Raw genomic sequence first — 288,358 nt, 5'->3', positions numbered from 1 at the left:
CTCTCTTACACAGACCAACTTGGCATTGCTAGGCTCTTGGATGGTGGTCATAGGGGGAGTAAGGATTTCCTAGGATGTGATGCAGTCATACACTGAAGATACCAGAGTTGTGTTTTTTTGTTTTTTATTTTTAACTTGAAAGAGGATAGGCTTGTGGGTTTTTTTTCCTGATCTGGAGTTGAGACAAAGAGAAATAGCCTGCATTTAAGACTGCCGCAGAGCAAAGCCTACCACTAATTGTAATGTTTGTAATAGCAACTGTTATCAACACAAACTACAAGAGCTACTACCTACTGAACATTTACAACATACCAGGTTCTATGCTCAAATCTTTACCTTTATCATTTCATTAACCCTTCTGGAGCCTGTATAAAATACCATCATCTCTGTTAAGTTGTTCATTCAACAAACATTTACAGAGTGTCTGTTATATGCCGACTGTTTTTCTAGACACTGAAGATATTTCAATGAACGGAGAGACAAAAATCCCAGCCTTCCTGCAGGTTATATTCTATTGGGAAGGACAGTAAATAAGATTAATTTGTAAGATATATAGTTGTACAGACAGGGGGAAGAGGTTACACTACCAGCTCAAGGTCACACAGACAACAAAGGGGCAAATCTAGATCTTAATCCCAGAATTCTCTGACCCCAAACCAGGGTAAGGTCTTCGCCTTGATTCAGAAGACTTTCCACGAGGGTTTATTCTAGGATGCAGTAGCTCTCCTAGTAGTCTCTGAAGCCAAGCGGGGATGTCTCCGTTCTCCAGCTTTCTTTGTCATCGTCTGCATTTATATGCAGTCTGATTAGTGTTTTCACTTGCATTTCTATCTGGGTGGGGCGCTGTCCACTGTGCTTTTCCAAAGTGTGCTCGATGTTGAATGTTAAAATCCCACTTCTCTTCCCGTACCCCTTATGCACTACATACCCCTTGTATTAGTCACTTATTTCTACCTCTAAATTGCTGCACATGGCAGAACATTCCTTGATTCTTTTTTAGAAAAGCCTTTTATGGTAATTACAGCTTTCTTCAAGCGCATTTATGCTCCCCTTTTTACTATGCTTTAGACATTATTTTCCTCATGCCTAATTTTTGGTAAGGCAAAAAGCCTGCCGACCTGGTAACTGTGTCATTGGAGTGTTTGTTGTTGTTTGGTTTTTGGTTTTTTTACTGTTTGGAATTTTATGTGTAGAAAGTCTTGGAGATGATCAAATTTCCACTCTGCCAAAGATGTTGGAGATTCTGAGTTCAGTCAGAAGTCATTCATTCCTTTCCCTATTTATTGAGTAGTAGCAATCCAAGAGTAAACAAGATTGACATGGCACCTGCCCTGACAGATTTACTTCATAACAGGAGTGCCCAGGGCAGCTGTTCAGTTGTACACTGCACAATTCTAGGAGCACCGTTCAAATTATTGGTGATTATGTGCACATTTATTATAATAATTTTCTAGCAGGTGACAGTAAAATGGCTTAAGGAATGGCTGCTACATGGACTAGCAAGTATCGAGGAGATGCTAGACAGTTGCGATACACCATAGTGGATAGGGTAGGCTAAGATGGGGTGGGGTAGGTGGTAGGCTAAGATGGGGTGGGGTAGGCTAGGGTAGGGTAGGATGGGATAGGATAGGTGAGGCTAGGAGAGAATAGGGCATGATAGGGTAAAGTAGGGTAGGGTAGGGCAGGAATAGGGTAAGGTAGGGTAGGGTAGGGCAGGAATAGGGTAAGGTAGGGTAGGGTAGGGCAGGAATAGGGTAAGGTAGGGTAGGGTAGGGCAGGAATAGGGTAAGGTAGGATAGGGTAGGGCATGATAGGGTAAAGTAGGGTAGGGTAGGGCAGGAATAGGGTAAGGTAGGGTAGGGTAGGGCATGATAGGGTAAGGTAGGGTAGGGTAGGGCAGGAATAGGGTAAGGTAGGGTAGGGTAGGGCAGGAATAGGGTAAGGTAGGATAGGGTAGGGCAGGAATAGGGTAAGGTAGGATAGGATAGGGCAGGAATAGGGTAAGGTAGGTTAGGGTAGGGCAGGAATAGGGTAAGGTAGGGTAGGGTAGGGCAGGAATAGGGTAAGGTAGGGTAGGGTAGGGCAGGAATAGGGTAAGGTAGGATAGGGTAGGGCAGGAATAGGGTAAGGTAGGGTAGGGTAGGGCAGGAATAGGGTAAGGTAGGATAGGGTAGGGCAGGAATAGGGTAGGGTAGGATAGGGTAGGGCAGGAATAGGGTAAGGTAGGGTAGGGTAGGGCAGGAATAGGGTAAGGTAGGGTAGGGTAGGGCAGGAATAGGGTAAGGTAGGATAGGGTAGGGTAGAATGGGATAGAATAAAGGCACCGTGACAGGTGTAGCTAGCCTGGATCTGGGAGCTTTGGAAAGGCTTCCTGGAGATGACTTCTGAGTGAGGATCTAAAGGATGCGTTGAAGTTAGGCAGATGAGGAAAGAGAAAAGGAAAGCCTGAACAGCTTTGATCTGGCCAAAGCCTAAAGTGGTATTGAGATGGGCTAACAAGAGAACCAGTTCATATAAGGTCTGTAAGCCAGGTTAAAGACCTCAGGCTCTCCCCTGGGGCCAATGGAAAGCTGTGGAAGTATTTTGAGCAGTGTCTTGAACAGAGAGAAATGGATGATGCCTAAAGACTGGAGGCAGGGAGGCCAGTTAGGAGACTTTCACAAGGGTCCAGAGCAAAGATGAGGAGCCTTGAGTTAATGCAGTGGCACTGTGGGTGGGAGCAGAGGGCAGATTCCAGAGATATTTAGGAGGAAGGACAGGTAGGACTTCTTATCATTAAGAGAAAAATCAGGCAGGAATTGTTTGTTGACTAAATACAAGAGGTGGTGGAGGGCAGGGGAGGGTATTAAAAATGACTCCAAGTTTTTAGTCTTGGGCATTAAAGTACGTCGAGGTGCCATTCCTTGATCAAGGGATCAGAGTTTGGGGGAGAAGGGGTAAAGAAGTTAAATTCTCTTGAGTTTGAGATGCTTGCTAGCAAACAGATGGAGATGTTGAGATGCAAATTGGAGTCCAGGGCTAGACATCAGAGGGCTGGAGATGAAGATTCAGGAGTCATCGGAATATAAGGGTGTGTTTGGGTTGGGTTTTTTCAATCCCAAATTTCTGCTTCAGGTCTAATTTTTTTCAAGGCAAAAAGCCCGCCTACCTAGTAACTGTGTTGATGGATTTTTTTTTTTTTTTTAGTGGTTGAAATTCTGTGTGTAGAAGTCTTAGAAATTATACCATTTCCATCCTGCCAAAGGCATTGGAAGTCCGATAGAACCAGCCCAAAACATAGAACCAGCCCAAAGATCCATTCAAACAGCTACCCCAAAACTTCTCGGATATTTGCCAGCTTCCTACTGATGCCCTTGAAAGTTCTCTTTTGATCTTTGAGAAAGAGGCCCCACTATCTTCTCATGCCTCTCAGGAGAGTTTATAGATAAGGCAGGCTGAAATGATCTAGCACAACCCGACTAAACATTCATTCAAACATCTAGAATGTGCCTGACACAAGGCCAGGCTCTGCAATCCAACAACAAACAAGGCACTCTCAGGTTTCATGGAGTTTGGGGTCTAAGGCAAGATTTCTCAGTCTTGGCACTATTGACATTTGGGGCTGTATCATTGTTGTGGGGACTGCCCTGTGCACTGTGGGATGTTGAGCAGTACCCCTGACCTCTATGCAGTAGATGTCAGTAGCATCCTCTCCAAGTTGTGATCATCAAAAATGTCTCCAGACCTTGCCAAATGTCCCCTAGAAGAAGAAAAGGGAAATAACTAGCCTCAATTGAGAATCCCTAGGCTAGGGTCATGGTAGAACCTGAAGTCTCCAGATAGCCAGCTGTCTAGCTGTGCAAAGAATCAAAAGCTGTGCCTTATCACGTTCTGTATCAGTGATCCCAGAGATGGACACTCAAGGAAATCAGCAGTGCTAGCCTGAAATCCAGAAGACTCCATATAGGAGACTTCTTGGATCCCCAAGGATGAGCCCATCAGCCCAATCCAACTTCAGTTAAAGGATCCTCTCCAAAGAAAGTTGCCACCTGACGCCCATTTGCCCTCCAGACTAATTACTTCCTACATGCTGTTTTTCCTTAAGCAGAAGCTGGCTTTGCACTTTACGAACACAACAAATCACCTCCTCAGAAGGCCACCAGCAGAACCAACTTGTGCTGAGGGTAGCTCGGGTTGCCGAGCAACAGCACGCACCTGCCAAGGCTACTTTCTCTGTCTTCAAGCTAAAAGCAAAATCTTGTCCATTAATTCCCAGCTACCCCAAAACTTCTCGGATATTTGCCAGCTTCCTACTGTTCATGTTTTCATCTTCCTCATATGATGTGGAGAAAACCTGCTACTGTGGTCTGTTTATCTCCCTTCAGTTGGTTGGGAGGGGAGAAAAAAAATCAAGAGAGAAAGAGGGGGGAGAAAAAGCTTCATTTCAATCTAGGCGCACAGATATTTTGAGTGCGTATCTCTGACTGACATGCTAGTGTTCTTTGCAAATTTAAATTTCATGTACTAGACGTGGCTTTCCTACTCAATGAGGCTTCTGTTGAGACTTTGGGCGTGATTTTAGTCAAACATGAGACCTCAAAGTGGCTAAATAACAAAGCACATATAATAGATGGCATGCTGAGCAAATGTTGCTAGGTCTATCATTTAGTGTATTCTGTGTGATCCATTCAACCAAAACTCTTCCGGTAGAAATTGTAAAGCTGGACGTAGCTGGAGGTTGGAGATAGACTCTTTTCCTTGAAAACCTCTGTAATGTCCCTTGGGCTTTTCCTACTGAGTTTTATTTTGCTCCTGTAGAAATGTTTATGGTATTTCTCTGAAACTGGGGATGGCTTCTGCTCCCTGAACACTCTCACAGTATGAACAAGGGGGATGGCACTGGTTCTCCAGGCAGGGCCCCAGGGCACACGCGGGGGGGGGGGGTGGCGGTTGGCGCAGGCCAGGGGGTTGTCACCTCCCTGGTAAGGAAAGGAATGGAAATGTGAATCTGGGCTCTGTAAGGATGCAGCAAGTCTTTCTTGAGGTATGCAAACACTTAGGCTTTGTTTGCATCTGGATTTAGTGCTGGGCTAAGAAAACAAGTTCTCTGGTAACAGTCTCCTGCTTTCTCCTCTCAAGACAGTTCAGCTTCCTTACAGATACTTCCCCACAGAGAACTTCTTTTGCTTGCCCTCTTCTCTCAGGACCTAACCCGTACCACATTCTGGAAAGGATGGGAGGGCACAAGCGTTCAAGAGTAAGATATCTTAAATAGGTACATTTCAATTCACTTTCAAACCCTCCAGACCTTTCTTCCTAGGAGTCCTTTAAATTCCTACCATTGCCATGCGCGCAAATTAGGTTTATTGGCGTTCTCATAACGGGTTCTTGAGAGAAGAGAGGAAAGATGGCAGGCGAAAGCCTCTGGAACACTGGAGAGAGAAATAAGGGGAGAGGCATGCTTTGATTCAGAAGATTTGGGCCAGAATGGTTTCAAATCAATTACCTCCATCACTGCAAAGCTCTTCATGCCCCCACCACAGCCCAGTCCACCCTGCACTTCGTGTGGTTTAAAAAAAAAAAAAATACACCACAAAAGCTGGAGATAGACATGGTCTGTCGAGAGGGAGAGACCGAATTATAGATGGATATTCGGGGAAGTTACTTCCTGGGGATAATGACATTAATGGTCATTTGGGGGTCTATTTAAATGAAGAAAAACACCTAGATTGCACAACTCTGTAAATTTGCTGGAAGCCACTGCATTGTGCACTTAAAACAGGTGAATTTTATGGTATGTAAATTATGGCTCAATAAAGCTGGTAAAGGAAAAATGAGAACATATCCAGGGATTCTTGCCAGCAAGTAGGTTCTGTGAGGGTGGCGACATCCTACCAATTCTGTGCTGCTCTCCGCATCTTCTAGAGGATGACAGAGGCTCTGCTGGGGAGGCTTTCCTACCCCGCTTTAGTGCCCCACCCCCCGCCACCCTTTCTCATCTTCCCACCCCCACGTTCCCTGGGCCCCAGCTCAGGTCAGAAGGGTGGTAACCACAGTTGTTTTAGGTGCTAGAGCAATTAGGGAATTAGGCTGCTGATTTCCTACTTCTCTCCACCCCAAAAAAAGAAAGAAAAGGTTACCACAAAATAAGAATTACTCAAATGCCACCTCATTCCTCATGCACATACACATTTTTCTCTTTTCCCTGTTCACGGCACTGAGTACCTACTCCTTCCATGGCCCTCAGACTCGGCAGTATTTTTAAATCATGCCACAAATAGGTTGAGTGATAAATAGCCAACATTTTAAAGTGCTCCTTAAAGCTAACTATTACAAAAATATGAAAATAGCTCAGCAGAACTATCCAGTTCCTTGTCATAAGGAGCTTGTGATAATCATATATAAATATATCCTTAAAATTCTGAATGATGGCGGGTACTTTGCCTCCATCCTGGGTTGATAGGGAATTTCCTGTCTTCTGCAGAAGGTACTTGTAAGAAAAAAGAAAGGAAAGAAAGAAAAGATTTTTTTTTTTTTTTTTGAGGTAGCCTCGATCTTGAGCTACTGGCTGGAAATTCCAGCCTACCTAGGCTTGTAAGCTCAGAGCTGGTTTAGTTTTCTGGAATATTCCCCACTTTGGGAAGGTTGCCTCAGACCCCTTCACACAGGTCAGTGTCACTGGGGATCCCCTGCATCTGGGACCCCACTGTGTCTTGCAACTGCATGCATTGCCTGCTTCCCCGACTCTTTGGAAGGCAGGCACGGGCCCCACTCTGAGGCTGGCCCAGTGGCTGCCCTGCGGCCTTGCTCCCCTTTTGCATGGCTCCCCCTGCTGCCCCAGCGCGGCCTCGCGCCCCTCCTTCTCATCCTCTCCGTTTCTCCAACCAGATGGCTGCCCCGATTTATGCAACGGCAACGGGAGATGCACACTGGGTCAGAACAGTTGGCAGTGTGTCTGCCAGACCGGCTGGAGAGGACCCGGATGCAACGTTGCCATGGAAACCTCCTGTGCTGATAACAAGGATAATGAGGGAGGTGAGCAAGCGTCTTCTCATTCCCAAGCCCCTCAAGAGCAGGGCATTGTGTACACTTCTGTCATGAGTCATTTTTCCTGAAAGACCTCCCCTATACTACTGTCAAATGCTGTTGTAACATTTCTCTTGACGCAGAGGCAGCAGAGGACGGGCCAGTGGGGGTTCCTGGAGGCAAGGGCTGGAGGCCCTGGGGCTTGATGCTGGCTTTGGATTCTCAAGCACACCCCGCCACAGAGAGGTGGCTGGGCCCTGCCGCGGCCCCCGGGTGCCCGTTCCTGCCTGAGCCTCTGGGGCTGGGAGTTTCAAACGAATCGATGGTGATGACCACAGTATGTGGTTCACGCTGCCCTCAGACATCTCAGGCAGTCCCTTCATCCTTACGACCCTTTGAGTTGTTACTTTACAAATGAGGGAACTGAGGCTTAGGCCACAGTTAAGTAACTGTTTTAAGATAAGTCAACCACCAATAGTAAAATTGGGGCCCAAACCCAGATCTGACTCCAAAGTCCACATTCTGACCAGTGGCCGGCAAACAACAGCCTGTTGGCCACATCCAATCCACTGCCTGGTTTTATATGAGCTAAAAAATGGTTTTTACATTTCTAAAGTTTGGGGGGGTAGGGAGAATCTAAAGAACAACAGTATTTTAAGATATGTGCAAACTGTGTGGAATTCAAATTTTAGCGTTTTCTTATAAAGTTTTATTGGAACATAACAATGCCTGTCGGTTTATGTCTCACCCTCAAAGACAGCATTGAGGAGTTGGACAGAGACCACATGGCTGGTAAAGCCTAAAATATTTACTCTCTGACCCTTTATAGGAAATTTGCCAATCCCTGTTCTGAACCTCTGAACTGGATTTTCCTGTGTTATTTCCTGATGGAGTGCTAAGATTCTGGGGCTAAATGGGGTTGCGGTAGCATATGGGCTGTGTGATTTCCTAAGAATATGGAGCAGTGCTCCCTTAAGGTGTGTGACCTTCTCTCGCCAAAATTACTAAATGGTCAGAATTCCCTCAGCGCAGGTTGTTTCAGGGTGTAAGAGGATCGACGTGTCCAACTATTAGATTTAAGAAAAATGTGTCTAGTCCCACTCTGTCAATCCCTGTGCTCTGAGAATATCAGCTCCTGCCCTCACGGCCCCAGAGGGTCGGCTTAGGTAGTGTCCAGAAAGGGGCGCAATCCATCAGGGTGATGGATGAAAGTATTAGATATTCTATTTTTATTTTTCCTCATCTTCCTAATAGACACTTGCAATTCCCTTAATCTATTATTGCTGTTATACGTGTACATAATGTGTAAATAAGCAAATGTACATACAATGATAGGAGTACACCAATCAAAAAAAAGTTTATAGACCTGATGTAATTTACAGAGCTCCCATTCATTCATTTAGCTTCCTGAAACAGAGCCAAAATAGAAGCCACTTTAATTCATTTTTGAATGAAGTGAGCCATAACTGCATATATCCATACATTTTTTTTTTTTTTTCCCCAAGAGAGACAGTCAGAATTGCATTACTTCTCCTGATAAGGTTCTGTTTTTGCCTCTGGTCCCTGGTGATTTCACCTAGCAAAGTGGTTGCTTACACATCAGCTCCCTTCCTCTTCCAGAAAGGAGCCACTGTCCTGGCTCCCTTCCCCACTGCAGGTGTCAGCAGCTGAAAGCATAGCAAATGGCTGGAATGCTGCACACGTAGGGGAGGGGGACTGACTCAGTCTCCCCAACACGCCCTGCATCATCTCCATTCCTCTCCACCAGCCCTATGGCTGATGGCAGCTCCTTTCGAGAGAAAACCAATTTCCTGACACAGTAGAACTGGAAGAGGCACATGAGGTGCTCTTGGTCCAGGCCTGAGGACTGCACTGCAGGCACATACGGCTCAGGGTCCCTCCTGGTGGGCAGAGGCAGAGCGTCAGGGAGGCAAGGCACAAAAGCAAATGAGGCAGTGATTATGCTAAAGACAATAATGGCCTTGTTATGGGAACTATTAAAGCGAACCTCCCGAGGAAGTAATTAGCCACAAGGAAAAAAAAAAGGCTCTGCACAGTGTTTATAAAAAGAAACTCCCAGTTAATTCAGAGTTGCTTATGTCAGGTGAGTGAGGTAGACAGGGATTGTCTCTCACCTGGTGTAAGCAATTCACAATTAACTGAGTTCTTTTTTTGGAGGAGATTCCTCAGTGCAGAGTATCCTTTTTACGGTTAATTACTTCCCTAGGAGGTGTGCTAAGCACTTTGCTGTTTATTGATAAATATTAAAGTTGCTCCTCATCAACTCCAGATCCAATCCTGCAGCACACTAATTATATCACTTTTTTGTATGTTTTGGTGGGGGTAGGAGTTCGGCCCCAGGCTCTTTCCTGCTTTGGGAGTTCTCAGGCAGGGCTGTGTGGTTTCTGACCCTGACAGTAGGTCAGAGGAGGCACCCAGGCAGAGCATGCATGTCGGCCCGGGGAGCAGCTGCAGTGAACATATTTGTTATGAGCCTCATGAATGGGGAAATAATGGGGTGCTGTTCCAAAGTGGAGCTGGAAGAGGCAAATCACTTTTTCATCCGGGAACACTCTACGTTTAAAAAAAAAAAAAAATCTCAGTTTGAAGTGATAGATTTTTTTTTTTTATTTTAAACTGAGATAGATATAATATAGATACAAATATGGATACAGATATTTGAAGCCCTAGACAGCCTTTTTCAACCTGGGGGAGAATTAAGCCCTGGTGCTTTGCAGCCACTAGTGGTTCAGAAACTGTAGCTTACAGCAAAACCCCCTGGAGGGCTTGATTAAACACAGATTGCAAAAACTTTTCCCCCGGAATTTCAGATTCCGCAGGTGTGGGGCGGGGTGCAAGAATTTTAATTTCAAGGAAATTTCCAGGTAATGCTGAGGCAGGTTCTCTTAGAGAACCACTGTCCTAAGACATTCATTATATGGAATGAATTGACGTGTCTCCCATGCATCTGGAACGGTACTAAGTGCCTTCCTTAGAAACGCTGAGAAAATTTTCACTCAGACATTTTCTGTATTCTGTGGTGCCTAGCTGAGAAGCCCTGTTGGAAAGAGCTGCCTACGAATATCCCCCAAAAAACAATTTATGCCAGTTCCCTACCTTCTTAATCCTGTCCCTTTCAAAGTCTCCCAACACCCTGCAGCCACGTGACCACTAACTTAACCTCAGGAAGCAATCGCTGATGCTGAAGGGGCAAGTTCTCCCTGCCATTGCCCCTGAGAAGTAGAAACAGTTCAGACAGACCTGCTGGCAAGCAGACTGCCTTTTTAATAGTGAAAGATCTTCACTTGAACTGCTCACCCCAATTTGAAAAAGAAGAGACTCAAATATTTTTGCTTACAGAAGACAAATACCAGCTCATTAAAGTCTGAGAATACACACAACATGTGCATCAAGTGACAGGCAGATAATATTTAATTATCACCACCAAGACAGAGGTGTGAGATTTAGTTCATCGCAGCCAGGGGTAGGAGAAAGGGTGTAGATCTCCTCTAAAAGTGGGAACCTCGAGGTGGAGAAGCGTTGTTAGACCGTCTGGCCTGGAAAGACAGGCCTTACTCCTTCCCCACATGCCTTTATCACCCAGACCTTGGGAGTCAGGAACCCCCGCCCTCTGTACAAAGACCAGCTCTCATCATTTCAAGCCAGCCTGGGAGTCTGTCTGAAGGGCCCGTGGAATCCTATCAGACACTCTCTCTCCTGTCTGTGGGTGGAGGCCTGGAGCGGAGGGGGTAGGAAAAAGCCCTTCTATGCTGAGCTTGTCCACAGTCAACAGTGCGTCACATCCTGCCTTACTGTATTAGCGAGCTGTCTGCGTCTCCCTCTGTGGCGTTAACATGGCACCAAAAGTTAGACTCTTGTTCCTTCTCCTGTCACTGCTCTGTTTGCTCAGGTGACACTGTCACATCATGATGGTTAAGAGCCTGGGCTCAGGAAGCAGTCTTTGCGTCCCACTTCTGCGAGTAACTTGACTCCTCAAGGTCTCAGTTTTCTTGTCTGTGTAATAGGCATGATAATGCCAACTCCATTAGCAGGCATGTGGTTTCACTGACAAAATGCAATACGTTTTACTAGGCGCCTGGTTCATGGGGTGCCTTCAAGAGCAGCTTGCTGCCAGCTTTAATGTTATTGCTGGTACTGTTGCTGTTATTTCTAGAATGCATGCTGAGTCCACATAGATGGAGCCCAACTGGTAGTTTTCCCACAGTCCATAACCACTGAGGTTCTAACCAGTACTCATCAAACTTCAGCATTGCATGACCTCTCTGGATGGTTTAACAAACGTTCATTGAGAGTTTGCTAAATGTTAGACATTGGAAAGAGGCCTTTGGAAATTCTAGGACAAATACGATGCATGTCCACAAAGAGCTCACATCCATTTGAAGAGATAAGATGTATAACACATTATTATAATTATTACAGTCAGAGCTGACAGGGTGGAAGACCCTCCTTCCATGGGAGCATAGAGAGGCGACTGTCATGGAGTGTGGGTGTCGGCCACAGGACAGGAAAGAAAGCCCATCACCACATTGAGTCCAACATCTTCAGTATCTCTCCTGGGAGAGTACTCAAAGCCACCAATCTGTGCGGTCAGTAACCCATGATGGGGGCTCTTCCACTCACCAGCAGCTTCTACACTTCTCTCCCTAAATTAAGGCTTCCACGACAGTATTTCTCAGCCCACCTCCATCTGTGAAGTTTGGTTCCTTGTTTTGCTCCAAAGGAGGCTGCCTTGGGTTAAGAGATGTGGTTGCTGGCCTGAGTTCCAGGCACTCCAGCCAGGTCTAAATGAGGAGAAATAACACTGGAGTCTGTCCAAAGCACTTGGAACAGATGAAGCCCACCCCTTGCCCACGGCCTCCTCCCCCTTTCCCCATCCCATAACCATCCAAATTGGTTTGACATGATTCAGGGATGCTATTCCGGCATTTATCTCAATTGTTAATTAATAACACCTTGCCTGTGCATTTAGCAGAGCCAAGCTCAAGACTTCAGGGACTCTGGAAGAGTTATAGTTCTCAAGTCCAAATAGTCCAATTTCTTCATCCAATGAGAGATAAAGCTTGGTGAACCCATTGTAAATGCCTTGACTAATGTGTGCAAATCATGTTGATGGGTTGGTGGGGTGGGGGACAGCTTAGAAGTGCAACATTGCTCTATTAATTGGGTTGGATAAGGATTCCCCTTGCAGTCCAAAGACCTTGTGGCAAATGTAGTTGGAGCCATAAACAGAGTCCCCAATTAGCTCCCAGAGAGCAAAGCAATATATCTAATGCTTACGAGGGAAATGTGGCCTTGAGGCCACAGCCAGCTGGCCAGGCACTGGGTCTCTCTTCCTTGGGAGGGAAGCAGAACTAACCCCAACTGAGGGCCACATGGCAACAAGGGGCTGAAATTATTCTGGATCTTCCAGTGTATTTGACTCAAGACTCTTCTGTTTAGGAAACTGAGGGTTGGGGGGTCAGTTTTCTATTGAGGTTTTTTAAAAAAAGTAGAATTCATTCTTTATCGCATAGAAAAACTACACTCAGTGAGATTTTTGAGAACTTACGTGCACCGAGCCCTGTTCTGAGCTTTGTACGCAACTGGGTAATGGGATAGGCAACCCACTGGTGGGCGCCTGCACCACGCTTTCTGTTCCTCCACTCAGCAGCCTGCGAGAGAGTTCTGAATTGTAAATCAGACCGTGCCGTGCCCTCAAAGGGCTTCTCATGTAGTTAAAATCAAAATCAGATGTTTCACCTTAGCCTAGAGTGCCTTCTGTGACGTGCCCCTTCCTCTTCTCTCGCTCAACCCCCGCCGCCCTCCACAGCAGCTCTGTTGCATCCACTCCTTCCAGCCCCTCGCCCTCACACGCTGAGCTTAGTCATACCTCAGGGTCTTTGCTGATCCAGGGCCAGAAATGCTCTGACCTGGGCATTTGGCATGACCAGCCCCTTGCAGCCATTTTCCGTTCTCAGCTCAAGCACCCCCTCCCCCAAAGAGGCCTGTCTTGACCTACCTTTGTCTTTCCACCATCACCCTGTGGTGTTTCCTTCACAACAAATGGCGCACTCCTAAATTATCCCATCTATGTCTTCCTGGTCTGTTGTCTGTGTTGTCGCAGCGGACATACAAGTTTTATGACTCTGTCTCTTCATAGTTTTTCCATGCCATAGATAAGGATACAGAGGCTGGCGAAGGTAATATTCAAAATAGGCTTCCAGCTAACCACTCTGATAGACCGCTTGGCTACTTTAAAGGCAGAAGCTCATTTCTTCTCAAACACTAACAAAATTTGGAGACTGTTTCTGGAGAAAGTTCAAACAAGTACAGAACTGTTGTAAAGAGACCTCAGGAAAAGTAACCTCAAACATAGAACTTGCCCACTGAAGACCTTCTCACAGTAAATGGATTTGAGCATGGAATTTGTTTGGGGAGTTGGAAGAAGATGTTTAAAGTTCATGAATTTACCTAACATCACACCTTCAGTCTTCCCTAATCAAGTTTTTAGCAGTTTAAATGATTATTAAGTATCTCTTAAGGGATTATATTTTTCCCTGATTAGATGACAAATCAAATAGTCATCATTAAATTGTGATTAAAATGGATAATTTGCAAAAAAAATGTTAATAATTTAAATCACTGTGGACTTATTTTAGGGAATTAAAGGATCAAAACACAAATTTAACTGGTGGCAAAGAGGTAACATTTATTTCCTTATGTTGGCTTCCCGTATTTTTGCGTTGGCCAGAGAAACTGCCTAGATTGTAGCAAGTACCCTCTTGGTTCCTGTGACCAGCCTTTGAATAAAGGTTCAAGGGCCCTGGTGCCAGGATTATCTCCTTTGCTCCCATAGTCCTCCCCTCAGTCCAGACCAGTGGCCCTCTACTGGGGACAACTTTACTCTTCAAGCGGGACATTTAGCAACATCAGGAGACATTTTATGAGTTACAGCAGGGAGGAAGAAAGGAGATGCTACTGGCATCTAGTGGGTAGAGGCCCAGAATGCTGCTAAAAATCCTACGTACACACAACAGCCCCCACAACAAAGAATGATTGGGCCCAAAATGTCAATAATGCCAAGATCAAGAAATCTGGTGCAAGTGTTAACATCTCCTGGGGACATATCTGAGGGGTCCAGACAGTTCCAGAGCAGGGAGTGTCTCTGGCTTGATGTCAGGGGCCTGATGCATCTATCACTTACTAAGACTTTACCCACATTGCCCAAATAAATCATGACAATAGCCCACAAGAGCCCTAAGAGCCTCTGAGCATCCTTTACACAGAGGCAGATACTAAGGGCCAGGCAAGCAGAGTGGCTGACCCAGGCCTCACAGCTAAAATGCAGCCATGCCAGGACTCAGAACCTAAGTCAAGAGCCTTCCTCATGGACCCCTCGCAGCAGTTGACTACTGTGCCGGGGATCCTAGCAGGGCAATCTGTGAGTGCTTAACACCCTCAGCCCCGCAGAAACACGAATTCTGCAGCGTTCTGAAAAATAGCATTGGTGTTAGCTTCCCCCCCCAACCCCATTTTGGATTTGGAATGCATTTTTGCCACAAAGTGCTTATGCATTGGAATGCCAGGGTACAAGCAGGGGAAAGTGGAACAGTTGGACTTTAAATAGCTAGACACTCTCTGCAGCACAGTGAGCAGCTGCCCAAGGTCTGTGCTCTTTTCTTTGACTTTCCATCCTCTCAGCCAAGAGTTCGGAGGACTGGAGAGGCGCCAGAACTATGTGGCCAAATGTGAATCCAAAGAAAACTGCAAGGTGTGCCCCAAAGCTGTGTGTGCAGTGCTCCCTCCCTCTCCAAGCACCGCAAAGACCAAACCTTTCCAGGGGAATTCCCTCCCTTTTCCTAAGCTCGAGGTACTTCATCATTGATCTGCCAACCCCATTTCCTGGAACTCCATGGCCACACACACTGAGGGACGCTACCTCTTTGATTCACAGGAATTGTGGAGTCCACAAATGTCAGATGCACAAAGACTAAAATATGGAGTGCCCAGCAGGTATAAAACCCAGAGAGGGGAAGTAACTTCTTCAAGGCCAAATAGCAGGGTAGGGCAGATCCAGGCTTCCTGGCTCTAGATTCAGTACACTTTTCTCCATGCCACGCTGTCCCCAAAGGGACCCAGTCACCCTCAAGAGATCGTATGGCTGACCTTACTGGTAAGAGCGTTCTGAGACCCAGGAACTAGATAGACTAAGATGAGTTGAGGCACCTGTGTACCCAAGAGTGAGCACCTTCTTTAATTGTGCCCGTAGACCAGCCTCCCTCAACTTTCCCTAGTCCCAGCCCCACTGATGGTGGCGAGAGCAAACACCTCCCCCCATGCCAGCCGCACACACACACACACACACACACACACACACACACACACACACACACAGCCAGGCCACAGGAGTGAATGAGACTCAGACTCCGCCACAAAGAATCCAAGGTCTGCTGGGGTGTGAGACATACGTGAAACCAGCGGCTACAAAGCTATATACTAAGGGCCCAGGATAGAATGAGGCCGAAAGCCTAGGACAGCCCAGAGAGGGGGCATCAAAGGTTTCCAGAGCAGGTAAAACTCGAATTTTGAAAGCTACAGAGGACTTAGATCAGGAATGCAGGGAAAGCATTGTGGGCACATGTGCAGAGGCAAGGGAGAGCAGTGCGTATCTGGGGACCTCGGAGAAGACTGACAGAGAGTGGAGGAGGGTGACGCTGGGGAAGCGGGTCTGGACGGAGAGAGCCAGGCCTTGCATGCCACACTGGGCAGAGTGAAGTTTACCCCAAGTATTTGCTTTGTCTTCCTGCATTCAGCATCTTGGTCTCCACAACTGTAGCCACACCTTTTCTCTCAGACAGAAGGCTGATCTATCTGCTTGGGTGATTCCTAAAGACATACGCTCACAGCAGAAAAGAAGGAGTGGCCTGCCTGTATGTTTCTTCTGTCGCACGTGCGCAACCTTTCACTTCAAGGGGAGGAGACAGCCTGGCAGGGTGATCAAGATGCTTCGGGGCCAGGGAGCTCTGGGTTCACGTCCTGGCCCCACCACTGATGGGAACAAGTTGACCTGTCTCTGTAAGCCTCAGTTTTGTCCTTTGTAAAGTGGGACTAATGCTAGTTGCCACCTCAGAGAATACTGTGAGCTCAGATGAGCTAATACATGGAAAATACTTAGTACAAATGTTCTCTTAGGTCACTGGGCATCAGAATCACCTGGAAGGCATAATGAACAGATTACCCGACTCACAGAGTTTCTGGTACAGTAGGTCTGGGCGGGGCCAAGGGATATGCATTTCTAACAAGTACCCAGCTAATACTAACACTTTGGGAACCACTGACTTGACACAATAGGTACCATTTGGGGGGAACTCAAGTGCTGACAGAGAGTGATTCCTCCATGTGTGGCATCCCTGGGCCACCTGAGGGGGAGGACAGACCAAAAAGCTCTACGTCCCAGGCCGTGGCAGCTTGATTGGCATACGGACCCACTATACTCACTGAAGCCCCTGCCACAGAGCTGTGGCTACGGAAAGGGGCTCAGGACCCCAACTTCCCAGGATCTTTTCCCCCTCCCCCCTTTCAAGAGCCCTGGAGTAAAGCACAGCTTGGTAGCTGGCCCTGGTCTCTCCCCCTTGTGACTTCCTGGGGCTTCTCCCATCGCCCTCAGGCCCAAAGTTGATGCTGTGCCCTTTTCGGCCGGGGTCTGCCAGCTCTTGGGTCAGGCCAACTTGTGTTAGTTCTGGCTCCAGTTCTTACTGGCTGTACTTCCTTGAGCAAAGCACCTGACCCGTCCGAGCCTCTGTTTCAACACCACCACCACTTCACAGGCCCTTTGAGAGGTTTGACTAGCCATTTTACAGAAAGCGCCTGAATGCCACCTTATTTAAATGACAGGTCTAATTATTAGTATCTCCCTGTGTAATGTGACTTCAGAGACTCTGAACACACACACTGTTCCCAATCAAAAGCTCATCGTATCAAGTTATGCACAACATTTCAAAATCAGAAATCCATCTTTGGGTCCCTGTTCTAATGTACGTTCCCCCGCAATCCCACACGCACTCATGCTGGAATGAGTGTATTTTCTGTCGCAGATCACAACCCAAGGATCTGCATGGCTCAATGGACATATTGTCTGGTCTGCATAGGGTTAAAAAAAAAGTCCCTGAATTAGCTGCTGACATATAACAATAGAAGATTCCATTTAACCAGCTAAAAAACTGAGAAGCTAGAGAGTAGTTTGTTCAAAGTCAACAGTGAAGTGCTGGGATTGGAGCCTGGCTCTCCTGATCCTAAATGTCTGGCTCGTTCTCCTCCCAGACCTGTTTTCTGAAAGTAGTTCTATATCAGGTTGGCCAGAGAATCCAAAGCTGCTGGGATCTGGGATAAGGAAGGCAAGGGGAATCCGTAGAGAAAGGGATGCTGCAGTCATTGGGACAAGTTTCTCCTACTCCTACTTCTGCTATGCTTACTCATAAAGCACATGGCTCAGGGGGAGCAGATCCAGGGAGAAGTTTCCAGCCCACTGGGGCCCAGCACCCAAAGCACCCTTTGATGCACAACATCAGTGCTGTCACTTCCCAACTACCACATGGTCCACGGCAGTGGGCATTCCCAAATCTCTCATGTGCCCCCTTGTCTGTGAGGGTGGCTGCTCAGATTTGCAAGTGCACCTTTGGCCCCTCCATTTCTTCCTGACCATTAGAGCCATGGTTTCTTTTTTTTTTATTAAAATGTTTTATTTATTTACTCATGAGAGTCAGAGAGAGAGAGAGGCAGAGGCAGAGAGAGAGAAGCAGGCTCCCCGCCTAGCAGGGAGCCCGATGAGGGACTTGATCCCAGCACCCTGGGATCATGACCTGAGCCGAAGGCAGACGTTTAACCGTCTGAGCCACCCAGGCGCCCCAAAGCCATGGTTTCTTAATATCTTTCCACCTCCACCTGGATCATGCAACCAGTTTCACTGGGCTGGACCGTTGGTCCTCCAGCTTCCAGTCTATTCCACAAAGCGGTCAGTCAGAAGAATCCTTTAATTTTTATTTATATATATGTATATTTATTTTACATATTATATATAGTATATATTATGTTATAATATGTATTATATATTTATTATATTTATATTTATTTATATACATATAAATATATATATATTTTTTAGTTGCACCCATGACTGGGAAAATAACTTTATTTTCTTGGGGTTTGGGCAGATGTCCAGTCTCACAACTTCTGGAATTGCTTCCCGGTGTCAGTGGCCTTGGTGACCTTGAGCGTGTAGAAGCACACAGTGTCGCTCAAGGGCCGGCACTCACCCACTGTGACAGTGTCACTGATCCGGACATCCCAGAAGTCGGGGGACAGGGGCTCACATGTTCTGGCGGCTTTTCTCGAATCAGTTGTACCTTCAGATATAGGGGATATATGGTCTCGATGGGTGACAGTGGTCGTCTGCATCTTCATCTTGGTCACCACATCAGACAGAATCCACCTTCTGATGGACACATGACCAGTATAGGGGCACTTCTTCTCAAAATAGGTGCTCTCAGTGGCCTCCTTGTGTGCCCTGAAGCCCAGACCGATGTGTTTGTAGTATTTTGGGAACTTCTCCTTGCCAGTTTCTCCAAGCAGAACCCTCTTCTTATTCTGAAAGACGGTCAACTGCTTTTGGTAGGCATGCTCAGTCTGTATGTCCATCATCTCCTTGGATGCCTGAAAAAAGAAGAATCCTTTTAAAAGTCAGGTCATATGATGCCCCTGTGCAAGCCTTCGCTGGGCATTGCATCTCCCACAGAATGTCATCTGGGTCACAACCATTGCTCCACATTAGCGGGCTCTTGCTTCCACTCAGCACTTACATCGTCCTCTACTCATCTCCATCACCCAGCCCAACATCCAGCATCTTGTTCCTACTCTCAAGATACTTTTCCACCCTGGACCTTTGCACCTGCTGTTCCCTCTGCCCGGAATGTTCTCCCTCCAGAGGTTTCCAGGACTTGTTTCCTCATCTCATTCAGGCTTCTCCCAAACATTACCTCTGGAGGCTTCCCTGCCCCACCCCCATCTAAAACAGCAACCCTCCTCCTCCATCACTCTCCCAACCCTTTACCTGTCTTATTTTTCTTTAGGACACTATCACCTTCTCAAAGTCTGTTATACATTTCTTTCTTAATTGTCTGTTTCCCCCTCTAGAATCTAGGTTCCTAACTGCAGGGTTCTTCTCTGTCTTGGTCAGCTCATTATTAAATGAATTGAATGAATGGAAGTTTTAATGAGAAGTTTCTAGGACAGAAAGCAGTTGTCTTTTATTCAATACATTATTTTAGTATGAATACATTTCATTTTAGGACTAAAAAAACACATACATACAATGACACCCAAGTCACTACATACCATTCACACACTTTTATTAATGCAAAGAAAATCTAAAGGTAAGATACATTATTTCTTTTCAGTAAGATGTGAACACATGGTTATACTGTTCTTCGTCTCTATTGTCAGCTTGGCTCACCCTGAATATGGACTTCACATGGGCCGGCGGCAGTAGGTATGCAAGCTCTGTAGGAAAGGCAGGGGCTGCCGAGAATCACGTTGGGTGAAGCCCGACCTCCCAAACCATGGCCAGCCTGGTGAGGCACAGAGTAGTGAGAGAGGTCAGCAGGTCTGAGGCTGGGCCAGCTGCGGGAGAATCCCAGCTCCCCCACTCACAAGCAGCTGCATGACCTTGTCAAATAACGTAACCTCTCCAGGCCTGGGCTCTCCATCTGTAAAGCCAGAGGAAACAGGTGGTTGCTATGCACTAAATGTTTTTGCACAAGGCTTATTTACTTCCTCACAAAGGCCCTATTAAACTAGTATTATTATTTCCACTTGACTGATGAGAAAACTGAGGCTCAGAGAGGTAAGCTAATTAGCCCAAGGCCACACAGCCAATATGTTGCAAGCACGGATCCTGTGACGTTAATTGGCAATCCAGTACTGGCCAGAGAGTGAATGTGAAGATGAAATGAGATCTCTGGGGTGTGCTAAGCACAGTACCTGAAGCGTGGCAAGAGCCATGTTTAGGAATTAGTACTTCTGATTTCCCTAATCTAACCGGAAGCTTGCATGATAGCTGAGTCTGGTCCCTTCTCCCACTTGGCAGTCTAGGGGTACTTCTTTATGCACCAGGAGGACAGGCATCATGCCCTCTGCTAATTCTCTCAGCTCAGGGGCCAGTCCTCCCACCTGCCCCCCAGGAGACAGGGTCTCTCTTCAGGCAGAAAGTAACTGTTCCAGTTTGTTGCTCCAAGGTGTCGGTGGTGACAGCCCCTTTTCTTTCTGAGGGGCCCAGCAGGTTACTGTCTGGCACCCCACCAGCCTGCCACCCCCTGCTGGGCTGGCTTCTGTCTGACCTGTCAGTGGGCTCTTCGAAAGGGAGGTTGATGGTGGGCAGGGGGGAGGGGCCAGGAACAGCGGGGGAGGGTGAGCATTTGGGGACATCCGTGGCTGAGATCAGGGACCCTTGCTCTCTCTTGCCAGTAGTTTTTGTAACAGAACAGCGGGGAGACGGCAGCAGCCAGTATAGAATTCCCCCAGGTATAAAAAACATGGCCCTAGGCTAACAAGAGTGAGGTTGTGCCAGAGAGGCCTGTCAGGGAATGTCCAAGGTGGGCAAACTCTCATCAAGTGAGATCATTAGTCCTGGAGACTCTGTCTGGGTTGAGGAGAGGTGGGGGGGGAGGGGGCGGGTAGTAAGAGAGAGAGAGGCTGAGAGAAAGAACAACTAGAGAATGAAGATGTTTTGTGAAGCCTCAGCATTTCCTCCCCCAGGTCCTACACCATTCACAGGGTACCTTTATATGGCCGTGACTACTCACAGTCTCCTGTGAAGAACTGAGGATAAAAGCCAAATGTAGGCTTTGGAGGTGGACAGCCAAAGCGTGACTCACTCCATTATTTACTAGCTGTGCGATTATGGGCAAGGCTCTTAACCTCTCTGAGCCTCAGTTTCTTACTCTGCAAAATGGAGATTATAGACACCACCCTCAAGTGTCCGAGTGAGTTTATAGGATGATGGCTGCATAAGGGGGCAAGGGGCAGGCTGCAGAAGCACAGAGGGGCTTCAGTGCTGGCAAAGGAACAGCCCTATGGGGTCCACCCGTCACGAGTAGGAGCTAGGACAGAGGGCCAGCTAAAACACTCTGCATCCCAGCTTTTCAAAAAATAAATCTCCCTCCAATATGTCTTTAAATTGTTCCTCTTCTGTTTGACATCATCCTGCCTCAGGTAAAAGAGCTTAGTGCAGGCACTACCATGTCATGGCGGCGGGCATAAGTGGCTCCTCTTTGCCATTTGGAATGTTCTACTCTAACCGCCCTTACAGGGCAGCCTCATGTAGAATATGGCTTCGGAGTGCAGCGAACTGGGTCAAAAGACAGCCCCAACATGTAGAAGCTGTGTGGTCTTAGGCAAGTTATTTACTCTCTTCCTAATCTCTAATTCCTCACTTGTAAACAATGGGGCTAACGATCCCTGGAATTCTGGTGGTGATTTAACGAAGGGATGCAAGGTAAAGCACTTAGCTCAGTGCCTGAAACCTAGTAAGTTTTTCATAAGTGCCAGCCATTAGCTCTGATTAGACATGGTTGCCATTAATGCTTCATCATCCTACTGACTCCCAGGATGTGTCACCTAACATAGGGTCTCTATGCTGAAATATGCTGGCTTTGGGAGGCACTGGGAGGCCAAGGACAGGGGCTCTGAGCTTATGTGCTAGTAGTGATGATGTGGTTTGTATTGCATTTAATCACCCCCAAGCGTGCATTTTATGAGATCAATCAAGCATGGGGCTATTGAATAGATGAAGTTGTGGCTGGTCCTTCCAAAGATAGAGCTCCCAAGCCTAGCACTCTGTTCTCGTGAAGTGCTTCTCAACCTGGATTGTACTAGACTATTGTGGGGAGATGCTCTGGGCCAAAAGGGGTCTGTGGTCAGGAAATGCTGCATGCTCCATTGCAACATTAAATATTTATAATGCATATTCACCCATCAAAGGCTCTGAGAAGTCCTGCCGTAAAGAAACTAGTTTAATTGTTTAACCAATGTCTCTCAAGTTGTTTTTGACCACAGATCCTCCAGTGCCACCTCCACTTCTATGTTTCAGGGAACCCCCAGGAGACATAGTTCGGGAAAGCTCCTTTAGTCTCTCAGAGTCAGATGTACTGCTATGGATATTTGAGGGATGTTTTCAGTGATTCAGAGCAGGGGTCCTTGAGTTTTAGCAGGCAAAAAATCACCTGGGAATCTTCTTTAAAATACACACTCTCGGGGTGCCTAAGTGGCTCAATCGGTTAAGCATCCAACTCTTGGTTTCCGCTCAGGTCATGATATCAGGGTCCTGGGATCAAGTCCCACACTGGGCTCCATGCTCAGCAGAGAGTCTGCTTGAGATTTTTCTCTCTCCCTCTCCCCATCCCCCCACTTGCACTCATGTATGTGCTCTATGTCTCTCTCTATAAATAAATAAATCCTTTATTTAAAAAATGCATATTCTCAGTTTCCACACTCAGAAATTCAGTAGACCTGGGTGACAGCAAGAATCAGCATTTTAAAATCACTGAGGTGGTTCCAGGGCAGGAGGTCAGGGAGCACATCTTGACCAACAGCAGTTTAGTGCCTGACTTCTAGAAATACAGTGCTCAGAACAGCAGCGGCAGCATCACCTGGAGACTTATAAGAAATGCAGACCAAAAGAAAGACCAGAGAATTAAAATCTGTATTTTAACAAAGTCCCAGGTTATTTCAATGCTGGTTAGATTTTAAGAAGCATTGGTTTTAAGGTTTTTATTGATGGTATTTGTTTTGGGTTTTTTTTCCATTTGTTTAGTTTTAATAAACTCAAAAAAAATGGACACACACTGCAAGCTCACTGTCATAAAATTCCTACCAAACCTCACCCTCACCCCCATACGTGAGGGGTTGACCAGATGCCCCAGTAACTTCAAGGTAAGCCAAAGTCCTATTAAGAAGTGGTCTTACCTAGGTTATATCCCTGTTTTCAGTAACAGTGCCTGGGTTTTCCTCAGCAGGTTTTGCTTTCTTTGCCACTCCATCCTGAAGAGTAGAAAACCAAGAAAAAGCAGCTCTCAGTGGGGCCTCCCCTCTGCCAGATCTCTGGTCAGACATGATTGATCTTCCATTGCTAAGTCATAAGAAAAGCCAAAGGTGCTTTGGAGCAAGGATTTCTGGCCTTGGAACTCTGAGACTGTCAAAAAAAGAGTTGGCACGAAGCAAGAGGAAAGCTTCCAACAGGCCTTCCAGAAGGAGTGCAAATACAATTTCATTTCTTGCAATATTTAAGAATGGCGGTTGCTCTGGTCGGGAGGGAGGGGATGCCTGTGTAATGATGGTCCATCAGGCAGCCAGGGTATTAATGGCAGGTGAAACCTTCCAAATGAGCACCCTGTCAGCCAATCTATTGCTTTAAAAGGTTGGCAATGCGGGAATCCTAACAGAGGCAATGAAGAACTAATCTCATATTGCCAGGTTAAATCAAGTCAGCCTTGCCTGCTCCTTTCACTTTTTAGTTACATCAAGCCAGAATACTTTCAATTATCCCTCCTTTCCAACTTGTCAGCAGGCATTGGGTAAAATGCAAATGGAATAGTGCCTTCCCTGGCGGAAAGCAGAAAATATCATGAAGAATAGCCTCCATTAGTTGAGCTCTTGCTGTGTATTCAGTGCAACACCTTCACCATCTCATTTCATATGCACCATCTTATAGCATTTCTATGCTCTTTGGTGAAGTCGGTGCTATTGAGTCCATTCTATAGCTGGGAAAACTGAGTCACAGGAGGTCAGTCACTTGCCAAGTTTACACAGCCAGTGAATGATAGAACGGGTTTTAACCATTCTGACTCTAAAGCCCATCTTCTTTTGCTATATTCCGACTCTAAAGCCCGTATTTTTTGCTGGGCCAAGAACCCAGTGCTACTCTGGGTGAGTCCTTAAGCTTTGGAGTGCCCCCTCTCCTTGAAATTTTCTGAGTGCTCCCCCAGGGGCAGGGACTCGCCAGGGTCAGCAGTGCTCCCTATTTCTCCGTTTCAGGGTATTCTCTGACCCTCTACCATCCCTCACCCCAACCCCATGCATGTGAGGTTGACCAGATTTTCAGAGATGTTTGGGGATTTGCTTTTATGAGCTATCTCAGGGCCCAATGCCCAATCTTAATTCCAGTGGACATATTGGCAAGTAGATTGCTCCTTCTGGCTGGAGGAGTATTTTGCAAGATCTCGTAAGATCAGCATGAGAATGGTGCTGATATGTCAATTCGGGTAACTCAAATTGTTTTTATAGACAGGGGCCTGGCAAAAAAATATTTACTAGGGACCCCACACACTTTAGACATGGTCCTGAAGGAGCTCACCTTAAAAAAAAATAATAATAACTCCCAAGGCAAAAAGAATCCTAGGGTTGCCATATTTCTTTTTATTCCAAAACCTCTTTATGTGTCTGGCCATTCAGGTGCCTTTGGCCTTTGTCAGCCAGCCTCCACCTCTCCTTTATTTCCATCACAAAGAGCAAACAGCACAGGCTTCTTCTTTCTTGCCCCAACTTGTTGCCTGCCCCCTTTTCTCCACTTTGTTAATTTTCTACTTCCCCATCATTAACTGATCTCAAGAAGGGCCCTAGGCTTTATTGGGTCCACCACCTGGATTCCTTCTATTTTCCTTGGGGAAATGAGAACTTGGCAAATACCTCACTCTGTGTGCCAAATGAACCTATATGATGCCAAGAAAAGAAGTAGAAAAGATTCACAAGTACGTACTAGATTACTAGGTGCTCACAGCTGTGCATCTACCTAGCGTGGATTATCTTAGTCCTCTGCTCCTGTGAGGTATCATCATCATGCCCACTCGGCAAATAAGGAAGACAGAACACAAAGAGGTTGGTATCTTGCCTAAAGTCAGTATGTTTGCAAATACATAAATTGCATAATCTTAAATACACACCTTGATGTGTGTGTAGCCAGGTGAATAAGATGAAGATCTAGAGCATTCCCAGCACCCAGAAAGTTCCCAGCCAATACCTCCCCATTCTTTCCCAGCCAGTACCTCCCTGTTAAGGTAACTACAATTTCTAACTTTTTACCATAATTGATTAACTTTGCCTGTTCTTGAACATCCTATAAATGGAACCATATGTACTCTTCCTAGTTTTAACCATCCTCTTGGCTGGATGATTAGGGAAGGTAGATTTGGTGGTTGGAGATTCCTCTCATCAGACCATGATCTGTAAAGAGTAGAGCTCATTTTTAAAATCTGAGCTGCTGACCAGTTTCCCAGTCAGGTCCTATGTGCAGACGCTAGCAGAGCTATCCGTGGCACCTAAAGTGAATTGTTGGAGTCGATTTGTGCCACCCTGTCACAAAATGAAACTAAGAAAAGTAAATTTAGATGTTTTCCTGAAGCCTTTAATACCCAAGAAAGCTGGAGAGTTCAGGCAGGTTATAAAGGGAAACACTTGCATACCAAGCTATAGGGAATAAAAGGCACGAAAATTGAACAAAATGCTTCCATCCGATTCTCCATAAGCTGCCCAGTTTACAAAGATCAAAGAGGAAAATAAATGAAATGAATGAAATAAACACCCTCTCATTCCTACAGACCTCCCTTCTCCGTAAGAGCGATGTGTCAACTCACGCAGCCTTTCCCGAACAGAAAAGATGTGCATGTCTCAGCCAACTCTGAGATACCCGGCATCTACTGTGGCTCTCTGCAGCCCCTCCACTGACCCGTGGCCTCCTCCCCACAGAGCATAGCTTCACTCGTATGTGTTCAGTGAAGGCTTTGAGGTTATACCTTTTGCCTCTTTAGGAGCTCCTTGAAAAATCCAACAGCGCGAACTAGGCCGGGGCTGGAAACCAATGGCACAAACTTGTAGCCAGCCCAGAAGGCAAGTGCCACCTTGTGCCAATGGTAAACAGCTGAATGGGGGTTTGAATCCCACAGGTATATAGTGTGGTCCTCAGCAGCCTGTATTGCAGGGAATGAATTCCCAGGCATCTTGTTTCTCCTGTTGATTCCTTTCTAGAAACTTGTTTCAACCAGCCTGATTCTTTCCCAGCTGTAAATGTAGGCAGGCCTGCAGAAGTAATTAAATCTCGCGGCCAACCATATTTCCCCAGTTGATGGGTGTCCACTGCCCTGTTTTCAGACTCCCTTCGGGAAAGAAATATCTCCTCCTTCTGATAATGAAGAAGACAGAGGGTAAGGATCTCACTGGTTGCCTTTTCCTACTTTTTATCCAGAGCTGCTGCTTAGCCACTTGGATAACTTACTTAGCTTCTCTGAGCCTCAGTTTCCAACTCTATAGGGTGGGTGAAGGCATGATAATGGGCATAGCACATAGTTAACTGAGTGTTCACTGTACAGGGCACTGTTCCTAGTGCTGTATATGTAATAACTGCTTTAATCCTCCAAACAGCACTTTCTAACATCATCATCATCTTCATTTTGTACATGAGGTAACTGAGATGCAGAGCAGTTAATTGTCCAGGGTCAGCAGATGGGCAGCACCTGATCTGAAATTCAAACCCAGACACCCTGATCGGGAGCGTGCAGCTTAAGGGTTATATATTCTGCTCTGCGGGGTCGCCGTGAGGATTGAAATCAAGAGTATGTCTAAATCTTGTTCAAACTGTAATATTTATTATTACTACCAATTAACTTATCACTATGTGGAAAGTCACATTCTTGCCAAGATTCAACCTACCCATAGCACAGAGCAGTGAATGACTCCAATAGGGGATATTAATTTTACTGATATCTGTGTCCAGTTTTTATAAACCGAAACAGCTGAAAACTTCGCAGAGTTTCTGGTTACAGTAATACCTACGGTTCACTGAACACATACTATGGCAGACTGACATCAATTCATTTGTTCCCCATCACAGAACCCTATGATATATGCACTATTATAACTCAGTTTTGAAAGCAAAGAAGTTGAGGTTCAGCAAGGTTGGTTATCTTTCTAAGATTACACAGCCAGGGACCAGAGGACATGAGCCTCAAACCCAAATCTCTCTGATTCTAGAGGCCAGGCTCTTCCCTCGGACACTGTGTAGGCTTTTTGGCTAAAATTTTACCTTAGAAACTCTAATTCAAAGGATTCCATTTAGCATCACCCTGATTTCTGCCCCGTGTTGCTAGACCTGTTAGGGAAGATTTTCTCCGATTTTCTTTATCAAAAGCGATAAAAAGAATACCTCACATACTGTTCCCAGAAAGTTTCTCCACATCCATATTTCTCTGAAATGGCCACTACAATTAGCGTTTGACATACGCGTGTGTGTGGCTTGCAGCCAGAGCTGTGGTTTAGCCTGCCTTCTGACAGCGCCTAGATAATTCTCTGTGGCCGCATCTCATGGAGTGAAGTACATGAGGGCACGCGAAGCCAACAAGCCACACTGCTACGGGGCCCAGTCAGGAGGGCCTGGGTCACTTTCCCCAAACGCTGAATCAGAATTGGGTCGTTTTCGAGGACTCTGCACACCTCCCTCTCCACCCTCCCTGGGAAAAAGCCCCCCAGACAAACAAGTAGGTGGATAAATAAAGAAAGAAACCATCCAGTGTCATGGGAGGGTTGTGCCGCTCCCGTGCCCCTGTTGAATAGAGACGCCTGAAGCCTCTCGGGTCCTGAACTAGCAATTCAGAACAGTTTGATTGCCTGCTTGATTGTTTGCGAGATAACTGCAAGATTGTCAGTGACAGGGTAATTTACTGAAGATTGCCATGTCAGACTCCACGCAAGGGGCTTGCTGGCATAAAGATGCGGCTCTCATGACTGACAGGCCACTGGGAGATTGGAGTGCCAATTTAAAGTTCACGGTGTCGTCGGGAAGCGTGCAGCACCAGCAGCCCATAATCACGCAACATGATGAGGTCATTACAAGCATAACGTATGCTCACACTTAATAACCGATAGAACCCCAAATGCGCCATCTCCGGAGCAGGTAAATGTAAATATGTGCGAGGAAATCATTTCTATCCTTCTTTTCTTTTTTTAGCATTTGCCATCTGCTATTGCTGATGTGTTTATAGGACATCTCCTGCCAGACAGGCCCTTAAAAAAAAAGCCCTAGAATCGACAAAACAGTGCGGAAATTTGAGGTCCACACTTTTGAAGAATTCACAAGCCCAGAACGAGTAGCAAATGAGCAGTGGTTGGGGAGGAAAGTGTTGAGTGCTTAATAGGAAAACTGTCCTGCGTTACTATTTGAGCCCGATGAGGTTCTCAAGCTGGTTATATGGAGGGGGTGGTAAATAGGATGGGGGGTAGGAGATGTTCCCAGCTTCAGGAGGGAAAGGCCACCAGAGACAGATGGAACTTCTAATGGGAAGAGACCAGCGGCCTTAAAGAAATCTATAGTGCTAATAGCAATGTGTTTCTTCTCACCTAAGAAGTTCCTGCATCTGCTGAAGGGAGCCCTGCCAACAAATCTCAGCGGGATAATTTTAAATCCAAAGCAGGCATTCCACGGTATTTTCCTTCTGTCTGGTGAAGGCAGTCCGCAGAAGGTGATGTTAAAGGCAGAGTGCTATGCAGGTTTTTTTTTTTTTCCTTGTCTTTTTCTTATTCTGCCAAGGGCTCTGGGATCCACTATACAATCTGAACATAGATCTGAGACCATGCCTCAGCATCATCCTGCTGCTGAGATACAATTCTCTGGCCCTCTTTCTTGGGTCTGAGATTTGTGAACCTCTGGAGAGTACCCGATTCAGCCAGCACATGAGGCAGAGGTGTTTAGAGCCCTGACTTCGAAAGTCTCTAAATTTAAAGTGTGTGTGCCTGCTCACCCTCCTGTGTCTTCATTTCTAGGAAATTCTGTAAATCTAAATGTGTTACAAGGCACAGAAGCAACATTTGCCCATGTGGAAAATGAGAGGCTAGTTTTAGTAATTTAAAGCCAAGCAAAACACACAACCTCCTAATTTGTTTGTTTGCTAAAAAGAAAGTAATGCATTAAAATAATTGTACATTAATTGCTAAATTACAGTGGAACTTTGGTGAAATTACATATTTCAATTTCATTAGCAGAACCAAACAGAAAGAGTAATGCCAAAAAATTACATTGTAGTAAATTTAAAGCACGCAGGCAGGCCTCTGATTCAGTGTTCCAGTACATGTGTTTGTCAAGTCACAGCCCAGGGTTTGAGTACATGTTTCTATGATGTTAATTATGGCCCCAAAGTACCTTGCCATCAAATCTGGGAGGTGCAAGCAAGTTATTCTCCAAGGCTTTCTCTCTACTGTGTGTTCAGTCAATTCCCAGCAGAGTGAATAAGGATTGGCCAACTAATCCATTCTATTAGGGAATTCCAAGGAGCAAAGACTGCCCGAAACATTCCCATGCTCATCCCTAACACACATGCGAAGAAGGGAAAACATTCATGTATTCATTCAACAAACCTTTGTTGAGTAGCCAATTCCGAGGTTGGCGTTGAGTAAGATGTGAATATAGAAATGAATAAGATTCTGTTTTTCTCTTCAAAGAGCTCGTTTTCCAGACAGGAAGGCAAGCACACAGAAATAATTCTAGCACAAGGAATTTGGCATTCACAAGGATTTCTAAAACTTATTGTGCATTAAAATCACCTGAGAAGCATGTATAAAAGGCAGGTGCCAGGACCTGCTTCTGGATGCTCTCCCTGGGAAGCTCTGGGGTAGACCCTTGATTCTCCCCATGGGATTTTGATGCAGAACCAGTCTCTGAGAAACTCTGATTCAGGGATACATAGAGGAGGGCTGCCCTAACCTAACCAGAGGCATCACCAGGAAGCCTTCCTAGAAGAGGAAGACATACTTAGTCTGGGTCTTAGAGGATGAGTCATATCTGTTTCCCCCCACTGTACTATCAGCTCCTTAAGAACAAACACCATCATTCTTCATCCTTTGTTCCATGTTTCATTTCCAGAACATGGATGGCCCTCAAATATTTGTTGTATGGTAGATGAATGACAGGAATCAGCCCAGGAAAGGGATGGTGGGGCAGGGATCTAGGCAAGTAAATCAGGATGTTCAGAGTGCTACAGGTGTGTAGCAAGGTAGCACCAGAAGTAATTGGGTGAACTGATAGTTTAATTTCTGGGCGCTCCAACTAAAGCCACTTCTCCACATTTCCTGGAAAATGTAGAACTCACCCCACCCAGTTGCCAAACTGGTCAGCAGTCTGAGAGGGAGTGGGGATGGAACATTTTTCTCCATTCAAGCAAGACTAAAGGGATCCCACACATTTTGATTATTGATGCGCCCATTAGCACAGGCCCCGAAAACCAGCTATGGATAATTTTTTTGCTATGCTGTTCAGAGCAAAATGTTCGTTTTTGTTTCCAACCACTCAAATAATACTTGCTCATAACCGAAAAAGTAGAAATCCTAGGAAAGTCTAATAAAGAAAGAGGAGCGACACACACTTACCTACTACCTTGGGGTAATCATTTGTCCGCATTTTCGATTATTTCCTCTCGGTCTTTTCTTTTCAATGCATATGTGCTGGAATTAAACTAGACCCATTGTGTGAGACCTGCCATTTCAAGCCCTTGTGAAGGGCTGACACTCTTCCTGACCAAGGTGCGAGCATCTCTCAGCAGCTTTGTGCCATGAAATGCCCTGACCCTGGCTCTGCCTCTGCCCTTCCAGATGGCCTGGTGGATTGCCTGGACCCTGACTGCTGCCTGCAGTCAGCCTGTCAGAATAGCCTGCTCTGCCGAGGGTCCCGGGACCCCCTGGACATCATTCAGCAGGGCCAGACAGACTCGCCTGCAGTGAAATCCTTCTACGACCGCATCAAGCTCTTGGCAGGCAAAGACAGCACCCACATCATCCCTGGAGACAACCCCTTCAATAGCAGGTGGGCACCCTTCTGTCCATACAGGCTGCCGAGGTGGCTGGGTTCCTTCCTGGTAGAGCAGGAGGAAGTGCTCCTGGTTTCTCTGTGGGCCTAGTTGGCCTAGAAACTACCCCATAAGGGCAGCTCCTCTCTCTGGTTCACAGAGGGCCCTTTCCTCTCTGTGGGATTTGGCCACCTTCAACCCAGAAGCTGCTGGAGACATCTGTGGATGGTCTGGTTTTCAGATCATTTTTATAATCTATTATTTTATGATATTGTTGTTGTTATTTTCTCTCTCTTTATAAAATACCTCTGATAGTGCCTTTTGTCTGATCATCACTGAAATATTTCATTCAATAGAGTATTTTTGAAAGCAGTTATTAACTGAATAACATTAATTAGAATGTATTGAGCACCTCTGATGAGCCAGAGACTTTATGTAGACCATCTCTGATCCTCTCTGCAACCCCATCAATTGCACCTGCTGTTAGCCTGTTTTGGGCAAGATGTCGTGCTGGAGCATTTTATCTCTCTTTCCAAAATGATGGGGTTTCTCTTGAGTTTACTTTTGCTCTCAGTAGCTAATCTGAAGCAATTCTGGGTTTATTTTATAGTCAGCTTGGCCCCTCCCTTCCTCCCAGGACAAGTTAGAACTGTACCCCTGGAGAGGAGAGCAAGGGGAGAGTTAGCTTTGAGGCATGCCATCCCCTTCTCCCTCCTAAACACTGTTTCTGATTCTGGGGGTGACAGGAAGGACAGAGAGGCAGGGGTCTCCTTATGGCCCTCCTGCCTATCACAGATCTCTCTCTTGGTGGGTCTGGGTCCAGATGTTGATGGTGTCTGCAGATGTGAGGATGGCAGGTGTGGTCTTCTTGGGGTTGCCTGTCTCATCTCAGTGCTCCTTCCTGTGCGGAGATAAGAGCTGCTGGCTGGGTTCTCTCTCATGAAACCTCTAGGAACCTTGAGCTTAAGTGGTGGGCTTTGGGAAGAAACAGCATCAGACCACGACTCAGACTCTGCTCCTCCCCCTTGGGAGAGTCTGGCAAAGGTAGGATGAGGAGGTGGGAGGTAATGGTACAGCTGATTACTTCCACAGCCCCTAGGAACTCTCTGGGAAGCTGTGCAGCCCCAATTCCCGGCAGCAATTTGAATATGAGGGCTCCTAACATGGTCACTTCAGGCCAGCAACATTAGCCTCTCGCCGGGTCTTGCTTTCCTAAAAATAAAACAGAAAAGAAAAAATAGTCTCGGCCCTCTTCTGTTTCAGCCCTGACACCCCCTAGCCTGTGCCACATTAGGCAAGTTATTTAACCTCATAAACTTCATGTTCTTGAGTGATAAAATTAGAATAATATTATAGAATATACTCACACAGTTATATTATTACTTTAATACAAGAACCCCTCAAAAGAAACCACAAATCTTTGGCCACAAAAGTATTTGCTTGTTAAATCCTAGTTCTGAGGCAGGGATTCTATAGATATGTTTCCCTTTAATTACGAACATAATTCCTGTTGCCAACGAGTCACGAATGGCCCTTGCACCAGGCTGGAAGCATTTCAGTAGGGTTTGCATGCAGTTTGCTTGTACAGTAAATGCATCTTTGAAGGCCCCTGCTCTGTTCAGCTTCCTGTTAACATTTCATCTTTTCCACCCTAAATCCAGTAATTTCCCGATACTCTCCTTTTTGTCCCTTAAAATTCAGTCTTCTCTTCCTCATCAAAGTTATCACTTCCAGAAGGCACCTTGAGCTACAGCCAAGATGCAGGAGAGAAGGCAGGGACTCCAGAATATTTGGTGGGCTAGACCAGCCCTAGAGATCTGGGCGAAAGAAACTTGCTTCAGAGAAATCTTCTCTGGAGCTTTGAAAGTCGCAGTAGATAGCACCACTCACATGAGCCCACGCTCCATGTCGGCATAGATACATAATTCAGAAATACAAAATATTACTCCAAGACATAGGTTGAAGTTCACCAAGCATGTGAATTTTAGTGCATTATCCTCTGACAGAAAAATGAAGGAGAAAGCTAGGAGTAAAAAAGAAGTTAATTCAAGACTTCTAAGAAGGCATTTCCCCAAGATAATGGCATACAAAAATCACTAAAATGCCTTGACTCCACCACTATAATTTATAGAGCAGATCTCACTATCGAGATAATGTGATAATTGTTACACATCAATAATCATAAATAGAAATGAACTGATAGCATGTCTTAGCTGAGTCTTTTCTGTGAATTGTCTGCCTAGAAACAATATGAAGCCAGCAACAATGAAGAATTAGGAAAATAGAGGGTAGGAAGCCTAGGCAACCAGGCCCCTTTTATTTCTGTGATGCTCTGGAAAGTCTTATGCTATAGGAATGACTTAAAAGCAGTAGCAGTGGTACAAAAAAAGAAGGGGGAAAACCCCACTGCAGGACATACTCCCAATTTTGTTTTCTCATCACAAACGCTTTGTACCTTGAGGTCATCAACGCACATCGATTTTAAAATTGGGTCTCGGAAGGCATGAAAGAAATCTTAGTCTGCGCTAAGATAAGGAAATGGAATTGAACAAAAGAATTATTTTCATAATTTAGTTTTCCACTTTCAAAAGACTCTAGCATTGTAGTTGGAACCAGCTAAAAATGGGATGCATTTGTTAGGCAGCCAGTAACAGACAATTAGAGCTGTCGGTGGAACAGTCTAAACCCTCCCGAGATCATCAAAGGGTTGGAGTTGAACAGTTGGGGGTATTGCTAATAAAAAGAGAGGTACCTGGAGAAAGCATCCCTCCAGTTTTGGGGTCACCTGAAATGCAGAAGTAAGTGCATTCCAAAAATCGAGCAGACTTAGACAAGATACTGGCAAAGAACAGGTCACTTGATTACCTCATCCAGAAATTGGGACTATGTCCAGGAATCTGGAAACCTGAGAACCTCTCTGCCTTCAGCAAATGCCCAGGGGCTTGAAGGCTCACAATGCAGCTGCAGACCTGCCTGGTGGGCTGGGGGCTAAGTGCAAAAATGGAAGTTCTCATTAACCCATTTCTCTGTGAAATCAGAAAATTTAGGTAAGAGGAGGCCTTCTCCCTCTGTGGTTTTTGAGAGGACTGTTGTGGCGTCTCTCTTGCTTTATGGGATTTTGCAAAAGTTGCTCGTTGGTTACTGGCATCCTCGAGAAAGTTCTAGTTACTGTGATCTGGAGAGAGGAGAGCTTTCGCTGACAGTGGAAAAAAGTTGAGTGGGATTTCAGCCACACCCACCTCTGCCCCATCAAATAGCAGGAATTTGATACAAGGAAAATAGAGTTACATGGAATCCAGAACCCAAGATAGAATCCAGAAAAATCTATCTCCCATATTCTCTTTTCCTCAGGTTCTCATGGATTGAGAGAAATGTTGCTCTTAGAGGGCAGCAAAAAACAATGTATGTAGATGTCCCAGCCTCATTAAAAAAAAACCTCTGTGTGCTTCCCTCCATTCCCTCTGACATTCCAGCCTGGAGGAGAAGAGTAGCATTGCCTTTCTTCAAAGCCAAAAAAGGAAATGAGTAGCCAGATGGGGAAGCTCTTACCCGAATATAATACTCTCTGTGCCAGACTAAGGCACAAGCATGAGTGATGAGGGGCAGCCTGAAGCTCAGGCCAAAAAAAAAGCCAAATGATGTCAAGAAATGGAGCAAGGCCAAGGCTAGAGGGAATGTGCACAGGAGACCCCATTGCCCATCTGAGTGGGGAGGCTGTCCGTGGATTTCACTTCGACACGTCACCAGTTCTGCTCCTCAAGGAAAGCAAGCGTTAAGACTTCCCCATGAGGTGTGATCATGTGAATCCAGAAATAAATGTTGAAAGTCTTCTTACCTTAGTGACCAAAGGAGGATGGATGGGGACAGCGACAATATGGAAGGAGAACTTGACACGGCCCTGGGGCTCCTTATTCTCCTCTGTGTGGCTCAAGATTTGTGTTTCTTTTTCTCTCAGCTTGGTTTCTCTCATACGAGGCCAAGTAGTAACTACAGATGGGACTCCTCTGGTTGGAGTGAACGTGTCTTTTGTCAAGTACCCAAAATACGGCTACACCATTACCCGCCAAGATGGCACGTAAGTATCTTTGTGAGCTCTACCTACTCAAGGCAGAGGGTGCAGGCTAAGAGACAGATGTTGCTATTGGCTTGGAACCACGTGACTTCCCCTTGTGGACTGCGATGCCCACCAGGTCAGAGCCCCAGTGAGGATCCCCCCAAATGTACTTGTTGCTTTATGATATGGTATCCAAAATGAAAAACAAATAGAAGGGCCAGCCTATCTAGGGCTGCCAATAACCATCATTCTCCTTTTTTTCCATGTCAGGCAAGTGCTTTTCTGTGTGTGTCCATGTGTTGGGTTGGAGCTGGAGGAGGACAGATTCTAGAAAGAAAAAGGCGAAGTGGCTCTTGGAAACTCACTCCTATTTTAAATCAAAGGCAGTGCAAGGTGACAAGGATCCACACGACATAGTGTCCTGTGGTGAACCCCTTCTGCTTTCATCTGTGGCTTTAGGAGCTGTGTTGTTTTCATGCCTGTTTTGAGGGGGTGGGGTGTAATCAGAGAAGTCTAATTAAATACATTTAGCTGTCACCCTGCTGTGTGAAGAACGCAACCTTCTCCTATTATCTTCTGATTGGAAACATGCACCCATGCAGCCCCCACCAAGATGAAAGCTATGTTATTTCCTTAATCCACTGGGCATGGGGTTGAAATTTAAAGAAGAAGAAGGAGAAGAAAAGGAATCTATGGAATGGGGAAATCACTCACCCACCCTGGGCTAAAAAAACCCACAAACTATTGCCTTCTATTCCAAATGAAAATGAAGACAGTTACTGTAAATCTGATGCAACACTTTTTTCTATAAAACTGGAATATGGAAAATCGTGGACGTAGCATGTGGGTAAGAACTACGGCCTTGCCTTTCTCTGGTGAAGAGTTTGGCCTTACTCTTTCATGTCCTCGGTAGCCTTGCAGGTAGTTTCAAAATTGACCAGCCCACAATAACCCTATTCTCATATTCCCACCATTGAAACCCCAAGAAGACATCTGATGATTTCCATCAGACCTCAGTATTGACAGAGTTTCTGATATCTCCCTCATTCATTTCTCTTTTTTAAAGATTTATTTATTTATTTATTTATTTTAGATGGGGAGAGAGAGTCAGGGGGAGAGGGGCAGAGGGAGAGGGGAGAAAGAATCCCAAGAAGACTTCCTACTGAGCGTGGAGCCCGACATGGAGCTCCATCCCAGGACCCTGAGATCACGACCTGAGCCGAAACCAAGAGTCGGATGCTTAACCGACTATACCACCCAGGTGCCCCCTTACTCATTCACTTCTGCAGCCAAATCTAATTATTTTAAAGCACTAGGACTGTAAATGTGTAGTATGCAGAACTATCCCAGCCCTTGTTCATTCTTAGAAGCCAGTGTTCTAGCCCTGCAAAGTCCTATGACAACACAGAGGACATTTCCAAGTCCTTGGCCTGCTGCCTATCTCTACCTTATGCTGTCCCATCCCTCTCAGCTGCTTCCTGACTAATTACAGCCCAAACCCACTTCCCATATCATCTATCCAACCTCCAGGATTGGTGATTCTTCAGCCTGTTCAGGTTGCAAAGCCCTGGAAGTAACAGGATGTATTTGTGAATGCTCCGAGGAATCACACAATCTGTTGTATAGTAGTGCATGCCACAGACATTGATGATTTGGTTCTATCATATCAAGACATTTGACTCTCTTCTGTGTCCTGTACAAAACCATCCCCAGCAGGATGCGTGCCCAAAAATAAGTCTACAAACAAGTTAATGTAATAAACTGCTGTACAGTGCATGCTCTGTTATTTACCTTAGTATTCATGTGCTCCTCACTCATGCATTTTATGTCTGTTAAAAAACACCAAAAGTAAACAAACAAGAACAGAAGTAAACAACCAAAAGTAAACAAACAAACAAAAACCCACCAAAAGTATTACCCAAATTGGGTGAAGCCAGTGGGTCTGTATATTTTCACTGAGTTTTTACTGTGATCCAGGAACTCTGTTAATTGCTGGGAATTCTGAAGTGAGCAAGAAAGCACCACCATCCTTGAAGCATTGAGATCCTGGTGGAGGAATAAAACTTAAAATTGGGAGACTTCTCTCAGTTAACCTCCTTCTTTTCTGTTAATTGGGAAAGAACTACCTTTGTTTTACTTTGCTAGTAATACCTTTGTCCAGCTCTTGAGGAACAAACAGGAATAAGGTTTAAGAACAGTTATCAGAAATATCAGAAATGGGGCAAGATGGATGAAGGGTTCAAAAGGTATAAACTTCCAGTAGAAAATAAACAAATCCTGGGGATGTAATATTCAGCATGGGGACTATGGTTAATAACACCGTATTGCATATTGAAAGTTACCAAGAGAATAAATCTTAAAGGTTTGCATAACAAAAAAAATTTGCAACTATGCATAGATAGATGTTAACTAGACTTTTTGTGGCCATTATTTTGTAATATAGGCAAATATCAATTCATTACATTGTACTATACCTGAAACTAACATTATATGTCAGTTTTATCTCAAAAGGTAGTAAGGCTCTGTGAAACCAAATACATATCTCGTAACAGTCCAGGTAGATGAGAAGAAAGCTTTAATGAAGCCCTCCCATGACTTAGCATTGAGCATTATAACTCTATTTATTGAACACTTCTGTTAGCCCAGCACAATGCTAAGTGCTCTCCAGCAGGGGCAGGGGAATGTTTTCTGTAAAGGGCCAGATAGTAAATATTTTAGGCTTTGCATGCCATATAGTTTCTATTACAACTACTCAGCTCTGCCTTTGTAGCATGAAATCAGCTGGAGAGGATAAGTAAACAAATCAGCGTGGCCATACTCCAATAAAAGTTTTGTTTGCCAAAACAGGTGGCGGGTTGGATTTAGCTGGAAGGGCCTAGTTTGCAGACCCCTGCTCTGCACTCCTTGCATGTCATTCTCTCAGCCGCACTGGGAAGTTGGTATAATTATTCCCAATTCACAGATGAAGAAACAGACTCAAGAGAGGGTTAGTAACTTGCCCACAGCTGCACAACTACTAAGTGATAGAGATTGGGTTCTAACTCAGCCCATCTGCTTCCAAAGCCCACGTTCTTCTCTTAGGTGCTCCGTCCCTCCCACTGCCCTCAGGGGCAGAGTTCAGAGCCCCTGCCTTGTCTAACGGTAAGTTCATCCCTCTCAGTGAGCCCACTTACCCCGTCTCCAGGTTTGACCTGATCGCCAACGGGGGTGCCTCCTTGACCCTGCACTTTGAGCGAGCCCCATTCATGAGCCAGGAGCGCACTGTGTGGTTGCCATGGAATAGCTTTTACGCCATGGACACCTTGGTGATGAAGACTGAGGAGAACTCCATCCCCAGCTGTGACCTCAGTGGCTTTGTCCGACCAGATCCTATCATCATCTCCTCCCCACTGTCCACCTTCTTCAGTGCAGCCCCAGGGCAGAATCCCATCGTGCCTGAGACCCAGGTAAGAATGGAGGGTACTGGGGTAGGACTTTTCCATACCGCCCTCACCCTGACTGGCTGGCCAGCTTCCCCTCAGCAAATCTCACTCTCTGGGTGGGCCAGAAACTAATATGAAGGGGGAGGGACAAAAAGTAGGAACCACAATAGAATGTACGGTCGCTGGAGAGAAAACTGAATCTCCTGGACATTCCAGATGTTTTCAGATAGTTGTTCAAGGCTTTGGCAGTCATTGGAGCTTTTAATAAAATAAAAACAACATACATATGTGCAACCCACCTGCAAATTGCTTTTTATTCCTGTTAGTCACAGAGATACATGGTAAGAGGCACTTTAATGATCTACATCAGTGTTAGGACAGAGGGCATATTACATTATTGCCTCCCTGTTGCTTTATACCAATTGTCACTGGAAGTTGCAGGTTCATATAATTACAGCCTCTTGTGGCCTCCTTACATGCAGCTAGCAATAAAGCCTGCTGTTCTTATTTACATCTTTTGCCAACAGTGTGGTTTTTAAAAAGAAACACCACAGTGACCAGAAATAATTATTAATCCAAAAATCATAACCTCAGCCCCTTCACTCCATGGTATAGGATAAAGTTTTGTTGTTTTTGTTTTTGTTTCTCTCTCTCTCTCTCTCTCTCTCTCTCTCAGTCGTGGGAAGTGGTTCTTGCACCCCACATAAGGCATGATGCTTTGGTGAGAGGGGTAACAGACTGGCAACCTCAGGTTTGCAAGCAGCCCACTTGCCCAGAGTTCATTGGTTGCAGTATGTCTACCATGTGTCTCCTCTCCAGGTTCTTCATGAAGAAATTGAGCTCCCTGGTTCCAGTGTGAAGCTTCGCTACCTGAGCTCCAGGACCGCGGGCTATAAGTCACTGTTGAAGATCACCATGACCCAGTCCACGGTGCCTCTGAACCTTATAAAGGTTCACCTGATGGTAGCTGTAGAGGGGCACCTCTTCCAGAAGTCATTCCAGGCCTCTCCCAACCTAGCCTACACCTTCATCTGGGATAAGACAGATGCATATGGCCAAAGGGTATATGGACTCTCTGATGCTGTTGGTATGTTTCAGTTTCAACTCCTATTGACTCTTGGATTTAGTCATGCATTAATTCAATCAATATCGAGTTCCTACTATGAGTTCTACTGGCACTACCCTAGTAGAGAGGAATGCAGTAGTCAGTAAGGAAAACAAGAGTCCTATTTCATGGACCTTCTGTATTAGTGGGGGATCAACATAGTAAACATAGACTGGACAAGAAAATATCAAGCAGTGATAAATGCTAATATGAAAGTAAAAATAAGTGATATTTACTGGGAAGGAAGAGCAACGGCGGGTGGGCATTCAGGGAAGGCTCCTCGGCAGGTGACACTTCAGCAGGGGCTTGAATGACAAGTAGGAGCCATGTGAAAATCAGGAACAGAGCATTCTTTTTCTGACAGAAAAAGCAAGAAGAACAAGGTGTGTTTGAAGGACAAAGAGAAGGCCAGGGTGGCTGGAATGTACGGACAAGGAGAACGTTCGAGATAGGGGAAAGAGGTGGAGCAGGGGCTAGATCACGTTCCCAGAGAGCACTTGCAAATGGCACAGAATGCACCAGGAGAATCAGAAAACAGAGCTGGAGGGGATGTGAAAGCCACATGCCGTGTTTCGGGCTGTGCCTTTGAGGGAATCACACGATTGCCCACTGATGAAAGACTACCGTAAGAGAAGGGTCTGTTGGTTTATCAGTCTTTGAAGAATTGTGAGCTGTGGATGAGTGTCAACCTACCCAGTATGTTTTCCTATTTGTAGAAAGCTGTGTGGGATTAATTAAAATCCAGAATCCTGTATTTTCTTCACCACTAGGCTTGCAATTTCTAAGAACTAGAGTAAGTTACCAAAATAAGAAACCAGCAAACCTAGAAATTTTCACTGTAATTTGCAGCCAGTATTTATCAGACACTCCCTTTGTGCAGAGCACTGTGCTAAATCCTTTATCTTGGGTAACCTCTCAATAACCTTATCAAGGAGCATTCTCATATCCCCCATTGTGCAGATGGGACAGGATGGAGAAAGTAAATGAGTTGCCTAAATCCACGTACTTAGCAGGTTACACATGCTCAGGATATGGCCCTAGTAGTCTGCTTCATCAGCAAGTGGAGTTATTAACCTAATAAAGAGAGCAAGAAGTTACTGAAGTAACTAACTAGTGCACTTAATATAAAGTGGCTAATCAAATATTATACCAGTCTTTACCATTATCAAAATATCAAAATAATATCCAACATCAAAAAGTAGTTTGAATATTATAATGCACCCCCATGCATCTAGCTTCTGGCATTATCAAGTCATGGTGAATACTGGTTTTTCCATTCTTTCATCCACCTCCCTGCTCCTGATATTTTTCTGAAGCAAGTCTCAGATATCACATCATTTTATCCATAATATTTCACAATGTATCTCTAAAGAAACACTTCAAAAACATGCCAACAGTTATCACAATTTTTAAAATGATTATTTCTTAATATCTTCAAATAGCCCATTATTCAATATTTCAAATGTCTTATGAATATCATAAAATATTAGTGCTTTGTTTGAATCAGAATCCAAATAAGACCCACCTTTTGGGATTTTGATTTCTCTTAAATTTTTTTAATTTATAGTTTTCCCTTCCATCTCCAGCTCCTTTTTTTAAGTTCTATATTTTATTTTGTACCAACTGCATTGTTTGCTTGTAGAATTTCCTATAGTCTAGTTTGTTTTCTGATTGCATCCCTGTGGCTGTTTAACATATTGCTTTGTTCTATAGCTCTTGTAAACTGAGAGTGGAATCTTGAGGCTTTCTAAGGTTCAGGTTTGATTTTTTAATCTATATCAACTTTATTTTTTTATTGAGGTATAATTGACAGGCAACATTATATTAGTTTCAGGTATACAACAGGATTACATATGTATATGTGTTGTGCAGTGATCATAACACATCTAATTAACATTCATCACACACATAGTTACAAATATTTTTTTCTTGTGCTGAGAACTCTTAAGATCTACTCTCTTAGCAATTTACAGTATGCCATACAGTATCATTAACTGTAGTCACTATGCCATACATTGTTTCCCCAAGACTTGTTTATTTTATAACTGGAAGTTTTTACCTCTGACTCCCTTCACCCACTTCATTCACCTCCCACCCCCTGCCTCTGGCAACAAACCCATCTGTCTCTGTATCCATGAGCTTTGTTTTATTTTTTAAAGATTCTACATAGAAGTGAAATCATACAGTATTTGTCTTTCTCTAACTTACATACTTAACATAATGCCTTCAAGATCCATCCATGTTGTCACAAATGGCAAATTTAATTTTTTATGGCTGAATAATATTATACACACACACACACACACACACACACACACACACACACACAACATCTTCTTTATCCATTCAGCCGTTAATGGGCACTTAGGTTGTTTCCATATCTTGGTTATTGTAAATAATGCTGCAATGAACATGGGTGCGGGTACCTTTTCGAGTGTGCGTTTTCATTTTCTTTGGATGGATAACTAAAGTAGAATTTTTGGGTCATATGGTAATTCTATTTGTAATTTTTTTTGAGGAACCTCCATACTGTGTTCCATAGTGGCTGCATCAATTTACATTCCCACCAAAAGTGCATGAGGCTTCCCTTTACTCCACATCTCTTCCAATACTTATAATTTCTTTTGATAGTAGCCATTCTAATAGGTATGAGGTGGTGTCTCATTTTTGATTTGCATTTTCCTGATGATGAGTGATGTTGGGTATTTTTCATGAACCTATTGGCCTTCTGTATGTCTTCTTTGGAAAAATGTCTGTTCAGATCCTCTGCCCATTTTTTAATTGGGTTGTTTGCCTTTTTGCTACCAAGTTGTACGGGTTCTTTATATGTTTTAGATATTAACCCCTTATCAGATATAGGATTTGAAACTATTTTTTTCCATTCAGTAGGTTGCCTTTTCATTTTGTTGATGATTTCCTTTGTTGCACAGAAGATTTTTAGTTTGATACAGTCCCACTTATTTGTTTTTGTTTTTGTTGCCTGTGCTTTCGGTGTCAAATCAAAAAATCATTGCTAAGATCAATATCAAGAGGGTTACCAACTATGTTTTCTTCTAGGACTTTTATGGTTTCAGGTCTTACATTCAAGTCTTTAATCCATTTTGCATTAATTTTTGTGTATGATGTTAGATAGTGGTCCAGGTTCATTCTTTTTCATGTGACTGTCCAGTTTTCCCAACACCATTTATTAAGGGGACTATCTTTTCCCCATGGTATATTCTTGGCTCCTTTGTTATAAATTATTGACCATATATGTATGGGTTTATTTCTGGGCTGTCTATTTTGTTCTACTGATCTGTATGTCTGTTTTTATGCCCATCCCATACTGTTTTGATTACTATAGCTTTGTAATATAGTTTGAAATCAGGGAGTGTAATGCCTCTAGCTTTGTTCTTTCTTAAGATCACTTTGGCTACTTGGGGTCTTTTGCAGTTTCATACACATTTTAAGACTGTTTGCTCATTTTTGTGTTTCTATGCTGTGCCATTAGAATTTTGTTAGGGATTGCATTGAGCCCATAGATTGTTTTGGGTAGTATGAACATTTTAGTGATGGTAATAATTCTAATCCATGAACACAGAATATCTTTCCATTTATTTGTGTCTTCTTCAATTTCTTCCATCAATGTCTTACAGTTTTTAGCATATAGGTCCTTCACCTCTTTAGTTAAATTTATTCCTAGGTATCTTATTTTCTGATTTTGTTTTAAGCAGGACAGCTGGATAGGTGGTACTGTCATCTTCCATCAGGAGGCACCTAATGTCATCTTGTTTATCCTTTTTTGATTTCAGTGGCCATTGATTGCTCATTGCCTGGATCCATTAGGTCATTAGGGATTGCAAAGTCATATTTTAATTTTGTCATTGCTTTTCCATTTATTAGTGGGAATACTTTTATATAGAGATATTTTCTCATTAACAACTTGGTTATTTGAGGTATAGTTCAAATAAGAAAGAAGGGACAAATGCCCAATTATTTCCCTTTATTTACTATTTTCAGTATAATAAGTTGGTCCTCTAACATCCTCTAATGGTGGCAAATTAATTTTCTAATACCATTATGAACTCATAGAATAAAATGTATCTTATATATTTCAATCCATTGAAGTTATTATCTCTACTAATGGTCAAATTATCCCACTTTTGGTCAGTGGAACACTCTTCAGGCTGACTCCCAGATTATTTTGACATAACCCTAGTAGATTTTAATTTCTTCCTTGCTATCTAGTATGATAAAGTGGCCTAGTCTCATCTTACACATTTCTTGCTCCAGCCATTTCTTCAAGAAGCCCTGCCTGATTTCCTTTTAATGAGAAATAATATTTCAAGGCCACAAGCTAGGCAGTAGCAATTCTCTTTGCTACTGAGTTGGCTGTTGTTTCTTGGAATTTTCAGAAGACAAGTTAGGAAATATATGTGGGTTATTGTTGGGTTTTTTTTAATAAAATGTATCTTCCATTCATATTGATGCTCCTATACCTCAGGATTTAAAAGAAGCCGTGGGAATCCTCAAAGGTGACACACCTAGTTAAGAATGTAATGTAGTATGAATACAAATAATAACAACACCTCATATTTCTAAAGCAATGGGCTGCAGTTAAAAATGTATGGCATCTTGGCATTTTTGTTTCATTTATCCTTACCACATCTCTCTGAGAAATTGAGGCTTCACTTGCTCTGTGTTACACATGGGGAAAACAGAGCCATGAGAAGTGTGAGCTAGAGCAGAGTTAGAACTGAAGTCCTTCATCTCCTACCTCCCTCTCCCATTTGTCCATGTGGCAAATGCAGGATTTTTACAGTCTCTGGATTCTGTTCCCCACGGAATTGTCACATAATTGGCAGGCTTTGTCCCCATGCCTGCCTCGTCTGGCACTCTCTGGAATCCTGAGTGATCATATAAAGAGCCTTAACTTACACAAGCTGTTGCCTCCAGAATCTCCTTATAAATGAGCCACTCTGCTTCCATAGGCCTTCCTCCTTGTGAGTGAAAATAAATAACACTGAGTATAATAAATGCGTGCCATGAACAGCAGGCTGAGAGAAACAGTCTCCTGTCCATCTTTAAAGGAGAGTTGTATTTCATTTTTAAAATGATTCTTCTCCTCCTTCCACGTCACTAGGGTCATTTTTGAAAGCCAGCTGTTCATTGGAAAAGTCTTTCTATCCCCACAGAGTACTACTGTGTAAAGTTTCAAGGCTGAATTCAGCTTGAAATCTGAATTTAATATTGTGTGGAATCACAAGGAGAAAAGCAATCAACCCACCTCCTTGAGTGAGTTTCTGGAAAGGAATCTGTATTACCATGAACATGTGTTTCTCATTCCAGCTGGAAAGCTCGAGAGTAATCAAGGAAACTCTTCTCCACTCTGCGCCCCCCCCCCCGACTTTTATCTTTCAGTTTCTGTTGGGTTTGAATACGAGACCTGTCCCAGTCTAATTCTGTGGGAGAAAAGGACAGCCCTCCTTCAAGGATTTGAGCTGGACCCTTCCAACCTCGGTGGCTGGTCTCTGGACAAACATCATGTCCTCAATGTTAAAAGTGGTATGTGGGCACATTTTCTTTCGCAAATACGGCCCAGTCTCTCCTCCAGAACCTTCTCTGCAGCCTTGACATTTAAGTGGTAGACTCTCTTCTTCCCTCAGCATTTTTCATCGAATGTCCAACATACCCATTGGTTTTTCCACCTTCTCCTTTTATTTTTCTTTAAAATTTATTTATTTATTTGAGAGAGAGAACATGCTCAAAGCAGGCGGAGAGGGAAAGAAAGAGAATCTCAAGCAGACTCCACACTGAGTGGGGAGCCCGACGTGGGGCTCAATCTCACAACCCTGAGGTCACGGCCTGAGCCAAAACCAAGAGTCAGATGCTTAACCAACCGACTGAGCCATCCGTGTACCCTCTCTACCTTCTCCTTTTAAATGTCAAAGAATGTTGGGCTGTTTTTCCCTGACCATCTGCCTTAGTGTACCTCACAATTCTTCTTCAGTTACCCCTACAAACAAGATCTTAGCCTTGGGGGTCAGCACCCCATTACAGCTCTCCCAGCATCATGAGGTAATAGGGGAGTTCCCCAAAGGTCAAAGTCCTACTGTTTTTCTTCTCTCTACCACTGCCCCTCACCCTCTGTAAGCCAATAGATGTATCCTCCCTGGAAGGCTGCAGTAACCACCCCCATTTCCTACCCCTCAGGAATCCTACACAAGGGAACTGGGGAGAACCAGTTCCTGACCCAGCAGCCTGCCATCATCACCAGCATCATGGGCAATGGCCGCCGCCGAAGCATTTCCTGTCCCAGCTGCAATGGCCTTGCCGAAGGCAACAAGCTGCTGGCCCCAGTAGCTCTGGCTGTTGGAACTGATGGGAGCCTCTTCGTTGGAGATTTCAATTACATCCGGCGCATCTTTCCCTCTCGAAACGTGACCAGCATTTTGGAGTTACGGTAAGTGGCCACACAGAAAATCTTCCGTTGCTCTCTTGCTCCTGTTGCTACAAAGCTTCACTGGGTAAATGATGGCTACATTGGGGTTCTCCAGAGAATATATATTCCATATAATGGGATGAGCTTCAAACCAGAATCAAATCAAATAAGAGTTAGGAAATGCTTTTTGAATCTATAAGGGTTAGGAAATGCTTTTTGAATCTATAAAACACCACACACATATTTGATACAATTGTTAACACCTGACTTAAAAACAAGGGTGAAAGCTTTAGGTCATGGTGCTTGAGATGGGACCTTAGTAGCTGGGTTTTGTAAAACCTCCACGCGAGAATCTGATTCATACCAATGGAAGAACCAGGACTTCAAGCTGTGCATCTGTTTCAGTGACTCTTCTTAAAAATACAGATTCCTGGAGCCCACCCCAGAGGCACTGATTCAGTAAGTTTAGAGAAGATCCAAGGCATCTTTTATCTTTGACAAGCTCTATAGAATATGATGATGTACATCAGAGTTTGAGAACCACGGATGTTCATTTGCTAATTCACATGTTTATATTGAGTGCCTCTCTGCACTACCTTTCCATAAATTCTCTGGATATTTGCACACGTCTGACTTAGAATTACTGCATAGGCCTTGCTAGGTAACTTCTGGCCACACCTGGTAGATTTCTCCTGGTCATTGCTTGCTACTAAATCTGAAGTCCAGGCTCCTCTGTGCTGGACAAAAGTTCTTGTAAACTGTCTTCCCGGGAAAGTTGGCTCCAGGCTCTCAAACCTAGATCTGTAAGTGGAGGGAGAAATGAAGTCTATAAATAAGGGATCAAATTCTTGGTGACTGTTTAATATGTATCAAGGACTATCTGCCAAGGGAGGAGGGTAGGGGTGGGACAAGGAAAGCCTTAGTTGGATTTGTGGTCTGATGGGGAACTTAACCGTGTGGACAAATTAAAAAATAATAATAATGCTTTAAAGAAAACCTAACAGGGTAAAAAATTAAGGACTGTGGTGGGGGTTGGGAGGGATAAGGAGGTTACCTAAGATAAAGTAGTCACAAAAGCATTTCAGATTATGTGACATTTGAGATGGGACCTGAACGATGAGGTCAGCCATACAAAGATCTCACGAAAAGTATTCCAGGCAGAGAGAAGTTGTGCAAAAGCCCCAATATCAGCAAATAATCTGGTTTATTTAAGGGACTGATAGAAGTCCAATAGGGCTTGGAGTGTAGTGAGCTCAGGAGAAAGTATCTCTGAGGAGGTCAGAGAGGTCAGTGGGGGACCAATGCTTCAGCGTCTTACTGACCTTGTTGACAAGTATAAATTATATTCTTGTTACAATGCACAGCTATTAGAGGTTGAAGTAGGAAGTGGAGCAGTGTTGAAATGATCTAATTTGCCCTTTTTAAAGGTTATTTTGGCCACTGTGTTAATGAATGGACTATGGGGTGCAAGTATGGAGGCAGAGAAGCCCGTAGGGAAGTTGTAACAGTTGACCAGGATTTGGGTGATGGTGGTGGGTAGGAGGAGAGATAAGGGAGTGTTCCAAATGGGAGATATTTTCAAAGCAAATGTGATGGGAATTGATGGATCAGGTACAAGAAATGGAGAAAAGGAAAAAAAAAAAGAATCAAGGGTGATGACTAGGATTTCTGACCTGAGCAACTGAGTAGGTGGTGGTGCCTTCTGAAGTAGCCTCAGCTACCATGTGAAGGACTTAGAGGAAGCCATATGTTGCACTTGCCTTTATTTTATTTTATTTTATTATGTTATGTTATGTTAGTCACCATGCACTTGCCTTTTAGTGGCCCCTTCTAGGAGAGAGATCAGTGAACAGAACATCAGCAAGTGCTGCTGAGTATTCCTGGGAGCTGAGACTGTGCCAAGCACTGGGAGGGATTAAAGGAGAGAGAGAGAGAGAGAGAGAAAGAACCCCAGCTCCACCTCAAGAAGGTTACAGCCTCAGTGATCCAGTGGGCATTTACTGAGCATGATGTGAGCCAAGCATGTGCTGGGCTCTACGGGTCTAGAAGGGGATGAAACACAGGCTCAGAGAGCACCTAGGTGAGGGTGACAGATGGACACCCGGCAAGGAGAAACAATTCAGGCTGAGTGTTCTAGAAGAACCAACAACCCATCATGGAAACAAAGACAGGGAGGCCATGGGGTGGACTAGGCTATAATAATCAAAAGATGAACAATGAGAGGAAGAAGGAGATAAAATAGAAAAGGCTAGATAATCCTCAAGCTGTCAAACTGACCATCCAACAAACTACATCTCCTAGAGGTCCCCAACTAGGTCCCCTTCCCAAGATGTTGATTTCCCTTTTTATCCTAGGAGAGTCCTCTTCTCAGGAATCATGTGGGCAGTGGGGAACTATGGAAGGAGGCAGGGAAGGGGGTGAAGGTAGCATTCTGCTTTTCCATGGGGGGGGGGGTCACACTTTTTTTTTTTTAAAGCTGGCATTTGTAACCAACCCTCCACATCTGGCCCTTACTTCTTTGTCGCAGCTCTAGGTACTCAGAGCCAAATCAGGACTTGCCCGCTACATCCCCAGCTCCAAAGTACTCATGCTACCCGCTCTACTTAAGTGCTTTCTCTAACTAATCTGCCTCATAGTGTCCATCTTTAAAGCTCATTTTGAAGGTCACCTCTTCCATGAAGCCTGACCTCTCTAGCAGAAATAATTCTCACCTTCCTCTGGGTCACTTCAACTCTAGTTTTCCACCAAAGTTGACTCCATTTACTGCCTTGTTTTTCAGTTATTTCCATGTAAGTCTTTAGGGTCCTAGTGTTTGAACTTATATAGCATAGACTCCTTTGGCATCTTCGCCCGTTGATACCTAGGACAGTGCCTGGTCCACACTGGGGACTCAAGACACACTGTTGGAGTTAAAGGAGACACAGACCAGTGTCCTGCCTTTTGTTGGAATTTCTCCTTGATTCCAGGGCTCTCAAGTCATAGAGGCCATAACAATAATGAAAGGAGGTGAAGGCCTACTCAGGGCAAGCCACACCACACCCACATGGTGACATCAAGGACAGCTAGAGGGAGTGTAACTACCAATTTTCCATCAACAGCTGTGTGGTTTGGTTTGGTTTGGTTTTTAAACTTTTTAACTGCCTTTGGACCTGTTCTTGCTTTCATCAGCCAGGTATCCAGAGACGATTAGAAGTTAAGCTTTTACAAGAACACTGGTTTGATTTTTCTTTTCTTCCCACTACATACCTGAAAACAAAAGGCTGTCAATCCCCTCTCTTCAAAACAGTAACCAGCAGAGGGAGGGAGGAGGGGAAAGAGACCCATCTTGCTTATGTCTTTGCTCCATTGTGAGTTGGCAGCTGAATGATTTTGTTTCAGAAATCAGTCCCCATCCCGATCTCATTTACCCTCCCCAGAGCTGAGCCTCTGAATCAGAATTATATATAAATGTTCCCGTGGTTCCTTCACTACCCTTCTCTCTTCTTCCTTCCTTTGCCTATCCAAAACATACAGGGGCAGAGTTCTACACACTTAGAAAACTTCTAATGTTAAAAAGAGCCGCCTTCTTAGGTAAAGTGGTTATCATTTGTATGCTTCCGTTCCATCAGCATTCAAGACATTTTCAACAGCCACTTCCCCAAAAAACCTGTTATCCCACCCTTAGCAGCCCATTTCCTTTCTTACAACTTCACCCTTTCCAGGTGATCCTTGGAAAACCCAAGCCTTATAAATTTGTCAGTCATTAACATCCTAGAGTGAATTTCTGTTGTGTGAAAATCTTTCCTTCCTCCCCAACTTGAGACTCTCTTAGGGATTGTATCCCAATGTAAGGCAATAAATTATAAGGTATGGGACAGTGCCTCTCTGCCTTTTCTTAACTTGACCTCTTGTGCTACATATAAGAATCTCACACTTTCTATAATGTTTGAAAATCTAAAAAAAAATTATTTTCCAAATACAAAATTATATTATGATATTAAATATGCTTTTTTTTTTTGTCCCCAGCTAAAACACTTCCCCATGCTGAGATTCTGATGGTGCTATTGAAAGTGGGCAATAGCAACATTGTATCAGGGAAGATCTTCAGGGAAGGAAATTGTCCAGTCCAAATGTGTTAGTGCTGGAGAAGGAAGAGTCACAAAAGAGTAGGAGCCTAGGAACAAGGACAAGGGCAGCAGAAGTTGGAAGAAACCTTCACCAAATATAAGCTTTGCCTGAGAATTTCAGTAAGAAGAGACCCTGCTTGAGACCAGTACAGAATATTAGGGAGGAATATATGGTTCTAGTTACCAAGGAAATGCTTTCCCTGTGTGGTCAGAGTATAAACACCAAGGTTATGAAACAAAATATAACACAGCATCCCTCCCCAGAATAACAATAATAAAAATATCCCCATAAAACTTTGGGCAGTTCTTGGCACTGTTTTCAAAGCTCTTTTACTAAGACATGTCCAAGTTTCGTGGAGCCTGAATCTTACATAATTTCAGAATGAAACTGAATATTATTCAGGATGAGAAAAGAAACCAAAACAAATTGCACATTTTGAAAAGCCAACAATTAGTACAAACATCACAAAATCCAGATAAATTACCTAAATTTTCTTATTCATTAACTACTATTACACTTCCATGTTACTTGTTTACCTATACTTTTTGGCTGCATACTCTTTGACCATCTTTTAATATGACAATGATTCTATAATGTCATTATCTATAGAAAGAATAGAGCAATAGTCTTTCTTTCCTCTAGGATAACTATGGTCAAAATGTGTTTCAGATTACTGATAAATTAGTAAATGTTGTCTCATGTTCACAACTGATTACTGGTGATATGAAAATTGTTAGAGTTGTAAAATTTTGGAAAACCTTTATCAAGCTTTTTTCATAGTATTTCTGGGCATTTCAGGTTTCCTTGTACAGTGAATAATCTAAATAGTCTTTGAGTTGACATTCATGAACGAACTTGTCATTGACGTCCTGTTAATAGTGAAATATTCTGTGTAAGTCTTTAGGGCGCCAGTGTGTGAGCTTCAATAGAGTAGGCACCTCTGGCATCTTTGCCCCTTGATGCCTAGAGTGGTGTTTGATCCACACCAGGGATTCAAGACACATTGCTTGAGTTAGAGGAAACACAGACCTGTGTCCTGCCTTTTGTTGGAATTTGTCCTTAGTTCCACGTCTCTCAAGTTGGAGACCATTAACATCAGCGGAATGAGCTAGGGGCCCACTCAGAACAAGCCAGGCCACACCCATTTGGTGACATTGGGCATTACACTTCCAGTAATAATGCTAGGTAAATCTGCACCATAAGGTGAGACTGTACCTGAAAAGCCACTTCTATACCAGAATCACCAGCAATAATCTAACTAGACAGTGAAAGAACTCCATTTGAGCCACATAACCATGTCCACCTTAAATCTAAACTAAATTTCTCCCAACCAACTTCCCTTTCATTAGAACTCAAACAAAAAACTGTGGCCACTCTAATTCCACCCTGTTCTGTGCCACAGAGAGAGTTGGAAAGGAAAGAGGTAATAGTCTCAACTGATTGCAGCTTTGTGATTCTGAGCAGAACATAAGGGACTGGAACTAGTCCAAGGCATGGTCTGCCCAGCACTAAGGGAAGCAGCCTCATTCCTTCCTTCTGTCACTCAAGAACGCATTTTTGCCAGTCCCCACTCTCTCCAGGGCTCTCTACTAAGAATCAGCACCAAGGAGATGAGTATGTCATATCTATATTTACTTGCTCCCATTCACAACAAAGTGAGGAAGACAAACACACAGGCGTAAATCACAAGACAGCCTGATGAGGGCTCTTCATGATAAACTGAGTGTGCTTGGAGAGCCGTGAAGGCCTCACAGAGGACTCACTGAGACTCACAGTGTGCAGAGCTAAGCCATCTCGATTCTTTAATCCAAGACACCACTTTGCCCTTGAAGGCTGTGCCTGAAGGGTTTGCAATATTGAGGCATGGACACAAAGCCTAGGCCTGTCCTTTGTAAGTAAGGCACCAGTGCTGATCTACATAGACTGATTCACTGCTGTTATTTTGGGTTATTGGCCGCTAAGCACCCACCCTGCCAATGGCCCTGGACTGGAAGAGCAGTGACCTCAGCCTTTCTCCAAAGCTCATATCCATATGCTCATTTGACTATACCTTCAGTGACTTGGTCCCCCCATTCATGCCCTTCTCCTTTCCCCCAGCATAGATATTATATTAATCAACTTAAAGCAGATGTTCTTAGGAAAGAAGTAGGTCACGTCTGAAGACCCAAATCCCATCCAGTCTTTTCACAGAATCTTGACTAAAAAACTGGAATTGATATTGCAATAATTAAGAGCCAAATATGACTACCACTGGTGGCAGATAACATTTCACTTTCATTAAGCAATATAAAATAGACGCGAGAATTCCCGGCTGCCACCCCGACACACCAGGCTTTGCAGAATGAATCTTAAATTGCACTATGTCAGTCAGAGCTCAGGAGTTATCAGCATCATTTAATTAACTTTTTTTTTTAACGAAAACTAACACGTTGGAATAAAATATAAAAATGTAATCCCTGTGCAAACCCACTACTAATCATGGCCCCTGGCAGAGGCCCGGGCTGCACCTAAGCAGGAATCAGGGCATTAAACCCTTTTTGTCCCTTCCCTGAAGCCTCCTCCCTCAGCCAGAAGGAAAGAGGGCTTAGAGACTCCTTCCACCGTGGCCTTAGAAGCCTCAGGAATGGGGCGCCTGGGTGGCTCAGATGGTTAAGCGTCTGCCTTCGGCTCAGGTCCTGATCCCAGGGTCCTGGGATCGAGTCCCGCATCGGGCTCCCTGCTCCTTGGGAGCCTGCTTCTCCCTCTGCCTCTCTCTCTCTCTCTCTCATGAATAAATAAATAAATAATCTTAAAAAAAAAAAAAGCCTCAGGAATGAGAAGCAGTTCTCTTTATCGAGGCCTTAGCCTCTCTCCTCTTTGCCCTAATGTTATTAACTTTTAGCCACTTTCCTGTTGAAACTGACATGTATCTTTGTTCAAAAAAAAAAAAAAAACAGCAAAACTTTTACCGTTTTTCCAAAAAAAAGAATAGTAACTGGAGTCTTTGGCTCCAATTATGAGAGGATGTTAACACCCATGAATTTCATGTATGGGTGTTTTCTGCAAGAGAGAATGCATACTTGGGGTCCACACGGGCAAAGTGAGATAGGGGAGAAGGAAGGTGTCATGGAGCAGGGCTAAGAAATGGTTGACACTCTTAGGGTTCAACAGAATGATTGCCAAACTGCAGATGGATTTGGGAAGAGGCTTTCTTGGGTGGTATGGACTCTACCTGTAATGCACTCTACCCTTGTAATGGCAAACACATGGCACAGGTGGCACCAGGCTCCCTCCCACACCCAGGGCAGACATTACCAATGAGTCACAGCACTCTTCACAGCTGGTCTTGCATTTGGCTTCAGAATCCTACTCCCGCACTCCTGGCAGCCATTACTAATCAATAGGTATTGGCACTCAAGAGGTAACCTATTTGCCATCCTTTCATTAGCCAGAAGACCTGTGCCACCTGTTGCCACCTGTGTCATGTGACAGCCACATCGCTGGTCAGAGAATTCAAGCATTCTTGTCTAGATTTTTCAATGGCCAGGAGGAGTCCAAAATCAGGGGTACTTCCCAAGTAATTGAGCCAGGAGCTGTCAGCTAGAAGGGAAGAAAAAAGAAAAAGACTGCCTTTTTTGGGCCCCATTATACAAGAAATGAAAATGTTATGTTTGCTTTATCATCAATTCTTCAGCTAACTGTTTGTTCTTTTTCCTTCTGTTTTCTTTCTATAAAGAAATAAAGAGTTTAAACATAGGTAAGACGAAGAACTCTTTCCCATATAATTTGATATGGTTCGTTTGCTTCCTTGTGTTTGCTTTTTGTTTTGTGCTTCTTGTGTAATGTGTATTTTTATGTACCAAATATAGTAACTTTTTTATGTGCTAATTGTGTGTTGTGGATATGATAAGCTTTAGCAATTATGAAATGCAGTCAAAAAGCAACCAAATAAGCTGACAGTAATTAGAATTTCCGGGAGATGCAAGTGCAAGATAATGAACCCTCAGCGAACTTTTATCCCGACTGCTCAGTGCGGCCCATAATTGGGCTAAAGAGTTGAGGCAAACTTCTGGCTTTTGTAAATGCTGGACTGGGTTCACAAAAGCTTTAATGAACTGGAAACGGGTCAAAAACTCATTTTCAACTCATTAATGATTTTCCCCCCTGGATATATGGTCATTTAAAAAAAAAACAAGTTAATTGACAATCTGCTGGTCAGAATGAATCCAACAGTCAGATGCATTGGGAATTTTCATGGAGTTAAATCACTTTTAAGTAGTTGGAAGGGTGTAGACCAAGTAGTTTTTGTCTAAATCCTTTGTCATTCAACTGCTCCAGGTTATCATTTAAAACCATATTGGTAAAATTCACATATATAGTGCACAACACACATATGTGTGCATATGGCTCTGGGAGCTTCCCATTACAAAGTTAGGAAAATGCCAGGTTGCACTGAAATGGAAGAAAAGTGACCTTTTTTATTTGGAAGAAGAAAGAAAAGCAAAACGATGTATTTTAATACTCAAGGGAATGCTTCTTCTTGAAATGAAACATGGAAGGGGCTTCTTCCTGATGTTACATGAGAATTAGACATAGAGTGGAATCAAGTTGTACAAGATCGTCAAAGTCAGTGGAAAAGCCATGCATATGAGCCCTTGGCCGCCTCCTCCATATTCCCAAACTGGCTGTTTACAGGCACCCCAACTGGGACAAGTGAAAAAAAAAAAAAAAAAAAAAGCAACAGTGCCCTGGAAGGCCACCCCCCATTCAAATTCACATACCCCATTTGACCTTCACCACATTCACAGATGTGGAAGCATGGCTGTCCATCTACCCAAGAGTCTCTAAGAATCTTGGTTGGGATGGGTATGACACCATGGGATAGAATAAGACCCCAGCAATAACTGACCCCACACCCTCACACATCTGCTCTTCTGCCAGAGTTTTTGAAAAGCCTCTTTGAATCGGGCTCCCTAGAAAGTCCAGAATTAATTATCTTGCTCATAGATAGGCACAGATGTGCAGTGCCCGGATCCTTCTGTTGATCACGCCAGCTACTATTCATTCAGTAACAAAGTAGAGCATCTAATTAAAAAATGGCATGAAGTTTTCCCTTTCTGCCCTAATTTGTTTTGCATATGTGGATATTCTCTGAAGACTTAATAGCCAAAAAAAAAAGAAGAAGAAGAAGAAGAAGGAAGGAGGTGAAGGAAAGAAAAGGAACCCTGGTGGCCTACTCTTGTAAACTAGTGTTCTAGGCTGGAATTTTGGAAAGACCCTGACTTCTAGTTCACTTATGTTTCTTAATAGCAACCTGAGGAGAAGCTGGAATTAAAGATGGTCTTGATTCACAAATTGTTCCTAAAAATAACTTCCTAGTTCTTTTCTTCCTTAAATCGAGGAAGAACTCAAATGGGGGTGTTTTAATTAGTAATTTACCAGCTAATGTCAATAGGACAAATGCATCCAACACTATCATCACCCTCACCTTGCCTTCACCTCTTCCATCCCTTTCCTTCCCATAATTCCAAACTACAATGGAAAAATAACTGAAAAACAAAAGGCCTGTGCTCATTTTTGGCATGCAGCATCAAAACCTTATCTACCACACTAGGGCAGAGAGGCATTCACTAGTGGTATTCTAGAGGTAGTGACTTTAATAACCAGTAGAGGAATAGCATGAGCACCTATTCTGGTCTCAACCTCCAACAAGTGACAGACACTGCAAAGGGAAGAAACTGTAGGGTTTTGAGCCAAAAGGGACATGAGCGATGATCTGATTTCTTCATTATCCAAATAAGCAATCTAGGACCCAATATGGCCAAGAGACTTACCTCAGGTCACCAGCTGGGTCAGCATTGAGTTTAGAGTTTCCTGTGTCTTAGTCCTGTCCTAATCAGCAACATATAGGGCGGCTAGATACATGGCAGAGAAAGAGGTCCAGGTCTCTGAGGCTTAGTGCCTTCCTATTATATTTCTCACACACGAGGGTATTTCTCTCCTAGTGTAGCTTAGGGCCTTAGCAGATCTTGGTCCATACCTCTAAGCTCACCCAAAATATGAAAACTATATCTCCTCCCTCAGTAATCCAGATTCTGGGTATGATATCAGCAAGGCATCAAATTTCTTCAAAAAAAAAAAAAAAAGCCAACTTTATCCATATCCACACTAAAGAATATAGATACTGAGGCTGAGGACTAGGGATCGCTCTGGGAGCCTCCCATCACAAAGTTAGGAAAACTCTAGGTTGCCCCAGTCTTCATGATCTAGTACCCTGGAGGCATTGAGGAAGCATGGACTAAAAAGAAGACCTTGTCTCATGGAAGTGTTCCTCAATCCCCCTTGAGAAACAGATCAAACCCATAGGGGGAAGTAAAGAAGGCTGATACACACAAAACACGAACACAAAAGCAGGACCAGAGTGGGATCTTTCGTACCAGCTGAATGAAGCAGTGGCATTTTAGTACGATGGGAAACGATGAACTCGGCATAGCATGAGGAGTTTAGGTCCAATTAGAAGTCAGTAGCTAAGAGCCATGATGTGTTAGAACACTAAGCTGTTATGTTAGATTCTTTCCAGTTCAATAAAGTGGAAAGACACTGGAAATGGCTAGAGTCTTGCTAAGATTTTTGTCATCTCTTTGATCCACTAGACCAGCTGCTTAGCCCCCTTCTCATTTCTCTTTGTGCTTCTTCTAAAGCAACAACCCAGCGCACAAGTACTATTTGGCAGTAGACCCTGTGTCTGGCTCTCTCTACGTGTCTGACACCAACAGTCGGCGAATCTACCGAGTCAAGTCTCTAAGCGGAGCTAAAGACCTGGCTGGGAATTCAGAAGTGGTGGCAGGTACTGGAGAGCAATGCTTGCCCTTCGATGAAGCCCGCTGTGGAGATGGAGGGAAGGCCGTGGATGCCACCCTGATGAGCCCGCGAGGTAAAGGCTACCAAGGAAGAAAGCCTGTCCCCCAGAATAAGCTTGCCACAAGCTTGGCTCTCTTCTTAACTGAAAGTTAACTAAGCCCAGGCAGTCCCAAATACAGCTTTCCCTACAGTAATTTCACTCTGATAGGTTGCTTTGATGTGTGGGTATTTAAAAAAAAAAAAAAAATGTGTTTATCTGAAGTAAACTTCATCAGCCACATAGATTACAAATGGAAAGTGGGGTGAATTGCTCCTGGAGATTTCTGACTGCTGCCAGTCACACGGTGTCAGGGGGAAACGTTAGCTCCATGAGCCAGAGAGCCAGCTGGAGACAGAGCCCAGTGAGGGCCTCCAGCCACCCCCAGATGTTCATGTTCGACAGTAGTGTGCATAGTCTTAAGCACAGGGCCTGACATTTTTTAAGAGCCCAATAAATGGTGGCAGTTAAGAATGGGTATAATTTCCAAGGGCCTGGGATTGGCCGGCGAGGGGGGCGGGGGGTTGTTCTTAGAATCAATGGATCTCTATTTGAAAAGGACCAGGGTTACTTAAGGTTAAGGACTGATTGGTCCTTCGAAGGCCCAATTCTTATTAGCATTCTTAGCTACCACTAAAGGATCTGGCAGCGTGGATTAAGGATGAGGAGCCTTGGGCTTGGGCCTTAGGGTGAAGGTGCCAAAGAAATAGAAGCCACCGTGTGCATCTTACCAGGAGAGTGCTAGAACAGGTGTTCCCACAGGGCATACTGAGTAGAGTCAAGGCTTAATTGTGACTTTCCTGGAGGATATATTTTGAATTGGGAGTCTGTGACAGCAAGAATCACTGTTTCTCAACCCCAGTGTTGTAATTAGTTGTGAAGGGTATTCAAGTAATTTACTACCAATAATTTTTCAAGCAATGAACTTGGGAAATAACTTATTTTCTGAAGAGAGCAGATGCCAAGTTATTTCCCCATTCATTCATTTGCAGCCTTGGTTCATTTGCAGCCCAAAGTTCATTCTTCAGTTGGGTGGTGATACAGCCAGCACCCCAGGAACTATGCAGGTCTCAGCACAGTGCTCATGGGAAAGGGTATTACCTTTAAAGGTTGACAGCCACTGCTCTAAAGCCTGTGAATCCATCCAGGAAGGTCCCTGGCCCAAGAAGGTAATGCCCAATAGGGCATCCCCACCTCCATCCCCACAAGCCCTACTCCTTGCCAAGAAACACACTCCCACTGTTTGTCTTGATCAGGTATTGCAGTAGACAAGAACGGGCTCATGTACTTTGTTGATGCCACCATGATCCGGAAGGTTGACCAGAATGGAATCATCTCTACCTTGCTGGGCTCCAATGACCTCACTGCTGTCCGGCCACTGAGCTGTGACTCCAGCATGGATGTGGCCCAGGTGGGACTTTCTTATTTCTCATCACTATGCCACACCTGGCTCTTGGCCTGAAGTTCTCACCTGCAGCCTGTTTGGGTTGAAAGTGGAGTGGAAGGAAGAGATATAGATAGAGATTACAGGTTTGTTTGTAGAAGGCTTGAGATGAACTAGACAGCAAGATGGAACGGGAAATGTCAGATAGGAATGAGAGAGAGCACAAGAGAGAAAGGAAAGTGGGGGGGGTTGGGGGGTGGTGGGGGGAGTTCTGCTCAGAAAGTGGAGCTGGTGACATACTCCAGCCGTGGCAGATTACAGGGTAGGAGTTACTGTGTAATTACCTCTCTTCTCCATCGTTATTGCAGGTTTGAGAATGTACTATACAGTGTTATATGTCAATCAGAACTTCCCTGTTAATCTGAAATGATTGCATCCTCACTATATAAACCTTTACTTTGTGCAGTAGTAAACTAGAGCAAAGCCATCTACAAGATTCCGCCAAGTGATATTCCGTTAGTATGGGCTCTTATGGGGGCAGAGAACAGAGGCTCACTCAAATGTACAGCAGGAGAAACTGGACTTTATTATATGGATCCTCAAACATCCCAAAATATGTTTGCCCTTCCTATAAGGGCCTTTTCAACCTTCAGTCAACCTCATTAATTTCAGCTCAAATTCCACAACATACTGACAACTTGCCACCAAGATGGTTGCTTCAGTTTTGCAGAGAAGGCCTAGTTCATTTCTTCAAGCAAATGCTCAAGTTGTAGTTCACTAGCCGGACTGTGCATTGGCGACCCTTGGGTCCAAACAACATGGCTCCTTTTGTGTATTAGATAAAAGTGCTGCCTCTAAATGAACATAGCCTCCTTAGGCCCATGGCTTGATGAGCAGAGGACGGGATGGATTACATCAGCCCCTTGTGTGGTGAATTACCTGTACAACTGTATATGATGACTCTGACCTTGGTCCAATCTTCTGGGACTGAGAAGAGCAACATGGGTAGAGCTGGTGACCTACTCTAGCCACAGCAGATGATATCACAGGAGATGGCCATATATTACATGGCCTCTTCTTCATCGTGTCCACTTGACATGGGCAGTGGGCAAGTGGTTTGGTGATGGGCACTTCTCATACATTGTGGGTAAAAAAGTCTTTTTTCCCCAGCTGCGTAAAACCAATATATGTGCCTCACAGTTAAACATTGGGCATGTTAGAGGCTGCTCCTTAATTTGATGCCATGTCATCCACAGGTTCGCCTGGAGTGGCCAACAGACCTCGCTGTCAACCCCATGGACAATTCCCTGTATGTTCTCGAGAACAACGTCATCCTTCGAATCACTGAGAATCACCAAGTCAGCATCATTGCAGGACGCCCCATGCATTGCCAGGTTCCTGGGATTGACTACTCACTCAGCAAACTAGCCATTCATTCTGCGCTGGAGTCGGCCAGTGCCATTGCCATTTCCCACACTGGGGTCCTCTATATCACTGAGACAGATGAGAAGAAGATTAACCGTCTACGCCAGGTAACAACCAACGGGGAGATCTGCCTTTTAGCTGGGGCAGCCTCAGACTGTGACTGCAAAAACGATGTCAATTGCAACTGCTACTCGGGAGATGATGCCTATGCGACCGATGCCATCTTGAATTCCCCATCATCCTTAGCTGTAGCTCCAGATGGTACCATCTACATCGCAGACCTTGGAAATATTCGGATCAGGGCAGTCAGCAAAAACAAGCCCATTCTTAATGCTTTCAACCAGTATGAGGCTGCATCCCCCGGAGAACAGGAGCTGTATGTTTTCAACGTCGATGGTATCCACCAGTACACTGTGAGCCTGGTGACTGGGGAGTACTTGTACAATTTCACTTATAGTGCTGACAATGATGTCACTGAATTGATTGACAATAATGGCAATTCCCTGAAGATCCGTCGGGACAGTAGTGGCATGCCCCGCCACCTGCTCATGCCTGACAACCAGATCATCACCCTCACAGTGGGCACCAACGGAGGTCTCAAAGTCGTGTCCACGCAGAGTCTAGAGCTTGGCCTCATGACCTATGATGGGAACACTGGCCTCCTAGCCACCAAGAGTGATGAAACAGGATGGACAACTTTCTATGAGTAAGTACATTTGTTAAGTATTTCTCGACAGCACCCTACCCTAGCCAGCGGCAGGATTGGCTATCCACATAGCTTTCAAAATTGTTTAGTCACATTGTCTTCCTGACTTTAATGTCAACTTGTGGCCTCAAGATACTCATGTCCCCTCTCCTTGACTTCTAAGTGATTTGCACTGTTGGGTCTATGATATTGAACATCCTCCCTATAAGGGCTGGCAATTTCTTTTGCCTGCTTGCCCTTCCAACTTCAGGATATTGGACATGCACAGCACCTGGGAGAGCAAGTGCTCATTAACTTTGCTGATTATTCATGTTTGCCATGGGTGCGGAAATTAGACTCTAAAAGGCAAGGTCCTGGTGGGACTCCTGTAATTGGCCCGTAGGTCCAGCAACACACTTGATTGCACAGACAGGTAGATAAACTCTGAATTTCCTCCTTAGCAGAAACAGATCAATACAGATAAAATGCTAGGTATATTAAAAGATGTGAGAGCTGGTCATATTACCCCTAACAATTATCTCATACTTAATAGTACTGCTGTTTATTTTGCCAAAAAAGCTGTTTTCCGTCACTCCTGTGGGCAGCGCTTGGTCACACTGCCCACTGCTGCAGGTATTAACCAGTGGGATGCTGGCTGGGGAAAATTGCTAAGGCGTGATTCCCCCAGTCCCTGCCAAGACTGAGATGGAATTTGCAAGGATCTGGCTCTCCGCGATGGTGAAGGATCTGGTTAAGCTCACATTTGGAGTCCTTGCTTGCTTTCTGTCGGGGTGTCGCTGCTGGCTGAGAGCTAAGTTGGGGAGGGGTTGTTGCAGAGGGAATGGGGGACAAGAGAGAGAACAGAAAATCCCATTGTTGATCACTCCTAAGTCCAGGAATCTTCACTTCCAGTTGGTAGGCAAATGGGTTTGGGAGAATGGAAAGGAAGCTGTTGCCACCTGCTGGAAATTTCCTGCGTTGCAGAATTGCTTTCCCTTGCTCTCTTTCTCTTTGGGCCAAGCTGTCCTCCTCGGATTTCGGAAGCATCCTAGCATCCTTCAGGGCACTAGGACTTGATCAAACTTTACCAGCCAGTGACTCTGCCTCTGTAGGCACCATCTGAGTGCCATCTTTAGCTCTCACACCAACTTAGGCTAAAACTCTACAATAACCCAAACACCTATAAGATGTTCACCTTCCCTTCTAGCAGTCTCACCTAAGGACCCAGTGCATTTCAGAGATAATTTGTTGGCTGACATGAGTGAGTACAAAACAATGTCACTCTCAGGAGGCCATTCTGAATTAGGCCTGACTTAGAGACCATAATAAAGAAGTTCAGCCTTCGGTGCACCTTTAGACACTAGCTCTAACTGGGGGAGTATTTTCCAGGAGGGGTCCCTAGTTGAATAAAAATACGGGCAGGATGCTTTAAAAAAAAAAAAAAAAAAGTTCACAAGTTACATGGAAACTGCATGACTGTTTTCTCTCTTGAAGAGCTGCTTTTTGATAATGTGGATTAATCTAATTGTCACAAATTCTCAATTGTAAGAGTTCAAATGTGTTAGGTTTTCTTGTTGCTCCTAAAAAGATGGTGAATTCCTTTTGCTTTGCAGTACTTTTACACATGGTCAGCTGGGGAAGAGCAGCCTGTATCCCTGAAAGGCCCAAGACTTTACTTAAAATTACAACCACCCCTCCACACGCGCACTCTCTCTCCCTCCTTTATTTTAATCCTTACCACTTGTTACCATCTGACATACTCTATATTTTAAATCATGGTTTATTTTTGCCCTGTCCATCATGTGTACATCATGGAGGCAGGGATTTTCATTCATTTTGTTCTTAGTCATGTCCCCAGTGCCTTGAACAATGACTGGCATGTAGTAGGCACTCAGTAAATACTTGCTTAATAAATGAGTCAAAAGTACCCCTTTAGCCCCACACAGGCCAAAGCTGCAGTGGTTCCACTGAGTGGTCTTTGAGATCCCATTACTGGAACTCATAGGTCCTTGCAACTATGTGTAGACTTATTTGCAAAGAGACCTAAATCTGAAGATACTCCATGGGCAAGTAAGCACAGCTGTAGGAAACTCACTCTTCTTTGACAAAGAGAACATAACATGTTTTTCTTCCTGTGACCCCTGAGATCCTGGCCTCAACCCCAATCCTCTGTTCCCCAAAAGTAGAATCTCCAGTTTCCACTACAGTTCTCATAAGGAAGCACAGCACCAGGAACCATCATACGTGTCCAGGTGCTTTGGAATTAAATCTTTGCCTGGATCCCAGGTCATGGAACTCCTCATACAGTCCCTGTTCGGCTGCAGGAGTTGAGGATATTGTCTGGTACCAAGTACTCCATTAGGCGCCCCATATGCAAACACTTAGAAGTGTTTATTTTATTTTATTTTGTTATGTTATGTTAGTCACCATACAATACATCATTAGTTTTTGATGTAGTGTTCCACGATTCATTGTTTGCGTATAACACCCAGTGCTCCATGCAGTACGTGCCCTGCTTAATACCCATCACCAGGCTAACCCATCCCTCCATGCCCCTCCCCTCTAGAACCCTCAGTTTGTTTCTCAGAGTCCATAGTCTCTCGTGGTTCGTCTCTCCCTCCGATTTCCCCCCCTTCATTTTTCCCTTCCTTCTCCTAATGTCCTCCATACTACTCCTTATGTTCCACAAATAAGTGAAACCATATGATAATTGACTTTCTCTGCTTGACTTATTTCACTTAGCATCATCTCCTCCAGTCCCATCCATATTTTCTTATTTATATTGAGGTAAAATTGATATATTTGTTTCAAGTGTACAACATAATGATTTGATATTTGTATATATTGTGAAGTGATCACCACTCTAAGTCTAGTCAACATCCATCATTTTACAGAGATACCAAAAATGTTCTTCTTGTGATGAGAACTTTTAAGATTTATTCTCTTAGCAGCTTTCAAATATGCAGTACAGTATTATTATCCCCATACTGTACATTACATCCCCATGACTTATACATACCTGGAAATTTGTACCTTTTGACCCCCTTCCCCCATTTTTACCTATCTCCCATTTCAGGTAACCACCAAAATGTTCTCTGTGTCTATGAGCTCAGGTTATTTTTTCAAGATTCCACATATAAGATCATACGGTATTTGTTTCTAACTTATTTCACTTAGCATAATGCCCTCAAGGTCCATCCATTTTGTCACAAGTTGCAAGATTTCATTCTTTTTATGATCGAGTAATATTCCATTGGACATTTAGGTTGTTTCCATATCTGGACTATTGTAAAGAATGCTGCAGTGGACATGGGGTTCAGATATCTTTTTGAGTTTGTGTTTTCATTTTCTTTGGATAGATACCTAAAGTGGAATTGCCAGATCATGTGGTAGTTTTATTTTTAATTTTTGGAGGAAAGTCCATACTGTGTTCCATAGTGTTTACATCAATTTATATCCCCATCAACAGTGTGCAAGGGTTTCCTTTTTTCCACATCCTTGCCAACACTTCTTATTTCTTATGGTTTTGATAACAGACATTCTGATAGGTGTGAGGTAATACCTCATTATGGTTTTTATTTGCATTTCCCATTGATTAGTGGTGTTGAGCACCTTTCCATGTACCTGTTGGCCGTTTGTGTATCTTCCTTGGAAAGGGTCTATTCAGTTCCTCTGTATATTTTTTAATCGGGTTGTTTGCTTTTATGCTATTGAATTGTATAAGGTTTTTTTATATTAACCCTTTATCAGATATATGATTTGCACAAATTTTCTCCCATTCAGTAGGTTGCCTTTTCATTCTGTTGATGGTTTCCTTGGCTGTTCAGAAGCTTTTTAGTTTGATGCAATCCCACTTGTTTATTTTTGCTTTTGTTGCCTTTGCTTTTGGGGTCAAATCAAAAAATTGCCAAGACATGTCAAGGAGCTTACCACCTAGGTTTTCTTCTAGTTTTATGGTTTCAGGTCTTTAAGGTTTTTATCATTCTGAATAAATTTTTATGTAACGGTCCAGTTTCATTGTTTTGCATGTGGCTGTCCTGTTTTCCCAACACCATTTATTGAAAAGACTGTCCTTTCTCCGTTGTATATTCTAGGCCCTTTGTGATAAATTAAATGAGCATATGTGTGTGGGCTCCCTATTATATCTGGGCTTCCTATTCTGCTCTATTGACCTGTATGTCTGTTTTTATGCCCATCCCATACTGTTTTGATTACTATAGCTTTGTAATATAGTTTGAAATCAGGGCGCATGATGCCTCCAGCTTTGTTCGTCTTTCTCAATATTGCTTTGGCCATTAGGAATCTTCTCTGGTTCCATACAAATTTTAGGACTATTTGTTGTTTCTGTGAATAACGCCATTGGAATTTTGTTAGGGATTACATTGAATTGTGTGGACATTGTGATTCTTCCAGTCCATGAACGTGGAATTTCTTTCATCAATGTCTTATAGCTTTCAGTATAAGAGGTCTTTTACCTCCTTGATTAAATTTCTTACTAGGTTTTTTTATTCTTTTTGATGCAATAATAAATGGGATTGTTTGTCTTTCTGCTAGTTTGTTATTAGTGTATGGAAACAACAGATTTTTATATAATGATTTTTGTATCCTGCAACTTTACTGAATTTATTGGTTCTGTTTCTATATGTAATATCACACCATCTGCAAACAGTTACAGTTTTACTTCTCTCTGATTTGGATGCATTTCTTTTTCTTGTTTAATTGTTCTTTTTCCTGATATTAGAGGAAAAGCTTTCAGTTTTTCACTAGTGGGTATGATGTTAGTTGTGGATCTGTCATATATGGCCTCTATTATGTTGAGGTACATTCCCTCCATACCCACTTTGTTGAGAGATTTTTATCATTAATGAATGTTGAATTTTGTCAGATGTTTTTCTGCATCTGTTGAACCATCCTTGCATCCTTGGAATAAATCCCACTTTCAAGGTACTGTTGAATATGATTTTCTACATTTAATTTAAATATGAATACGATTTGAGTATTTTTGCATCTATATTCATTGGAGATATTGGTCTGTAATTTTCGTTTGTTGTCCTTGTTTTGGTAGCAGAGTAATGCTGGCCTCAGAAAATGAGTTTGGAATAGTTCCCTCCTCTTCTATTTTTTGGAAGAGTTTGAGAAGGATTGCTATTAATAAGTCTTCGAATGTTTGGTAGCATTCACCAGTGAAGCCATCTGGCCCTGTAGTTTTGTTTGTTGGAATGCTTTTGATTACTGATTGAAACTCCTTAGTAGTAATCTCTTATGATCCTTTGTATTTCTGTGGTATCAGTGGTAACATCTCCTTTAGTTTCTGATTTTATTCGAGCCCTCTCATCTTTTTTTCTTGGTGAGTCTAGCTAAGGGTTGTCAATTTTATCTTTTAAAAAAAAAAAACAGCTTAGGGCGCCTGGGTGGCTCAGTTGGTTAAGCAACTGCCTTCGGCTCAGGTCATGATCCTGGAGTCCTGGGATCGAGTCCTGCATCGGGCTCCCTGTTCGGCGAGGGGCCTGCTTCTCCCTCTAACCCTCCCCACTCTCATGTTCTCTCTCTCTCTCTCTCTCTCATTCTCACTCTCTCAAAATAAATAAATCTTTAAAAAAAATTTTTAAAAAGCTTAGTCTCATTGATCTTTTGTCTTTTTATTCTCTATTTCATTTAAATACCTTTTGTTTCTAATCATAAAACATGAAAGTCAGACATTGGTTGGTTAGAAATAATTCCTAAAATATGGGAACATACAAACACATGCAGAAAAACTATTGTTAATGTTGAGATGTCTGTATTTTGAGAGACTTTCTTCTACATATACTCATTTTTCACCCCTGTATACTATCAGGGGAACATATTCCTGTGCTCCACTCTTTCCACTCAATAATATATACATTTTTTTTCACTCTAACGGATAGAAATCACTGTCATCAATTTTGATGACTTTAGAGGTTTCTACTTTTAACAAATCTCTGATGAATGACCATTTAGGTTATTCTAATTTGTCACTCTTAGTAAATAACATCTTTGGACACCTGTCTGAGAGGCAGTTTCTTTAACAGAGAAGAGGACAAAAGGCAGTCCCTTTGACAGGGAGAGCCTGAGTCCCATCCATGTTTACCTGGAAAGCCCTGATGGTGTAACCACTCTAATGTAGTATCTGCACCACTCATTGCCTAGTGCTCGGGGCAAATGATGAGGATAGAGCCAAAAGCTGGGCTCCCCGCCCAAAGTTCTCCCCTCCCCACCCCCTTTGTCCAACTGGTCATCCAGCTTAATGTTCTGTTCTCAGCTTTCAAACATCCCCAGAAGCAAAATTTCTTATCACATTTTCTCAAATCACTTACCAGGTCTGCATTCCTTTATTCTGAAACCATTTGCCAAGCACCATCCATATTTGCTTTTTTTTTTTTTTAAGATTTTATTTATTTGATAGAGAGGGAACACAAGCAGGGGGAGAGGGAGAAGCAGGCTTCCCGCGGAGCAGGGAGCCCAATGCAGGGCTCGACCCCAGAGTCCTGGGATCATGACCTGAGCTGAAGGCAGATGCCCAACAACAACGGAGCCACCCAGGAGCCCCCATATTTGCTTTTGTAGTCCTACGTGACAAAGTCAAATAAGCCACCATGGTTCTGTTCACTGGCTGTCCCACATGCTATACAAGCTCCAGTCTCCATCACTCAGAACCCACCAACTTTGTCCCCAGTCCAGAGGGACACACCTAGAGGCCAAGTAAACTACTTTCTTTGCTCCCCCTTCCTCCCCTCTCTAGTAACATCTCATCTGGGGAAGCTCAAGTCTCTTTCTTAGGGCCAATGGAGGGCCCAAGCTTTCTGATTACAATGTGGGGAAATATTCTACCAAGTGGAACAGCAAGGTTTTTGCTAAAGGAGGTGGAAAAAACTCCACAGTTTAAGAGAAGAGTAAAGATGATGTACATAAAGAAGAAGGACCCAATCTCAGGCAACTTTCTAGCAACAGAACCGATCACTGGTATACCTAAACTTGGGTGCTAAGGTCAAGTGAGTCAGTGGGAAAACAGTCTAAGAAGGCTGCTTGGGGTGCTGTGGTTGGTTTGGGGCTATAAAAGCAGAGAAAGGGGTATAGGCGGCCAGACCAGCTATGCTTGAGGCGAGGCATGGAGGTGGCATTTGGCCCAGGCTGACTGTCCAAGTCTATGAAGTGGCAAGTGGGATGAGGTTATAGGAGTATGTAAGAGCAAGGACATAGATGGTCTCCAATGCCAGGTCTTGCTGATTGTGACAAGGAGCCTCAGTGTGATACACTACCCAGCCACTCCATCATCCATTCTCTCTGGCCCTTGTGTGGTTCTGAGTGGTGGGAAAGTCTTTGGCTCCAGTAACTGCGCTTCCAAACCTGTGTGTCTGTCCTCCAGCTATGACCACGAGGGCCGCTTGACCAATGTGACACGCCCCACGGGGGTGGTGACCAGTCTGCACAGGGAAATGGAGAAATCCATCACCATTGACATTGAGAACTCCAACCGTGATGATGATGTCACTGTCATTACCAATCTGTCTTCAGTGGAGGCCTCCTACACAGTGGTACAAGGTAAGCCCCCCGCCCACTAAACTCACCCATGGACCCCAGCCAAGCCTGGGAGGACTTCCAGAGACTGGGAGTACCCATTAGCTTGTTATTTTAGTCAAGTGTCCACAGCAAACAAATTCTACAAGAGGTCAGTCTTGTAGAAAATGCCTTAATCAGATTCAGGAGAATGTCACCTATACTAAATGAAATGTCCAGAGCTTTGGGAATGTCTACATACTTATCTGAAAATGTCAGTTGTCATCCCCACTCACTCTTACCTTTCCATCATCAGCACTCCCCACCAACCCAACACACAGAGGTACCTTCTCCAAGGCACTCTATCCTTTTGGGTTCATCTCTTCCTTTTTTGGCCCATTCTGATTCTTCTTCCAAGCACTTGTCTGTTGAATTGATTGTCCTGGAATCAGAGCCCTTTAGCAATCTCTTGCCAAGACCGGGATCTCAAAGGTTTCTGACCACCCCATAGTTACTAGTGCTGTTTGACATGACACACAGTCCAGGACAAGCACAGGAGCTGGCAAGAAAAGGAATTGTGCAGATTAATTTTTCTTTTAATTAAGATATAATGTCAGTGGGCTAGCCCATTGTCAGAGGATAAAAGTGTCCTCTCGGTAGATAAATGGTGACATTTCTGGACTATTATCCCACGACAGAGCCTGTTTCAATGACTCTATTTCTGCTCTGCCAAGTGATTAATGATGTAGATTCTGTCTTTCTGCATGATGGCTACAGTTTCAGGAGTGACAGATACACATTTGCTCACTATCCCAAAAGCCAGCGTCTCAGAAGCCAGCCAAGCTGGACTCCTTTGCCCAAATAATCAGGAAGCAATATATCTGGAAAAGGAGTTTCACATTTCCTTCCTGGAACTTTTCGATAAGGAAAAAGGTCACAGGTCTGATTGACTAGTGTAGCTTTCCTTTGGGAAGATAAAAGCATGTTAGCAGCACCCACTAGCTCAGTCTACCTTATGCTGTTTGAATCTCTTCAGAGTTCTCTTGAGTAGAGGTGGCATCATGGTGGAGTCAGCAGCAGAAGCATGAAGGGCAGGAAGGTTGCTTTTTCTCTTGATCTGATCTGTAGCTAGACCATCAACTTCCAGGTTAGATGGTAGGCAAAAGGAAAAAAAAAAGATCTTTTTTTTTTCCCTTTAAGATAAAATATATATGTTAAAGATTAGGGATTTGATTGACACAAATTGTGTAGGCAATAGATATCTTTAAAGGTACTATTAATAGTCTTCAGTGAGTAGAAGAAAAATATCACAGCATAATTATTTCTGGAGTGCCACATATTAATAATGTTTAACTTTCCACGGATCAGTAGCATCTCTGCTACTCACCTTAACATTGTATGTGTGCTAATTGAAGGCAGCCTTAGACTGACAGCTGCAAAGTACCATGGAAACCTGTAAAAATAGGGGTTCTGTTCTCTTATGACTAACAGAGTGGATAATTTCTTTCCCTATCCCCACCCCCACTTAATTTCTCCAGATCAAGTGCGGAACAGCTACCAGCTCTGTAATAACGGTACCCTGAGGGTGATGTATGCCAATGGGATGGGTGTCAGCTTCCACAGTGAGCCCCACGTCCTAGCGGGCACCATCACCCCCACCATTGGGCGTTGCAACATCTCCCTGCCCATGGAGAATGGCCTCAACTCCATTGAGTGGCGCCTAAGAAAGGAACAGATTAAAGGCAAAGTCACTATCTTTGGCAGGAAGCTCCGGGTAAGTGGTTCCACCCCATCTGTCACCTCTAAGTGGTAGGGGATACACCCTTTCCTCAGGAGCTGAGGCAATTTCCCAGGTCCCAAGCCTCCATTACTCCTTTCTTCCATGGGAAAGACAAGTCTTTCTCTCAAAAGATAGAAGCCATATCCCTTTGGGAAAAACAGTGTCTGTTTCCTAGGAGAGAACAAGGTGGGGATTTACCTTACGCTCTAGCTGGGATAGCTTCAGTCTTCTTGTCACACTTGCCATCTTCTCCCTCGACCACTCTTTGGCCAATTCAACAAAAACTTGGTGTCTACCGCACGCTGAGTAATGTGATGAATACAGGAAGAACAAAAATTTTATAATGTACTCTTTACCCTCAAGGAGTTAACAGTCCAGTAGAATATATAGATGCAGGATAATCCAGTGGGTTAAGTGAGTGGAGCATCAGGGCCTGGATGGAATCACAGAGGAGGAGATATCACCCAGCCTAAGGTGATCAGGGAAGGCTTCCCAAGAGGAAATCACAAGCAAACCATGGTAGAAAGTTTTAACCAACCGTAGCTTCCCCAGACTAGGCAGCTTATCCACAAAAAAAGTAACACACAACACTCATTGAGGACTTTCATAATACAAGTTCTATGTTAAATGCTTTACTTATTTTCAACAGCCCCACTGGGGTACTTACCTCTGTTTTTCAGATGAGGAAACACAGGTTCTGGGAAGCTACAGAACCTGTCCAAAGGCACCATGGCTAGAAAATGGCACAGCCAGGACACAGTCCCAGTTCCATCTTTGTTTCTGGCTCACTTGTCAATATCCTTAACCACCAAGCCCCACAGCTTCTGGATTAAATTCATAGTCATCCAGATAATCTGGGTCCTGCCCTAGTCACTTATCTGGCACTAGGAGGGACCGATTCTTAATATCATGCTAACCCCTTCCCCAATGGCGGGGAATCCTAGGGATCCCAGTCCTCATCAAATTTAGCACGTATTTACTGAACACCTACTATAAGCCAGCACTGGAGATCTATATGGCACCCCAGGCAAAATCCCTACCCTCCTGCAGCTTACCGTCAGGGGTGGGGAAACGGACAAGAGGGGCAGATAGTCAGTACACTGGTAAGTAACTAAAGTAACTGCAGATTAAGATGAGTGTTGGGATGAGGGTAAATGGAGCATGACAGGGTTTAACCACTACTTTGGAATCACACTTGGGTAATAACTTTGGCCTGTTATTGGGTTGAAATCCCCCCAACCCCCGGTGTAGGCTACCTCCCGGCAGGGCCAGGCCACTCCATATTAAGATTCTGCCTTTGTCTAGTTGGAGCTTCATTCCTCACATTAGGTTATCAGCAGTCTCCCATGTTTTTCTTCCTGTGCTTGTATCTGCAAATTCCTAAAGACAAAAATGAAATGAGATTAGTAGCTAAATCCTTAATGACTGGATTTCAGGGCTGTATAATTGATTTTTGATATGCTGCACTGTAGAAGTTGATTATAAGTAGTAATCTTGCTTTTTCTCTGATAAATCAGTTATGCATTTTGACTAAGTTTTCAAAATAAAGATAAATGTGGCCCTAAAATAAAATGGCTATAATCCCAACTCTGAATATTAAAAATCTTAATAATGATACTTGTGGTAATTAGCAGAAGTTAGGCACGCAAGTCTTATAACTGAATTTCTGCCAGGGTTAGATTTGCTGGCATCATGTTTATGCAAATCAAAACACAGCTTTATCTATCAACACCTCAACATTTAATTGTCTGGTGTTAGTTCCTGTAACAATAATCACATATCCATTTAGCTCTCTTAAATGAAAATCACTATGAGATTATAACAGGTTGAGTGGACTGAAAATGTAATTTGAAAATGAGGGAGAAAGCCTGGAATTTATTTGCATCTCATTTATTTTAATTCAATTCATAAATTGTTTAGTGAATGAAATAAAAGCAACTCCTGGAAATTGCAGGGGAGCAATTGGAAGAAGGTGTAAAAGAAAAGTGGAGCGTGCTGTGGATGAAGAGAACTGGGGAGTGTCCTTTTAGTCAGGTTCTCCGTGAGCCCAGAGCAGGGAGGTTTGCAGCCCCTAAACCACCAAAGGTACCTGTGGGTCCGCATAGGGCAAGCAGACTCTTCTCTCCTCGACTCCAGTGCTGACATTTCTTTTCCCTCTATCTTGACTTCCATTGTCAAATGGGGCTGTGAAGTTTTTCATTCATTCCTTAGGGGAATGCTACATTTTACAACTGTCATCATTTTCCTGTGTATAACTAACTCGTTTGTGTTTTTTTACTTTCTCTTGGATTTAAGTCTCCTCTCTATTTGGGCTGCAAATTAAACCAATATTATACATTTTTTTTTAAATAACATGTTTGCTAAGTGCCAACTCTATGCCAAGCACTATGGAGTGAGTAGACTAGAAAGAGAGAAAGAAAACTAAATGCTTGCCAGCATGGAGAAGACAATGTGAATCGTGTGGTGTAAGCTGTAACAGAGGCAATGTTACAAGGAAAGCGATAGTGGGTTGTGTCAGGAGAGATAACAAATAAGCCCTACAATCTCAGGAGCTTTCCACATCACAGTGCAAATAAGGCAGGCGGCTCGTCCTCATGGTGACTCACTGCGGTTGCTGTCTTGCGATCCCACCACAATAGGCAGATGACCTCTAAAGTTGCTCTGGAAGGACAAGGGGGCTGAGCAAGCAGAGCTCGGCATGGCCTGCATCACTTCAACTGAACCTCAAGACAGCCTAGGAGACGTTGTCTTTCTGAGTACCTAAGGAAAAAATAAATGAAAGAGTTGGTGAACACATAGCAGGGTCTCTACCACCTCGATCAGGAAGAGCTTCACAGAAGAGTTGGAATCAGTTCTGAAGAGCAGTAGGAATTAGCCTGGCAAAGATATGGGTAAGGGGTGATCAGATCAGAAATGTTGCCTGTGAAGCAACAGAGAGGTCAAAAAGGGGAAGAGCATTTCAGGAAACCTTAACCAGTTGGGCCAGAGGGAAGGCGAATGTGTTACACTGTGGTACAGAAAAAGAATGCATCGGCCAAAGGCAGCACATGGAAAGGAATAAGGAATATTTGGCTAGGCTGACATTTATCCAGAGGACTGTAGGGAGGGTTTCCAGGGTTTAATTAGCAGAGTGATATGTTGGGATATGTAGTCTTAGAAAGACCTCTCAGGCTTCCTCAGGTGTGGAGGAAGATAGATCAGAAGGGGACAAGACAGGAGGAGAGGGATAGCCCAGAAGCAATTGCAGTAATCCAAACAAAGAACTAAATCACTAACAGTAAAGAGAGAAAGAAGAAGGAGGGAGGGGTCTGAGAGATACCTTAGCACACACAATTAACAGGATTTGACAAGTAGCAAGGTTGCTGTATCAGGCTCTCCTTTTGAGGCTCCCTCCCCACAATCATATGGACTGGGAAACCAAGTGGCTGTCTAGGCTCTGTGAAGGAGAAAGGCTGGAGACTGAACCCCAAGACAGACATGTGACATTCTGGCAGCCCCAGCCCTGCCTCTTGGAATGGGGAAAAAAATGTTGCTCCTCCATGAAAAGCAGGGAATTTGCAGCAAATCTGTGGTGCAGCAACAGGGGATATCGAGCCTTGAAGCAAGCCGACTTACCTCTCCCAGGGACCATCAAGCTTCTAGGAGTCTGGCCAGTTGAGTGATGTGAGGACCCAAGGCTGAGCCTCCCTAGAATTCAGAAGAAACCAAAAATTCCAATGAAACTACCAGGATAGACCAGTTTCCCAGTGAAATTCTAAACCTTCTTCCAGCAACCCAGTCAGGGAGGAACGTGTCGGCAGCATTTCCATATAGGCTGGTGAAATGTAAGATGGCGGACGGATAGACCATCAAAGAACCACATCCTTCCACCAAGAGCTTTATGATGCTTTGGCAAAATTTAGAGTATTAGTGTCTTCTTCCCAGCCCAAACTCAATGTGAGAATAATTTTCATTATGTCTCCCAAGGACGCCTCAAGGAATTTCATTTGAAAGAGTTTTTTCCACTCCACTCCTTTCTCTGTTCTCCCTGGCCTTTCAAAAACACACGAAACAGTTGCATCAGGGCATCTGTAAGCTCCATGAGCACAGGCACCACCTCACCACTCTATCTCTGGTGACAAGTGCCATGTGATAGGCACTCAGACAACACGTAAGCAGGGAAAAGGGGATGACCATGCCTCTTTAAGGCTCCTCCTTAGAAGGTGCACGTGTGTGTGAATTCCTCCCCCCAAACTCACCCAAAGCAGGCATGAGTTCACAAACACATTTCCCCAGTATCTGTCAGGAATCTTGCCACTGCAAAACACAGGAAGCCCACTCAGGCTAGCATAATAAGAAAGGGCATTCGTTGTCTTGCCTAATGGGCCCCCACAAGTCCAAATGATGTCATCAGGTTGACACCTCTTTTTCTCTTTCTCATGGTCCCCTGCCATCCCCCAGCATTACTTCTCTTGGCAGTTAGCCTAATTTTCTCCCACAGTAGACCAGTGACCTCGTCACATGGGGGAGTCAGGCAGAGTTGGCCAAAGGTGACTTCAGGCTGACATCAGCTTAGCTTAGTGAACCCAGAAAAACGGATCTCCCACATCACTTACATTTAAAAAAAAAATCCCAGGTGACCAACTTGGTACAGAGGCAAATCTATGATTGGCCAGTACAAGGTCACACGGGAACGCATGTATCTTATGTTGGACATCTCAGTAAAACCACCTAAACAGGGGAAACCTTACAGAAAGGGGGTGCTGCACCCAAAGAAGGAGTAGGTTAAATCACACACACACACACACACACACACACACACACACACACACACACACACACACACACACACACACACACACCAGATATATTCTATATCCTCCATCCCTCCAGAGCCTAAGGCAAACTCCTGGCCCTGAGGCTCTGTTCATATATCATCCCCCCCCAACAACCTTCCCCACCAGCAAGTCTTTTTTCTAGATTTTTTGGAAGAGAGAACAGAAACCAACCTCTTCTACTGAGATTTAAAACTCCTACTCTTTCCTGAAATGGATTCAGTACATGATTCTCTCTGAAAAGGAAGCAGACAACCACCCTCTAGGATATTTCCTCCTGATTATGATTTACATAGAGGTTGCAGAAGCAAAAAACAACTACATGTGTAGGTAGCAGAACAAAAGAAAAATCACTTCCAAGATCATCTTCCATCATGATATTGGTATTAGTGTCCTTCCCAAGAAAAGGTGGGAGTTAGTAATTTTCTTGGGGCTTCCGTATGATTAATAGGACATTGCAATTACACATTGGCTTGTGTTAGTTTTACCTTTGTGGCAAATGACAGTGACACAGGAGCGAGGTGGGAGGCAGCTGTACATGCAAACACACACATATAAACTCAGTTCTGCATGGAGCCCACTCAAGTAGCTCTGCTAATATTCACAGTTACCATGAAAGCCTGAATTTTACCAGCCCCTTCCTGCCACAGTGCTTTCCTTCTGCACCAATATTTTATATTTCAAACATCTATATGTTGGCAGTGTACTAGGCACTCAGTATATAATGGTGAACAAAACAGACAAGCCTCAATGTTATATTGTGAGCAGTGCTTGGGCAGACAGGGCTTGTGATAAATTTAATATCGGCTTAAATAATATATAATTAGAAGGGCAAGCCTCTGCAAACACATTAAACAATGTATTCCCCAGGCAAGTATTACTTTTGGCTGACTTGCTATTTTGGAAGGTGTGGTGGAAAAGTGGAAAGACCCTCATGCCATAGCAAAGGGAAACAGATAATAATCAAATAAATGAACAAAGAATATAAAGAAATTGTGCTGGGTGCCACGAAGAAAAATACAGGGTGCAGGTAAGAGGGAATATCTGATTCAGGTTAGGCCACTCTAAGAAAATGACATTTGAGCTGAGAACTGAGGAGTAGGAATTTTCCAGGCTTGGGATAGGAAGCAAGCCTCCTATGCTAGTGGATTAGCATGTGCAAATGCCCTGAAGCAGACGAGACTGTTGCTTATATCCTGAGCAGGAGGAGAGCTAGTGTGGCTGGAGCAGACTAGCTGGGGGCATGGTCAAGGAGACAGGCCCTCAGTGACCCTGGTCAGGATCTTAGAAATATACAACTCCTCCCCAGATGGACACATTGGTGGATGAAAAGGACCGTTCATCTGTAGACTAGACTATCTACCTTCCTTCCTAGAGGCTAGGAGATATGCAACATACTCAGATTCTGGAAAGTTCAGATTGAGAGGTGACAAGTATAAGCCTATTCAGGTCATCCAGGCTGAGCGTACATACCAGGTGCCTCTCTTCTCTGCCATATCTGTACCAACAGACCACCCACATCTACTAGAATATTCCCACAACATCTGAAATGAAGTTCTCTGCCTGTGCGGAGCCTTTGCTTACTACTAAAGTTTTCACTTGCTGACTTCCCCACCTCGAATATTCTCCCCAACTCTTTTCTTGCCCTCCCCTGTAAAGTCTTAGTCTTCCTCCAAGCTCGCACTGAAGCAGCATGTCCTCTGGGAAATGGTCCTTGTAAGCCCAGTTTTAAGTGTCCCGCCTCCTTCCCATAGTTCCTTCTCTGTGTTTACTCTCATTATAGCAGTAGTTTTCATGGTTGGCTCACGTGTCTTTACCCTCCTCTGACCCATAAGTTCAATGAGAGAAAAGACCATAAATGTCTTGCTCTATCTTGAGTGATCACAGTAATGAGCACATAGTAGGTGCTCAGTAAATATTTAGTGAATCAATGAATGAATGGGATTTTAAGTTGACATCATGAAAATCCACTTTCTCTAACCTCTATTAATTCCAGGTTTGGGGAACCTCCCAGAATGACTCTAATGGCTCTTTGGAATGAAGCCTTTTAGTTATTTGGAGATCACAGCTGTCCTAGTCACATTTTCTCTTTCCAGTTTTCCCCGTTAGAACTTTAGATCATCAGAGTTACCATGGTTCTTATAGTGGGTCTGATTCAACCCCCTTATTCACAATTGTTTGCTGAGTACCAAGCACTTTGGAAAATAATATGGACACTAAGAAAAATAAAGTCCCTGCCCACCAGAAGCTCACAGACCATTACAGATAAGGAAACTGAGGCATTAAAGATGAAAGACTGCTTTGCAGTGACAAAGCTAATCAGTGTCAAAACTGCAACTCAAATTCAGGTCTTTCCACCTTTCTACCTCACCATCATCCAAAACAGCAAGTCACCCAAAAAATACTGTTTGCTTAGGGAATACATTATTTAATGTGTTTGCAGAGGCTGACCCTTCTAATTATGCATTATTTAAGCTAATATTAAATTTATAGCAAGTTGTTTTGTCTGCACAAGCACTGATCCCAATGTAGCATTGAGTCTTGTTGTATGGCAACTGGGGAGAGCTGCTTTATAAATACCAGAGGACTGACCCACAAAGGAAATGAAGATGTCCTCTAGGCCTGGCTTTCTCTCTGGGTAGGTGAATACCTAAACTCTCTGAGGCAGGAATTCAGCTTTCAAATGTCTCCAGCCATGGAAAATCTCATGCCCTCCCTCAGTCACCTTTTTGGGGTTTCCCAAAACATGACAGGCAAAGTATTCCTCTGTAAGTCTAACTGAAACCTCTCCTGCTGTACCACAATGCCTTTTCCTGGAGGGGATCCAGCCCAGTGTTAATTTCCTCCTTCATGTTTCTCAAATCACGAGCTCCCGTCATTGCCCCTCGAGCTAAGTTAGAGTCACTGGTTATGGGCCCAGCAGGGCCATTTTGACAACAGCGTTTCCTTTTCTTGGGGTTTTTTACGAGCCTCCTTGTGACAGGCGTGTACTTGGTGAGATCAAAACATTCTGGGGGGAGATTCCACAGGGGAAACTACTTCCCAAAGTCTGCCCTCTGCAAAAATAAAAACCATGCTAAATAGCTGAGTTTTATTAACTGGGGAAGCCAGGCTGAGGAAAATGCCCGATAATTAAAAATAATGGCTTCCTTACAAATACAAAATTGTATTAATTTAAAAATTGGTTTCTTTATCACTGAATACCTACCAAGCCGGCTGGGAAGGGAATTGTGCTGATCCTGGCAGTGAAAATAATTCAAAATAACTTTTATGTTCTCCAGGAAGCCTCAAGGTTAATTTAAATATTGTTAGATGGGTAATTTAATTCAGAATAAGAGAACACTGTGGCTAAATTAAAGCTGCTGCACACTCTCAACTGGGGGCAGATGCCCATGAAGGACTGAGCATGCCTGTCCAACCCTCCAACATCCCACACCCTACAGCTGAGGCACCTCCTCTTCACAAATGGCACCCTCGTAATTAAAGATCCTTGATTAGGTTACACAACAGGCCTGAACTTCTTGGCTCAGCTGCCAGTAAATTTATCACATTTAATTAGTAGAAGGATTGGGCATTTTTATAGAAATTATACATTTCAAAAGTTAACTCAGAGTGACATGACCAAGATGGCAACCTAAGTCATTCCTGACTTTGTTCCCCCTCACAAGGATAACAACTACTGATGGACAAGACACCACGGTGGCAATCCTAGAACATGGGGGTGAGGCTGAAATTCTCCCATGACCACAGATACCAGGACAGACTGGAATAGAAGTCTAAGAGGAACAGCTACACATTGACCACATTATCCCCCCACCAGGCTAGTGTTGTACCATGCAAAGAGGTCTCCCCTGAGCCTTGAAGAGAGTCCAGAAGGGACATCCAGCACCCCCTACACACACACACACACACACACACACACACACAGAGCATTGTGGGTTACTTTGTGAAAGCCCCTACTCTGGTCTTGCCCCACATTGATTATAGGAGAATCTGCAGGGCTTGACCCCTAGGAAACTGATTGTGATAGGAAGGAAGGAGAAGCTTTCAACAGCCAGCACACGGATCTTGACGGACCAAGTTCCTACCCACAGAGCCCAAATAGTACTCCCAACCAGCACCTCATCTGCAGAACCAAGTTGTTGGGGCAGTCTGACCATGGAACTCAGCAGGGTGTAAATCTGCCTGATTCAGGTCCACAAATGAAGAGTTTCATTGGCCCTGGAGCCCCTGCCCAGACAGGGGAACTGAACCATAACCATGCACTGCTGAGTGTGGCTCCCAGCCCAATCTGACTGGAAGGGCTGGTGGGAACACCTGGAAGCTGAATAGCCCAGTAATGACAAGCTGACAGGAAGGCAGACAGAGCCGATCACCCCCAGAGCAAAACCAGTACCAGACAAGGAGGCTTCCCCTGCTAGGTCCATGTAAAAGGAGTTAGTTCACAGCCGCACCCACTGTTTAGTATAGTTCCTGGCCATTCCCGACCAGAAAGCCCATTCAGAAAATTTTGGAGGTTCTTGGAGTGGGCCCTCCCACTTACCCAGGCAAAGGAGCTGAATCAAAGCCATACCCACTACTGAGTGTGACTCCCCACCCTGACTGGCAAGAAGGGGTGGTGGGAATGCCTGGAGGTTACATACCTCCTCAAGCTCCAGCTGAGAGGCAGGCACACAAGCTGACAGCCTACAGAGCAAAGCCATTGGCCCTATTCAGCCAGGGAACTCGGAGCAAGCATCAGCTTGAGTCAAGACCACAAAGAGCCTTACAAGCTTTGGAACTAGTTCTGCTGCACCTGGACAAGGAAATTAATTCATAGCCCTGCTTATTGCTGAATACAGCCTTCAGCCTACCCTACCAAGGCAGGCTTCTCTTCCAGGGCAGAGAAGCTAATTCATACCCCCATCTATGGCTGAATATAGTACCCAGTCCCATCAGTCTAGTAAGCCTGACCAGAGAACTGAGAAACCACGGAGCCCATCCTATAGCCTCAACTGGGCAAAGAACCAAGCCAGTAGTCCACTCCAACTGTTCTCAACCAGCAGCACACTCCCTCACCCCCGACCTCAAAGCTCAGGCAGTTGCCTTGCTCAGAAATTAACCCTGAAGCAAGATGCACCTGCCCAAGGACATTACCAGCAGGCACATCCAGGAATCCAAACTGGGCTGACTAGGGAAGAACTGTCTCTACCAAAGCAAATCTTTAAAGTTTTGAAGAGACTACTCACTCAAACGTGCAGATACAAATGTAAGGAATCAAGATTCACAATAAATCAGGTAAATATGACACCACCAAATGAAATTAATAAAGTTCCGATAGCTGACCCTAAAGAAATGGATATGTATTAACTATCAAAGAATTAAGAATAGTCCTGTTGAAGTTTAGAGAACTACCAGAACACCCAAATAACTAAACAAAATTAGGAAAATAGTGCATGAACAAAATGAGAAGTTCAACAAAGAAATAGAAACCATTAAAAAAAAATCCTAGATCTAAAAAATACAGTGACTGAAGAATTCAATAGAGTGCTTCAAAAATAGACTTGACCATGCAGAAGAATCAATAACCTGGAAGATAGGACACTTGAAATTGCCCAGTCAGAGTAATAAGAAAAAAGAATGAAAAAGAGTGGAGAAAGTTTACAGAATTTATGGGACATATTCAAAAGAAACAATACCTGCATTAGGGGAATTCCAGGAGAAGACAAAGAGAAAGGAAAAGTAGATGTAAAGCAATAATGGCTGAAACCTTCTCAAACCTGGGGAGAGAAATGGACATCCATGAGGCCCAAAGGCTCCCAAATACTTGACCTTGAATAGGCCAACACCAAGACACATTATAATTAAATTGTCAAAAGTCAAAGACATGGGAGTGCCTGTCTGGCTCAGTTGGTAGGGTATTCAGCTCTTGATCTTGGGGTCATGAGTTTGAGCCCCATGTTGGGTGTAGAGATTACTTAAAAAAAAAATCGGCGACAAAGAATTTTGAGAGCAGGAAGAAAAAAAGAAGTTACACTCAAGGGAATACAGACTTTCCTGAACAAACAAAAGCTGAGAAAGTTCATCATCACTATACCTGCCTTACGAAAAATGCTAAAGGGAGTTCTTTAAATGGAAATAAAAGGATGTTAATTAACATCATAAAAAAAAATAAAAATAAATGGGTGCCTGGCTGGCTCAGAGTGTGGTGCATGCAACTCTTGATCTTGGAGTTGCAGGTTCAAGCCCCATGCAGGGTGTAGAGATTACTTAAAAATAAAATTTAAAAAAAGAAGAAAGCATAAAACTCTTTTTAATGGTAAATATGTAGTCAATGTTAGATTCTATAATATGTTAATGGTGGTATGGAATTCACAACTCTAGTTTAAAAGTTAAAAAACATATGTAGTAAAAATACCAATAACTACAATAATCTATTGTTACATAAAATATGAAAACTATAATATCAATAACCTGAAATGTGAGAAAGAGGAGAAGTGTAAAGTTTAGGAATTCTATTAAAATTAAGTTGATATCAGTTTAAAGTACAGTATAATACTTTGAAGATAATTTATGTAAACCTCATGGTAACCACAAGAGAAAAACCTGTAGTAAATATACAAAAGAACATATTAAAGAAGTCTAAGCATACTGATACCAAAAGACATTAAAAAACAAAAAAGCAGTATAAGAAACAATGGATCAACAAACAGCTAGAAAACAGTCCTATAAATAATTACTTTAAGCATAAACATATCAAATTCTCCAATGAAAAGTCATAGAATGGCAGAATGGATAAAAAACAAAATTCAGTAATATTCTGCCTACAGAATACTCATTTTAGGCTTAAAGACACATACACATTAAGACTGAAGAGATGGGGGAAAAAAAGATTTAAAAAAAAGACTGAAGAGATGGAAAAAAGATTTCAAGCATTTAGCAATAACAACAACAGAGGAGTACCTATACGACTGTCAGACAAAATAGACTTTAAAAATGGTAAAAAGAGACAAAATAGATCATTGTATAGTAATAAAGGAGTCAATCCAGCAAGAAGATATAACAATTATAAATATTTACCCAACACTGGAACACCTAAATATATAAAAGAAAAACTAACAGAACTAAAAGGAGAAATAAACAGCCATACAATAATAGTTGGGGACTCTAATACCCCACTCTCAACAATCATCCAGACAGAGAAGCAAAAAGGAAAGAGCAGATTTGAACAACACTATTACTAAACAGATCTAACAGACATATATAGAACCTTCTATCCAACAAGAGCAGAATACATATTCTTCTCAAGTGCACATGGAATTTTTTTTTTATAGACCGTACATTTGGCCACAAAACAGGTCTTAGAAAAGTCAAGATTGGGGGCACCTGAGTGGCTCAGTCCGTTAAGCATCTGACTTTGGCTCAGGTCATGATCTCAGGGTCCTGTGATCAAGGCCCGCATCAGGCTCCCTGCTCAGCTGGGGAGTCTGCTTCTCCCTCTCCTTCTGCCCCTAGCCCCACTTGTGCTCTCGCTCTCTCTCTAATAAATAATTAAATTCTTTTTAAAATTGTTATTAAAAAAGAAAATTCAAGATTGAAATCATAGTAGGCATCTCCTCCAACCACAATGGTATAAAACCAGAAATCAATAACTGGAAGAAAACTGGAAAATTCACAAATACATGGAGATTTCTGAACAATGAACAAATCAAAGAAGAAATCAAAAGAGATGTAGAAACTATCTTGTGTGAAATGAATATGGAAACAAAATATACCAAAACTTAAAAGTGCAGAAGCAGTTTCAATGGAGGAGGTCATAGCAATAAACATTTATCTCAAGAAACAAGAAAAGCGTCTTGTAAGAAACCTAACTTTACAACTCAGGGAATGAGAAAAAGAACAAATGAATCCAAAAGTCAGAAGAAAGAAAGTAAAGATTAGAGCAGAAACAAGTGAAATGCAAAAAAAAAAAAAAAAAAAAAAGAAAAAAAAGAAAGAAAGAAAGAAAGAAATACAGACCAAAAAGAATATAGAAAACATCAATGCAAGTAAAAGCTGATTGGGCACCTGGGTGGCTCAGTTGGTTAAGCAACTGCCTTCGGCTCAGGTCATGATCCTGGAGTCTCTGGATCGAGTCCTGCATCGGGCTCCCTGCTTGGCAGGGAGTCTGCTTCTCCCTCTGACCCTCCCCCCATCATGTGCTCTCTCTCTCATTCTCTCTCTCTCAAATAAATAAAATCTTTAAAAAAAAAAAAACATGTTAAAAAAAAGAAAGTAAAAGCTGATTATTTGAAAAGATAAACAAAATTATAAGCCTTTAGTTAGACTCGCCAAGATATAAAGAGGACTCAAATAAAATTAGAAATCAAAGAGGAGATATTACAACTGATTCAATAGAAATACAAGGGTCATGGGGCTCCTGAGTGACTCAGTCGGTTAAGCGTCTGCCTTCAGCTCAGGTCATGATCCCAGGATCCTGGGATTAAGCCCCACATCAGGCTCCCTGTTCACTGGGGAGTCTCCTTCTTCCTCTGCCCCTCCCCCAGCTTGTGCTCACTCTCTCTCTCTCAAATAAATAAAATCTTTAATAAAAAGAAATACAAGGATAATACTATGACCAATTATACACCAATAAGTTGGGCAACCTAGAAGAAATGGATAAATTTCTAGAAACGTGCAACCTACCAAAACTGGATCATGAAAAAATAGAAAATAAGAGCAGACAGACTGCTACTATGGAGACTCAATCAGCAATCAGAAAAGTCCCAACAAATTCCAGCTTCACTGGTGAATTCTGCCAAATATTCAAAGAATTAATACCAACCCTTCTAAAACTCTTCCAAAAATGGAAGAGGAACAAACTCTGCCAAACTCCTTTTATGAGGCCAGCATTACCCTGATACCCAGACCAGACCAGATGAGGACACCATAAGAAAAGAAAATTACAGGCAATATCCCTGATGAACATAGATGTAAACATTCTCAGCAAAATATTAGCAAACCAAATTCAACAATACATTAAAAGGTCATACACCATGAGTAAGTGGGGGGCTTTTTTCCAGAGATACAAAGATGTTTTGACATATTGAAATCAGTCATTGTGACACATTATATTAACAAAATTAGGGATAAAAAATCATATGATTATCTCAACAGATGCAGAAAAGCATTTAACAAAATTCAACATTTATAATAAGAACTCTCAACAAAGCAGGTATATAGGGAACATTCTTCAACACAATAAAGGCCATTTATGAAAAGCCCCCAGTTAACCCCAAATTCAGTGATGAAAAGGTGAAAACTCTTCCTCCAAGATCAGGAATAAGATGAAGATGCCCAATTTCACCTCTCTTAATCAAGATAGTATTGGAAACCCTAGCCAGAGTAGTTAGGTGAGAAAATAAATAAATAAATAGATAGATAGATAGATGATAGATAGATAGATAGATAGATAGATAGATAGATAGATAGATGACATCCAAACTGAAAAAGAAGTAAAACTGCTGCTACCTGCAGATGACACAAAATTAAATATAGAAAACCTTAAAGAAGGGCACTTGGGTGGCTCAGTCAGTTAAGCATCAGCCTTCTGCTCAGGTCATGATCTCAGGGTCCTGGGATCGAGCCCCACATCAGTAGGGAGCCTGCTTCCCCACTTCTCCCTCTCTATCTGCCCCCCCTCATGAATAAATAAATAAATCTTTTAAAAAAAAGAAAGCCCTAAAGACTCCATCAAAAAATGAATAAACAAATTCAGAAATGTTACAGAATACAAAAATCAATACACAAAGATGTGTTGTTTCTATATGCCAATGAACTATCAGAAAGAAACTAAGAACACAATCCCATTTATAATTACATCAAAAAGAATTAAATCAGGTCGTCTGGGTCGTTCAGTTGGTTAAGCATCTGCCTTTGCCTCAGGTCATGATCCCAGGGTCCTGGGATCGAGTCCTTCATCAGGCTCCCTGTTCTACAGGGAGTCTGCTTCTCCCTCTGCCCCTCCTCCCACTCATTCTCTCAATCTCTCAATCTCTCTCTCTCTCTCTCTCTCTCTCTCTCTCTCTCTCTCTCTCAAATAAATAAATAAATAAATAAATAAATAAATAAATAAATTTTTTTAAAAAGATTAAAATCCTTAGGAATAGGGGCGCCTGGGTGGCTCAGTCATTAAGCGTCTGCCTTCGGCTCAGGTCGTGATCCCAGGGTCCAGGACTCCTTGCTCAGTGGAAAGCCTGTTTCTCCCTCTCCCACACCCCCTGCTTGTGTTCCCTCTCTCACTGTGTCTGTCTCCGTCAAATAAATAAATAAAATCTTAAAAAATAAAATAAATAAAATCATTAGGAATAAATTTAATCAAGGTGGTGAAAGACCCAAACACTGATGCAGCACACTGTGGGACCCCCTGGCCCACGCCAACTCCCACTCCAACAACAGCCATCCTACTTGGGCAGCTCCAGAGCCAAGCACGCTGAGACCCCACCCCCCACCGCTGACCCAGCCCATGCCTGCTTCAGCTCAACTGTCCTAGCAGGATAGCCCTGGCACAGAGTACCCCAGGACCTCCTGATCCTGGGGGGGAGGGGGAGGCAACCTAGTGAAAAAGAAATAAGTAATTTACATGATAAAGAATTCAAAGTAATGATCATAAAGATGCTCACTAAGCTCAGAAGAAAAATGGAGGAATACAGTGAGAATTTCAACAAAGAGATAGAAAATGTAAGGAAGTACCAAACAGAAGTCACAGAGCTGGAGAATGAAATAACTGAACTGAAAAATACACGAAAGGGTATTGACAGCAGATTAGATAATATAGAACAGATGAGCAACCTGAAAGACACCCAGAAAAGCAAACAGAAAAAAGAATTTTAAAAAATGAGAATAGTTTAAAGGACCTCTAGGACAACATCAAGCATACAGATATTTACATTGGGGTCCCAGAAAGAAAAGGGAGAAAGGGGCAGAAAATTTATTTGAGGAAATAATGGCTGAAAACTTCCCTAACCTGGGGGGGGGGGGGGGGGGACACAGACATCCAGGCCCAAGAATATAAAGTCCCAAACAAGATGAACCCAAAGAGATCCACACCAAGACATATTATAATTAAAATGGCAAAAGTTAAAGAGAAAATCTTAAAGGCAGCCAAAGAAAAATTTGTCAGCAGAAACTTTGCAGGCCAGAACAAAGTGATAGGATATATTTAAAGTGCTGAAGGGGAAAAATTTGCAAGCATGAATACTCTACCTGGCAAGGTTATCATTCAGAACTAAAGGAGAGATAAAGTGTTTCCAGTAAAGCAAAAGCTGATTACAAGTTCATCACCACTAAACCAGCCTTATAAGAAATGTTAAAGGGTCTTTTTTAAGCCAAAAGGAAAAGACCATCACAGGAAATAAGAAAAAACATGAAAGAAAAAGATCTCACTAGAAAATGCAAATATATAGTAAAAGCAGTAAATCAGCTACTTAAAAAGTCAGTATGAAGGTTAAGAGACAAAAGTATTATTAAGTAGTTAAGGGATACACAAAAGTAAAATATGTAAAATAATACATCAAAATATAAAATGTGGGAGAAGGCATAAAAATGTGCTTTTAAAATGTGTTCAGACTTAAACAACTATCAGCTTAAAATAGACCTATGTGTGTAAGTATGCTATGCATATATTTAAATATTCTATATATATATATGTAAACCTCATGGTAACCACAAACCAAAAAACACTTTTAGCCAAAAAAATAAAGAGAAAGGAACCCAAACATAACACTAAAGAAAACCATCAAGCCACAAAGGAAGAGACCAAGAGAGGAAGAATTACAAAAACAATTAACAAAATGGTAATAAGTAAATACTTATTGATAGTTACTTTAAATATAAATGGACTAAAAGTTCCAATTAGGGCGCCTGGGTGGCTCAGTTGGTTAAGCGACTGCCTTCGGCTCAGGTCATGATCCTGGAGTCCCTGAATCGAGTCCCATGTCGGGGAGTCTGCCTCTCCCTCTGACCCTCTTCCCTCTCGTGCTCTCTATTTCTCATTCTCTCTCTCTCAAATAAATAAATAAAATCTTTAAAAATAAAATAAAATAAAATAAAAGTTCCAATTAAAATACACAGGTGGCTAAATGGATTAAAAAAAAAAAACCAATACCCATCTATATGCTGCCTACAAGAGACTAACTTCAGACCTAAAGACAAATACAGACTGAAAGTGAAGGGCTGGAAAAAGATATTCTGTATAGATGGAAACAAAAAGAAAACTGGTATAGCAATACTCCTACCACACAAAATAGACTTTAAAACAAAGACTATAACAAAAGACAAAAAAAAAATTTAAAAAAGACATGATGTAATGATACAGGGGACAATCCAAGAAAAGGATTTAATATTCATAAATATTTATACAGCCAAAATAGGAGCACCTAAATATGTAAAGCAAAAATTAATAGACATAAAAGGAGATATTGGCAGTAATACAGTAATAGTAAGGAACTTTAATACCCCACTTACATCAATGGATAGATTATCCAGACAGAAAATTAATAAGGAAATATTGGTCTTAAATGACACATTAGGCCAGATGGACTTAATAGGTATATATAGAATATTTCATCCAAAAAATACAGAATACACATTATTTTTCAAGTGGACATGGAATATTCTCCAAGATAGATCACATGTTGGGCCACAAAACGATTCTCAATACATTCAAAAAGATTGAAATCATATCAAGCATATTTTCCAACCACAGTGGTATGAAACTAGAAATCATTTACAAGAATAAAGCTGGGGGGAAAAAACACGCGGAAACTAAACAACATGTTATTACACAACCAGTGGGACAGTGAAAAAAGGAAATTAAAAATATCTTGAGACAAGTAAAAATGGAAACACAGTTTCCCAAAATCCATGAGATTCAGCAAGGAACATAGTCCTAAGAGAGAAATTCATAACAATATCGGCCTACCTCAAGAAACAAGAAAAATTCCAAATAAATAAGCTAATTTTATACCTAAAAGAACCAGAGAATAAAACAAAGAAACCCAAAGGTAATGAAGGAAGAAAATAATAAAGATCAGAGCAGAATGAAATATAAACTTAAAAAATAGCAAAACATCAATGAAACTAAGATATGGTTCTTTGAAAAGATAAACAAAATCAATAAACCTTTAGCTAACCTCATTAGGAAAAAAAGAAGGCCCAAATAAAAAAGGAAATGAAAGAGAAGTTACAACTCACACCACAGAAATGTAAAGAATAGTAAGAGATTACTGTTAACAATTATACACCAACAAATTGGACAACCTAGAAGAAATGGATAAATTCCTAGAAACACACATCCTTCCAAGACTGAACCATGGACAAATAGAAAATCTGAATAGATTACAAGTGATGAAATTGAATACATAATTTAAAATAAAACAAAAAGTCCAGGACCAGACAATTTTAAAGGTGAATTCACCAAACATTTAAAGAAGAGTTAGTACCTATCCTTCCAAAACCAGTCCAAAAAATTGAAAAGGAAGGAGTTCTTCCAAACTCAATTTATAAGGCCAATGTTACCTTGATACCAAAACCAGAAAAAGAAACCTAAAGTATGTGCTATGGTGAGCGCTGTGAATTGTGTAAGACTGATGAATCACAGACCTGTACCCCTGAAACAAATAATATATTATGTGTTAATAAAAAAAATTTTTAAGTAAAAAATAAATAATAAATAAAAATTTAAAAAAAATTTTTTTCCAAGGAATGGGAGTTCAGACAGCACACAGTTAGGAATCCTTGACTGAAGGATTCTGGGAAGCAGGCAACTCTGTTTATTACACAAAGGACTGTGGCTTCCTTGCAATAAGAAGTCATGCTCAGGTTCTAATGGACATTCAGGGATCATAGTGCATTCTGCTTCTGCTCACTTCTTCAGGGCATCTTGGCCAAAGACATTGGCCAAAGAAGCATGAAATGGTAATCTGACCTCCAAAGAAATTTTGTGCAAATAATTTTAAGTGGTTCCTATCCCACAAAGAATAGTGAAAGGCCCTGGGTCCTGTTGTGAAAATAACTATTAAAGATGAATCGTGCTGGTTTAAAAAAAAAAACTTCTGATTAACATAGATGCAAAATACCTCAACAAAATATCACCAAACTAAATTCAACAATACATTAAAAGAATCATAAACTACAATCAGGTAGAATTTATTCCAGGGAGCAAGGATGGTTAAAAATATACAAATCAAGCAATGTGATATGCCACATTAACAACATGAAGGATAAAAATGATCATCTCAATAGATTCAGAAAAAGAATTTTAACAAAATTCAACATCTATTTATGACAGAAATTCTCAACAAAATAGGTATAGAAGGACTGTACCTCCATATAATAAAGGTCATCTATAACAAACCCACAGCTAACATCACACTCAATGGTGAAAAGCCACTTTTCTTCTAAGATGAGGAACAAGACAAGGCTGCTAACTTTTGCCACTTTTATTCAAAATAGTATCGGAAGTCCAAGCCAGAGCTGTTAGGCAACAGAAAGAAAGAAAATCCAAATTGGAAAGGAAGAGGTAAAACAGTCACTATATGCTGATGTCATGATACTATACATAGAAAACCCTAAAAACTCCACCAAAAAAACTATTAGAAAAAATTAACTCAATAAAGTCACAGGTTACAAAATTAACACAGAGAAAGCAGTTGCATTTCTATACACTAATAACAAGGTATCAGAGAGAAATTAAGAAAATAATCCCATTTACAATTGCATCAAAAAGCCTAAAATATCTAGGAATAAATTTAACCAAGGAAGTGAAAGACCTATACTCTGAAAACTATAAAACACTGATGAAAGAAACTGGAGATGACCCAAACAAATATAAAGATATACCATGCTCATGGATTGGAAGAACTATTAAAATGTCCATACTACCTAATGAAATCCATAGATTCAAAGCAATCCCTATCAAAATACCAATAGCATTTTTCACAGAAATAGAACAATCCTAAAATTAGTGTGGAACCACAAGACCACAAATAGCCAAAGCAACCTTGAGGAAGAACAAAAAACCTGGAGGTTTCACACCTCCCTGATTTCAAGATATAATACAAACCTATAGTGATCAAAACAGTATGGTATTGACACAAAAATATACACATAGATCAATGGAACAGGATAGAGAGCCCAGAAATAAACCTGCATTTATATAGTCCATTAATCCATGACAGAGGAGGCAAGAATATACAATAAGGAAAAGACAGTCTCTTCAATAAATGGTGTTGGGAAAACTGGACAGCTGCATACAAAATAAGGAAACTAGATCACTTTCTTACACATACACAAAAAGAAACTCAAAATGAATGAAAGACCTACGTGTGAGACCTGAAACTATAAAACTCCTAAAAGAAAACATAGACAGTAATCTTTTGGACAAGAGCCTTAGCATCATGTGTATGGATAGGTCTCCTTAGACAAGGCAAACAAAAGCAAAAATAAACTATTGGGACCACACCAAAATAAAATCTTTTGCACAGCAAAGGAAACCATCAACAAAGCAAAAAGGCAACATACTGAATAAGAGAAGATATTTGCTAATGATATGTCCACTAAGGGGTTAATATCCAAAATATATAAAGAATTTATACAATTCAACTCCAAAAAACTCCCAAATAATCCAATTTAAAAATGGGCAGAGGACTTAAAATGACATTTTTCCAAAGAAGACATACAGATGGCCAACAGACACATGAAAGGATGCTCAACATTACTAATAATCAGAGAAACGCAAATCAAAACCACAATGAGATATCACCAGTCAGAATAACTCGTATCAAAAAGCTAAGAAATAGCAAGTGTTGGCAAGGATGTGGAGAAAAGGGAATTCTTGGGCACTGTTGGTGGGGATGAAAATTGGTGCAACCACTGTGCAAAACAGTATGGATGTTCCTCAAAATTGTAAAAATAAAAATACCATATGATCCAGTAATTCCACTACTGGATATTTAGCCCAAGAAAACAGAAACACTAATTCAAGAAGATATATGTGCCCCTATATTTATTGCAGCATTATTTATAATAGCCAAGATATGGAAGCAACCCAAGTGTCTATCAATAGATGAATGGATAAAGAAGATGTGATAAAGATATATATATATATATATATAATGGAATATAGATATGTGTGTGTGTATATATGTATGTATATACTGGACCATAAAAAAGAATGAGATCTTGCCATTTGCAACAACATGGATGGATCTAGAGGGCATTATGCTAAGTGAAATAAGGCATACACATAAAGACAAATACCACAAAATTTCACTTGTATGTGGAATCAAAAAAACCAAACAACCAAGCAGAAACAGATTCATAAATACAGAACAAACCAGTGGTTGCCAGATGGGAGGGGGTGGGGGGTCAGGGCAAAACAGATGAAGGGGATTAAAAGGTACAAACTTCCAGTTATAATGTAAGTCATGGAGATGAAAAGTATAGCATATGGAATATAGTCAATTATATTGTAATAACATTGTATGGTGACAGGTGGTGACTACATTTATCATGATGAGCATTGGGTAATGTTTAGAATTGTTGAATCACTATGTTGTACACCTAAACTAATATTATCTGTCAACTTCATTTCAATAATAAAAATTAAAAATAAATAAATTTTTAAATTGAAGTGAAAGAGATGTCAGGGAAGTTTGTATCAACATAAAAGTGCCATAATATTAAAAGCATCCTGGAAGGACAGCTACCTTGGAGAGTCTCCTGGACTTAGCCTGAATAAGAAATAAACTGCAGTCATTTTAAGAAAAAACAAAATATCTAGGAAAACAATTTAACCAAGGAGGTGAAAAACCTATACTCTGAAAACTATAAGATTGATGAAAAATTGAAAATGACACAAATAAATGAAAAGATATTCCGTCCTCATGGATTGGAAGGATTAATATTGTTAAATATATCCATATTACACAATGAAATCGACAGATTCAATGCAATCCCAATCAAGCTACCAATGACATTTTTCAAAGAACTAGAGCAAAGAATCCTAAAATCTGTATGGAAACACAAAAGACCCTGAAAAAACAAAACAATCTTGAGGGAGAACAAAGCTGGATATATCACACTCCTTGATTTCAAGATATACTACAAGGCTCAGGTAATCAAAACAGTATGGTACTGGCACAAAAGCAGACACATAAATCAATAGAATAGAATAGAAAGCTTAGAGAAAAACCCACACATATATGGTCAATTAATCTACAACAAAGGAGGCAAGAATATAAACGTGGAAACGACCCTCTCTTCAGTAAATGGTGCTGGGGAAACTGGACAGCTACGTGCAAAAGAATGAAACTACATCACTATCTTATATCATATATAAAAAAGTCAAAATGTATTAAAGATTCAAAGTGGATTAAGACCCCAAATCCTAAAACTCCTCAAAGAAAACATAGGGAGTAATCTCTTAGACATCAGCCTTAGCAACATATTCATGGATATGTCTCCTCAGGCAAGGGAAACAAAAGCAAAAATAAACTATTGGGACTACACCAAAATAAAAATCTTTTTTTTAAGATTTTAATTTTTTTAAATACTCTCTACACCCAATGTGAGGCTCAAACCACAACCGCAAGATCGAGAATCACATGCTTTACCAACTGAACCAGTCAAGGTGCCCCCAAAATAAAAATTTTTGTACAGCAAAGGAAACCATCAACAAAATGAAAAGGCAACTTACTAAATGGGAGAACATATTTGCAAATCAGACATCTGATAAAGGATTAATATCCAAAATATGTAAAGAGTTTATATAACTTAATATCAAAAAACAAATAAGCTGATTTAAAAATGGGCAGAGGACTCAAATAGATATTTTCCCAAAAGAGACATACAAGGCCAAGGTGCTTGAAAAGATGCTCAACATCACTAATCATCAGGGAAAGGCTACTGGAACCAATGAGATATCACCTCATAGCTGTCAAATTGACTATTATCAAAAAGACAAAAATATTAAGTATTGGCAAGGATGTAGGTAAAAGGGAACCCTTGTGCGCTGTTGGTGGGAATGTAAATTGGTGCAGCCACTATGGAAAACACTGTGGAAGTTCCTCAGAAAATTTAAAAATAGAACTTTACTATATGACCCAGCAATTCCACTTTTGGTTATTTAGCTGAAAACAAAAACAAAAACAAAAACACTAACTTGAAAAGAGATATGTTCCCCCATATATTGGATTGGACACATGTTGGAAGGACAGCTACCTTGGAGAGCCAATATATGTTCCCCCATATATTGGATTACTATTTACAATAGCCAAGATATGGAAACAACCAAAGTGTCCACCGATGGATGAATGGGTAAAGTAAACGCGGTATTTATATACAATGCAATATTATTTGGTGACAAAAAAGAATGAAATCTTGCTGTTTGCAAACACATGAATGGACCTCAAGAGCATTATACTAGGTGAAATAAGTCAGAGAAAGACAAATACCATATGATCTCTCGTATATGTGGAATCTAGAAAAAAAGCTCATATTACAGAGAATGGATTGGTGTCGCCAGAGGCAGGTGATTAGAGGTGGGAAAAATAGGCTAAAAGAGACAAAAAGTAAAAAAAAAAAAAAGTTTAAAAAGAAGCAAGAAATACCCCAAATATGCAACCTAACTCTATACCTTAAGGACTAGAAAAAGGACATTCTGAGCCCAAAGTTACTAGAAGGAAGGAAATAATGAAGAGCAGAAATAAATAGACAATAGGCAAACAATGGAAAGGATTAACCAAACTAAGAATTGGTTCTTTGAAATGATTTTTTAAAATTGACAAACCTTGAACTAGATCAATCAAGGAAAATAGAAGACCCAAATCAACAAAATTATAAATGAAAAAGGAGACATTATAACTGATACTACAGAAATACAGAGGCTCATTAAAAGCTACTATGAACAATTATATGCGAACCAACTGGACAACCTAGAGAAATGGATAAATTCTTAAATGGATAATAGGAGACTGAGTCAGTAATCAAAAATCTCCCAAAGAAGAAAAGATCAGACCCAAAGGTTTAACTAATGAATTTACCAAACATTTAAAAAAGAATTAACACAAATCCTTCTCAAACTCTCCAAAAAATCAAAGAGGAGGGAACACTCCCAAACACATTTTATTGAGGCCAGCATTATCCTAAGTGAACCAGATACCAAAGCCAGGAAAAAAAAGAAAACTATAGGCCAGTATCCCTGATGAATACAGATGTAAAAATTCTCAATAAAATAGTAATAAATTGAATTCAGCAGCAAGCATATTAAAAGGACTGTTCACCAGGATCAAGTGGGATATATTTCAGGGATGCAAAGATAGTTCAACATACACAAATCAAGCGATGTAATACATCACATTAACAGAATTTTTTAAATCATATGATCATCTCAATAGATGCAGGAAAACATTTGACAAAAGTAAATATCCATTTGTGATTTAAAAAAAAACTCAACAAAGAGGGTATAGAAGGAATGTACCTCAATATAATAAAAGCCACTTATGACAAGCCCACAGCTGACATCATAGTCAATGGTGAAAGATTGAAAGTTTTTTCTCTACTATCAAGACAAGGATGTTCACTCTTACTACTTCTATTTAACATGGTACTAAAGGTCCTAGACACAACAATCAGGCAAGAAAAATAAATAAAAGGCATCAGACTTAGGAAGAAGTCTGATGGTCTTTATTAGCCGATGACATGATTTTATATAGAGAAAATCCTAAAGGTTCCACCAAAAAAACTATGAGATTTACTCAATTAATTCAATAAAGTTGCAAGATGCAAAATTAACAAAATCTGTAGCATTTCTATACACTTACACTGAATTTTCTTAAAATAAATGCCCCATTTACAATAGCATCAGAAACAATAAAATATTTAGGAATAAATTTTAACTCAGGAAGTGAAAGATTTCCTTTGAAAACTGTAAGACATTGATGAAAGAAATCAAAGAAGGCACAAATAAATAGGAAGGTATCCTGTGTTCATGGATTAGAAGAGTTAATATTGAAAAAAAATGTCAATACTACCAAAAGATGTGGGGTTTGGGTTTTTTTTAAGATTTTATTTATTTGAGAGAGTGTGAGCAAGCACAAGTGGGGGGAGGGGCAGGAGGAGAGGGACAAGCAGACTACCTACTGAGCAGGGACCCCAAAAGGGCTCAATCCCAGGACGTTGAGATCATGACCAGGGCAGAAGTCAGATGCTTAACTGACTGAGCCACCCAAGTGCCCCCCAAAAAGCCATGTTTAGATCCAATGCAATCTTTATCAAGATTTCGATGGCACTTTTTATAAAAGTTGGAAAAAAATCCAAAAATTTATGTTAAACTACAAAAGACCCTCAATAGCTAAAGTAATCCTGAGAAAGAAAAGCAAGAGGCATCATACTTCCTGATTTCAAGTTATACTATAAAACTATAGTAATTAAAACAGTATAGTAGTGGTATAAAAACAGACAAATAGACCAATGGAACAGAATTGAGAGCCCAGAAATAAACCCAAGGATATACAGCCAACTAATATTTGGCAAGGGAGCCAAGAATACTCAATGGAGAAAAGATAGTCTCTTCAATAAATGGTGATGGGAAAATTGGATATTCACATGTAAAAGAATGAAAGTGGTCCCATATCTTACACCACTCACAAAGATTAACTCAAAATGGATTAAAGACTTAAATATAAGACCTAAAACTATAAAATTCCTGGAAGAAAACAGGAAGAAATCTCTTTGACATAGGTCTTGGCAATGATTTTTTTGTATGAAACCTAAAGCACAAGCAACAAAATCAAAATAAACAAATGGGACAAAACAAACCAAAAAGCTTCCACACAGCAAAAGAAACAATTAACAAAGTGAAAAGACAACCTACAGAATGGGAAAAAATATCTGCAAGTTATATATATGATAAGGGGTTAATATCCAAAATATATTTTTAAAAAAATAACTCATAGGGGCGCGTGGGCGGCTCAGTTGGTTAAGTGGCTGCCTTCAGCTCAGATCATGATGCTCCTAGGATGGAGCCCCGCATCAGGCTCCCTGCTCAGTGGAGAGCCTGCTTCTCCCTCTGCCCCCGCTTGTGTTCTCTCTCACTGGTGCTTGCTTCCTCGCTCGCTCTCGCTCTCTCAAATAAATAAATATCTTTTAAAAAAAAAACTCATACAACTGTGGGGCATAGAGATTACCTGAATGAATACATACATACATACATACATACATACATACATACATAATAAAAATGGACAAAGGACCCAAACAGGCATTTTCCCATAGAAGATAGATGAATAGCCAAAAGATACATGAGGAGATGCTCAACATCACTAATTGTGAGGGCATTGCAAATCAAAGCCACAGTAACACTGCATCCCTGTGAGGGTGGCCATCAAAAGACAAAGAATACATGCTGACAAGGATGTGAAGAAAATGGAACTCTTGGGCACTGTTGGTAGGACTGTAAATTGGTGCAGGTGCTATGAAAAACAGTGTGGAGGATCCTCAAAATTTTAAAAACAGATAATATATAATCCAGCAATTCTACTTCTGGGAATATATCCAAAAGAAATAAAAACAATGTATCAAAGATCTATCTGTATTCCCACGTCCATTGCTGCATTATTTACAATAGCCAAGACATGGAAACAACCTGTGTGTTCATCAACAGGTGAAGGGATGAAAAAGCTGTTTATATATTTACAATGGAATATGATTCAGCCATAAAATATGAGAAAATCCCTGCCATTTGCAACAACATGGATGACTCTTGATGACATTACGCTAAGTGACATGAGTCAGAGAAAGACAAATACTGTATGATCTCATTTATATGTGGAATCTTAAAAAAATAAATACAAATGAAAACTCACAGAGAAAGAGATCAGATTTGTAGTTTACCAGAGGTGGAGGGTAGGTGGAAAGGGAATTGGAGGAAAGTGGTCAAAAGGTACAGATTTCCAGTTATAAGATAACAAAGTACTAGGGATGTAATATACAGCGTGGTGACTGTAGTTGACACTGCTATATGGTATATAGAAAAGTTTTAAAGAGAACAAAATCCTAAAAGTTCTCATCACAAAGCGAAAAATCTTTTTAAAGAAAAAAAAACATTATATGAGATGACAGGTATTAACAAAACTTACTAGGGATTTCCTTTCATTATACTGATAAGTTTATTATGCTGTATAATTTAAATGTATACAGTGATGTGTATCAACTATATCTCAATAAAGTAGGGGGAGGAAGCTAATTTGAACCAATGCTGTAACAAAATCCCTTTCCCAAGGGCATAGTAAATTGGGCAATAAAATCCCACCTTAAATTATCAATGGCTAACATTTAGCACTTACTACTTCTTTATGATTGGTGCACCCAGGCCAGGGGTCAGAGGCCTTATCAACTCTATATAATAGCAATAAACCCAAATGTTGGCAGTCAGAGGTTAGGGACCCCTCTTCTGGTTTTGCCCATTGTTCAGTTCCTTCTGCAATTCTAGCACCCTCACATACTAATATAATTGTTACAATGATGGTCATGCTTATATATATATGATTTCCATGTTCTTTCCCATGGTTACATGTTGCAGTATATATTCATATATATATGCAGATACACACATGATTATATTATGGTTAAACATATATGATTTGCCTGTTAGCCTCTCTCAGGTAACTGAAGATAGGGATTTATATCACTCCAACTGTATTTTAACCAAGAATATACATCAGAATCCCCCAGCTGCTATTCCCTAGGGGGCTGATTAGCAGCTGTGGAGTGCTTTGAGAGAGCATCTCAGGTGGTTTAGAATCACATGCCTGATGGAGAGCAGCTAGTCAGAGAGGTGGTACGGCCTAGAGGTGAAGACACCGAGTTCTGGACTGGGATCCTGGCTCTACTACTTATTATTTGTATAAGCCTGAACAGGGCGCTTATACCTATCTGTACCTTGTGTGTAGAGTGGGGATCATAGTGCTTGCCTGGGAGTGTTGTGAGGATTAAATAAGATAAAACAAGGGTAGCTCTGAGAACACACTAAGCCCATTATAAATTCTCAGGACACATTGGTGTTGTTCATCCCTGCTTTCCAGAGCCGGCACCAAACCTGACACCAGCAGAGATTTAATGTTCAGTAAATAATAAATGCACAGGGAGCTGTATGATATTAGCAAAGAGAAGCAAAAAGAGAAATTAGTAAGGAAAGGGAAGGAGGATAGAAGGATGATCAAGGAGATGGGAAATACATAAGCATGATAACCAGCAGCTGGCTCAAGAAACCCTGAAAATCCTTCCTCATTATTGCCACATTATTCATTCTGCCTAATAAAATGTTGGCAAGGTCTTCAACTGAAATTTTCAAACTCACAGGATTAAGAATCTTGATGGCCTTCTGCACTTGTCCCAGATGAAGCAACCCCACATAGCCAAACTTCTGTTTCCAGAGGAAGTGATCATTCTGACCCCAGCTTGTAGTTTGCTTTGAATATGGTGACTCTCATTTGGGATCAAAAGCCTCAATAATTCCGACAGCATTAACTTTTGGACCTGTTTTTTTAAAAGATTTTATTTATTTATTTGTCAGAGAGAGAGAGAGAGAGAGAGAGCACAAGCAGGGGGAGCAGCAGGCAGTGGGAGAAGCAGGCTTCCTGCTGAGGAAAGAGCCCAATGCAGGACTCAATCCCAGGACCCTGGGATCATGACCTGAGCCGAAGCAGATGCTTAACCAACTGAGCCACCCAGGCATCCCTGGACCTGTCTTTTAAAAATCCTACCACTCCCCCTTTACTTTCTTGACTGTTCTTCCCCATGGCTGCCTGTTTGATTACATAAATCTTCCATTTGGAGTTGGGTACCCTGTAATCCCAAGAACCCACCACCTTTATTCCTATCTCCATGCTTTGATGCATTTTCTTTCTGAAATGTTCTATCTCAAGCATTTTATCCCCTTCTCTCTGAGATGACTCCATGGAAATGGCAATAGTTGGAGGAATCAAGTAGTCCTGGGTTCAAATCCAGCTTCCACCACTTGTCTAGATTTGTGACTCCCTCTGAGCTCAACTGCCCATGTATAAAATAATTTCTACATGTTGTGAGAATTAAACTGGGATAAGTTATGTAATGTACCTAGGACAGTACCTGTCAAAGCATGAGGGGCTTATATCAGTTTAGATTAGTTCCAACTGCTAGTAACAGAGATTAGAAATAACAATGGCTTTATTAGATATGTCCTTATTTGTTATGACCTAAAAGGAGTCTAGAGGTAAGCCATTTATGGCTGGTATGGATGACCATTAGAAGATATGTAGGTCAACAGGGATCTAGACTTTCTCTGGATGAGCCATCATCCTTCCATCCTCAAAGTCACCCCATACTTACAAGGTGAATGCTGGAGCTCCAGGGATCATAGCCACCGTCCACCCAGGAAAAGGAGGAAAGTGGGAAGAACAAATGGGTGCCTGTTTCTCAGCAGAGTCAGTTTCCTTTAAGGTTCCCAGGAGACCCAGCTGACAACTACCACTTACATCATGTTAGCCATCCACTTCTGAGGAAGCTATGAAATGTAGTTCTTTGCCTGGGTACAATGCTGCTCCCTAGAATACAGATGTCTGTGGTGTTAGAATTATTCCATGTCTCCCCATCAAGCTATAATATGGAGCCCTCGGGGGCTGTGGCAATGCTTTACAGTTTCTTCATCATTTGACAAGTCAGGGCACTCAATGCATATATAATACAGGAATCAGTACAGCCGGTTAAATGTCTAAGTGGTTAAAAGTGGTTCAAGTGTGAAGACCTAAATTCCAGACCAACCCTACCACTTCATTGTTATGTGACCTTGAGCAAGTATGCGACCTCTCTGCTTCAGGCTCAGTTTCCTTATTTGTCAAGTGGTCCTTGTGAGCACCAACTCAGACAAGAAATGCAAATTGCCTAACACAATGCCTACGTACACTAACCCCAGCATGTGTTAAAGTTATTACCACCACCACTACCATCACCATCATCACTGTTATTATTAGGTGCTATTGAATTATTAAGTAAGCTAAGGAGGTATCAGACGTCTCTCACTTCTCTTTCTTCTGCCTGTTTACATCTTCCCTTGGCTTCAGTGGTCACCCCAGGGACATCTGGGTTTGCAGTCAATTATGTTGAAAGAGCCTGGGCTCAGTCGGCCTCATTTTATTCACTTCCAGCCATCCACTCAGGACTAGCTGAATCTCAAGAGTCCCTCCCCTTTGCCCCTAACCAGAGTCTAGTCACCCAGATCTGCCTTCTGGGACAGGCTCTCTTCTCTGATCAGATCAGCTTCTAAATAAATATTAAATTATGTCTAGGTGTGTTCCACTATTCCTTTCAAATCTAAGTAAATCAGATCCTTTGTTGGAATTCCCCAGCCCTGTTGAGGTCTCCCCACTGATGTCTTGCATCCTTGAGAGTGGCAAGATTTTTCTCTAGATAGAAGTAAAGAAGTTCACATAGCAATAAGCCTTCCTATTCCCAGATCTTTGCAAAATATGGATTTCTAAGACATCCCCCCCACCCTCCTAGGTACCTTTACTTGAGGTTTCAGAAGAAATCTTGGCACCTACTCTTAAAGATCATTAGCTACTCAGCTGGTAATGTACTCAAAAATGGTTGAAAGTGTGCAAATATACAAATTATCTTGCCCTCTAAGGTGGCCAGGCAGGGCAGTCAGAACCCCAGTGTCCAGGGCTATTGTGTATGGCTAATTTATACAGTGCACAATTTTCACCATTCATATTTTCTATGACAGGATGATACTCTTTATAATTGTTCAGTGCATGGTCTACATAACTGCTCACAGCAGCCATGCCCAGATTAGTCATCTGTGACCATAAGCAGCCTCATTTTTGTATCTTAGTGCCCTACAAATATTACCATTTTCTTTGTGTATCATGACATAAAGAAGTTTAGAAAACACTACTCTAAATAACTTCAAGTTTAGTTCTTCCTTGTTCCCTGGCCATGTCAGCCATATCCTCCACAGAAGCTAACATGCCCAGGTAATGTCTCTCAAACCAAGCCCATTGTGTTTTCCCAGGTCCATGGAAGAAATCTCTTGTCCATTGACTATGACCGGAATATTCGGACAGAAAAGATTTATGATGATCACCGGAAGTTCACCCTGAGGATCATTTATGACCAGGTGGGCCGCCCATTCCTCTGGCTCCCCAGCAGTGGGCTGGCAGCAGTCAACGTCTCATACTTCTTCAACGGGCGCTTGGCTGGCCTTCAGCGTGGGGCCATGAGTGAGAGGACAGACATTGACAAGCAAGGCCGAATTGTGTCCCGCATGTTTGCTGATGGGAAAGTGTGGAGCTACTCCTACCTTGACAAGGTAGGTGAACGTGCTGTCCCCACTCAGCTCGGGTTTTCCCTTATTCACACTGCTCTTCTTAAGCTGACCTGATATGCTTTGCCATAAGACATTTAACATCTTTACTTTGACTCTACAAGGTCTCCCCTCATGCTCCTATCCTCACTGGGAGGGAGGAAAATCGGAGGGAAATGTTATTCATAGCTCATCACTATTACCATTAAAAGGGGGAAAAAAGTGCTAGACACTTGGTAATGGCAAAAAGAATGGATTGTCTGATTTTATTTAAAAGAAAAAATGCTGTTGAAGCAGACAGAATCATCCCACTGGCATTACGGCTAATCATTATTTATGATTTGGAAATGCAATGATTCATTTCTGCCTTACCAAAAATGAAGTCATCCGGGTAGGGAATTTTGCCTAAAACTCAAGCACACAGAGCAACATCCTCCTACTTGGCCTATAGGCTGAAACAGCCAGTGGATTCTTTCTACATAATTCCCTATGTCTAAAAGTGCCAGATTCAGGTCTCCATGTCAGAAAGGGTCCAGTTGGAGCAGCAGTAAAAAGAAGTCCCTTTGGGGCACAAGTCAAGACTTTTGAAGGCTGTCCTGGTCCTCTAAGTCATTAGATGGGGGCTTGCTCAGCTTGGGCCTCTCCCCTATACTCACCTCAACACAGGTTCCATTTCTCTTTCTTCCTTTCTCACCTGTCCATTACAGCAGTCACTTGCAGACAGAGCAGTGACCTCCTCCGTAGGAGTGGGACTGCTTCCCTTTGGTCATCCCTGAATCCTGTTCTCATTATGCCATTAAATACTAGAATGGTTGACCAGAGGAAGCAAGAACCTCCCAAGTGCCTCAAGTTTGAGGCCATTTTTATCCCCCAAAATTGATGATTCTGGGTTATTTAATCTTTTTAATAGTTTGTAAATGGAAGATACGCTTTCTCTTTAGATGTAATCAGGGGTGGCCAACACACAGTATTGGGTGTCCCCTGCGGCGCCAGTGGCAGTCATTTCTAAACAATCTTAGGATTTCTTTTTGTTGAGTTAGAAGTAAACTCAATGTCCTTCCAGCCCTTTCTACTCAAAGTATGGTCTAAGCAACATCAGGATCACCTGGACACTGGTTACAAAAGCAGATTCTCAGGCCACCTCCCCCCTCATCCCTCATCCTCCACCAAACTACTAAATCAGAATCTGACTTTTAACAAGATCCCTGGGTATTTCACATGCACAGTAAAGTTCGGGAAGCACTGGTCCAGGTAGTCACCATAATCCATCAGAATTAGCATGTCCAGTGAAATCAATCTACTCATAATCTCTGGTCTAAACTTCCCCATCCTTCATGGCTTTTGAATTGCCATTTTGGGAAATGGAGTAGATTCTGTCCATTTGAGTGCTTGGTCTTAAAGAGCCAACTCATGCGTTCCTTCCCCCCCCTTCCTTCCTCCAGTCTATGGTCCTCCTGCTTCAGAGTCAGCGTCAGTACATATTTGAATATGACTCCTCTGACCGTCTCCACGCCGTCACCATGCCCAGTGTTGCCCGCCACAGCATGTCCACCCATACCTCCATTGGCTACATCCGCAACATTTATAATCCCCCTGAAAGCAATGCTTCAGTCATTTTTGACTACAGTGATGATGGCCGCATCCTCAAGACGTCCTTTTTGGGCACCGGGCGCCAGGTATTCTACAAGTATGGGAAACTCTCCAAGTTATCAGAGATTGTCTATGACAGTACTGCTGTCACTTTCGGATATGATGAGACCACCGGTGTTTTAAAAATGGTCAGTCTCCAAAGTGGGGGTTTCTCCTGCACAATCAGGTACCGGAAGATTGGCCCACTGGTGGACAAGCAGATCTACAGGTTCTCTGAGGAAGGCATGGTCAATGCCAGGTTCGACTACACCTATCATGACAACAGCTTCCGGATTGCAAGCATCAAGCCCGTCATAAGTGAGACTCCCCTTCCTGTTGATCTCTACCGCTATGATGAGATTTCTGGCAAGGTGGAACATTTTGGCAAGTTCGGAGTCATCTATTATGATATCAACCAGATCATCACCACCGCTGTAATGACCCTCAGCAAACACTTTGACACCCATGGGAGGATCAAGGAAGTCCAGTACGAGATGTTTCGGTCTCTCATGTACTGGATGACAGTGCAATATGACAGTATGGGAAGGGTGATTAAGAGGGAGCTAAAACTGGGGCCTTATGCTAACACCACTAAGTACACCTATGACTATGATGGAGATGGGCAGCTCCAGAGTGTGGCTGTCAATGACCGCCCAACCTGGCGCTACAGCTATGACCTCAATGGGAACCTCCACTTGCTGAACCCTGGAAATAGTGTACGCCTTATGCCCTTGCGCTATGATCTCCGGGATCGGATAACCAGACTCGGAGATGTGCAGTACAAAATTGATGATGATGGCTATCTGTGCCAGCGAGGGGCTGACATCTTTGAGTATAACTCCAAGGGCCTCCTAACAAGAGCCTACAACAAGGCCAGTGGGTGGAGTGTCCAGTACCGCTACGATGGTGTGGGGCGGCGGGCTTCCTACAAGACCAACCTGGGCCACCACCTGCAATATTTCTACTCTGACCTCCACAACCCGACCCGCATCACCCATGTCTATAATCATTCCAACTCAGAGATAACCTCACTCTACTATGACCTCCAAGGTCACCTCTTTGCCATGGAGAGCAGCAGTGGGGAGGAGTACTATGTTGCCTCAGATAACACAGGCACTCCTCTGGCTGTGTTCAGCATCAACGGTCTCATGATCAAACAACTGCAGTACACGGCCTATGGGGAGATTTATTATGACTCCAACCCTGACTTCCAGATGGTCATTGGCTTCCATGGTGGACTCTATGATCCCCTGACTAAGCTGGTCCACTTCACTCAGCGTGATTATGATGTGCTGGCAGGACGATGGACCTCTCCAGACTACACCATGTGGAAAAATGTGGGCAAGGAGCCAGCCCCCTTTAACCTGTATATGTTCAAGAGCAACAATCCTCTCAGCAATGAGCTGGATTTGAAGAACTACGTGACAGGTGAGGACTCTACCATCTCAGTTGGGTAGTGGCTCCCTGTGGGGTGGTTGTCCTGGTAGACTGTCGGGAACTTCGAAAGAAGGTCTTACTTCTGATGATAGGGGAATCCTGGAGACCTATAAATTCTGGTCTGTACAGTATCTAGAACAGTCAAGTGACAGCAGTACAGAGCAGTCTTCAGATCTGTTTGAAGATGTTCTAACCATTTTCAAGCCCATTTAGTTGAAATAACTTTTATAAGAGCACTTCCTACCCCAAGAGAGTAATGCAGCCTTATGAAGGGGGAAATAATGGGACTCTGGTGTCAGATTCTCTCTTCTACTTATAAGCCAGACTTTGGACTAGGTTTCTAATCTCTCTGAGGTGCAGCTTCCTTCTCTGTGAAAAGGTACTAATAAAACCATCCCACAGAGTGATCTTGAGAAGTAATGAACTTATGCAGATAAAGTTTAGTGCCTAGCACTTAGACAGTGGATGCTCACAAAAGAGTATCTGCTCGTGCTATACCATTATCATTACAAATGAAGCATTGAGTTAGCATAGGTATGAGATGACTGAGCCCCAGTTCCTGACCTCACAAGCAGTCTGGCAAGATATAAACAGTCAATGATAATGCAAAGCAGAATTAGGTTTGTGCTACCATATAGGTGTCTGTTCGGTTATTTATTCAATAAGCATTTATGGAGTGGCATTATGCTAGATTCTGAGGATATAAATGATGAACAAGACAAACATCATTCTCTCAAAGGGGGTTGTGTATATATGTGTGTGTGGATGACTTCAAGTTTGAAAATTGTGACATAGTGCAGAAGGGTCCCATGTCAAACTGGGCCTAAAGATTGAAGGGGATCTTGATTGGCAGAAATGAGCTCAAGGCTAAAGAAAGACTATGAGTCAAAAGAACATAGGAAGCTTGGAGAAGGGTATGGATCGAGGGGCCAAGGAGGGCAAATAATCTACTGCCTCATGATAAGTGAGAAATTGGTAAAATAAGGGTCCCTATCACTTATCTCATTCATATATCTCCATCCATCTATCCACCTTTTACCCACCCATTAACCCATTCAACAAATATTTTCATAATATCTAACATAGACTAATATCCATCTCCTCACCCACATATCTCCATCCATCTATCTATCCACTCTCCCACTTGACGAATATTTTCATAATATCTAACATATACTAAGTATTAGAGATGCAGTGGACAGGAAGATAAGGTCCTTATTCTCAGGGAAAGAAGGAAATCAGGATGGATGGACAGATGCATGCATGCATGCATACAGAGGCCAACTTTCAGCAAGAAAGCCAGCGTCATCCCACCTGTCCATGCATTGTAGAGGAACAAGAGTAGGGACCCAACTCCAAGGCCCCCAAGCTCCAGGAAACTCACAGCTCTTGGCCATGAGCCAAGGAGACATCAAACCCAAAGGGTCCCTACCCTCAGGTGACCAAGAGTCACTTGTCCACCCTCAAGAAAGGAAGCAGCAGCTGGCCAAGCACGGAGCTGCCCTCAATGTCCCATGCTACAGAAGGATGACCTTAAAGATCAACTTGTGGCCATGCCGTATCTCATCCTGACATTCCAGAGCCTTTTAAGTTGAACCCAGCATCCCCCTACAACCGAAGCAGCTGGTACCTTTTGAGCCCAGTAGCTATGACCAAGCTAGTTCCCTCCTGTTCTTCTCACCACACCTCATCGAGAGGCCCTGCCATGGTACTCTGCCATGGTCTCTCTTCTCCATGGCTTAGCATGACTGTTATCCCCCAGTTCACTGCACTTTCAAATTAAAGGACCTCTCAGGAAAACGTACACACACATATGTACGTACATAGTTTCAGGTAACAACAAGTGCTATGTAGATAAAATAGGATAAGGGGTTAGACAGAGAGTGATGGGAAGCACCTCCTATATTTAGGGTGCTCACAGAAGACTTTCTGAGGAGGTGGCTTTAAAGCAGAGACCTTTATGAAGCAAGGAAGGGAGAGAAAGAGTGTTCTAGACATAGGAAACAGTGTGAATGGGAAGGCAGACCATGCCTATCTTAGCCTTGGGAGAAGAATTCCTTCACCCTTCAGAATGTGCTTCCCGAAACATGGCTTGGCATTGGATAACTTAGGGATGAGTCAGCCAGAGTCAAATAAAAAGAAAGCCCTCGGAGTAGGCTGAATGGACACCAGGGCTGCAAAGGTCCAAACAAAATCATTCACAGAGCAAACACAAAGACCCCCTCAGCGACTTCCCTAGTTCTCCTGCAAAGGGAAAAAAAAAATTATCAGAATTTTCTGAACAGCAATATGACTTTCCTCATTCCAGCTCTTCACAGAGACTCAATAAATGGGAATCAAATCAAGTTCAACGAAGTCCAACAAAAGTGAATCCAGAAACCATTCGAAAGAGTCTAAAATAAAAGGTAGTGTTAGAGAAGCACGTGCAGAGGGCTGATGTGAGCAGTCAAAGCTGGGAAAGAAGGACCCAGGCAGAGCAGAGCGTCAGACCAGGCACAAGCCCACACCTGCTCCCCGTTCAACATGAGCTGCCCCCTGGAGAGAGGATCCTAGCAGAGAACACCAAATCATTCTCTGCTGTTCGAATGTTGGCTAATCTGTAAACCCCATCTAAATTAGTCTTAATTTGCCACTTAGGAGACGAGCAGAGTGGTTGAACTTGCCGCTCACAATTTAAGCAGAAGAACTAATTAAGATGTAGTCGGGAGGAACGCAGAGAACAGAACCTTCTCTCACTGGTGCTCAAAAAAAACATCATTGATGTTTTGGAAACAGAGCTTTCTGAATGCAAGAGGCAGCCGCTGAGGCTGGAGGAGGTTCTGCTTCCTCCTGAGAATGCAAGCACAAAGGAGAACAGCATAGAGTACCTGTGAGTTCAGAGGCCCCCAGGCAGCAGCAGAGGTGTAGCCACCAGGAGATGGTGAAGTGGGGCCAGAAGTGCTTCCTTTCCCACTCACAGCCTCCAAAGCAGCACCCTGCCCAACCGGTATTTTTTAAGGTAATATATTGACAATTGATACACCTGTGATAACCAGATATTAGAGGAAAGGATGTAGAAAAACAGACTGGGAGGCAGACTCCCTCCCCCCACAACCTGCAGGGTCGCAGTCTTTTCCAGTTCTGGCGTCGCAGGAAACTCCTCAGTCCCGGACAAATGGGGGATTGATTCCCAGCCCCAGGCCTGGCCTGTAATTCAGGCCAGTTCATCCCGATGTTAGAACCTGAGTACATCTCAAGACCCCAATGTTGGCCTTGCTAATCATTTGCTGTGTCACTTGGATGACACCTCAAACTTTCTGAGGCTACGTTTCTTCCTCAGCAAAATGGTGGTAATCATAGCACTCACCCCATGGGGCTGTAAAAAAGTAAATGTGTAAGGTACCTAGCACAGTGTTAAGGCTAATAAATGTTAGGGATGCATTTTGCTACTTATAAGCAGCCATGGACTTGGACATGCAGAGGTCATAGATGAAGAGTAGAGATACCACCTCTGCGTTATTTTCTGAGGAATGTGGGGAGGGGTCTCCAAATGCACCCTGAAATGGATCCAAATTCTGGTCTAGCAGCACTGCTTTTGCAAACCTGACACCCCAGACAAATGCAAGTTAAGCAAACGTCCTAGAAATCATCTGCCATGACTTGTATGTTCTCCCCACCCCTTCTCCCCAGCGGGTCTTTGGGCTTACAAACTCCAGGCACATGTGAGCATAGTGGGATTTTATGGAGTTGAATTTCCCTAAGTGAGGAGGAAGGCACAACCTCCTCCTCACATTAACCCTCTTCTCAGATCTACACTTAACACCGAAGATGCTGTTCTGACAGTGTTTTTGGCGACGGAGAGTATGCTCAGTGGCCACAACATCATCACATGCCCTGAAGAACATGAGAGGTGAAGAGTTAATGAGCCATTAGGAGGGGCCACCTCATCAGCTCCTGCCCCAAAGGCTCCCTCTCTACAGACTGTGTAGGGAGCCTGTCACCAGAAAACACTAATTACTTCAAAAAGGAAGAGGGGTATTTGTGTGGTGCCAGAAGTGCTTTCTGCAGAATGGAGGAGATGAGCAACTTGAATAAACATTCCAGAATAGGTTTAGACTCCGAAACTAAGCCAAGTTAGAAACTTTAAGGAAAAGAAAAGAAGGTAGAGGACATGCGCTATTGGCCTTCATGGAAGCAGCCATTAAAATGTCCAGTCTCAAAGACGGGGGATTCTCAACATCACCTCCTGAGTACTAGGGAGGAATCCCAGCAGTGAAAAGATCGGGTTGGGGAGAGTCTTGGAGGGCAAGACCTCTCTTGTCTTTCTTGGAATTCCCCACATATCCTACATATCCCTGATGAAAGATGGGATGATTTTATATGGTGTACAGATGAGGTTATTAAATAAGATGGAAACACAGATGGGGAAAGTTTGCCTCTTTAATACTCTTTTTCTTCTTCCAACTCAGTCGAAGAGAAAGTCTCCACCTCATGCTGGTATGTACTTCATACCTCATTAACACTTCCAATCTCCCCTTTTAACAAAGAGAGTAGGTCTGAGACCCCCTCAGTAGCAGGTAATAAAAATCATGCTCTAATTTAATTGCATTGCTTTGTTTTCTTTGTTTTAATTTTACAGTTATTTTCTGTTTGCATCAAGTGAGTCTGTTTTCCCATTCATGGTAGTAACATGAAGTTTCTTTTTTAAAATGGACTTAGGTGAAACAGGCAAATTTATCTTTTTAATCAGTAAATCAGTACTACTACAGGTGGTACCTGGATATGGCAAAACAATCGTGATGAGTGACCATGAATATCCAAAGTTGGGAGATCCATCCTCTACAGCAGCCAGCACCTACCTCGCACAGAGTAGGTGCTCTGTAAATATATGATCATTGCTGGATTAGAGCCAGGCTCCTGTCTGCTAGATGCAGACACAAGGCAATTGCAAACCTGTATTCTTAAATGACTCTTCCATAGTAACTACACGTATTAGAGATAGCCAAAGTTATTGAAGGAACTAGTCTGTGGCCAAGGACAATGGATGGACTGTGGATCCCAGATTCCCTCTCATCAGAAGGTTCTTTTATGCCTACATGTTTAGTAGCAAAGTCAACATTAAACTCCTCGCAGCAGTCCCAGGGCAGAAGGTAGTTATACCTTACTTAACCTGTCCAGAAGCGTTCCCTCAGGCACCATTAGTTCCTCTGTTACACTCCTCAGGGTAGCTTTTGCCACATGTGTTCAGTGTTCTTTCATTCATTCGTTCCATGTATACTATCAAGCACCTATTTTGTGTCGGACATTATCATAGGACCTGGGAGGACATCAGTGGATAAAACAAAATTTTTAACTCCCTGCCTTAAAGGAACTCACATTCTCAGTGAGGGAGACGACAGTAAACAATAAATACACAAATGATACAGCATGTTAGAATGTGATTCCTTGGGGGGCAGGGGCTGGAGGATGAACAGAATAAGGGGACTTAGGATTGCTGGAGGTGGAGAAGGGGAGCGAGTTTTAAATGTGGTGGTTGGGTTTGCCTTATTCAAGAGGCAACATTTGAACAAGACTTGAAAGAGGTGAGAGAGCCAAAAAATACTTTTAGGGAAGTACACTCTGGGAAGAGGAGCTTGTCAGTGCAAAGGCCCCAAGATGAGTGTGCCTGGCATGTTCAAGAAATAAAGGGAGAGAGCAGGAGAACATGAGGTCAGACAGATCACGGACGAGTGTCCTTATAGACCAGTAGAAAGACTTTGGCCTCTTCACTGAGAAAAATGGGGGCTCCCTGGGTGTTCTGAGCAGAGGAATGGCATGGTCTGCTCCAGGTTTAAAGTCTCATTCTGGCTGCTATGCTGATAAGGTCTGTGGGGCAGAAAGGTGGAAGCAGGCAGCCAGTTAGAAGTCCAGGTGAAGAGGCGCCTGGGTGGCTCAGTTGTTAAGTGTCGGCCTTCGGCTCAGGCCATGGTCCCAGGGATCGAGCCCCACATCGGGCTCCCTGCTCGGCGGGAAGCCTGCTTCTCCCTCTCCCACTCCCCCTGCTTGTGTTCCCTCTCTCGCTGTGCCTCTGTCAAATAAATAAAATCTTAAAAAAAAAAAAAAGAAGTCCAAGTGAAGGATGATGGGCCAGGGTTGAGGTGGTGAAGTGATGACAAGTGGACACAGATTCTGGATCTATTTTAAAAGTAAAAATAAAGGATTTAACCATATGACCCAGCAATTTCACACCTAGGTATGTACGGAAGCAAGAGAACTGAAAACAGGTTTTCAAACAAAAATCTGTACACAAATATTCATAGCAGCATTATTCATAATAGTAAAAAAATAAATAAATAAAAACAACCCAGATACCCATTAACTGATGAATAGGTCAACAAAATGTAGTATACCCAAACAATGGAATATTATTTGGCCATGAAAAGAAATGAACTCTATTGATATGTGTTACAATATAGATGAGCCTCGAATACATTATGCTAAGTGAAAGAAACCAGACACAGAAGGCCACATATTGTATGATTGTGTTTATAAGAAATGTCCAAAATAGGCAAATCCATAGAGGTAGAAAAAAGTTTGGTGGTTATCAGGGACTGAGGAGAAAGGAGAATGCAGAAGGACTGCTGATTGGTATAAGCCTTCTTTTTGGGGTGATGAAAATATTCTAGAATTAAATAGTAATGATGGTTGTTACAACACTGTGAATGTACTAGAAGCCACTGAATTGTGTACTTTAAAATGGTTAAAATGATGAATTTTATGTTATGTGAATTTTACCTCAATTTAAAAGACAGTAAAGGATTTATCAATGGATTTAGATGTGGAGAGTAAGGAAAAGAAAGGGGGCAACGATGGTGGCTAGAAGGATGGAGTGGCCATTATCTGGGATGGAAAAGTCTATGGATAGGACAGGTTTGGGGAGGAAGATCAGGAATCCAGGTTTGGACAAAAGTTTGAAATATAATTAGATATAGTAGTTTGGAGTTCAAGGAGAGGTCCAGGATGGAGATATAAATTTTGAAGTCAGCATCAGTATGTAGATGGTATATAGAGCCCTAAGGATGGATCAGATCACCATGTTTGTGAGAGTAGATAGAGTGGAGAAGTTCACAGACTGAGTCTAGGGCATTCCAACATTAAAGAGATCAGGAGGCAGATGAGGAGGAACCAAAAAGGGACAAGGAGTGGCTACCAAGGTAGGAGAAGGACAAACAAGTGAATGTGTTGTCCAGAGAGCCAAGAAAAAAAGGAGCATTCAACTTGTCAAGTAACATCAGACTTAGCAACATGGAGGTCATTCATGACCTTGACAAGAGTTGCTTCAGTGGAGTAGTTAGGGACAAAGCCTGATTCAAAGGAGAATGGGAGACAAGGAGTACAGAGAGTTATTTTGATCCTGAGAAGTTTTTGTCAAGAGAAATGGATGGTAGCAAATGGGAGAAGAGACATGAAAGATACTTCTTTTTAAAGTGGACATTTGGTAGCATGTCTGTATGCTGACAGGGTTGATCCATTGAAAAGGGGAGTAATTTGATGCCATGGGGGAGAGGGAGTTGCTGGAGTGATGTCCTTGGGTGCACAAGATGCTACCTACTGCACACATGGAGGGCTGACTTCAGCAGCTCATCTAGAGTAAACAGAAGACGGCAGGAAATATGGATACAGATGCTGGAAGGCCAGTAAATGTGGTGAGAGTTTAGGGGAACTCCCCTCTGGCTGCATTGGGGTTTTTCAGAATAGAAAAGAAGGTCAGCTGCTCTAGGGAGAAGGGAAAGCAGATGTCGATGGTTTTAGGAAAGAGAAGATGTAACATCACCCAGCAGAATAGGAAAATGACTAATAAAGGAAGGGAACAATGTCAGGCAGCAGGAAGGCACAACGGGGTTCACGGTCAGGAATTTGAAGGCGCCTGGGTGGCTCAGTTGGTTAAGCGACTGCCTTCGGCTCAGGTCATGATCCTGGAGTCCCTGGATCGAGTCCCACATCGGGCTCCCTGCTTGGGGGGAGTCCGCTTCTCCCTCTAACCCTCTTCCCTTTCATGCTATCTCTCATTCTCTCTCTCTCAATAAATAAATAAAATCTTAAAAAAAAAAAAGGAATTTGAAGGGACACCAGTCAGTTTGTTAGTTAGTTACATTACATTTCTCCTTAACTATGTAACTACATTACATTAGTTAGTTACGTTTGTTTCTCCAGCCACATTCAGCTGCACAGGTACAAAGAAGGCATGGGCAAATACATGGATTTAACCAAAATTGTGATTTCACCAAGCAAGTGTGATAAAGTGAGAAAGGGACACAGGATCTGAGAATATATGCAAGTGATGATTCTAATGATTGGCCATGGACATGTGCTAGGTAAGAAAAGAGACCAAGATGTTGAGGAATAGGGACAAGAAGCTTAGGATGGATTGAAGAGACTAGGGAGGAGGGGGAAGGATCAAGGAGCATGGGTGTCAGGTTACAAAAAGGAGTAAACTAGAAAGAGTTCAGGTAGTGGTCAGAGGGTGATGTGCAAGAAACTGAGATAATGAGGGATCATAATTATTGGTGATGACAGGGTCCAGAGGATGAACAAGGGTGGGGGCTGGGCATCAAAGGAACGAAGAGGCCAGGATGTTAGAAGGGTCAAGTGCTTGTATAATGGAATCACTAAGAATGAATTTAGGAACAGAGGTGGAGAGAAGGACAGTGAAACAGAAAAGCACCAAGAAATGCAGGTGAGTGAGTGGCCTGGGGGTTAGTAATGACTGCAACAAGGAGCACTTGTATCTCCACGCCCAGCAATGGTAGGAGAAGAAGTGGGAAGATGTAGGGCATGATGTTGGGGTGCCCATTATAAACCGGGATAAGGAGCCTAAAAAGGGGACTCCTGCTGGACTCAAGGCAGATGGCATGGGTGAGGTTGTGAGTGCTGCAAGGGATGGATGTCCAGGGCTCTCTCCTGATCACTGTGGAAGGAGGCAAGGCAGCCTGGGAGCTGCAGTCTTACTCTGAGAGCAGGACCTGGGGGGCAAGAAGTGTAATTCCCAAAGCAAGGGACTCAGCCATGACCCTGGCAGGGGAAGGGAAGTCTTACTCTGAACACACAAGAGCACTCTCTAGCCTCTCTTTGAAGAGTGGGCATCCAGGAAAAGGGTCTCAGAAGCCAGAAGACTTTGTGCCTTCTGCATACTTTTGGAACCCCCTCTCCATAATGAGCGAGCCCCCCCCACCCCTGCCAATGTCTGCACAGTGTTAATAATCATCCCTTATCCGTCTAGTTGATCATTGTACCTCCAGCTTCCAAACACATCAACTGGCCTATAACAAATGTTCCTTTAAATACTTGCCAAATGAAGGAGTTCCTATTTACTGAGCGATCTATGTGCCAGGCACAGTGACAAGGATTTCTCCTACTTTCACAACAACCCAACAACATTGGTTTAGTTATCATCCCAATTCACATCTGAGGAACCAAAAGCTTAGAGAGGGGCAGGAACTTACCCAAGGTCACACAGTAAGAGGAATCGAAACTAGATCTTACTCCAGCACTGGCCCCCTCAATCACTGCACAGGGGTTATCAAGTGACCAAGGTTGGAAGGACATCCTTCCCAGGACCCATGTAAAGCAGCTCTGGGTCTGGACCAGGAGACCCTCACAAGCTGTCGCCTCCCTCCCTTGCTGGACTCCACACCCAACCACCCATTTTGTTTTGTTCTCTCTCCAAGATCCTCAACTGCTTTCCATCCATTACGATTCAGAAATCTTTATTTTTGTTTCCACCCTAGATGTGAAAAGCTGGCTTGTGATGTTTGGATTTCAGCTTAGCAACATAATTCCTGGCTTCCCAAGAGCCAAAATGTATTTCGTGCCTCCTCCCTATGAATTGTCAGAGAGTCAAGCCAGTGAGAATGGACAGGTAAGCGGAGGTTCCTGCCAAGAATCTGAATGATTGTCCTCATTCCCTATTTTTTTTTAAATAATACATTATATGTCCTCATTCCCTTTTGCAAACGGAACCACATGGGAGCCAAGGGAATGTCAATAGAAGAGGCAAACATCGGAGCTGGGTATAAAAAGGTGCATGAAACATTGTGACTTCCCAGGAAAGCAAATGTCAGTGCTGTCACTTGTCTGACACAGCACACATTTCTTCCCAACCTCAATTATTACCTTAATTGTGGTATCATTATCTGTTCAGTATATACCCTTGAGTCACTCCTTGATTAACAACAGCACAGAGAAATCTAGCAGCAACCTACCATCTGCACTGCCTATAAGATCATAACCCTTTTGGCTTTTATGGGACGTAATATAACGGTGGTTTGCAGTTTCTATCCCATTAAAGAATATTTTTATGCCTGACATAAAACCTCAGCGTTTTATAGCCCAAATGTATACAGATTAAGTTTTCACAACATAATTTGTGCTTGGGTCTTGCAGCGAGGACCGAGAGGTGATCAATTTCTATTTGGGTGCTGCTGAGACGTCCGGCACGGTCCGACAGGAGGGGTGGGCGTCGGGGTTCGGATAACCCGTTACAGGACAGCGCCCGGCAACATAAAAGTCTAAAAGGTCTCAGCTGCTCTGAATAATCATGCACACTGTGTAACTAGAGAGAGACAAGGAGGAGCTGATGGGTAATTGAGAACAACGTTCTCTCAGTTCTGCCCTGTGGGGACCACTCAGTGGATGAATAGCCATCATTTCTCTCATTTATCTAAGTGCCGTTACCTCCCAAACACAGCCTCTTCCATTATCCCCGTCTGTCCCCCAACCACCAATTGAGATGAGTTGTAATTTGTGAGTAGAGAGTTCAAGGCCAAGGAGATAATGGTGATTTCGTCCCTCTGCAGAACCAGGGCAAAGATCCAAAGCAAATGACTCAAAGTCCGGGGATATTCCCTCCGGCCCACGATGCCAGAACCTCTTAGTCTGGTGCTTCTCAAACATTAATATGCACACAAACCACCTAGGGTGTGTCCTGTTAAGATGCAGCTTCTGACTCAGTAGGTCCGGAGTGAGACCTGAGATCCTGCTTTTCTAACAAGGCAGGTCCTGGCGATTTCTCTGCTGCTAGCCATGCTCTAAGTCGCAAGGTCTTAACCCAAGGAAGTTAATGAATACCCAGGGCATTGGCCTTGAAAAACATCTAGATCACAACAGCAGGGTTTATAGCTTCTCAAAGGAACCCCCCCGCCCTTCAGGTCAGGATATTCCTGGGTCTGAAGTGCGCAAGGCAGCTGCCAAACCATCCGAGAGCAGAGTGACTCTCTCTTCTCCAATAACGGACACACATGGTAAGTGGGTAGGCCTAGGTACAGATGTCAGCAAGGTGGCGAACCTCTGCACCGTCTTTTTAGTCAGGATCATGGTTACAAGGAGACAGGCCACACCATCAGAGCACTGGGAACCAGCCAGCCTGGGCTAGTTTCAAAAGGTAGGACTATATTAGCTCGCGTCATTACCGACAGAAGACTAGTTCTTGCAGGGAGTCCAGGCATTTCCTTGTGGACCCTTTTTTAATGAGCTTCTCGGCCCACGCAAAGAGCTGCCAGGCCATCATCTTAGCCTTCTGTGTTTTCTTCTGCCCACAGCTCATTACAGGTGTCCAGCACACAACAGAGAGGCATAATCAGGCCTTCATGGCTCTGGAAGGGCAGGTCATCTCCAAAAAGCTCCATGCCAACATCCGAGAGAAAGCAGGCCACTGGTTTGCCACCACCACCCCCATCATCGGCAAAGGCATCATGTTCGCCATCAAAGAAGGGCAAGTGACCACCGGCGTGTCCAGCATTGCCAGCGAGGACAGCCGCAAGGTAGCTTCCGTGCTGAACAACGCCTACTACCTGGACAAGATGCACTACAGCATCGAGGGCAAGGACACCCACTACTTTGTGAAGATTGGCTCGGCCGATGGCGACCTGGTCACGCTGGGCACCACGATCGGCCGCAAGGTGCTGGAGAGTGGGGTAAATGTGACCGTGTCACAGCCCACACTGCTGGTCAATGGCAGGACTCGAAGGTTCACCAACATTGAATTCCAGTACTCCACGCTGCTGCTCAGCATCCGCTACGGCCTCACCCCCGACACCCTGGATGAAGAGAAGGCCCGCGTCCTGGACCAGGCGAGACAGAGGGCCCTGGGCACCGCCTGGGCCAAGGAGCAGCAGAAAGCCAGGGACGGGAGAGAGGGAAGCCGCCTGTGGACTGAGGGTGAGAAGCAGCAGCTCCTGAGCACAGGACGCGTGCAAGGTTACGAGGGATATTATGTGCTTCCTGTAGAGCAATACCCAGAGCTTGCAGACAGTAGCAGCAACATCCAGTTTTTAAGACAGAATGAGATGGGAAAGAGGTAACAAAATAATCTGCTGCCATTCCTTGTCTGGATGGCTCAGCAGGAGTAACTGTTATCTCCTCTCCTAAGGAGATGAAGACCTACCAGGGGCACTGAGGCCGGGCTGCTTCAGGATACCAAGTGGCAAGAAAGCTCACATTTTTTGAGTTCAAATGCTACTGTCCAAGCGAGAAGTCCCACAACCTGAAGTAGACTAAAGCCTGGCTGAAAATTCTGAGGAAAACAAAACAAACGAATGAATGAACAAACACACAAAAGGTTCCAAGTTCCCCTAAAATATGACCCACTTGTTCTGGGTCTACACAGAAAAATAACAAAATAAAACAAAAGGACGCAAAATGTCTAAAAGGAACAAAAGAACAAAAAAACACAACAAAATAAAAAACACAAAAAATGAAAAGCAAAACATACACACCGACCGAAAAACAAAGACCTGAAGACGAGAAGGCCTCATATTCTATTACCTCACTCATCCACACGTGAGCAACGCAGAGACATCCCACGGGGCCGGCGTCACAGACCAGCTGAGGAAACCGAATCAGACTGCTTGTTGGACAAATACTACAGACGTTTTCGTTTAAACAAATACAGGTGCATTTAAAAAACACGACTTTGGGGGTGATTTGTGTGTAGCGACTGGGGAGGGGGGGATAAAAGTGAAAGAGTGAGCACTGGAAATACTTTTTAAAGAAAAAAAAAAACTAAAAACACACAAAAAAAGGAAATGTCAAAAATCAAAGCGAAATAATACCGTTCAGCACTTAACTCTCAGGTCCCAACTTAGTCGGCCTGAGCTAATTTATTTGAGCGCAGAGTGTAAAATTTAATTCAAAATGGTGGCTATAATCACTACAGATAAATTTCATACTCTTTTGTCTTTGAAGATTCCATTGTGGACAGTAATATGCAGTTACAGGGTGTAGTCTGTTTAGATTCCGTAGTTTGTGGGTATCAGTTGCAGTAGAGGCGTGGCATCGTGACACTCTTTTGCTAACGGGCACCACTTCAGATCACCCTGTACATACATAAGCCTCAAGGCACAATCACTGTTTCAGATTTAAAAATTATTAGTGTGTTTGTTTGGTCCAGAAACTGAGACAATCACATGACAGTCACCACGAAGAGAGAAAATAAAAAATTAAAAAAAAAAACCCACAAAAACAAAAAAAAAAAATTCCAAAAAAACAACAAAAAAAAAGTCTAATAAGAACTTTGGTACAGGAACTTTTTTGTAATATACATGTATGAATTGTTCATCGAGTTTTTATATTAATTTTAATTTGCTGCTAAGCAAAGACTAGGGACAGGCAAAGATAATTTATGGCAAAGTGTTTAAATTGTTTATACATAAATAAAGTCTCTAAAACTCCTGTGGACACTGGTCTTCTGTGGAAATGCTTTGAGGTGAGGAAAAGGTAGAGGCTGCTGGAGGAATGGGGGTGCTGCCAAGATGCACAGGCTGAGCTGGTATCTCAAACTTTGGGAGGAGCTTTCGTTAGAAGCGGCTCAGTGCTCCCCAAACTGCTCTATATGCTAGAGTGATCTCTGCCTACACCTGCAGCCTCCTCTCTGCGTGGAACAGAGGGGAGAGGAAAGCCTGGACCCGGGGCTGGGGGGCAATGAGGAGCCTCACACCCACCCACACATGGATGGGTCCCTCCAGCCTTCCAGGAACAGCTGGGCTTCTCCCTGAGGCCACGTTCTACCTCTGGGAAGTGCTGGGAGGAAGTGAGGGTAAACACTCTCGCCACACTGGGAGGCGTGCATGTATCTGTGTATGTCTATACTTTCTTCCAGATTCATTTTCCCCCAAACTTGCACACTTGGGGCAACCCAAGTAAGGAGAACACTTATGACTTGGACAAGTTTTTTTTCCATCAAGCCCCAAGTTAGAGTAATATTATCATCAATAGCTAGTATTTATTGATGCTTACTAACGCCAAGAACAGTGCTAAGTGCTCTGCACGCAACATTGTCATTTGACCCTCATCTTTCATTCATTCAGCAGCAGTCTATGGAAAGCTTGTCTTGTGCCAGGTCCTGTGCTAAGTTCTGGGGATAAAGGAGGTGGGTAGACATCAACGTGGGTCCTCGCCTCTTGAAACTTGGGTCAGGAAAGTAGACAAACAATAATCAAAGCATTACACTAAGTAGTGAAAATGGCAGGGGTGTTAAGCGCCAAGAGGCTGTATAAAGCTATGAAAAAAATAACTTAAAAAACTGAAAATTTAAAAATTTGTTTAGAAAGATGTATAAAGCCATGGAAGCACATAAATGGAGAGGTCACCTAGACGGAGAATGGCCCAGAAGTTGCCGGGGTCTGAAAGTAAGCATTGATCTGGTGAAGAGAGAGGAATGCATTCCAGACCCAGGGCACAAGCACATGCAAAGGGCCAGTGGTGAGCCAGGCTGGAACACAGAAGAGGTTGGCAGGAATCAGAAGATGCACAGATTAAAGAGTGGGGGGTTCTCTCTCTCTCTCTCTCTCTTTTGTTTTAATTAAAAACAAGAGGGAGTCTGTTTTAATTTCATAAACCAGTGCTCTGGATGCAGCACGGAGAACAGGTGGGGGAGCCAACGTGGTCATCTACCACCTTGGATACGCACTCTCAGAACAGCCTCCAGCTGATCATGGAGTCAGCCTGAACCCTGGTTCGGTGGGAGCTACAAAGGGGTTAGCCACTGTGTTGTGTCTCCCTGGGTAGAAGGAGCCAGTGGGACCAACTATGACAGAGTTCATCACAAGGAAGAAGCCAGTGGGGAGCTCGCTCAACCCAGAGCTCCTCTGCCCCAACCAGACTCTTAGGTGCCAGGTAGACCCAAAGGGGTGGGCACGGAGTGTGGCGCACAGGGAATCCCATGTCACCGGAAATGCACTAGAGCCTGAAACTCTCCTCTTGCATGCCAACCATCTCTGAATTATTCATGAGTTTCCTACTACACCCAGCCCAGTCCAACCCCTCACAACACACACACACACACACACACACACACACACACATACACACACACACACACACAAACCCATGACATGGGAGGGGGAGACAGCCTTGTGTAAAGATCCTCTTCTGCCTTTCCTCAGGCTAGTCCTAGAATGACAGGACAGAATGCCTGACCTCTCCCAGGGTATTTGCACCTTGTTACAGAATTCTGGAAAGGCAGTGCAGGGGATCGAGTTGTGTACTCTGAAGTCAGTCTGCCTGGAAACAAATCCTAATTGGACCACTCACTAAACATGGGAGCTGGAGATGGTTATATGTATCAAGTTGGATACATAGCAGAAACCCAAGATAAGTTAACACAGAAAACTTGAATCCTTACTCATATAGCTGTCCACTGGGGGTCAGGGGTGGGAATGGCTCTGCTCCATGCCGTCACTCAGAGCCCCAGCCTCCTTTCATCTTGTGGCTCAGTCTTCTAGGTGCTCAGAATTTTGACATCCTCTCCACTGAGCTGGTTGAGGGAGAAAGATCCAAGACCATGTGTGTGACTATTTTATTTTTAATGGACCACAACCTGACAAAGATGCCTAGCCCCCCACCTCCACCCTCCTATATCCATGGACCCACCTACTGCAAAGGAGACTAGAAAAATGTCAGCTATGGCCCTTAGAGGAGAAGGAGACTGGGTATTGGTGAGCCCAAGCAGTTTTTGGTATGTAACTCAATGTCCAAGAGCCTCCGTTTCCTCACCCGTATGTGGGGATGGGTGAACACAAGCCTGCTATGATGATTAAATGGCATATTGTATGTATCACTGACATATGCTAAGTTCTCAGGAAATGTTGTTTTTTATTATTTTTAAATCTTTGCTCCAAGCACGGGTTTTCTAAGCATGGAAATTGAGGACTGAGCCATCCGTCATATGGGAGAGATTTTTATGCAGGGGTTGGGAGGAGGGAGGAGGCCCTTCCCTCAAATCCCACTCCATGTGGCCGCCTCCCCTCTCCCAGGCCTCGGGAACATGAACAGGGACTCCCAGTGTGAGACCCTGGCTCACAGCCTCAAGGGCTCTTCAGAAGGGTTGACATTTGGAAGGCTGAAGGTCTCAGCCAGATGAAGACTGGCTCTCTGAGCAGGACACCCATTGGGACATCCACCAACATTCCATCACCAAGCACAATTTTGTCCCTGGCGCTCAGATGCTGGGCATACAAAGATAAGTCCATCATGGTCAAGATCTCACCGTCTAAGGTGTGAGGAGGAACAAGCCAATCAATGGGACACCGTGGGCTTAAGGGTACATAAAAGTGATGCCCAAAATGTGAAGCCCAGAGAATACTGCAGGTTCTCTCCACGAGCATTTGTGCTGAGCCTTCCCAGTTGAGAGAATGCCAGTGAGAAAAACTAGAAGACAGTCTGGACTGAGGAAAGTGTGCTACATGTGGGAGGGAGAAGAAAAAATGCAAGTCCGCCAGGGAGAAGTTCTGAAAGCCTGGAACAGTGGTTATACATGAGCCCCCTGGCAACGTATTAGAATCACCTGGGGGCTTTCTAAACACACCCATGACCTCCAGATCCTGGGTTCTGGGCAAGGGCAGGCTTCCAAGTTGTAGGCTTCCTACAGCTAGGAAATCCTTCGATTAGCAAAGTGGGGAGATAAAGGGGGGGCAGCAGAGAAGCTGGGAGATTGCCCAGCCCAAATGTACCAGCCCAGACGAGGCCCTGAACTGGGGTGACAGGGTGAGGACAGAGGAGAGCTCCCCAGGACACCCATTCCAGAAATGAGGATGAGGTTGTAGAACTCCCTCAGAGGTGGGGACAGTGTCTGTACAAGGTAGAACACCAAGGGCGGGATCACGAGGCCGCTCTGCAGGGAAAGCCTCAGATACACCAACGTCCCTGCTCCCCACCTCACTCCGGCAAAAGGACACAACACCTCGGGAGAAGGGCTTAAGGAGAAGTCTAGCTGAGGCTTACCTTCAGGAATCCTCTGAGGGGCTCAAGGAGACACTTTCCAGGATAGTTCTGGTCTACCACACCCACACCCAAGTCCCCTCTTCTATCCTGAGGCAGCTGGGCAGCCTGAACCTCCTCCGACGCCCAGACCAGACACTCTGCCTGCACAGCAGCCCTCCCGAACCAAGGCTGCGCCAACTGGGGTCTCTTCCCCACTGACTTCCCAAAGCCCCACCTTCGCCTGATCACTTCGTCCTGGTAAGTGCTGGGCTTGCAGTTTGGCCACTAGATGGCGGCCTTCCCCGTAAAATCTTCCGAGAGCGGCGCCTGGCTGGTCCAGGCTGTTTTATATGCAAAGCACTCTGCAATGCCTTGCACTTAAGAAGTGCATATTGAATGGTAAGCTACTATTCAAGAAAAATAACGGAACATTTTTGAATTATGGTCTTTAGAGTCAAAAAAAATCCACTTTAAATCCCACTGCTCTCCTTTCTAGCTAAGCCTGGGCTCTTCTGAAGACTCAGTTTCCTCCCCTGTAAAATGGGTGCAATGACATCTCGCAGGATTGTTGTGATGAACACCCAGTCTAGCACCTAGCACATGGGGATAGCTATTGGCTGATCACCACTGACTATTATTCTCAGCTTGTAAGGACTGAAGTTGGACCCCCTGCCCTGAGACTAGCTGCACACACATCCCAGTCCTGAAGCCTGACCTATGAAGGAGTCAAGCTTCCACTGCCCCCCACATCCTCCTACCACATACACTGCATAAAGCAAAAGGGCCTTGCTCTGCTAGCAGACCCTGCGGGTGGGAGGCCCGCAACCTGCCAGGACAACTTTCAGTGGCCATCCTGCCAGAGAGGAACTAGGAATGCCTGGCTTGGGTCCTTTATCTGGGTTCTCAGTTATGAGGGTAACGGAGATAGGACGTGACCACCTAGCACCTAAGCCAGCTCCACAGCCCTTGCCTGGTGTCCAGGGTCCCCAGGCCTGGGGAGAACAGAACGGAATCTCCTCTTGCCCGTCCCCACCTGTCTTTAGTGTTCTGTGGGGGTGGCCACCTGCATGAAGCATCCCCTTCATCCTCTCCCCCTCCCCCTTGCTTCTCTGTATCCTTTCAGTGATTCCCCACGCTGGTCTCCTTCTCCCTCTGAACCAGCTCCAGTGTCAGTGAAAGTGATCCCCTTGCACTGATGCATTCATAAACCCTTTTGCCCAAATTAATTGTATTTGAACTTCATCACCCCTTGAGAGACCGTGGGGAGCTTGGGGAGCTGAAGTGACCAGAGGCTACACAATACAACAGGACCCTCCCAGGTGGCTGGAAGTCCTCCTGTTCCCAGTCTACCACCCATTAGTTCCAGTCCCAGGCCACTCGCCACCCCCCACAGCCCCTTATCTTCATGCTATCTCAGCCAAATACAGATTTTATTCAAAGGCAGGGCCCCTGGCCAGAAGCAGTCTGCCGGGTGTCTGTAAGTCAACCACATGAGCTAGAGAAGATGGAGACCATGACCACTGCCTGGCTCTGCCCTCAGGTGGCGTCACTAGATTAATCCGGAGACTAGAGATGCGAGGTGACAGAACCCCAACTCAAAGCAAAAACTGGGAAGTTCAAAAACAGGATGGCTTCAGACATGGTTGGATCCAGGGACTCAAAAGATATCTTTGCTCCACCTCCAGTTCTGCTTCCCTTGGGGTGTGGCTTTATTCCCAGGTGGGCTTTCTCCACATGTGGGAAAGATGATTGCTGGCAGCCCCTCACCTCCATCCCTGTGGCCCCCATAGAAATGGCGAAGAGACTCTCCCTCTAACTCACAGAGAACTTGAAGGGGCCCCAATCCCATCAGGGCCTTAAAGACAGGGAAAGGGTGGTTCCCCCAAGGAAGACAACTGTCTAGACAGAAACGTGGGAGCTGCTGATATGATATCTACTGAAATCACACATTTGTGCATTCTATCAACAAACAGTGCCCGACACACATCTTGAGTGTTCGGTTGCCAAAGCCAGGTGCTCGGGATACAAGGATGAATAAAACATAGCCACTCGGGAAGCACTGGGGAGAGAACTGCACAGTGCATGGTGGGGATTTAGGAGGAAGGACATGGATGTGTGCGTAAGTAGTGCATGGGAACAGAGATTGCATCTTAATAGCCAAAAAGGCATCCAGCCCCTCACGGCTTCCCACCCAGGTTCTTGCCCACCTACCATGGGCTGTCCCTTCCCCTGGGAAGACAGGAAGCCTCTTTCCAACACCAGCCTGGAGAACCTCTCCCTGGGCTGAGCTGTGTATAGGGGGCTGGAGGTCCCCAACTTCTTCACTTTCTCCCTCCGTCCTTCAACACATGGGGAGCATGACTTCCCCTCAGTGTCAACCATGTTCTGTAAGGGGAGGTCGTTCTGCCCATTGGACCAGCCTCTGCTCACGTGAAGTTTTCCTCAGTGTGGGCATCAGTAACATTTGGAGCTGGGTGGCTCTGGGAGGCGGGCTGGCGTGTGTCTTGTACAATGTGGGATGTTCAGCAGCAGCCCTGGCTTCTACCCACTAGATGCCAGTAGCGGCCCCCTGCCTAGCTGTGACAATCCAGAATGTCCCCAGACATGGCCAAATGTCTTATGGAGGGGGGAAATCGCCCTCAGTTGAGAACCACTCCACTAGCTCATTCTCACTCTAGGCCCCCCCCCCCCCCCCCCGCCCGGCCGGCCTCATTCCTCCCTGAGCCCAGAGCCCCGGGCTTCGGAAAGGAGAAACCTCCGCTCTCTGGTTAGGCAGGCTAATTCTCCCTAAGGAGACATTTACCAGTACTCGCTGCTGTTCATCCAAGGAACACCGCCCAAGCCAGGCGTTCTGGAACTCGGTTAAAGCTCTGCCCTGATTCTCTCTTCTTCTGAGCTCACCACCCAGGAGTTACTCAGTAGCTGATTTCATGAGCCCAGTCTGGAGGAGAAAATTGATTGCTCTCCCCTACCCAGATCCTCCATCCACCACCACCCCTCACCAAACTTCCCTGAGGAGGTGCTCCTGCTCAGAAGAAGGCAGAGACACTGAGGATTCCTGAGATAGAGCCGCTGCAGGCTCTGTCTGCGGCAAGGAACAGCCACGTGAGCGTGACGGTGACGAGTGTCAGAGCATTGCACCTGAAAGCACCTTCCCCCAGCACTTGGGGGAAGATGCTAGGACCTGAGATGACCGGGTCAGGTTTTATTTCCTCCTTCCCGTTCTGCCCCTATGCTGCTGGCCACACAGCCCCTGAAATGGAGCATGGAGGATGTCCTAAGAACAGAGAGAAGGCAGGCCAACGACAGGAAGACCTCACCCCACTGCCTCAGGGCCTCAAACCCTGCTTCTCTCTGAGGACCCACACAGCCTGAACTTGGGAGGCGCAAGAACTGCTCTGCTCACAAGACCGCTATGTGGGTCTCTTCCCAGCCCTGTGTTCAGTGCCAGCACCCTGGTGGCTTGAAATGGGCCATAGTGAGGGTTTCTACATCGTGGAAAGCAGTACAGTTCCAGGAGACTGGGGTGGGGTTGTGGTAGTGGGCTAACAAAAGGGAATAAAAATGTCAAAGAGGCTTCCGGAGAAGAAGAGAAAGAGGTGATCCACGGGTTAAGAACTTTCTCAGTTGTACACGGAAACTAGTATAACATTGTGTCAACTACAATTTTGGAAAAAAGCTTTCTCTGTTGACTTCAAGGATGTGGGCACTTTGAAACTCAAGGGTCAGGAACTCAGGCCTGGCACCATTGTAAAATTAATAATAACTGTGGCAGAAGCAGCAAGAGAACGTTTTCTACATTCTTCCAAATTTTAAGGGTGTGTTTAATCAGCTCACAATGACATTGTTTGGGCCACAGTGGGGAACACCCCCTGCAGTGGGCACAGATCCCTCTGTTCCGGGACCCAGACATTCATTCCTCCCCCTTCCCTCCTCTTACCCCCAGTCCCTGGAACATTGCCTGTGGACACTTCAAAATAGTCCATCCCTGCCCTCCCTGAAGGGAGTTGTCTGGTAGGTTACATGTGGGGGGGGGGGGTGGAGAGGGCTGTCATCCAGCATCGGGTCGAAACAGGGATACAAAGGCTGGCTGTGCCCCGTGCCCCGGTGAGGAGTTATCCCAGCTCCAGAGCTGGAAAGGGGACTGGCCAAGGCCATCCTCAAGGGGCCATCATAGCTTGACTTCCACCTCTGCCCAATCCTGGTGCCCAATCCTGGGACCTCACTCCCTCCCAGGGGTTCCTGGTGCATGCTCTAAGAAACAGCCTGCACGCAAATCTCCATCCCCGGGATCTTTCCCAGGGGAACTCAACCTAAGACACCCCCACCTGCTCTCACCTCTCAGGAGGGGTGCAACACGGCGTGTTCTGCAGGGGGTAGTTTTATGCACTGTATGATGGGAGGGTGCGGGGAGGAGAGGGAGAAACATGATGAAGACTGCGCACATGTGTTACTGTTTGTTTTCCAAGCCAGCATCTCTATTGAAGGGCACGGCAAGGGCACAGAAGAATATCACCTGTTTGTTGGATTTAGTAACACAGTGGACCTCTGCAGCCACAGCCCCCTGCTCTGTTGGCTCCCTAGAGATCTGAGCATGCAGATACACACAGGCTCCCTCCCTCCAGGCACAAAACACATGCGCTCCCAAACACACAGCCCACATTCCAGGCCCTGGTTCTTGAGATGGGAAGAAGTCAGCCCAGCTCACCTTTAGTGCAAGAGGTGGAGCTAAAGAATGAGGCTTGGGATCAGCTCCTGGTCACAGCGGAATCCTAGCCTCCAGCACGGGTCACTCACTGGTGCATGACCCTTCGAAGTCCACAGAACACATTCATTCATTTGTTCCTCAAAGGCCCACTGGACTTAACTATTCACCAGCTTTCTGGCTCAGAAGCCCCATTTGTGATGCGAGCCCCAGCTGGCTCTTCAGCAGAGGATGCACAGATGGAGAGCTTCCCTATCATGGGGAAAAGGGGAGTTCCTGGCCTCCCCGATGACGGGAGGGCTCTGCTGAGCACACTCCAGGCCGTGGGCCGTGTCCACGCCGGCGGTTCCAAGTGGAGACAGAATCTGCCTCTCACCTCCCTCAGTGATCCCCCTGCCCAACCGAGGGCCTCGCTGATAGCGCTGGTGACCCTTGGCCCTCTTAGGGGCAACCAAGTTACTTATTAACGTGCTGATTGGAAGTGAGTTTCTCTTCTGAGGTGCTCCAGCTAAGCACGAGAACCTGTGCAACGGAGGAGTTTCTTATTCACGTGCCCTCACAGTAGCAGTTACACCATTCACCATTCAGATTCATCTAGAACTTTACCAAGATCCCACGTGCCAATGGACCCTTCTACATTCCTGGGGTGGGCGTTGCTTATGTACACAGGGTATGCCACAGTCTGCGTTTTCATGTCAGGCAGACCAGGGTCTGAATCCTGGCTTACTTAAATTTTGAGGTCAGAAGGAGTGCTGGATATGGCAAATGCCAGTTCAGCGCCTGGAACAGGGTAAGTGCTCAGTCAGTGGCCACAATCATCATTATTGTCCCCCAGAGAAGCCCCTGGTTACAGAGATGAGCCACCTTGGAGGCGAAGCATCATCTGCCTGCTCTCATCCCATCCTCTGGCCCATGGCCATGTCACAGGGCAGGCCAGTCTCTGAAGGCCCGTCCCCTTGCCTCAAGGGCTGCCAAATGTATGGGTTTCCTTTTCTGGGTTGGACCTTATGTTTGATCACCATGAAATGACACATAAGACACCAAGAGCCTGAGGCCAGAGAAGGGGCTCCACTTGCCCACCGATCCCTGCTAATCCCATGCAGGTGCAAGTCTTCAGCCTCCCAGGCAATTCTAGTGCCTGTGCTGGATCAGGGGGTAGACATCAGAGGGGCTGCATGCCACCTGCAGATGAGCTCTTAAAGGGACGTCCAGGGAGCTGGCCGAGAAGATGAGCCGGAGAGTGTCTCCATCCTTCTTCTGGGTCAGAAATTGTGACCCACAGTCACATCCAAACCCACATTTCTTTTCCTTAATTTGGAATACAATGGGCAAGTTTCTTCCCTATCTCTGTTTGTTGGCCTTTATAAAGACTTACTATAAAAATGTCAAGCTATATGAAATACATCTGGAGCTCAGACCAGTTGGCTCAACACAAGAGAGAGGACTGTTGGCTGGTTTTCGGTTACAAAGCTGCTCAAAGTCCAATATCAGAAGTTCATAGATAGGAAGGCAAGAGATCATCTTAAGCAACTCAGGGCACACTTTTAGGCAACCTAGTAGTTGTTCTTGCAGTTCAGCCAACATTTATTGAGGTGTATTCCATGCCAGACGCCATGCTGAGAGGAGAGTTGAAGAAAATATAAAATTCCGTACCTTCGATTTTATTTACCGATGAACATTTTTTGCCATATTTGTGTTCTCTCTCCTTCCCTCTGAAATGCTCAGATGGTTGCCAAATCTTTTGAAAGTAAGTTGTAGACATCATGACACTCCACCCTAAATACTCCTGTCTCTGCCTCCCAAGAACAAGGGTTATCCTCCTACATAACTATAGTACTGCGACCACTCGTGAGACATTGAACACTGACATAATAGTGTCTAAAATACAGTCCATGTTCACATTTACCCAACTGTCCCAAGGATGTCCTTTGTAGCTTTTTTTTTTTTAAGTACTCCAGGTTACATTCGAGGATCATTGCTTTTGGCTTCTTCCTCATGATTTGATGGATATAGAACTCTATAAAGAAAGTTAGAGAGCTCTCAAAGACTTTTGAGAAAGAACCTTCAGACTCAAATTAAAAAGCAAAGCCTTCCCTAAGGACCCCTGGGTGCTGCATTCTCATTCCTCACCACAGATGGGCAAATTATTTCATAGAGGGGCATATGGGCTCCTAATTCTTCCAACAGATTAATGCCATCTTCTCCCTACAAGGAGGAAAAAGAATGGTTAAAAGGTGGTGGCAAGGAGTCTTAGGTCCTGATCGGGTATGTCCTCTAGCACATGCCCGTGTCAATGTGTGCTGGGCCTGTTTTAGGCACTAGGGGAGAAAAAAAACAACAACCCTGTCCTCTCCAATTGGGAGAAAACGGGGGTGGGGGGAGAGACAGAAAGAAAATAATAAGGCTAGATCACTAAAGGATAAAGTAGATGGAGGGACACATAACCCAACCTGGGACAGTGAGGAAAGAAGGCACATCTAAGCTGCCGGCTGAAGTCAAAGGAAGAGTATTCTGAACAGGAGAAATGGCCTGGAAAGCGCATGTGTGCAAGCCACATACTCAAGCTCAGTCCCACAGTGTGAGAACAGAAGGCATGGAACCGAGACTGGAAGAGTGCACTGGGCCTAGCCCAGACTGGACCTTACAACATGCTCTAAGTTGCTGGGACTTTATCCTAAGACCAGTGAAAAGCCACTGAGGGGTTAACATAAGGTGTCCTGGCACATTCTACAGAATGATGGGATAAGCGGGCAGAGGAAGGCCAGTTGGGAGGCTGTATGTGGTGCAGGCAATGGTGGCCCACACCTGAAGTTGAACAAGTGGAGGGGCGCTCGGCTGGCTCAGTTGGTTAAGCATCCAACTCTTGATCTCAGCTCAGGACTTGATCTCAGCTCAGGTCTTGATCTCATCATGCCCAGCATGGAGCCTACTTAAAAAAAAAAAAAAAAAAAGTAGCACAAGTGCAGTTGGAGACAGCAACAGATATATACTTCGGTGATAGGATCCAAGGCTCTTGAAGGTAGAATGGACATGGGGAAAAAAGAAAAGGGAGCCTAGGATGACACCCAGGTCTTTGTAATTAAAATAATGTTTAGAACAGGGGTAGGTAAACTAAAGCCTGTAGGCTGGAGCTCTGTTTTGTAAATAAAGTTTTATTGACACACAGCCACTTGTTTACATATTGTCTATGGCTGCTTTCCGCTATAAGAGGTGAGTAGTTTCAACAGGGACCATATGGCTTGCAAAGCCGAAAATATTTATTATCTGGTTCTTTATAGAAAACATTTGCCAGGCACCTGGGTGGCTCAGATGGTTAAGCGTCTGCCTTCGGCTCAGGTCATGATCCCAGCGTCCTGGGATCAAGTCCCGCATCGGGCTCCCTGCTCCTTGGAAGCCAGCTTCTCCCTCTGCTTCTCTCTCTCTCTCTCTCTCTCTCCCTCTCTCTCTCTCCCTCTGTCTCTCATGAATAAATAAATAAATAAAAATCTTTAAAAAAAAAAGAAAAGAAAACATTTGCCAACCTCTGTTTTAGATCGCTGTATTCCAGAGATGCCTCAGGAAGAAAAAGGATATTTTAGTCAAATAAAGTTGGGCAATTCTATACCATTTTCTTGGCTACTCACTGTGGATGTAGGTGCACTGAAAGCTCTGAGAAGTCCTGCAGTGAGGAAATCTCTTTATTAAAGTCAACATTTTCCAAATGTATTTGCCTATATTTCAGCTTAACTCTGAAGAATGCACCTGTGGACACTCACCTTGGAAAGATTAGGAGATATTCTGGAGGGGCAAAGATTGGTGAGAATCCAAGTCATGAGATCAGTTAAGACACCATTCAAATAACAAGAATCAGACAAAAGGGCCTGAGCTAGGGCTTAGGTCAAAAAGAAGGAAGAGAGGGCTCCTGGGTGGCTCAGTCATTAAGCGTCTGTCTTTGGCTCGGGTTGTGATCCTGGGGTCCTGGGATCGAGCCCCACATTGGGCTCCCCACTCGGCGGGAGGCCTGCTTCTCCCTCTCCCACCCCCCCCACTTGTGTTCCTTCTCTTGCTGTGTCTCTTGTCAAATAAATAAATTAAAATCTTTATAAGTAAGTAAGTAAGTAAGTAAATAAATAAATAAATAAATAAATAAAATATTTTTTTAAAAAAAGGAAGAGATTATGGAAGGACATGAATGTAGAATCCTCATTTTCCTACTTAGATAACTGTAGGGAACATGAATTGAGATAGGGACGTGAGAGAGGGGAGGAGGGGAGGAGAAACTAACTTGAGGAAAAGGGGTGAACTCCAGCTTGGACAACTGAGTTTTCTTGGCTTGGAGTAAGCCAGGAACTTCTTCCAGAAAAATTGAATAGGCATACTTTTCCCTAATCCTCCCACCAAGTAAAACCAAGACCTTTGGACATTATACAGAAAACAGGGACATGTGGGTGGCTCAGTCGGTTAAGCATCTGTCTTTGGCTCGGGTCATGATCCCAGGGCACTGAGATCAAGTCCCGCATCGGGCTCCCTGCTCAGTGGGGAGCCTGCTTCTCCCTCTGCCTGCAGCTCCCACTGCTTGTGCTCACGCTCTCTCTGTCAAATAAATTAAATCTTTAAAGAAAAAAAAGAAAGAAGAAAGAAAAGAAAGAAAGAAAGAAAGAAAGAAAGAAAGAAAGAAAGAAAGAAAGAAAGAAAGAAAGAAAGAAAGAAAGAAAGAAAGAAAGAAAGAAAGAAAGAAAGAAAGAAAGAAAGAAAGAAAGAAAGAAAGAAAGAGAAAGAAAGAAAGAAAAAGAAAGAAAGAAAGAAAGAAAGAAAGAAAGAAAGAAAGAAAGAAAGAAAGAAAGAAAGAAAGAAAGAAAGAAAGAAAGAAAGAAAGAAAAATGTAAGAAGACCCAAAGTGCAGAAAAGGAGGCAGATGGCTGGGGACCTCAGGACATGAGTTCCCTGGATTTTCTTGTTGCCTCACATACCCCAGACTGAGTGCTAGAGAAACCGAAAACTCAGAAATGTCAATGGGTCCAGACAAAAAATATTCAGCAAAAGTCAGCCAGAGGACCAGAAAAGGGGCAGACTAGCACACAGAAATCTTTTAGACCATCTTACTCTAGCTAAATACCACAGAAAAAAACGGTGGCCCCACTTTCAGTCACACTAGCAAAGGCCAAGTAGGGACCCTAAACTTCCACCTTTAAGAGGCTTTCATTAAGAGCCCCAACACCCTCCCCGGATTGTGTCAGACAAGGCCAAAGGGTACCCCCCAAGGTGTCAACAAGACCAAGTGGGAATTTGGACTTCCACCTCCACCTGGCAGTAACAGGGTGCCATATCTCCCCACCCCCTGCAACCATTCCCCACCTCTGCTGGAACGGTATCAGAGAAAGCCAGCTAAAACCAGTTTACATAAGATCCGGAGTCTCGGAGCATAACAGAAAAATGACCAGGTTTCAGTCAAAAAAAAAAATCACTCATCAGGGTGCCTGGCTGGCTCAGTCGGTAGAGCATGGGACTCTCAATCTCAGGGGCATGAGTTCAGGCCCCATTTTGGGCATGGAGCCTACTTAAAAATAAATGAATGAATGAATGAATGAATGAATACCACTCATGTTACCAAGAACCAGGGAGATTTCAAATTGAGTGAAAGAAAGACAATCAATAGATGCCAACATTAAAATGATACAGACATACAATAAAAATGCTTCAATGAGTAATGATACAGTTGACACAAAATGAAAAAACAGAAAGCCTCAGCAAAGAAATAAAGGACATAAAGTAGAACCAAATGGAAAGGTTTGAACTGAAAATTTTAACAATTAAAATGGGGGCATCTGGGTGGCTCAGTCAGTTAAGTGACTGCCTTCGGTTTGGGTCAGGATCGCAGGGGTCCTGGGATCAAGCCCCACATCAAGCTCCGCATCGCAGGGATCCCACTTCTCCCTTAAAATAAATAAAATAAAATCTTTAAATAAAAAACAATTAAAATGAAAAGCTCAGAGGCTGGGTTCAAGAGCAGAAGGAAGGAGACAGAGGAAAGAATCAGTGATGTGGAAAAGAGAACAAGAGACATGGCCTAATATGAACAACAGAGAGAAAATAGACTGGAGAGGTAAGGGAAGAGAACAGAGCCCCAGGGACCTGAGGAACTATAATAAAAGATGGGAGTCCCAGGGCGCCTGGGTGGCTCAGTTGGTTAAGCATCTGCCTTCAGCTCGGGTCATGATCCCAGGGTCCTGGGATCGAACCCCATGTTGGGCTGCCAGCTCGGTGGGGAGCCTGCTTCTCCCTCTCCCCCTGCTTGTTCTCTCTCTCTCTCTCACTCTCTCTTTCTCTCTCTCAAATAAATAAATAAAATCTTAAAAAAAAAAAAGATGGGAGTTCCAGAAAGAGAGGAGAAAAGGTGGGACTGTAAAAGGAATCAGAAATAATGGCTGAAAAGTTCCTGACTACAACAGGAATCATCAAACTGCAAATTCAAGAAACTTAGTGAACCCCAAACAAGATGAACCCAAGGAAATCCAGGCCAAGACACACAATTAAGCTGCTGCTGCTCTGCTGCTGCTGCTGCTTCTGCTGCTGCTGCTTCTTCTTCTTCTTTTTCTTCTTCTTCTTCTTCTTCTTCTTCTTCTTCTTCTTCTTCTTCTTCTTCTTCTTCTCTTCAAGATTTTATTTATTTGAGACAGAGAGAGAGCACAAGCAGAGAGGAGGGTCAGAGGGAGAGAGAGAAGCAGACTCCCTGCTGAGCAGGAAGCCTGATGCAGGACTTGATCCCAGGACCCTGAGACCATGACCTGAGCTGAAGGCAGCTGCTTAACTGACTGAGCCAACCAGGTGCCCCCACAATTAAGGTTCTGAAAACAAAAGACCCAGTAAACAAAGTATCCAACATTTACAAGGTCTGAGACAGCCTACTTATGGCAACTGAGTAACCAGGGCTGGTGAGAAAGGTCTCTGTTCTGCCCGGATCAGATGTCAATGGCAGTGCAGGAAGCCATGGGGTCAGAAACATTGCAGGATTTTCGGGTGACTACCTCCTAGCTTGGACTCACCTCATGGAAACAACTTCCAGTGGTTTTCAGTGGAATGGAAACAGGACTCTCTTGGTGTGTTGACCATACCAAATCTTCAGGGTCTTTCTCCCTGCTGCCCCCATAGCCTGGAATGCACATTCCTTGCCTCTTCCCATGGCTGGCTACCTCAGCTTTCTGAATAAATGTCACTTCCTCAGAAGGGCTTTCTCCTCTGTCCCTGCCTAAAGTAGCTTTTCTACCAATCCCCGCCCTATGAAATTTTATCATAGCACCATTTCTTCCCATCTTGGTATTGACCACAAAGTGCAATTATCTCATTTGTTGACTTGTATAATGTATATAGCCACTGCTAAACTTAAGCTCCACGAGACCAAAAACCACCCTGTGTCCTGAGTGCCTCACCCATGGTCTGGTACACAGAGACTCACCTTTTAAAAGAACCCACGTGTTTCAGGGGCTGAGTCTGCACTTCATCTACAGCATCTCATTTAGTTGTCACATGTTGACAGTGAGGTAGGTATTGTTGCTCTCATTTTACAAATGGGGAAACTGAGGCTCAAGGAGGCGCAGTCTCATGCTAAGAGTCACACATCCGTCAAAATGCAGAGTCAAGTTTCATGCACAGGCTTCTCCCCTGCCCCCTCTGTATTTTCCACTGCTCCACTCAGCCCCCCTGCTGAGGCAACTTCTCTGGGTTTAAGCCCCAACCCTACACTCTTCTTGCTAGTATCTTATAAAATTCACAGAGACTGCTCATCCAAAATTCGGAGAATGAGGCATCAAACTGTGAGCAATGGACAGGTAAAGAGCCTTTCATTCTACCCGTCTCTAAGCAGTTGGGCTGGAGTTTTATTTCAGAGCCTGGGTACCATGGCGATGCAAGCTCTATAAATACCCGAGAGAGGCTTCTTTCAGCCAGCCTGCTGGGTACTGTACTGGCACCCCCACCCCTATTTCCCACCAGGGCTCCTCTTCTGCTGCTGGGGTGGGGGTAGAGAAAAGCACCACTCTGCAGGAACTCCCTCCCTCTGCTCACACTTTTCTTTCTCGTCTCCACAACCCCACCCATGAAACTGAGATTTCATCTCCACCTCCTCCTTCGGTGCATAATTCATTTCCTCATCCCCGGGTGAAAGACTCAACAGTTTCCAGCCCCCAGTACCCAGAAGATTCTTGGATGAGAGAATCAAAACCTCTCCTGCCAGTCCTGGGGTAGCCTCTTGTCCAGAAGAAATCCAGTTCAGTTAATAAATGAACAAGCAAGGGGGGAAAAGGCGGGGGGAGGAGAGGGGCAAGCAGCATAGGGAGAAAAGTGCTCCTCCTTCCATGGAGAAAGCTTAGCCTATTAAACCCCCTGATACCTAACCCCCCTGGTAGGTCTTGTTGACAGCACAGGTGGAGGTCAAGAATCAGGCTGGTCTCTCTTCTGCTTAGAAGTCAGAACCCACACCTCGACCCTGCCCTCTCATTGTAAACTCAGCTATGACCTCAGCATGCCCCCTCCCACCTCTAACCACTCCAAGTAGATAAGCAATCCAAATGAAAGCCAGACTTCAAGATGATCTCCTGGATGTTCCTCTGTGTCTTGAAGTTCCTCGTTCATTGGCACTCTAGAACCCATATAGCTGTGAATTGAGAAGCCAAAACCTACTTACTGGGAGGAGCTGAGTTGAAATCTTGGCTCTATTATTTAGTATGTCACTGTAAGAAAGTCACTTCACTTCTTGGACTCTCAGTTTACACATCTGTAAAATGGGACTAGTAAGAACCAGGGCAATAAGTCATTAATAGACACTCCATCTACTTATAGAGTAGGCTGTGCCAGACTAATTTCGATTTATTTTCAAGCACTGTATTAAGCACTGAGGACCCAGAAATAAATTAAAAAGCCACCTCTTCTGCCTCAGCTCTCATAATGCCAGGGTTTCTTCCATCCTAATTTTCTCTGGCTTAGGACATGTTTTCCCATCATTGAAAGGAACAGTCCATGGGTCCAATTAAGAACCTTAAATAATGCATGGCTATAGAAAAAGGACATTCTGGGCTCAATCATAGAAATGGAACTGTGTGCCTTCTCTGAGATGTGTGGGAGGGACAGCATGGGGTAGGGGGATTCGGGCATGGAGTCGGAAGAAAAATCTCAGCAGAGGTCTTCACAGCCTCCATTTCCATGAGTGTGTTCCTTTTTTTTTTTTTTTAAGCTTAATTTCTCCTCCTTACCATCTTCATGAAACATGTTACCCTGCCACTCTAAAATTCTCTGAAACACATGTGTGCAAACTGGTCTTTCTTCTTTGCTCATGTGGTGGGGGAAAGGATTCAAGTGGGCGCCAGGCTCAGGTGTCTCCTATGGGCCCCCTGGATGTGAAAGTGAATGAGGAAAGGCTTGTCCTGTGGTCACTTCTGCTCAGCTCCAGTACTGGCCATGCCTCCAACTCAGTTCACAGGCAGCCAGACAAGGCCCCAGGAGGAAGGCCGGGAGAGGCTGGGCTTCTTGTCTTCAGTTCGCATTCCTGCAGTTCAGTCACCTGTAGAATAATGTCCAGCTTGCCCTACCGCGTGGCTGAGCTGGTTTTACCTTTAATCCCTTTCACGTTTGTCCTCAGCCTCAGAGAATGCCTGGGGATGATTCACCCGCCATCACATGGGGCAGGCAGTCATCTGTTTTATTACCTCACCCTGCTTGCAGCTTCTGGGAGATAACCTAGGATTCTTTTGTTGTGGGGGGGGCGGGGAGGGGCGGAGGGGGTTGATGGAGGTAGAAAGGACTCAAAAGCAGACGAAGGCTTTAAGGAGTCAGTTCCTGTTGTGGTCTCTCTTTCCTGCTCCCCTCCTCATGTCTAAACTTCCAAAGGAACAAGGCATTTGGAAAATGCCAGGGCTTGGGCACCCGGGCTAAAAAGCAAGCTGGACTTGGCGGTCTACAACGTGTTTCCCTTCACAACCGACACCAACCAGTGAGAAGGCTGGATTGCAAGAGAAGATCAAAAGCAAATCAGCAGTTGGGAAGATTGTCACAAGCAACCATGCACAATTTTCAGGAAGGGAAAGGACACCATGGGTTTGTTTGGAACACAAAATAGTTCACTGATTCATATTTCATAAGGGCATGCTTGCCGCCAGGCACGGCACTCCAAAGGTACCACAATGAGGCCCCTGAGATGCTGGCTTAGCTCTGAGTGCCAAGCCCTCTACATTTCTCAGCTCCTATAGCCATTAATACAAGCCCTATGGAATCTATGTGATGTTTTTCAGACCTAAGACTGGAGACCTTGGTTAAGCAAATTACTCACGGTCACACGGGTCACATACAATCCTGCCCCCAAACAGACTGATTCCAGAGCTTTTGCTTCTTAGCGGAATACTTATGAAGCAAGCATCAACAGAGACAAGCATTCATCAGCATCCATAATATTTCAGATCCAGACCATGGGTAGGTCCAGGAATTGAGGCATAATCAAAAAAAGAAAGAAAGAAAGAGAGAGAGAGAGAGAGAGAGAGAGAGAAAGAAAGAAAGAATAGGTTAATGGTTAAGTGCGGGAGTCAAACAGACCTGAGTCTACTTATTGGTTCTATATCCCTGGCCAATAATATAGCATCTTAGAGCCTCAGTTTTCTCATCAGTAAAATGGGTATAAGTGTGCCCTACTCCAGAGGGCTGCTGTGAGGTTTATATGAGATCATGTGTGTGAAGCACCTAGCACCATGCTGGCTTTGCTTTTGAGCTATTGCTCTAATCAATAGTAGGTTTTTATATTGGGAAAACTTGGCCCAAGCAGAGGAAGTGAAGAGGGCTATGGGAACCCTCCTTAAAAGGATGGTGAACTCCTACTTTTGGGTGTTGCAGGCCAGTTGGAGGCCCATGATTCTGGACTTCTGTGCATGGCATCTATGGAATGAAGGAGGGTAGGAAGGGCTAAACACTAAGCCCTAGGTCAGGCCTCAGGGAAGTAACTGACTTTGCAGAAGGCATTTGGAGGTAAGTAACTGCCATGGTAGGTCTTATCTATTAAGAGAAAATGAGCCCACAAACATGGGATTCCTTCCCTTGTTCAGCACACTCTGGCCCATACAGCACTGGATGCTGGCCCCTCTGGGAGACTGGAGGGCTCAGCCAACAGGATACACTGCACTGGGCTCCATTCCTCCAGGCCATCTTCCTGCCACATATCCGGGGTAAAAATGGTTAAAAACACATTCAGGAAACACAGACAAGCCAGCTGATCCTTAACTCAGTCGTGCCACCTTTTTATATTTAATTACATATTTTTATTTTCTCAAGAAATGCTGTCTGATTTTAAATTTTCTTCTAATTTTTTTCAAAATAGAATTTTGCTTTGCTTTCTTCTTCCCCCAAATCCATAACATACCTACCTCAAAGTATCACAGGACAGAACCGCAGGTGAAGCTGCTAGCCCACAGCCTGGGACAAGCTAAGTACTCAGTTTAGCTAACAAGACCATCATTATTATTACTTTACAAAATGCTTCCCCTGACACCCCTTGGAAGTCGTCCCGGGGGGAGGGGATTCATAGTATGCACTCCTAATTTTAGGGACCCAGAGGAGAGCCTGCTACATTAGCAAATACGGGGGTGGGGGAATGGTGAAACAACATGGGGAGAAGAATGGAACGAGAGGGAGACAGATGGTGCGTGTGTTGGGGGAAGGGATCAGAGATCCAGGAAAAACTTATGTTCCCTGAATTGCAAGAATGTTTCCATTTAACCACTTCTTGCCTGACTCCTGATTCTACACAAAAGAGAAGCGGGGAGTTTTAAGATTTGGAGCCACCTGTACCAAGAACCTTAGACGCGAGGTGCAGAGTCAGGAGCGTTAGAAAGCAGGGGCGTAGCGGCTCTTGCTCCAGCCACCGAGGGCTCCAGTCCGTGTCCCGGACCCAGGTAAGGGGCGGTCTCCCTTTCCCCTGGCAGGGGCGGTGTAGGGGCGGCCGGCGGTTCGGACTGTCCCACGAGGGGGCGCGTCTCGGGTCCTAGGACCCGCCCTCGCAGCCCTGGGCGCGGGGAGGAGACCCGGGAACCCAGGCGCCCCGCGCTCCGCCTCCCGTTTCCGGGGCAGCGCGGTTACCTGCACCGCCCGAGCCGCACCTGGCGGAGGCAGAAGTCGCAAAGCGAGCGAGCGCAGAACGCCGCAGCGGAGAGGGGCGACGGCGCCGGGCCAGGGGGAGGAAGAGGGGGAGGCGGCGGTTGCAGGCGGCGGCGTGGAGGGCGCAGCGCGCCGCGCGGCGGAGGAGGGCAGGCGGCAGCTGCGCTCGGCTCGCTCTGCCCCGCCGGCCGGGCGCGTACCCGGGCCCGCACCGCGCCGCTGCGGGCGCACATGGCAGCGTGAGAGGCCGGCGGCGGGAGCAGCGGGCGGCGCCGAGCCGGAGCCGCAGGGCCGCATGGACCGCGGCGCCACCCCGGCCGGCCCCCACTAGGGCCCCCAGTCCGCGGGCGCCACTCCCCACCCCCCCGCCATCATGGTGCCTCGGCGGCCGCCCGGGCTGGATACGGCCGGCCGGAGCCGCTGAGCCGGGGGCCCCCGCGGCGGCCGGGAGCTGCATGGGGGAGCGCGGGCCGCGCTCGGGAAGATGCCCCGGCCAGAGCTGCCCCTGCCGGAGGGCTGGGAGGAGGCGCGCGACTTCGACGGCAAGGTGTATTACATAGATCACACAAGCCGCACCACCAGCTGGATCGACCCGCGGGACAGGTAGGACCCCGGGGAGCCCCCACACCTCCGGTTCCCTCCTGCCCTAGGGGCCACCAGCCGGGACTGGGCCGGGGGTGCAAGGGAACTCTGCGAGCCTCTTGAGCTTTCTTCAGTTTGCTGCGCCCCCCCCCCCCCTACAAATCCCCCGCCGTCTGGAGCGCTGCTCCTGCCCGGGTGGGCTGCTGTGAGGAGAGGACGGCCAGTGGGTTGGCCCAGGCAGTCCCACCGCCATCCCCGATGGAGGACTTAGGCCCCAGCCGGCACCTGCCCAGAGTTTTGACCTTAAGCTCTAGCCCCGCCCCCCCGCCCCCTTTAGGAAGAGGTCGGGCGGGGGCTGGGGAAGCAACCTTTCAATGTGATTCTGGGGTTTCCCGGGGAGGCTTTCCCCAGCATGTGTGTGTGGGCGCGGGGGAGATGGGGAAGCATCTGGTTTGGAGGGGGTAGTAGGGACCCAGGATTCAGTGGAAACTGCTGGAGGAAGGACACTAGGCGGAGGGGAAGGCAGCCCGGAGTGTGGTTTTTGACAGGTGCCTGGGAGGCTCTGAGAAGAGCATAGGAGCAGCCAGGGGGCCTGGATGCCGGGAGTGGGAAGGAAAGGAAGGGGGCGGGAGGGGGGGGCTGATGGGGAAGACTGGTTCTCCAGGAATCTTACAGCAACTTGGAAGCTGTTAGGATATAGATGGAGGTGAGAGGCCTCCCGCAAAGCCCAGCCCATCACCTCGTTCTCCTCCCTTTCTTCCTCTGGGGGCCAGAGCTCCTTAGCCCTGCACCAGCGCGTCCTGACCTTGGTGGGCACCAAGCCGACTGTAGCACGGGATTTTTTTTTTTTTTTTTTTTTTGCTGAGGCAGGTGGAGTCTGAGATGACTGGTGTGGCTCTTAGCTTCAGACTTTTTCCCGGTTTTGATTGCTTGGCATTTCTTTACACACACCATCCCCATGTATATCCTGGGGTGGGCTGGAGGGGAAGAGGACCACCCTCTGAGATTTCTTTGTTGTCCTTGTTGTCTTGATCTGTGGTCATAGTATCTTAGGAATGTGGACTTTTCACCTGGTCAGTGCGACGTTGGGTATCAGGTGCCTGTGGTGAATTTTTTGGACCCTTCATCTTGTAGGGTTAGGATGGAGGTCCCAGAAGTCCAAGATGGGATGTGTAGCAAGGTGAGGGTTTAAAAAAAGAGGCCGAAAGAAAACTTGAGATTCCCAGTAGTTTCTGTGAGCACTTTAAATTCATTCATTTAACATTTACTGGGTGCTTGCTTTATTCTCATCATTCTTCCATGCTGGATGTCTCATTAATGTAATCTGGAAGAGAAAGTAAAAAAAAAAAAAAAAAAATCTCTACGCCTAATGTGGGACTTGAACTCACCACCCCGATATCCAGATTCGCATGCTGTACTGACAGAGCCAGCCAGGTGGCCTTGGAAGAAAAATTTTTAATGCTAGAGAAAGCATCCCATGAGCAAGCTGCTTTAACCTCTGAACGCCGGGTTCCCCGTTTGTCAGATTAATGGTGTGCTTGGAAGGGAAGGAGTAATAGAAGAACTCTAGAAGTTGGAAGGGACATAGATGATCAGAGCCCAGCTCTTACTTTCAAACCTAAGAGAAAATTTGAGGCCCAGAGATGTGATTTGCTTGAATATCTTGATCTTTCCACCACTCACCATAGGCCAGATTCTTTACTAGCTCTGAAGTTCTGACCTCCGAATCTGTCCCGACTCACTTTCCTTCCCCGCCCCACGCAGGGTCATCTGCACCAGGGACGCTGTTGCCGCGTTGGTGAACGGGGCAGCCCCTTGTTCTCTTCTAGAACAGACGCGAGTTCAGTCTTCTGTTTCCTGCCTGGTTTTGGTCCCTGCAGCTTACTGAGGCCGCTGTGCTGTCAGCAGTTGGATGTTGGAGGACTGGGACAGCCCCACACCCAGCGCTGCTAACTCACCCGAGGTCACGAATCTAGGGACTTCTCTGGGGCTCTGAGAAAGCCTCTCAAACAACAGTAATTTTTTACCCCTGGACGAGGGCAAGTGGAAAACTGACTTGGCTAGAGCATTATTTTTCAGATTTTAGTATCATGTGAACCACCACCATGGTTTTGTGCTCAATGGACATGTACTGTCGCTTACTTAATACTTGACTTTAAATCAACTCAGTTTGAAAATTTTTGAACCACTTTCACATATGGGAAACTAGTAATATCTGTTGTCATAAATAGAAAGAATCCTGTCTAGAAACAGTAGAAGGGGAAAAAAAAACAACCCAGCACCATTATATTTTAGCTTTGTACTGTAGCTTGCCCATATCCCAGCAACAGGTATGCCCAGCCTTTATTTTTAGGCAGATTGGCAAGCATTGGAGAGGAATTAAAAACAGTGGCATTAAACTGAGCCACTCACTTTCTTCACCTTGCAAGTCATTGGTTTTAATGCAACTTCGTACCTCCTGGTCATCCCACCCACACTGGGTTGGTGGGGGGCCCCGGAGTTTAGGGCCCTGAGGTGTTCCTAGCACAACCCTGGGGTCACTGTTATGGTGGGCTAACTGAAAATTTGGGGAAAGAGCTCTGGAATTTCTCTGCTGCACACCCCGTTCGGGATTTCTGTCTTATAATCTTACCTGTGTGGCCTTGGGTAAATTGCTTGACCTCTCTGAGGTACAAGTAAGTGCTCCATTGGTGTGAGAAGACAGTTGATGAGATGTCCGCAGGACCCTGCCAGGTCTCAGATGTGGTTTCAGACTCCTTGGCTTCACCTTACCCCTCCTGGCCCCATGGCAGAAGGGGAAGAGGGATTGTAACAAGGAAGAGGAAAAAAAACAAAAAAGCGAAAAAGAGCCAGACATTTTTGGGGTGGTGGGGTGGGGGAGATAAATTCTGCCAAGGTAGTCACATCTCTGCAACTAATTAATGCTCTTAAACAAAGGATCACGTAAAAAAAAATTCTTCTCCTTAAGCGTGTGTGTGTGTGTGTGTGTGTGTGTGTGTGTGTGTGTGTGTGTGTGTGTTTACATTTGTCTTGGCTTTTTCCTTACCTGAATCAAGGAGATGCCCACCCATTCCCTTGAATTGAAAAGAAGTAAGTCAAACGGTCCTTCAGTCAGAAAAGTAATTTCTTAGCCACGAAGAACAAAATAGCGTCTCGGGTTACCAACCCTGAAGAATGTCTTGGCACATTCCTCCCTCTGGGGCCGAGCTGTTTTGTGCGCTGTCCGGCCTGGAGGCTGCTGGGGGTAGGGAATCCGGTTTTCCGCTTCCCCTTTCACCAGCGGGCTGGAAGAGCAGCTAGGCAGCCAGCCTTGCCAACTCTCTCCTCTTCTCACCCAGGGCAAGACTGGGAGGCCGAAATTCCTGAGGACGGTTGTCCCAACAACCCAAGAGGGTCCGGTGGGCAGCGTGGGCCCTGCCTACTGGGCCAAAGGCTCCAACGGCACCATAGGCTCCTCCTGAGGCAAGGCTGGCCTGGAGAATCAGGTGCTCTGGCCTCCCCTTGGAGCAGAATAACTCTGGGTGCTTCTGGGAGCTTCCAGCAAAGGGCCAGCATTCCTTGTGTATTTAACTTAGTGGTATGCGAAAACAAATACGCTGATTGTTCTCCAAGGAAGAACGGATTGTTTGAACTGGCCCTGCCAGAGAAGGTTCCTGAAGCCTAATTCCTGTTCATTCGATGGTGTATGTTCAGACCTTCTTCCAGGAACCACCCGGGAGCTCTGTGGGCACAGTTTCTGGGGCTATGTGATAAGTTCTGGAGGCCCACATGGCTAAGAGGCCATGTTGAGAGGACTCAGCAACTTCTCTCATGATTTGAGGAACATTTGCTAGTCCTGTTATTTCAGAAATAATTTATGTTGTAGGAAGTTGCGTCTACAGTCAAAAGATCTGAACCTCCTTCTGGCCACAGATCCTCCTGAGAATCTGACCAAGGTTAAAGATGCTTCCTGAAGAAAAGTGCAAATACAGTTTTTGGCACATAATTTTGGGGGGCTCTTGGACCCCAGGTCCATACTCCTGCCATAGATTAATTTAGAAACTGCTTATCACTGCCTATATGCCCTCCTGTTCAGCGAGGTAGGAAGTAATGAGTGAGCATTTACTGTAGTCAGGCAGTCTGCTGAGAGCTTTATATGGGTGATGTCCTTTAATCCCTCGGACAACCCTGAGAAATAGGTACAATGATCTGTGAGGAACCTGAGGCTCAGGGGGGCTGAGTTTGATGAAAGCCAACTTTTGTGGAGGCGAGATGCGGATGCTGGGCGCAGTGACGCCAGAACCCACACGTCTGACTGCTGCCCTGCACTGCTACCCCGCCTGGGCCCTGTTGCTTAGGGGATTTGGCCTTGGGGAATGGAGTGGGGACAAGCAGGGTTTCCCTCACTGGTAGCCATGCTGGTGTGGCCGGGCCACGGTTAGCCAGAGAGCAAGTGTGGACAGTGGAAAGAGGGTGAGCCTTGCCACCTGAGTGACCTTGGCAAGTTGCAAGCCTTGGCTTTTGTCTTTTCTACAATAGGGAGGTACACATAGTTGTCAAGAGCAGCTGTGGACATTAAATAAGCTGAGACAGGTAGAGCAGTTAGCACAGAGCCTGGTACCCAGGAGGCACTTGGGAATGCCAGTTCTTTTCGCTTTTACTAGAATGTGCCTATGGAACACTTAAATCAAATGGAGACTGAGTCTCTGCCTGGCTCTGTAGCAGTTTGTAGCTGGGATGGACTTTCCCGGTCGTGTAACCCATCCCTCTCATTTCACTGATGAAACTAAAACTCAGAGACAAGTGACTTATTTACCTGCCCAAAGTCACACCTTGAATCACTAGGAAAGATCTCCTTCCCTCTTTCTTTAATGCAAACTTTTCCCTACAAATCAGACCCAGTCTCTCCTCACCCATTGTAATAATTTGGGAATATTTTGTGCTTGTGGCTGAGTTATTTTCCATAATCCTTTCTGACTATGTAGACCAGCAGTTTTCTTTCATCTGTCCCAACCATTTGTGAGTTGTGTCCTAGGAATTCAACTTACTCTATGCTCCTCATTGGGCTGAGCCTTTTCTATTAGGATTCATTTCATCCTTTTGCCAACCCCATGAGGTAAGTATTATTATCTTTGTGTTCAGATGAGGAAACCGAGACTTAGAAAGGTAAAGTAAGTTGCTCAAGGTCACCAGTAGGTGATGCACCCCGAATCGGAGTCCAGGTAATGGCACTCTTGAGTCCACACTCAAGTTAACTGTAGCTGTTCCAGAGTGCCCTGTCAGTAAGGTGGCCTTGAAAGTTGCCATTTATTCCTGAGCTGAAGCAAACCTGCTGTGCATCTCAGAGAGATAATGTTGCTGAGGAAGCCTGATCAGAGGGGCCTGTGAGATCCTCAGCGTGGATTAGGAGGCTGTTGGGCAAAAACCCCACCTTCTGGATGCAGCCAGCTAACCAGAGCTCTGGGAAAGCGAGAACAGAAACAGAGGCAAAGAAATTCTAAAGGATACAGTGTGTGTCGAGAGCTCAGAGTCATTTCCAAATCGCTTCGGTAAATGTTCCCAGTGGCCAGGGAATTAGTAGCCAAGGCAGTTACTCTGTCATCACCTCCCCGGCTTTTTGCCTAGCCAAACTGACCTGATTCTCCAATCCCCCGGGATCCCAGGTAGCTATGAAACACTGCTCTTTTGAAGAGAAGGGAATCAGGTTGCCTTAGTTACCGAGAGCGTTGGAACACCAAGCTCAGGTGCACATGAGGAGAGACAAGGCTCAAATAAGTGGGAGTTGGAAGGTGGCCGGCGTGTTGCTGCAGAGCTTCCTGGATTGGAAGAAGCCTTGGTCAGGTTTTGGTGGCATTTGCAGGGGTTGCCAAGTGAGGGGCAGTTGGCTGTCCCTGCTGTCAGGAGCTGTCTCGGGCCATGTCTCCCTCCCTCCAGGCAATGAGGACCTGCAGCCACCAGCTCAGTCAGGGGCCCTGGACCAGAGAAATCTGCTTCTCTTGGGGAAATGGCTGGGGTGACATCTTCTGGGGTTTCCACTTGGACAGGGCCGATGGCCGTGTCTGGGCTGAGTGTGTGTGAAAACTTCACACGCCCTGCGTCTTGCAGCATGGACAGGGCCAGCCGGCTGCAAACCCTCAGGCAGAACAGTGAGAGGCTCTGCTTGCTGCTGACAAGCTTCTCGGCTGCCTTGAATCCCTGTTTCAGAGTGAGATAAAAGAAGAGAAAACTCAGAAACTGGATACAGTGGTGTTTTGTTATTCAACCTTCACCAGCAGGCCATTAAGCCTCCAGCTCCTGAGCAGAAAACTTCTTGGCAAAAGAATGGGGGAAGATTGAGGCGGGGACAGGCGTTCAGTGTTGCTGTGTTGGGAGAACACAGAACATTTTCTAAAGATGCTGGACGGGGCAGGGGTGGGGCTAAAAATGGACAAGTGCGGTGGGTCACATTCTCCACCCCCCCTTAACCCCCCACAATTGCCTCCTCAGTGCTTCTACCCATGACATCTCACCATTGGGAAGAAATGGGATCTTTCAGTTTCAAATGTCTGCCAAAGAAAAAGGACCCAGGCTTAAGTTCTCCCTCAATGGTCAGCCAGAGAAAAAAAAAAAAAGATGAAGCTGCATCAAGATTAGGGACACCTTTGTTGCCTGTTTTCTTCCCCTGTTCCATTCATCACTCGTTGGCAGCCAGGATCCCAGGCCAGCGGCAGCTGCTGACTTTCCCCAGCCGGCTGCCTGCTGTTGCTGGGCCCAGCTCCGGGGCAGCCCCACCATCCCCACCCCCCGGTTCCGTGGCAGCCCCGCTGTCGCACCCCCGGTTCCATGGCAGCCCCGCTGTCCCCACGCCGGCTTTCTCCTCACCCAGTGGCAGTTGCTTGTTTGGTTGGTCGGTGGGGCCGCCCTTCCAATCCACTGACTGGTACCTGACTTGAAAGGGTAAAGTATCAAGATACAGGCATCAGGTGGCTGCTAGGATGAGGTGACCTTGGGACAGCCTTCTGATCTTGCATCTGTTGTGGCTTTTCTTAGGTAGTTAGGGCTCTGTGAGCATTTCACTTTGTATTCCAGGAATTTCTTCCAAGCGCATGGCTTGTCTTTGTACTGCTGACAAGGCAAACAATAACTGGTTTTAACATTGGTGGTAAGGAAGATAGTAATAGTTACATTGTATCATTTCTGTCCGTACCTGTCATATGCCAAGCACTGTTGCTCATTGTAGTTTTCTGGCATTTTGCAAATGGGGAAACTGAGGCTGATAAGAATGGGCAAGTGACAAGCTCCAGGTCGCACCGGTAGAAAGAGGCAGAGTTGGAATCCGAATCAGGGTCCATCTGATTTCAAAGCCTTACTCTTTGCACTGCTGCACTCTCAGTAAATTCGGAGAGAGGAAGGGCAGAGAGAGGGAAGCAGAGGGAAGGGGAACTTTTTGACTACAGAGGAATCAACAGAAACACACCTATCAGTGTATTATTCACTGTGGAGAAAAATGATTGTGTGCTCCCAGCCAAACATCGGTCCCACAGTACCGTACCATTCCCTGCCGTGGATAAGGTCTTCGCAAAGATCTTCACAGGGCACCAAATCAAGTTCTGGCTCTGTCATTACACGTAGTAGGGGACCTCGAATAAGTTTCTTCTCCTCAGAGTAGGACGTGCCTACCCCCGAGGATGAGATGACACCAGACAGGGCAAGTCTTAGCCCAGTGCCAAGTGCACGTCAGACTTTCTAATGGCAGCTCTTCCTGGTGAGGCGCGTTTGCCCTCCTGGGCATCCGTAGAGGAACTCGAACGATCTTTCCTTCCTTGCCAACTCCAGTGTCTTCTGGTAAACCAGGGCTCATCTGAGCCACGTTGACATCAGAGCTTGCAAACCACCTCGGCAGCACTCATTAGATAAATAAGTCAATAAATTCTTTTCCCCCCACCCCGGTCTTATCGGAGACAAGCCCTTCTTTGGAATTTCTGGAGTGAAGTGACTTGCCAGCGAGCTGGCACCGGGGCTTGTGTGTGAAGCGGGGGTAAGGAATCGCAGTTGTCGTGGCAGAACTGAAAAGGCTGCTGCAGAAACTGGAGGTATCTGGAATTCATCTGTAACTGCTTGATACCATGTCTCTTCACTCCAGAAGTCCTCCCCCCCCCGCCAACCTCTTGCTGATTTTCGCACGGCAGTGGTGTAGAAGGGCATTGGTATTTATCACGTCCCACCCAGCCAGGGGTTGGCCATTCATTCAGCAGGTATTTATTGAGTGCCTACTGGGCTTCAGGCTCCGGTGCCAGTGCTGAGGATCAGAGCAAAGTCCCTGCAGCAGCAGGGTGTACCCTTGGGCGAGGGAGAAGAGCAAACAGTTAAACAGATAAGTTGCATTACAACTGGAGGCTTGGTGTTCTCTGGAATTCTTTTACCCATCTTAGGAAGATGGAGGGACAGGCCCATCTGCTGCACCTGTTGGCAGTTGTGGGGTGAACTTAGATTTGGAACTGGGAGACATTTGTGCCTTCAACAGGGTGTTGCCAAGAGCCTGTCAGGATGAGCTGGGCACTGCGCTAGGAGCTAGGAATGCAAGGGTGAGATGCAACAGTCAGTCTGCAATTCGTAATATTTACTACAAATTAGTGAGAGAGTCATCAAGTTGTGCAAATACAGTTAGAAATGCCAGGCTATCTGGACCTTGGTTTTCCTTCCTCCTCTGTTTCATCTGGACTCATTTAATCATTCAAAAATATTTATTGAGTGCCTGTGAATGGCTAGGGTGTCTGTAATGTGCCAAGCATCATTCCAGCACTGGGGACTCAGTGGACCAACAGAAATCCTGGCCTTGTGGATCTTATATTTTAGAGCACAGGTTGTCAAACTTGCAGAAGCGTCAGAACCACCTGGAGGGCTTGTTAAATCACACTACCCAACTCCAACCTCCCCCCCACCCCAGTTTGCCTCAGTAGGGCTGTTGTGGGGCCTGGAAATTTGCATGTCCAACCGGTCCCCAGGTGTTGCTGCTGGTCTTTGCCTGCCATTGGCAGTCGATTCACTGAGTCCTCACAGTAGGCTGGGAGAGTACCATATTACTCCTGTTTCACAGACGGGGAAACCCAAGAGAGCAGGTGAGATAACCTGGCCCTCCGTCTTAAGGCCAAGAGAGCGAGAGGAAGTGGTTTCGGGAGCAGGCAGTTTCCCTGCATGGCTATGATTGCCGTGAGCATACCGGAAGCCCAGTGGTGGCAAAATCTGGTAGGGTTTTCTCCTCCGTTGTGAAATAAAGCACAGGGAAGCAGGAAGTCTGAGGGGATTCTGGAAGCCAGAAGGACTTCTCTTTACATTAGAATGTGTAGAGAATCTAGGGGCGCCTGGGTGGCTCAGTCAGTGAAGCATCTGCCTTTGGCTCAGGTCATGATCCCAGGGTCCTGGGATGGAGCCCTGAGTGGGGGCTCTCTGCTCAGCAGGGAGCCTGCTTCTCCCTTTCTCTCTGCCTGCCACTCTGCCTACTTGTGCTTGTTCTCTCTCTTTCTCTGTCAAATAAATAAATAAAATCTTAAAAAGAAAAAAAGAATGTATAGGATCTGTATATCCATACTCAGGAGAGGATCAGAGGAAACAGTTGTCTCTGTTTCTCAATGGCACTGAGCCAGGACATCCATGCTGAACTGTTCTGCCAAGAAAGGGTCGCTGGGCTCCTTCACCACTGGGAACTTTCAGGGCCCCCTGCCCCCAGTCCGACTTCAGCCCTAGGGAGTGCAGGAGAGGTGTGTGGAAGAGGCAAGTCCCTCTTCTCACCGAATCCTCACAAACCCTTGAGGGAGACATTGTCCATTGCTGGTCCCCTTGACCACAATTTGGATTTTATATCTCAACCTTGTCACTGGCTAGTTCTGTGAGCTTGGTTAAGTTACTTAAACCCTCCTGAGCCTCAGAGTCTTCACTAGCAAAAAGAGAATGTTAGAAGATACCTCATAGGGTTAGCCAAAACCGAATTAGAGGTGTCTCATCATATGCAAGTTCCACTCTCCAGATAGTTCTAAATGCAGCCCGTTAAGGCCTTCTCAGTACATTCTATTATTATTATTTTTAAATTTTATTTATTTGGGCGCCTGGGTGGCTCAGGTGGTTAAGCATCTGCCTTTACGGCTCAGACCATAATCTCCAGGTCCTGGGATCGAGCCCCACGTCGGGCTCCCAGCTTAGCAGGGAGGCTGTTTCTCCCTCTCCTCTGCAGCTCGCCCTTCTTGTGCTCTCTCGCTCTCTCTGTCTCTCTCAAATGAATAGATAAAATCTTTTTAAAAAATAAGATAAAATTTATTAGAGAGAGAGCACAAGCAGAGAGGAGGGGCAAAGGGAGAGGGAGAAAGCAGGCTCCCCGCTGAGCAGGGAGCCAGATGCAGGGCTTGATCTTATGACTCTGAGATCACGACCTGAGCCAAAGGCAGATGCTTAATAAGCTGAGCCACCCAGGCACCCCTCCTCAGTACATTTTATAGCTTTATCAGTCATTATATAATTACTGCTCAATTCATGTATTTTGAGTACCAGATTTCTTGGACATAAACCACTTTCTTCCTGTTTTTCTGGGAAAACTGATCATACTTCGGAGATAAACATCTTTCCAGTAAACAATGACTTTTGCTAGACAAGACTACTGAAAGGTATCTTAACAGTTCAAGGAGTTTCTAAACCAGCCTGAGTGCTTTATTTCCATCGCTGACATAAAACAAACATTTACCAGCTACAGTGGAGACCATGGGTATTTCTCCAGCTTCCTTACTGGTCACCCAGCCCAAGTTCTCCAAATGTGGTCCCAGACTAGCACATCAGCTTCTTCTGGGAGCTCGTTAGAAACACAGATTCTCGGGGTGCCTGGGTGACTCAGTTGGTTAAGCGGCTGCCTTCAGTTCAGGTCATGATCCCGGAGTCCTGGGATTAAGCCCCACATCCAGCTCCCTGCTCAGCAGGGAGCCTGCTTCTCCCTCTCCTGTGCACCTCCCCCTGCTTGTGCTCACTATCTCTCTCTCTCTCTCTCTCTCTTTCTCTCGAATAAAGAAAGAAAATCCTAAAAAGAGGGAAAAAAAGAAACGCAGATTCTCACATCCCGCCTACTAAATCCAAAACTTGACTCTACTGCCCCTCAAGTCTCAAAACCACCGGCCAAATGTTTGCAGCCAGAATGACCAAAGGTATTTTGTTAGTGATTGCAGGCAGAAACTGACCAGATTTAAAGAACCTTCTGAGCACAGGTAGGGGCAGCCAGTTGAAATGGTCTTCATTGGCTTATGACCATTTTAGTATCATCTGCAGACTTTTAGTGTGCAAGCTGGACCTTCACACTTCCTTCACCAGGCCCCACCATTGCTTGACATCTTTTTTACATTGAGGTTCATCTCACAAACGAAGGTTAGAAAGGCCTTCCCCTTGTAAGGTCCCCAGGAGGGGACCTTACACTGTAGTAGAAAAGCATGACCACCCGCGTGTTCTGCGTTCGTGGTTATTAGGTAGACCAGTGGCTGGCAGGCAGTAGGAGTGCCCTGAGTCAGGAAATGAATGTCTCCAGTTGGGAGTTTTGGATTCTGTTTCTGGCCCTTCTTCAGGGCAACAAGTCACTTGCGTTCCCTGATCCCTGGTCTCCACTGCTCTGCCATGGGGGAATAATAACCTTTGATCTCCTTTCCACAACAGAGGATAGGAGGTTGTGTTTGGAGCTGGGGGACAAAAGGAACAGTCAGTGATTCTCAAGTTCATTTGCACATGAGTCTCACAGGAGGGAAGTGCAGACAATACCCATGTCTGGCCCACTCCCAGACCCTCTGGTTTAATCGGACCAGGGTATGGCCTGGGCACGGGATTTCCAGGGTAGAGCCCAGATTGGAGAACCGCGACTGTAGGTAAATATGGTCTTATAAACAGGGTTTCAGGGAGATTATATGAAAGTACCCCCTAGAAATTTGTAAAACTAAAGATTTCTACAGTTCTATATAGAAGAATTGAGATGATTTAGGAAGTACTTTAAAAAGTAGTTGCGGGAGGGGAGAAGTAGATCTTTGGGGGATGTCAGTCACCTTGCTGTACCTGTCTTGTGATTTCTTTCCTGGTGTGTTAAGGATCAGAGAGATTTAGGCTCGTCTTTACTTTAATGTGAAAATCTTTAAATTCCCATTGCAGCAGTAATGGTTTTGGACAGATTGGTGTAAGCTGCTGTAGAGTTGCAGGCCCAGGGGTTGGGCCTCCCGCACATCTTCTGTCTGACCTCAGCAGAACCCCGTCTGGATTTCATGCACACATCTGTGTCCTTGAGACTCCAAGGGAGTGGGGCATGCAGACATTGTCACCATATAGATCATAGCCTGTGGGTAAGAACTCATAATAGCTAACACTTATTAAGACCTTAGACTGTGCCAAGATCTGGGCTGTGGGCTTTGAATGCATTATCCAATTTAATTCTCATAGCAGCCCAATGAGGTAAGAATGATACCGTCTCCATTCTGCTGATGGGGAAAGTGATGCATAGGGGTTTGAAAACCCGCCCACGATTGTAAACTTATGAGTGGCAGAATTGGGATTCAAATTCAGTCTGCCCGCCCCCAAAATGCATGTTCTTCACCATCGTGTAGGTCAGGCAAGACAGGGGGAGCAACGCTGACTTATTCCTGGTAATTCAGACCAGAGCCTCTTTCACTGTGCTGACTGCTGCAGTGGCAGCTTCTTCCAGTTGCTCAGGATCTGTTTGGAGAGGCCAGACTTTTGTGTTTGCTCTACTCCTGTTTTAGCAGATGTCCCTCTTCAGGAAGCAGGGTGAGTGAGCTGTTTTTTTGAGTAGAATAGGTTTTTCAAAATCCACCCCCCAGGGATGAATGCCCTTGACCAAATCCCTTGGTCCTTGGTCCATGGTGGTGATCAGCATCTTTGCTTCACCCTCCTTACTGTGTTCAAGAGAGCTCCATCTCTTATTATTACTCTGACGCAAAAGACTTAGCAAGAATCAAGTTCCTCTTGGACTCTTGGTATCTGCCCAGCATATGGGCTTGGTCTGCAGCATTCTTGCTTGCCCAGCAGAACATCCTGTAGGATGTTTGTTTTGGGTTCACTAGAAGTCATTTGGGTCATCTCAGACCCGAAATGGCTCTAACTGGGCATGAATTACTTTCCACTTCTATTGCACATTGGGTAGAACTGAAAAGGGTGCCACTACCTTTGTGTATTTGGTTCCTGGTGGGAGCTGTGCTAGGAAGGGGGTTCAGCAGTGAATAAAGGCTAACGTCACCCCTCGTGGAGCTTACAGACAATAATAAAAACATAAAATAATTACAGATCAGGAAAATGAAGAGGATGCTGTATCAGAAAATAAGTCCTTGTGAATGATACCAGAGGTCAAGCCATAAAGTTGTAAAGTTCTATAATTAGAAAAACTGGATTTGCTTTTAACTTTAAAAAAAGATACATCTTTAATGATCCCCTGTCTCCCTCTTCATACAGGTCTTAATTCCAGTGAGTAGATTGTGGTCCTCACTCTGGTGGCAGCCAACAGGGTTTCTTCTTAACTTTGGCCAGGGAGCCAGGTTTCCTCTGAGTCTGGCATCATCTGTTGACAGCATGCATCGGAACCTCCTGAGTGGCTCAAATGCAGATTTCCAGGCCCAGCCCCAGTCAACCTAATCAGAACCCATGGATTATATGGAACCCAGACTCCATGTGTGTGAAAAGAACCCTCAAGTGATTTTGATGCCATCTTAAGGTTGAGAACCCCTGAACCCAACCAGACCTAGAATCCCTTTGGCCTCTGCTACAGCCTGGCCTGCTTTTTGGGCCTCATATCAAAGAAATCTCTTCCTTTTGTCAGGCATCTGTGGATTTTTCTCCAATGTGCTCAGGCATTCCCTCTCCAAGAATAAATGTTCAGTCTGTGTGCTCACAGCCCATGCCCGTCCCTCTGAAGAACACGGAGGAATTCCGTAGCCGCTGGCCCCCACTCATGCTCCAGCACTCACCCCCTCCTCCTCCCACCTCATCCTCTGATCACAGTTCCAGAAAAGTCACAGGAGCCCCATGATGAGCTCTTCCTCGACCTCCCTGTAGCATCTAACAACCTGGCTGACCCTCTTCCTTTCCTGGTGTCTTTCTTTAATTTTTATTTATTTTGTGGAGATATAATTGACATGTAAATTTAGTTTTCAGTGTACAACATGATTCAGTATTTGTATATATTACAAAACGATCGTCACAGTAAGTCCAGTTAATATCCCTCAATACATAGAGTTTTTTTTCTTGTGATGAGAACTTTTAATATGTGCTGTTAGCAGTTTTCAAGTGGGCAGTTGCAGTATTGTTAACTATGGTCACCATGCTGTAGATTAACATCCCCAGGACTTATTTATTTTATAACTGGAAGTTTGTACTTTTTGACCCCCTTCACTCATTTTGCCCACCACACCTCCTGCCTCTGGCAACCACCAGTCCGTGCTCCGTATCTGTGAGCTTGTTTTGTTTTGTTTTATTTTTGGATTCCACATATGAGATCATATAGTATTTGTCTTTCTCTATCTTATTTCGCTTAGCATAATGCCCTCAAGGTCCATCCATGTTAACACAAGATTTCATTCTTCTTAATGGTAGTAGTATTCCATTGTATATATACACCGCATTTTCTTTACCCATTCATTCATTCATCAGTGGCCACTTAGGCTGTTTCCATATCTTGGCTGTTGTAAATGATGCTGCAGTGAGCATGGGGTGCAGATATATTTTTGAATTAGTGTTTTCATTTCCTTCAAATAAATACCCAGAAGTGGGATTGCTAGGTCATATGGTAGTTCTATTTTTAATTTTTTGAGGAACCCACATACTGTGTTTTTTTTTAAGATTTTATTTATTTATTTATTTATTTATTTATTTATTTATTTATTTATTTGAGAGAGAGAGAGAGAGAGAGTGTGCATGCGTGCGCGAGCACCAGTAGGGGGAGCGGCAGAGGGAGAAGCAGATTCCCCACTGAGCAGGGAGCCTGATGCCACTGGATCCCAGGACCCTGAGATCATGACCTGAGCCGAAGGCAGATGCTTAACTGACTGAGCCCCCAGGCGCCCCCCATACTGTTGTTCCTAGTGCCCGCACCAACTTACATTCCCTCCAGCAGTGCACAGGCATCTAATGGTGATGTTGACCCTCCTCCTCCATTGGCGATCACTCTTCTCCAGGAAAGGGAGGGCATTTTGTGGTCTTAGCTCCTGTTGCTCTTCCCTAGTAATGTCCTATACCCCACGCTCCCTGCTGCCTCTCGTCTAGCAAAACGTCAAGTGCCCATTTCCAGTTTCCTGCTGGACATCATTTCTGGGTGCAGACAAACCCTGTACTCTACTACAGATTTAAACCTGAATCCAGTCCTGGTCTCAAACAGCTTTGCCTTTTCTGCCATTCCCATGAGAAGGTGCCCCCATAATGACTAAAACATGCATGGTTCAAATTCTAAAGGTCCAAAAGGTATGCAACAAAATGTAGGTATTCCTCCCCCCGCCCCGGTACCCATGTACCCAGTTCTCCCACTACACACAGGCCGCCCCTGCTTCCATCCTCTGGATTCTTCCCTCCTCCCCATCTGGCTGCCAAGTTCTGCCACCCTTTCTTTTATAGGCTCCAACACCTGCTTCCTTTTCTGTTTATTCCTACTGAGGCTTGTTAGAAAGCAGAGACCAAACTAGAGGCCCCTCCCTTCTAGCCAGCCTGTGGCCTTCTTTCAGATCAGTCTTGCACAATCCAGTGCTGACCACCCCTCTCCTCACCCTCTTTAGCCACCCTCCCCCAGGTTGCTGAGGGACAACCGTCTGAGCCTGGCCGTCAGAGCTTCTCAAAGCTGGTCCTGCCTCACTTCCTGTGTCTCTCATGCTTTGCCCCACTTTCCTCATTAATAAGATGGGGAAATAGTAGTATTGACCTCATACTATTTTTAAAGATATTTTTTTGTATCTTTCCCATGCATCTTTTGGTAGCTTTTAAATTTTGATATAATTTTAAGCTTACAGGAAAATTGCAAAAATAAAAGAAATTTCCGTATATGCTTTACCTGGATTTACCAGTTTTTGCATGTTATGCATTTACCTTATAGTCTCTCATTTTCCCTATGTGTGAGTATGTGAGTCTATATATGTGTGCATATTATACAAACATATGTAATCATATGAAACCATTACATATATAAACCATTTAAGAGTAAGTTGGTTATAGGGGCCCCTGGGTGGCTCAGTCTGTTGATCTCAGCTCAGGTCTTGACCTCAGGGTCGTGAGTTCAAGCCCCTCATTGGGCTCCATGCTGGGCATGGAGCCTACTTAAAAAAAAAAAGTAAGTTGGTTATTACTCTTAAGTTGGACATCATGTCTCTTTGCCACTAAATACTTCAGTGTTTGTCTATATATGTGTGTATAAGAAACAAAACATCCTCTTAACATAACCACACTTCATCCAATTTTAGTAAGCTTAACTATCTAAAATACTTTGCAGAGTGCCCAGTAGCACGTAGGTGCCAATCATTGTCAGCTGCAGTTCCTGAGCTCCCTTGATTGGTCCTCTGCGTATGGTCCACCTGGGTTAGTGGCAGTACCCAGACAGGCCCTGCCCTTTTTGCCATTCTCCCCGTGTGGGCCCGGTTCCCAGCCCCGCCTGTATCCGTGGACGCCCCACCTCCCTCACAGGCCACAGGCGATGCCACCTGCTTCACAAGGTCTTCCCTCATCCACCCTCTCCCTCCCTGCTCCTGCCTGGAAGCGATCTACCTTAAGTCAAGTCTCTCCTAGTCAAAAGCAGAAAAAGCCTGTACCAGATGGCTCTGGGAAGAAGCTGCTGCTGTGAGCTTAGATTTCATAGGAATCTAAGGAAGGGAATGGGAGCCCTCACTGCTGGGCAGGTGGGACTGCAGCTGGAGGCCACCAGAGTTTTCTGCTACCTCCCGAAACCTGCCAACAACAGATCTAGAATTTGTTCATAAATTCGCGAACTTTGTTTCCGATCAGTTCTGCCTCTAACTTGCTGTGTAAACTTGGGCAAGCTGCTTAATCTTGTTGAGCCTCAGTTTCCTTGCTTCATACAAATAAGGCTAAAAGAATAGCCAAGATTTTATTGAGTGCTAAGTGCCGCACTGAGTGTCTTATATTTTATTCACCCAACCATCTGAGGGAGGTGCTGTAACCCCATCTACAGAGGGGGAAGTTGAGGCATGGAGGGGCTAAGTAATTTGCCTAAGGTCACACAGCTAGAAAGTGGCAAAGCTGGGATTCAGTCTCAGGCTGTCTGGTTCCAGAGCTCCTACTCTTAAATGGCTCCCCACTTTGAAGGGTTATTGGGAGAATTGCAGCATGGATCCTTCCATGTAAGGCACTTAGCAGACTGCGAGGCCCAGACTCAATACTCAAAAATGTTAACAGTTAAGACATTACCACAGCCTTAGGTGACCCTTATCCCCTGCATGGCCGCAGCCTGTCTCATAACACTTCAGCCCAGCAACCACAGTTAACTCAGTGTCCGAAAATTCAGTGCTGATTTGGAAAAATCACAGAGCTGACCTTGAATTGGACTCACCTGGTACCAGAAACTATGACAAGAGTCAGGGATCATATGGTACCAACCATAGCAGCTGCCATGCCCAGGAGAGTCTGTAGGCAGTTGGCCATCCCTAGGTCATTCTTTCTCAGAACTTCTAAGTCAATTGTTCTGATTCTGGGGCAATGAGTAGGACTTAGCGGTTCCTGTATCTGAGCACATGTTCAATTCTGGGCCCTGCTCCTGGCCTCACCCCCGTGTGGCAAACTCCCACTCATTAGTGTGATCCCTACCCTCTTGCTGCTGGAAGCGTGGGCTGTGGACCAGCACATCAGCATTGCCTGGGAGCTTGTTAAAAATGCAGAATCTCAGATTCCACCCCAGGCCCACTGAATTAGAAACCACTTTTGGTGTTTTTTGTTTGTTTTTAATATGGAATGCTTCATGAATGTGTGGGTCCTCCTTGCACAGGGGCCATGCTAATCTCCGTATTGTTCCAGTTTTAGTGTGTGTGCTGCCGGAGCGAGCGGCAGAAGCTGCATTTTAACAAGATCCCAGTGGTCCATAAGCATGTTGATGTTTGAGTAGCACTGGCTAGACCATTCAATAGGACTTATTACTGCGTAGCCCTGGTTTTTCTGTTTGTTTTAATTTTTTGTTTTTGTTCTGTGGCTGACTGTCTCTTACTAAGCTATGATGTTGGGCACACCACGTATTTATGATATCAATAAACAGATTATTACAACCAGTCATAGACACTGTCCGGGGAAAAGAGTTTCTCAGCCTGTTCCCAGAGCTCCACGTGCAATAAGGGAGTGAAGCTGGATGGGGTGTGAAGGTCGGTTCAAAGGGGATCACACCTGCTGAGAAAAGGCAGGTCTTAAGACTGTAGCGTATTCAGCAGCTGGGCCAGAGCAGATGCGGGCTGTGTGGGAAGTCCCCAGGGTGGCAGAACATGGCCCTTGGGGACATGGGGTGGTTGGAAGGTGGGAATTCTTGGGAGGCTAGTGCCTGTGGCTCTAACACATAATGAGGAGGTGGTCCAGCAGGCACTTGGCAGAGATCACAAAGGCAGGGTTCCAGCCCTCAGAGAACAGTGGCAAGAGCAAGACAAGGAGGTGTGGGGTTATCCCCATAAGCTTCCCAGGCAGGGGCTTGAGCCAGCAAAATAAATGGCGGACTCCTTGGAACTAGCTCTGAGTAGGGAAGAATATTGCCATGAGGCTACCAGCAGGAACAATGCCTATGGCAAGGCTTAGGCTGGTGGAGGCAGAGTCCCCACATGCGACCCTGGGTCCAAGCCAGGAGGAGCCTGAGTGGGGTGGCACTGGGGTAGCAGAGACCAGGCTCCCGGTGAGAGGACCCAGGACAGGAGGGGCGGGGAGCCAGCCGCGGGCTGTAGAGAAAGTCTGTAAGACATCCGTAGACTGCCTTGCCTTTCCTGGCATAAGGTTGGCAAGGAGGTGTGGCCAGATTCCAGAAGGCTTTCCCATCACCCTTGCTGGGCCCTGGTTCACCTGCGGACAGCCTTTTGGCGTAAGTGTGGACCTTGCCCCGACACATTCCTGAGATGATAATGCCCACTGTCATCCCGTGGAACACAGTGACAGCCATCCATGTGAATGGGGCTCCTGACACTCTCCTGGGGTTCGCTTCCAGTTTGTTTGATGTTGGTATGTCTGTCTGTGTAAGATGACTGAAGAACGAATCACTAGTGAGCTGTCCAAAGTCCCTTTGGGAACATTCCAGGAAAATAAACCAATATTCCATCAAAGCCACAAATGGCTTTTTTTTTTTTTTCCATTCCTTCAAAGGAGGGTTTCTCAGAGTGTGGTCCATAGATGTCCTGCCTTAGACTCCCCCAAGGAGGAGCTCATAAAACAGATTCCTGGGCCCCCACCTGAAAAACACTGAATTACAATCTCAGTGGGGCTTCCAGAATTCTGCATTTTTATTTTATTTTATTTTTATTTTTATTTATTGGAATCTGCATTTTAGATATGCTACCCAGACGATTCTAATATGCCTTAAACTTGAAACCCTCTCCTCCCTGCCCCAGGAGAGGCTCTCCTTGCTTTGCAGGAACCGAGTGTGCGCCCTGCCTGCCGGTACCCCCTCCATGCGCTGCTACCCCCAGCTTCAAGGCCTCCTCTTGTGGGAGCCTGCCTTGTCCCAGCTCGGGGGAAGGGCCCCTGCTGTGCCCCTTTCTCATATGCATCCACCACAGAGCCATCATCCTTTTCATGTCTGTGTTCTCCACCGAATGGTGTAGTGTCCTGTCAGTTTCCCGGGCCCAGCACCACGTCTTTTACATGATCGGTACTAGCAAACGAGGGGATACCCCCGAAGGCAGCTGAGAGGCAACGGGAAATTTGCAGAATAAAGGGTGATGAATAGATACCTCCTGACTCCTCTCTGGGTCAGTGTGAAGTCCTAGGTCAGGTTTTGGAGCCAGAGGGCAAGCGTTGGACCCAGAGAGAGCCCAGGGCTCTGAGTGGCTGGGGGCACAGCCCACCTGTGTGGGGCTGAGGCGTCTCCAGAGGAAGCCCAGCTCTCTGTCTGCTGCTCAGGAAGACCCCCTGATGTGGAAGAAAAGACTCAAGGACAGTTTACCAGCTCTGCCCGACCCCACACCCAGGGCTGCTAGAATGCACAAGCCTCCCCCTTGTCAGGAGGCACTAAAGAATAGAGCTATTGGACCATGGAACTCCCACGAGTCCTCTCCCCCGGAGTTTCCCAGTATTGGCTACCGTGATTTTCTGCGCAAGGCTCCGTATTGCTGTTTGCCAAACCGGTAACTGTTGACCCAACGGGCATCACACAGTCTGTCTTAATCATGTCGGTGAGGAGAGAGCCAGCTGCCTCTGGTCTCGGAATGCTGCCCGTCACCTGTCTCTGAGAAACAAGCTACAGTTCCTTATTCTTCACTGGAGCACCATGAAACCTGCTTTACAAGTCCAGGGTCCCTCCTCTGAGCTTGCTTATCTGTGTGCATGTGGTGGGCAGGGAGGTGGGGGTATCCGAAGGGACCCTAGGGTTAGCCCAGACTGCTGTGGCTGCAGGGGACCTCAGCACAGGAGACAGCCTGACCTCTTGATGCATGAGGTCAGGGTAAGGGCAGTGTGCTCTCAATCCAGAGTAGGGTCAGAACCTTCCTTGGTTCTTTGAAGAGAAAGGAGAGACTGAGTTGTAGGGGCAGGGCAGAGCCTCTGAGGGCTCCGTGCACAGCCGGCCCTCAGCAAATGCTTCTTGAGTTGATAAAAGGGGAGCGTCCAGTTCTAGTTAATGTGGGCTGTGTCAGAATCCTTCAGGCGATGGCTGCAATGTCATGGGGGAGTCAGGTATTATAAGATTGTAGGTCACTACTGAGTCCCCTTTGTGCTTTTTTCATAAGGATATTATTTCTGAATCTACGCCCTTTCTTTCTCATCTCCCCAAATTACACTTGATTTGCCTCTAGGAGGAAGGCAGTGCTGTGCTCTCATTTGGTCAGGATTTTAGATTCAAAAATAATAAAGTTCAAAAATCTCGCTGGGTGCTGGGGAAACTTCCTCGAGGTTGTGACAGCCGCCATGTACCGAGGAATTTTACGTGCATTTACTGTTTCACTTGCCCTCACCTTCCACAGGAGGCAGCTGAGGCCCGGAGAGATCAGGGGATTTGTCAGGGTCACACAGCAAGTTGGCACGAGGGTTGGGTTTCCATCCAGGGCTCAGTGCTTGTCACTGCCGCATTGTCTCCTGGAGGTCATTGGCTCGCGTTGATGGAACATGGCTAACACTCATTGAGTCCTCCACCGCTTCTCAGAGGGTTTTGTGTATGTGTCCTGATTTGAGAATTAGTTAAGCTCTCGCACTCTCCAGGGTGCAGGGACTGGAATCCAGGCGCTGGAGGAAGTTCCTGCCTCCTTCCTAGAGTCCACAGGCAGCCAGAGCCCACAGACCCTGCTCTGTAGGGCGGTGGGGCCGGGAGGTGTTGCCCAGCAGTTGGTGGGCAGCGTGGCTAGGGGGGTGTGGAGGAGGTGGGGTTGTGATGACCCATGGGGCCCATGCTCCCTTGTCAGCTCCTGGGGGCGCACCCCAGGGCCTCCCCCCACCGCGACCTCCTCTCCTATTTCCCTTTTGGCCCTGCCCTCGTAGATTCTGTAGCTGTTTGGAAAAGTGAACACAGGGGTCTTTTCAGAAGGAGTCTTGCTCTCCAGTATTCCCAGTGTCCTTACTCACTGGAGAGAAAGCGAGAGAAGCAGGATTGTGTGGGAAGGAGAGGCAAGTGTATGGGAACAGTTGAAATGCAATTGCTAATGACTCCTGAAATTTGTCTCCTAAATGTCCTGCTTGCGTGCAGGGGCGCTGCCTGCCTTAGTGAGGGGCCAGGCCACACTGAATGATGTGCTATCAATACAGTACAATAGCCCTCCAACATCATGAAGACCCTGGTGTTAGGAGGAGATGGAGGGGCCTTTTTACACAGCATGATCCAGCTTTTATTGTATAACCCCTGGGCCTACTGGCCCTTTGTTCCTGTTCTCTTTGACAAAGGATTTTTTTTTTTTAACTTTCTGATTAGAAACCAGTAGTTTAAGCCTGCTAATCACCTCTTTTGGCTTGGCATGCAAACCAGGGAAAGACCGGAGCACTTAATCTGTTTGCAAGGGCCCTCTCTGTTCCAGAAGTTCAGAAATGTTGTCGCCACCCCCCCCACTTAAAAAATTATTCAGTGTAATTACTAGTGTAATTACAATAATAAACGTTCTGAGGTGTGTTACTTTTTAAAACATTAGTTTACTTTTTAAAACGTTATTTATTATTTTGGGGGCACCTGGGTGGCTCAGTTGGTTAAGCGTCCACCTTCGGCTCAGGTCATGATCCTGGAGCCCCGGGATCAAGTCCCACATCCGTCTCCCTGCTCAGCGGGGAGTCTGCTTCTCCCTCTGCCCCTCCCCCTCTTTCTCTCTCTCTCCCTCTTCCTCCCTTTCTCTCTCTCAAATAAGTAAATAAAATCTTCAAAAAAAATGTATTTTTGATCGGGTAAAATATACATAAAATTGACCATGTCAACCATATTAAGCATCCAGTCCGTGGTGTTCAGCACATTCACATTGCTGTGCCACCATCACCACCATCCATCTCCAGAACTCTTTCCATCTTGTAAAACTGAAACTCTGTCCTCATTAAACTCTCAGCTCCTCGTTCGCCTCTCCCCTCAGCCCCTGGTGGCCACCGTTCTACCTGCTGTTTCTCCCAGTTTGAGTGCTTGTGGTACCTCATGTGAATGGACTCCCACGGTATTTGTCTGCCTGTGACTGGTTTGTTTCACTCCGCGTAACACCCTCCAGGTTCATCCCCGTTGTCTCGTGTGCAGAATGTCCTTCCTTTTTTAAGGCTGAATAGTATTCCACTGTGTGTACACACCACATTTTGTTTTATCCACTTATCCATTCATGGACACAGGGGTTGCTTTCACTGTTGGATTGTCGTGAATAATGCTGCTCCAAACACGGGTGTACGAATATCTGTTTCCGTCCTTGCCTTTAAATCTTTTGGCTTTATTCCCAGAAGTGGAATTTCTGGGTCATAACAGCAATTCCACTTTTAATTTTTTGAGGAGTCCTTGCACTCTTTTCCAATGTGGCTGCGCTATTTTACACCCACAGTGGCAGTGCGCTAGGCCTTCCCATTTCCCCACCCCTTCACCCTCACACTTGTTATTTTCTGGGCTTAGGTACAGTAACCATCCGAATGCATGCAAAATGGTATCTCGTGCTTTGGATTTGCGTTTCCCTGATGACAAGCAGTGTTGAGCATCTGCACAGGTACTTTCTAAAAAATCTAACTCCTTGGGGTGCCTGGGTGGCTCAGTTGGTTAACCTTCGGCTCTGGTCACGATCCCGGGGTCCTGGGATCGAGATCTGCACTGGGCTCTCTGTTCAGTGGGACGACTGCTTCTCCCTGACCTTCTGTCCTTCCCTCTGCTTGTGCTCTCTCTCTCTCTCTCTCTCAAATAAATAAACTCTTTCAAAAATAAAATAAAAAAAAATAAACAACTCCTCATGTCCTTTCAAATATAGAGAGTCAGTAAAATGTATGTTCAAGTAGCTGAATGGGTTTAAAGCTGCCTGGGTTTAATGCCGGTTCCACTCCTTACTGACTTTGTTACCTGGGTCCGCTGCAAGACCTCTCTGTGCTTCAGTTTCTCATCTGCAAAATGAGATAATACATAAATGGATCTCACAGGGCTACTGGGAGGACTCAGGAACTAATACAGTTATGTCCTGCAGAATACTTTGTGTGTGGGCTAACTGCTTTGCATCCTTACTCTCTGTGAACAGAGTCAAATCTGCTGCCTTCCATCAGCCAGGGAAACTTTTCTTCTCTGCCAACTCTTTTTCAAGTAGGGGCATTTGAGGTGAGATGGTAGCTAGAATCTGGTGGGTTTTCACACCCCAAGGGTGGGCATGTCAGGGGGAAGAAGAACCGTGGCAGCCTCCAATATCCATCCTGAAACCTGGCAGAATCTGGTTTTGAGAGTGAATGTATGCAGAGCTGGTAATTGGTAGGGAAATGGGACTAGGTCTGGCAACCTAGTGGAAAGGGAGCTGCTGTGGTCCCTCACCCAGTAGTTTTTACAGCAAATAACCATCTGGATGAGGAATGGCTCCTAATGCCTTAAAGGAAGACAGTTAGCTAAGGGTTTGTGTTGCTACCTGTATGACCATAGGACTGCATCCTAAGGGCCTGGGTAACTGTCCTCAGGACACGCCTGTGTCCCCTGTGTCCCCTGTGTCTCAGCATCTGGGCCTCCGTATAGTGCCCCATCTGTAGAGAGATGAGGGTTTGCTTGTCCCCGAGGCAAATTCCAGGCATGTCAGGAGGACCCTGGGGTTACAGCTTTCCCTCTGCTTCCCAGAGCACATCTCTAACTTGGTCCCCTCAGGGGAAGATGTCATGGCAAAGTCATCCTCATTCCCGATCCTTCCCCAAAGCCTAACCCAATTTCCTCAGCCAGACAAGAGGAGCAGACTCGCTGAAGGAAGGGAGAGCTTCCCCTCTCCTGCCCTTCACCTGGTTAACCATCTTTTCCAAGCCCAACTTGAAACATAGTTTCCTCAAGAAACCATTCCCGGACTCCCCAAATGGGACCAGATTCAGTGTTTACATTCCCTCATAGAGCAGTATTGTTTTCCTTTAAATCAGTTGTTCGATGATAATTAGCTAATTAGACCTCATGTGTTTTCTGTTTAATGTCAGCCTAGGACTTTTCTAGACAGCCATTCTCAAAGTGTGGTCCCTGGAGGTCACAGAGATTCTCTCAGGGGTCTGCAAAGTCAGAACTTCATAGTAATACTAAGAAGTTATTTGCCGTTTTTATGTTGTGTTTATCACGAGAGGACAGTGGAGTTTCTAGAGGCTATGTGACATGTAGTTTTGCAACAGGTTGATGCAAATACACCTCTTCAGACTCAGCTGTCTTTCTGTTAAGCTGTACATTAAAGAGTTTTGCAAAAATATAAAGTAATGCGATTCTTCTCACTAATTTTTTTGGAGGGGACTTAGAAAAACATTTAAGTATAAAAACATCTAAATTATAAATTTATACATTAAAATGTTTTTAAATTTATATTAAATTTATAAATTTATAAATATAAAATTATATTTAATTATAAAAATGTTAACATGCGGTGGGATTACTGTTGTTATTTTCAAAGAAATTAATAAATATTTTCAAATTTTCTGTTTTGATTTCTAATATAGTAAATATTGATAAATAAAACACACGTGAACAAAACCTCTTTGGTGTTCTCAAGTTTTAAGATAGTGAAGGGGGTCCTAAGACCAGAAAGTTCGAGAACTGCTACCCTAAACAAGAGTCAATAACCTCTTTCTATAAAGAAGTAGATAGTAAATATTTTAGGCTTTGTGGACCATACCACCTGTCTTAACCACTCAAATTTATAGCACAAAGGTAGTCATAGATAATACATAAACAAATAGGCATGGCTGTTTCCCATTGAAAACTTTATTTGCAGAAACAGGCAATACACGAGTTTGGCCTGCAGGCTGTAGTTTGCCAGACCCTGCTCAAGACGATAAGCTGACAGGTCAGGAACCGCATCTAACTTGTTAATTACTTTATCCCCAACACCTAGCACTTGCCCTGCTTAGTAGATATTCAGTACCTTTAACAGACAGAGTGTTTAGTTGCTGGCAGTGCAAGTGAGAATATATGAATAACAATGGCTTAACTTAAAGATTTAACTTTACTTCTTTATCCTATTAAAAAAAGAAATCACAAGACAAGCCAATCAGGGTTGGAGTGGTAGCTCCAGGTGGACACCAGGGACCCAGGTTCCTTATGCACCTCTGCTCGACCATTCTTGGCATGTAACTTGTATCACTATACTCACCCATGGCTTGACAAAGCTTAAAAAGCCTCAAGGGAATAAAGCTGATCTGCCAATAAATTAACTGCCCATCATGGCAAAACTTTTTTTTTTTTTTAGATTTTCTTTTTTTATTTGAGAGAGAGCGCGGCAGAGGGAGAGGGAGAAGCAGGCTCCCCACCGAGCAGGGAGCCCCATGTAGGGCTTGATCCCAGGACCCTGAGATCACGACCCGAGCTGAAGGCAGACACTTAACCTATGGAGCCACCCAGGCATCCCATAACAAAATGTTTTTAAAGAAAGAACACAAAATCCAGATTCTTAGCAGCTCTGTATTCACCATGTCCAGCATAGAATAGAAAAGGTACTTAGACATAGGAGGAGAGACGGTAGAGACAGGCTCAGAGGTGGCAGAGATGGAATTAGCAGAAAAATGACCTTAAAATATTATAGGTATGTTTAAGGATTCAAAGGAAAATAAACCAGTAGAGAAATTGAACCAAATAAAAATTCTGGATGAAAACTATAGTATCTGAAATGAAAAATCCACTAGATGGATCTAATGATAGATTGGATGTTGTAGGAAAACAGGACACTGAACGTCAAGTCAGGGCAATAGAAACTATCCAAACTAGGCCCAGAGAGAAGAACAGCTCGGGGAGAAAAGGTCAGAACCTTAGCAATCTGTGGGACATTCAGCAGTCTAACAAATGTGTATTTGGATTCTTGAAAGGAGAGAGAGTGAGACAGAAATTGAGGAAGAAAATACATTGGAAGACTTAATGACTGAAAAGTTCCATAGTGATGAAAAATATCAACCCACAGATCCAAGAAGTTCAACAAACCCCACACAGGAGAATCATGTGAAAAATCCCACCTAGATACATCATAATCAAATTGCTGAAAACTAAACACAAAAGAGAAAACCCTTAAAATCAGGCAGCAAATAAATACGCGTGATGTACAGGAGAACAATGAGCCTTATTACTGTCTTCTCATCAGAAACAAAGCCCCAAAATAGTTGAATTATATCTCTACAATGCTAAGCCAGGGGGCTGGGGGATCGTCAGTCTACAATGCTGCATCCAACAAAAAAATCCTTTAAAGATGAGGGTCAAATCAAGATATTTTCAGATAAAAGCTGAGAGAAATTCTCACCAGCAGACTTACACAAAAAGAAATGTCAAAAGAAATTCTTTAGGCTGAAAGAAAATGATATCAGATGGACACTTGGATCTCCATGAGAAATTAAGAGCCCCAGAAATATAAAAGACTTTAACACATTTCTTCGTTTCCTTAAAAGATAATTGCTTAAAGCAAACATAATAGTGTATTGTGGATGATTTCTCTAGAGTAGGAAAAAAGAAACAGACGAGACAAACAGAGAACTGGCAAGTTTGTAGACTTTAATCCAGCCATATTAATACTTTGTTAAAAGTAAATGGATTAAACACTCTAGTTAAAAGGTAGATACTGTCAGGTTGGGGGGGGGGGAGCAAGACTCAAGTATATAAGCTGCCTCTGAGAGATTCCCTTTAAATATAAATACACAGCTAGGCTAAAAGTAAAAGGATGGGAAAATACTAATCAAAAGAAAACTGGAACAGTTATAATAACAAAACAGGAGTATTATATACCAAAAACAGGAGTATTACCAGATAGAGAGACAGAGCTCTTGTTATAATGAGTCAGTTCCTTCCTCAAAAAGACGTAGTAATCCTGAATGTGTATGCACCTAACAGCTGAATTCAAGATTCGTGAGTAAAGGACTGGATCCAGTGGAGCTGATTTTCCGGCTTTTTGCAAGGGGAAGGATTGATGGAGGCATTTCCTCATTCTAGGCCCGATCTTCTTTGAGTCAGTGATGAGGACAGAAGTGGCCAGAAACAAGCTGAACTCTGCGGCCTCATTCTGTGCTCAGCGTTGTGAACATTGGTGTCCTTCCTGTGCCTCTCAGAAGGCAGGCCCTGGGGCTCTGTGACAGGAGCCCTTACACATAGCTCCCACAAAGCACTTCACCTCTTCTTGCCACAGAGCATTTTCTGGAATCTGCCACTCTCACATGAAATGCCAACCAGGATATGGAGCTATAATTCCTGAGGTTGGAGAGGGCTGGGGTCTTGGAGTGATGGGCATGGTCAGTGTTGGTCACTGGGAACTCCAGGTGTCCCAAGACACAGGATAAGGTAGCTGCGTCCACCCTAAGGCTGACTCCTGCCATTCAGGTGCTACAAGCGACTGAGTCAGCATCCAGTGGGACAAGGGGGCAGGGGTTAAGGAATTTTTAAGCAATAATGAAAAGTTGGGGTGTGCCTGGTTGGCAGAGACCTGCATTGTTTTATGCTGTCCCATTTTCTGACAACCTAGCAACGATTGCTTGCTTGCTTGCTTCCTTTTCAAACTTTTTAAAAAATTCTGGCAAAATCCACATGACAAAATGTACAATCTGAAGCATTTTTAAGTGTCCAGTTCTGTGGTGGTCCGCCCATTCACATTGCTGTGCAGCCATCACCACCAACCATCTCCAGAATTCTTTCCACCTTGCACAACCGAAACACTGTCCCCATTCAACTCTAACTCCTCATTCACCTCTTGCTTAGCCCTTGGCAACCACCATTCTACTTTCTATGAATTTGACTACTGTAGGTATTTCACGTTAAGTAGAATCATACTATTTGTCTTTCTGTGACTGCCTTATTTCCGTCAGCATCATGTGCTCCAGGTTCACGCATGGTGTAGCTCATGTCGGAATGTCCTTTTTAAAGGCAGAATAATATTCCATTGTAAGGACACACCGCCTCTTGTTTCTCTCTCTCTCTGTTGATGGACACTGGGGTTGCTCCCACCTTTCAGCTCTTGGAATAAGATGCTCCAGTGACCGTGAGGGTGGAGCAGGGATTCCTTTCTGTTTTGTTTTGTTTAAAGGTGATGAGGTGAATGTGGGGATAGAAGTTAGTTGTTCGAGACACTGACATGACAGCCTTATTTCACACCTGAGACCTAGAACAAAAACACACATCTGAGATTGTTTATCCTTGTAAATCTGCAGTTTTGAGGGGACAGCTATCGAGATTTCCCCACAGTTGAGGTCTTTAAAGTCTGTCCCACCCATCTGCCAATCCTTTGTCATCTGTGTCCCCATGGTGACCATCTGAGTTAAGGTGTCATTTCTGGCATCGGCTATTGCAACAGTCCCCGGCTAACGGGGTAGCCAGACTCGCAAGATAATTTTCCAGCGACTCACGTTGCAAGTCCTATTGGGATTTTCTTCCATAGGGCTTTCCAGAATAAATTGCTCTTCTTCTCGGAAACTTCTCACGGTTCTCCAATGCCCAAAATTTCTGAGCTTAACTCGGCCCCACTGGCCTTCCTAGACCCTTCCTCCTCTCCTTCCCTCCATTCCTTCATTTATTGATTGGTTCATTTGTTCACCCTGTATCCTATATTTTGTATTTGTGTCTGACATGCATGTCTAATATTGACTTATTCAAATGGTGTGTTAAAGGGCCCAGCACATAGTAAATGCTAGAATGTTTATGATTAAAAGAGTTTTAACTTCTGGGGTCTCATTAGCTCTCCACTGACAGCCTTGTGAGGTAAATCCTTTCTTTCCCAATTGACAAGTTGGGAAATGGAGCTTTCAAAGTGCAGAGAAATAGGTTTGTAATTGGCCCTTGGATCAAATTCAGCATCAGAACCAGGGTGTTTTTCTGGGTGAGGTTGTGGCTTTGTGAGACCCTAGGAAGCTGGAGGCAGCAAGAATAAATGCTCAGGGTCTCTGGATGTGTTTCTCTCTCCAAGTAAAGATGAGGCCTTGCTGGGGCTGAATTTGATTGAAGAACAATGAAAGGCCAGTGCTTGTTGATGTTTGCTAACAGAAGCCCAAGTGTAAAATGACGTCGTATAGCATCAAGTTGTCTGCTTTCCCAACTCTGGAAGGATTCCCTAACAATAAAATATCAGCTCATGTTGGAAGGAGCATGCTTCCTTCTTTATAGGGAACCCAGAGCAAGGAAAAACCTTTATCAAAATATGTTGCATTCATGCTGACAAAACTTCTGAACGCTTGGGTGGATCAGCCAGGAAGTTGAAGCAAAGTGGGTGGATGTGGACTCCATCCTGCAATGTGCAGCCCACTGAAGTGCTGAGGCCAAGGACAGAAGTGGGATCAGAAACACCTGCAGAGGGCTAAATGACTTGCTCAGTCACTCAGCTAGGAAGAGCTGAGCTGGGCCTCCCGCATTTGAGGAGTCCAGGTTCACTGCTTCTTCTAGCATATCATGCAGCCAGCTTTTAATACACATCTTCCATTTGAAGGCTGTGTAGTACAAGGGAAAGAGTGTGGGCTTAGGCCCCATTTGCAAACTTGACCAAGTTAGCTCAGCCTCAGTGATCTCATCTGCATGTGTGGATAAGAACGCTTGCTTTGGGGCCCCTGGGTGGCTCAGTCTGTTAAGCGTCTGCCTTCAGCTCAGGTCATGATCCCGGGGTCCTGGGATCAAGCCCCACGTTGGGCTCCTTGCTCAGCGGGGAGCCTGCTTCTCCCTCTCTCCACTGCTCGTGCTCTCTCTCTCTCTCTCTCTCAAATAAATAAAATATTAAAAAAAAGAAAAAAGAATGCTTGCTTCCCTGGGCTGCACTTAAGACTAGTGAGCTGACTGGGTAAAGCGGCCATCAGGCGCCCAGGACAAAGTCAGTTATGAACGGTGCTATTTCCTGGTGAGGCCTTGCTTCATCCACGCTTCCTTCACTTGGTACACACCACCACTGCCTGGGACTTGCCCCAGGCGCTCAGGATTCTTGGTGGATTGCATCTTGGGTGCTATCACTAAAGAAATAGAAGGTTCTGATCGGATGCAAACATCATCCAGGTGCAGTCATCCTTCCTTTTCTGATTCTAGCATTTGCGTTGCCCTACGCCAGCAATCTTGGGATAGAGATGGGGAATTGTTTCCTTTCCTTGTCCCCAAAGGTATCTGCATGACCTCAGTGTCTGGTGACTCTTTGCTGGGGCATCTCATACTCGGCCTGCTTAACTAACATCTACCCTGGGCTGGCTGTGCCCATCTCTCCCAGCTCCAGTAAAATAGACATGCCTCATTGAGAAAATCCCTTCTGTCTGGAGGAACAGGTGGGCCTCAGGATCTTTCCTGCCTGTAAAGTCGGCCTTGCCCTTTGGTCCCCCTCGCAGGGTACCCTTCTCTACCCCCTTGGTAATATCTCAGGAAGAAAGTTCTCTCCTAGAGTTTCCGGGAAGCCACTTGATTGCATTATTGACTGATAACCTCATTTACCCTGGAGCAGAAAGACCTGTAGTTTGGAGTTATACTTAGGATAACGTATGCTGGCGTCAAGGCCCAAGTGAAAAATGGAGAAGGGCCGGTTACCTCCAGGCCCAAGTCCGACATCACTTACAAGGCTTTGAGGTTTCTTATTTTCTATATTTAAAAAGGGCTCCTTCTTCTTTTGAGACAGAACTTCAAAGGACTCATTCCAGGCCACACTTCCTTTTGGTAAATCTTAACCAGTGTAAATGTTTACTTTTGTGTTGTAAATCCTAGGAGGTAGAGGGAGGAGGAATTTCAGAAGCAGGTGTTCTGCCAGCAAAAGTTAAAACTTAATCTGCTGTTTTGGATGTTTTGGGGAGAGGGGTGGCTGGGGAGGGGAGCATTGATAATTAACGAGCCATGCTAATGAACCTGGAATTAGTACACTGCCTTTTTGCCACATTGTATGAATTCCTGGACCTTGTGCCCATGGCCCACTGGAAGGGGGGAGAGCTTAGGAAGACCTGCCTTGCTTCCACCCCTTTTGGGAGGGGGGAGTGGTCAGTGAATGAAAGTGAGAGGAACAGGGCAAAACAATAATTAAAAGGGTAGAAAGATAAAGGGGACAGTAAAATGACGTAAAGCGATATTCATTGAACACGGTGGTTTTAGTTCACACTCTGAGTTCCTCACATGATTACTGAAAGGAGTCTCCACTCCCCTGCCAACTCCCCCCACCCCAGCCCCACCAAGCTGGGTCCCCTTCCACCGCATCCACGGACATAATACATTGAACAGGAGGGTCTTGGGGACTGACCTGGGACCTGCACTCACCACTAAAAAGACTTGTGAGTTTCAGTTTGCTGCCTAAGAAACACCCTCTTGGAAGGAACCCTTGAAAAACTGGGAAATTCTGTGCAAGGAGGTGACTTATGTGTTGTATAACTTGAGCCAAGGCATTCACCTTCTCCAAGACTCAGTTTTCCTATCAATAAAATGGAGCTAACAATTGGTACCTTCCGAATTGTGAGGATGACTTGGGATTGTGTGTGCTCAAGGTAGTGTTCAGTAACCATTAATATTACCCCTATAGAGCCCACCATATGTATGTGGAGTGTGCTGGAGGGGGTGATTTGGCGGGAGCGGACCCTGGGGTAATGAAACTAGGACACCCCCCACCTCCACAGGCACTCATTCCTTGAGGCCCCCCTTTGCCTTGCTCTGTCCTCTGTTCATCTAGAAGGGGGTGGGGCTGGCAGGGCAGGAGAAAGGGACCTAGAGCACAGAGCGGCAGGAAGGGAGGGAGTCTGGGACTGTGGGCGGACAGTGGCCAGGTTTAGGAGGTACAGGGCTCTGCAGATTAGGAAGAGGAAGATGGGGAAAGAGCTGGGCCTCTTCACCATCCTCACCCCTAAAGCTGATGGATCTTCTAGTGCATCCAGAATCCTCTACAACCAATCCCTTCCTGCCTCCCCAGAGCCCCGAACTGACCTCAAGACAGCCACTTGTGGGTAGCTCACACAGCCCTTCCCAGGTTTGGGATCACCCTCCCACACTGGGGTCAAGCTTCAGACTGCACCCTTGCCACTTCCTCATGTAACCTTGAGTAGGAGAGCAACAGAACCAGAAAACAGCCTGACTGTGTCATGCTGGGAGCTGCGCAGGTAAGTTAAGGGACATCCATGCAGTGGAGTGCCATGTAGGTAATTGACAAGCATGTGCTAGAGCTACAGGTGCTGATAGGGAAAGAATTCCAAGATACAAAATTAAGCAAATAGCAATCAGAATAGTATGTTCTGTGTTAAAAGAAATGGGGTTAAAAATACTTATACGTCCATATATATTAGTCTTATGGAGGGAATTGAAGGGATTCTCTATTCCATGGAAACACTAAAATAGCTGCTGGTCCAGGACCACCCTTGGAGGATCACTACTTTAGAACTACTTTGTGTTAATACATCCCCACCTTTCCCACTTCACTCAGTGTCCTGCCTGGCTTGTGTTGTGACTTGAGTTTGCAATCCCAAGTCAAGCGAGAGTCAGATGAGGGAGATTATATATGCACTGTAGAATAATTCGTTTTAAGATTAACTTGTGTTGTTTTGTTTTGTGTTTTAACATCTTCAAATTGGGGATGCATCTCAGAAATGCTTTTGGCTACGGTCCTTGCCCACACCCGCACAAACTCAGGTGTTCCCTCTAACGTAGCGGGTGCTGCGGTCCTGCTGAGTTTCAGCCACAAACCGTTTAAGAATGAATGTGGACAGACCTTTGTTCTTTTATCAAAAAACCTTTCTTTAGCATCTTCTGGTAAAATCAGATAGATATCAGAATTTGAACTCAAAGTATTTTCAGGAGCTTGGAAGAAAATCACAGAGACGTTATCAGAGCTAATGTTGCCCCAGCGCTCAGTGGTACAAAGAGTGGCAGTGTGAGGAACGCACAGGTGTTGATGACTCAATGCGGAGAAAGGGTTCTGTCTTATCAATACCTTAGCTAATTTATTTTGCTTATATTTTTCTTTCCATGTATGGAGAAGAGAGCCGTATAATTAGGTGCATGTCTAAATAAGTCCAAGTGAAAGCTTTTTCAGTATATATGAAGTAAATATTCTAAAGTAAAGAAAGCATTGGGCCATAGTTTATTGGCAGTGTTTTTCTTTTTTCATTTTATAAATAAGAAAACTGTTATGTAGTTGAGGCTTGCTTTCTTAGTCCCGCGGAGTAGAGTATGAGTGTGTATGATCAGCCTGAACGTACATATGCATGTGTGTATGCATGCTAGGTACATACACATGCTGGTACATCTGTGGAAATATCTCTGGAAAGACACACAGGAAATCTTAAAGTTCATGTTCCTTTAGGGGCTTGTGTCTGGGTGAAGAGGGAAAAGGTTTTTGTTGCTTATGTTTGTGGGGTTTTTGTGTTTGTTTTTATTTTTCACTGTGTTTTCTCTAATTTTTTTTTTCTTTAAAAAAGTGCAGAAACCTTTAGAGTCTCGGCCTTATCTTGGGCCTCTTGACTCCCAGATCTCAGAGAGTGGGACCCCAGATGTGGGGTAGCCAGGTTTGATTATCCATCTCACCAGGCTGAAAGCCAGCCATCATCTCCAGGTTCGTGAGACCAAGAACTCCATGAGGCTTGTGGGTGTTCAAAGAAACTACTCACTAGCCTATTAACTATGTTCTTGCCCTCTCCTCTTCCCGTCTCCCTTCTTTCCTTATGTTTTTTGAGCATGTGTCTTGTGTATAATGTCAAACATCTATAGACCCCCCTCTTCTAGAACTGGAGGGGATGTCCATTTTGCAGCAGAGGTGCCTGAAAAATGCGTATGTCATCGCGGTCCTTGACCATCTCTTCAGAGCCTTCAAGTCTGATAATGTGGCCTCGGTGATATGAGCCTCACCGCAGGGCTTCTTCTCTCTGCAGTGATCTTGGTGCAAGGCCAGATGTCGTTTTATCAGGTTCCTAATGATGGGCAGTACCTCTGTGACTTTTGCAACATGGAGAGCCTCCTCTGAAGCAATGTCAGTCCAGAAACACTGAGCTCAGTGCTGGTGTGGCTGTCAGGGCCTTCCAGAAGGAGGCAGACACTTGGGAAAAAGACAGCCAAATCAAGCTCCACCTGCATCATACTACCCTCCCCCGCCCTCCCGTCAGCCCAGGTGCCCAGGTTCATCATTTTGGGAACTTGGGCATGCTACTAAAATTCCCTAACTTGTGTCCTTTCTTTTCATCTTACCTACCCCTCCCACTCCATTCGCCAAGATGATCTTATTACAGAGTTCTTAGGCAGTCTGATCAGTGCCATCCCCCTATGGGAAACATGTGGATGCTCTAGCAGGGCCCGGAGAATGCTCACATAAGTGTAACCCTGATTTTGCTTCTCCAACCCTGTCCTGTCCCCCTTCCATACTCCAGCAATAGGTCGGCAAAGGCATTACAGAGCCTGTGCAAATGCTTGTCCCTCTCCCTGGAATGTTCTTCCCTCCTCTCTCCGCCTGTTTACACCTCCGTACCCTTCAGCCTTGAGCTCAATCGTCACTTATTCTAGAAAGCCTCCTCTAACATTGCTGAGTAGTCAGACCCCCTATAAACAGTCTCACGCCTCTGTGTGCGGCTGCTTCATAGCACTGCTCACATTATTTCCGGCTGTCTTCCCTGCCCTGCAAGCTCCCCGGGAGCAAGGACTTGGGCTGTTTTTCCATAAAACTGTATCCTCAGTGCCTGGCTCCAGCAAGCTCTGAACATGTATGTTGCACAATGAATGAATGGTTGACCCTCCTGCTAAGGCATTGATGCTTCTCCCAAGAACTAGTGGCAGGCCCTGCCCCCAGCAGGATGTGCCTGAGGAGGCTGATTGGTGGGATGGAATGCGACAGGTCCCTCTGGTATCCTGGATACCAGAGAGGGTGGGAATGTAAACTGGGCCCAGAGGCTGCATTCTTGAAATTTCACTTCAGCCCAGGAGGAGCCTGCAGGGAAGTGAACCTGACCTTGAAGTTCTTGCCTTTATTTTTTACCCCCTCTCAAAAAAATCAAGATGAAAGGTGCAGTCATGCGAAACATTCTTTCTGAAGGAGCTGTGAGGTGGGGGCTTCCAAGTCACGGTCCACTCATCACCCAGACCTGCTTCCTGCTGGTGCAGGTGCACCTCCCAAGATTCCTTGGCATTGTGTGCCCCAGAGGAGGTGAGGTTTCCTGAGCACTCACAGGAACATCTCTGCAGCAGTTCCCCAAACAAGGTCCCACAGAAGTCAGAAAGAAGCAGTGCTCACTGAGCATCTGTTATGTCCCAGACACCGTGGCAAGCGCTTTGCATGCGTCACACGATCTGGGCCTTCCCACACCTGTAAGCAAGGAAGTAAGCCCCTTAAGCAGATGAGGAGTCAGGGCTCGGGAATTGAAATGATCTGCCCACAGTCACATAGCTGGGGGAGGAAGTGCCAGGATTTGAACATAGATCCATCTTGTGGCTTCCTAGCCCCTGTTCTGACCACTGGGCCGGCTTCAGGTTGCCCTGACAACCAGCACCTGAACACTCAGAGTCTTCCTGCCACTTCATTAGCTCTTTTGTTTACAAAACTTGATAAAGGGCAATATGATGACTCTCATTTCTCAAATAACTAAACTGAGGCTGAGGCTTAGAGAACTTAGTTAAATGGCAGAACCAGGATTCAAACACAGTTTTATCCACCTGCAAAGTCCTTGCTTTCCTTCGCCTTCAGTGGACAGGGGGTCTGTGTGGCTTAGAGAGAGTCACTTTTCCTCTCTGGTGTCTGGTTTCCTCATCTGTAAAATGAGGACAGTGGACAATATCAGGGTTTTCAAACCTTTTTTTTTTTTTTCCTTAAGCGATGGAGCCATTTCATGTGAAATCTTACATTGAACCCTGGCGTGTGAAGCCCTCCCTTTGCTTCCCAATGTCACCAGCTGCCTGGATATGGGGGTCTCCTGTATCCCAGATATTCTCAAACAGAACCCAGTTTGAGAACCTCAGCAGTCGGTGATTTCAAAGGCCTTTCCAGTGTGGTCTGCCATCTCTGATTCTGTAATTTGGGAGTTAGTAGAAGAGCCAGGGCCCATTCTCATTTTTAAAAGCAATACCTTGGGGCGCCTGGGTAGCTCAGTTCTTAAGCATCTGCCTCCAGCTCAGGTCATGACCCCAGGGTCCTGGGATTGAGCCCCGAGTCAGGCTCCCTGTTCAGCGGAGAGCCTGCTTCTCCCTCTGCCACACCCCCTGCTTGTGTTCCCTCTCTCACTGTCTCTCTCTGTCAAATAAATAAATCCTTTAAAAAAAAATGAAAAATAAAATAAAAACAATACCTTCTGGTTTAGCATCTCCTTGGGACTCCAAGCCAAAGGGATTGAGCATATGTCCCAGAATACCCCTCCTGTGTGTTTAGAAACTGGCTTAACTATAGGGAATAGAGATGAAGTTCATTGTGCGGTTGGTGTTCTGACTTGCCAGGAAATCCATATCCATATCCAACTCCATGTAAATTAGTAGTTATTGCAAGGAGTTAAACTGAGTGGGTTGAAATCCCTGCACCTTCACCTTGCAGCCTGTGCCCATGGGCAAGCTACCTAACCTGTCCTATCTACCTAACCTGCTTTGGTTTCTTTGGTGGGTCCGGGAGGTGATGATGCCGAGGCTCTGGTATTAGACTAGATGTTGTACATGCTGTACAAATATCAGTCATTGTTAATAATCTTGATTGCAAAGCATGCGTTATTTCTAATGTACTATGACCATAGTTAGAAATGGGCACTGAGCTGGGAGATCTTGGGTTGTATAAAGATGAGGGCGACATTCCAAGAAAGAGGAGCATCATCCTGTACTCCCTTACCAGCCGCCCAGCTGTCCACACCAACGGATGGGGCACGATTGTTGGGGTCCTGCAGACACCTGGCCTTGTAGCTGTCCTCTCCCCTCCACTCTTCTACATGGTGGCGAACAGCCCTGCCTCGTGTGGAGACACCCCACTCTCAAACTATATACTGCATTTATGGATGAATTCTCTTTTCCTTACTTTTGACTTAATCTTTCAGCAATATCAGTGGTTCTTAATTGGGGAAGATTTTGACGCCTCCCCCCACATCCGCCCCCCAGTGCAGGGAACATTTGGCAGTGTCCGGAGACATTTTTGTTGTCATAACTGGGAGAGGGGGTGCATCTAATGGTTAGAGACGAGGGATGTGACTAAATATCCCGCAATGCATAGGACCAGTCCCCTGCAACAAAGAATCATCTGGCCCAAAATGTCAACAAGGGCTCACAGTGAAGGTCAAGGTGGAGAAGCCTTGAAAGCCATGTTGAGCACCCACCATGCAGGCCTGGTGATGAGCAAGACAGACGTGGTCCCCTGCTTGTGTGGATCTTATAGACCAGTTTACATTTCAGGGGGTCTAGGGAGCAGAGATTACATGACTAAACAAAGAAACAAACATAAAATTGCCGTGTGTCTTCAATTCCATGAAGGAAATAAAAGGGTGCTGTGACGGAGATTAAGCAAGGGGGACCTAATTGAGATGACTCAGTCAGAGGAGACCTTTTTGGGAAGGTGACAGTTAAACTGGGATCTGAAAGCCCAGGAGCTAGCCACGCAGAGAGAGGAGGAGGGCATTCCTGGCATGGGTCTGAGTGTGCTAGGTGGCTGGAGTAGAGTGAGCTTTGGAAAAAATCATCAGAGCTGGAGGAGGCTGGAGAGCCAGACTTGAGGGGCCTTTAGGCTTGGGCAAGAGTGTGGGCTTTGTTCTAAACACAGTGAGAAGCCACTGGAAAGCCTTTAACAGGGATATGATAGGATCTCCTTTAAAAAAAAAAAAAAAAAGATTTTTAAACTCTGAATTGGAAGGGATTTTTCCTGTGTTAAAAATGTTGAGAGGTGCTAAAGAAACCAGTCCTGGTAATTGTAGGGACCAAGGGCTCCAGGGGAGCCATGACCCTCTGCATGTGTGAGAACACACAGATTTATGTGAAGGAAGGAGCTTTGAGAGGAGAGAAGCAGAATTGTACCAGCTGGGCTCCTGAAGAGCTCAGGGTGGGGAGCCTAGGACTTGGCCGGGAGGAGGGAGGGGAGCTGCCCCTCAGCAGGTTGCCTAGGAGGAGAGAATGCCAGCCGAGAAGCCGTAGGGCCTGTCAGGGGCACACTCATTTGATGTGAAGGAGAATGTTGTTCGTCTGTTCTTGCCAACCGGTTCCCACTTCAAGTCCAGGGTCCCCCAGGTTTGGGGAATATTGTTCTCTCTGTATGTGATGGTTCGGTGTCTGCCACTTGCCAGTTATGTCACTGTAGGTTAGTTACTTGTTCTCTGTGTGCCTCAACTTCCTCATCTATGAAGTGGGTAAGTACTCACCTCACTGGGCTATTCCACTGAGATGAGACTCTCTTTGTAAAGCGCTTATTAACAGCTCCCAGTGCATAATTAAGGTTTAATGAATATTCACTATTATGTAGTTAGTTTAGATAAACACTGTCACAGTGATACATTTAATTTAATCTTTATTACAATACTATAGATAGGTACTATAATTTTTTCCAACTTTGTTGAGATATAATTCACATGCCATGTAAGTAACCCATTTAAAACATACAATTACAGGGCTTTTAGTATATTCAAAGTTTTGCAACCATCACCACAATCACTTTTAGAACATTTTCACCACCCCAGAAGATACCCTGCACCCCTTAGCCATAACCCCCTCCATCTCCTCCCACTCCTACCCCCAGCCCTACATAACCACTAATCCACTTTCTGTCTCTACAGCTTTTACTTATTCTGGGCATTTCATATAAATGGAGCCATGTAATATGTGGCTTTTTGTGTCTGGCTTCTTTCACTTAACATAGTGTTTTCAAGGTTCATCCATGTTGTAGCCTATACTAGCGCTTCATTCCTTTTTATTGCCAAATAATATCCCATTGTATGAATACCCCACATTTTGTTGATCCATCCCATCAGTTGGGTCTGGGTCGCCGTGGTGGGTGCTGTGGGTGAATCGCAGATGTAGGCGGCACAGACCCCGCCTCCCAGGAGCTCACAGTTCACAGTACTGCTCACAGTGCAGCACACAAGTTTTAAGCAGTGAAAATAGATGTGGGGTTGGATTCAAGCTGATGGGGTTCAAGCAGAGGGAGATTTCTAGAGACCTCATGGAGGCCCTGAGGTTTTTATGGGACTTTGAAGGACTGAAACTCATGTGTTTCGGGGTGGCCCAAGGAGTCACGGAAAATTTCACATGCTGAGACATTGAAGTGAGAAGGGACCCAGGGACGAGACCATACTGCATGGACGAGGGGGTTTGTGGAAAGGCAGAGAACTCCCAAAGGGTAGATGAGGAGGAGCATTGACCCAGTGAAGGAAGCCTGGAAGTGACGGGGAACCTTCGGAGATTTCTGAAAGGAAAGCACAGCAAACAGGTCACGTCATGCCTGCATGGAGAGCACTGCTGTGGGGGCTCCTGCGCATTCCCACCCTGATCCAGTGGGCTTAGCCTCATGCCCACTGCCAAGTACCGGTGTCTGGGCGCCAGGCAGGGAGCAAAGGGCATTTTCAGTTCCAAAGTGAAGCAACTCATTCCTGTTTATACCCACCAAGGAGCAACTGGGCTCCCACAAGGTTGGAGTTCTTGTCCCCTAACCACCGCCCCATTCCTCAGAGCCCCCCTAGGGCCTCTGCAGCCTGTCTCAGACACTCCCATTGCACATGGGGGACTCCCACCCCCACACTAGCCCGACTTTAGTTCTTTCTCCCATTTGCACAAAGCTGTAGTCATAGTTTTGAAGGTCGTGAAGTCCGCTCACGAGGGGACGCAGAAATACCTTCTTGGCATGGACGGACCTAACCCGTATTGAGTGCAGTCATGTGCCATGCCCTCGAATTTCTTCATAATAGCCTGTGTTTTGAGCGTTTACTCTGAAGTAGGCACCGTGCTGACGGTACATCCACATTCTCTCGCATACTTTTCACAACAGGTGTTAAGTGCTGAATCTTCATTGTATGAAGGAGGAAAACCAAGCCTCCTAGAGAGGAAGTAGCTCGCCCAAGGTCGCAGAGCTCCGGTCGGCCAGATTCTAGAACATCCCTGCTTCACTACACCATGCTGTTTGTCAGCAGCAGCACAAAGGGCTGGTTTCAAAGATGTTGCCGACTTACACCTCAGAGGTTGAACTCTTGCTTCCAGGGTTGTTTCTTCCTAGTCCTTAGGGGTTCAGACCTCTCAGCAGTTTTTCCCAGCACCCCGACCCAGTCTTCCACTGGTGACATTTCTTGATAATCCTTGGCTCAGTTGGGAGTAGAGGGCACTGCCACACCTAAGTATACTGACAAGAAGCTGCCAAGCCACAGGCTCCAACAGAGACTTGCAAGGACTCTACATGCTGAGCATTTGAACTCGAGCTCCTCGCATGCTTATTTTCCACCTAGAACAGTCAGGAGAGGGTAGTGGAAATGTATTAATTATCACGATTGTGCTTAAAGACCTCAGACCCTTTCTGTGAAAGGAGAGAAGATGTGTTTGGGTGTTTTTTTTTTTAAAGATTTTATTTATTTATTTTTTTGAGAGAGAGAGAATGAGAGGCAGAGAGCATGAGAGGGAAGAGGGTCAGAGGGAGAAGCAGACCCCCCGCTGAGCAGGGAGCCTGATGCGGGACTCGATCCCAGGACTCCAGGACCATGACCTGAGCTGAAGGCAGTCGCTCAACCAACTGAGCCACCCAGGCGCCCTGTGTTTGGGTGTTTTAAGGCAGCCCTGCAGGTAGTTTCTGAATAAACTTTCTGGGCCTGAAAAATTGTTCACTAGCTTGCATGCAGAATTTTCCTGTGTCCTAAGCTTGAAAGAGTCAGGTATCCCGTGGGAAAGAATAAGCGGTGAAAACCCGGCTGCCAGGCCTAAAGCTTCTACCAACAAGTTAGGGCACCTCGGGCATTTCTTTGGATCTGAGTCTGTTTCCTCGGCTGTACCGTGTGAGTGTTACTTTTGCCTTATAGAATTGTCCTGTGGGTCAGGAGGAGATAGCAGCCGTGAGAAGAGCTTTTGCAAGTGACAAAGTGGAGATATTTGTGAGGGATAACAGTACACAGTTTCCTTAACTCCCGGAGTTCTTGAAGTCACCCGATGAAGCAGTAGATGGGAAAGTACTGGAAGGAGGGAAAACCTCTCTGCGTCTCTGTGGCAAGGGTGGTACTGCTCAGGCCTCAGCAGCGTGTCTCCCACAGCAGGAAGCAGGGAGGGCTTGACAAAGTAGTGCAGGGGGTTCCTGTTCCAAGGAAAGGTTTCATTTATTTCATTAAAATAGAGGCCAAACATTTACAGTAAATATTGGGGGGGGGGATTTTATTAGGATTTGACTTTGGGAAACAGAAGTGAAAGTTATGACCATAAGTGTATTTTATATTTAACAAAATTTAAGTTATAGTTGCAACTATGCCATAATGCTTAGTATGAACAAAGTGTTGATTTCCCTTTTGCATAATTATTTGGGCACAATTAACAATAGTGATAAGAGCCTTCTCTTCTCATTTGACTTTCCCAGCAGGCTCGTAAGGTCATTTTTGCAAAAACCTGGAGAGAGCTTCAGCAGTTCCCAAGGGCCTCATTTAATTCCGATTGTCATTGAAGTTCTTCTCTTTTGAAGGGCCTCTTGTCTCTTCTTCATCCCAGTGGATCTTCTCCTCACTTGTTAACTGAGGAACTCTGACACTCTTTGGGCCTGGTTTGAGGATGCTTTCACCCTGCATCACTTAGAATATTAGCTATTTTCCCTTCAGTTGATGTGCCTTGTACTTGCACTGCTTTGTCAATCGCTGAGACATCCAGCCAACCCATGAGGATGTCGACTTGAAATGTTAATGGCCTGGGCTGGGCTGGACACTGATATTAAGTGGAGAATAATATTTGAGTAGCACTGATTTTTTTTTTAAGATTTTATTTATTCATCTGAGACACAGAGCTAGAGAGAGAAAGAGAGAGCATGAGCAGGGGGAGTGGGAGAGGGAGAAGCGGGCTCCCAGCTGAGCCAGGAGCCTGATGTGGGGCTCGATCCCAGGACCTTGGGATCATGACCTGAGCTGAAGGCAGACGCTTAACCATCTGAGCCACCCAGGTGCCCCTGAGTGGCGCTGATTTTTTAAGTGCTTGGTTCACAGGTTAAATTTTCAGATTGTAATGACTCTTGCTTCCCCAATTGATCTTCTAAGTACAGGGATCAACATGATAAATATCCAGTTATCAAGTTTCCCATGACTAAGACTGTGGGCTCTGGAGTCAGGACACTTGGGTTTCCATCCCAGCATCTACTTGTACAATCTATGTGACCCTTGACAAGATAATTAAGTTATCAGAGTTTCAAGTTTTCCCACCTGTATGAAGGGGAAAATTTTAATCACTAACTCATCGGGTTTTTATGAGGATTAAATAAGACTGTTGCTGTGAAGACCTTACTTTAATTCTGGAACTTAGTATATCCTCAGCAAGTATTAATTATTATTATTACCAAGTATTATTGTTCACAGTTTTCACCAGAACCTTTCTTACTCATCTGTGGCCCAGTTTTTCTGTGGAGCTGCCATTCACAATGGCAGTGACACTCTACATCCAAATCCAAGGTCTAAAATAAATGAGGCTGCAGTAGGATGGAACAAGAGTATTGTAAGCATTCAAGGACTTTGTGTGATGTGCGAGGCTCTACCCTACACCACCTTGTTAGGGAGAAATGACGGATTCCATCTCAGAACCAGATGGCCAAGGGAGGCAGGCACCTTTGAGAGCCGTGGCCTGGGATGCTGCGACCCTTGCCCTCCAGCTGCACAGAGCTTGGGGCTCCCCGAAATCAGTTAGGTGCCTTGTGTCTGATAGAAGAAGCAAAGAGGAAAAGGATATGGGAAGGGCAGGTTCTTAACAGATTCCTGTCAGCAGCTCTGGAGTTAGGCTAGGAATCTGTATTTTGGAGATGCAAAATCACCTGAAAGAGATAGCACACACCTTGCACTTAGCGGGCATGCCTGAATGCTTGTTGAGAGAATAAATGCATGCAGAATACACTGGAATACCTCCTGTTTTGCTTGTAAGCAAAGGAATTCAGCTGAGCCGTTGTTGAGAAACCTGTGTGACTAGCTAGAATTAGTTAAAAAGTAAAAGCTGAGGACCTCCCAGGGCCCAGTTTGGAATGCTCTTTGAGTGAGATTGTTCCGTAAGTTGGTGGTGGTTTAGAAATGATTGCCAGACATGCCTTATTTTTTAATGAGACAGTGGATGTTTTGGTCCCTGTAAAATGATTTGAGTGGGAGCCTTGTGGTTAAGTCAGGCGCTATGTCTCCGGCAGTCCCCCACATGCTTTCTGTCTGACATTGGGGCATGGACAAATGTTCTTAGGGTCTCTTGGGCGTCTCAGGGACCATGAAGGGCAGTGGGGCACTGAGCAGAGCCAGAAATATACCTTTAGCCCCTGTCTTAGGCAGCCATGGTTTCCTAATGCTAAGAAAATCATTCTGAATCTGTGACATGTGGCTTGTTACTCAAGGTTCCTCTTCCTTTCCTGACGGGGTCCTCAGAAATCACCCCCAGATACTGGCAAGAACCCCTAACCCACTGGACCGGCCCCTGAGTGACCGTGTTGGAGGGGCTCCTTCCCGGATTCCCGTTGTCCCTCCACAGTGCTCACCCTTGCCTTGCCTAGAGAGGGAGTTCGGAATTCTGTACGGCAGATCCCAGTGGCTGCTCCAGGACCCCCCTGCACCTTCTGTTGAGATACTGGTGTTGAGGAAGAGGTCTCATGAAGATCTTGCTCGTTCCTCTGGGACCTGTTTGTGGCTCCCCCACCAAGGTAGAACGAAAACCCCATTTTTGCCATTCTGTCAGTTCATGGCCCAATCTGGACACAGGCCTCATTTTCCCACATGCATTCCTGAAATCGAGGGTCAGGGGAGGGGTCTGAACAAGGTGAAGAGGAAGCCATATGTGGATCTCTTTCATTTGCTAGCCTGGGTGAAATCTGGAGATGTTTTTATAGAGTCATTGTCAGGCAAAGTCAGGCCAAAAAACCCAAATCCCTATGTATTCATTATCATCGTAAGCATTGCTCTGTGCACTGATCGCTGGGGAAACCGCAGTGACCTAAACAATGCTGATGCTTGCCCTTGGTCAAGGTCATCGTCCACAGGGAAAGACTGTAAGTCATTTAAAGCGAAGCTGGGATCTAACCTGGTCTGGAGGGTAGGAGGAGTGCTGTTCCTGTGATGGTGATTTAATTAATTGACATACCTACCATGATAAAGACTATCAAGTGCAGAGTACCGAGCACCTGCTCTGTCTTAAGCACCATGCAAACACCTGGCATGCCGGGACCCCTTTACCCCATGAAGTGGGTGTTACAGTCAGCCCCATTTGGCAGGTGTGGGGTGCTGCATGGAGACATGATGTGATGTGAGCAGGGCACACAAGTGGCAGAGCTGGCCCTGAGCTCTGGGGATGTGACTGCAGTGGTGTGTGTGTGTGTGTGTGTGTGTGTGTGTGTGTGTGTGTGTGTGTGTGTGTATGTACTCACACACATGTGTGCCTGTGCACAAGTTGCAGTAGGGTGCACCTCAAGGAGACCCGAGCTGTTACCCTCACCCTCTCTTCTGTCCCACTGCCAAGGAGGGGCACGGCCCCAGGATGTTTGCCGGCTTTATTCCGCTGGGCACTTACCCAGGCCCCTTTAATCCACGGCCGGATGGGAAGAGCTGCTGGCGCTGCTGGCAGACGGAAGGGCTACACATCATTGTCCCTTTCGTGAAACACACCTCTCAACGAGTTCCGGGGTGGGGTGGGAGCTTGGCCGTGAGCACAGGCCTGCTTTTATCCCACCTCGATGTTGGATGGGCCAGAGGAGAGCTCCTCTGACTTGCCAGCCGGGAGCGATGGCCATCACAAACAAGGGCTTCTCCAAGGAGGAAATGCAAAGGCTCCCTCCGGAGAGCTGGGGATGTGGAGGATCGCGGAGTAGGCTGGTCAGGGTCCACCTGAGAAACACAAAGGAAGATAGAAATGATCAGCCCAGGAAAGGACCTTCAGAAGGCCTTTTGGCCCAGCAGGAATTTGGTTGGGGTGGGGTGACCAGTCCCTGCACTATAGTCTGGGTTCTTGGCGAGGTGGGAAGAAAGGGGTTTCTCTCCTGGTGGAAAAGTTCCTGAGTAGTCTGTAAATGACAATAGCTGACAGGCCTCGACTGCTTCTCGTATGCCAGACATGATGCCTAGTGTCACACACATGTGTTCTGTAAACCCCCCAGGAGCCCTGGGAGGTGGGGACTACTGTTGAGCCCATTCTACAGAGGAGAAACCTGGGGCACGGTGAGGGTAACTGACATACCCAAGGTTCTAGAGTGCTTAAATGGAAGGGCAAAGCTGGGTTCTCCTTCCAGCTCTGCCACTGAATGACCACGGCCAAGTCACTTCCCCTCCCTGGGCCTGGATTTCCCCATCTCTGCAATGAGATGGTTGGAGATAATTATTTCAGAGTCCGCACTACTGAGGCGCCATGATTGTGTGACAGGGACTTGGAGGGTCGCCCAGCCACGGAGGGGCAGGTCCTCTTGGGCATCTTGGTCGTTAACACCCCCTGTCCACTTCTCCTCATGCACACACATTTCTGAGCAAGCGTCCTCAAATCTCCTTTCCCACATAGCAACCCCCAGCTTATGAGTGTAGGAAGGTTTTTGTTTGTTTTAAATGTCTTCCATGTCTAGGCTCAAGAGAGCCCTTTTTCTCTTCCCACTAAAAGCTTTCTGCCCCCTGTCCCTCTCTGCAGGGCCTAGTCATGGCCAAGCAGCCTTGCCTTCAGGACAGCTCTGCAGGCAGGCATTACCAGCCCCCTGATATTTACTGCACACCCATCACAGGACTGGCCCAAGGCCACACAGTCAGCGAGTCGCTACTCCCAGCTGGGACTTATAGCCTGATCTCCTATAGGGCATATAGTAGATCCTCAAAGAATGCTGTTTTCCTCCTCTGTCATTAAACTGGCTTTTTGCTTTGCTTCTGCTGGCAGATGGAGAGCAGCTCAGGGCTGGGAGTGGGCTTGACTGCTTCTGGCCCATTGGGCCCGGGTCTTCCAAACCCTCCTGCTTTGAGAAGAGGTGGTCTGGACCAGCAATTCCAACAGCTCCAACCTTGTAACCAACAGGTTGCAGAAGGCACGGGTACAAGGTTTCTTAGTGACCTTGATTTCCTCAAAGCAGTACTCAACAGAGCAGAAAGGGTGGTGATCCACATGGGCCCTCCAAATGTGAGCTCTCTCCACCTCTGCTGCTTAAAACACCTGCTTCACCTTCTACCTCCAGTTATTCCTCCAGGGTCCCATGGAAAATCCCTCAGTCACACTGGACATTAAATACTAGAGGTCACTTACTGGAAAAGTCCAGGAAAAGTTGCTGTTCGCTCAGTGATATGGTTGGGCCATAGCTTCTCTCATCTCCTGACTCTTCCTGCTGCTGTGGTGGTTTCGTTCTCAGTTTTCACACAATGGGCTTCTAGGATTCAGGACAGGTGCAGAAAGAGGTCTCTTTCCTTCATGGCTCAGGCAGAAGCCCTGGGGTCAACTGTCACTGGCTCATACCGGGTCACTTGCCTGCTCCTGACCTGGAGCTGTGGGTTCAGGGGCACAGAGTAGGGGTCGGTCAGGCCCACATCAAACGCTCATCTCCAGAGCTGGGGTGAAATCACTTCCCAACTGAAGCACATGGGCTGAAGAATCCTAGAGAGGTGATTGCCCCAGAAAATTGGCAGTGTGCTCACCCAAAGAGGTAGAAATGGGTGTTCGGTGTCAAAATCCCAACAGCTGTCTTTCATACCTTCCCCTGCTGGTCCCCAGGGCCAGTCCAGCAGGCTGGTGGGCATCCAGACAGAAGTCGAGAGCTCCTCCTGTGGATTAACTTCCCCACATACCCTGGGCCCTCTACTTTTAAGCAGTGCTCTCTTTTTCTGCACTCAGAGATGAATGGCATCTGGTGAGGGCAGGATGGGGAGGGGCGGGGGGATGGAAGTGAACCAGTCATTATCACGATCATTCATTCATCCATTCACTCATTCTTCAGCACACTGGATTACTCAGTGATTTGTTCAACAATGCTCATTAACACCGAAGACCTTGCAGATAGGGGGTTTAGGGGTTTTCCAAACTTCAGTCATTGGGGCACCCTCTTCCCAGTTGTTGGCAAAAGCCATGAAGCAAAATGATGTTCTCAATCCCTAGCTGCTAGCTGACAGGGAGGCTGTGAGCCTGGGGCGTGATCTTGCTTCATGAAAAAGGGAGCCTGGAAGATGTTGGAGGCTAAAGACACAGTGTCACGAGACTGAGACTCTGTTCTCACTGGAATCTGAAAAGCTGAAGGGGAACTGAAAAGAGTATCCATTTTCTCACCGAGAGATCCAGTGCCTTGTATGTGAAAATTGTGAAATTGTCCTGTGTGCCACCAAGAAGTGTAGTGCACACACGGGATATGTAAAATACTGATGACATTCAGAAGTGAATCCAACATACACCTTGCCTCGAAGCGACTTCCATTCTAGAAGGAGAGACAAAAGCAGCAGAACACAAATGAAAGTGCTGTCAGGCAGGACGTGAGGGAAGGAGGGCCCAGAGGAAATGCTGGAAGACCGGAAGAGGGTGCTCCCTGGGCACCCGGTGAGGGGCGCAGGGGCCTCGACGCGCGGCGAGGCATTTCTGAGGCCTGCCCACGGCTGTGCTGTTTCTGCCCACTCAGGTATCCCGTTTATACTTGGATCCTAACGGTGTTGATTAGTGGACTGTCCATTCAGAGCTGAGGCCAGGATGTCTGCCCAGTGGCCTCCTCATTCCCTGCATGCTCTCCACCCTGGTTGGGTCTGCATTCTCTGCCCAGTCATCCTGGAGTGGCAGCTGTGTAGTAGAAGCCAATGGGGATGCACACCCCAGAGCTGCTCCTTCCCAGCTGTCGGACCCCTTTCTCGGTGACCTGGCAGTAATCTGAGTACCCACCTCAAGGATGGTTGGGAGTGTAAAATGAGCCAGGGCACGGAGAGTGCTAAGCACACAACCTGGCATGGGGCGAGCTCAGTAAACATGAATGCACACAATTTGAAAAATACGCATACTTACTGAGTATAACCAGTAGTTGAGACATTGTTGGCTTCCTGTCCCGATTGTCTCCCACCTCTGTGACTTTAAGCAGGTTAACCTCCCTGAGCCTTAGTTTCATCATCTGAAAAATGGGATGTCCATGCCAGGTGATCAAATAACCCTGACGAAGCAAGAACCGCACAGTAGGGCCTCCATAGCTGTTTCCTGTGCCTCAGGTGGCCTCGGCAGTGCTTTGGGTTTGTCCATTGACTGTTCTGGTATCAGTCATTGAGTTCCAGCTGGGTGCCAAGACCTCCCACTCTTCTCTTTTCTGATTGTCAGAATAACTTTGCATGGTATTAATATATGTATTCCCTGTTTTACTCATCGCGTGGTGCCGGGTGGTTAATAGAGCACAGAAACTGCTTGCCTAGGCTGAAATCCCAGCTCTGCCACTTGCCATTTGTAGGGCCCTGAGCAACTGGCTTAGCCTCTCCAGGCCTCATTTTCCATCTAAAATGCAGAGAACAATCCTTAATTATACAAAGTAGAATCTTCTCATGGGATTGCTGTGAGGATTACCCTGAGTTAGTATATGTAACTCTTAGGTCAGTGCTTGCCAAATGGTAATCATCTGAAAATGAGCACTGTCACTGCCATGATTACTAATGAGTTGAAGTTGTTCAGCTGGTACATGACTGAGCTCAGATTCGAACCCAGACCTGTGTGCTCCAAAACCCACCCATTCCTTCCACTTCACTAGCAGCCTTCTCTCCCACTTGGAAACCCCTGTCTATATTTTGGGCCCTGCCAGGGGGCTGGGGACAGCCCCTGCCATGCTACCTCTCATCCCTGGGCCTCCCAGACTCCCCTGAGCAGGTTTGCTTACCTCCTTCTCCTGCCTTCCCTAAGATGAGGCACTGACCTCCCCCCTACCCCCATCCCAGCAAGCTTCCTTGGAGCTACACCGTCAGCAGCCTGGCTCTTCCTTCCAGAATTTTCTTCCAGTCCCTTGCTGTTCTTCCAGACCCTGAGGCAGATCTTGCCCTTTGCATGTAAAGTTCTTAAGTAAAGAGACAAGAAGTTACTAATATACAAACAGAGGACAGCCCTGCTTCTGGCATCAGCCAGCTTTGACCTTGCCCAGGCTTCTCATCTCCCACCCCAAAAGATGAGGGCTGTTGCCGTTTGCCGCCCCAGGCCCCCAAGGGAGCCTTTGCCTTTGCACCAGGTCTGGCTGGCTGAACCTCCACAGTTGCGTGCCATCAGGCCGATCACAGCCCCTCTCGGGCCTAGCTTCCTCTCCTGTGCAGTAAATGGTTGTGAAGGATGGAGACGTACACTGTGATTTATTTGGTTGAACAATCACTGCCCTTAGGGACCAGGCTACTTCCTGCTTCCTTTCAGGAGCCTCCTGGGAACAGTCCAGCATGCAGGGATCTCTCCTTTTTGGGAATCCTGTGGCACCTTTCATGAAAGTTTCGTTTTGAACAAAGTCTTCATTGTTTTCATTCCTCAATTATATATATATATATAATGTGTGAATGAATATGTTTATGTGTTTATTTCCCGGGATTTTAAGCTCATGTAGGATTTGGCACTAGGCATATAGTAGCTGTGTAAAAAGATACTTGATCATTAGCTTAGGCTCTTTCAAAAACAAATGTTTTTCAAGATTGATGCCCTTGAGCAGATAGGGGTTCAATTGTTAAATCCTTTCTCATTGGTTTGTATGTTCTCTAGGGAAAAGCAAAATTTCAAGTAGTTGGATAAATTTCTGAAATATATTTTAGCTTACTTTTTAAAAAATTATCCTCTCTCTCCTCCATTCTATATTTTTTGGGAACCTGGGTCGTGCCTGGCACTAGCAGTATCCTTTGTACAAAATAAATATTCCTGAAGTTCCCAGGATGTTTGGGTGTTCAGTGAACCCAGTTACAGGGTCTGACTCCTGCCCGTCTGCAGAAAAGTGTTGCTGGATGCCCACGGAGTCCGCTCCGTTGGCGAGTTTCCCCTCTGTGGACCTGTTTTGGTTCTATCAGTTCAAAGGCTTCACAAGGAAGGTTCGCAGGGCCTGTTCTTTGGGGAGTTTTCAGTTTGCCTTGGCGCTTATGGAGGGCATTGAGTTCAAGGGTGAGCCTGTAACAGGCCGTGGTGTGTGGGCTGTGTGCTTTGTGCCTCTGGGACTCTTTGCAGGAGGCTGGGGCTGCCTTTGTAAGTGTTGGGCTCAATGACTTTACCTGGGAGGGAGGGAAAGAGGGAAAAAAAGACCCCAGAAAGCCCCCACAAACTCAAAACCTTTCCCCTTGGAAAGGAAGGGCTGCTCACAAGTCCTGTGTTTCGTTCATCCGGCAGATAGGAACCACCTCTATGCTGCATGTTGTGGTAAGACAGCAGCAGTGAGCTGGGCAGGTCGGCTCCGTTTTCGTGGGAAAGACGAGACAGGCAGTCAGCATGTCAATAAGCAAAGACAGAGATGGGAAGTAGAAGGAAGCACAGGAGCCCACACTGTTGAGCCCTGTTCCGTGCGGGGGCGCCCACTGCATGGGGCCCACAGAGGGGAAGAGTCTGACATAAGCTCTCACAGCTGGGAAACCAGCGCTCTGTGGTCCCAAAGGCCTGGCCCACTCCCCTGACCTAGGTGGGCTCCAGGCTCCTCTGTTGCTGTCCGTGGAAAAGGAGCAATAGTAGTCCATCAGTGTCAGGCAAGGGCCCTCCACGTCAGCTAGGCTGGCAGAGGCCCCAGCCCAAGCCCTGCTCCGGTCTGGGGATCATCTGTGGTGATGGCGCCCGTGGCTCCCCAGTAGCTGAAACCCACAGACAATCCACAGGGATCCTTCCCACCCGCAGGCGTCAGCTCCTTCCCTCAGGACCGTCCAAGGGTCACAGAATGCCTGTGCCAGAGACACTCACTTCTGTGTGCTGCTGCTGATACTCATGGGAATGAAAGGGGAGGAGGGGCCGGAGGCTTCTGTGGCTACCCAGCGGGATGTGCCCTCCCCAGGGAAGGAGAACTGGCTGTTGCCACACTTCTCCAGTTACCAGCTGGGAATGAGGAAGGAGACCCACTGAGAGAGTTTGTGGTAGAGGCGAGCAAGCCCTGGGCCCAGGCTCAGGTGGCCTGTGTCCAATCCTGGCATAGACCAGGGCCCTGGAAGCCCTGTCAGGTGAGTAAAGTCTCAGAGTGTCCGGTTTGCTCATCTGTAAAATGGGGGAGCCATGATGATGGTAAGGATGCTGTTTCACTGATGGTGATTTGCGAATCAAATAAGGTCAGGAATCAAATAAGGTCAGGCATGCGGAAGTACTTTGAGGACCCTGAAGGATTTCTTCATTTGCAAATTTCCCTTTGTTAGGTCAAGCAAAACTTTGGAAGGTAGAAGGCCTCGCTGTGAACCCTGCTGGGCATTCCGGTGAAATTTTTCCTTCTTCCGTTGTTCTTTTATGAGTTCGTGTATTCATTCAGCGAGTGCTCACTCACGTAAGATGTTGGGGTTACCGTGATTGGTAAGACACCGCTCAGGCCCTCTTAAAACTCGTGGAGGTGGCAGACGCACAAACAATAAAAGGACATATATGGTAAAGAAAGAACTCTTCAACCCTTGCTTTAGATCAACAGGTGCCCAGATCAAAAGGTGTTCTGGGCAGCAGGAACAGCAAGGAGAAAGGCATGGAATGTGTGAAATAGTGTGGAGTACGCATGGAGTGGTCTTGAAACCATGTCCTCACCAGAAGCAGCAGGAAGCTGCCATTTGTCTGAGCCAGAACCTTGTCATGGCAGAGGTGTTCAGGGGCGTGGGTGGGTGAGAGTTGTTTTAACAGCTCCTATGGCCGAGTATTCTGTCAGGCTATTCTTACCACAGTTTGTGTTGTCACGGGCTGGTCTGAGCCCCATCAGCGTTCTGTTTGACACAAAATATTCCAAGCTGTCCCCTATTTATTACCCTCCACTAAGCACTCCTCCAGCGAAACCTAACTGGTTGTAATTTGGGGTGACTGATAATGGTTTGGGATTTTTCTGTTTGCCTACCCAGATGCCTTTGGGGGGAGGATCTAGAAATCATTGTCAGGTCTCCCCAGGGCCTTTCACATCAGCCCCTAGACAGCCTCCCGGGCTGGTCCCTTGCAGGTCCACAGGCTCTGGGGAGGTGACCGAGGAGGGCTGGGTGAGTTCCTCTCCTGGCAGCCAGCCCAGGGCCATATGGGAGTCTCACCAGCCTCCACTCGGTGTCATGGCTCCACTTCTCAGCAAGGATCATATAACGAGTGTTGAGGTTTGTTTTCTTTCAATGTTTTAATATTTTTCTATACTTTGCATTTTTCTCTAAGAAAATTAGGGTTCATTTTGGAATGACCTTTTTTTAAATGAAGAGGTAGTAAGAGGTTCTAAATAGAAGAACTCAAGTTGTGTAAAAAAATATACTTGGTAATTTTAGTATTTTTTCTGTCTTTTTTTCTGATTATAAAAGCAGCAGGGGAAAAAAAAAATCCCTAAACATTGCCCCCTCCACTGAAAGATGAACACTGTCAACATTTTGGCATTTTTCCTTGTAGTCATGTTCCCTTTTTCTTGCAGGTGGGTAAGATTGTGCTGCACACACAGTTTTATATCCTGCTGTTTTATTTCTTTTTAAATTCTGTAATATAAGCACTCTTTCCTCTATCATCAAAAGGCTTCGTGAGCGTACATTTCAAACAGTTGCATCAAATGGTTATTACCAACCATTCAGTCCCTATATAGTTTGCCTATTCCCTATTGATTTTGAGGCTGTGTCCATTTTTTTTTTTTTTTGGTATGATAAATAATGCTGCATTGAACATCTCTGTGTATGAAACTTTCCACCTGGGTAGGTTGAAAACAGCAGTGAGACAAGTGATGAAGTTTTTGAGGCCCTTTCTCTTTGAGGACTCGGGTGCTTCTCTGACTCCTGTTTTGTCAGTCATCAGCCTTGACTTCTGCTCCTGGGGCTCCAAGATGAGCATCTCTTTCAGTTTATCTAATACACAGTTCTTTTCCTCTTTGTCTCCTACAGCCTCACCCATGGTATTCCCATAAAATTCCTAATGTCCAGTTTGTAGCTGGGGATAAAAATAGTCCCACAGTTTTCCCTTCTTCCCAGACTTTATTGTTTAAACCTCTAGGGAGTAGTTTTAAATTCCTTGGTATTTAAAAAAATCCCTTCTTCTGGCCACCCAATGGTGTAGTCAGCGATTTCTACTCAGTTTTTGAATAGTCGCTAAGATCTAAATTCAAATCCTCAATCTGCCTCTTACCAGCTGAGCAACCTTGGACAACTCCATATCGTTCTCTAAGGTTCCACTCATTTATGCCGGGGGATTATCATAGGAGCTACTTACATGGCTTGCTGTGAAAACTTAATGCCATGTCATACATGTAAGGGATTGAGCATGTGCTTGTATTATTACTCTCTGAGGGTTTTGACACTGGGTCCTTACAGAGGATCATGCAAGTCACCCTTTGCATACTAGATTTTCATGACAAAATGGCACCACGAAATGCCAGACCTGGAAGAGTTGGTTGAGATGGAGTCCGTCCTCCTCGTTTCATTGATGGGGAAACAGAGGCCCCAGGAGGGGAAGGGACTTGGCCAAGCTCACCTGGATGGATATAAGATCTATAGCAGAGCTTCTTCTATAGTCAGGCAGCAAGGAGGACTGATGACTTCAGAATCCAGATGGAGCCATTCCACCAAGCCTGCTGGATGCACCCTTTGATGTCCAGAGCTCGGGCAGGCTCAGTGTGGGGATCAGCTGATGTTCCAGATCCCTCCCATTGCCGATCAAGCCCCCAGCCCCCTTGCCTCTCAAGCAATTAGGAAACTTGTGGAATATTAGAAACACTGTACATGGTCTCTCTTGCACTATGCAGGTGATCTTTTGTGACACCGTTCTCCCTCTCCCTTCCTTTCCCTACAATCCTCTTGGGCCAGTTGGATATTCATATATTCTCCCCTGGCACTGGAGCTGAAGGCGCCTGCCAACCTGTGGGTTTCTTTTCTGTGTGGCTCACCATCTGGAGTGGCCACCTGGCCTCCTTGTGGGGGGGGTGTGTGTGTGTGCGCGCGTGTGCGCACGTGTGCGCACAGGCACCCATGTCCCAGGGCCAGGGTATTGTGTCCCCTCTCTGTGCTTGAATGGCTGCATGAGCAAGAGCAAGAGAACAGAGCACAGAAGACAATGCCCAGAAGTCATTCTGGCAGTATGAATGAATAATTCATATTGTATCTGCTCCTTTCCAGGGCTTCCTGAAATAGCTGTTTTATTTGCTGATTTGTTTCACTGCTGACTTTAATTCAGCTGTCTTCAGCTCAGCACACTTTGGTGTTTAATGTTGATTTGCAGGTAGGGCTTCCCTTCAGGGAACAGCACATTCTATTTATTTTCTTCTTTAAAAAGAAATGGGAGGAAAATAAACCCTTAAAGTCCTATTTCTCGGAGGTGAAAACCATTACCTTTTCAACTCCTGTGCAGAATTCCTTTGTAGTCAGTTACTCTAGTCCTACACATAGGACTTGGAAACTAAGGAAGTAGCAGTGAGATGGACAGACAAGGTGAGCTTCTGGACTAGATCAGTCTGCGCCCTGTGATGCAATCTGTAAACACTTGGGCATCTGCAGCTTTTCAGATTCTCAGACACAGCCGGGCTGCGCTGACTTGTGCTTTCCTAAACCAGCCAGCTGCAGTGTCTAGGAAAGGTGTCGGGAAGGCCCTACCTGCCGAGGTGGGCAACCCAGGAAACCACCCTGACCCTGCTGCCCACAGAATAGTGGTGGTGGGGGAGGGAGGACAGTGTCCTGCCCTCCCAGGGCTTTGGCAGGTCACCTCTAGTGTGAAATGCATGGCTCAGCTTTGAAAAGGTTTCTTCCAGTAGTCCTGGTGGAAAGGCCTGGAGGAGAGGGGAGGTTGGAAGCCAGGTGTTTGGAGCCCCTGATAAATGCATACAGGGGCAAAAAGAGGTAGCAAGATAGAAGTTGTGTGGGTTACAGCACAAGATGACAGGTGTCTATCCGAAGACACAAAGGGCACCCAGAAGACCCTTGATGGTTGGAGAGTTAGGGCAGGTGGGCTTTTTGGTCTAGTCCTGCACCTGCTGAACCAAGATCCTGGAGAGCCCATAGGCCAAGTACTCCCAACTGCCCCGGCCCCAGCCCCCAGCCCTGCTTGACCTTCTGTCTGCAAATGGATGCAAAGGGAAGAGAGCTGCTTGATATGAAACAAATCAGAAAGAAAACGATGCTCACTGAGGGCCTTTTACATACAGAGCAGCTCAGTGGTTGAGAACCTGAGTTCCTGGATCAGATCCGAATGCTGGCTCTGTGCTCACTGGCTGTGGGACCTCAGGCAAGACACTGTTTTGGGCAGGAGCTCAGCAAACACTAGCAAAGGGCTGATACAGCCTGCCTACAGAGCTGTGCTCAGGGAGAGGCTGAGTGGCCATGAGCAGGCCCTGCAGAGTGGGACGGGGAGGCAGAAAGCTTTGATAGAGAAGGAGAGGCATTTCTTGAACACAAGATTGGATACCATTTTTTAGAGTCCCTGCAGTTATGAGGTTGGGGATACTGTTATACGCCAGTGGGTCCTAGGTATGGTGCCAGGACCAGCAGTATCAACATCCCCTGGGATCTTGTGGCACATGCAAATTTTCAGCCCCTCCCAGAATCAGAAACCTATTGAATCAGAAAGTATGGGGGTGAATTGTGGCCATCTGTGGGTTCTCAAGCCCTCCAGAGTGTTCTGATGCAGCTCAGAGTTGAGAACCACTGCTGTATACAATAAGGAGATGTCAGGAGGGGTGCTCGTAGAATAAATGAATATGGACATGGGGAACAGGGGGAGGGTCAGGAAATCCGGGTGCCTGGGAGGATCCCCTCCTTTGTGGCCATGTGACCTTGGACAAGTACTGAGGACAGTCTTGGAAACTCAGTACTGAAAAGTCCCTTAGCAATCACTGTGTCATCTTTTCATGGTGGGGATGGGGAAATAGCGGCCCAAGATGGGAAAGGGACTTGCCGCCTGCAGTCACTTAGTGGCAGAGCTGGGAATTGAGGCCAGTTGGTTTTACCTCTCAACCGGCCAAGTGTTCCTGGGGTTTTTCTTTATTTTTTCTTGACAACTTTATTGAGAAATTGATTATTAAAATGCACTAAATTGTATGTATTTAACAAGTGTAATTGGATGAGTTTTGACAAACATATACATCTGTGAACCTGTCTTCATAATCAATATAACAAGCATTCCCATCTTTGTGTCCCTTTGTAACCCTTCTCTCTCTCTCTCCACCCATATCCCCAGGCAACCACTGGTCTGCTCTCTGTCTGTAGAGGTTATTTTTTATTTTCTAGAATTTTATATAAATGGAAACATGTAGTATATAGTCTCTTTTTCCCTGACTCTTATCCCCAGCATAATGTTTCTGAGATTCATCTATGTTGTTGCATGTGTTAAGAGTTTGTACCTTTTTATTAATTGAGTAGTATTCCATTATATGACATACTACATTTGTCTATCCATTCAACTGGTTTTTTAAAATTTTTTTAAAGATTTTATTTATTCATTTGACAGAGAGAGAGAGAGAGAACAAGCACAAGCAGGGGGAGTGGCAGAGGCAGAGGGAGAAGCAGGCTCCCCACTGAGGAGGGAGCCTGACGTGTACGGCTTGATCCCAGGATCCTGGGATCATGACCTGAGCCAAAGGCAGACGCTTAACGGATTGAGCCATCCAGGTGCCCCTGTTTGGTTTTGGGTTTTTTTTAAGATTTTATTTATTTATTTGAGAGAGAGAGAGAGAGAGCATGAGCAGGGTGAGGGGCAGAGGAAGAGGGAGAAGCAGGCTCCCCGCTGAGCAGGGTACCTGAAGTGGGGCTCCATCCTGGGACTGATCCCAGGACCCCGGGATCATGACCTGAGCCAAAAGGCTGACACTTAACTGACTGAGCCACCCAGGCACCCCGTATCCATTCAACTGTTAATGGACTTTTGGATTGTTTCTAGCTTTGGGTTATTTCAAATCGACACAACATTGATTTTTTTTTTTTAAGAAGCACCATTATTTTATGTGCTACTAGGAAAGGAAAAAAACGACCAATTGAATTATAACCCAATATTTTGAAATTAAATAAAATGTTTCTCTCCTACTTATTGAAATAAATCTTCCAAACCTAGATTTCTTTTAATTCACGTACTGCTTTTATACATACAAAAAACCAAAACCCAACTAGATAAAATAAAGCTCCAGTGTTCCTAAAACATCTTCCTATTCAGAATCCAATTCTTTTTTTTTAATTTATTTTATTTAAATTCCAGTGTGGTTAGCATACAGTGTTATATTAGTTTCATAAATTCAATTCTTTGGAGTTACTTTTTAACTCAGGATTATTGGTGTCTGTGCTTTGAATAGCGTCCTTGTTGCCCTCAAAGTGTTGGTGACACAGCCTTGTTATAAAGGCCCACAGGGGAATTCAAAGGCTTTGGTGCTGGGCTCTGAAGCCAGCATGGTGGCAATCATGTAGTTAGCCTACTTACTTTGCACTCCTGCTTGGGGAATGTTGCTGAACAGGTCGGTTCACTGCCTCCTCAACCCTTCCCCACAACCATTTGGCTCCTAGGGGTTAAAAGTACTCCACTGTTGTCTCTAGGATTTTATCCCAAGCCAGGACACCTTTGACGTCTGTACACAGGAAGAGAAACCTCCATCAGGATTGCAGGCTGGCTGACAGTATTGTAAGATGTCAGTAAGCAGTGGTGACACACAGCCCAACTTCAGCGATGTTAAAACATATTTTTAAATGTGCCACTTAGAATCACTGAAAGATGTCTATTCAGGGAGCCTGAATAGTGCCTGGCACTTTGTACACCCTCAACAAAGTTTAGCATTGTTTATTGTTACTACTATTATTATTATTATTATTATTACTACTACTACTATTACTATTCAGCATTGTTTGCTCTTTTGGTTAAATGAAGGTGGCAGTACCTGCTTCACAAAAAAGTTGTGAGGATAAAGGAAATTATTTCTCTTACATAGAGCATATGGTCCAGCGCCTCATACTTGATTGGCCTTCAGCAAAAGACATTTTCATTATTGTTTCATTGCAACCTCACAGTGCTCTTGACCTTTGGGACAGGTGGCCAAATAGTAGATTAGTGAAGGCTAAAACTGTAAAGGGGGCCTCAGAGATACCATATTCCAGCTCCCTTGTTTTGGAGTTGTGAAGCCCAGAGAGGGTAGGAAGCCCAAGGGCATGGCTAACCTGGTGATAGCATCAAGATTCAAACCCAGATCTCGTCACTCCCCTTCCAGTGCTCTAAGCTGTGCTGTCATAGAAGGGGCCACAGGTCAGACAGGATCCCAGAGAAGCCTTCATGGCCAATTCCTTCTAGAAGGACCAGCTCCTCAGGCCTGCATTGGTAGGGTGAGGCTCAGAGCTCAAGGAATAGAGGAATGGTCAGATTCCAGGGAGGTGTAGGCTGTGGCCTCTGCTCTTTGAGCTGGAGGTTCGGGAACAGCCTAGCACCTGGGAACACCCCTTGGAAACCTAGCTTCTGGGACTGGAAGGAGTGAAAACTGGGGGTTGAATGCCCTCAGGATCCTGACTACAGAAAGGAGAAGCTCTGCGTTCCTACCCAGCATTACATGCCAAGTGCTGTGTTGAGTCATTCCCATGTACTAATTGATTCAGTCTCTGCAAGAACCCTGCAAGGCAGATTTTCTTGACTGCTTTATACCTCTGAGGAAACTGAGGCTCAGAGCTGGGGAAAGAATGGACTAAGATTACACAGCTAAGAAGGATGAAACTGGCCCTTTTATAGGGCACAGAACTGCCTTAGCCTAGCTCTCAGTTCAGGAATGAGAATGAAGCTGGGGTGGAGTTGGGTGAGGGACAGACATGCATACCAGGTGCCTTGTTCTGTTGTGGTGTTGGGCTTTCAAGAAATTACCCTCCAATGAGGAAATGGGCAAAAGGAAGGGCCCTTCTCCCAGCCTTGTCTCTCCATAAGTGGGAGCTCCATGGTTTCATTCAGGTTCTTGCCGTGATACCCCTCCGCGAACCACTTGCTGGGTCATTCTCCTTTCAGTAGCATAGGGTCAGTTAGCCCAGAAAATACTATCAGTAACCATATCTTGCAGGATGTTCAGATACTCACTGCATTTCATATGGAGCCAAACTCAGCACCAGATTGGCTTGATCTGTTGGTGTCATGAGTGTGATGCAGGCCTGGGGTCGATTCCAGATTTTATTCTCAGCCCTGCCACTGGGTTCTTGGGTGGCTCTGGGCAAGTCTTTTCTCTCTGTGCCTCCGTTTTCTTAACAGTAGAACAAGGGCGTTGATTTGTCAGATTCCATATGCCCTGTTCAGTTTTATCATTCTTTAATACCTTTGCATCAGAGGCCTCATTTGGATGGCAGTGAAAATAATAATGAATTGCTCATGTTGATTTCATGTATTCCGAAGTTCCTTTTTGTGCATTCTCTCATTTAATTCTCAAAGAACACTGTGAAGCAGGTCTGAAAAGTACCTACCGAAAAGGGTTGTTAATGAGGGCCAAGTAAGTTAATATCCACAAGTGCTTGGAAAAGTTCTTGGCACGTAGTAGGTATTTAATAAATGTATTATTTTTTTCCTGTTTTTCAAATTTGAAAACTGAGCTACAGAGAGTTTAAATGTCTTGCCCATGGTCACACAGCTCGAAAATGGGTGAGCTTGGATTCAAAGCCAGGAGTCTAGCTCCAGAGCCCTATGTTCTTAACTACTACTCTATGCTGCCTTTCGGTAAGACAGAAGTTGGAGTGACATGTTACAGCAAGGGTACTGTGTTCAACAAGAGTGCGGCCCCCAATAGTCATGCTAATTCCACTTTTAAACAAAGTGCTGTAATAGGCAAACAGGCTACTGCAGAATGTCAGCTGAATTTGGCCTTCCAGTGGTCAGTTGGCCATGCCTACTCTAATGCACGATCTGGTTCTCAGAACCGTAATCTTAAATCCCAGCAAGTGGTTTGCGGAGGGGTATCAGCGCGGATTCACCACTGTGTCCATGAGCTGGAGGGAATCGGGAACAGATGGACAGAGAGACCTGGGGATGGAGGCTGATGAGGTGGACCAGCCCAAGAACTCAGTGAGGGCAGGGTAAAGATGAGATTTAGCAGGGGGAGTAAGCCACCAGTGTGTGTGGGAAGGGGCCAGCCTAAAGAGGAGAGGGGAGCATGGAGAACGGGAGAGAGAGAAGGAAAGCAGAGGGTGAGGGGAGCCTAAAGAGGAGAGGGGAGCATGGAGAACAGTCTGGAACCTTCCCTCTAAACAGTTTGCTCCCTCCTCTTCTTTTCCTCATAAAAGAATTCCAGGAGTGGGAGTGACCAAGCCAAGAAAGCTTCCAGATAAACCAGCTCAACCAAAGTAGGGAAGCAAAGAGGTCTGGGGGTAAAAAACACCAGAATGTTGAGATAGGTGTTTTGAGAGTGAAGGGAGGGAGGGGAGTGTTCTCTTAAGAAAGAGAGCTTAGAAGTTCCTGGCGTAAACACCTCCTCCAGAGAGCAGATCGTGAGAGCCAAACCCCCTCCAGCTGCCATCTCCTAACTCCTGGTTTACTTTCCAAAAAGGGAGCATGTATGCAGTTCCAGCCCCTGGAAGGAAAGGAGGCCGTGGAGCACAGTGCAGGGTGTATTGGCTCTTAACCTGGACAGTTATTTTGCCTCAGTTTCCCCATCATAGAAATAAGGATAGAAAACCCAACTCACGATACCAGCTAATGTTGGTTGAGCCCTGTGTGCCACGGACTCAGCACAGCTCATTTTAACTAGGTGGTCACTCAGAACATCCCCACTTTTCAGATGAAGAAGCAAACTCAGGCAGGTTAGGGTTCATGCCCAAGGCCAAAGAGTAAGTGACTGTGTCTGCATAGGGATGCGGGTGGCTGACTCTAGAGCCTGGGAGTTTTAACCACCACGGGGTATCTCTTGGGGTGAAGAGTGAGGCTGATGAGGATCACTAACATATCTGACCACCTAAGATGGAAGGAGACATGATTCTCACGAGGCACAGAGCACAAAGCCTCTCTACAGATCCCGTTAACAACCCACATCTACTCAGGGCTTATTTACATGCCAGGCCCTGTGCGATGCACTTTATATGGGTTATCTCATTTAATCCCCACCACACCCTTATGAGATTGGGACTTCTAAATTTCACAGAGAAGGACACTCCTCCTAAAGAGGTTATGGAACACGCCCACAGTTGTGGAAGATGTTGAGCATGGGTTTCAGACCACCATGGGCTCCTAAGCCTCTGTGGGTAGCAGCTCATCTGTCTCCCCAGGAACCGTGAAGCTGCCTGCCATCTTCTTCCTTCCTGCCTCGACTCCTTCCTCCAGCCTTTCTTCACTACACCTTGTTGCCTCATTTTCTCCAGTTTCCCAACCCCTTGGCCTTTCGCATCTGAAGGCTGACCTAGCAGCTTACTAACCATCCCTACATCATCTAATTAATTGCCTGTGGTCCACAGCGCCAGGTAGCACAGCCACCTCATATACAGTCACCAAATGCCATGGCGATGGGTCACTGCCTGTTTTAAGGGTAAGCATTGGCTCCCTGGCCAGACCCGCTGCTTTTGAAGGCAGAGATAAGGTTTATTCAAATGTCAGAGTCCTCATAGTGTCTGGCATGGGACTAGGCTCTTGTGTCCATGCAGTAAATGTTTGTTGCTAGGAGGACTACCGGAAACGGGAGAGAGAGAAGGAAAGCAGAGGGTGAGCCAGGGAGCTTCTCTAGGTCTCCTTCTGCAGCGTATCATAGGGGAGGCACTTACAAGGGAAGCCCACCCACGACATCCCCATGCCTCCAAGCCATCACTTGTAACAGAAAGATGTGTCAGGTGGCTTTTTCCCACCACCCCGCAACTCACCATCTTCCCGCCCCAACTGGCCCTTCCCATTGCTTCCCCCCATGGGGTCTCCGCTCAAAGATCACCTGCAAGAGCCTTCCTCTGGCACTCCCTCCCCTCCTCTCCCCACCCCTATTACCCTTGATCCCAGCACCCCGTGGCATTTTTCTGCATGGCATGAATCTCTGCCGGCAGTGACTTCGGTGGCTTGCTTCCTGATTGGGGTGTATCTCCCGACTAGAGTGTTAGAGCAGGTGCCTGTCTCGTCCACTTCTGCAGTTGGCGTTGATGAAGGTTCAGCTGTGTTCTGGGTACGCAGTCCTCCTCACAAACTCTGAGATGGTTGTTTTTATCACCCCCCCTCCTGTTGTGAGATGTATGAATTAAGGTGCTTGAACGGAACTGAATTAAAGGAAGGGAAGAGAACTTCCAATATGGCACTTTCTCCCTGCCCACCCCAGCCTTCAGGGTGCCCAAGGTGAAGGGGCAGTTTGGCAATGCGGCCCTGCTCCGCAGCAGCCTGGAGGTGAGGCTGCAGAGGTCGGAGGTCAGAGGTGTGCAATCAAAGCTACGGGAACTAGGCATGTGAAACAGCCCCAGGCGGAGGAGCCTGCTGGCCCGGCTCCTTGTGCCTGGGCAGGAGGAGAGGTTCAGCTGAAAGTTTGGACAGTTCTTGGCTTGCAGTCTGGAGGGCCCTTTATCTCCTCTGATCTTGAAGGGCCCTTTAGAAAGTGATCCCGCCCAGCTGTCCTTCGGAGAGAGCCCACTCAGGGGCCAGCATCCTGCTGGACGGCGATAAAGAAGTTACTGTGGGAAGCATTGGGATCGCTGGGGAGGCAGTAGGAACATGAAAGATAGGTTACGCGTTCCTCAGTCCCCAGAGAATCACCACCCAGTGTTAGACTTGGCAAAAGGCCTTCTCTGAGCTGCCTTGCTTAGAAAGGATGCACCGTCTGAATACCGAATACCGGCCATGGCGATCTGGGAGCCTCTCCCACAGACCATAGGAAAGTGACAGGACGCCGGGTGGAGGGCAGGGAGCCAGTGCTCCTGCACAGGTGGGCCAGTGCACTCCCTGTAGTGTGCTCCCCATAGGGTGATCCTGGCAGAACATACCTGTCTCCAAGGTGACACATCCGGGCCGCTTCTGCGGGAGGGCCTGTTGTGAAACATTTAGGAATGTTTGTGTTCCTTCAGAGATTTGTAATTAAGAAGAGGCAGAACGAGTTTTTGCTTGGGCCTCTTCCCTCCCTGCCTCTTGCCCCTCCAGTATTTGGGGCATTTCAATTTCATGATTGGGGTTTTCGGTAGTCCAGGACACCCTGAAGCTTAAAATGGGGTGAATTGCTTCACCGGAGGGTGGGGGCTGGGAGTTCCAGGCAAGCCCCCAAGTCTGGGCCACATCTGAAAGCGGACATCTCTTCCCAGCCCACATTCTTTGGCACTTGCCCAAGGGGGAACATTGTAGGCCAGAGAAGCACCCACCATTTCCCAGAGGGGACTGGTTTAAACAGACCGTTCTCTCTGGCAGGAAGAGTGAATGTGTGCATGTGCATATATATACACGTGTGTGTGTGTGTGTGTGTGTGTGTGTGTGTTTAAATCTTTGTGCAGCTAAAAACACTTCTCTTCATCCTGATTCTCTGAATGACACATTGCTGCACACTGAATAATTCATCTCCCTCTTGGCATTTGTGCCAGAGAGAATCTTGCTGTCCAGATTTCTTGTAAGTTGCAGTCTTCCAATAGAAGCTTTTCTCTTTCCCATGGACGAGCTCTGGGAGCTAGGCTATCAGCCCTCTGGCTTTTTCTCCAAGATTGCATCAAAGGGGAACCCTGAATATCAAACCAGAGCCTGCCTTTCTCCTCAGGCCCTCTCCTTCTGACTTTGGGTCCTCTTGATTCACTCTTCTTTATCCCTGAAGGGCACAAGTGTCTGTGTTCACTGCGTGTGGAAGTCAGCATCTCAGTGGGGTATTCTCATGGCAGTCACATTACTGAACCTTGTAGCTAACATTTCTCTCACTTCTGACTTCCCTGTTTCTAAGGCCGGAACAATTAGTGGAGTTCATGGTTTTCTGGAAAATTGATGCATTTTGGTATTTCAGACCTGCCCCCAGACCTCTCCTCACTGAGAGAGTTCAGTGAATTACTGGTATTGATGACTTGGGTGACTTTGAAACATTTGATTATATTTTCATCAAGCAGCTGTGGATGATCCAAGTGTATTGAACATCTTTGTACCAAGACACAGATGACCAAAGGTGCAAATATGCTAAAGCTCCAGCGCCTTTTGCCTACAGACTTGCCTCTGGTCCAGAGTCGTTGCCTGTATCTCTGGCATAGCTTACTCTGTGTTCCAGATTGTTCTGAGACTCACTTGGTCTTGTTAATTCTTATTAGCAAAACTCACGTTTGGGAATCAGGTAGTGGGGCTTTAGGTTATCCCTCTGGGGTTTACTGACTGTGTGATATTGAGCATGTTTTCTCATTTGTAAAATGGAATAAGAGTGCCTGCTACCTGGAGAGAGAATATGACATATATAACTTGCTTTCTAGGCCTAGATTTAGCCATTATTAAATATTTTAATTACACTGATGTATGAACATTACAGAGAAATTAGTAAAAAAAATATTAAAACCCCTGTACCAAGGTGACATTTTAATGCACATCTTTCCAGTTTCCCTTCTTTATGTGCTGCTGAAGCAAGCACCCAGTTTCTCTTCTACACACACACACACACACACACACACACACACAGATTTGTAGGCAAAATATACAATAACAGTATCTACAGGATTTTCTCTTTCAACAGTGTTGTTTTTCTCATAATATATTGAGAGCATCCTCCCATATTAGCAACATATAGAATAATACATCATTATTTTTCATTCCTACATACTCATTATTGCAGTCACCCATTCCACGAATATTTATTGAGCACGTGGGGGACAGAAGGATCTCTTGCTTAGATGCACCATTGGATGAAACCATTTAATTGATCCCCATGGAAGAATTTTGAAAGGTGCTGATCCAGGGGAACTGTCAGGAAAGGACATTTCTTCTTGGTTTTCTGGGTTACAAACAATATATATAGTAAAATTCATATCTGTGTGGGGCGCCTGGGTGGCTCAGTTGGTTAAGCATCTGCTTTGGGCTCAGATCATGATCCCAGGGTCCTGGGATCGAGCCCTGCATCGGGCTCCCTGCTCAGCGGGGAGCCTGCTTCTCCCTCTCCCCCTGCTTGTGACTCACACAGTGTGAGGGGGAACAAACACAAGCAGAGGGGAGTAGGAGAGGGAGAAGGCAGACGCTTAACTGACTGAGCTACCCAGGCGCCCCTCAAATAAATCTTAAAAAAAAAAAAGAATGATTTAGGTGAGGGGCGCCTGGGTGGCTCAGTCGGTTAGGTGTCTGACTCTTGATTTCGGCTCAGGTCATGATCTCAGGGTCGTGAGATTGAGTCCCACATCAGGCTCTGCACTGGGAGTGGAGCCTGTTTGAGGTTCTCTCTCTCTCTCTCTCTCTCTCTCTCTCTCTCTCTCTCTCTCTCTCTCTCCCCCCCTCCATCCCCCCACCTCTCTAAAAAAAAAAAAATACTGAAACTCAGAGAGATTAAATAAGTTGCCAAACCCACACAGCCAATGTAAGTGATGCTTACTGAATCCTTATTTGACGGAGCTGAGTGTGTTGCATATCCCAGATACTTCTGGCCTCGACCTCACTTTCTCCCACAATACAGTGGTAAATTACTAACAAGCTTTTGGATTCTCCATGTATTCAGCCAGGAGGTATTTTTCACAACCTACCTGACTTGGATATATGGCGGCACGTGAACTCGCCACGTCCTGTTCACCAGGGGCTCTTTCAGTGTTTCTTTTCCCCCCAGTATTTCGCTTTAAGTCTGACTTGGAGTGGGTATAGGAGAGGAGATTGCACAGGAGAAGAGAGAAGGTAGTTTCCTGAGGCCTGGAGGGAGGGTCTTCATCAGAACTCCTAGACCCCCCCAGTCCTCTTTCTTCCTGTCCTGTTGTACCTCAGCTTGCCACTCTATCCAAAGAGCGATGAAACAGAGCCTTCTGGTCTTCCAGGATTGGGAGGGGTTGGGAGCACACAGGAGACGGAGAACATCTGAATATGTATTTTAAGCAGAGTCTGCAATGGGAGAAACCAAAGGGGTTTTCTGGAGGGGTCACTCAGGCTGATTAGCTATATATCTAGGTTGGTGGCTCCCTGCACTCTGGCTAAAATGCTTGACCGGAGGCTTGTGCTCTTTTCCAGGCTTGACATGCCTTAGTTCATTTAGTTGGATGATTTGTCTGTCTGACTTAGCCACCAAGTGGGTGATTACCACTACTGCACACCAAAATGGGGTCTTAGATGGTGGTTATTACTAAAAAGATCAGTTTGGCCTGAACTGTCTAGGGAAGGATGGTGGTGGGTGTATGCATTTGGGAACCTGCTCAGGAGGCAAATAAATACTTCTTTTGGCCAAATTCATAGGGATGGAACATCTGCTATTCTAGATGCGGCTGTAAGCCAGCTTTCAGGAGGGCAAGTGGGCATGACAAACATGAGACAGAGCCAGAATGAAGACCGGGGGTGGGGTTGGCAAGTGAGTTGCCAATGAAGAAGCCAGCAAGGGCTGGAGTCTGAGTCCAGAAGCAAGACTTGACCTTTGAACCCTCTTCTGCAAAATCCCCAGAGATGCAGAAACAGAGGCCCAAAGAAGGAAGATGACTTGCTCAAATCATTCCCAAATTAGTGGCAAAGTTGGGACTGGAATACAGATTCCCCACCTCCCTCGTGGGTGATCTAATCCTGCGGCGGCAGCCATGCACTCACCTTCCCCGGGACACCAGGGGCCATGGGGACAGCAGAGCCAGGGTCAGTGCGACGTCTGTGGCTCTGTTGGGCCAGCCCAGAGGAGCAGGGAGGCTGAGAGAAGCAGTGAGCTGTAGGGCCTTGGGGACTGTGGGCTGATGGAGTCTGTTTCTCCTCTCCCTTGCCAGGTACACCAAACCGCTCACCTTTGCTGACTGCATTAGTGATGAGTTGCCACTAGGATGGGAAGAGGCGTATGACCCACAGGTTGGAGATTACTTCATAGACCACAACACCAGTAAGTTCCTGGCCAGCCTCCCTTTCCCATCCTGCACCCCATCCCTCTACCTCCACACCCCCCCCACCCCGAGTCTGAAAGAGCTGCCGGCAGAGGCTCTTGAAGCCAGATTGTGTTTTGTTTTCCATAGAGTTAGATAGAGATGTCAATGTGGATATAGATAGATAATGTATGCATGTACAAAATAACCATTTAGAAGGGTTTTAAATAGAATCTAAAACTCCCCCCTTACAACCCAGCTCCCCAATTTTACAGAAGCAGCCACTGCTAATAATTCCTTGTGTATCATTCCAGAAATGTTCCAATTGTATGGTTGTGTGTATTTGCATCTATTCTTTTACTTCTTTAATATATCTCAATTTTTTGTGCATATAGAGTTTTTTTCCATGTAAGGCAGATGTGTCAGTGTCATTGCCAGGCCATTTTGGAGCAGCTAGAGCCCCAGCATGTCGCTAGCAGCATGCACACATGTGCGTCCATAGTGGATTGGCATCAGTGTGTGTCTACAGCCCCTCATACCGGTCAGCCCACCCTCACTTTGTGTCCATGATCCAAGTATCCTGATCTAGAGTACAGATTCCTAGTGTTTCTGTCTCTGGGACCATGATGGAGGAATAGATTGAGAAAGGGACAAGCATATTGTCTGGCAGGTGGAGAAATCCAGGTCACGGTCCCCCAGCCAGGGAGAGTTGATGTGTATTTGGGCTTCATCCTTTGTATACCTTCCTGGCCAGGACTATTTCCTGTCCTCTGAAATTTGCTGCCCCATTTGTCCAATGCCTGTCTCACTCTCAACTTCTGAAGTGTAGGATTCAGGCCAGAGGAGAATGGACTGAAATGGGTTGTGCCTGGCCAAGTCTGAAGGCTGAGAATAGGGTAGGAAACCCTAATAGCCCCTGTTTACTGAACATACACTCTGTGCCGTGTGCTCAGCAAGGCACCTGATAGGCATCATCTCATTTAATCCTCCCAACTCCCCTATGGGATGTTAGGATGATTATCCCCATCTTACAAATGGAACTTAGAAGTCGTAACTGGCTGCTTGACACTCAGAGCTAAAACGCGGTAGAGCTGGGATTTGAACTGGTGCTAGGGAGCCAGGTTGTGCTTCCCCATTCATTTTCTCCTTGGGTTTTCACTAGCACCCGGCTGTGCCCCTCATCACTCAGTGGTATAACCATTTGCCTGTTGTAAAGTAGGACAGTATCTCAGTTCATTGCTCCAGTCCCAGGCCTGTGCTTGGTAAGGCACACAGTAGGTGTGCACTTGACCTTTGTTAAATAGGAAAGGGCATACGTGCATGAATTCATGACTGAATGGATGAATGAGCGGACTTCGTCGAAGAGTTTCTGAGAGACAGCTAATGGCATTAATTGCTTTGTTGGGGGTAGCAGAGGTTTTTATTAGCACTCATGATTGCATGCTGGATAATGAGAAGTAAATATGCCTAATTGAGTGTGTACGGGGAATGAGGTTAATGCTTGGAGGGCTGCACGGTATGCTGGGTTAAACACTGATGTACGGGACCCTAACCAGTCCTTTCCTTGCGTCTAATTGCTGAGTTCATCCCCCTCATTAAAATCTGATGGCAAGAGCAGGATTTTAAGGTGCTTCTGAGAGTTGCTGGAGAAATAGAAGGGAGGAAGGAGTAGCAGGCAGCGGCAGAGTTTATTCTTGAGGGGATGAGGGCAGAAATGGGGTGTATGGGCAGGTGAGTAAATGGGGGCCACCATAGGAAGAATTCTGTCTGATAGTTTTACCAGTTATCAGGCTACTAGGTGCCTTTTGCTTTGAAGTTGTTCTCCTTGGATGGAGGACACCACTTCTGCTGATGGAACCAGTGATACAGGTGGTGTCAATGTGACCCTTGAGGCCCAAGTATTCAGAGCCGTAGACTTGGACCAGTGCTCCATGTGTGTATTGTTCATGGACTGAAATTACCTTCTTGAGTTATAGACCCAATACAGTTGAACAAGTTAAATCTACCATCCAGCATTCATTCATTCAGCGAATATTCACTGATCACCTCTAATGTTCTAGCCACTGTTCTCACAACTTGGGATACGTGAGAGTTACAAAATGGCAATGATTCTTGCCCTTACAGAGCTTTCATGTTAGCAGAAAAGCCAAAAAATAACACAAATAAACAGATTATATGGTATATTAATTAATTGCAGTATGAGGGGAGAAAGAGAAAGCAGAGTGTGGGCTGAGGCATGCGAGGGTGAATTTGAAGGTGGTGGGAAAGGACAGTGGTCATGGTCTTCTGAAAGAAGACCTGGTTGAGAATTTGAGTTTTTGAGCTAAGACTTGAGGGAAATAAGGGGGCATTTCAGGTAGAGGATTGATAGAGCCAGAACTCTGAGGTGTGGTCACATTTAGCTTGCAGGATGGTAAGGAGGCAGGTGTGCGCATGGCAGAGTGAGTGAGGAAGCCAGGAGAAGGACATCAGGCTAGAGAGTGGCAGGGCATAGATGGAGTGGTGGTCTGCCTTCAGGGCGCTAGCTTTTGCTCCATGTGAGATGAGAGCCATTGGAGAGTCTTAAGCAGATGAGTGGCACGATCTGCTTTATGTCTTGAAAGGGCCACTCTGGCTGCTTTGCTGAGAATAGACCTTAGTGGGGCAAGGACAGAAGCAGAGAATTTTGTGGGAGATGATTGCAGTAGTCCAGGTGACAGAGGACAGTGCCCTAGCCCAAGGCCATAGTGGTGGAGGTGGTGAAAAGTGGCCAGATGTGGATGTATTTACAAGGTAGAGCCAGCAGGATTTCCTAGTAGATTGCATATGAAGCATGAAAGAAAGAGGAAAGTATGATACTCATGGGGCCTGAGCAACTGGCAGGATGGAATGTCATCGATTGAATGAAAAACACTAGAGGAGGACTGAGTTTAGGAAGGAAAACAAGAGTTTGGGCATGTCTAGTCTTCCATGCCTCTTACACATCTAAGATGTTGCTGGTCACTTTGATAAAGGAATCTGGAGTTTGGAAAAGAGATCTGCGCTAAAGATAATTATTTGGGAGTTGTTGGCATATAAGTAGTATTTAAAGACATGAGGCTAGCTGAGATCATCAGAGGAGTACATCAAAGAGAAGAGGACCAAGGAATGAGCTTTGAGGTCCTCGGCAGTAAGGGGATGCAGAGAAGAGAAAAACCAGCGGGGACTCTAAGGAGTGACCAGGAAGGAGGGAGGAAAACCAGGCTATCTTGGCAGCCATGTGAAGGAAGCACATCAAGGAGAGGATCCTGAGTCCTGTTGAATGCTTCTGATGGGTCAGGTACCAAGAAGACTGAGATAGACCTGACTTGGGAGGACAGCTTTGGAAAAGGACTTGGGGCACGAGCCTCACTACAGTGAATTTGAAAGAAGCTGGAGGAATGGGGAGCAGCAAATATAGACAACTCTTTCCAAAACATAACCCATTTTATTATTTTGGTACTCCCACTGACTGTTTACATCCATCATGATTAGATGGTTTTATTTTTTTTTTCTGTAGCTTCTTGAAAATATGGAAACTATACTAATATTTTCCTGTCTTTGTCTATAATCTATGTCAATTTGGGGTCATTTATGATTGATAAATGTTTCTTATTGTTACATCACTATATTCCTTATTCATTGCATGCTTGTTAATTTTGGTTGGATAACAGCTGTTGTGGATTTCATCTTGTTTGGTGATGGATATGTTGGCATTCTTTTTTTTTTTTTTTAAGATTTTATTTATTTGACAGAGAGAGCACAAGCAGAGGGAGAGAGAGGGAGAAGCAGGCTCCCTGTTGAGCAAGGAGCCCAATGTGGGACTCGATCCCAGGACCCTGAGATCATGACCCAGGCCGAAGGCAGCTGCTTAACCGACTGAGCCACCCAGGCATCCCATCATGATTAGATGGTTTTAATCAGTGATCAAGTTGTGTGTTCTACTGTTTTCTCTTCATAGTATGAGTATTTGAGAGATGCCACATAGTCTTCATATTTGTCATTTTTTAAAAAGATTCATTTATTTCTTTATTAGAGAGAGAGCACATGCACACAAGTGGGGGGAGGGGCAGGGAGAGAGGGAGAGAGAATCCTCAAGCAGACTCCTTGCTGAACATGGAGTCCGACATGGGGCTCAGTCCCACAACCCTGAGATCATGACCTTAGCTGAAACCAAGAGTTGGATACTCAGTAGACTACCCATGTGCCCCCCCATATTTTGTCATTTTTAATGCATCAAACAGATGTAGTGATACATGTTAACACATAAAACAAATGCACTGTAATTGCCCTCATTGCTGACCTTTTGTGTTATTCCATGTATTTGTTATAAATAAATAAATAACACCAGAGGGAGACTCCTTATTCATATTGCTTCTCTCCTTTGTGATAATTTCCTTTATATTTCCAAAAATAGGATCACTAAGTGAAAGGTTATGAACATTTTTGAGACTTCCTGTCCATATTCCTAGGTTGATAAGTATTTCCAGAAAATTGTAGCAATCTGTATTGCCACAGGCAGCAAGGGTACTGTTTTCCTCATACCTTGATCAGTATGGGGCTGTTTTCACTTCTTTGTTTTTTGATAAATTCATCATAGGTTGAAACTGTTACTTCACTGCTTTTCATTTGCATAGTAACATGGTTGGGCATTCTCCAGATGTTCGGCTGTTTTTAAGACGATTGATGTTAAAGCCCTTGGAGAATACAATAGTGTTAGCCACGTGGGTGGGTGTGTGGTGGGTAGAGGTGGGGTGTGGAACGTGTGCAGAGCTCCGCAGGTGTGGAGAATGTGTGTGGAATGGATTTGTGGTTTGAGGTTTGGAGCATGAGGGAGGGTAGAGAAGGGGTTCTCAGTCATGGTTTCACTCACTCAGCTAAATGTTTGTTGGCGGTAGCTGCCTTTTGGGGAAGGGGACATGAGAAAGGGGATGGGGAAGGATGTTTTATGTAGCTAAGTTTGTACCCTGCTGATTAAGCTGTGTCCATGTATAGCTTTAATAAAAAGGAGAACTAACAATTAGCTGGACAAGGTGATGTCGAAGATCTTGCCCAGGTGTAAAGGTACCTGTTTGGGTGTGATGGACTCAAGGAAGAGGAGTACCGGCGGAGGAGGGTGGGCCTGGGAGCACCCCCTCAGAGTATGACTAATTCAGGATGAACAGCTGTTAACACAATTCCATAGAACTCCCTGGGAGGTTTTGAAAAGCCCAGTGTCCTAAAGGACAGTCTTTTCAACAGTTGCTGGAACAGCTGGCCCACATAGAAAAAAGCACACCTCTACTTCTGTCCCTACCTCACACCATACATAAAAATAAACTCAAAATGACCATAGACCCAAACACAAAAGGGAAAGCTAGAAAAGATCTAGAAGAAAACATAGGAGAAAAACCTTCAAGATTTTAAGGTAGGCCAAGATTTTTTTTGGATAAGACCCCAAAAACACTAATTATAAAAGAAAAAAGCGATAAATGGAGCTTCATCGAATTTAAACCTGTGTTGTTCAAAAGACACCATTAAGAAACTGAAAGGGCAAGCTACAAATAAGGAAAAAATATTTACAATACTTATACCTGACAAAGGACCCATATCAAGAATATATAAAGAACTCATATCTTACAACTCAGTAGCAGGAAGCCCAGCAACCCAATAAAAAATATAAGCAAGAGATTTAAAAAGACACTTCACTAAAGACATACAAATGGCCAATAAACACATAAAAGCATGCCTTCATCATCAGTCCTTAGGGAAATGCAAATTAAAACTACAGGGAGGTACCACTGCATACCCACTGTAATGACAAAAATGAAAAAGATGAACAATGCCAGTGGGTGGCGAGGATGTGGAGGAACTGGAACTCTAATACATTAGTGGTGAGAATCTAGATCAGAACAAACATTTTGGAAAATGATTTGCCAGTTTCTTACAAAATTCAATATATGCTTACCATACAACCCAGCAGTTCCACTGCTGGATAGTTTTACCTCGGAGAAATGCAAACAGATGCCCATGCCAAGCCTTGTGCATGCCTGTTCCTTAAAGCTTTTCATAATAATCCCAAACTAGAGGGGCAACTGGGTGGCTCAGTTAAGCGTCTGCCTCTTGATTTCAGATCAAGTCTTGAACTCAGTGTCCTGGGATCAAGCTCTGCATCTGGCTCCATGCTCAGTGGGGAGTCTACTTAAGAATTCTCTCTCCCTCTCCTTCCGCCCCCTCCTCCCATTTGGGTGTGCGTGCTTTCTCTCTCTCTCTCAAATAAATAAATCTTTTTTTTTTTAAATCCCAAACTAGAGGGCGCCTGGGTGGCTCGGTCGGTTAGGCGTCTGCCTTCGGCTCAGGTCATGGTCCCGGGGTCCTGGGATCGAGTCCCGCATCGGGCTCCCTGCTCCTTGGGAGCCTGCTTCTCCCTCTGCCTCTCTCTCTCTCTCTCTCTCTCTCTCTGTGTGTCTCTCATGAATAAATAAATAAAATCTTTAAAAAAAAAAATCCCAAACTAGAAACAACCTAAAAGTTTATCAAAAAGTGAATTGTGATAAATTCACACAATGGAATATTATTCAGCGGGGCGCCTGGGTGGCTCAGTCATTAAGCGTCTGCCTTCAGCTCAGGTCATGATCCCAGGGTCCTGGGATCGAGCCCCGCATCGGGCTCCCTGCTCAGCGGGGAGCCTGCTTCTCCCTCTCCCCCCAGCTCTCTGTTGCTATCTCTCTCTCTCTCAAATAAATAAAATCTTAAAAAAAAAAGAATAGAATATTTATTCAGCAATAGCAAGAAACAGGTCACTGATAGAAACAACATAAATGAGTCTGAAAAGCCTTATGCTGAGCACGAGAAGCGAGGCCCAGAGAGCACACACTGTATCGGTCCATTGATACCAAGTTCAAAGCAGAAGCGGAGGGAGGAGGTGGGGCGGGGGGAAGAGTGCAGGGATTATTAGGGTAAAGGGAATGTTTTACACATTGATTCAAGCAGTGGTTTATGGTGTACACATTTGTCAAAACATATTGAACTCTACATACTTCAAATGCCTGCACTTCATTGTATTTAAATTATGCCTTAGTAAAGTTGATTGAAGCAATATATTGATGCCCATTTCATACTGCAGACCAATTAAATGGCAATGTCTGGGGTAATCCCAATGTGCAGCCAGGTTGAAACCTGTGTTCTGAGGTGGGGTTGTGTGTTGTTTGTCTCTGTGTGCGTTCATCTATCTGTGTTGGTTTCTACTGTAAAAGAGAGCCTGGGCCACCAAAAATGGTAACCAAGCCAGCCTTCAATTAAGTCTCTCCCGTTTGTTTATATTCCAAGGAGTAGGGCCTCAGCCACAGGGCGGGCACCAGAGGGAGGGTTCATCGGGGTGTGCCCTAGCTTCTTGTCCAGGGCCCAGCGTTTCAGCGAGCCCTCTGGTGGGTGATCCCACCTGGAGCTCAGCATCACACCAGCCAGCCTTGCCTGCTAGCCTCAGTGACCGCTCAGCCCATCTGTGTTGGCACCTCTTAGAGACTGGTTTTCACCTTTGGTGACACATTGGAATTATTTGGGGAGCTTTGCAAATCACCATTGACTCATTCCCACCCCCAAGAGATTCTAATCTAAAACCTGGGCATCAGGAGTGTCAAAATTTCCCCAAGTGATTCTCATGTTGCAGTCAGGGCTTCTCAGCCATGTCTGCATATCAGTCACCTGGGGAAGATTTTACAACTCTCAATGCCTGGGTCCCCCTCCTAGAAATTCTGATGTAAGTGTTCTGGGGCAGAGTTCAGGCTTTTTTGTGTTTTTGGGTTTTGTAGCTCCTCAGCTGACTCTAATACACTGCCAGGACCCAAAATTACTGGATGAAGTACCAACATTTTTTTTAAAGCAGTTTTGCTGAGAATCTGGGGGAAAAGTCACTTTCATAGGCTGTTCGTGAGAAAATTGGTACAACCTTTTGGAAGGTAATTTGGTTGTATCTGCTAAAATTAAAATATATATATATATATACACCCTCCGACCCAGTAGTCCCTCTATTAAGAAATATATCCCGCAGAATTAATCACACAAGCTCATAAAATTATGTTTTTTTAACAGTTGTCACTGCAGTATTGATTGTGGTAACAAAAGAACTGAAAACAATCCAAATGTTTCCCAATAGTCGTCTGGGAAACCACTAACACCCTACCATAAATAAAGCCTACTACCATATTATAGAATATTATGCAACCATTTAAGTAGTCGAGGTAGATAAAAAACTAACAAATAAATAAAAACAGTAATAAAACTAAAAACAATGAATAAACAAAAAAGTTGAGTTGAATCTGCACCCACAAGGAAGGATGAACATGATATATCATTTGCAGATGAAAGCAGATTACAGACTAGTAGATGTGACATGGGGCCATGTTGCATTAAAAATAAATTAGTGCATATAGACACACATGTATGAACAGATTTATGTGTAATCAGAGGGCAATATCTCCTAGTGTGGGAGACTCCTAGCAGTAGTTACCTCTGAGGAGTAGGATTAGAGACGTGGAAACTCTCACTTCTTACTTTATAAATTTGCAGTGGTGGAATTGCAAGATGTTCCTTTTTTGGATTTTTCAGTATTTTTTTCCCAAAAACGTAAATTTTAAAAAGTTACAAACTTTCGAAAACATCTCCAGCCTGGCCGTGACCAGCGGTTTCTTTTCTGTGGCTTCTATCAGCTGGTGGTCTGAGGCTAGCGCTCAAGGGGCGCTCAGGAGTCCCTGATTCTGAGAGAGTCCACATCTACTGATGGAACATGGGGCCCAGCTTTATAAATACTCCCCTTCTTAATCTTTTCTTGCAGATGTTCCTCCTCCTTTCTTGATGAAAAGGTTGCAAAGCTTTTCTTATGAGAAGCAGTCTTGTGGCTCCCGCCAGCAATCTTCAGTCCTTGTTTTCTTTCCCAGAAAAAGGGAGGAGGGAGAGCTAGAGGAATTGCTGTTCATGGACAGTTCAGAAACTGGTCCCAGAAAATAGTTTGGGCTTTACTCTCAACCATCGTTTGTTTACTTTAACTGCGCAGAAGTGCTTTACAGCTCCCTAGGAAGCAGGGAGGCAGGACCTATTAGCCCCTTTAATAATTACAGAAGTAGATTCAGAGAGGTTAAGCAGCCTGCACATTGTAACACAGCAGTTACCGGCAGGGATGAAAACTTGACCCTGCTGCTTTTTTTTTTTTTTAAGATTTTATTTATGTACTCATTTGAGAGAAAGAGAGCATGCAAGAAATGGCGAGGGGCAGACAGAGAGGGAGAGAGAGAATCTCAAGCAAACTCGCACTGAGCACAGAACCCGATGTGGGGCTCTATCTTACAACCAAAGATCAGACCTGAGCTGAAATCAAGAGTCAGTCGCTTAACTGGCTGAGCCCCCCAGGCGCCCCCGCCCTGCTGCTTCTGTGATCATGCTCCCTATCCCTCTTGCTTTCACTGGAGATGCTCATTTGGGCCTACACACGAGGAATGAGAGCTAGAGGGCCTACGAAAGGCGGCACAAACTCAAATTCCCCAGGAGTCAGATCCATGACACGAATGAATGAAGCAGACCAGCAGACCAATGGAGGGCACGGGTCTGTGGCCAGCTGTAGACTCAGCGTGGCCAGATCTTCTGAGAAACCAGAGATCAGGATTCTACTGTGTAAATCTTCCTATTTTTACATACTAGTAACCGACTCACAATTAATAAAACACTTTGGGTTAAGCAAAACCTGTCTACTGGCTGGATTCACCACATGGCCGTGATGGTACAGTTTCTGGTGTGTCAGTCGCCCCTGAACCCCACCCACCACCTGGGAGATGGCTGGAGGGTTGGCAGTTGATGGGCATCGATTCTTTGACATTGATTTGACCTCTTCCGTGTCTGCTCAGCTGCCAGCTGTCCATTTTTTTAAACGTCTATCTTTCAGTGTTTTGACTTTTTCAAATGATCACTGTACGTATTTACTATATACATCATCTTTTTTTTCAAAAAAGAATGAAGAAAAAATATCCTACTACCCAGACATATCTACCGTCGATAACGTGCTAAGTTCTCTCCTAATCTTTTTGAGGATGTACATATTATTTCAATAATCACAAAATTCTTTTCCTTTTAATTTTTTATTGTTATGTTAATCACCATACATTACATCATTAGTTTTTGATGTAGTGTTCCATGATTCATTGGTTGTGCATAACACCCAGTGCTCCATGCAGAATGTGCCCTCTTTAATACCCATCACCAGGCTAACCCATCCCCACACCCCCCTCCCCTCTAGAACCCTCAGTTTGTTTTTCAGAGTCCATCGTCTCTCATGGTTCGTCTCCCCCTCCGACTTACTCCCCTTCATTCTTCCCCTCCTGCTATCTTCTTCTTTTTTTTTTCTTAACATATATTGCATTATTTGTTTCAGAAGTACAGATCTGTGAATAATCACAAAATTCTTTATGCAGTTTTGCCCCCACTCTTCCACTTGCATGTCATAGGCCCCTTTCCACTTCACCCATATTTCTTTGAAGACACTATTTTTAGTGGCTATGGCAGTGTATTGTGTAAAATGCAGCAAGCCTATTTGGCCAGTTCTTTTCCATGTGACCTTGAGCAAGTTATTTGACCTGTGTCTAGATTTTCTCTTTTGAGTAGTGGGGGTCATAATGGAATCTGCTCCTTAGGGTTAGTGTAAGGATCGAAGGGGTAAAGAGATGTAAAGTCGTTAGAACAGTGCTTGGCATACAGTAAACATGAAATAAGTGCTAGTTATTATTTTCATCATCATCATTATTATTATTATCCTGATGTGGTACAAATGCATCTTGGCCTGACTACTTTATTACATTTAATAATAAATTACTATGGGGGAATTATGGATCAAAGGGTGTTCACATTTTAAGGCTCTTAATTTGCATAGTCAGTCCTCTTCTAAGTCTATTCTAATTTACATTTCCACCAGGGAATGAGGTCCCTATTTTTTTCATAGCCTCTAAAATATGATTAATTTTTCTTTACTCGACCAAGACAGCTGACCTTAAGCACCTCAAGTGTCCTTTTGAGCCTCTGTCTAGATTAGAACTCAAACCTGGTCCTTTGGGTATGGAAACTGATTCTGATTTATTTCGTGTTTGTTTGTTTAATCCAAGTGGATTTAATAGGTAAGTTGAACCCATCCGCTTCTATCGTGATTTTCTATTTACCACGTTTTCTGATTTCTGGTAGTGGATTCCACAGGCCACCGACCCAACAAGACATTTGTGAGGTACTGACCAAGGGTGTCTGGGGTCTGTTCCAGAAACCACTCAGATCGAGGACCCCCGGGTACAATGGCGGCAGGAGCAGGAGCACATGCTGAAGGATTACCTGGTGGTGGCCCAGGAGGCCTTGAGCGCGCAGAAGGAGATCTACCAGGTGAAGCGGCAGCGCCTGGAGCTTGCGCAGCAGGAGTATCAGCAGCTGCATGCCGTCTGGGAGCACAAGCTGGGCTCCCAGGTCAGCTGTGAGTACCTCCCACTGCCCGTGCCCCACCAGCACCTCTGCAGGGAGAAGGGAATGGCCGCGCTCGGGAGAAGGTCCTGCCTGGCTTGCCTCTCAGTGCTTCTCACATCTGCCTGTTTCCTTCCATCTCCGCTTCTCGTGCAAACCACCATCCTCCCCGATGCCTTTCCTGCTCCTGCTCCTGCTTGTGCCTTGCAGTGATTCATGCACCATTTTCATTCCATTCCTTTCATTCATTCGTAGTCGTCTCCAACTACCCGACTACCCGTTGGCTGACAGATCTCATTGAAAGACCTTCAAAGGCTAGGGGGTGTGGGGAGTAGGGAGTTTATCCTTAATGGATAGAGTTTCAAGTTGGGAAGATGAAAAAGTTCTGGAGATGGTTGGTGGTGATGGTTACACAACAATATAAATGTACTCAATGCGGCTGAACTGGACATTTAAAAATGATTAAAGTGGTGAGCTTTATGTTATGTATATTTTACCACAATTTAAAAAAAAAAAAAAAAACCAACCTTCCTGTCGTTCCTTCCATGGCCTCCACTGCCCTTTGTGATCAGGCCCCTGCCGGCCGCCCCCACCTCGTCCCCTGCGGCCACTCCCTGCCCCTCAGTCTCCTTCACCGGGCTCCAGGGCCCCCCACTCAGCTCCTGTAGCCTGCCCTGCACCTTTCCGCCTCGGGGCTTTTGCTCTTGCTGCACCCCTGCTTAGAATGCTCTTCTGTCTGTCCATTTGCACAGCTGGCTGCCTCTTACCCTTCCTGTCTCATTCTTCCTCTCATCTGAGAGGCTCACTTCTGACAACTCTATCCACAGACCCCCTTCCCCAGTGGTAGCCTCTGTCAGGGCTCTCTGTTTATTTTCTTCGTAGCGTGTGTCCCAAGACATCCGCTTACAGGTCTGTCTGTGTTCCCTGCGCTGGCATATTAACTCCATAAGGGCGGGGCTCCTGTCTCCCTAGTTCACGCTGGTGTCTCCAGGAGAACAGGCATGCGGGGCACCCAGTCCTTCGTTCCCGGTGCAGTGCAGAACGGTATCTGCTCAGGAGCCCACACCCCTGTTCCTCTGTGTTTTTTGTCTTTTACCACTATTTCTAATATCCAGTCCTCCCCCATGTTTATTGGGCGTTTAGAATGTGTCGGGACGAACATGCTGTTTCATTGAATCCTCCTAACAACCCTGTGGGCAAGCACAGTTAGTATCCCCTGTCATAGATAAGGAAACAGGTTAGAGGGATCGGTGACACTCCCAGGGTCTTAGAACTGGCAAGAGGTAGCAGTAAGTTCCAAGCCCAGCCCGTCTGTCCCTCCAGCATTCTCACTGTGGGCCAGGGGCCAGCAGTAGGTCATGCTGTTATGGTGGCCATTGCTTGGCTGAGTCCCTGGACACTTCTCCTGTGCGAAGCCCTCGCTCTGAGGAGTTCAGTGCACCAGGGGGGCACAAAACTTCCCCAATTACTCACGGTCCCAGCCTTGCCCTTTTCCTTGGCGACTCAAGCAAACCTCCAGCATCTCAGATGATGGAAGAGAACTGTATTATACTCATTCGCTTTTTCTAGGTCCAGTAATGTCTGAGAGACTGTCCTGAGTGTTTTAGCACTTGATCTGTTTTAGGCAGCTCAGGCTGCCATAACAAAATCTCATAGACTAGGTGGCTTAAACAACAGAAATGTATTTTCCCATAGTTTTGGAGACGTGCAGTCCAGGATCAGGGTGTCGGCATGGTCTGGTTCTGGTGGCAGATGGCTGTCTTCTAACTGTGTCATCACATAGCAGAGAGACAGAGACAGCATGCTGTCTCATGTCTCTTGTACAGTCACTAACCCATCATGAAAGCCCCACCCTGGTGACCTCATCTAAACCCAACCACCTCCCAAAGGCCCATCTTCAAACACCATCCCGTTGGGGGTTGGGGCTTCAACATATGAATGGGGGTGGGGAGAGGACGGGGGACAGAATTCAGTCTATAGCATGATCCATACCACAGCCCTGGCAGGGAGATACTGTTGTCCCCACTGAAACGCAGGTTTGAAGAGGTGGGTAGGGTCATTTTTTTTCTCTCTGAAGTCCTCTTCCTCTCTGAAAAGTGACAAGTGTGTATAAAAACAAAACTTCTTATTTTGGGGGACAGGATGCTTTTTACATGGACCCAAATTATCACCCCACAAACCATTTACTACTTTGAGAGGGTAACGTGTATTTTCTCATGGGAGATCGCTGCAACCACCACCTTACACAGGTGTAAAATAGCCTCACCATGAGGAGACGAACTGGTATCGTGTGCCTTCTGATGTGGTGCAGTAAGAACATCATGGAGGCTTCTTGACAAAAATGTTACCATCAATCAAATCATCAAGACACAGCCAGACAGATCCATAATGTGGACTATCCTACAGGATGATCAGCCTGGACTCTTTGGGGTGGGGGCGCTGAAAAACTGGAAAGAGGGGAAACTATTCTAGACTTGGGGGGGGGGAAGCTATGGAGGCATAAACTAAATTAAATGTCTGCATCCTGATTAGACCCTGGATTGGGGTGGAGGGTGGGAAGCAGCCATAAAAGACATCCTCGGGCATTTGGAAGATTATCTTACGTGTGATCATCATGTTGTGGCTATGTAGGAGAATGTCCTTGTTCCGAAGACATGCATGTGGCATCCTGTCTGCAGCTTCATTTAAAAAAAAGCAGGAACAAAAAGAAACAACTATGCCATCAGTGTAAGGGAGCTGATCAGTAGCTGCCGATGACACGTTGGTGGCTTTGAATATAGGATAGGCTTTCATTTTTGGTCACCATTTTCAGTAATCATTTGTTGAGGGCTTGCTCCAGACCAGGTGTCCCACTGAGAGAATTGGAGTGGACAGAAGGATGGATAGAACAAATGTGGGAAAATGTTAAAAATTGGTGGACCTAGGTAGAGGAGGACATATTAATATTATATTATTCTTTCAAATTCTCTGTACCTATAGTTTCCAAAATAAAAGGTCAGGTTGGGGAAAAGAGCCAAATGGGCAGGAATTATGCATTCCCACAGAGAAGCCTGGCGGTGGGAGATGGCAGTTGTTGGACTCTGAAGTCAGAGGGCTTGGGTTTGAATCTCCATTCCACTGTTAACTGTGTCTTCTTGGGGAACATGCTTCACATCTCTTTACATCTGAGATTCCTTCCATTTAAATATGAAATGTTAATAGTCCCCTCCTCTCCTGGGTCCATGTCAAGAGTTTCTCAACCTCCATATGGTTGACGTTTGGGGCCAGATAAATCTTCACTGTAGGAGCTGTCCTGTGTATTGTAGGATGTTTAGCAGCACTTCTGGTCTCTACCCACTAGGTGCTAGTGGTACCCCTCCATCCCAGGTTGTAACAACCAAAAATATCTCCAGACATTGCCAAATGTACTCTAGAGGGGTGCAGAATTCCCCGAGTCTAAAACCAATGGTGTAGGTAAAACAGTACCTTCAGAACATGTTAATGGTTCAGTATTCTTGGCAGGAAATACTTCACGTAATATTTTGAGAGTGTGGACTCTAGGGCTGGACTGCCTGGACTCAGATCCAGGATATGCAACTTATTAGCCGTGTAACCTTGCCCAAGTTATGCCACTTCTCTCTGCCTCAAATTCTTCATCTATAAAATTGACATAATAATGGTATCACCTTCATTGAGGTGTTATGGAGCTTAAATTCATTAACAGATATTATAGTACTTGGAATAATACTTGTGATATTCTTAAGCTCTCAGTAAATAATAACAATTATTTGACATCATTAATTCATTGGCATTGAAAGGACATAAGATTTTAATAGATCTGTTTATTCTTATTTTAACCAATTAGATAAATACATGATCAGTGGTAGGAAGCAATGATGCAGTCCTGTCATATAACTCTTGGATGTTCCCAAGAGAGCTCCAACAAGTCCAAAGGCACCACTGATTTGGATGTTAAAGAACTTCCATCTGAAGTGACTAGGGTCATCTCCGGTAACTAGATCTGAGATCCAAACCAGCCAGGAGTTGGGGTGTCCCCAGCCTAAGCATCCCAGTTAAAGTCTCATGATTTTCTTTGGGTTTTACAAGCCAGGTCTGCCTTCCAAGTCAAGCTCTGCAACATGTTGATAGACTGGTTGGGATCACATGCCTTGCTTCTAATTCAGATGGCCTGCCCAGGCTTGTGAGAGTTTTGCCACCTGGCCTTGGCTGCAGTGGGGCCTGGCCACAGGTGGGACCCTGCCCTGGGGATGGAGACTTTGTTGTCACCTCTGGTGCAGTCTCTGGCTCCATGGAGAAGGAGAAGAGAACTAACATTGAATGTGCACCTGTTATATTCCTCCAGGACAATATGATGTGCACTCCACATATGTTATTTAAAGTAACCTTCCCCCTCCAAACAATCTTACAAGATACTGTCATTCCCATTTTACAGATCAGAAAACTGAGGCTCAGAAAGGGAAAGGAGCTTCTCCAAGGTCACCCTGCTAAAAAGTGGCAGAGCTAGCCTTTATACCCAGGAGGATCTGACCGCAAAAACACTTCTCTTAATACAAATCAGCCAGTCAAATTCTAAGGTCCTTGTGTTACATTTGGGTCCTCCTGTCCTCTGAAAGATGACAACTCAGGAGAACTGGGTTCTTTGGGACCTCATCATGTTCCTTCCTCTCTCTAGGCCTTGGTCTCCCATGTGAAAAAGAAATCACTGGGAGGGCGCCTGGGTGGCTCAGTTGGTTAAGCAACTGCCTTCGGCTCAGGTCATGATCCTGGAGTCCTGCATCGAGCTCCGTGCTCAGCGGGGAGTCTGCTTCTCCCTCTGATCTCTCCTCTCTCGTGGTCTCTCTCTCATTCTCTCTCTCTCAAATAAATAAATAAAATCTTTAAAAAAAAGAAAAGAAATCATTGGGAACCTAGCAGTTAAAAATGCCAGTTGAACCACCCACCTGATCTCACTCACTCCTAAAACAAAGTAAATATCAAATAAGAGATTTTTTTTTAAGGAACACATGCACAAAGACAGGGAAACCTGGAGAAAAAAAAAAAAGAGCAACTATAAGATTTGGAAGCTGGAAATTAGATGGGCAGGTGATAACCTGTCTGATAGACCCGAGGAAAGAATATGGGTCAATCACGAGGAAAACCAGCACCCTGGTCTACACAGGTCACTGGCAAAAGGTGTGGGAATTGGAAGCCACGGCTGTCTCTGGAAGAGCAAGTGAAGTGAGGAGGGTCTCAAATAAAGAGGATTGGATGAAAGCTGTTTTATGTAGGACTACCAGATCTCCTCCCCAAATTTGTTTATCCCATCCCCAACTTGGCTAAAGACTGAAGAGTTTTTTGGGGTTTTTTTTCCAAAAGAATAAAGAATCTCTGGCCTACGGGATACAAGGCAAGTTCAAAGCTGGGATGAATCACACCGAAAACATAGTGAGAAGTGAACATGGACACACAGGATTTGAGACCTCAGCTCACATGTACCACTTGGTTCCCCAGAATGGTGCCAGGCTCTTTCCGCCCAGTCTGGACAGTAGCAGAGGCTGGGGAATCTGACCAGATAAAAGAGATGTGAAGACGTTAAACGTTTCTGGGTGAAACAGTGCAGCCAAATCATGTACCACGTAACCCACAGTCAACAAACCCCACTCCAGTCTGGTTTGGGGGCCCCACTCTTAAATGTGAGCAGACAGCTGAGATTCCAGACATCTGAGGAAAGACTCTGGCATGAAAAGTAGAGATGAAAACAAACACGTGGTGATTGGGGGTGGGGGGTGGTGGTGCGTGGAGGGACCAGGGAGTCTGCGTGAAGAAGAAAACCTCAAGGGAAGCTACATACCCATGAAACAAGAACAGGATGCTACATTTTACAGAAAGGAACATTCAGAGAACACAAAAGAGCTTTAGAAATTAAAATACAATAGCAGAAATTTAAAATCCGTACAAAGACTGGAAGGTGAGACTGAAGAAACCTTCTAAAAAGTAGAGCAAAAATAGAACGAGATGGAAAATGAAAGAGAGAAAAATAAAATAGAGCACCAGGCCAGGAAATCTATCAGAGTAATAAAAGTTCCAGAGAAAGCAGAGGAAACAGAGGAGAAGGAGCATCATGTAAAATAATTTCAGAAAAATTTCCCAGAACGGGTGGAGGAGAGTTTTTAGGTTGAAAGGGCTCTCAGCGAGCACAGTGCATGAAAGTCAGCTCACACCAAGACATACCCATGGTGCAACTTCAAACATGGAGCCGTCTGAGATCCTGAAAGCTTTCAGAGAGAAAAACCAGGTCACACAAAAATTACTGGGACTCAGAATAGCTCAACAGTAACACTGGAAACCTGGAAGACAATGGAGTCATGCCTTCAAATTTTTAAGGAAAATCACTTCCGACCTAGAATTCTATATCCAGCAAAACTACCTTTAATCAACTGTAGGGTAGAGCAATGATATTTTTAGACAGGCACAATTTCAAAAGTTTCTTTCCTTTGTGGTCTCCTTTTCTTGGGCAGCTGCTGGTGTTCTACTGAAACAGCTGGTAGGAGAGGAAGACTTGGTATTTAGGAAAGAGGAGCAAGGTGAGGAGGGCATCTCAGGGGGACTGCAGGGCAGAGAGAGCGACCAGCTCACGTGCCCGGGCCAGGCAGCGCCCAAAAGTGGAACTGGGCAGGGAGCCGACCAGCTGCCTGGACCCTGGGAGGGGAGGCTCAGATAACTGGCAGAGCATGAGGTGGAATCTGTGAGAAGTTTGTAGAAAGAGAGCAAGCATAAAAATGACAATTATTAACTCTAGGAAAAACAACCCCCCAAAAATGTGCTGGAAAGGAAAAGTAAGCGGAGTCAGCTGCATGCCTCTGGCCCGAGGAGTGTTTACAAAGTAAAAGTAATGCAAACACTGAAGGTGGCTTTCCCAGAGATGGGGAGATGGTGCTGTCTGTGAGGATGGGGAGCGGGGAGGGGGGCACGTGTGCGGTGTCGGGGCTGTGGAAGGGAAGGAAGCTAAATCCCTGGCCTCCGGAGAGATAAGTGAGTAAATAATGCCTAAACCAAAAATAACTTGCTGCTTTTTGATAACCAAGAAATTAGCTGAACACATTGAAATGGCTCCCTTTTGGGGAGTGAGATATGGGATTAGGGCCCTGTGGAATGTTCTTTTAGAGCAAAACCTTGTACTGTGTTGGACTGTTAAATTGGTGTTTGTATATAACTTGAATAAAAGCTTAACAGTTAAAAATGATAAAAAGGTAGGCACTTAAAGTCAGCCTTTAAGGTCCAGTTTGAATGTAAAATTCCTTTGTTGGAGGAATAGTGAAGGGATAAGGGTCCAAGGGGAGGGAGGTTGATGACCTGTTTCTTGATTGCAGTGCTGATTAGTTGAGTGTGTGGCCTCCCCCCCGCCCCCCGCCGCCCATCGGTGCAAAAAGGTGGTTTTATTAAAGCACAGGGACAAGGACCCGTGGGCAGAAAGAGCTCGAGTGTGTTTCTTTGGTGAAAATTCATCAAGCTGCACACATGATTTGTGCACCTTTCCACGTGTATTTTTTAGTTCGATAAAATGTTTACGTAAAAAATAGTAACAGGCCACATCCCATTTCAGCAGCTTTGGGGTACAGATAGTGCATTTCGCAGTGCTACCCCAGAGCATAAGAATTCAAGCCCCCAGTGGCCCAGTTGGTAGGAGTCTGTTCTTTTTGGGTTCCCTTCCCTCCAAGATTTTTGAGCATGCCCTAGGACCACCTCCAGCTCTGGGTGGCATTGCTGGTCCCCACCTCCATGCTCTCCCTGGTAGGGTGAGGTCTTGCAATTTTTCAAGGGTTCTCCCCATGCTGCTGCTTCCGTGCTCACCTTTATAGTTCCCTGAAGTGTCAACCCCAGGCCAGCGGCACAGCCTGATAGCAGAGTGGCTGGCAGGATGGGATGCTCACAGAACGGACACCCTCCTTCTTGAGCTATCCCCATCTTCCTCACCAGTGACTCTCTTCACCGTGTTTTTACAATTGATCAGTGGGTAACAGATATTAACAACCTTAAAATTTTGTTGAAAAGTGCCTGTCTGGGGAATATGGCTTAAAGCACTGCCACCAGTTATGTACCCAGCCAAGTCCCACCCTGAAATCCCGAAGTCCAGCAAACACCAGAGGAATGAGAATGCAAGACTTGAAAGCTTCCAGTTGGAAACAAAAATCTGTATCTGAAGTCTCTGTTCCATGCTCACCAGGAGGACCACAAGCTCCCCCCACCCCGCCAGGTGTCCCTGCCACCCATCTCTTGTAGTAAAACCCAGCCTCCACCTCCTCCTCCTGTTCGTCATCATCATCACTGTAAACTGCGCAGAAATGCAACACTGCCTTTGGTGCAGAACATCTTTTCTTTGATTATGCAGAACACTTTTATTTCCCTTCTCCTGAACTTTCCAGTGTTATATTTTAACTTTCCTCGTGCGTGATCAGAAGATCCGTTCCAGTATTTTAACCAAATCCAAAGAGCAGCATCCCCTTCGCAACTGTCACTTCTACCTTTGGACTCTGGAAATTGCCACCAGTTTCTATCCTCAGAAAACTCTAGGCCCCAGCAGGTGATCTCGCTGTGCACACACAGTGTCCAGGGGACAGTAGGTGGAAAGGTAGGGGAGAATGGAATTGAACGTATGGTGGGATTAAGGCCCCACGGGAGAAACTCTTCTCTAGCCTCCATACCAAGAATGCCTCTCCTTTCCCTGAACAGTGAGGATGTGTTTGCATTAAGGGCACCATGACTGTTACATCTGGCCCCTTTCCCTCTTCACATCACCAGTTAGGAAGCTCAGAGCCAGGCTGTGGCACCTGGTAAGGGATTGGGACCTTCCATGTTTGCCTGAGCCCTAACTAACCTCACACCTGTGGGTGTGCTTCCTCATTCTTGGATTTCCTTTGTCTCATTTTCCTTACTTTAAATATATTTTACTCTGTTGTGCTCATTTTTGTAAATCTTAAGATACCTTTTCAAGACGTAAATACTATTTTAAATTTTTTAGAAAGTGCAGTAAGATTACAACTACATAATAGAACTGTAGATACCCAGAGCGCCTGGGTGGTCTTCAGTCGGTTAAGTGTCTGCCTTCGGTTCAGGTCATGATCCCAGGGTCCTGGGATCGAGTCCCACGTTGGGCTCCCTGCTCAGCGAGGAGCCTGCTTCTCATTCTTCCTCTCCCTCTGCCCCTCCCCCCCTGCTCATGTTCTCGCTATCTCAAATAAATAAAATAAAAAATTTTTAAAAAAAGAAAGAACTGTGGATAAGCAGTGGAAAGTAACTTGTGAGAAAAGATTATTGTATGGGGTGATGGGATTATGAGTAATTTATTTTCCCTTAAAAATATACATTAGTATTGTAAAGTATGATAAATAATATTTTTAGTAATTTTTTTCTGATTATAAAAATATGTTCATCTTAGAAAATGTAGAAAAGAAAGATACAAAGATGAAAATATTATTCATCATCTACATCTCTAGTAGATATCAATGTTACCTTTTTGGTATATTTCTTTCGGTGCTTTTTTTTAGATGCATATGCGTGGGTATGTGTTGACTGTGTATTTTCCAAATTTAAGTAACTTTCTTTATAGTTTTTTGTACACTATTGTTTTCAGGTAGCAGCACATTCTGGACATTTTCCCTTGTTCAGGATTTCTCTGCACCATCATTTTATTTTATTTTTTTTTTAAGATTTTACTTATTTATTTGAGATAGAGAGTGTGTGAAGGGAGGGGGGAAGGACAGAGGGAGAAGCAGGCTCCCTGCTGAGCAGGGAGCCCGACACAAGACTCGATCCCAGGACCCTGGGATCATGACCTGAACTGAAGGCGGATGCTTAACCATCTGAGCCACCCAGGCGCCCCTGCACCATCATTTTAAATCACATTAAGTCGTATTGTCCTCATTTAACTATGCACCCTATTTATCTAGCAGATCCCCCCTTGTTGGACACTTAGGTGGTTCACTCTTAGTCATTCCTTTCTGGGTTTATGTAGATGGCCAAACAAGCCATCTTTATCAAAATGTGTTTCTCCTACAGAACTGTTGTTTTTTGTTTCTTGTTTTTGTTTTTTTTTCCCTTTCTCGTTGCAGTGGTGTCGGGTTCATCATCCAGCTCCAAGTATGACCCTGAGATCCTGAAAGCTGAAATTGCCACCGCGAAATCCCGGGTAGGGCCCCTTTGCATGTCCCGTGGAAGGGGGTCACGGCAGCAGCCACGGGCCCCTCCCCGCCCACAAGCCCAGAGCAGGTGCTTCCACCAGGCAGTGGCGGCCACTGCCGACTGCCAGGATCCCAAATAATAGTGGGGGTGGCAGTTGTCATAGCAATTGTGATGGCAACCGCCGCTGCCATTTCACGGCATCCCCGGCGCAGCGCTCAGTGCTTCCTGTCTCGTGTTCTCGAAGCAAGCCCGTGAAGCAGCTGTTGTCAGTGTCTGGACTTTAAAGATGAGCACACACGAGCTGAGGGGAGCTGAGGAACTTGCCCAGGGTCACAAGGACTCAGGCTGCCTCCACAGTGCTTCACGTCATGCACTGTCTTCCTAGCTGTTGCTTGTTCTCCATCGTCTGATTTAACTACGTTACGATAATTCCTTCCTGACTTCTTGGGGATAAATAGGAACCCCGTTGTCCTGATGTGGAACTAAGGCACAGCAGTTAAGGGACTTGCTCGAGGTAAAGCCAGTATTTTGAACACTGTTTCAGTTACACTTCAAGTAGGTTCTCCAAATTCAGATACCTGCAAGAAAACGTAAAAGGGGGCAGTGGGCTTGGGGTGAAGCAGGAGGGAGTGGTGGGAAGTGAGCATCCTAGAGAGCTGTGCCCTGTCTAAAGGGGTCGTTGAATTTTATCCCTCCCCTCTTGGGGCCATGCTGGAATGAGGGCTCAGTGTCAGCAGATCTTCTGATTTTAAGAAAACAGCTATACTTAGGCTTATTATAGGAGATCTCTCAATATTTCATTATTAGCAATGAACTTTTTTGATTTAATAACTGCAAGCCAAACAAAGCATTCCCGCAGGTCAAATCTGGCTCCGTGAGCCGTGTCTTGCCTCTCGCCTCCATGCTTACCGCACTCCCATACCCATTGCCTGCTTTAAGTGATGCACAGCCCTGCGAATGACCATGTTTCTCTTCTGTCTGAATAGGGAAGGGAGGTCAGAGAGGCGAGGTGGCTTGAGAGAGGTCACCCAGCTAGGCAGTGGGAAGGCTAAGCTCTATCTCAGGGCATCTAGCACCTGTCCACTTCCTATTTCCCTCAAGTGAGGGCTGACCCAGGATGACCTGCAGGACAGCCGGGCTGGGATGCTGACTGCACGAGCAGCTGCAGAGACCAAGGCAACATCAGTGAGGGGAAGGTGTTAGGACCATGTGGCCCAAGGGATATCATTATGCAGGGGCTGTGGGGGGCTCTGGGTTCCCCTTAGAGGAGAAGGCAGCCCGTGGTTCCATCAACCACTGATCTAGCCCCATCTGTGGTCTTCTGCCATCCAGGTCAACAAGCTCAAGAGAGAGATGGTTCACCTCCAGCAAGAGCTGCAGTTCAAAGAGCGTGGCTTTCAGACCCTGAAGAAGTAAGTCCACTCTGTCGTGCAGAGCATGGGGATGTTCCATACTCCCCTTCCTGCCCCTATGTCTCTCTCTCCTGTAAGGCCACTCTAATCCTTCAATTCCAGTTCTAGTCCACTGGTATTTACTGAAGATCCTGTCACCCAAGGTTGAGGTGTAGAAAGAGAAAAGGGGAATCATTTCATTCTTTTTTTCTGAAGATTTTATTTATTTCAGAGAGAGTGCGCAAGCATGAGCAGGGGGAGGGGCAGAGGGAGAAGCAGACTACCTGCTCAGGGAGCATGATGCCGGGGCCCGATCCCAGGACCTGAGCCCAGGACCCGGGGATCATGACCTGATTCGAAGGCAGGCACTTGACCAGCTGAGCCACCCAGGCACTCCAAGGGAAGTCCTTGAGTTCTCATTGTCCTCTGAATTCCTGAAGCCATTAAAGTCTGTCCTGTTCTGTTGAGTTTTACCAGCCAGTCACAGAAACAAGTACTGTGCTGGGCATTTCTGGGCACCTGTCTCATCTTCTCCAGGAGATCCAGTAGGATATGGTACACACGCAAACAAAACAAACTCTTCTTTCCCCTGGCCCCTAAAGATGAGCAGCTAGTGTGCCCCACTGAAGGAACGAGGCTCTCTTCCACGACACACGGATCACTAGACGAGCATGCACGGCGCCATGCTCTATTGTTTCTTTGGAGCAGGTGCGTTGATTGCTATTATCATTATACTAGCTAAGATTCGCTGAGCAGTTTCTCTGCCGGGAAGCACTTAATCATTGTTTCTGCCTGGGTGACCTCATTTGATCCTCATTGCTACTCTATAAGGAACGTTCTCTTAGCTAACTCCGCTTTATAGGTGAGGAAACCGAGTCACATAGTAAGTGCTCAGGAAGCATTAGCTTATCGTTATGAATAGTCACACATGCAACGAACACTTATGCATTGAGTCACGTTCGGTGTATTTGATGGACTCAGTCTACAGTCATTGCAGAGGTGTCTGGAGCCCTCTTGGAAGCCCCAGGGAGAGCAGCCAGTCGATTTCTCTGTTCTAAGGGACATCTCTCTTAGATTCCCCGGGAGGCCACATCTCTACAGACAGCTGCTTCTCTAGTCACTTGCCTTTTCTGTCTCTCTCTGCCTATACCTTTTCCTCAGCCTCTGAACCTCAGATCCACCCCGACCACTCTCAGGGGTTGATTGGGTCTTACTCACATCTTCCCATCCTCCAAGCCCCCACTGCCTGGGGAGGAGCTACCATGAACCCCCCACCACACAAGGTTTAAGAAAGTATAGATTGTGTATAATGCTTTGTTTGTATTATAAATTGTTATAAAATACGGTTTTATGTATGTGTGCTTATATAGATGCATGTGTTATTAATATATGTACATATCCCTATGCCTGTGACAGTCAAGAGCAGGAATATGAGTTTAGAAAAGTCCTATTTGTGATCTATAAAGCAAATAACCTCATGAGCCCTCCAGATTCTGAACACATAGTTTAAAGGTTACTCACTCCCACGTCATCTTACCACAGGGGCCCTCCCCTCCTCCCGCTTCCTGCAGTCCTCAGGAGCTTCTGGTTAGAACATTTCCCATTATTCTCTGAGCTACCACAAACCTGTTTTACCACTTTGTCACCCTGTAGCAGCATTGAAAATCCTTGTTCTTTGGTAAGCTGACGCTGAAACCCCAAAGACAAGCCTCCTTTTTTTGTTCCCTCCTCCCTCCACCCAACTGATGTTTGATATCAGGCCCAGATAAGACTCATGGCAGCCCTGACCGCCCACGCTCCCTACCCGAAGCCGGCTCCATGTTCAGTGCAGAGGAAGGCATCTGCTTTTTCATGAACACCTTGGCATAGAGGGTTAGGAATGTAGCCTCAAGGGGCAGATGGCCTGGGTTCAAATCCCAGTTCCCTGGGACCTTGCAAAAATGACTTAACCCCCATGAGCTTTGGTTTCTCTATCTGAAAAATAAGTGATTGTGAAGATGAAACTGAAGCGTGTGACAGGGCCTGGCTGTGAGTGTAAGTGTTGGCGAGAGATGTGAGGGGGTGACCTCTAGCTAGTTGCTGCCTTAGATTTGGGGAGGAACTCAGATGAACTCTGTTTGCCCCAGGCTAACGGCTATGCTGCATAAGCATTATGCATCAGTCACCTCAATTCACTGTCTCTCCCCCTTTAAGAGAAGTTTTTGTTCTGCCCCACTTTACAGATGAGAGCACTGACGAGGTTGAAAGTAGACCGCAGGTCCCCCCAGCCAGTAAGCGGCAGAGTGGGATTAGAACCCAAGACTTTGGGTTTTGCCGCTCATGTGCTAATACCTTCCTTCCTGGCTTCATCCTTCATAACCTTCTCCTCATACCCAGAAAACGAGGCCTCTTTCCATGTCCCCTGGGATCTTTTTCAGAGGCTAGTGGTGGGAGATGATCTCATCACTTCTACCTCTCGGCCTCCTGCCTTAGCAGAGCATGGGAGAAGGTGAAACTCATCCATCTGTCAGGACCGTGTTCATGGTCAGCAACCCCATTAAAAAAAAAAAAAAAAAGTTAAGGTTGATGAGAATTGAAGGATGCCTCTTCGGAGACTGAAAAGAAAAATCGCGATGAAAGCTCAGGACTTGGGTCCGTCAGCTGCCTCAAGCCCTTGTAAATAGGAAAGAATTGAGACTTGACATGTCATCCCTGTGGGCGGAGGGCCATGCGGCATCTTTCCGCATGTCCCCAAAGCCGCCCTGCCCAGGTGAGAGTTGTCCGGACAAGACCGAGAGGAATTGGCTCCTGTCAGAGCCTTTGCCCTGCTTCTCTGTGGCTGTGCTGTGGCTAGCGGCTGTGTGAGTGATTTGGAAATTCTAAAACACAGGCAGCCCACTACACCCTCCTCTCCCTTGCAGCCACACAACTTTTCTTTCCCTTAAAAAAAAAAAAGATTCATTCAGTGAGCACATAATGGTGACCCTTTGTTCCCCTCCCCCCACCCCCCAATCCCAAGAGTGTTCCCTCTTGGAGCTCCTCTCTGGAGCCAAATTCCAGAGCCTGGGTTGCTAAGGCCCCTGAGGGAAATCAGGTAGAGGCTGTCTGAGGAGCCCAGGGCCCAGCAGACAGACCACGTCTGTCTCATCCTGCTGAGGATTCAAAGCCATCCTGTTGGCAGAGGATAGCAGGGCACAGCCCCCTCCCCAGAGCCCCCAGCCCTGCTCAAGCAAATGGCATCTCTCCTGCACCCCTCCCCCCAGCTCGGGGCAGGGCCACCTCCAGTCCTGGGGGGCCCGCCTCTCCACAGAGCATCTCAGGCGGGCCTCTGCCACCAGAAAGCTCCCTTTAGACTAATTTTTCAAACTAAATCTGAGACCAGTCTTAGCCAACCTGGCAGGCTTGCTCGGGCCCAAGTCCTCGAAAGGAACAGACAGGCTATTTTTAGTGGGGAGACATAAATGGGGCTTTGTTTTCTCTCCACGGAGGCTGAAATAACGGACAGGCAGGGGGAGGGCCGTGCTGAGACCCGGGTTCCCTCCCTCTCTCCTGCTCGGAGGCACAGACAGACTGGGATGAAAACCTGCTCCCGCCATCCGTGATTCCCCACTCAGGTTATTTTTAGCCCAGGACAGTTTGGCCTCTAGCAGGAAACCAGAGAGGAATGCCTGTGAGTGGTTTCTCATCCTGAATAATGGGTTTGTGGTGTTCCCTCAGACTGCAAGACTTGCGTTTCTCCACTGGGGACCGAGACCTCAGGCCTAGCCTTTGGGGAAAGCGTGAAGCAGTTAAAATTTATCTCTTTCCTCCGAAGCTTCTCCTCACCACAGCTTCCTTCGCCCCAGGGCCCGGACCTCCACCATCTCTGATTTGGTCTGATCTTCAGAAAGTGACATCGGGACCCTTAATTTTTTTTTTCTAACTCTTTCCCACCACCCACATGAACCTGTGTGGGGAGCCCGGATGAGCTTGATTTGGTCCCATACATCCGAGTCCACCACCTGACTACCCATCCTTTATCCCATTTGACATTCCTTTTTTTTTTTTTAATTTATTTATTTGACAGAGAGAGACACAGCGAGAGAGGGAACACAAGCAGGGGGAGCAGGAGAGGGAGAAGCAGGCTTCCCGCCGAGCAGGGAGCCCGATGCGGGGCTCAATCCCGGGACCCCGGGACCGTGACCTGAGCCGAAGGCAGACGCTTCACGGCTGAGCCAGCCAGGCGTGCCCCCCCCCCCCCCCCACCGCCGCCATTTGACATTCCTGACAGCTTCGTGAACATGGGCTGGGCGGGTGACATTATCCAGGTGTTTTTAGAGGAGCAAGCCAAGCCTCTGAGCATTGAGGGCCGTGCCCAACGTCATGCTACTGAGTAGCAGAGCTGGGAGATTTTCATCATTCGCAACTTTCTTTCACTATGCCTGTTCACTCGGCAAATGCTTATTAAAGTCCGTGGGTTTCAGCTGGGGATGGTCTTGCTCCTCTCCCCCAAGGGGCATTAGGCAAAGTATGGAGGCATTTTTGGTTGTCACAGCTTGGGGTCAGGATGCTGCCAGCATCTAGTGGGCAGAGCCCAGGGATGCTTCTGAACATCCAGCAATGCACAGGAGAGCCCCCCACCACGAAGAATCATCCTCCTCAAATGTCAAGATATTGAGGTTGAGAGCCCCCAAGTTAAAGAAATGTTCTGTGCCAGATACTAAGTGGATTCAGTCCCACCCCTTTCCCAAGCCTGCCAGAGACCAGTAAAGGACACTGCCACATAGAGTACTAAGTAGAACACAGCGTAATGGTTGCAGGTCACAGCTAAGCACAGTGTTACGGGAACACCTAGCCCGGCCTGGAGGACACAGGGAGGTAATCAGGGAAAGCTTCCTGTAAGAGCTGATGCTTAGAGGACCCTTGACTTCAAGGCTGCTGTCGCTTCTGCAGCCCCACACCGTGAGACATTTCACTGGAACCTGCTGTGCCTTATCCCACAGGCCCGACCTGGGGAGGGAGGCTCTGCAGGACAGAGAGGAACCTTCTTACGGGCCTGATGTGTGTCGTCTACTTTTCCCCAGGGGAGACTCCACCCATCACCCTATCTTTGTCTGACCTTCCCCATTGACTGTTTCCTAGAATCGATAAGAAAATGTCTGATGCTCAGGGCAGCTACAAACTGGATGAAGCTCAGGCTGTCTTGAGAGAAACGAAAGCCATCAAAAAGGCCATCACTTGTGGAGAAAAAGAAAAGCAAGATCTCATTAAGGTACGAGAGTTCCAGTGACAGGAATCCCACGTTGATTTCTCCCGAGCACCTTTCTGTGCCCGGACTCAGGCTGTTTCTGCACGCTACGCAATCACTGAGTTCCCATCACTGGTTATCTTGGGCTTTCAGTCTCATTTTATAGAGTAGGGAGAGGAGGTTCAGGAGCATTAGGTGACTTGCCTGAGGTCACGTTGCTGGCAGAGTTGTTCCACGAGCCCTCTGCTCCAGTCCAAAGGTCATGTCCTTGCCACTCTTTCCAGCCACCTGGCTTCCTTCTCAAAGAACTGGATAGGGAGGCGGTTCCGACACCAATAGCCCCGCCATCAGAACGGAACATCTTCATAAGTATTTCATCCCATGTTCTCTATCTGTGCTGAGGACCGAGCAGATGAGAGTCGATGTGACTTCACTTTGCACGCATCGTGCCTCACTTATCTCTTACACCAGGCCTAGTTCATCCCCTTCTTGCAGATAACGACGGTACAGCTCAGAATCAGTGGTGGGGCCAGGATTCAAACCCATGAACACAGACTCAGAAGCCTAGTCTTTTAATCACTGGACACTCCACCTCGCCTCACAGGAACAACCCTGACCTCAGAGATACTGGATTTGTTTGTGTTCCCATTGGCAGATGAGGAGTCAGGCTCAGAGGGGCTGTAACTGACTTAGTGAAGGGAGCTTTACGCTCTATGACAAAGAGAATGATCTTGAAGCTCTTGCCCAGGGCAGCAGCCCAGTGAAAACATTCAGGCTCTGGTGGACAGGGAGCCGTGTTCCTATTGCGATTAGCATTTAAGAGCACTGAGTCTTAAGTCAGACAGACCGGGACCAAAGGCTGCTCTGTCATTTGCCAGCTTTTCCATGCAACAACTCCCTTATGAAATAAAATAGGGACAATCCTAGGATTATCAGTCCCAGGTCTGATGTCAGGATTAAGTAAGCTGATGGTAAAGCTGACAGGTACTGAGTATTGGCTGGACTAGCACCTTGCCCTGGTCATCTCATTAAATCAATATGATAGTCCTATGAGATAGGACCTATAGTTATTCCTGTTTTTCAGGAGAGGAAACTGAGGCACAGAGCGCTTAATCAACTAGCTCAGGTCACACAGCTAGGAAGTAGCAGTGCCAGGATTCCAAGTCAGGCAGTGTGGCTCCAGAGCTGGGGCCCATAGCAGTCTCTCCCAAGTAAAAGACCCAGCCCGGTGCCCAGCACCGAGCAGTTACCCACTTGCTAGCTCTTTACTTACCTTACCGGAGTGAGCGTGGCTTCCTACTGAATGACGCAAGGTGGAGAGGGAAGCACGCAGAGGGCGACAGACCAGAGCTCCCTCCCGGGCAGTTATGTTGCTAACCCTGCCCCCCTCTCCTCTTTAGAGCCTCGCCATGCTGAAGGATGGCTTCCGCACGGAAAGAGGGTCCCACTCTGACCTGTGGTCCAGCGGCAGCTCTCTGGAGAGTTCAGGTTTCCCACTGCCGAAACAGTACCTGGACGTGAGCTCCCAGACGGACATCTCGGGAAGTGTGAGTAGGCTGTGCATCCGGGAGGCGGCTCTAGAGGGCAGTCACCTTCTCGTTTCTCACCTGCGGAGTTGACCGGTGTCTCTCTGTGGGCCCGGCTGCTAACTCAGCCTCCTGGAGCTCCGTTCTATTGCAGACCTCTTGGCCCCAGGATGACATGAGGTGATGGTGTGGAGGAAAAGCTAGCGCTGACTCCAAGGTCCTGAGTGTTGCCTGGCCATGTGCTTGCATCTCTAGATGCTGCACAGAAAGCAGGTCTGAAGGACCAGGGTCGCTCTTGGGTTCCCTTCTTACAGATTTGTAACGCCATTCCGCTTTTCTTTCACCAGCTATAAATCCGGTGATATTTTCCCCTCTGTTCATCCCAAAACGTTACGTGCGGCTTTCAGACAGCTCTCTTCCAAAGCTCAGGCTGGTCACTGTAATGAATAGTGTGAGTGCCATCCGGATTTACTCCGTGGAAGTTTTAGAGCAGGACTGACCCATGGCCGTCTGGCTCATTGGGAGAACTTTTGTTTTCCTAGAGCAGGTGACATTGAGCAGACCCACCTCCCAGCCTCCGTGGCTAAATGCTGTTCCTCTCTGTTTCCTATAGCTGTGTACCCACTTGTGAAGAGGCGTTCTATCCATGTCTGCTTGGGTGAGCCCTGGAGCTTCTTGCCACTCTTCACAGAATGATGTGGCCAAATAGGCTGTCCCCGCCTTCTCCATGCCACCCAAGTGTCCAGCTATAAGCCACCGTAGGCCTCCCTGCCAGTTCTAGGACCCTCTTCTCAATCACTCAGTGTTTCAGTCCCAGCTGCAGCCTCCCTGAGTTTTCAGCGGAGCCCCTCCCCAGCTCTCCCAGGATGCCTTTCTTGTATATTGGCTGCCCCTGTTTCCTCCTGACCAGCTGTCCTCCATGCTGCTGGGGCTTGAATGGGCTCCAAGCCCTTCGGGGCTGCAAGATGATATTCTGGGCGCTCCGCTTCTCTTCTGGAAGTGATGGATGTCTGAGTTTGGGGGTCTTCCCACAGCCTGCAGGAAGGAAAGTGTCTTTGCCTGACTAGCTTCCCTGCGATCACACAGCCAACTCAGTAATTGGGGGCTATTCTTAGCTACTTCCCACACAAGCTGTCAAGTCTCTCATGAGCTCTTGAAATCCAACTCCACACCGGCCACAATGGCCCTATAATTCCCGACTTTGTTCTTTCCCCCAGTTTGGCACGAGCAGCAACAATCAGTTGGCAGAGAAGGTCAGATTGCGCCTTCGATATGAAGAGGCTAAGAGAAGGTAATTAGGGGCTGGGGGCGGGATGGTTCCAGTTATGGCAACTACCGTTGCACAGTGTCTGCTCCTTGCCTGACTTCTGAAGATAAGGATTATGGTATTTATATTTTAACTCTGAGGCTCAGAGAGGAAATGACTGAGCCAGGGACGCTTAACTAGGTAAAAAGTGGCACTGTGCTTTGAACCCAGATCTCTGAAACCTCAGAGCCTCGTTCTCTTTCCACTTACTCAGCTTGGTTTCTATAATCAGGGTTTTCCAGTGATCCTGTAAGTAGCCTGGTTTGAAGGAGCACAACTGAGGTTTTTAGCAATAAGGCGAAACAGACCCTGGATACTGAACACTTCAGTATCTCCTGCCCAATGGGGAGCCAGCTGTGCTTACAAACCGTGTAGACCCCGGTGACTCTAGACGTTCTGTGGCTTCACAGGCTCCTAAGCAGTTGGGTTCCACCGCCACAAATAAAATTAAAACAATAAGTAAAGCTGTTATTTTTAGAGCATCTGTTATGCACCAGGTATTGTATTAAAGCATTTGTATGTGTATCGTCTCATTGAATTTTAAAAACAACCTTATAGCGTAGTTTTTGTTATCTCCATGTTAGAGAAGAGAAGGGAAAGGTAAGATCTAAGATGTTTTATGACTTTTCAAGATGATGGAGTAGGATTTTGAACTCTGAACAGTCTAGCTCTAAGTCTGTGATCTCCTTATGCACGGAGCCAGCCTTCCTGGGAAAGAATCCACAGAGTGAGCTGGTGAATGAAGCCAGGCATATCGCATCCACATGCTGCCTGGCCCATGGACATTCTAAGCCAGGCCACATAGAGTGTGGCAGTGCCTGGCTCTGCCCCTCTGCCAACTCTGTGTGAGCCGCAGAACCCTTTGCAGCAGTGACGGAAATCCTACAGAAACTAGAAGCAGCAGCAAAGGAAATTTGTTGGCTTATTGAATTCCAAAGTCCTAGGATATACCAGCTTCAGGCACAGCTGGATCCAGGGATTCAAATCATGTTACGTAGACTCAGTTTCTCTCTTCTCTACCCTACTTGCCTTTGTGTTGACAGACTTTCCTATCAAAATGTAAAGGTGACCCCCAGCAATTCTAGAGTTACATACTATCCAGTTAGCAACCCCAGCAGAAGGAGGACCTGCCTTTCCCAACAGATTTAACGGATTTTGAGTTTGAGGCTCCCTGGCTTTTCCTGGTGAACCAATCATTGTTGCAGAGTTAGAGGAATTAGAATTCTCTGAAGCTCCAGGCATGGGTCATGTGGCTAACTCTGGGAAGGGGATTGAGATTAGCTCTGTTGGACCCAAATGACTTAAGTATGGTAGGAGTGATTTCCCAAAGAAAATGTGGAGTATTACTAACAGGAGGAGGAGAAATTGGATCCTGGATCAGGTAGAGAAAACACTCTGTGCATTATTTCAGCTCCCCCTAGAGGCCCAGCAAAACAGCAGGACTTCTGCATTTGGACAGCCACTTGTCCCCTCTGAAGGGGACCACTCTAAACCCTGGATCCATTCCAGCCTGCAGTAATGCCTGTCTTAGAGGATCAGTTCTGGAGAGACCCAAGGACTGAAATCTTCCCTCTGGGCTTGAGCCATTAAACTTCTCATCGCAGAGCTTCTTGGCTCATCTGCCATTACCCAGCTTCATGCCTCCCTTTTCACCCAGAGGTAATTTAAGTGTCAAGGAGAGAGTGGCCCGCTGAATGGAAAGCAGAGGCTGCAGGGCTTGAAGAACGGAGGTCAGGCGGCTGTAACAATGAAAAGTCTGCACGCTAAGTTTTGTCATGTGTGTATTTCTGCATAGTGAGTCCAGTGCTTTTCATCAGATCCGCCAAAAGGTGGGTGGCCTGAAGGTTAAGGAGCACTGGGAAAGCTCCACTAGAAAGTACATCTAAGCCTTAAGCATCGATCACCCCTTCAGTGTACGGCACCTAGTGGAGCCCCTGCCAGACCTGTCCAGATCACTCCATCCTCAGAGTGGCGGAAGCTACAAAGTTGTCCCAGATTACTCTCTTTGTGAATGTGGCATATAAATTAATCAACTCCGAGAATCCCTCTGATGCAGGTGGCTGGGGACTGAGCAAATCTAGATGTGTTTGTCTGCATGGAATTTTCACAACACACTGTGGAGATTTTGTCCCCAGCGGTGTTTCTATGAATGAAGGGTTGGGCCACATGTCTGCAGATAAGATCGGACTGGGAGTCCAGAGGCCTGGGCACTCCGTGTTTTTGACGAGCAGGCTTAGGTGATCCATCTCCTCTGTGGACATCTGTCCAGCAACCTCACTGCCAGGTCTTAATCTACACTGTAGGCATTGAGTGGGGCAAGGATGTGATGCTGACAGTCTTTGCAAAAGCTAAATCCTAAAGGATCACATCAGAGTGCTTTGAGATATTTGTAGCAGTCATCTTAGTTATATTGTGGATCTTATTTTGGTCCAAAGATAATTATACTTTATATCTGTGCAGCAGGCACTTGGCAACGTATAAAGAGCTCTTGATGGTAAGTTTTCATTCGGGTCTCATAACCCACCTTGCAGGTTCCATTATTGACCCCACCTTACAGGTGAGGAGACTGTGTCTCAAAGAGGTTAAAAGATGGAGCTCCCAACTCCTTCCTTTTAATATTTAATAAGTGCCTGCCGTGTACCAGGCCCTGTGCTAGAAGCTCACGATCCCAAAATGGTCTAAGAATGGTGCCTTCTGTCGAGAAGGCCAGAGCCAAGACTCTCCAGCTCAAGGCCTCTGACCCCAGTCTCTAGACTGGGAATACGCAGTTAGGAACTGCAGTATTTGCTGTCATTGTAGTGGGCCCCCAATGGCCATTGGTTGAGCATCTGTTGTGTGCCAGTTCCTCTGAATACATTATTGCTCATTTTCAGAACAAGGCTCAGGGAGTTCACCTGACGTTCTATACCTAATAAGTGGTCGAACCAGGTAATAAAACGGTAGCCGCAGAAGCATTCGTTTGAGTGCCTGCTACGTGACAAAGACCGTGCTTTGAGAGTTCATGGAATATGTCTAAAGCCTTCCACCACAACCCCATGACAAAGGAGCTTTCGTTATTCTCTTCAGAGACATGAAGCGACTTGCCCAAGGTCCCATAGCTGGCGGTAGGAGGGTATTGCCTGGTGATGAACCCAGCTCTCTGTTCTACCAGCCTTCATGTCCCTCAGGGCAAGGACATTGCCTTGTTTATGTCTCTTCCCCACCCCTGCAGAGCCTACTCGTTGTTGGCACAGGGTAGGCACCCCATGTGTTGGTTAGATAAAAATAGGTTCCTTGAGACAACATGCTGGTCCAGTGAAGACAGTCACTGCCAGAGATGGCTCTGAGGCTGTCATGGCTCCTCGTACATAACCTTGGAAACACAGTCTGTGACCCTGCTCCCGCTGTGCCCCTGGGCACACCGGTCACGCTCGCCTCTCTGCCCACAGGATCGCCAACCTGAAGATCCAGCTGGCCAAGCTTGACAGCGAGGCCTGGCCTGGAGTGCTGGACTCGGAAAGGGACCGGCTGATCCTCATCAACGAGAAGGAGGAGCTGCTGAAGGAGATGCGCTTCATCAGCCCCCGAAAGTGGACCCAGGGGGAGGTGGAACAGCTGGAGATGGCCCGGAAGCGGCTGGAGAAGGATCTGCAGGCAGCTCGGGACACGCAGAGCAAGGCCCTGACGGAGAGGTGGGGCTGGGCTGGGGCCAGGAGGGTGCGTGGGGCCCTACCCTCGCTGCCAGTCTGTGCTGCAGCCCAGGCAGGGGAAAGGGCAAGGGGGACCACCTGGGGCACTTGGGAGCCGCCCTAAGAACACTCAGCCTAGAGATCCCGCAACTCTCCCAAGTCACAAATTGGGGGAAATGATTCACCATCCAGAATACCAGCTCCCTGGGAGTTTGCGCAGGGAATCCCAGTACCAAAACGTCTGCTCGGGTGCAGGTTTTCAGAAATTATCTTCCGACTAAAGTAAGCCACATAACCCTACGTAATGTAGACCAGTCATTTGCCAACTTTGTGGCAGTGACTCCCATGATACAGAAGTTTCACGAAACAGTGCATACTCTCTTTGTGTTGTAGCCCTCTGATATTGTCTCTTACATTGCATTTCTTCTCATGATGGTCATGACCCACTAAACTGATGTCACCTCAGGCTGAGGGGTTGCAGTTTGCACTTTGCAAAACACTGGTTTAGATGGGGGGTGCGGTGCAGGTAAACTTGCCTACACCCCAGCGGAAGCAGGCCAGACATCCTAGGTGCCTGGGTGTACACTCTCTGTGTCACCTTGTGATGGGTCCTAAGATACCTTCAGGGAGCCTTCTGAGCTCTACAGCACCCAACTCTCAATCGTACCCCAGCACCCAAATAAGCCCCACTTGCACATGGTGGGGTGCCAGATGGATCAAGGTGAGCAGGCTCTGCCTGGCCCGTTGTAAGCAAGCACATCAGAGTCCAGTGCTCGTGGCTGCTAGCATCCTATGGAAGAGAGGAGAAAGCCAACCCGGTGGTCTTTTGTCTATGTCTACAGCTGTTTGCTTCTGGTCCCATGTTTGTCTGTCTGTGTCATCCCCCGGACTCCGTTCTCTCTCTAGGTCTCTCTCTCCCATTTCTTCTGTTCCTCTCTCCAATCTCTCCCCTTCTCTCTCTTTCTCTCAGACTGGGGGTATCATGCTCCTCATCCTCACACATCAGCCTCTCCACTCCAGGGGCCTTTGAGAAGGACAGGAATGGACACATCCAGAAAGGGCACCACAGGCCTGCCAGACCTCAGCCACAGATCAATCACAATCAGACATCCCAACACCCCAGGTCCTACCCCCTGCTTCCACCCTCCTTCTCTGTGGGCCCCCACCACCACTTCTAAGAGCTGCTGAGCACTCACACGGGGGGCTGATTGGAGCATGGACTCCCTGGCCTCTCCCCAGGGACCAGTTCCACAGGCCTAAGATGCAGCCCAAGCTCTTGCATTTTGAGCCAGCACCCCAGGTACTGAGCTACAGCTTGTGGGGATTCCTTCTGGAGCCTCTCCCTACTTCTGTGCTTGATGCATTTGTGGCTTCCCAGCATGTGCCAGGCATCACACACAAATGCCAGATGGCCTGGCAAGCTGGCGCCCCTGGGAGGAGGCCTTGGCACCTGCGTGTTGCTGCAGGTGGCTACACCCCCACGCTTAGGAAGGTGAGGCCACCCGATTCCCAGTCCCCTTGACATCCTGGCGGGGCTCTGGTAGGGCCTGCGTTTTCTCCCAGAACACGTATCTGTGACTTTTCTCCCAGAGAAGGGGGGCGGAAATGAAGGTAGAAATGGTGAGCCCCAGCTGCTTCTTGGCCCCACAACCCCACAGCCTTCTAGGCCTCTGCTCTTAAGGAGAGTCAGGAGATTCCACAGTCCTCTCCATTCTGTTGAGTCAAGGATTTTGTGCACCACGGGCTCCATCTGCCGACCTGCTGCCTGCCCCGCCAGCCCCAGGCGGGGACTCTGAAAGAAGAATGCCAAGGATTGAACTGGCCAAGACCCTCGCCACCTTGCTGAGTCGCGTAGAGCAAGTTCTGGTCTTCATTGCAGAGCCTGTGTTGAAGGTCTGGGTGTGTTGGTGGAGGTTTGGCATGGTTAGGTTTTTCCATGAGAATGAACTCTTTCTCCCAGTCCCTCGGCTGGATTGGGTCAGTCAGTCCCTCTCTAGCAAGATGGCATAAGGGGATATGAGCCCCACAATGGAACACATTTGTCTGCAGGAGATAGAACAGGTAGTTCTTTCAGCAGAGTGAACGAGTTTTGCCTCCCTCCACTGGGAAAAAGTGGTTCATGCAGCAAATACTGAGCACAGCCATGTGGTGGGCACTGTGCCGAGTGCCGCAGAGCAGGACATACCACTGCAGCAGCTCGTAACCTTCGTGTGCCCGAAATCACCTGTGAGCCCTCCAATGCAGACGCGTGGGCCCTGCCCCAGACTTTCTGATTCAGTTGATCAAAGGAGGACCCAAGAAGGAGCATTTAATAAGCACGCCTCCCTTTCCATTGCAGGAGGTCTGCAGACCACACACTGAGAACCTTAAATGTTGTGGCTCCATGAGGGCAGCCCACATCCTGAGTTTGTGAGGGCACAGGCTTGCCTGACGGAGCCCCTTCCCTGTCAGATCCTGGGACCTTCGAGGGGGTTCGCTCCAGCAGTTAGAGGGGGCCATTCCAGGGGCCACCACACTCCCTAGAGCCCACCCCAAGCTGCCCTCCATGCGGGATTTCAGGAGAGGTGGGGGAGGGAGGTGGAGGGCAGGGGACTGAGAGGTAGGTCTGGATCCAGCAGATTCTTCTAAAAGCAAGGATTTTGCTTCCAGGGAGGTCATTGCTGACATGGGCTTTAGTATCAGCTATCAGCCATGCCTCCATGCAGATCTTTGCTCCCACGTTCCAGGACACTCCACCACACTCACCTGCCTCTTCTCTGGGCTCTCTGGCCCCACTCTCTTGGGCTCCTTTGCCTACTATTGCCAGTCCATTCAACCATGGGGTGCTGTATATACTCAGAGCTTAGTGCTGGGCCCTCCCTTTTTTTCCGCATTATATTTTACCCTATGGTGGTGGTACCTTCATTTGTTAGGGCTGCCAAACCAAAGTACCACGACATAGATGACTTCAATAGCAGAAATGTATTCTCTCACAGTTCTGGAGCCTGAAGTCCAAGACCAAAGTGTTGCTAGAATTGTTTCTTTGGAAGTTTCTCTCCTTAGCTTAACGATGGCCATCCACACATGAACGTCTGCTATGTCTTCACTTGGTCTGCTCTATGTGCAGGGTGTGTGTCCTAATCTCCTCTTATAAGAACATGGGCCATGTTGGATTAGGGCCCCTCCACATGACCTCATTTTAACCTTAGTTCCTTAAAGGCCTTTTCTCCAAATACAGTCCCCTTTTGAGGTACTGGGTTATTAAGACTTCAGCATATGAATTCTGGGGTAGGGGACACAGTCTAATCCATAGCAGATGGTCCTCTCTTTCGTGCGGTGACCCATGTGATGGGGGTTCCCCACCTTGGCAACAGCCCACCTGTTCAGCGTTCATGCCCACACATCCATAAGAGAACTCTTCTCTTCCCCTGGGCTGCTCCGCCCCTCCCCTTCCCATCTCTGCAGAAGCCATCTCCCATCTGTTCAGTTGCTAGTGGCAGGTACCTCACAGTCTTCCTCTTAACTCCCTCAGCCTTGCCCCTCATCCAGCCCATGACCTTTCTCTGTCCTCTCTAGTGTCACCCTGGTCCATGCCATCTCAATCACACCATCATAGCGACCCCAACCCCTTGTCCCTGCCTCACGTCCACAACCTACCCCTTTTCCTCATGGCAGCCATTGGTGACCTTAAAATGAAAGTGGCCCCTGCTGCGATGCCCTGCTTGGAATGTTCTTTTTCCTGCACTTCTCCTGGCCAACTCCTGTCCATCCTTCATATCAGCTTAAATGTCTCTACTAGTCAGGGCAGGCCACCTGCTGCAAGAAACAACCCCCCAAAATCTCCATGGTTTAACACAGTAGAAGCTTGTTTCTTGCCTACATAGCGTCCAGTCGAGTATGCCTGGCTGACAGGCAGCCTTCCATGTGTTGGATCATTCAGGGACCCAGGCTCTTCCTGTCCGTGGCATCTCCCCTCTTAGAGCTCTCCAGGCGGCTGTGGGAAGGATCCACCGACTGAACCCACTTCGGCCTGATGTGCCTTCTTCGCTCACATCCTGTTGGCTGGAACCCTGTCCCATGCCCCACCCGCCCAGCTGCATGGGAATCTGTGAAGGGGTCCGGCTGTGGGCTCAGGGAGCCAAGGAGAGCATAGATCCTCAAAACAAGCCCAGCCACACAGTCACTTGCTCAGAGAGGCCCACCTGCCAGTCTAAATTGGGTCTCTCCTGAGTTCATTTCTACCGTTCTGTACTTTTTCCTCATAAACCCTGACACACGATGTGTTAGATATTAGAGATTCGAGTATTCTCCTAATATTTGTCCTTTCCACCCCCCTCCCCAGCAGAATGTAAGCTCCATAGGAGCAGAAAGTAGTTCTGTTTCGCTCACATCTTTATCCCTAGTGCCAACAGCAGGTTCTGGTATGAGGTAGGCGCTCAGCAAATATTGGCGGGGTGGCTAGGGGCCAATGATTGGGAAGGAAGACGGGAGGGGGAGGGAGGGATGGTTGGGTAGAATTCTAATTCTGCCACTAACTCTCTAGCTTGAAGTAAATTATTTAACTCTAGGAGCCTCAATTTCCTCGTATGTAAAGTAGTAGAAACCATTTTAGCCGTGCAGGGTTATTGCGCAGACGAATTAAGGCTGTGTTACACATTTCCTAGCACAGCACCTGGTATGTCGTAGGCGATGAATATAGCCGTTACTCTGGGATCATACGTGGAGGCCCTATCTCCCCAAACATCCTGGTAAAACGCTTCCAGAAAATTCCTGTGTGTGTGACTGTGGGTCTGTGTGTGCATCTCCACAAGTACCTGCCTGTGATTCCTCGTTCAGATGGATGGAGGCTGGATCTCCTGGGGCTCCCCACTCATGCCCTCTGTCCCTTCAGGTTAAAATTGAACAGTAAGAGGAACCAACTGGTGAGAGAACTGGAGGAAGCCACCCGACAAGTAGCGGCTCTGCACTCCCAGCTGAAAAGGTGAGTGGTGCGGGCCGCCTGGGCGTCTGCCTTCGGCTCAGGTCATGATCCCAGGGTCCTGGGATTGAGCCCCGCATCGGGCTCCCTGCTCTGCGGGCAGCCTGCTTCTCCCTCTGCCTGCTCTGCCTGCTTGTGCTAGCACGCTCTCTCTCTCTCGGACAATTAAATAAATAAAATCTTAAAAAAAAAAAAAAAAAGTGAGTGGTGGGCAGCGAGTGTGGCCACAGGGCTGGGCTCTGCCCTTCCTGTGTCCTCTATAGCTTCAGTGTGGACATTTGGAAACACAGCAGGCAGCTGGTTAGGCTGGTGCACTTGGGCTGGGCCTGGTGTGGCCAGGGGCGCGATTCGTCTCTCTGGACTGCGGCGCCCACAGTCCTTCTGCCGGCACCGAGGAGCAGGCCCCCATCAGAGGCTGGTGTGTCCCACTGACGTCTCGAATACCTGCCCGCCTTCTTTCCTGACACAGCGCAGGCCTTGGGCCTGGGCCTTGGTGGGCAACAGCGCGTCGCTGGGATTTAATAACATTTTGTCCCATCGGAGATTTGTAATGCTTGCCTTCTATTTACAGTAAGTGATGCTGCTTTGCCAATCACATGTAGGATATGAGGTTTCCTTTTTAAGATAAATGTATTGAAGAGTAAAGACTGAGTTTTTCTGAGGAAAGTATCAAGAAATAGGGCTGGATTCATACAGGGAAAAAGAGTGTGCAAACGGACTAGGGCCAGTGGAGGTTTGGGAAACAGGAAGAAGTGGGCTTCTGAGGCAGCTGACTTGGGTCTGAATCCCAGGTCTGCCACTTTCTGATTATGTGGGCTTCTCAGGGTATCCTCTTTAGTGAAATGAGGGTACATGGTCTCCCCTGGAGACTGTCAAGAGGGTGCAACAAAATTCAGTGTTGGAAGTGTCCGTAGTGCTGTTCAGAGCCAGGAAGGGTAGCCCTTCCAGAGCCGCTACTTGTCGGGCAGCCATTCCAGGTAGCCCCCTACCCTCTGCGTGTTCTCACCCTCTGTCCTCTCCCTGCCCCCAGCCTCTCAAGCAGCATGCAGTCCCTGTCCTCCAGCAGCAGCCCTGGATCCCTCACGTCCAGCCGGGGCTCCTTGGCCACCTCCAGCCTGGACTCCTCCACCTCAGCCAGCTTCACTGACCTCTACTATGACCCCTTCGAGCAGCTGGACGCGGAGCTGCAGAGCAAGGTGGAGTTTTTGCTCCTGGAGGGGGCCACGGGCTTCCGGCCCTCAGGCTGCATCACCACCATCCATGAGGATGAGGTGGCCAAGACCCAGAAGGCAGAGGGGGGCAGCCGCCTGCAGGCCCTGCGCTCCCTGTGTGGCACCCCAAAGTCCATGACCTCCCTGTCCCCCCGCTCCTCCCTCTCCTCTCCATCGCCGCCCTGCTCTCCTCTCATTGCTGACCCCCTCCTGGCTGGAGATGCTTTCCTGAGCCCTCTGGAGTTTGAAGACCCGGAGCTGAGTGCCACTCTCTGTGAACTGAGCCTCGGCGGCAGCACCCAGGAAAAATACCGGCTGGACGAACCAGGAACGGAAGGCAGACAGTTGGGCCAAGGTAGCGAGCATCACATCCAGAAGGGGGGACCACGAGGAGGGAGGCGGGTAGGAAGTGCACTCGGGCCTGAGCACAGACCCCAGTGGTAATTATGGTCATCTACTGACTGCTTTCTGTGTGCCCAAGTGAGTGGGCGCTTCAATAGTGAGAAGGAGCCAGCTTGGGAAAAGTAAAAGCAAAACCTCTGAGGCCACCAGCAAACGAGAGAATCAGGCAGAGTCCAGGTCATTTAAGGCCTCGTGGGCCATGCATGGTAGGGAGTTTGGATTTTATCCTAATGGCAGCAGGGACCCATATGACCGTTTGAAGCCTGGGACATATGCTCTGGCTCCCATTCTGCATGGGGTCAGAAAGAACATTTTGGTATGGATTGAGATTCAAGTAGGAATCTTCAAAACAAGATGCTGATAGTATAGCTAAGATTTATCAGGAGAGAAATTATTCATTTTTAGCAGCAACCACATATTAAATTGTAATAGTTAATATTTATTGGGGTATATTATGTGATGGGCAATGTGCCTTATATAGTGAAATAGGTTACTTCTATTATGCCCATTTCACAGATGAGGAAACAGGTCCAGAAAGGTAGTATTACTTGCTCTAGGTCCCCCAGCCAGCAGGTGGGAAAAGAAGGGATTGGAACCTGGGTTTTCCTGACCCAGCACCCAACCTCTCTATCATCGCACTCCTCTCCGGATGAGAGGCAGCTCTGTGTGTTTGCTCCTGAGACACTCTGGTGCTCACTGGCCCCACCATGCCCATCTGGTGTGAAGGTCAAAACTGAGCAGGGTGCCCAGACAGCTCACCTGGGGCTCCCAGGCTTTCCTGGCCATGATTTATTGAATGCAGGTATACAAGGTACGGTCACTGTTCTGTATTTATTCATTTAAGCCTCATAACAACTCTGTGAGATGGGTGCTATTTTTATCCTCATTTACAGACAAAAGAAGTGAGGCCCAGGAAGGTCAGTGTCACGGCTAGGAAGTGGCAGAATCAGGACTGGCACCAGGACCACCTGCCCAGATCCCACACTAAGACGTGTGCTGGCTTTGAATGCACAGGGCTCCTGTTTCTGGCTCCTTTTGAGGCCAGGTGGGAGAAGTGGACCCATCTCCGCCTTAAGGCTCCAGGAATGGGCGGGTGCTATGCCCAGAATTATCCGTTCGTGTGCAAGGGCCAGTGGGAGCAAGGTGGGGCAGGATGAGATTTCCTGGTTAATTAAAGGCTCTGCTGGGTGAGTGCCAGCCATTTCCTTAGAAGAGGAGCCGAGAGATCCCTGGGGCTCCCTCATCAGGAAGGGAGTCTTGCTGAGTGCTCTCAAACAAAAATAAAAACAGGCTTCCTACTACAGCAGGTGGCCAACTTTAGAAAATTGTCCCCTGGAGAGGAGCAAGTACAGGTGGAACCTCTAACCAGGCTCCAGAAGAGCCCCTGACAGTCTGTCAGAGGATGGCGATGAGCCAAGTCGGGGACCCAGCAAGGTGCCGGGAGTGACCCCCTCCTCCCTGAGTGTCCTTGGGGCTTGTGGGCCAAGGACCGCACATGTCTCAGGATGGCGTCTTCCTTCACGCCATCTCCAAAAGCCGTCCCTGCGGTGAGCGATGCCAGGCTGAGCTTTGACACTAAGCAGGTTATGCGATTAGTGCCGCTGTTCAGTCAGCAGACAAATTAATCTCCTTAAGTGGTTTAGTGGAGGGTGGAGATATGTGGGTCTGAAGGCCGGCGGGGAGGGGGGTTCTCCACTAGCCGCAGCAGGCATGGGACACAGGCTGGGACAGCCGCACCCAGATGGCCTCTCAGCTTCCCCCAGGCTCGCTGTCCCCATCCCTTCCCTCAGCCTGGCCTGCCCCCCCCCACCCCCCTCTCTTCTCCAGGCTGCCCTGATGCCTGGCACCCAGCGGGCGCTCAGAAGTGCTGGCTGTGGGGTTGCAGGGCCTGAACCTTGTCTTCCCCCACCGCACGGAGCTCAGGAACTGTCCTGTCCATCTTGCTAGCTCGGAGCCTGGCAGTGGGCCTGGCTCACCATTGGCACTTGCGACTTAGGGGAGGAAGGAATGTGCCGCATGGGCCAAGTGCCTGGTTGGAGCCTTGGGTCAGAGACTTTTGAGAGCCTCTGTCAAGGGCAGGGGAGCTGAGGAGCAGAGTTAGGAATGGAATGGAATAGGCCCGAGTGGGGAGAGCCAGTGGTGAAATCCTCCCTTTTCTTCCTCTTGCCCCTCCCAAGGGTCCAGGGGCTGTTATTTTGCCCCAGGTATGTAGGGATCGATCTAGAAGGCATCACCGCAGCGATAGGAATGACCATTGCAGTAAGGATAATGGTACTGAATTTCATCGAGTGTTTTCCTGCATCAGCCTCTGTACTGAGGACTTCACTAGAATGCCTTGTTGGGTCCTCCCGGCAGCCACATAGGGTAGGTGTTACTTTCCTCATTTTACAGAGAAGGAATCCAAGGGCCAGAGAGTTGAAATCCATGTCCCAGTGTCATGAAGCAATAAGTGGTGGAGCTGAGAGGTGAACCCAGGCGCTTTGGTTTCCAAGTCTGGGATGTTAAACACAGAATCCTACACCCCAAAGCAAGGCAGGACCTTGCTGTCAAGTTCAGAGGTGGTATTTGGCGGGACCGCCTTAGGACAGAGAGTAGATCAAAAGTGTGTGTTGCAAAGACAGTGTCCTGCTTTCTGAACCCTGCCTTGCCATCCTTCCTTTTTCCCCCTTTTTCCTCCAGCTATGAATACAGCCCAGGGGTGCAGCCTGAAAGTGGCCTGTGTCTCAGCTGCTGTGTCGGATGAATCCGTGGCCGGGGACAGTGGTGTGTATGAGGCTTCCGTGCAGAGGTGGGTCGCTGAGTCTTGGCTCTTTCTGGGAAGTCTGAGAATGCAGAGCCTGGGCCCCCTCAGGTGTGTGGGCGGGGCCCACAGGAGGGCATGGCCAGGTGACCCCACCTTCCCCCTTGGAGCCCTGTTTAGGGTGTGTTGAAGATGCACACAGCACTGCTGCTCCTGCGGCTGGGGGAACTTCACATTCGCGGGAGCGCTGCTTTCGTTATTGCCACAAAGGAGCACATGGCTAGGGGGGCAAGTACTGGAGAAAGGGCAACCCCTTCCAGAGAGGAATCCCGAGCAGTTGTGGGAAGGCAGGGTCTGCAGAGAGTCTGAGCAGACCCAAACTTTCGTCCTTCAGGATGCAGCTGCACCCTGCCAGAGAGAACCCCTTTTCTGGAAAATGGCTTTGGCCCCAGGTTACTGCAGGGAAGCCTGACCCTCTTCTTCCCCGTGTTGCCTTCCAGACTGGGTGCTTCAGAAGCCGTTGCTTTTGACAGTGACGAATCGGAAGCAGTGGGTACAACCCGGGTTCAGATTGCCCTGAAGTAAGTGACTGGGAGGGTGAGCGCAGAGCGGGTGGTCGGCAGCGTCCTCCCAGCCTTGACCTTCAAGGCTCCCCCAGGGAAGGAAGGCAGAACCAGCAGGACCTGCCGGGAGTTGTGGGTTCCCAACTGAAGGGGGCCAACCCTCTCCCTCCCTCTCAGCTGCACATTTTACAAAAGAGAAAAATGAGGTCTTGAAGACCTTGTAACTTGCCCCAACTCTCGGAGCTGGCCAATGGCAGAGGCAACCCTGACTGAGACCTCTGCGTCTTGGTCTGTTTGGTCGTTGTTGCTGCAGCTGGTTGTCTTACCTTTCCATTGAGGTTTCCACCCTCTGGGGGTTACAGCCCAGATGTGTTGTTATTCTTGTTGTTTTCTCTTGGTGCAGGATGGCCTCGACATTATTTTCAGTAGAAATTAATTGCCAACATTTAAATATCAAGAAATTTCACGTAATGCAATCTTCGGGCTTCTCTTTAAAAAATTGAGACTGGTGGCACCTGGGTGGCTCAGTCATTAGGCGTCTGCCTTCGGCTCCAGTCATGATCCCATGGTCCTGGGAGTGAGCCCCACATCGGGCTCCCTGCTCGGCGGGAAGCCTGCTTTGCCCTCTCCCACTCCCCCTGCTTGTGTTCTCTCTCTCTCTCTCGCTGTCTCTCTCTGTCAAATAAATAAAATCTTTAAAATAAAATAAAATAAAAATAACAAATTGAGACTGACAGCCCTGCCCCTGCACCCCTGCATGGCGCAAAGCCTTGGCCCTGCGCTCTCGAGCTCACCACAGTCCCCTGAGCAGCCAGCAGCCACATCGGTGATCATTGAGAGAGAGAAAAATGTGTCACTCCTAGGTGCTCCATATGCCCCTTTCCATTTCAGGTACGATGAGAAGAATAAGCAGTTTGCAATATTAATCATCCAGCTCAGTAACCTTTCTGCTCTGTTGCTGCAACAAGACCAGAAAGTGTGAGTATATAGCAGACAGGGTGTCTATCACCCTCTCAGCCTCTGTGGCCATCCCCGGGGGCACTCTCCTGCTTTGTCCTGCTCCAACAGTGGGCCCTGTGTGTATTTAATACACGTGACCATCATGCCACGTGTCAGTACTGTGAATGTGGATACAGGCTTGATGGCAAACTCACTAACTATAAAGAGAAGCACTCTAGACAGCTTCAATTCCTTCACAAGTACATTGTGAGCACCTACCATGTGCCAGCACTAAGAATGGGGTGGTGAGGTGTGCCTGGGTGGCTCAGTCGTTAAGTGTCTGCCTTCAGCTCGGGTCATGATCCCCAGGGTCCTGGGATCAAGCGCCGCATCGGGCTCCCTGCTCCGCGGGAAGCCTGCTTCTCCCTCTCCCACTCCCCCTGCTTGTGTTCTCTCTCTCACTATGTCTCTCTCTGTCAAATAAATAAAATCTTAAAAAAAAAAACAAAAAAAGAATGGGGTGGTGAGCAAATCCTTGCCTTCGTGAACTTGAAGCCTCATGAGCAAGGTGGACACCTGCGCTGTTAGCCTGTTGGCTCTTCCCATTGCAGACCAGCTCTATGTTTCATTGCATTTCATCTGCCCACATGTTTCTCCTTTAACTAGACGGTACGCATTGGGGCAGCAACAAGAGCTCCTATTTCCGTGGTCTGTACCCAGCCAGCATCTGGGGCTGCAACGTGTGGGAACGGGAAAGGCCAGAGGAAAGCAGGCCAAACAGAAGGAAGACAAGATGGGACCGTAGAGTCGTTTTCAGTTTTTTGCTCGCACAGACAGTGCCAGAATGAATAACCTTCTCCGTATCTCATTGGTCCTTGTGCAGGGATATCTGTGGGAGAGTATCGAAAAGCCAGCTGAATGGGTCCCGGGGTCAGTGCCTCTCTAATTGTGTCACAGCTGCCGCATTCCCCTCTGCAGGGGCTGTAGCGTCTTGCCTTCCTCCCGGCAGTCCTGTAAGGCTTCCTGAGCGTTAACAAGCAGGCTTGCTGATTCTTCTGTGCACAGAAGTTTGCACACTGTTGGCCTCAGGCTCCACCGCTTTGAGGTTCTGAGGATTGGGGGATTCAGAAGGAGGAAGAGCAATGTGTTGTCCTAGGGGCCCTTTCTGCTTCCTTACCAATACCTGCATAACCCCTTGAGAACTTACAAACTCCTCCACTGTTATTTTCTTAGGGACTTTCCAGCAACTGTTTAGCCCAACACATCAGCCCAGACCCAGGCTGAGCTGGGCTCTCCTCTGTCTCCCTCTAGGAACATTCGTGTAGCTATCCTTCCCTGCTCCGAAAGCACCACCTGCCTGTTCCGGACCCGACCCCTGGACGCCTCAGACACCCTCGTGTTCAATGAAATGTTCTGGGTGTCCATGTCCTATCCAGCCCTTCACCAGAAGACCTTAAGAGTCGATGTCTGTACCACCGACAGGAGCCATCTGGAGGAGTGCCTGGTGAGCGCTATGCCCGTCGGTCTGTCTGTCCCGCCTTCTGTCCTTCTGGGGATTGGCCCAGCTTGCAGTTTAGGGAGAAGGCTTGAGAAAACGCAGGTTGTAGTGCCAACGAAGCTCATCCGGGTTCCAGGCAGGGAACTGTTGCCCCGGTGAGCCGCGTTCTCACACTTACTGGGAGCAAGGGGGCGAGGAAGCGGGAAGCTCCTTTCTGAGCCCACTAACTGCAGGGCCGCATCCCTTGGGCCTGAGGCTGTGTTGCCTACAACTCTTTTAATGCTCTGTCTCAGTCTCCTTATCTGTAAAATCCAGCTAACACTGCCTACCTCACAGATGGCTCTCTGAGGATTAAATGAGGATTCAAGCAGTGTTTCTGGAACTTGAACGTGCAAACAAGTTACCTGGGGCTCTAGTTAAAATGCAGATTCTGATTCAGCAAGTCTGGTGGGGGGCGGGGGGACACCAGGAGATTCTGCATTTTTAGTGAAGTTCCCGAGTGCTGCTGATTGCTGCTGGTCCCCATAGCAAGGATGTGAAACAATGATGTGTCTGCACATGCTAGATGCTCCGTGGCTCTCACTTCCCACCGCCCCCCTCCCCTTCCTCAGCTGCAGTACAGAACAACATCATTGCCATTTATGTTGTTGATATTATTGTTGGCAATAATGCGATAGCATCCATAGATTGAAAGCACTCTCTAAGGTGGGCACTGAGCTAAGCTCCCTACATGTCATTTCTCTACCCTCACTACAGTCTTCTAGAACAGGTACTGTTATGCCAGTGAGAAAACCGAGGAACAGAGAGGTAAAAGAACTTTCCCAGGGTCACACAGTCAAGAAGTGGCAGGACCAGTTAGAACCTAAGGCAGGTCTACTTGCACTGCCCACCCACGTCAGCCCCTTGGTGTCCTCACCAGCATGGTGCTCCCCGGAGCCCACAGCTAGGACAGTGACTGAAGACTGGTGAGCAGGGGAGACTCTGGATGTTAGAGCAGAAAGCTTTTCCAAACCCAGCCTCTTCTGCTGAAGCATTTCCTCAGCCCTGGGAATTCCTCAATGACAAGAGAATCCTATTTTCTTCTCCTAATTGGATGTCTTTTATTCCTCCTTCCTAATTGAAGTCTGGCCATTGCTGGTTGCCATGGCAGCAGCCGAAGCGCTCGTCACAGTGTGGCTCGTCTCCGTCTGTGGCCAATGGGAAATCTACTTTCCCGCACCCCGTGGGGATGTGGAGTGTCGGGCTGCCGTGTTTTGGTGGCTAGGGGAGCAGGCGAGGAAGTGGGACTCGAGGAGAAAGGCTGTGTGCTCCCACACAGGCTCCCTACGCTTCTGGGTTTGGGGAATCTCTAGGCTGTTTGGAGCTGCTTCATCAGCCAGGCCGCAACAGTGGTCCTCCGCCTGAGCAGCATCTGTGTCGAGGACCACGCTAAGAAGTCTGCATGCAGTTCGCACTTAACCCTCCCAGCAGCCTGAGGAAGAAGCATCAGGATTGCCTCCATCTGATAGATTAAGGGTCGAGGCCCCAAAAGGCTAAGTAACCTGCCCACGCCATCCATCAAGTCGGTGGAGAAGCCTGTTTCCTGTGCAGCTTCCTTCCACACAGGCGTCGTACTGTCCTACTGCTCAGGGGGTAATAGTGTCGTACCCCCTCCTCTTGCCCCCAGACATGGATTATGGGTTTGGATGAATACAGGGCCTGCCTTCCCCAATATATCAGGCCACGGTTCTACCAAATGCTTGAGCATGGCATAACAGACTTTCTAGCTGGGCCCTGGTTGTCCACTCCCCAGCTGCTAAGCTCAGCGCCACTCAGCACAGGTCTGTTAAGAAAGCCAATTTCCCAGGCCCCACTCCTGTCCCATAGGTAATCATTACAACCAAGAGGCTCTCTTGCCCCTTTCACCTTGCCATCCCCACTGGGGAAAACCCCAGCCCTGTCAAAGTGAACTCTCCACCTGTGCACTTGTGGGGAAACACAGCCACGCTGTAGGGTCTCATTTTAAAATTGTAGTCGTCATAGGGGCGCCTGGCTGGCTCAGTCGGTTAAGCATCCAACTCATGGTTTCGGTTCAGGTCATGATCTCATGGGTAATGAGATCGAGAGCCCCGTGTCAGGCTCCGCGTGCGCAGCATGGAGTCTGCTGGAGATTCTCTCCTCTGCCCCTCCTCCCACACCCAAGCATGCACGTGCGCTCGCTCGCTCACTCTCTCAAATGAATAAATAAATCTTTAAAAAAAATAAAATTGTGGTCATAAACCTCATTAGGGTCATGAGCCCTAATGCTACTCAGCACTGATACTGCATCTCCCTAGGCCCGTTGCCTTGTCCCAGGGGTGAATTCCCACCCTCTCCTCACACTTCAGTGGCTCCTCTCCCCCCGTTGAGCTCCCCCTGCGGAGGCCCTTGCTTCAATCCTTGCCATTACTCTTGGCTCTCACCCGGCCCCTCCCCACTCCCACCTGAAGCCGGCTTCTCTCAGGGACATCATGGCACCGGTTCCTCGGGCCTTCTCCTCTCTTCAGTCTTCCCTCCTCCACTGTGTCTGGCCTGTCAGTATACCAACATGCTGTGAGTGCCCCAATGCTTAAAAAGAAACCCAAAAAGCAAAAAAAGAGAGCAGCTTTTTACCCATTTCTCCCTCCAGCTCCTACCTTGTTTCTTTATAGCAAACTGTGGAAAGGGCGTTCATGTTCTTTCGGTAAGCCAGCTCACACGGGATTTTGTCCTCCCCGTCCCATTGGAAATGTGCTCGGCAAGGTCATCAGTGGCCACTTCTCCATCTGCATCTCCCTTGGCTGGTCAGCTGTGTTTGGTTCAGTTGCTTTGCTCGGCGAGTCTTCCTCGGCATCCTTTGCCCTGACTTGGCCTCCAGGACACTTCGCTCTCAGCGTCCTTCCCTCATCACTGGCTTCTCTGTCTCCGCTGATTCTTCTCGGTTCCCTGACCGCTGTATGTCGGAGGGTGCCAGGGCTCAGGCCTCTCCCTTTTCCATTCGCATCCCCTGCCCTGGTGATTGAGATCCCCGTCCTCCAGCGTCCAACACCATGCCAGATGTATGGCTCCAGCCTGGGCCTCTGCACTCGCAGCTGCATTACACCCCCGTCTGTTCCACATCTTCTCCTGCCAGTCCAGGAGGCATCTCAGATAAACTTGTCCACAAGCACGCCCCTGATCTTTCCTCCTGTGTCCTCACTGTCTCAGCTGACAGCAACCCCGTCCTTCCACCGCCCAGGCCAGAGACCACAGGGTCATCTTCGACCCTCTCCACCCCACATCCAGTCCTTTAGGAACTCCTGGCAGCTCCATCTTCAAAAGATCCCAGACCCCAGCCGTTTACCCCTGCCCCACTGCCATCTGTCACCTGGATCGTGCAGCACTCTTCGGGGTCTCCCTGCCATCTGTCCTTGCCTCCCTTCATCTCTTCTCTACATGGTAACCAGAGTGATCCTAGTAAATTGCAAATCAGTGCATGCGACTCCTCTGCCTAAAACCTTACAGTAGCTTCCATCCCCACTTAGAGTCAACTCCCGGGCCCCTTGCCTGCCACCCTCCCCCCCACCAGGGCCCTCAGGGATTTACCCCTTATTATCTCTCAGATTTCATCCCAAGACTTCCTCCATCCTCCTTGTGCCCCTTGAATACATAAGCATGCTCCCCGCTCCAGGCCTTTGCACTTGCTGTCCCCTCTGACCGGTATTCTCTTCTCCCAGATACTGATGGGCAAGGCTCACTCCCCCTGCCCCATTCTGGGCTTGACCCAAAAGTCACCTTCTCAGTGAGGTCTTCCTTCCTTCCCCCTCCCCTCTCTTATCCACCCTTACTCCCTTTTCTCTGTATTATTTTTCTCTGTGCCACATTCCCCCACCTAGCATTTGTCTATATCACAGATTTTAGGGGATACATGATTTTCACATTTTCTCAAATCTCTAAAATCATGGTGCAGTTTATACTAGATGACAGGTCATAGTTTAAATGGTAACTATTTTTCTTTCTTAGACTGCAGGAAATAGTATATTGCATAATTGATGGCATCTTAGATTCCATGAAACACAATTTAGTATTTACTTACTGATTTGTTTATCTGATTCCCCCAGACTGGAATGTAAGCTCATGAGGGCAGAGATTTTTATCTGCCTTAAATTCTCCTGTATCCCCAGCACCCAAAACAGTGTCTGGCACATAGACGCCACTTAGCATGTGTGTGTGTGTATTGAATAAATAAATGAATGCCCTCAAAGTGAATCGTTTACCAAAGTAGACTATATTCTCACCTATGAGCCAGCCCAAAATAGACAGCGTTATCTTGTTGGAATTCATAGTAATCTGATGGCAATGTTACACCTCAAAGCTGTCGTTACATTCATTCCCCCTTGCCCCTCAAACATGGGCAGTCAAGTTCCAAACTATAATATCTGATGCATTTGCCTGTCTTTGAGCACCTTGGGGGCAGAATCTTATCTTACATGTTTCTATGTAAGTCTGCTGCAAACTGCTTGGAGGATATTTATTAAATGAATAAATGAGTAATATACACACATTTGTGTATATTTAAATGTATTACAGGTGCCTAAAATACACCAGGCATTCAGTACCTGAATTGACTCTAGTCGTGCAGGTGGGAGTTATTTACCTTGTTTTCCTCACTCACCACTGTTGTAGAAATTAACCTTTAGCCACACGATGGGTTTGCACAGTTCGTACCATGCCCTGGTCTGTCCTAACAGAAGGAAAAACTAGGGAAAGGGATCCCTGGTGGGTTGGAGAGGACCCTCCTCAGCCCAGGGCCACCACTTGGCTACTGGCCCACTTCACAAACTGGCTTGTGGTATTTCTACTACCCGTTGGCACAGCCACTGTTGTGTTTGGGGATGGTGAGTCAGCCAAACCCCAAACCTGGTCAGGGCTCCTCAAAAGAAGGCATGTTGAAACAATAAGGCCTCTGAGGAATGGTGAGAATTATTTTATCATTCTGCCATGAAGGATGTATGTCACTGGAAATGAATCATCTCCCTGGGAGTTTATATTCAGTTAGGGTAATTTGGTGTCGTTTGCCTTCATCTTAAGGCATCCATTTACACAATTCAAAGAAAAGCTGTATAGAAAGATTAAAGAGAAATCTTGTTCCCCCTGCCCCTTGCACCCAATCCCCCCACCTATCCTAGATAGCTAACCACTTTGGTTAGTGTTTTATCTTTCCATCCTTTCTTGTTGCACATATGTTCCTGTGATAATGTTCATGCTCCCTTGCACCTCAAATATGGTGCAAAATGTATGTATATAGAGAGAGAGAATGTGTTATTCTCATCCCCCTTCCATCTCTCTTTTTCTTTTTTTTTTTTTTTTTGAGAGAGAGAGAGAGCAAGAGAGGGGAGAGTCAGAGGGAGAAGCAGACACGATGTGGGACTCGATCCCGGGACTCCAGGATCATGACCTGAGCTGAAGGCAGTCACTTAACCAACTGAGCCACCCAGGCACCCCCTCTTTCCCTTTCTTATACAAAAAGTGGCATACTGCATATTCCATTCTGCACTGTTCTGGGTTTGTTTGTTTGTTTGTTTGTTTGTTTCCCTTAACAATACAGCCTGGAAATCTCTCCACATCAGCACCTAGAGATCTTCCTCATTTTTTGTACATAGCTATATAATATCCCATTGCATAGATACATTACAGTTTATTCCTCCAGTCTCCTGTTGCTGGAGCTTTGAATTGTTCAAAATTTTCTACACTGGTCTTGGTGATGATTTTTTGGGTCTGACTCCAAAAGCACAGGCAACAAAAACAAAAACAAGCAGGACTACGTCAAACTGAAAAGCTTCTGCACAGCACAGGAAATCACCAACAAGATGAAAAGGCAACTACCAAATAGGAGAAAATATCTGCGAGTCGTGTATCTGGTAAAGGGTTAATATCAAAAGAGTATAAAGCACTCATACAACTCCATAGTAAAAAAAGCAAACAATCCAACTTAAAAACGTGCAGAGGTTCTAAATCGTCATTTTTCCAAAGAAGACATACAGAAGGCCAAAAGGCCCATAAGATGATCACCATCACTAATCATCAGGGAAATGCAAATCAAAATCACAGTGAGGTAGCACCTCACACTTCTTAGAATGGCCATTATCAAAGAGACAAGAGAGAGCAGATGTTTGCAAGGATGTGGAAAAAAGAAAAGCCTTGTGCGGTGTTGGTTGGGATGTAAATCATTATGCAGGGCCGCTATGGAAAACCGTAGGGCGGTTCCTCAAAAAATTAAAAATGGAATTACAATGAGATCTAGCAATCTCACAGCGGTATATAAACAAGGTTTTGAAGAGATTCTTGCACACTGTGTTCATAGCAACATTATTCACGATAGTCAAGAGACAGAAGCAACTCGAATGTGTATCCGTAGATAAATGGATTAAAAAATGTGGTCTCTGGGGCGCCTGGGTGACTCAGTCAGTTAAGGGTCCCGACTCTTGATTTTGGCTCAGGTCACAATCTCAGGGTCATGAGATTGAGCCCCATGTCGGTCTCCGTGCTGGGCTGGAGCCTGGTTAGGATTCTCTCCCTCTCCTTCTGCCCCTACCTCCCCAGCCTGGCTTGCACGCACACGCTCTCTCTCAAAAAAAAAAAAAAAAAAAGAGGGGGGGAAATCTCTACATATAATGGAATATTATTCAGCCTTAAAAAGGAAAGAAATCCTGACACATGCTACAACACGAATGAGCCTTGAGAACATTATGCTAAATGAAACAAGCCAGTCACAAAAAGACAAATGTCTTTATATGAGGTATCTGAAGTAGTCACATTCATAGAAACAGAAAGTCAAATGGTGGTTACTAGGGACCAGGGGAAGGGAAAAGGGAAATTGCTTAATGCGTATAGAATTTCAAATTTGCAGGATGAAAAAGTACTAGAGATCTGTTTCATGATGTAAATATAAACACTATTGAACTGTACGCTTAAAAGTAAGAGGGCAAATTTTATGTGACAACATGGACGGACCTTGAGAACATACTAAGTGCAATAAGCCAGAGAGAGAAAAAAAAATACTGTGTGATCTCACATGTGAAATCTAAAAAACCAAATTCATAGAAACAAACAACAGATTGGTCGTTGCCAGAGGTGGGGGAGTAGGGGAAATGGGTGAAGGTGATCAAAAGGTACAACTTCTAGTTATAAGTAAGTTCCAGCCATGTAATGTACAGTGTGGGGACTGTATTGCATATTTGAAAGTTCTGCTTCTCCCTCTGACCCTCCCCCCTCTCATGCTCTCTCTATCTCATCCTCTCTCTCAAATAAATAAATAAAATATTTTTTAAAAAATGAAAGTTCTTAGGACAGATCTTAAAGCTCTCACGTGAGGTGATGGATGTTAACTGAACTTGCTGTGGTAATCATTTCACAATACATATTATACCAAATCTTTATTTTTTTTTTAAGATTTTATTTATTTGACAGAGAGAGATACTGCGAGAGAGGGAACACAAGCAGGGGGAGTGGGAGAGGGAGAAGCAGGCTTCCCGCTGAGCGGGGAGCCCGATGTGGGGCTCGATCCCAGGACCCTGGGGATCCTGACCTGAGCCGAAGGCAGACGCTTAATGACTGAGCCACCCAGGTGCCCCCCAAATCTTTATTTTTTTAAGTAAATTCTGCACCCAACCTGAGGCTCAAACTCCCGACCCTGAGATAAAGAGTCCCATGCTCTACCGACTGAGCCAGCCAGGCGCCCCCCAAATCTTTATGTTGTACAACTTAAACTAGCACAATGTTACATGTCAATTATATTTCAGTAAAACTGGGGGACAGGAGATGGTTAATTTCATGTTTTTTATCATAATTTAAAAAAAAAGAAAAATACATACACTAGGTGTTCAATAAAGATTTGGTGAATGAGTAAACCAATGAATAAGTTAGTGAATGAATGAGTTATGGAAAATGATTCACAGCTAGTCCTTTCCTCTTCCCAGAAGCTCCCAACCCCTCTGGGGGTGTTTTTCCTACTTTCCCCAGGAGCGGGATTCCCCAGAATACCTTGGTCAAGCCCTGGCTTACACTCTTGCCTTTTCCCATCCTCAACAGGGAGGCGCCCAGATCAGCCTGGCTGAGGTCTGTCGGTCTGGGGAGAGGTCGACTCGCTGGTACAACCTCCTGAGCTACAAATACTTGAAGAAACAGAGCAGGGAGCCCAAACCAGTGGGAGCCAAGGTCCCCACCCCAGGGCCTGAAAGCACGGTAAGCTGGGCCCCGGGTTGGCCCCACCCCCCTATGTATGCAGCACCTGGATGGTTGGAAGGAAAAGCCTCTCCCAGAATTGGAGAGGGCTGGGCAGCAGAAGTGGGGGAAGCAGCAGAGGAAATTGGAACAGAGAAAGAGAGGAGGACAGGAGGGACCCGCTAAGGGGCAGGTAGCCCCCCAGCTGCACACCTTCCACATCTGTGCTCTCCCCTTCTGCACGTCCCTTGACATCATAGAACTTGGCTGACAAAAACCTTAATTTATGGGTTTTTCTTAGTGACGTGGAGAAGGAAGGAGAAATCCGTGCAAGATAGAAAATTAACCTTTACTGAGGTTCTGCTATCTGCGTAGTGGTCCGTAGTGGAGGCTTGCTCTAAGAGGCAATGGAAAGTCGCAGGAAGGACAGTCAGAAGACTGGGTGTTTGTTAGTTGGGTGACAGGTCAATCATTTCACTTCTCTGAGCCTCTGTTTTTTTTCATGTCTACTCTGAGTCTGAAAAAGGTTATTAGGAAGGTTTGAAGAAGTACATGTAAAGAACAGTCAGTACTTGGTTACTCGGGATAGTCATTGCCCAGAATTTCAGGCGAAGGGATGGGCTAGGTCATACAGGTAAGGGTAAGTGTAAGGATTAAATCTGTCTCCTCCTCGCCACCTCCACCTCCTTTTTCATTTTCTGCACTTCCTTTTGTGTCGGGCACTGTCCTGTTTATAACGTGCCATTTACCAAGGCTCAGAAAGGTTACCTAAGGACATACATCCAGTAAGCAACAAAGGTAGGTCTCCCTCACTCCAAAAAGGAGTCTGTGAGCTGGTAAAGGTCTTGAAAACATCCTCTGCTTTCTAGAGCATGTCCTTGGGTGAGTGACGTCAACCCTAGACACATTCGTTTCCTTGTTCCCATTTCTCAAGGGAATAATCATAAGCTCTACCTATCAGAATAGTTGTGAAGATTAAATAAGATGCTACACATAAGCTATCTATCAGTGCAGGACATATACCAGGCCTTCGATTGATTTTTCTTCCCTCTTCCCCAAAAGAAAATTTCAGGGAGTTTTCAGGCTCTGGCCCACACTACCAAGGGTGTTTGCAAATTAACCATATGCTCAGAAAACTACAAGATCAGTTTTTGCTTTACTGTTAGCTGCCATTTACTGAGTGCTAATTATGTGCTCAGTGCGCTTCTATATACCATATGGACATATTCTCAATTAATCTTCATAATTTTGTGGTAGTTATTAGAAATTACTGTAGAGGGAACTGAGTCTCAGAGAGGTTTCCTCTAGTCACATAGGCTTCCTCACTGTAGACATCAGTCAGTATAGATATTCTTCCTCCAGGAAGTCTTCCCTGAATGCAACCCCCAAGCTGACTTTGCCATTGCTCCTTTGTTCCGAAACGTCACATTGTTTTGTTATCGACAGTTCATGTGATGGTCTCCCCGACTATACTATAGTCTCTTTACAGCCTGAGACCTAGAATTCTGCCTCCCTCAACTCCTGAACTAGACTGTCTTCCAAAAGTCTGTCCATGCATACAGGGGCTATTCTCAGGAGAACTGCCCGCTAGATGAACTGAGTGCTGTATTTCCAGTTTATAAGTGACCGGGGGGTAAGGTGCTTACCCACTCTGGTCTTCAGTTTCACTCCCAGTCCAGGGGGAGGGTCACACTCTGAGCTCTGATTCTTGCCAGGTGAGGTGGCTCCAGCGGCATGCAGATGAAGCCATGGGCTTTGTCTCCACAGGATGCCGTGTCTGCTCTGTTGGAACAGACAGCAGTGGAGCTGGAGAAGAGGCAGGAGGGAAGGAGCAATGCACAGACCCTGCAAGACAGCTGGTAAGTGAGCACTCCCCTCCAGAGCCTCCGGAGCCTCCAGAACTGATCTGGCATGGACCTGGACACAGGAATGAGATGCCCAAACTCCAGGCAACCAAGAGAAGCGTTCCCCTGGGAAAACTGAGAACCTCTCTCCTCACAGGTTCTCTACAGGCAACAAGGCAGTGCAGTTGACCCTTGAACAACGCAGGGGCTGGGGCACCAAGCCACGGCACAGTCAAAAATTGACATAGAACTTTTGACTCCCCCAGAACTTCACTACTAACAGTCTACTGTTGACCAGAAGTCTTACAATAACAAAAACAGTGCAGGGGCACCGGGGTGCCTCAGTTGGTTAAGCAACTGCCTTCGGCTCAGGTCATGATCCTGGAGTCCTGGGATCGAGTCCCACATCGGGCTCCCTGCTCAGCAGGGAGTCTGCTTCTCCCTCTGACCCTCCTCCCTCTCATGCTCTCTGTCTCTCCTTCTCTCACAAATAAACAAAAAATCTTTTTTTTAAAAGATTTTTATTTTTTATTTATTTATTCATGAAAGACAGAGAGAGAGAGAGAGAGGCAGAGGGAGAAGCAGGCTCCCAAGGAGCAGGGAGCCCGACGCGGGACTCGATCCCAGGACCCTGGGATCATGACCTGGGCCGAAGACAGATGCTTAACCATCTGAGCCACCCAGGCGCCCCAAATAAATAAAAAAAATCTTTAAAAAATTTAAAAAAAAACAAAAACAGTGCATTAATACGTACATTGTATGTTATATCTATGATAAACTATATTCTTACAAGAGAGTAAGCTAGAAAAAAAAGGTTTTTTAAATTTTTTTTTTAAAAGATTTTATTTATTTGAGAGAGAGAGAGAGCACAAGCAGGGGGAGCATCAGGCAGAGGGAGAAGCAGACTCCCCACTGAGCAGGGAGCCTGATGCGGGACTCGATCCCAAGACCCTGAGATCATGACCTGAGCCGAAGGCAGACACTTAACCGACTGAGCCACCCAGGTGCCCCTAAGAAAAAAATGTTAAGAAAATCATAAGGAAGAGAAAGTAAGTATAATCTGCCATAAATTGAAGATGTTTCAATAAGGAATCGCATTTGACTGTTAGGAACAGAGAGTAGAAATAATAGGCTTAAATTAAGATAGTTTATTTCTTTGTTACTTACAAAGAATGGGAAGAAGGAGTCGCAGGCTCATCTGTCAGCTCTATGGTGTTGCTGGAAGCTCAGGCTCCTCCTCTCCTTCCACTTTGCTCTTCTTACTGGGTGACTGCCATCACCGAGGCTGCTTTATAGCTCAAAATGGCTGCTGAGTCACCAGCCATCAAGCAGGCATCAGAAAAGTAGAAAGACAAAAGATGTGCCTGTATGCCTTTTAACCACGGAGCATTCCTCAGAGTCCCACCCAGCAATTTCTGCTTGATTCTCATTGGCCAAGCTTAGCCATTTGGCCTACCTAACTGCAAGGGAGGCTGGGAAATGAGGTCTGTGAAGTTGGGTACAAAAATCAGGGTTCTGTTACCAAGGAAGAAAGTGGAAGTGGATCCTGGGTAGGCCATGAGCCAAGTCTGCCTCAGAAGGTAACTGGAAAATTAAATGTAATGAAAATCAAGCAAGAGTATAAAACCCACCTAGACCTACCTCTCACTAAGGCTCCGGGCCTGAAGTCTTCTCTCACTGTTAAACAGGAAGATTAGTCAGTGTTCTGGCAATATTAAAGACACACGCTGCCAGAGAGACTTCTCCTCGGTGTCCAAAGGAGAACTGGAGACAGCTTTCTCTCGGTGTGCTTCGAGGCTGCTCAGTCTCTTGTATCCCAAAAGAGAGGTCTCCTCACACATTTAGGAAACAATGGTATAGACCAGCTAAGACCAAACCTTAGCTTTGTCCTGTTTTGGTCACCTTTGGCAAAGCATCTTTAACTTTTTCTTGCAGTATGACACGCTTACATAAAAGTTCCCCTGAGCGTAAAGCTCAGTGAATTTTCAGAAACCTACGTACCCATGTGACCAGCATCCAAATCCAGAAGCAGAGCATAACCGGCTCTCCAGAGCCCCATGGTGGGCTTCCTCCCGGCCACTGCCCTCCACCGCAAGGGCAGCTGCTGTTAGACGAGTCATCTAACCTCGTCGGAGCCTCGTCTGGAAAAGCAGGGTATCACACCGGCTGCGTGGGCTTAACTGCAGACAGTTGAAGGGAAAGCCACCGTCATGGAGATAAAGCGCAAAGCTCATGGTGGATGCTCAGTAGATGGTAGAAATTATCACTCGGAAAATAAGAAGGGAGTCTGTTAACTACCAGCTAGGAAGGGAGAAGGCAAATCCCATCTCAGAAACAACCAGAACCTGTGACTTTGCCCTCCGGGAGGAAGTATGATCAGGCTTTAGTGCATGTGCTCTGAATTCAGATAGCTAGGGATTCGGGGTCTTGCTCAGCTTCCTGTGGGATCCTTGGTCTGGGTGAGGCCCGAGCACCAGTGAGTTTTAAAAAAGCTCCCTGGGTGACGCTAACATGCAGTGAGGGCTGACAGCCATGACTCTAAACCTCCATTTCCGCCTCCATGAAATACAGATTTAAAGAGTGGCCACAACGCATGGGATATTTTGTAGACTCAATAGAATTATGCATGATAAGCACTTAGCACAGACTTTGTCCCACAGGAAACACTCAGTAGCTCTTCTGTATTATTCTCTTACAGCCCCCGGTTATACATTTGGTCTCAGAAAGGGCCTTTCCATAATATCTTTTACTCCAGGGGTCAGCAAATGTTTTCTGGAAAGGGCCAGATAGTAACTCTCTGCTTTGTGGGCCATGCGGGTTCTGGTGCATCTACTCATCTCTGTGGTTGTGCTGTAAAAGGAGCCCTTGATGGTACATGCACCAACCATCATGTCTCTGCCATTGAAGCTTCACTTCTGGATGCTGAAATTTGAATTTCATATAATTTGCACATGTCATGAAATATCATTTTCTTTTGGATATTTTTTTTTCCAGCCATTTAAAAATATAAAAGCCACTCATAGCTTGGGCTGTCCAAAACTGGCGATGGGATAGATCTGGCCCACAGCCTCACCCCTCTTTTCTCTTTTACCATTTTATTTCTCCATGTGATAAAGGGTAGGGCAAGGTTCCTGAATTTTCGTATGTTCATTTGTTTGCTGTAGGGCTGTCTCTCAACTGTCTCAATTTCTCTCTTCTTTCTCTCTCCCTGTGTCCCTTTCTTTCGCTGTCTCTCCTCTCCCTTTCCATCCCTTCCTACCTCCCCTTTCCTTCCCCCTCCCTCTCCTTCTCTCCCTCTCTGTGGCACACTGCTGGGCAGGGTTGGGCTGGTCTGTGCAAAGGTCTGATGCCGGAAATAGGCCCAGGACCTGTCTTCCAAAACCCTGGCACAAGATCAGTGGTTTCTGCCAAATTCCAAGCTTGTGGTGAGACTTTTCAAGCCATCCCCTAGCAACTGCCTTCTGTTCTCTCTCCCCCTTTGCGGCCCCCTCTCTCCCCACCCCTGCCATTCAAACTTCCCTAGACAGGGACTCACAAAGAGGACCAGGAATCCCAGAGCTGCTGTACTGGAGTAAATCCATCTGCAGCCCCCCTCCTCGCAGACTGGAGGCTTCTTCTGGTCCTGGAATGTTAACTAGCTTTGCTGTGCCTGTTCTGCTCCAGAGTCCTGTGCGGAGGTCCCCCAAAGACTGGCCCTGTTCTAATTTCTGCTCCGTCTCTCTCAGTACCCAAGGGCCAGGGTGCCATAGTTACTCCCTCTTTTTATTTGTTTAGGTTTCTTTAGTGCATAAAATTACAAGCCTGGATTTTTTTTTTTTTTAAGATCCACAAGCAAAACAAAACTCTAAGAGTATTAGAAAATATAAGAGACTGTAATCACAGACAGTGCAATCACAAACTCCTGTGTTTGCCTCCTTGGGATGTGTGTGTGTGTGTCCGTCCCCGTCTGTCCATCCGTCCAGGGCAGAGGTCGAGAGATGGCATTGCTGGGTCCCAGGGCACGTGTGCTTTATATTTTAATAGGCATTGCAGAATAGTTCTCAAATAAGATTGTACTAGTAAATGCTCCCACCAGCAGTGATTAAGAGTACCCTTAAGCCTACACCCTCTCTGATGCTCAATATAATCTAACTACAGTACTTAATCAAGAATACGTACATATTTTATTTTAGCAGATACTGCTAAACTGACTTCAGAGTGCAAATTGGCTGCTCTGAGGTACACTCCCTGCAGGGATATGCCTATTTCCCATGCCTTCACCAGCACTTGATATGATCTCATATCTATATATTTTGCCACTCTAAAAGGTGAGAAGATGTTGTCTACTTTAATCATGTTTCTCTTGACAATTGAGTTTTCTTTTTCCCCTTTCCGGAAATATTTAGATCAGATTCATGGTCAAAAAGAAAAGACTTCCATAGTGGTCAAGCACTTAGTGGAGTTGGACAGATTGGATGGGAAACCTGGCTGCACCCCTTAGTGGTCTGTGACACTGGACAGGGCCTAGAAACTCTCTGATCCCCAGCTTTTGAATCTGTAAAATGGAAACAGTAATTGCTTTCAGTGTTCTTGTAAGGCCTTAGCATAGCACCTGGTGCTTATTAAGCCTTCAGTAAATGCTGGTTAATGTGGCATCTGCCAAATTCTTAGGGAGGTGCTCGTCGTACAGTCCCATGTTTAATGGCCCTTTTATGAGTAGATCAAGAAGCTGTGGGACAAAGGAGGGAGAGCAAGGGGTGTCCATTAGCACTGGTCCCCATCTAAGGGCAAGGGAGGTTTTAGTCCTGTGGCTGGGGCTGGAGATCCAAGAAAATCCCAAGGGAGATTTTATGCTTGTCCACAGTCTCACTGAGCCAGCTAACAGGATGTCATATTCTCTGCTTTTGGCTTGAATTCTTTCAGCTCAGTATGGCAACACTGTCTCCTGCTGATCAGAAGCCTGGTGATTATTTATGTCTTTGAGAAGATGGGACTAAAGATAAATTAGTAATTAACAAATGCAGTCCATTTGTCACAACAACTCCTCCCAACCCTGGAGTCCAAAGGGAAAGAATAATCAGGAAAAGTATCACCAAAACTAAACTCTTTTCAACACATGGTGCCAGAACGCCATTGGATATCCATACAGGAAAAAGGCGGGGGGGGGGGGGGTGCGCCTGGGTGGCTCAGTCAGTTAAGCGGCTGCCTTTGGCTCAGGTCATGGTAACAGGGTCCGATAACAGGGTCCTGGGATCAAGCCCCGCGTCGGGCTCCTTGCTCAGCAGGAAGCCTGCTTCTCCCTCTCCTTCTGTGTTCTAGCTCTCTCCCAGGTAAATAAATAAAATATCTGAAAAAAAAGGAGTGGGGCGCTGGGGTGACTCAGTCAGTTGAGCGTCTGCCTTTGGCTCAGATTTTAATCCGGGAGTCCTGGGATCAAGCCCCACATCGGACTCCCTGCTCAGCGGGGAGTCTGCTTCTCCCTCTGCCCCTCCCCCCCTTTTGCTTATGTGCTTTCTCTCTCTCTCTCTCTGAAATAAATAAAATCTTAAAAAAAAAAAAGAAGCTTTATTCATAATTGCCAGGAAATGGAAGCCAGGGCGCCTGGGTGGCTCAGTTGGTTAAGAGACTGCCTTCGGCTCAGGTCATGATCCTGGAGTCCCAGGATCGAGTCCCACATTGGGCTCCCTGCTAGGTGGGGAGTCTGCTTCTCCCTCTGACCCTCCCCCCTCTTGTGCTCTCTCTCAAATAAATAAATAAATAAAAGAAAATCTCTCAAGGTTTAAAAAAAAAAATGGAAGCCATTCAAATGTTCATCACCAGATAGATGAATAGTTATACAAATTGTGATGTATCCATTCCATTGAGAATGCCACTCAGGAATAAAAAGGGGTGAACTGTTGATACAGGCACCCACATAGTTGAATCTTAGAAACTTTAGATGGAGAAAATGAAGCCAGAGACAAAAGAGCACATACTGTCTGATTCCATGTATATGAAATGCTAGAAAACTCAATCTACGGTGACAAAAAGCTGATCAGGGGTGGGCTGGGGGTAGGGCAAGGTTAAATAGTGTGCAAGAAACCTTTTGGGGTAATGGAATGTTCTGTATCCCAAGTGTGGTAGTGGTTACACGGGGTAATACATCGGTCAGATGAAACTGTACAATGGAAATGCTTTGTGTTGTATGTCAGTTAGACCTCACCGAGTTTTGTTTGTTTGTTTGAATGTGTCCTCAACTGTGAGAAGGCTTGGAAGCTCTGCCCTAGGTGCATTTAGAGGCAAGTGAGCAGATCAGAGTGGTCTCTGGGCAGGTAACCGAAGCTCTTTGTCGTCACAGGAGGTACGAGGAGACCAGCGAGAACGAAGTGCCGGCAGTGGCGGAGGAGGAGGTTTTCACTGAGAAAGTCTCACCTGCTAGGGGCGAGTGCCCAGCGTTAAAGGTAGGCAGGCCCAGAGAGACAGGAAGGGCTGTCTTGGAGAAATAGCCCTCGGTGCCTGGCCTTCTCCAGCCTCAGGGGACGGGCCCTCAGACTGGGGTGACCTGCAGAAGGCTGCATAGGAGCATCCCTGCCCGTACTGCAGGTCATCTCAGTGACAGTAAACTGGCTGTCCCCTCCTCTCTCCTGCCCTCTGCGGCTGCCCTGGTTCTCTGGACTGACCTCACGCTTTATAGCCAGATGGGTCTGGGTTCAGATGCTGGCTCTGCTCTCTGGCTGTGTAGTCTTAGGCGGGTGACTTCATCCCTTCCAGCCTTCCTTTCCTCATCTCTAAAATGGATACAGTAATACCAACCTGACTGACAGGTTCTAAGGTTTCAAAGGAATGTATTTCTTTGTTTGGGTCTGCCCAAAGTCCAATAGGAAAAAGGAGTCCAGTCAAGCTCCCCTTGCCACCTCTGCTGCGCTAGGGTTACACACGATAGCCAGATTCACTTTCACTCTGCATAGAGATCTCTGTCTTTTCCACCGGCAGGAAATAGAGCACCCTATTGTGTGCGAGCAGGGCACCTGGGGGTGGAGCTACGGGTTGCGCACTGCACAAAGGTGCCCGGCCAAGAGGGGCTGGAGAAGAACCTAGGGCCGCCTTCCAACTGCTCCACACCCAGAGGAAAGTCTTTTTGGAGTCTCTCCAGCCAGAAGGGCTGCCTTTTTCAAAATTACACAAAGGCACTGTAGGCTAACAGGGCCCTGCATTCAGGTGTTCTCGTTTGTTTGTCTTTTGCTGGTGACCGCTGTAAAAGAACAGTAGAAAACCTGCTCACCGAGTTGAAAGGCTGAGATTTGCGGATTGCCTCCATAATTCCAGGGAAGTATCTGCAGTTCTTGGCTGCAGCACTGGAGGCCTTGGGTGTGGCTTTGTCAAAATGTGGTTGGCACAGATGTCTAGAGGGTATGAAGTCAAGGGCATCCGTCCTTACACTGCTCAGTGAGCTTGTTTGGGAACTGAATATGCTCCAACCCACGTGGAGGAATAGGGGCCCAGTAGTAGGGGCCTTGGGTGCTGTCCTGGCTGTCAGGGCGAGGGCCTACGAAGCCCCCAGCTGTTATCTGTGGGGTCAAAGTCCAGATGACGGGAGTGGGGAGCGGCTTGGGAGTCTGCCCCACGAGTCTCGGCTGGGTGGCCGAGACAGTGTGGATACGAGTGGCCTCAGAGCTCTGACTTCTTCTTCAGGTGGACAAAGAGACCAACACAGAGACCCCAGCCCCATCTCCCACAGTGGTGCGGCCCAAGGACCGCCGGGTGGGCGCACCATCCCCAGGGCCCTTTCTTCGAGGGAGCACTATCATCCGCTCTAAGACCTTCTCCCCAGGACCCCAAAGCCAGTATGTGTGCCGGGTAAGCAAATGCGTGATACTGCCCTCCTCCCCGAACACCTGCTTCCCGAGGAGTAGTGAGAGCCTTGGACCTCACAGCGTTCTGGGTGCAAATTCTGATGACTCTTACTTTGTCAGCTGTCCTCAGGTGAGTTAATGCCTCAGTGCATGTGGAGTTAATACACCAACTTAAAAGGACTGTTTTAGGGATTGAATTAGATAAAATACAGGAAAAGCTTGGTAACCTGTACAAGCCCAATGTTTTGTTTTGGTTTTTTTTTTTGTCATTCCATCCAGCCCTCCCCTCCTTCTTCTTCACAGCCTGCCTTTCCCTTCTACACGACCACTTGCTAAGATCAGACTGACGACTCACTGTCCCTGAGTGGGCATTTCTTCCCCACTTCCGGGGTGATCCTAGCGTGTAGCCTGAGGTTGCAAAAAGGCAACGTGCCTGTACTATTTAGCCACAGGTTGGTTGGTTCGTTTTCATTAAACCCGTTGCTGACCTTTAAAACTTAGGGAACGCAATTAAAAATAAAATAAAAATGAAGAGATTTCACATAAAATTCTAGTTTCTCTTAAAAAAAAGAAACCGCCTGCCCCCATGGGCTGCACATTCTCTGACGGCGGCAGTTGGCTGGAGCTAAGCAGCTACCCTTAGATGACTGGCTGATTGGAGAGGGCAGGCTGTCGAGTTCAGTCTGGCCACCTGGCCCTCTTTACCTGTTCTGGTTGCTAGCCTTCTCCTACAGGCTGCACTGGAGTGGAGAAGTCCTACGGTAGGCTTTTGCTCCCTCGCGCCTTTCCCTATGTATCCATCTCATTAGGCTACCCCTTCCTAGACCAGCCTCCTTCTCTCATTCTACTGTAAATGGAACGTTTTAGCACTTACCACACCTGAGGGGGTCCCAGCCTTCCTCAGGGATGGCGCAGGTAGGACACATGCACACCTCACCGCAGTCCTGGGTCAACATCCTTCCTTACCCTCTGCCATGGAGAACCCCAAACATTAACTAGAAGCATAGACAGAACTTTCCCTGTCTAGTGTTCCAATAAGTCATCATAGAAGGAGAAGCCCATGGAACCCAGGCTATATCATCAACCTGCCACTTACCCTTCTATTGTAATTTGAGAGGCAGAGGGGATATTGAGGGGCACTTTCAATATCTGATATTCAGGGGCGCCTGGGTGGCTCAGTTGGTTAAGCAACTGCCTTCAGCTCAGGTTATGATCCTGGAGTCCCGGGATCGAGTCTCGCATCTGGCTCCCCGCTCAGTGGACAATCTGCTTCTCCCTCTGACCCTCCCCGCCTCATGCTCTCTCTCTCTCTCTCCCATCCTCTCTATCAGATAAATAAATAAAATCTTTAAAATATAAATAAATAAATATCTGATATTCAGTATCCATGGCCAAAATTATAAGATTGAGTAGAGAAGCTAATTTTTTCATAATATGGCAGTGTCACCAACTTACTAGCTACTTACCAGTTATTCCCCACAAAAACATTCCCCTAGTCCCTCCCAGAAATAACATAAATCCCTCCCCTCTGTGTCACACCTCTAGCTAATTGTTTGAGCTTGTAAGCATCTGCACGTTGGCTGCATATCTTGGGAAAGGTACAAAGGTACAGAGTTTCCTGAAGTCACTGAGTGTAATGTTGATGTTAAGGAATTCCTGAATCACAGGTGAAGAATCCTGCTAGTTAAGCCAGCTCACAGCTGAAGAAGAGAAAAATCCAACTCATGTTGCAAATGTGAATAATTTGAAGGATTTAGAAAAGCCCTTAGGATAATGGATGAAACCTTCTGGTTTGGGCAGAATTACCAGTTTTATGACTGTGCAGTGGAATTCAAATACAAAGTAAAGAAGATCACTCATCAGAAAAATCACACCAAAGAAATTAGTGTTTGATTCATTCTTTTTCGTCAGAATTAGAATGCAGTTGTAATTTTGTCAAATGGAAAACAGAAGATATAACTTTTATAAAGTGTTTCCCCTTTCCAACTAAAGACTCAAAGTTTCTTTCCCCAATATTTACTATAAGATTCTGGTCCCCTGTTGTTGTTTTTTTGTTGTTGTTTTGTTTTGTTTTTTAAGATTTTATTTATTTATTTATTTGTCCGAGAGAGAGCGCACAAGCAGGGGAAGCGGTGGCAGGCAGAACAGGCAGAGCGAGAAGCAGGCTCCCTGCTGAGCAAGGAGCCCAATGCCGGACTCGATCCCCGGATCCCAGGATCAGACACTTAACTGACTGAGCCACCCAGGCATCCCTGGTTCCCTGTTTAGATGGACTCGCTTTTAGTGGCCCTTTCCCAGGATTCGCATCTTCAAATAACCAGGAGCTCCGATGCTATTTTTTAAGCATCTGTAACATACCTAGCACCACGGGGCGGGGGGGGGGGGGGGGGGGGGGGGGGCCTTCCCATGTTTCATTATCTGGACCAAATTCCAACCCTGCAAGGCTGCAAATTAAGAAATCCTCCCCAGGCAGCGTGCATCCCATGCAACAGGCAGAAAGGGCCTCTCTTACAGCAAAGCCAAAGTGATGTAAAGTGGAGAAGCAGTTATCATTCATTTTTATGGAAAATTTTTTTCAGCATTCCCAGACCTAAAAAATAACCTCTTTCAGGCTTTTCTGATACCTTGGGACACGGCTCACTAAAAGATGCACAACATAAATCAAGATAAAGCACAGAAGCTCACAGACAGGGTTCAAAGCTATGGGAGCTGGATGCTGAGATGCTCAGCATACTGCTGGGGAAGGAGCGTGGTGGTGCCCCGTCCTGCTCCGGGTGCGGCTGCCTCCATAAGGGCTCACTACAAAACAGACACTGAGTGTTGTTCTATGTTTTGTCTTTTTCATAAAAGTGAAAATCCTCACATTTCTTTTGGCTAGCGAAAACAGGGACTAATGTGGGTCTTTTATGAAAGCAAAGCGATGTCACGTGAACTTTCAGAAAGCAGAGGTGCCTGTATTTTTCCTTTTTTGCTTTCTGACTGTCCTACTTCAGCCCAAGGTTCTCTCTTTCGTGTAAAATCTTACTGAAGGCTGCAGGAAGAAGCCAGTGGTACAATATCCTGAATTTTTTCCTATCATTTCCCCTAAAACTCTGTTGGCATATAGTCTGGTAACGACTTAACCCTCCGTTTTGAACCCACAAAATGAGTATGACCAAATTCCCAACAGGAAATATTGGGGTCTGGGCCCCAACCTACCCTCCGGGACACATCTCCATGTTTCCCAGTCTGGGACTTACAGCACTCTACTTCTGGTATCCAGGCCTATGCCAGTCAGGTTCTTAATGGAAGCAACAGAAACAGACTGTGAGAGGGACGCCTGGTGCCTCAGTCAGTTAAGCGGCTACCTTTGGCTCAGGTCATGATTCCAGGATCCTGGGATTGAGTCCCACATTGGGCTCCTTGCTCAGCGGGGAGCCTGCTTCTCCCTCTCTCTCCCTCTGCTTGTGCTCTCGCTGTCAAATAAATAAAATCTTAAAAATAAATAAATAAAATCAAATAAAAAAAGAAACAGACTGTGAGCAATAGATGCGGGAAAGAATCTTTTGGAAAAGAAACCGAGTAGCTCACATCTTCATTGGAAGGGTTGGAAGGCTGCAGAACCAGCCTCGGAAATCAGATGGGAAGAGGGCAGGCCAGACCCCAAGCAAAATAGCCCACAGAGCCTGTCAGCTGAGGTTACTAGCAGTGCTGCTGCTAAGCCTGGCCCAGCTGGTCCCACTGCTGCTGCCGGGTTGGACATCAGTACCTCCCCCAGAGGCTCCTGCCCTGCAGGAGGCCAGAGCAGCTCTGCCTGTTGCCACCACCCCTCCTTCCCTCCCTGAGATACAGATATGGCCTGCTCATGGAACAAAAGCAGGTGGGCTCATCAGCTCCGAGAGGCCCAGTAACAGAGCATTGGGTCCAGCTAACCAGGTTGTGATCCAAGGCCTGAGGCAGTTGCCCCCAATGGGCAGAGCCTGGTCCTGTGCCTGCTGGTAGCTGCAAGCAAGGCTGGGAAAGGTAGACTCCGGCACTGCCAGCTTCCTTGATGGAAGGTGGGCTGTGTCTCCCACCTTGAGTCCTAAGCTGGGGATTTCCCCACCCATGGGATGGAGTTTGGGATGCTAAGCAGCAACCTTTCCCACAAAAAAGCACATGTTTTCTGTGTCATCTAATCTCAGAAACAGCCCTGCAATGCAAATGGTGTCTGCCCCGTTTCACAGATGCAGAAATTGAGACTCAGAAAGTCAGAGCACTTTGCTCTGGGTCACACAGCTTATTGGGTGCAAAGCCAGGAGTCTGACTGCAGAGTCCACAGCCTTTCTATCACTCAGAGCCACCGCCCAAAGGACTTCCTTTGCCGTCCCCCAGGCTACTTAAGACTTGTCTCTTCTGCTGGCCTGATGCCACACTTCTGCATACCAGGTGTCCTCTGCTGGCTTCACCCTTCTTTGATCTTCAGCACAGCCTGGTGTCATTTGGTTAGTTTCCCTGAATTGGGCCCCCCGCTGAACTTGAAGTCCATGAGCATAGGGACAATGTATTATACTCCCTCCAGCTCTCCACAGCCCCTGTGTATTTGACACCTACCTAGTTCCCAGCGGTGCTGTCACACGCGTTGGTCGGCTCACCCTGACCTGATGAATACAGTTCTTCCAAAGTTCTCGTTCTCAAACTAGCTGCCTGTGACTGCCAGTTATTTCACCTCTTTGTTCCTGGTTTCCATAGTTATTACATGGAAATATAACAGAGCACCGATATTCTCTACCATGGCTGAGATTAAATGCAGCAAAACATCTTTACGTTAGGAAAAGATAAGTTGAAGGATCTAATGTGGTTTCCATCACTCTTCTCTAACATCATCATTGACCCGTGAATGGCTGTAACCTAAGGGTCAGTCATCCTGATGAGTAAGTCTAGTTGGTATGACGCAGTCTGTGAGCGTCACCTTTGGATCGGAGCCGTGTGGGATAGAGCCCCCTCCTGGTATGATATCCAGCCAGTGCGCTTGTACAAACCCACCCTCGTCAAGATGGCCCGCGCCTCCATCTGTACCTCGTTTCATCTCTGAGCCCTCCGTGCATCCCGGGGGCCAGGAGAGGACCTGGCCTTAGAGTCAGACTGACTAGACGTTCAACTCTCGTTCTGATGCTCACCAGCCTTGTGGTTTCTAAAAGCTTCTTAATCTCCCTGGGCCTCAATTCCCTCCATTAGGACTGTTTGAGGATTAAACGTAGCTGTCCATGAGGCACATGGCACACATCGTTAGGACCGCTTCTGTTATTCTCTTTCTGGTTCCCGTCCGGACTCTGCCTCCTGCGGTAGCTTTTGTCAGTTACGTCCCCGGGGTTGCCTTGCCCATCGACACTGCAGAACTATTAATAGCATTATTACCAATAATTATCAATAACCACAAAAGTAACGTCACAGACAGCTGCTCGGGAGAGAGCAGAGAAGTGGGCAGACAGCTGCCAGAGCCACGGGGCTCTGTTGCATCAGCCCGTGGCAATCGCACCGCCTTGCAAATGTGACTTGAGAAAGAAGCCCCTGTGCTGCGTACCCTGGGATGTGCTGTCACTGCAGCCTCCCTCGCCGGCCCCCCTCTGTCAGGGGCACTCTTGGTACAAAAGCACGATCTGCGGCCACGGAGGTGGAGTATTGGCCCTCTGGGGAGAGTACACGAGCAGGGGAGAGCTCCCAGAGCCTGTCTGCGTGTCTTATCTTGGACATTTCGGACACGTGTATCTTGCCGGTGGCTCCATCCGAGCTCCATGGGTGACAGGGAAGAGTTGGTGCAAACAGGCCCTGGCGTGGTAGGTCCGGGGGGGGGGGCGGGCATTAGATCCTGGAGTCACACTATCTGGTGCCCACCCCACGGCACTGCCAGCCACCTGGGAACCCCGCCACCCTTCTGGCCACAGTGTGCCTTCCAGAGGTACTCGAGTTCTAATTAACTTCCCAGGACTTTTCTCCTGCAGCTGAACCGAAGTGACAGCGACAGCTCGACGCTGTCCAAGAAGCCACCTTTTGTTCGAAACTCCCTGGAGCGGCGCAGTGTCCGGATGAAGCGGGTAAGACAGCCACCGCAGAGCTGTTCGTACGCCTGCCCCACAGTCATCTCCCCAGGCGCATGCCCCCGTGTCTGACCGTTTGTTCTCAGCCAGTGGTGTGAAGAAGGTTGCTTTTGCAAGCGTGATGGTGGTTATGAACTGTAAGGCCTGTGTAGGCGCTGGGGAAGGTGCCCAAGGGTAAATGTAACTTTAGGATGATGATGAATAGGTTAGGTCCGGGGTGTGCGTTCTTGGCCTTATCTTCCGGGGTAGAAATCAAAGTCACTAAGAACTAACCAACTCAAGGTGTCCCAGTCACTGATGGAAGCTGCCTCTCACACAACTCTGCTCAGTATGTCATCCAGCTGACTGAGCAAAGGTTCTGACAGCCCTCCCTGCTGGCAGAGAAGCCAGATACCTCCAAGCCGCCACCGGAAGTGGGGAGGTGTAGATGGGCTTCTCTCCGTCCAGCTGGAAAAGCACCGGGAAGAGGCCACAGCCTGCCTTTGCAGAGAAATCTCCCCCTGCCTTAGGGAGTCTTGGCTCAGAGATCTGGGTGGGACAGTCTTAGGCAAAGGACTGACTCCTGATGTGCGCTTTGTTACGAGTCAGAGGTACAGAAATGCAAACGGGCCCTTCCCACTCTGGGCTGTCAGCATAGAAAGACTACAGTAGTTCTGGGGAGTTTGCAGAACCAGAAGAAACAGGAGTTGGAATGTCAGAAAGACAAGTAGAGAGAGCAAAACAAAAGGAACATGCTGGGAGAGAGTGCCAACAGCCCCAGGCAGGGGAAGGCTCCTCCACTCCTCCCACAGACCTCCCACAGACCTGCTACTAACAGCAGAGTCAGGAGTAGGTCCTTTGTCTGTCACCACTGTGCCCCCAAGTCTCCAGAACTAGAGAGTGCAGGAGAAAGGAAGCCACACAGAAGAGGGTGCACACAGCTGGCTGCAGGGGAATATGGACATGGCCTCCGGTGACAAGACTGGCCAACTGCCGGCCTGGGGTCCCTCCCTCCACCGCTGTCTGATGTAGTTGGTGCTGCAGAGTGTCTGGAGCACCAAGAGTCTTCTGGGGAGGTTACTGACAATGCACATTTCCCAGACCACACTCCCAGACAGTCTCATTCAGACAGCAGGGGTGGGGTCCTAGAAACTGCATTTTAATAAGCTCCCTGGAGTATTCTGGAGCAGGTGTTCCATGATCCACTCCTGGAGAAATGCCTCTGGAAGCACCTGCTTGCTCCCCGCACCCCCTCCCCCGCCCCCGCATTGCCTACAACTCCCTGTCAAGACAGGCCCTCACAATTCGCCCTTCACCTCTTCTCCTCTTAGCCAAGGGGAACACTTAGCCCTGGATAGATGGATCCGAGCCTACAGTTCCTTCAGGCCCTAACTGTGATCTGAAACAGGAGAGTCCGGAGGCTGGGCCGGGGCACTTGAGCACTAAGTCCTTCTTCCATTGCGTGCCTGAGCTCTGTCTCTGCTTCGGCCTGTCCAGGACTGGACATCAGTCGGAACAAAGCACTTCATTTGTTACTCTGAGAACTTGAGTTACAGAGATCCCTCAGCTGGATTTCCTGGCCCTGCTCATTTACGAGCACAGACTAGACCAGGCCCTTCCTAGAAGGGCATTATAGAGCTTCCGCACTGAGCTGCTTCACGGTCCCACAAGTGTGCTTGCCAGCCTTAACTGAGGGTGGCTCTCACCGCAGTGTTTTATGTACCATTTCTCAAATCCATCTATCAGCCCTTGTGTTTGTTTTCTATGGCTGCATAACAAATCACAGCAAACTTAGCAGCTTAAAATAATACAAATTCAGTATCTCATAGTTTCCACAGGTCAGGAGTTCAGGCACAGGTTAGCTGGGTCCTCTGCTCGGGGTCTCACCGGGCTCATATCGAGGTGCTGACTGACTGCATCCTCCTGTGGAAGTTTGAGTAGGGAAAGATTCACTTCCAGGCTCCCTCAGGACATTGGCAGAATCCCTTGTCTTGTGTTTTCTTGCTAGCTGCAGGATAGGGGCTGCTCACAGGGCCCAGAGGTCATTCTCAGGCCCTTGCTATGTGGCCCTTTCCACCATACACATTGTGTCTTCAAGGCCAGAGGAGACCTGTTTCCAAGAAGGGCCTAGTTCACCTTTTCGGGGCTCGCTGGATTGGGTCAGGCCCATTCAGGAACATCTCCCCTTTGACTAACTCAGAGTCAACTGATGAGTTATTTAATCATGGGAGTGCTATCCCATGGTATTCACAGGCCACCCCCCCAACACTGAAGAGGAGGGCATTCTCCAGCATGTATGTTGGGGGTGGGAATCTCGGGTTCAACTTAGAATCCTGCCTCCATCAGTCATTTAGTTATTTTGTAATCATTACTGTTTTTTGATCGAGAAGGAGAGTAAATGGTTGCATTACTCAGGATCTTTTACATACAGATAACTGAAGAATTTGAATATAACTTGAAAATGCGAGAGGGAATTTACTGGCTCGTTTAATGGAAAACCCCAGGATGCTGGACTACCTTCAGGCATGAATTGAGCCTTTGTTGAGACAATGTCATCAAGCCTCAGTCCCCGTCCCATGGCATACTGCTCCTCCCACATGGCTTAATTCTTAAAAAGGGTCACCCCTTATGGTGGGAAAGATGGCCGTGATCAGTTCCAGGCTTATATCTTGCTGGCTTCCCAACCTCTGTGTAAAGACTCTTTTTTTCCAAAGAGCTCAGCAAAAGTGCCAGAATTGAAGGTTATTGCTGGGCTTGGACAACATACTCACTCCTGAAGCAGTCACGGAGGTTCTGACTGTCCAGGTTTGGGTCACATTCCTGTCCCTGAAGTCCTCTGTGAACCACCATGTGGGCTGAGCGTGGAGGAGGAGTGGATCCCCAAGGGAAGATGTTACTGTCAGATCAGGGAAGTGGGTGCTAGACAAGCAGAAACAGCAGAACATAAAGTCAGGAAGACATGACGGCTCCCTCAAGGAGGGAGGAAATAACTTCAGAGCAGGATCATGGCAAGAGCCCATTAACCAAGTGTGAATGTTGAGGTCACTGAGAGCCGGGAAACTGGGCCGTGTGGGGAGTGAGTGGGTGCGGTCTGGAGCCAACTGCCTGGGTTGGAGTCTCAACTTACCCCCAGCCCCATGCCTGGGACATAAAAGTGCTCAATAAACATAAGCTATGGACCTGGGAGAAATCAAGGCAGGCTCTGGGGGAGGGGTGCCCCATTTTTTAAAAACTAGAAGCCTGCAGATAAAGGGGTGGGTATTTGAGGTTCAGGGGGGCAGGTTGTTGGGGCTTACGGGACCCAGCCCTCTAATAACCAGTCAAAGCTCTCCCTCCCCCCGCAGCCTTCATCGGTCAAATCCCTGCGCGCCGAGCGCCTGATCCGCACATCGCTGGACCTTGAGCTGGACCTGCAGGCGACCAGGACCTGGCACAGCCAGCTGACTCAGGAGATCTCGGTGCTGAAGGAGCTCAAGGAGCAGCTTGAACAAGCCAAGAGCCATGGGGAGAAGGAGTTGCCCCAGTGGTTGCGTGAGGATGAACGCTTCCGCCTGCTGCTGAGGATGCTGGAGAAGCGGGTGAGAGCCATGCAAGAGGCAAGGGAAGCGGCTTGGTCTGCCCTGGGGGACTGCCCCATGTGGCAGGGGAGGGAGACCAGAGCTTGGAACAGGGCCTACAATCCTGTGACCCACTAAAGAGTGTTCCCAGGGCCCCTCATTGCCATCAGCAAAAGGATCCAGGAATCCCTTTGCCCAGTAAACTTTATTAACTCTTGACCTGGCTGCCAGGCCCTTTTGCTGCATTTCCATGTTTATGTGTGCAAGGCCTTATTATTCACACTTTTGTTCATCAAACATTGGGTACCTAATCTGCGCTGGGGCACACACTTGAATAGAATAAATACAGTACTCTGACCTGCCCCAGTGTCTGCTGATGCGGTCCCACAGAGTACGCATCTCCAAAGACACACGTTTGCATATGGAGGAAGTCCCTCACTGGGGAGAACTCCTGAAGGCACTTCTCTGGGCCACCACCTGGAGGAGAGGAGGACAGGGGATCTAGGAGCATCTAGCATCTAGATGCTGTCCCTCAGCTGCACAGGACTCTCTGGGTCAGAAAGCTCCAAAGTAGCAGCAGCTTCGGGTCCTTTATGGCCCTGGGGTTTATCTTATCTGTGGCTAGCAAATGGTGGGTGCAACTTCATGGGGTCTGCAAAGCTGGCAGTTTCCAAAGGGCTAAAAAAAAATCGCTTGTTTGAGCTGTATTTAAAGGAATTGGATGCCTTAAAAATTTGACTTTGGCACCAGTGGGGTGGTGAGCTGACAGGTACCAGCGTGTCATGACAAAGTAACAACACAGGGTCAATACACAGAGGCCATCTGCAGCTCATTTATGTCTCTGCTACTCCAGGACTGTCACCCATGGCAGGAATGACCTTTGCTAGTTTTCTCTGCACACAGCCAAACAAGACACCTTACAGAGGGTGCCTGCCTGGGTTGCTGGGAGAGCCATTAGCTGAAGGTGCAGCTCTTGGCGCAGGCGATAATGCCACAGTGTAGGAAAGTGGTGGTGGGCTTCTGAGGTGTGGACTAGCTGGGGCGCTTCAAATGGACTCTGATAATTCAAGAGTTCCAGAAATGTTTATTTCTAATTTATTACTTGTACCCCATATACTTATAATAGGTAAAGTCAGGAAGGGAGGGAGGGAGGGAAGGAAGGAAGGAAGGAGGGGAGGAAGGAAAGGAAGGCTGACCTCTCAAATAGCAAAAGAATAGTACATCCATGACTGTCTGATAATGACCTTGTACTAAAAAACCATTTAAATGATGGCTTCATTGGGGCGGCTGACTCTTGATTTCGGCTCAGGTCATGATCTCAGGGTCCTGGGATTGAGCCCCACATCTGGCTCCGTGCTCAGTGGGGAGTCTGCTTGGGGATTCTGTCTCCTCTCTCTCTCTTTCTCTCAAATAATTAAATAAACCTTTAAAAAAAATCATGGCTTCATTGACCAAAATTCCATCTTCGTGCAATGTTTTCAAGTATATGGTACATGGATATTTCAGGGCTTTTTGTGGTTTGTTCTCAAAAGTGCTTACATAGGTTTGCATTAGGTGGAAGGGGTGCAGTGTCCCTAAAGCCCTTGAGCACAACTAAATGATTGGAATTGGGTTTCTACCACTTCTTAGTGGTTTGACGTTAAAGAAATTTCTTAGCCTGCCTGAGCCTCCATTTCCTCGTCTATAATATAGAAGCAATTATAAAATGTACCTTTCTAGGTGGCCCTGAGGATTAGAAAGGTAGCACACATTTCTCTAGGCAGCCCTCATCTCCTTACCACACAGGTATTCAGTTCCCTGGCCCCAAAAACCTGTTCACCCCGATGGACAGTGGGACCACATCTCATCACCATTCTGAACAGAGGATCCTGCCGTGGAACAGGAAGGAGTGAGCGTGCCCGTTCTGTGACCCTGAGACCTCTTGACTACCATAGACTCCTCCTTTGTGCTAGGAAGTTGTCACTGGCTGGCCCCTCTCTAGAGGCCCTGAGGACTCCATACCACCTCACAGCCCTGCTTGCTTTGCCCTGCAGATGGACCGAGCAGAGCACAAGGGTGAGCTCCAGACAGACAGGATGATGCGGGCAGCCGCCAAGGATGTACATAAGCTTCGAGGCCAGAGCTGTAAGGAGCCCCCAGAAGTGCAGTCTTTCAGGTAAGCAGGTGGGCCCCTGGCCAGCCCGCCTTTCCCTTTCACACTCAGCCTCCCCAGCCTCAGCCTCCCTGCCCTGGCCCGTGCTCCCTCCACCAGCAGAGCACCAGCTCCCCCTGTAACAGATGTGTGCCCTCTGCCACGCTGTCCCCGGGGGGCTGTGAGCACCCCTGTGCTTTCCCTCAGCTCTCTCTATCAATCCGCACACAATGCTTGCTAATTTGTTAGGTCCTCCTGTTGAACGAATGAGCCACCTGCTCCGGCCTTTCCTCTGAGCGTTTCCATCACCGGTAATTGCGGAGAGTTGACTGAATGATAAATAAGCCTGGGGGTGATGGGGGCTTTTGCCGGGCCTCCCTGCCTCTGCCTGCTGCTTGCCGGGATCTTAGGGAGGTGCTTTCTTGCCTGGATCCAGGCACTTCTCAAGAGGGCCCCAAATGCCATTTGACCAGGGCCTCCCGTTCACAGAGGCCCTTGCATTTAGACTCATGATAGCCTCCTAGCGAAGGCACTGGTGGTTGTGTATGTGCTCAAAAAAAAAAGAAACATGCCTTTCTGGAATAGAAACATTTAAAATATACTGTCATTTGAGGATCATAGGGGAAGGGAGGGAAAAATGAAACAAGACGAAACCAGAGAGGGCGACAAACCATAAGAGACTCTTAATCTCAGGAAAGAAGCTGAGGGTTGCTGGAATGGAGAGGGGTGGGAGGGATGGGGTGGCTGGGTGATGGACAATGGGAAGGGTATGTGCAATGGTGAGCGCTGTGAATTGTGTAAGACTGATGAATCACAGACCTGCACCTCTGAAACAAATAATACATTGTATGTTAATAAAAAAGAAAAGAAAATATACTGTCATTTGTATAACTGTATTTGGACACCTCTTAATTTTTAACCAATTGGGAATCTTAAACAAACAAATGAACACTGCAAGTGGCCCAAGGGCCCGTTTAAACTTAGGCCCGTGACTAGTATCCAAAATCTATAAAGAACTTATCAAACTCAACACCCAAAGAACAAATAATCCAATCAAGAAATGGGCAGAAGACATGAGCAGACACTTTTCCAAAGAAGACATCCAAATGGCCAACAGACACATGAAAAAGTGCTCAACATCGCTCGGCATCAGGGAAATCCAAATCAAAACCTCAATGAGATACCACCTCACACCAGTCGGAATGGCTAAAATTAACAAGTCAGGAAACGACAGATGTTGGCGGGGATGCGGAGAAAGGGGAACCCTCCTACACTGTTGGTGGGAATGCAAGCTGGTGCAACCACTCTGGAAAACAGTATGGAGGTTCCTCAAACAGTTGAAAATAGAGCTACCATACGATCCAACAATTGCACTACTGGGTATTTACCCCAAAGATACAAATGTAGGGATCCGAAGGGGTACGTGCACCCCAATGTTTATAGCAGCAATGTCCACAATAGCCAAACTGTGGAAAGAGCCAAGATGTCCATCGACAGATGAATGGATAAAGAAGATGTGGTATATATACAGAATGGAATATTATGCAGCCATCAAAAGGAATGAGATCTTGCCATTTGCAACGACGTGGATGGAACTGGAGGGTGTTATGCTGAGCGAAATAAGTCAGTCAGAGAAAGACATGTATCATATGACCTCACTGATATGAGGAATTCTTAATCTCAGGAAACAAACTGAGTGTTGCTGGAGTGGTGGGGGGTGGGTGGGATGGGGTGGCTGGGTGATAGACATTGGGGAGGGTATGTGCTATGGTGAGCACTGTGAATTGTGCAAGACTCTTGAATCACAGATCTGTACCCCTGAAACAAATAATGCAATATATGTTAAGAAAAAAAAAAGATAGCAGGAGGGGAAGAATGAAGGGGGGGAAATCGGAGGGGGAGATGAACCATGAGAGACGATGGACTCTGAAAAACAAACTGAGGGTTCTAGAGGGGAGGGGGGTGGGGGGATGGGTTAGCCTGGTGATGGGTATTAAAGAGGGCACGTTCTGCATGGAGCACTGGCTGTTATGCACAAACAATGAATCATGGAACACTACATTAAAAACTAATGATGTAATGTATGGTGATTAACATAACAATAAAAAATTTTTTAAAAAAATATCCTCACTTCTGAGGTGAGGAAACTGTCCTAAACTTAGGCCCGTGACTTGAACTGAAGGTGTCCGGTCCTGCTAATGTCCCTAAACTAGTGGTTCTCAACCACGGATGACTGGGGCGCCCCAGAGACATTTGGCAATGTCTGGGGACATTTTTTTGGTTGTCACAACTGGAAGGAAGGATGGGGGAGGGGCTGCTACTGGCACCGAGTGGCTGGAGGCCAGTGATGCTGCTAACCGTCCCACAGTGCACAGGACAGCCCCCACAACAGAGACTGATCCCACCCGTAATACCTAAAAAGTAAGGTTGAAAAACCCTGCTCTGAAGCGCTGGTCTCTTTTGTAGGGAGAAGATGGCATTTTTCACCCAGCCTAGGATGAACATCCCGACCCTCTCTGCAGATGACGTCTAATCGCCAGAAAAGTATTTCCTTTGTTCCACTGACCACGCTGTGAACATAGACTGTGGCTAAAGTTATTTATGTGGTGTTATATGAAGGTACCGAGTCACAAGTCCTCGAGCGCTCTTGTCGGTTTGAAGACGAACAGATTTTTTTTTTTTTTTTTTTAGTTTGGGTTCTATTATTATTAAAAAACAAAAACAAAAACAAAAAAACAAAACCAGCATTAAAATGACAAGATTGTATAGTTTGTATATTTAGGAATGTATTTTTGAGAAAGAAAATTTAAATGAACTAAAGCAGTGTTAGGTTGCTGCTCTTAAAATTGTTTAGATTTTTTTTTTTTTTTTTTTGTACAGCTCTACCTTCTAGAGGTTTCACTGCAATAAAAAGTAATGTTTCAGGGACGGTAATCCTAAAAGGACGTCCCACAGGTGTCAACAGCACAGCTGACCTTTCCTACTTAACACATTTTGTACAATATAAAGAAAAAAATGTCTGGAACCATTTGGGGAATTCTGAGGTGCATTTGCAAGTCTTCATGAGCTGTGATGTGTTTGTATGTGGCCGCCTGACGTGGAGCAGGCAGCACGGAGCTGACTGAGCAGCCCAGCCCGTGTGGAGACAGGCCTGCCCACGCCAGTCTCGGATGCCCAGTGAAGCCACTGAAGTGAGTGAGGGAGGGCTGTGGAGAGCTCCTTTTAGTTTCATCTCCATCAATAAAGTGGCCTTTCTGAACGAATTTTCGCTCTCTTTTTTCCCCCACCTCTCACTTCATCTGTTTCTCCCTAATTTTTGACCTGCCCCTTCCTCACCATTTCCTCTCCACCGGTCTCCAGGCCTGGGGGCGGTTTTTCTCTTGCGGGCACCATCACTCTTTTGCTCATCGGATTTAAAACCACTGCCCAGCTGGAGCTGTTGCAGACAATGGGGAATCAGCCTTTAACTATAATTTTTCATCCCAAAGCTATCTGTAGCCATGGTGCACATTTCTGGGATCAATCCCACAGAGAAAAGCAGATGTAAGTGGGGAAATTAGGGGTAGACCTGGGGTTTGAATCTTCCATCCTCTCCCTAGTTGTAGTCTGTCTGGTGAACCAGGACAAGAGAGCTGGTAAAGGGCACCTGGGTGGCTCAGTCGGTTAAGCATCTGCCTTCAGCTCAGGTCATGATCTCAGGGTCCTGGGATCGAGCCCCACGATGGGCTCCCTGCTCAGTGGGGAGTCTGCTTCTCCCTGTGCCTCTGCCACTCCCCCTGCTTGTGCCTCTCTCTGTGTGTGTCTCAAATAAATAAAATCTTTTTTTTAAAGAGAGCTAATAAAAAGGTGAAGGTCATGCAGTAGGATTTTTCCACTCAGTCACACCTTCATCCGTGGTCAGCTCTCCCAGCAAGGCTCAGCCCCTCACAAACCCACAGCATCAGCTTTTGTGAAGCAGAGCTCCTAACACCCTCCTTGTGTGTGGGAAAGGCTGTGTGGAGCAAATCCTCCTACCTGAGCAGTATGTCTCAGTGTTGCTTCAGCTGATAGAGCATTTGCAGGTGGCCTTCTGTCCGCCATAGCATTGAATTCTAAATAGTTCACTGGCACACCAGCAATACATCCTGTCGTTTGCCTCGCGAGAAATTGAAGAATAGATAAAGAAATTTCACTCGGAATCATGCACACGTGTTCTCCAGAATCTTCAGGAAACACAGTTTCAGCAATGTGGAAAGGTCTCTCAGATAACAAATGGCCAGAGCTAGGACACAAATGCTGTCTATCGCCTCCAAGATGTTTTCTGTGTTTCAGCTCTGGTTTCTGTTTCATGGCACTGTGGTCACATGTGGGCCCTACTCAAAGGGAATTTGAGGGGCGCCTGGGTGGCTCCTTTGGTTGGGTGTCTGCCTTCAGCTTGGGTCATGATCCTGGAGTGCCGGATGGAGAACCGCGTCGGGCTCCCTGCTCAGCGGGGAGTCGGCTTCGCCCTCCCCCTCTGCCATCCCCCCTGCTCCTTCTCTCTCTCTCTTGCTCACTCTAGCTCTCTCAAGTAAATAAATAAAATCTAAAAAAAAAACGGGAGGGGGATGATTTGAACATTTGGTTTTGAAGAGTGAGGTCATGAAATCCTGTGGCTTCTCTGCAGAGGGTAAGAGAAAGGGGCATGACTAGGACACTAGCCTGAGGAAAGACCGACCGGCTCTGACCCATTCACAAAACCAGGGGTTGCCTTTGACCGCAAAGCCTTTTGCCATGTACACGTTGGCGATCTTTGTGCTTCCCGCATCCAAGAAAGCTAATAAGATTTGTCCAGTTAACTGTCTCCCTGCTAATCAGACTCCAGTCACCTTAACCTTTCTTTTCTGTATCCTGTGTTTACAGTTCTGGTCCCTTCTGCCCAGTCCACTCTTCCTTCATGTCTTCACCCTGTCTTCATACAGCTCTCAGATTATCAGTATTCGGATCCCAGTTCAAGCCTCGCCCATCAGGAGACCTCTCCCCCTGACCCTGGGCCACCCTATCCAACTTACCCTCCCACATGTCCCTCTCTGACACAAGGACCCACTTTGCTCAGAACACTGTTCCTCTGCAGTCATCTTAACTACATCCCCTCCTCTGTCTCTTCCCTCTAAAATGGAAGATCGTAAAGTAGGGACCTTGTTTGCCATGCTTTCTGTTGAGTCTGAGGCAGAGTGGGTCCTTGATAAATATTTGTGGAACAAATAAATGAGATCAAATGTCTTCCCCAGAGCTGTGTTCACTCCCTTCTTCGTCATTCCTGACCAGGGCAAAGGAAGATTCTGGGTGGAACAAGAGTACTGAAGGCTGAGGCGCCTGGGTGGCTCAGTTGGTTAAGCAACTGCCTTCGGCTCGGGTCATGATCCCAGGGTCCTGGGAGCGAGCCCCATGTCGGGCTCCCTGCTCAGCGGAGAGTCTGATTCCCCCTCTCCCTCTGCCTGCCACTCTGCCTACTTGTGCTCTCTCTCTGTGTCAAATAAATAAAATCTCTAAAAAAAAAAAAAAGTACTGAAGGCTATTC

The 288,358-nt window shown here is 46.2% G+C and overlaps 3 protein-coding genes and 2 non-coding genes across 11 annotated transcripts in view; 3 read left to right on the top strand and 2 right to left on the bottom strand.

The window, feature by feature from the left end:
• Positions 1-117,585, top strand: part of TENM2 (teneurin transmembrane protein 2) — a 1,539,571-nt gene extending 1,421,986 nt beyond the window's left edge. For all 4 annotated transcript variants that reach the window (XM_027606095.2, XM_027606096.2, XM_027606098.2 and 1 more), the window contains 17 exons: positions 6,868-7,014; positions 30,685-30,895; positions 34,834-34,953; positions 38,117-38,378; positions 39,174-39,441; positions 44,860-45,003; positions 45,652-45,901; positions 53,703-53,723; positions 56,668-56,900; positions 58,121-58,275; positions 59,505-60,379; positions 67,743-67,918; positions 69,412-69,647; positions 100,539-100,835; positions 102,272-103,886; positions 113,642-113,772; positions 115,451-117,585. In XM_027606095.2, the coding sequence (XP_027461896.1) occupies positions 6,868-7,014; positions 30,685-30,895; positions 34,834-34,953; positions 38,117-38,378; positions 39,174-39,441; positions 44,860-45,003; positions 45,652-45,901; positions 53,703-53,723; positions 56,668-56,900; positions 58,121-58,275; positions 59,505-60,379; positions 67,743-67,918; positions 69,412-69,647; positions 100,539-100,835; positions 102,272-103,886; positions 113,642-113,772; positions 115,451-116,212 (5,903 nt within the window). In that variant the 3' untranslated portion in view covers positions 116,213-117,585. The remainder of the gene's footprint in view (positions 1-6,867; positions 7,015-30,684; positions 30,896-34,833; positions 34,954-38,116; positions 38,379-39,173; positions 39,442-44,859; positions 45,004-45,651; positions 45,902-53,702; positions 53,724-56,667; positions 56,901-58,120; positions 58,276-59,504; positions 60,380-67,742; positions 67,919-69,411; positions 69,648-100,538; positions 100,836-102,271; positions 103,887-113,641; positions 113,773-115,450) is intronic.
• LOC113929175 (40S ribosomal protein S11-like) lies at positions 18,226-18,702 on the bottom strand. Its single transcript, XM_027605862.1, has one exon. It carries the CDS (start codon positions 18,700-18,702, stop codon positions 18,226-18,228), a length of 477 nt encoding a protein of 158 aa, XP_027461663.1.
• A 13,683-nt stretch (positions 117,586-131,268) lies between the features above and the next one.
• On the top strand, positions 131,269-131,341 carry TRNAE-CUC. Its single transcript has one exon. It is a non-coding gene; the product is annotated as a tRNA-Glu (tRNA).
• Positions 131,342-138,281: 6,940 nt separating this feature from the next.
• On the top strand, positions 138,282-286,079 carry WWC1 (WW and C2 domain containing 1). Of its 4 annotated transcripts, none has more exons than XM_027605137.2 (23): positions 138,282-138,525; positions 206,128-206,237; positions 217,487-217,690; positions 227,766-227,842; positions 229,168-229,247; positions 234,327-234,456; positions 235,833-235,979; positions 237,176-237,249; positions 240,693-240,935; positions 245,803-245,892; positions 246,920-247,455; positions 250,182-250,290; positions 250,743-250,823; positions 251,697-251,783; positions 253,056-253,248; positions 261,310-261,462; positions 263,209-263,300; positions 269,602-269,704; positions 270,936-271,100; positions 277,057-277,149; positions 280,476-280,709; positions 282,722-282,843; positions 285,286-286,079. In XM_027605137.2, the coding sequence occupies exons 1-23, from the start codon at positions 138,407-138,409 to the stop codon at positions 285,350-285,352; spliced, it is 3,309 nt and encodes a 1,102-aa protein (XP_027460938.1). In that variant the 5' UTR covers positions 138,282-138,406; the 3' UTR covers positions 285,353-286,079. The 4 variants fall into 4 exon arrangements, with proteins under 4 accessions (XP_027460938.1, XP_035583496.1, XP_027460937.1 ...); XM_035727603.1 differs by having other exon boundaries at positions 280,476-280,727; XM_027605136.2 differs by having other exon boundaries at positions 280,458-280,709.
• On the bottom strand, positions 156,416-156,517 carry LOC113930040. Its single transcript, XR_003522418.1, has one exon. It is a non-coding gene; the product is annotated as a U6 spliceosomal RNA (small nuclear RNA).
• Positions 286,080-288,358: the final 2,279 nt, after the last annotated feature.

The sequence above is a fragment of the Zalophus californianus genome, chromosome 5 (assembly GCF_009762305.2).
Source record: "Zalophus californianus isolate mZalCal1 chromosome 5, mZalCal1.pri.v2, whole genome shotgun sequence".
NCBI classification, from domain to species: Eukaryota; Metazoa; Chordata; class Mammalia; order Carnivora; family Otariidae; genus Zalophus; species Zalophus californianus.
This window is presented reverse-complemented; position numbering and strand designations above follow the sequence as displayed.

Excerpts from the sequence above, each read along its gene's own strand:
- LOC113929175 (XM_027605862.1), bottom strand. The coding sequence starts at position 18,702 with ATGATGGACATACAGACTGAGCATGCCTACCAAAAGCAGTTGACCGTC.
- WWC1 (XM_035727602.1), top strand. The coding sequence starts at position 138,407 with ATGCCCCGGCCAGAGCTGCCCCTGCCGGAGGGCTGGGAGGAGGCGCGC. Across the intron at positions 240,936-245,802 it reads AGCAAGGCCCTGACGGAGAG|GTTAAAATTGAACAGTAAGA; the intron begins GTGGGGCTGGGC and ends CTGTCCCTTCAG. Across the intron at positions 253,249-261,309 it reads GCCATCTGGAGGAGTGCCTG|GGAGGCGCCCAGATCAGCCT; the intron begins GTGAGCGCTATG and ends CATCCTCAACAG.